This window comes from Chiloscyllium punctatum, chromosome 15 (assembly GCF_047496795.1).
Source record: "Chiloscyllium punctatum isolate Juve2018m chromosome 15, sChiPun1.3, whole genome shotgun sequence".
Taxonomy (NCBI): Eukaryota; Metazoa; Chordata; class Chondrichthyes; order Orectolobiformes; family Hemiscylliidae; genus Chiloscyllium; species Chiloscyllium punctatum.
The window spans coordinates 15,118,044-15,406,401 of NC_092753.1; the positions used below are offsets into that span (position 1 = coordinate 15,118,044).

Consider the following 288,358-nt stretch of genomic DNA (forward strand, 5'->3'; position numbering starts at 1 on the left):
TGTAGAATCATAGAATCCCTGCAGTGTGGAAACAGGTCCTTCGGCCCAACAAGCCCATACTGACCCTCCGAAGAGTAACCCACCCAGACCCATTCGCTGAACCTATTACTCTATGTTTACCTCTAACTGATGCACCTAATCTACACATCCCTGAACACTGTGGGCAATTTAGCATGGCCAAATCACTTAATCTGCACATCTTTGTATTGTGGGAGGAAACTGGAACACCTGGAGGAAACCTACGCAGACAAAGGGAGAATGTTGCAAACTCCACAGACAGTTGCTCAAGGCTGGAATTGAATTTATATCCCTGGCACTGTAAGGCAGCAGAACTAACCACTGAGCCAGGAGAGATATCAGGGAGAGAGATGGCAGAGAGATTCAGCATGGAACACCTTCTTTCATAAAACTGTTTCTTTGACCAGCAGCCTCAAAACTGACTGACCGTTTGCTCTGAACAGCCAGATTGCTAAAACCAAACCAGAGAAAAGCTGAGCTTGGAGAACTCGCCACTTCCCTTTCATTGTACAAGTTTTTTTTAACTTAAAAGCTTCCTCAAGTAGATTAATCCAGACATTTTGGAACCTGTGTCTTTACGACCTCCTGAAAAAAAAACAAGGACAACATAACCTTGTTAAAGGAGCAGCATCATCACATATGGAGGGGAGCTTATAGATTACGAAGTTCCCATATGTCTGTTGCCCTTTACCTTCTAAGTGGTAGATGCTTTATCTTGCACTTTAATTGAAAACTGTTAACTGCTTGCTGGAATATCTTTGGACTGTAGATGCCTGCATATACACTGTTCCTGAGGCTACTTGCTCCCTACCTTTATGTAAGGCTCTTTAATTCCTTATATTCTGCAACACTCCTTTATTTACATCTATACATAGTAGGTTATCAAAAACAGCTCCCGTCTCATGTCTAAGACTTCTCTCTCTTCACATGCTCATTCTAGACTGGAGTTTTATCTCTTACTATTGTCATCAATTACATTATCATTCTCCCACAGTAAAGGTTGCAGGTTTTGAAGTGCTGTTGAAGGAGCCAGAGTGAATTTATGCAGTGCATCAAGTAGATGGTAGCCACTGCTGCCTTTCTGTGTTGATGTTGAAGGCAATGAATGGGCGCTGATGAAGTGGATTGCTCTGTCCTGGATGAAGTTGAGCTTTGTAAGTGTTCACAGAATTTAGAATCCCTACAGTGTGGAAGCAGGCCATTCAGTCCATTGAGTCCACAATGACCCTCTGAAGAGCATCTTACCCAGGCCAAACACCTGCCCCCCCCACTTCCGCTAACCGTATCCTTGTAACCTTGCATCCCCCATGGCTAATCCACCTACCCTGCACACATCCCTCGACACAATGGGCAATTTAGCATGGCCAATCCACCTAATCTGCACCTGAGGGTGGAATCAAACCCGGGTCTCTGGTGCTGTGAGGCAGCAGTGCTAACTATTGAGTCATCATACCGCTCCATGTTGTTGGAGCTGCACCTTCTAGATAAAAAGGCTATTATATCAGCTCTTAACCTGCGCCTCATAAATAGTTTGATTTTGATTCTATTGGACTGTGTATTTTACAGCAGGAATACAAAAAATACAGTGTCATTTGTTGCCATGAAACTGCCATTTTGAATAAATTAAGAAAGATGAAAAGAAAGAGAAAGATATAGCTTGAAGGTATAGTCCTGAGCCAGCTCATCATCATCATTGACACCTGTGATACCATCCTGCTGCCACTGCTTTGCCACCACTAGCAAACAAAGTTGTTGATCTTCAGTTGCCATTTTTTGCTGCTGGACCTACCTCGATAACTTTGCCTCTGCAGATGTAGCAGCCACAGATCCCTGGTCCTGTGCTTGCTCCAGAAAAGTATGTAGGGACTGACTCTGCTCCGTGCTGGGCCTGCTTGAGGTCCATGACCTGGGCCTGCTCAAGATCCATGGTAGGGCCACCTAAGATCCACACTGTCTGTTTGAGGTCAAAGCGCTGGACTCTTGCTGCCGATGCCGTCCAAACTCAGGACAAGGTAAGTTAAAAAAAATGAAAAGATAAAGAAAAGTGATTGGAGTGTTTGGCATAAGAGTCCTTCTCCACCACCATCTTGGATTGGCATTGGACCAGGTTTACCGAAATAGTAGACCTTTGCTGGAGAGGTAGGAGCCTCCATGCTGGAGGGGCTCTGACAAACCCTCTAGTTTTGATACAGCCCTGTTCTTTAATTGGAAGGCGTGTCTTCTGAACATTGATTTGCCAATTCTGAGAAAATTACCGTTGGGTGATACAGTCAACAGTAAACAGTGAGTCAACTTGACTCCAAATCAGGGTACTAACCCACAAGCCAAAATCCTGCTCAGTGTCTGAACAGCAAAAGCAGCACAGGAATTTGGTTTACTAAACCACCCAGTGGTCTAATTATGGAAATACAAATAATGACAAATTTAGATAAGCAAAGCACTTGGAATATAAGAAGAGAGTTTACAATGGAGACATATTGAAAATTGTGACATAAGGATAAGAACAATGATGCAGATGGTAGATTACTAATAAGATATGAGTAGATTGGATCAATTTGTTGTAAAAGAAAATGCAGAAGGATTGAGGAAATCGAAAGAAAATGAAATTGATCATTTCAATGAAAGCTACCACTGTCATAGGCATGGAGGACATATTTATGTACTGTAATTTTCATGTTTCTTTAATCGCCAGTTGCTCTATCTGACATGCTCTTGAAGCTGTAATATGTATGCTGTTAGTTTAGGAGAAATTGGTCTTCGACCTTGACCTGCAAAGTTATTACTAACTGTAGTGTGCTCTATTACAAAAAGGATACCCACACCAAATAACCCCACCACCCCATGGCCGAACATTTCCTCTCCCCCACCCAATCTGCCAAGGACATGCAGGTTCTGGGCCTCCTCCATTGCCAAACCTTAACCATTCAATGCCTGGAGGAAGAACGCCTCATCTTCTGCCTTGGAACCCTCCAACCACACGGGATCAATGTGGATTTTACCAGTTTCCTCATTTTCCCTCCCCCCCTCCACTCTTATCCCAGATCCAACCTTCCAACTTGACACCACCCTCATGACCTGTCCTACCTGTCCATCTTCCTTCCCACCTATCCACTCCACCCTCCTCTCCAACCTATCACTGTTATCCACACCTTCATCTACCTATCGCACTCTCAGCTATCTTCCCCAGCCCACCCCCTCCCAATTGTCTCTCCATCCTCTTGGCTCACAAGCCTCATTCCTGATGAAGGGCTTATGCCTGAAACATCGATTCTCCTGCTCCTTGGATGCTGCCTGACCTGCTGTGCTTTTCCAGCATCACATTCTCGACTCTCATCTCCAGTATCTGCAGTCCTCACTTTCTCCTTATTACAAAAGAGTTGCCTAGGAAAACTCTTCTCAGAAATCAACGTCTGTTATTTGGATGCTGAACATCTGAAATTAAATAAATTATGTTGGATTATGTATACTGTTATAAACTTCCTTTAGTAATTGGTGTCACAGGATTGACTATTTAAAAGCCTGAATCTTTGTGATTTCTTCAAATCTCTCAATAATGTGAATGTGATTCAGTATATCTAATTGGAAGTGTACTGCTGTACTTCTAGCTGATAATGTTTTTGTAAACAGTGGTTCCTAAAACTAATCAGCTTCTCTGTGAAAGTCTAAAACCACTTGATGAGACTTCGTGGTTCCTTTCTTCCTGTCTCCTTCTTTCTAGTTTTGAAGTTTATTTTGATGACCAGACCCTTCTACATGTTCCAAGCAGAAAGAAACAATAAGGTGTGATTTTAGAAACTGGAACTGCCAGGCTGAATAGACTGGAAACCTACAAGCTTCTCAATGTATTGAAGTACTTACATATCATTGATTTGTCCTGACGTGCTGGTGGAATACATGTTGTTTTTACAGCAAATAAAGGCAGTAGGACAGGAATCAGCAACATACAGAAGCATATCTTGGTGCTGATGTGAGCAATCCATTAAATGACAGTCCTCTAGAGGCATAACATTCCTGTGTACTGTTAGAGACTGCAGCACCAGTGAGTCATGGTAAGTGGAAATCATAATCAGCGCAAAAACATTTAATGATGCACAAGTACTGATAAACAAGTTCTCATTTGGGAGCATTACTTAGTTTCTGTTTGTGTTGAAAATTATCAATTGTTTGTCTGCACATTAAATACGATTTATGTCTTAGTAACTGAAGAAACACTTTTATATAATCTGCTAAGTATGCACTCCTTTGTCTTATTGAGTTCCAGTTTCTGTTGTTAAATCATATTGAGAGAGTATTTGAAGAAAGCACATCTTTCTATTTGCTGAAGAGACATGAAAATGAAGCTGATTGTTTTCACATGACAAACTTTATGAAGATAACACTTCACTAAATGTGATATAGTGAACTCCAATACTACATGCTGCAAACTATTAAGAATTCTTGCTGAGTCCTATGCGTAGAAGTGCTGCATTTGGCACAAAATGTAAATACCGCAAAAGCAACCGTCTCCACTGACTGATGAAAAGGAATAATGATTATCAGCTCTGCAGAATGCAGTTTGTTTGGAGGAAGGAGATTTGCAGTAATCGCACTGATGCTCTAAGAATTACTCTACTTATTTTCAATTACAGATTTGCCCTTGAAAGCTCACCTCTATTCGGATTATCTCAGTAGATGATTGTTTCTGCAAGCTGGTCTTTTGTGACAAAGATGAAAATCGTTTAATGAAGAACTTAAAATATATTGTTGTGGGAATTTCTAGGTCTGATGCACGAAAATCTCTGTAAATGTGAAGGAAGAACACAAATCTAATGACAAGATCTCCACCTTAATTAATCGTATTCTTTAAAATCTGACTTCAGCAGAGCTCAGCTCACTTCCAAAGCAAATATGAAGAGGTATCAAAAAGGGAGATGGTCTGGTGAGCTCTTCATTCAAATTTTTTTTAACAAATTAACGTTAGCAGCTGTTTTCCTTTGATTTCTCTGCCCCCTCCTCCTAATACAAATGTCATGCTGTTATTCTTGCAATGGCTATTTTACATAACATTGATGCTGTCTTTTAATGATAAAATGAAAGTAATATCCAACAGAGACTACAATGATGAATGGGAAGTTGAATCCTAAATGTTATCTCTTTTTAATGCTGTGCATATTTCATAAAGACTCGTAGGACACAGATATCAATCTGTGTGTCCATTCAGCATTAGCTTCTTTGCTGGTGCAGGCTTTAAACTGCAATATGTTTAACAATAGTACACAGATCAGTTCAAGAAACTTCCAGGATGTAACAACTTATTAAAATACCGGGTGGAATTTTTGGTGCCTGTCTAGAACTTTAAGAATTGAATTGAATTGAATTTATTGTCATGTGTACCAAGGCACAGTGAAAAGCTTTGTCTTGTGAGCAATACAGGCAGGTCACATAGTTAAGTAGCATAGATAAGTAAATAATAGGTAAACACAAAAACAGAGGAACAGGTGAATATTAAGAGTTTGTGAGTCCATTCAGTATTTTAACAATAGTAGAATAGAAACTGTTACGAAACCGGCTGGTGCATGTGTTCAGGCTTCTGTACCTTCTCCCCAGTGGTAGAGGTTGTAGAAAAGCATTGCCAGGGTGAGATAGATCTTTGAGAATGCTGGCAGCATTAAAGAGGTGACAAGTAGGTTAGACCAGGAAAACCCAGTGGATGTGGTCTATCTAGACTTCCAAAAGGCCTTTGATAAGGTGCCACATGGGAGGCTGCTGAGTAAGGTGAGAGCCCATGGTGTTCGAGGTTGGATTGAGGATTGGCTGTCTGACAGAAGGCAGAGAGTTGGGATAAAAGGTTCTTTCTCGGAATGGCAGCCGGTGATGAGCGGTGTCCCGCAGGGTTCAGGGTTGGGGCCACAGCTGTTCACATTATATATTAATGATCTGGATGAAGGGACTGGGGGCATTCTAGCGAAGTTTGCCGATGATACAAAGTTAGGTGGACAGGCAGGTAGTACTGAGGAAGTGGGGAGACTACAGAAGGATCTAGACAGTTTGGAAGAGTGGTCCAGGAAATGGCTGATGGAATTCAACGTGAACAAATGTGAGGTCTTGCACTTTGCCAAAAAGAATAAAAGAATAGACTACTTTCTAAACGGTGAGAAAATTCGTAAAGCCAAAGTACAAAGGGATCTGGGAGTGCTAGTCGAGGATTCTCTAAAGGTCAACATGCAGGTTGAGTCCATGATTAAGAAAGCGAATGCAATGTTGTCACTTATCTCAAGAGGGTTGGAATATAAAAGCACTGTTGTGCTACTGAGACTTTATAAAGCTCTGGTTAGGCCTCATTTGGAGTATCGTGTCCAGCTTTGGTCCCCACACCTCAGGAAGGACATACTAGCACTGGAACGTGTCCAGCGGAGATTCACATGGATGATCCCTGGAATGGTTGGTCTAACATATGAGGAACGGCTGAGGATCCTGGGATTGTATTCATTGGAGTTTAGAAGATTAAGGGGAGACTTAATAGAGACGTACAAGCTAATACATAGCTTGGAAAGGGTGGACGCTAGGAAATTGTTTCCGTTAGGTGAGGAGACCAGGACCCGTGGACACAGCCTTAGAATTAGAGGGGGTAAATTCAGAACAGAAATGCGGATACATTTCTTCAGACAGTGAGGTGGGCCTGTGGAATTCATTGCCGCAGAGTGCAGTGGAGGCCGGGACGCTAAATGTCTTCAAGGCAGAGATTGATAGATTCTTGTTGTCTCGAGGAATTAAGGGCTACGGGGAGAATGCGGGTAAGTGGAGTTGAAATGCCCATCAGCCATGATTGAATGGCGGAGTGGACTCGATGGGCCGAATGGCCTTACTTCCACTCCTATGTCTTATGGTCTTATGGCCTTTCCTTGACAGCGGGCTTGTTAGATGGATTCTATAGATGGGAGGTTGATCTTAGTGATTGTCTGGGCTGAGTTCACCACTCTCTGTAACTGTCTCCAATCTTGAATTGTACAGTTGCCATACCAGGCGGTGATACATCCAGACAGAATGATCTCGATGGCGCACCTATAAAAGTTGGCAAGTGTATTCACTGTCATGCCAAATTTCCTCAGTGCCTGAGGAAGAAGAGATGTCATTGGGCCTTTGTAACCAGTGCATCCACATGAAGGTCCAAGAAAGCTTGTTGTGGATGACCGCTTCCTGGAGCTTGACACTCTCCACTCGTTCCACCTCTGAGCTATTAATGTGTAGGGGGGCATGAGTAACATCCCGTCGAAAGTCAGTAATGAGTTCCTTGGTTTTGTCGGCATTGAGAGCTAGGTTGTTCTCAGTGCACCATTTTTCCAGGTCTTCCACCTCCCATCTGTAGTCAGTTTTGTCACCATCTGACAACTATGGTGGTGTCATCAGCAAACTTGTAAATAGCATTAGTCTGATATTTGGATATGCAGTCGTGGGTATACAGTGAGTACAGTAGGGGACTTAGTATGCACCCCTGGGGGGGCTCCAGTGTTGAGTGTTAGTGAGGATGAAATATTGTCCCCAGTCTTCATTGATTGTGGCCTGTGGGTCAGGAAACTGAGGATCCAGTTGCAGAGAGTGGGGCTTAGTCTAAGATCACTAAGTTTAGTAATGAGTCTCAAGAGGATAATAGTGTTGAAGGCTGAACTGCAGTCAATGAGTAGGATTCTTATGTAGCTGTTCTTGATTAGATTAGATTAGATTAGGTTAGTTACAGTGTGGAAACAGGCCCTTCGGCCAACAAGTCCACACCGACCCACCGAAGCGCAACCCACCCATTATCCTACATTTACCCCTTTACCTAACACTACGGGCAATTTAGCATTGCCAATTCACCTGACCCGCACATCTTTGGAGTGTGGGAGGAAACCGGAGCACCCGGAGGAAACCCACGCAGACACGGGGGAGAATGTGCAAACTCCACACAGTCAGTCGCCTGAGTCGGGAATTGAACCCGGGTCTCTGGCGCTGTGAGGCAGCAGTGCTAACCATTATGCCACCGTGCCGCCCATTGGTGTCAAGATGTTCTAGGGAGGAGTGAAGGGCAAGCGATATGGCATCTGATGTGGATCTGTTGGTCTGATAGGCAAATTGGAGTGGGTCAAGAGTTGTGGGGAGGCTAGAATTGATTAATGCCATGACCAGCCTTTCAAAGTACTTCATGGCTACCGGTAATCTTTGAGACATGCTGCATGAGCCTTCTTAGGCACAAGGATGATGTTAGCCCTCTGGAAACAGGCAGGGACAGTGGCCTGCTGAAAGGAGAGGTTGAAGATATCCGAGAAGAACATTGCCAGTTTATCTGTGCATGCTCTGAGTGCACAGCCTGGTACTCTGTCTGGTCCCAATGCTTTCCTTGGATTTACATGAAGCAAAACTGATTTGACCTCTGATGCAGTGACTGTTGGGATAGGTTCGTCAGGACTTGTCGGAATAGGTGTTACCTCTCCACCGAAATTCTGCTCAAAGGGAGCATAGAAGGCATTGAGACCATCTGGAAGGGATATGTCATCGTCTGCTATCTTGCACTGTCTCTTTTTAGAACCCGCGATGTCATTCAGTCCTTGTCATAGTTGCCGGGTATCTCTCTGGGTTTCTAGTTTGGATTGGTATTGGTCCTTGGCTGTCTTAATGGCTCTGCAAAGGTCATACTTGGATTCCTTATATTTGTTTGGGTCTCCTGATCTGAAGGCCTCATGCCTGGTTTTTAGCGGTTTCTGTCGTTCCTGATTCATCCAGGGTTTCCTGTTGGGGAACACCTGGATTGACTTCCTCGGTTTGCAGTCCTCCATACACTTGCTGATAAAGTCTGTGACAGTGGTGGTGTACCCGCCAAGGTACCTGCAGACTGTTTGAACATGGCCAATCAGCCAATTCTAGACAGCACTGGAGTTGATCCTCTGCCTCCTCCGACCAGCACTGGACTTGAATCCGCAAGGGGGTCTCCTGCTTGAGCTTTTGCCCATAAGCCGGGAGAAGAAACATGACATTGTGGTCAGAGTTCCTTGAAATGAGGGCGGGGGATGGAGCGGTAAGCATCCTTCACAGTGGTGTAGCAGTGGTCTAAAATTTTCGGGCCCCTAGTGGGGCAGGTGCTGTTCTGGTGGTAGTTGGGCAACACCTTCCTTAGATTGGTTTGATTGAAGTTGCCAGTTACCATAAACAGGGCCTTGGGGTGTTCCATCTCCAGGGTGTTAGTGATGGAGTACAGCACATCCAGAGTTTCCTCAACCTTTGCTTGTGGTGGTATGTATGCAGCAGTTAGTACAGCAGTAGTAAATTCCTGTGTTTGATATAAGGGACAGCATTTGATGGTGAAGGAGGGTGATGATGAGAAGGGTGGATAGGGGAACTTAACTGGGTGGAACAAAATATCAGTTTCTCAGGAGCCTTGCTGCAAAAGAAATCACTCTACACTCCATCCATATACAATTCTATATGCCTACTCTGGTAGCTTAGTTGCATGGATGATGGGTTTCTTAAGTACATATCCAACATGTATGAGTTCAATACCCATTATCAGGTCACTGTGAAGGCCCTATCTTCTCAAACTTCACTTCTTTCCTGAGTTGGTGACTCTCAAGTTAAATGCACCACCGGCTGAGTCTCTCTCTGTCTCTGTACTTCTCTCTCTCTCTAATGCAAGAGCACTTTATGACTCTCTGGAACTATGGCAACTTTGACTTGGCTAAATACTGTGCTGTCACTGTTGAATATGGGAGTGGCTTAAGCCCAGAATGCAGTATAGTGTTGGAAAATCTGCTGAAAAAAAAATTGATGACCAGTGTAGGCACATTGGGCTGAAGGGCCATTTTCTGTGCTCTAAAACCTTTCTGACTCAATCCAGTGTGTTATAACAATCACATATTCATGGGTAGCGTGCTACCACTATTCTAAAAATTAATTCTACTATTTTAATTAAGTGAATTAAGATAAATTAGATTTGACAGCATACTGTGATCAGGTGGCAATATTTTAAAATTTGGACAATGGGTTGAAATTTTGCTGTTAAGTTTGCAAAATCTTTTTAGGAGGATCAGTTGTCTGTTTTGCATTAATGTATATGTCATGAATATTCATTTCCTCTTGAGCTTACTAGAATTATATTCAAGGGTGCAATCTTTATAATTAAAAATGGAAAAGGCATGTGTTTATAAGTCCGATTTTTATGTGATATGTACTGGTGGTGTTGACATTTTCCTTCAGTCTCAGGTGAGTACAAACTTCTTCAGTTATTTGGCTATTTCATAGTCTCTGCTCCCAGGCTTGTTACTGTTAGATGCTTAGAGTTCAAGGTGAAGCCTGACAGGGTCAATAAGACTGCCCAAGCAAGCTGGTTGACTCCAGCAAATCTGACTGAGGAAGGCATGGGGGCTAACCTCAAAGCTGTCTCAATAAATAAGGCCATCTTTTGTGGTTGTGTCCTTGTTCAGTGCAAGCTCTTGATGAAAAGCTATCAGATGTGCAACATACTCCATTCTGATGGTATGTGAGCTGCTGTGTGTTATATCTCCTTTTTTGTTTAAGTATGAACCATGGCAGAAAGAGAGGACTGTAGATGCTGGAGATCAGAGTCAAAAAGTGTGCTGCTGGAAAAGCATAGCCAGTCAGGCAGCATCCAAGGAGCAGGAGAGTCAACGTTTTGAGCATAAGCCCTTCAACGTGATTTAGAATAGCTTGTTCTATTGGCCTCTTCTGTGTAAGGTCAATTGAGCTCTCAAAGCAACAAAATTTTGAAAATACATTACTGTTCTGCTTATACTTTAAAATCAACAGCACTGATTTCTAGTCTTAGAAGAGATCTTTCACCAGAGCTGGAGACTACTATTAGGTCTTTTAGCTTTGAAATATCAATATTTTCTAATGTAGAAACATTATAGATCTGTAATTTTCCTTTGCATGCATTTCAATTTAATTGTGATTTTAAAAAGATAAAGAACAAATACGAAGGTGAATAGCTTATATTTAAATACGTCATATTAAACATGAATGCATGTTTCATGTTTAGGTTTCTAAATTCTTAGAAGAGCAGGGTCGGATTAGAACAAGTCAACATGGATTTAGTAAGGGGAGGTCGTGCCTGACAAACCTGTTGGAGTTCTTTGAAGAGGTGACAAGTAGGTTAGACCAGGGAAACCCAGTGGATGTTATCTACCTAGACTTCCAAAAGGCCTTTGATAAGGTGCCACACGGGAGGCTGCTGAGCAAGGTGAGGGCCCATGGTGTTCGAGGTGAGCTATTGGTATGGATTGAGGATTGGCTGTCTAACAGAAGGCAGAGAGTTGGGATAAAAGGTTCTTTTTCGGAATGGCAGCCGATGACAAGCGGTGTCCCGCACGGTTCAGTGTTGGGGCTGCAACTGTTCACATTATATATTAATGATCTGGATGAAGGGACTGGGGCATTCTAGCGAAGTTTGCCGATGATACAAAGTTAGGTGGACAGGCAGGTAGTACTGAGGAGGTGGGGAGGCTGCAGAAGGATCAGAAAGTTTGGAAGAATGGTCCAGGAAATGGCTGATGGAATTCAATGTGAGCAAATGCGAGGTCTTGCACTTTGGAAAAAAGAATACAAGCATGGACTACTTTCTACACGGTGAGAAAATTCGTAAAGCCAAAATACAGAGGGAACTGGGAGTGCTAGTTGAGGATTCTCTAAAGGTAAGCATGCAGGTTGAGTCCGTGATTAAGAAAGCGAATGAAATGTTGTCACTTATCTCAAGAGGGTTGGAATGTAAAAGCACTGTTGTGCTACTGAGACTTTATAAAGCTCTGGTTAGGCCCCATTTGGAGTACTGTGTCCTGTTTTGGTCCCCACACCTCAGGAAGGACATACTGGCACTGGAGCGTGTCCAGCAGAGATTCACACAGATGATCCCTGGAATGGTAGGTCTAACATATGAGGAACGGCTGAGGATCCTGGGATTGTATTCATTGGAGTTTAGAAGATTAAGGGGAGATCTAATAGAAACTTACAAGATAATACATGGCTTGGAGAGGGTGGACGTTAGGAAATTGTTTCCGTTAGGCGAGGAGACTAGGACCCATGGACACAGCCTTAGAATTAGAGGGGGTAAATTCAGAATAGAAATGTGGAGACATTTCTTCAGCCAGAGAGTGGTGGGCCTGTGGAATTCATTGCCACAGAGTGCAGTGGAGGCTGGGACGCTAAATGTCTTCAAGGCAGAAATTGATAAATTCTTGATGTCACAAGGAATTAAGGGCTACGGGGAGAATGCGGGTAAGTGGAGTTGAAATGCCCGTCAGCCATGATTGAATGGCGGAGTGGACTTGATGGGCTGAATGGCCTTACTTCCGCTCCTATGTCTTATGGTCTTATGGTCTTATGGTCTTTAGTCGTGAGTTCATGGAATGCCCTGCCCGTAGCAGTGGTGGACTCTCCCTCTTTATAGGCATTTAAACGGGCATTGGATAGGCATATGGAGGATAGTGGGCTAGTGTAGGTTAGGTGGGGTTGGATCGGCGCAACATCGAGGGCCAAAGGGCCTGTACTGCGCTGTATTGTTCTATGTTCTGTGTTCTATGTTCAATATTATTTAAAGGAATGTAGATACTCTGAAAGCATGTGGAGATATTGAAGATAATATATATTGTATTCAGGTTGGAGTTACATTGGTTATATTTTGATGTTTAGGTTTGAACATGACATTGTTATATATATCTGTGATCAAGTCATGTGCTGCTTGAGAAACAAACGGAATGCTGTTTGAGGCTGCTTTGTGTGTGAGGAACACACATTTATATATAAACAGTGTTAATTGATTGTAGCTTGTGTGGATATGGAGAGTTAGCGTAGTCACAGCAGAATAAGTATATACTTAATTCAGTGCAGTAATTTGTGAGTGTACATAGAGAATTTTGTTATGTAGCCATCACTGCAGTGTATAAGTACAGTAAAGGAACCCATTATTATCATAGTAGGGATAATGGTGCAGATTTTATGATCTTATTATGGGAAGGCTGGAAAATACATTTCCTTCATGCAGATTCCCCTCTTAGTGGTTTACTTTGGGGTGGAACAGGAGGATGGACAGCAGGCAGATTTGGCCTTTCTTTAATACTCATTCACAGGATGAGGAAGTCACTGCCTAGCCAGCATTTATTGCCCATCTCTAATAGCCCTGAGGGTAGTTACGAGTCAACCAGATGGCTGTGGGTCTGGAGTCACATGTAGGCCAGACCAGGTAAGGATGGCAGTCGCCTGAAAGAAAATTTGTGAACCAGATGTTTTTTTTCCTGACAATCAACTTGGATTCATGGTCATCATTAGACCATTAATTTCAGATGTTTATTGGATTCACGTTCTATCATCTGCCATGTCAGGATTTGAACTTGGTCCCCAGGTCACTAACTGGGTCTCTGGATTAAATGTCCAGCAATAATACCACTACGCTATCACTTCCCCTTATTAGGCAATATCACAGTGGATGTTCTAGAGCATACTGCCGAATCAATAGGTTGGCTTCAGAAGATTATTCCTCAATATATCCATGCATTGTGAAGACAATGTCTGATAACATTCTAGAACTACTGTTCAATCTAACATCTGCATTACAGAGAATGTTTCCTATGTTAACTCTTTAGATAACCTAAACAGAGGTTGCTGGAAAACCTCAGCAGGTCTGGCAGCATCTGTGATGAGAAATCAAAGTTAATGTTTCTGGTCTGGTGCTCTTCCTGTTCTGACCTGAAACATTAACTTTGATTTCACTCCACAGATGCTGCCAGACTTGCTGAGCTTTGCCAGCAATCTGTTTTTGTTTCTGATTTACAGCATCTGCAGATCTTTAACTTTTTCTTTAGAGACCCTTTTTGTGGAGCTTATTGTATAAATGCAGAAACATGATTTGATATGTCCTTTAATTAACAACATGCTATTCTTCCAATATGTTGTCCTTTAGGTGACGAGAATCACTCAATTTTGATTCTTCCCAGATACATGGCTTTGGTATTGGCCCATGTTAACGAATCTGAATTAGTGAATGCTGTTTAGCATTGGCAATCCTAACTATTCAAGTGCTGATTCGTTGTCTCTCACTCTCTTAGGGATCATTCTTCTTCCTTCTGTGAACATTAGAAAACAAAATAAGGAAAACAATGAATTTCCTGTTGTTTACTTATAATTTCTTTTGGGCTCATGTAAGAATCTTCCCTGAGTATGGGCAGCAAAATAGTAAGATGGTTTGTTTGATTTTTAGACCTTTGTGTTTATTTAGCGCAGGCCATCTGTGACCCTTTTTAGAATTTCCTTTCCAAAACTATCTGCCTATTCATCTTCCTTCTCTTTCAGTTAGCTGGTTGGAACTCACTTCTTTGCTCAAATGTTTGGCTTTCTTCTTCTTTGCTTGGCATCCTTTTTCTTTACCGATAAAGCTTTGTGAAGTGCCTCTTGACGATTTTCTATTTTTATAGTACAATATAAATACAAATTGTTGTTTTCTGAACAGTCCCTGGTATAACCAAAATTCCCCAAATTTTTTCTCTTATCTTTTAGATAATCTTTAAGTTATGTAATACAGATGAACTAGTGGAAATACTTTTGGTAATTTATTTTATTAAAACCCCTTACAATCAGTCAAGGAAAAGGTATTTCCCCTACATTTTCCCATTCCTCATTTGATTGCAGCAGTCTTTTTTAAAAGAATGTGTTTGCTAATTCAGCAAGGTTTAATGTGCTCTAACAGTAAAAGGAACAACACTTCCGGTACTTTGATAAATCTTATTTCTAACATGATTGTGGTTAAATAGTTCTTCAAGTGCTTGTGAGGCAACCTCCCGTGCTGTGACTTTGGGTTCTACTAGGGCCAATTAGCTCCTGACCTCATTGGAATGTTGGCTTAAACATGCGCAAAAGAGCTGATTACCAGAGGTGAGGTGAGAAGGGTTATCCTTGGCATCAAGACAGCATTTGACTGAGTATGACATAAAACAGCCCCAGCAAAATTGGAGTTAATGGGAATTGGGGGTGGAGGGTGATCTCTTCACAAACTGATTGGAGTCATTCCCATCACAAGGGAAGTAATTACAAGGTCAGAAGAGTGCATGTTGCATACAATTCTGCATCATTCACTATTCAGTTAATACTGAAACAGTCCATGTCCAAATGTAACAAGACCTGGGACAACATTCAGCCTTGTGCTCATTTGTGGCACAAAATGTTACTTGCCATTTAAGTGTCACACAATGGCCATCTCCAACAAGAAAGAATGTGATCATCTTCTGAAACATTCAATGGCACCACCAACCTCGAATCCTCCACCATCAACACTCTGTGGGCTACCATTGACCATAAATTGTACCAACCATAAAAATATCATGGCTCCAACAGCAGCTGGAAATTCTGCAGCAAAAAACATCTTCCATCTTCCCAATACTCTGCCCAACAAGGCACAAGTTAGGAGTGTGATGGAAGACTCTCCACTTGCCCAAATGTATACAGCTGTAACAATGCTCAAGGAGCTTGACACCATCCAGGACAAATAAGCGTATTCACTACCTTGAACATTCACTCCCTTCTTACAGGTATACAAGAATAGGATAAACCATTCAGCTCCTAAATCTGTTTTGCCACTAATTTAGATCATGGCTGATCTGTCTTCCAACACATATTTACATGTAAAAGTAAAATATTGCAAATGCTGGAAATCTGAAGCACAGTAAATGCTAGAGAAACTCAACAAGTCTAGAAATATCTGTGGAGAGAGAAACAGTTAACATTTCAAGTCTAATATGATTCTTCTTCTGGTTCAGTTTCATCTTCGGGACTTCAAGACTAGGGGGCATATTTGTACCGTGAGAAGATAAAATTAGAAATAAAACATGAGGAACAATTTTTTTTACACAGAGTAGTTTACGTATAGAATGAATTTCCAGAGAAAGTGTTGAATGAGAGTACAGTTACAACGTTTAAAAGACATTTAGATAAGTACATAATTAAGAAATGTTTGCAGGGATATGGGCCAAGTGCAGGCAGGTAGGACTACTCTAGTTCAGGATTCCATGCTGTATGACTCTTTGAGTCTATGACCCTGGTCAAGATAGTGCAATTTCCATTGTCCTTTGTGTGAAGGAGTGCTTCTTGATGTTACTGTGAATAGTCTAATGTTATATCCCATGATTCAGGATTGAAGAAGTTAGTTCTGCTTAATCTATTAAATCCTTTAACAAACCCATAGAACCATAGACATGTTATGGCATAGAAAGAGGTCATTCAGCCCATCATGAATACAGCCCATTCCATCATGCAAATCAGCTTTTTATCTATTGACTCTATCTGTTTTTTCCCTCTGCCTTGGGAAAGCAACCAACATAAGCAAATACCTCTCCCCCCTGCCCCCATCCTGGTTATACTTTCTTCTGGCTTCTTCTGTCAGGCAGAAGACATAAAAGTTTGAATATACATATGAGCTGATTGAAGAACAACTTCTTTTATGTTGTTATCAGAGCTTTGAATGGACCTCTCAAACTTTAATGTTGATCTCTCTCTGTCTGCACCTTCTCTGCGCTTGTAATACTGCATTCTACATGGTGTTCTGATACCTGATGCACTTTGTATGGTATGATCTGCCGAGAAAGCACGTGAAACAACAGTTTTCACTGTATTGTGGTACATGTGACAACAATAAATCAAGTCAAAATCAAACTTTTCAAAGGCCATCTCTCGGGCATATTCAGCCTCTTCCTTTGGATCAAACCTTCCAGTCCCAGCAACATCCTAGTAAATCTTTTCTGTGCCCTCTCAAGTCTAACAAGGTCTTCCGAAAGAAGGCTATAGAAGGGTGACCAGGATTGTACACAGTATTCTAAAAATGGCCTTAACAATGTCCTGAATAGCTGCAACATGATGTCCCAACTGCTATACTCAAGGTTGTGAACAATTAAGGCAAATGTGCCACATGTCTTCTTCACCACCCTGTCTACATGTGACTCCACTTTCAAGGAACTATGCACCTGCACCCCTAGCTCTTTTCGTTCTACAACATTCCCCAGGGCCCAACCATTAACTATATAAGTCCTTCCCTGGTTTGCCTTTCCAAAATGCAACACCTTACATTTATCCAAATCAAATTCCATCTGATTACGATCCTGGTTGTTCTCGAGGATAATTTTTTTTACTGTCCACTACACCACCTATTTTGGTGTTATCTGCAAACTTATTACAGTATGTCTCCTATAATCACATCCAAGTCATTTTTATAAATAGCAAAAGGTAGTGGACTAGCACTGATTTGACTTTAAACCTGTACGTACTAAACTTTGTTGCTTTTATAGGGACTCTAACCCCAAGGGGCTTTAAACCCATACATACTAAATCAATACTTTATCCACTTACTATTACTAGGACACTTGCAGTATAATGACAACAATCAATTTAGTATTTCCAATTGCAGAACTTCGATATAAACAGGCGTCTGCTCACCTTTTTTTTAATGCGGCATTGCTTGTTGTTGTCATCAGACGTCAGTTATTCATTGTTTCTATTTTTCTCTCTTTTCCGTCACTTCTCTGTCTTCATTACGTCAGGCTCACCAAATTGTCGGACTTTGGCTCAATCTACTAACTTACTTTCTTCTATGTGTGAGCCAAGTCCCGCATGTTTTTTAAGTGAAGCCATAGGAGAAGATATTCGGTCTCACACTTTTAGTTTATTTTAGCAGTAAGTGGATAAAGCATACAGAGCTCTGGGTCTAGACCTTTCCATCCCTGACAAACTATACAGTGTGTCAGTTCAGAAAAATACCACACTCTTCTGTCCCTGACCAAGCCTTTTATATAATAAAAAATGTCATGCAATCACTGAGGTGGAATCATCTTCTGATTGGTTGTTGATCTGACTCCATTCTCCGCCTCCTTGCATTCCCGGATGTCCAACCCCATGTGACCTTATTTTGCCTGTGAAACGGAGTACAACGTGACCCTTGCACGCCTCCGGCGCGTGAAACAGTATCACGTGACCTCCCTGCACGCCTCCGGCGCATGAAACAAAGTATCACGTGACCTCCCTGCATGCCTCCGGCATGTGAAACAGAGCATCACGTGACTTTGTTTCGCAAAGGAGCGAAGCACCACGTGACCTTGTTCTGCGTGCGTGCATAACGGAGCATCCCCAAAGGCTTCCGAATGCCGAGTATATTTACACTCGCAGCCAGCCATCTATTTACAAGTAAGCCATATATTTACAGTTAGCAATGTGGGTTTCTCTCTCTCTCTCTCTCCTGCACTGACCTCACCATGTGCTTACTTTGTCTGTTCTTCCCCCTTTTAAAAGTTCTGTTGTTTTGACTTTTTTTCTCCCAAGTTCCAAAACAATGCAACAGCATATAGAACAGTAATTGCTGCTCCAGAATTTTGAGGGAATCACTTCCAACACCTAGAGTACCTCATTTACTTAAACAAAATCCACCATCCATGATTCAGTTAGCAACAACTCAAAAATAGTAAACATCTGCCATGAATATTGCTGTGCTTTTGAAAATTGGAATTTCAAAGTACTGATTTTTGAACATTGATCCAGAAACACTGCTCTTAAAGACAGAATTCAAATACAAAGTAGTCTTATTTTATTTGTGGTCTTAACACTTGAGACTCTTTGCCCTTTGTAGCTCTTTCAAGCAATTTCAACCATTCCAAGAGATTGCGGAAATGCCAGCGAAAAATGAATGAATATGTGACCCTGTTTGTAATCTGGGTAGTATTCCTGGGAGCAACGACTGAAAATCAACAAAATTCTGCAAGAAGCCATTTCGTTCATCTTACTGTGAATTGCATCATTTGGTTTACAGTTTGAATGGAAGAATAAGAGGGAAAAATGTTCAAATTTGCAATTATACAATGTCTCTCATGGCATTGGGATATTCCAAAACATTTTACGGCCAGTTGAATATTTTTAAAGTGTTATTACTATTTTACTGTCGGGAAACAAACTTGTGGTAACGGATAAGGTTCGGTTCCATACCTTATCTTGTTCGCACTTGTACAGCATGGAAACAGACCCTTCAGTCCAACCTATCCATGCCGACCAGATATCCCAACTCAATCTAGTCCCACCTGCCAGCACCAGGCCCACATCCTTCCAAACCCCTCCTAATCATATACCCATCTAAATGCCTCTTAAATGTTGCAATTGTACCAGCCTCCACCACTTCCTCTGGCAGCTCATTCCATACGGGTACCACCCTCTGTGTGAAATGCTGGATTTTAAAAATAGAATAATTACTCCATTCCCCCCATCTTAAAAAAAAGGTTTGAAATATCGCTTGTTCATAAGATGATGCATAGGGTTGCTTAATATTTCCTAATGCGTTCTGCTGGCTTAGCTAGTTTTCTCTTGAGACATTGGCAAAGATTTTCAGTTTGTACTTTGCTGTAAGGTGACAGCACTCGAATTTACAACGAGAAGACACATTAGCTGTTAATCCTTTCAGGCCGACAGTATCACCTGACTCAATTAAAGCTGCTGACTGGGCACCTCTAGGGAGGTTTCAAACTATCGACATAAAGGGACATACTTTGTCTTTGATCTGTTTACTTGTTATTTAAAATAAGATTTTCTTGCTTTAAAGTATTGTAATCCTGAGCACATTTAGCTTGTAAAATTATGGTCTGTTAACAGATCCAAGCAAATTCACTTTCACGGTGCGAGAAGAACCCACCGCATTCGGGTCACCTACCCGGACGCTGCTCCGTGTTTTGTGCAACATCCTCCTGACTGAGGGTGAGCCATCAGTGTTGCTGCTGTTGGCGTGCAAAATTGCTCCTGGGATGGGCAGCCACGCACCTAGATGGCTGTTTATTTTGTGATTTGACTATGATGATCAGTAACAGTATTTCCTTGTTGTGCAAGAATATTACTCAAATGTGGCTGCGACTGAAGAAAATAACAGGTGTGTTTTGGAAGAGCAGCTTCTGTCTCCGTTACAGGATTAAATAACAACTGGTGTTAAGTACCGCAGGAACTGAAGGTGCTTCAAAGACTGGTTAATCACAGGTTTAACCGTACTTGGTGAAGGGATGGTACAGTCCATTCAATAAAATTGGAGTCAAAGTCACTTAAAGTAAGTAATGAATTTATCAATTCTTTAGTTGTATTACTGACTGTGGGCCAGGACCTGCCTGTGTTCCTGACTCTGGGGCAGGAGCTACCTGTGATGATTTATAATGCAATTCATCATTACAATTCCTATTCAAGAGAGTCGAAAAACAATATAGAAATACATACTATAACTAAGTTATTTAAGCTTTTAGCTCAGATCTCTCTTGTAATTGAGATTAGACTGCTTTGCTTCAATGACAAGCTCCATCACAGTGATGTTAGCCTTGAACAAGGATGTCCAAGGGCACAGGACCTTGCCTCTTAGCTTGCACCCTTGTTGAAACATTCCAGTATGTAAACGTGTTCTGATTTCAGGGTATTGCTGTTAGTAGTATAAATCTCTTGAAGAAACCTTTGTGTCTCTGTCATAGAACAAAGTGTTGGGAATATGGATACTCATGCATTTAGGCCTTTATTAAGTTCAGAGATAAAACACCTTCTAAGCCATTTGTTGGGGGAGGAGTTTTAGGAATAGGTGGTCTGATTGAAACAAAAGATTTTTGAGGAGACTTGACAGGGTAGAAAATGTATTTTCCCTCTTGTGTGAACCTAGAGCTAGGGGACGCTGTCTCAAATTAAGCAGTTGTCCATTTAAGAAGGAGATGAGGAGACATTTCTCTAAAATTGTGAATCATGGAAATTCTTTACAGTAGCAAGCAGTCACGCAGAAGTAATTTAGTCAAAGTAAGAACTATCAGGGTTCAAGAGTCGAGGGTTATCGGAAATAAACAGGATCTTATTGATTTGGTGAGGTGTGAGGAGCCATAAACTCTACTCGGGTCCTATGTTGTCCTTATTGATTGTTTTTATGCATATGTTTCAGTACTTGTGACCAGAAAAATAGAGAAAAGGAGTAGCAAGATATCATTGGCTGCATGTACATTGCATTTAGATGTGATGACTGTGATGCTAAGATATACTGGAAACTTGACAGGTTCCACTCCTTGAATGTGCAGTTGATTTGTGGCTATGCTCAGTATTTCAGTGAATTCATGCTATTTCCAGAATAGATTTGCATTTGGTCTGTGCCAGACCATTTTTCCATCTGTGTTTGAGCCACTACATTGAATTGAATGCTGGCTACTAAGAGCTATCTGCTGGTTATCTGATCATACTGTAATGTGCAATCTAAACGCCTATGGGCACCTTGCACATAATTTGGGGAGCCGTGCTCCAAAACAAGATATCATTGAGTAGACCATTAGAGAGCTGACGGATTGCTTAAGGTCCTAGAGGACCCCTGCAGTAAGACCATAAACCATAACATGAGAAATATGATTAGGCAGTTTAGTCTCTTGCTTCACCATTCTTTAGGATCATTCTGTACATTCACTTTCCTGCCCTTTCCCCGTAGCCCTTGATTTCCATACTGATCAAGAATGTATCTACCAATACATGTCAGCCTTAAATATTCACAAGGACTCTGTCTCTACAGCTCTCTGTGGCAAGAAGGTTCAAAGACTCAACCCTCAGAGAAGAAATACCATCTCCTTGCAATCTTAAATTAGCGCTCCTTTATTCTTCGCAGGAGCAGGAAAATTAACATTTCAGGCAGAAGCCCTTCATTGGGAATAGAGTCATTCCTGATGAAGGGCTCCTGCCCGAAACGTCTATTTTCCTGCTCCTTGAATGCTGCCTGATCTGTGCTTTTCCAGCACCACTCTAATCTTCACTCTGATCTCCAGCATTTGCACTCCTCACTTTCACCCAATTCACCTAACCAGCACATCTTTGGATTGTGGGAGGAAACCTCTGTGTTGAACTTTTTGCGGTTTGTTTCAAGTCTTTCATTTTTGTGGACTGAAAATTTAGCTACAGTACTTTTTCTCCCTTCCTCCAAATCATTTAATATGTACTGGAAACAGTGACAGTCCCAGCACTGATCCCTGTGGAACTTCTGGTTGTAGGTTGCCAACCTGAAAAAGAACTCCTCCCCAGTTGCAGTTTCCAGCTATATAGCCAATTCTCTACCAACATCAATATACTATCTCCAATACCACAGATGCTTTTTGTTAGGTACCTTGAGAAATGCCTTCTGGGAGTCTAAGTACAACATTGGCTCCTCTCTATTCATTTTGGTTGGGACTTCCTTGAGAATCTAATAAATTAGTCAGACATGATTTCCCTTTCATGAAGTCATGACTACTTTGCTTGATTAGATTATGATTTTTACAAATGTGTTAAAATTATTTCCTTAATTCATTTCAACATTTTTCCAACAATAGACATTAGGATAATCAGCCCATAATTAACATGCTTTTTGCCCCCTCTCTTTGTGAATAAGGGTGATACATTGGCAGTTTTCCAGTCCTTTAGTGCTTCTTCAGAATCTAAGGTCTTTTGGAAAATTTGCATCTTTGTTGCTATTCTCTGAGAATCCTTGGATGCAAGCAGTCAGGGCCATGGGATGAATCTGCCTTTAGCCCCATTAGGTCATCTAATACTCCTTCTCTAATAATGGTGATGGTGCTTAATTCCTTCCCATATTATTTAATATTAATGGGATGTTCAAAGTACCTTCCATAAAGGCATTGAGAGCATTGGTGGACATTGCATGCTCCCTCTCCATTGACACCTGGGCATGAACATAACTGCAGAAAAGGGACAGCTTTTATCACATAACCGAATGGCTTTCCCACCACCAAATCACTGGGGATTTTTGTTTGTTTTTAACTATTAACTGCCACCACTAAATCACCCGTATATTGGTTGTGCTTTACTTTTTTTCTTCTTTATCTCCAGAAGTGTTAGTACACACAACTGAATGGTTTTCCCACCCCCAAATCACCATGACATTTCTTTTTTGTTTTTGACCAGTAATCATCCATGCAGCCAATTGGAAGCTTACATGTAAAGCCTATGATGGGCAATGCAAGCCATCAAAAGTGAGGGTGGGTCTGCTTTTTTTTTTGGAAATCAACCTATTCAGGGATGTTCTTACGCATTTGGTGTAGGTGGGACTTGAACCCTGATGTTCTGACTCAGCAGTAAGAACACTATCACTGAGCCACAAGAGTTCTATGGATTTTGTTTTTAAAATTTGATCTATTTTTCCCTGATCTAAGATATTACTACACACTTCTGGAGCAGGTGGGACTTGAACCTGGATCTCTCAGTTGAGGGGTAGGGACACAATCACTGCACCATAAGAAGGCCCATATTAATTAGTTTATAAAGGGCTCAAATGATGACTTCATTTGAGCTGGCCATTACCTGTAATGAAGGGAACTCTTATTGAATGGGTTCCTCCTGGAAACTAATTAGTGACTGCCCTTGGGTGTTGCAGGGGGGTTAGCACAGTGATGTCAGGATTTTGCTTTTAAAACTTTCAACTGATCCAGTCTGCTTATATTTGTCCTAGGTGGTAACACTTGCGTGTTGATAGAGCTGCACTTAGGGAAATGAACAGACTACTATCACACTGCTGACACGTGCCTTTTGTACAGGCATACTTTAGGCACTCAGGAGCTGAGTTGCTTATTTCAGGATTCCTTATCTCAGACCTGCATGTGTGGTTACAGTACATAATGGCATATAGGTAGTTCTCCTATAATGTGTGTTCATTCAACGCAATTTGTTTGTAACGTGATTTATGAATTGCCTACTTTATTTTTGTAAGGCAAACTCTCGTTCGCTGTTATGGAATTCTCATCCCTGGCACTAAGTATTGTGGTGCACAGAGGACTGGACTCTGCCTTGGCATCACGTGATCAGTGAGCTAGTACGCTTTAGCATGATGAGGTTTGTGAAAGATATTTTGAAATATGTGTGCTATTGGACTTAGAAAAGCATTGCGAAAATGTATCTACAGCCTGAAGACATGAAGCTGGGAGCAATCTGTTAATTAAGGAAAACTTAGAGTTGAGATAAGAGTGAAATTTCACTGGAATTGACTAACAGAAAATGGACAGTTTTGAGAAGCAGTTTCAAACCTATCTTTGTTCTTCTTCTTCTCTCTCTTTGTTTAAAGAATATCTGCAGACTCGTGAATATGTTTCAGTGACCAATCACTATGGTAACCAACTGCAAAGAAATACCATTACAGAGGTTTGGACATGGTCAGTGTTAGGAAACTTTGCACAAAGTGGATGAGGGAAAGAAAGATGGGTGGCACATTTACTTTTTGGTGCATGCATGGTAATATCCTGAAGAGGTGAGGAGGCTGTGCAGAAGAGCTTCAGGATTAGTCAAGGTCAGATGTTAGCAAGAATGAGAGTGAGTGGGGAAGATACCTGTCAGGAACAATTTAAATCTTTTGGAAACATTAGAGACAGATGACACTGCCAGTCCGCGAGGTGGCCAGGTCTGTCAATCAAAAATTGGCGTGGAGGCAGAGCGGAACAATCAGACATCGCACAGAGCTGTGGTAATAGGGGACTCCATAGTGAGAGGAACTGACCGGGGTTTTTGTGGCAGCAGGCGGGACTTAAGGATGCTGTGTTGCCTTCCTGGTGCCAGGGTTAAAGACATCACAGAAAGAGTGCAGGAAATCCTCAAGGACGAAGGTGAAAAGCCAGAGGTGGTGGTACATGTCGGTACAAATGATGTCGGGAAGAAGAGGAGGAACATACTACAGCGGGACTTTGGAGAACGAGGAAGAAGGCTGAAAAGCAGGACGTCCAGTTCTGGTTTGCTTCCAGTTCCTCGGGCTGGTGAGGCCAGAAACAGGGAGATAATGGACTTGAACGTGTGGCCGGGGAACTGGTGCAGGAAGCAAGAATTTAAATTCTTGGATCACTGGGGTATATTTTGTGGTAAGCATAAATTATACAAGAGAGACGGTTTGCACCTTAATAGGTTGGGGACCAGCATTCTGGCAGGCAGGTTTGCTACTGCAACACAGCTGCGTTTAAACTAAGTAGCGGGGGGAGGGCAGTGTCATCTGTCTCTAATGTTTCCAAAAGATTTAAATTGTTCCTGACAGGTATCTTCCCCACTCACTCTCATTCTTGCTAACATCTGACCCTGACTAATCCTGGATGCTTAAGAAGGAAATTGAAGGGAAAGTTAGAACAAGGGAAGTCAAGAAAGACAACTGTGTCAATGAAGCAGAAAACTCAAAATGGGATCATGCTGTAAGGTTGAGTGAAATAGGAGTTGATGGGAAGGGTGAGGGCAGTAACAAATTAAAAATACTATATGTGAATACAAGAAGCATTAGAAATAAGATGGATGAGCTTGAGGCTCTTTTGGAAATTGGTAGATACGATATTGTGGGGATAACTGAGACATGGCTTCAAGGGGACAGGGCCTGGGAAATGAACATTCAAGGCTACACATGCTATCATAAGGACAGACTGACGGGCAGAGGGGGTGGGGTGGCCATGTTGGTAAGGGATGATATTCAGTCCTTTGCGCGGGAGGACCTAGAATCAGGGGATGTAGAGTCAGTATGGATAGAGCTGAGAAATTCTAAGGGTAAAAAGACCCTCTTGGGAGTTATCTACAGGCCCCCAAACAGTAGTCTGGATATCGGATGTAAGTTGAATCAGGAGCTGAAATTGGCCTGTCGCAAAGATGTTACTACAGTTGTTATGGGGGATTTCAACATGCAGGTAGACTGGGAGAGTCAGGATGGTATTGGACCTCAAGAAAGAGACTTTGTGAAATGCCTCTGAGATGGATTCTTAGAACAGCTGGTGCTGGAGCCTACCAGGGAGAAGGCAATTCTGGATCTGGTATTGTGCAACAAACCAGAATTGATCAAGGACCTCGAAGTGAAGGAGCCATTGGGAAATAGTGACTATAATACAATAAGCTTCAATCTGCAATTTGAGAGGGAGAGGGTACAATCGGAAGTGACAATATTTCTGTTGAATAAAGGGAACTATGGAGCTATGAGCGAGGAGCTGGCCAAAGTTCAATGGTGCAATACCTTAGCAGGGATGACAGTGGAGGAACAATGGCAGATATTTCTGTGTATAATGCAGAAGATGCAGGATCAGTTCATTCCAAAAAAGAAGAAAGATCCTCGGAGGAGGCATGGGTGGCCATGGCTGACGAGGGAAGTTAAGAAACATATAAAGTTAAAAGAGAAAAAGTATAACATAGCAAAGATAAGTGGGAAAATGGAGGACTGGGAAGTTTTTAAAGAATAACAGAGGATTACTAAGAAGGAAATTTGCAGAGAAAAAATGAGGTTCGGAGGTAAACTGGCCAAAAACAGAAAGGAGGATAGTAAAAGCTAGTTTAGGTATGTGAAAGGCAAAAAAAATGGTTAAGACTAAAATTGGGCCCTTGAAGTCAGAAGCAGGGGAATATATTACAGGGAACAAAGAAATGGCAGAAGAATTGAATTGGTACTTCAGATCTGTGTTCACTGGGGAAGACACAGGCAATCTCCCTGAGGTAACAGTGGCTGAAGGACCTGAACTGAAGGAAATTTATATTTGCCAGAAATTGGTGTTGGAGAGACTGTTAGGTCTGAAGGTTGATAAGTCCCCGGGGCCTGATGGTCTACATCCCAGGGTATTGAAGGAGGTGGCTCGGGAAATCGTGGATGCGTTGGTGATTATTTTCCAGAGTTCGATAGAATCGGGATCAGTTCCTGCAGGTTGGAGGATGGTTAATGTTGTACCACTTTTTAAGAAAGGTGGGAGAGGGAAAGCAGGAAATTATAGACCAGTTAGTCTGACCTCAGTGGTGGGAATGATGTAGGAGTCTATTGTAAAGGATGAAATTACGACACATCTGGATAGTAGTAACAGGATAGGTCAGAGTCAGCATGGAAATATGAAGGGGAAATCATGCTTGACTAATCTTCTTGAATTTTTTGAGGATGTAACTCTGAAGATGGATGAGGGAGATCCAGTAGATGTAGTGTACCTGAACTTTCAGAAAGCTTTTGATAAAGTCCCACATAGGAGGTTAGTGAGCAAAATTAGGACGCATGGTATTGGGGGCAAAGTACTAACTTGGATTGAAAGTTGGTTGGCTGACAGGAAACAAAGAGTACTGATAAACGGCTCCATTTCGGAATGGCAGGCAGTGACCAGTGGGGTACCGCAGTGATCAGTGCTGGGACAGCAGCTTTTTACAATATATATTAATGATATAGAAGATGGTATTAGTAATAACATTAGCAAATTTGCTGATGATACAAAGCTGGGTGGCAGGGTGAAATGTGAGGAGGATGTTAGGAGATTACAGGGTGACCTGGACAGGTTAAGTGAGTGGTCAGATGCATGGCAGATGCAGTTTAATGTGGATAAATGTATGGTTATCCACTTTGGTGGCAATAACAGGAAGGCAGATTACTACCTAAATGGAATCAAGTTAGGTAAAGGGGCAGTACAAAGAGATCTGGGTGTTGTTGTACACCAGTCAATGAAGGTAAGCATGCAGGTACAGCAAGTAGTGAAGAAAGCTAATAGCATGCTGGCCTTCATAACAAGAGGGATTGAGTATCGAAGCAAAGAGGTTCTTCTGCAGCTGTACAGGGCCCTGGTGAGACCACACCTGGAGTATTGTGTGCAGTTCTGGTCTCCAAATTTGAGGAAAGACATTCTGGCTATTGAGGGAGTGTAGCGTAGGTTCACGAGGTCAATTCCTGGAATGGCGGGATTACCTTACACTGAAAGACTGAAGCAACTGGGCTTGTATACCCTTGGGTTTAGAAGACTGAGAGGGGATATGATTGAGATATATAAGATTATTAAAGGATCGGACACTCTGGAGGCAGGAAACATGTTTCCGCTGATGGGTGAGTGCCGAACCAGAGGACACAGCTTAAAAATATGGGGTAGACCATTTGGGACAGAGATGAGGAGAAACTTCTTCACCCAGAGAGTGGTGGCTGTGTGGAATGCTCTGCCCAGAGGGCAGTGGAGGCCCAGTCTCTGGATTCATTTAAGAAAGAGTTGGATAGACCTCTCAAGGATAGTGGAATCAAGGGTTATGGAGATAAGGCAGGAACAGGATATTGATTGAGGATGATCAGCCATGATCATAATGAATGGGGGTACAGGCTCGAAGGGCAAAATGGCCTTCTCCTGCACCTATTGTCTATTATTATCTATTAAGATATTGCAGGAAATGGTGGGCACAGTAACAGAGTGTGAGGTATCAACAAGAAGATGGTGGCACTTTTTACTGGCAGAGTGGAAAAGGTAAATGATCTTCTTCCTATGTTCTGTGTGCTCCTTCATATGGTTGAGACTGCACCGGCCTGGATGGTAACCCTGATTCAGGTTGACATTCCTGATTAAGAGCCCATGCTCGAAACATCGACTGTCCTGCTCTCTGGATGCTGCCTGACCAGCTGTGCTTTTCCAGCACCACACTTTTTGACTTCTTCAGATTGGCATGGTTCCAGTAGAATGCTGCCCTCTGTTGGCCTGGGAGAAAAGGATGCCATGCCCATCAGCATTTAGATTAGATTAGATTCCCTACCGTGTGGAAACAGGCCCTTCGGCCCAGCCAGTTTACACTGACCCTCCGAAGAGTACCCACTCAGACCCATTTCCCTCTGACCAATGCACCTAACACTATGGGTAATTTAGCATGGCCAATTTTCCTGACCTGTCACATATACATAGTCGCCTGAAGCTGGAACCGAACCTGGTGCTGTGAGGCAGCAGTGCTAACCACTGAGCCACTGCTGCCCATGTCCATTTCCATGCCTCTACCACAAAAAGGGGCACCAATTTTCCATTGTCTGTCACATTCAGGGCCAATGTCCGGAACCACGCAGAAAAGCTCCGAAATGACAACTCTTATCTGGATGCCTAATATCTTTTTAAAGATTTTGCTGTACTGCAGATGTTGGCCACTTCTGGAATATCCAGGAAGTGGTGAGTTGTTTTGAGAATAACACATTGTATGATGGTGCTAGAATGTGTGAGAGGGGCACCAAAGGGTGGAGTAGGTGATAAATCAATCTGATTTTGTAAAGTAAGGTGATAGATGTACCCAAGCATCCTGATGTGAAACCTTCCAAAAAACTTGGCAATACTGACACTGAGCAAAAGGAATTAAGTTTCAGCCCTTGATCTATCCAGGGAGGTTTCATTCTGGCATCTGACTTGTGCAGTTTTACCATTGAATGGGATCAGAAGACTGGCTAGAATGTAATGTAATCAGCAGGTCAAGGTGCGAATTGTGAGTAATCAGTTGAAGAGTCTGATGAATTACACTATGCAGTACCATACAACAGGTCAAAATTTACTTAGACTGCTATCCTTTGTGTTGGACTAACTACTATTTTTTGTTTCAATTTTTACTGGTATTTCTGTTGGTTCATCCCTAAACCCTTTTTCCCTTAGGCCTCATTATGTCTATTTCGCGATTTTCTATAACATGGTGTCGCAAGAGTAAGCAAGTTTGATGTTATAGGAGAACTACCTGTACACATTTGAATATGATAAGCCCAGTAAATGTCTAGGTAATTGTAACCACTGGATATTGATGATGGAGATAGTGATGGTAATGCCATTGCATTTCAAGGGGAGAAGGTTAGTTTCTCTCCTGTTGGAAATGATTATTTGCTGGCACTTGCATGGTACACATTTTGTTTACCACTTAATTGTCCATTTTATTAATGTGTGCTCAGATATTCTATTTCAACGTCTGAAGTGAGATGAACAAAACTGAACACTGCAATCATCAGAAATGTCCCCACTTCTGACTTTGTGATTGAAGGAAGTGGAAGCAGTGGAAGATGGCTTTGCCTAGGACACTAACCTGAGGAACTCATGCAGACATGACCTAGAGCTGAGATTATTGCTCTGCAGCTTTCTTTTGTGCTAGGTACACTTCCAACCAGTGGAAAGATTTCCATCCATGCTTGGACAAAAGCCGTAATGAGTACCACTCAGTATATACTAAGTGGATCTGATGGAACTGAAATTGAGCATCAGTGAGCAGGCTATTGTTATCTAGGTTCTCCTTGTAGCACTGCAGATGACCTTTTTTGTCACTTTACTGATGATTGTGAGTAGACAGATGGGATGATAAGTGGCTGGCTGAATTTGCTCTGCTTTGCGAGGACAGAACATAACTGGTCGGTTTTCCTTGGTGGCAGGTAGATGGCAGTGGCGCAGCTGTATTGTAATAGCTTGGTTAATGATGTGGCGATTTCAGGAGGACAAGTCTTCAGTGCTGATGCTGGGGTGTTGTCAGTATTCACAGCTTTTGCTGTATCCAGTGACTTTGGTTGTTTAATATTACGTGGAACACATTGAATTGACTGAATCATTACAGGAAAAGAATAGTAAGTGATCATCCACTTGGCACTTGTATCTCAAAATAGTTGTCAATTGTTCAGTCTTGCCATTTACACTGATGTCCTGAGCTCTCCCATTGCTGAGGATATCGATATTTGTGGTCACTCTAATAATGGTTAGTTATTTAATTGTCCATCACCATTCATGATTCATTATTGCAGTGCTGCAGACTTTTTTGATTTTGATTCTATCTATCAAGATCAAATCAAAAGTCTGCAGCACTACAATAATGAATCATGAATGGTGATGGACAATTAAATAACTAACCATTATTAGAGTGACCACAAATATCCATATCCTCAGCAATGGGAGAGCTCAGGACATCAGTGTAAATGGCAAGACTGAACAATTGACAACTATTTTGAGATACAAGTGCCAAGTGGATGATCACTTACTATTCTTTTCCTGTAATGATTCAATGTGTTCCACGTAATATTAAACAACCAAAGTCGCTGGTTACAGCAAAAGCTGTGAATACTGACAACACCCCAGCATCAGCACTGAAGACTTGTCCTCCTGAAATCGCCACATCATTAACCAAGCTGTTACAATACAGCTACGCCACTGCCATCTACCTGCCACCATGGAAAACTGACCAGTAATGTTTGCTGTTTTGTAGCTTCATCAGGTTAATACCAATTATTTAGCTCTTTCTGATGTTAGTCTTGTCATGCTCTCCTGCACTCTTGTTGATGCTGTTCCCCTGACTTGAATAGAATAGTAGAGTGAAGAAGGTTCTGGTTAACATGAAGTTAGAGACTGTGACGGAGTACAATTCTTCTGTTGAAAGTGGATGCTCAGTTTTCAGTTGTTGTATGTGTTTGAAAACGATCCTATTTAGCACAGTGGTGGTTGTCACACAGCACAATTGAAATATTCTTTACATTGCAACAAAGGCTATCCAGTGGTCACTCCTTCTAAAACTATCATGGACAGATACATTGTGACAAGTAGATTGGTGAGAACAAGGCCAACTGTTGATTTTCCTCAATACATGTTGCAAGTTTGGTCTTGCAGATATGTTCTTCAGGACCTGGTTAGTAGTGGTAATGAGCCACTTTCAGTGTTGGCCATTGAAGGCCCCCACCCAGAACATACTCGATGTCTTTAGTTAAATTCCAATTGGAATTTAAATTAGAGCCCTGATTTTTCAGCTGAGGGAGGGCATCACATGGTAGTCAGGTTTTCTTGCTCATGTTTGACTTGATGGATCCACTTCTATTTGAAGGACTTCTGGGGTAATCTAAGGATATATCACTGTGCGCTACCACATCTGGTTGGTCTCACTTTTTCTAGTGGAGGACATATCCTGAATTGGTGATGGCAATGTCTGGGATATTGTAAACACTGGTTCAGTGAGTATAACTTGTCAGGTGATGGGACAGTTCTTGAAATTTTTCCTCCAGGTGTTAGGAAGGGGAACTATGTAGGGTCAGTTGGGCAGGGGTGTTGTTTCCTGTGCATAAGTCAATGCCATGTGGTCCTTTTAAAGGCTTATACTTTCTTTGATTTTTCTGTAGTAATTTAGTACAATTGAGTTTACTAGGCTACTTTGGAGAGGAGTCAAACATGCTATGAGGGACTGGAATCACAATTAGGTCAATCCAAATAATAATTGCAGATTTCCTACCGTGAAGGACATTTTTGAACCACTTGAGTTTGTAATAACAGTCACATAGATTCCTGATCACCATTACTAAAATTGATTCTAATGCCAAATTTATTAATTACTTGAGTTTAAGTACTACTGGTTGGTTTGTTGGGATTTGAATCCCACTCTGCAGAGCATTAACCTAGGCCTCTGAATTACTAATACACTACCATTGCTGCCATATTGCCATACTCATTGAAGCTCTTAAACATCCCTTTTGTGAAGGAAGCATTCATAAATCTCTTGACATAAAACCTGGAACAGTTGAAAATAGTAAGTGGAACAGTGATGTTTAAGATTTGTTACAGGAAGTCAGGTCTAATAATGAATGTGCAAGCATGTGTATGGAAAACAGATGGATGACGATCAGTGGACCCATTGTTTTTTACACGGAATAACACCTACACCCTGTCAAATGTCCAGAACGGATATGTAAATGGCAAGATAATTCCCGTACAGAAAAGTGTAAAGGGATCTATGGGTTCAGGTTCACAAATCTAGAAATAAAAGTTCATAATGCTGTAAAAAGTACAAACAAAACACTGGTGTTAGGAAGGAGGATGTGCTGAAAAGTTTTAAAAACATAAGGATAGATAAATCCCCTGGGCTAGATGGGATATACCCAAGGTTACTACAGAAAGTGAGGGAAGAGATTGCTGTGCCTTCGGTGGTGATCTTTGCATCATCTGTGTCCACTGGACTAGTGCCAGATGATTGGAGGGTGACAAATATTTATTTCCTTGTTCAAGAAAGGGAACAGGCATAATGGTGGGAATTATACAGCAGTCAGTCTTACGTGGGTAAAGTATTGGAGAGGATTATGAGAGACAGGACTTCTGATTTTTTGGAAATCCATAATTGTATTAGAGATAATCAGCATGGAATTATAAAGTGCAGGTCATGCCTCACAATCCTTACTAAATTCTTTGAGGATGTCACAAAAGACATTGAAGTAAAACAGTGGATGTGTTGTGTTTGGATTTTCATTTGTTTGTTAAGGTTCCCCAGGGTAGACTCTTTCAGAAAGTAAGGAAGCATGGGATACAGAATTGGCTAGCCCACAGAAGACAGCGTGGTGGTAGATGGAAAGTATTCAGCCTGGAGCTTGGTGACCAGGGGTGTTTCATAAGAATGAGTTCTGGGACCACTGTCCTTTGTGACTTTTATAACTGACTTGGATGAGGAAGTGGAAGGGTGGGTTAGTAAGTTTGTCGATGACACAAAGATTGGTGGAGTTGTGGATAGTGTGGAGGGCTGCTGTCTGTTGCAACAGGACATTGACAGGATGCAGAGCCGGGCTAAGAAGTGGCAACTGGAGTTCAACTTGGAAAAATGTGAAGGGATTCATTTTGGAAGGTTGAATTTGAATGTGGAATATAGGATTCTTGGCAGTGTAAAGTAATAGAGGGATTTTGGGCTCCATGTCCATAGATCCCTCAAAGTTGCCACCCAAGTTGCTTTGGGTTGTTAAGGCATATGGTGTGTTGGCTTTTATTAACAAGGTGATTGAGTTTAAGAGCTGTGAGCCTTTGTTGCAGTTCTACAGAGCACAGGTTAGACCACACTTGGAATATTGTGTTCAGTTCTGGTCGCCTCCTTTATAGGAAGGATGTGGAAGCTTTAGAGAGCCTGCCAAGGAGCTTTACCAGGATGCTGCCTGGTTTGGAGGGCATGTCCTATGAAAAAGGTTGAGTGAGCTAAGGCTTTTCTCATTGGAGCAAAGAAGGATGAGAGGTGACTTGAATTATGTGTACAAGATGTCGAGATCCATAGATAATGGATAACCAGAGACTTTTTTTCCTATGGTGGAAATTTCTATCATGAGGGGGCATACTTTTAAGGTGATTGGAGGAAGATTTAGGAGAGATGTCAGGCAAGGGTTCTTTAGAGTGGTGGGTGCATGGAATGCACTGCTAGCAGTGGTTGAAGAATCAGATACATTAGGGACATTTAAGCGACTCTTGGACAGGCACATGGAAGTTAGTACAATGGAGGATGTGTAGTCTGATCTTAGACTAGGACAGAAGGCAGACACAACGATGGCTGAAGGGCCTGTACTGTGCTGTACTGTTCTATGTTCATTGCCAAAGGGATAGAATTTGAAAGCAGTGAGGTTTTGTCAAATTTATCATCAATCTTTGCTCCAAGAGTGGTTGATAACCACTTCCTCACAGCGCCAGGGACCTGGATTTGATTCCCACCTCTGGCGATTGTCTGGGTGTTTGGAGTTTGTACATCCTCCCTGTGGCTGTGTGGGATTCCTCGCACAGGTCAGATGAATTGGTCATGCTAAATTGCCCATAGTGTTAGGTGCGTTAGTCAGTGAGAAATATAGGGTAGGGGAATAGGTCTGGGTGCGCTACTCCTTTGGAAGGTTGGTGTGGACTTGTTGGGCTGAACGGCTGTTTCCACATTGTTTTAGATTCCCTACAATGTTCTTTCATTCATATTAGGAAAATGATATTGATGATATCCTGCAGAAAGCTATTTTATATAAAAAAAAGTGAAACTTAACTTTGTACGCTTGAATAGCATTCTTTTCATACAGTTATATATTGCAAGAAAAGCATCTCTTAACCTGAAAAATTCAGTTTAAAACAGAAGTACTTTCAGACAGATATACAAAGCAGGTGATCATGGATCTACTGGCCCAGAGATAGGGACTCTATTATGGCATACTAGTTAATTTTAATCAAATTTTTTTATGGATGTAGAGTCATAGAATCATACACACCAGGTATCCTAAACTGAACTAGTCCCATTTGCTTGTGTATGGCCCATATCCCTCTTCAATGTTTGCTATTCATGTATCTGTCAAAATGTCTCTTAAGTGTTACAATTGTACCTGTGCCTAGTATTTCCTCTGGCGACTTATCCCATTCATGTACCACCCTCTGTGTGAAGAAGTTTCCCCTCCGGTATGTTTTAAATCTTTCTCCCTCCATCTTTAAACCTATGCCCTCTAATTTTGGAGTCCCCTATTCTTTGGAAAAAGACCTTAGCTCTTGACCTTCTCGATACCCCTTATAAACCTTTTGTAAGGTCACCACTCAGCCTCTGCGCTCCAGGGGAAAAGATTCAAATTCAAACTAACATTTTTTTATAAGTAGCATTTGAGTTTTGTCTATCTGAAAGGATTCAATGATTAATTAACTCAAGTTTTTCTGTTGCTATGGTGCTTTTGTTTCTAAAGGAAATACTGCATGTGTGTTTTCAGGGAGGTGAATTGGAACTTGCTTTCATTGGGAGAGTTTAGAAACTGTTATGACATGGGGGTGAACCCTTCTGTTAACTAAACCAGAAAAGCTCACCTCGTCTCGTAATCTGTTAAAATGTAAGTGACGGAGAACTCCCAAATTTCACTATTTAAAGAAAATAATATCAATTGATTCTTTAACTCTAAAAGTGAACATTAAACAACAACTATTCATAACTCTAAGCCCCCTTTCTCTTAACTGCTTGTTACCTACCTCCAACTCTATAACAATATACTGCTCCAATAAAACATTTATTAAAATTATATCAACTTAATTTCAAAACCATACAACAGCTGTCCTGTTTGGTGTCTTTCTTCTTTCGGCTTTCTTCCTGGGTTGTCATCTTTTGCTGTGAATATGTTTCATGTGAAAAGGTACCTTTTGATAGAGAGTGTTTTAATGTCTTGGGTCTCTGTCTGACTTTGAAAATGCCTGATGTTTTTATATCCCAACATTGGATCGTCTCATTGGTTCAAGTTGGCAAAAGAATAAATTCAAACTCAATTGGGTTTTAGTATCCCGAGGCATAATTTAGACTGGTTAAATTCAAATTGCTGTCAAAATAGCAACCAACTCTGGTATCCATTTCACAGCCAAATTTCCAGTACACTGAGTCTGCTATTTAGTCAGATGACACAGGTGCCTGTGAGCTCTGTGCAGAACAGCATTCACTCTTGCTTAAAGGTACAATACACGCCTTCAACTTCATAACACCTTCACCCCCAAAAAACGAACCATCATAATGAAAATATGGATTCTTTTTTTTTCTAATTCTTAATCCCATTACAATGCAATGCATAGGTCATTAATCTAAGTTCATATTAATTTTCTACATACTATCTGTTCAATCTTATCTATATTTTTATCCTTTAAATCCATGATAACACATCTGCGATCACATTTTTACAACCTGCAACATTTACAGTTTGTAAATTAAAATTCTGTAACATAAGACTCCAACAAAATAGTCTCATATTTTTGCCTTTAAATAGTTCCAAGAATGCAAGAGGATTGTGGTCCATGTACACTATGTTCATTACAAACATTAAAGTGTTATAAGGCTATACCAAACTTGGTAATTTCTTTTCAATTGTAGAGAATTTTCTCTGGTGGGCGTTGAGTTTCTTTGAAAAGTAGCCAATTGGCTGTTCAATTCCAACATCATCATCCTGTAGCAGTACAGCTCCAACTCCTATATAGCTAGTATCGATTGCAACTTTGAAGGGTCTCAAAGAAATTTGGTGTAGCTAAAACTGGTGCAGTGGTTAATACTGTTTTAAATTGTTAATTGCCTCCTGGCATTGTTTTGTCCACCGAACCTTTGTGTCGTTCTTCATTAAATCTGTTAATGGTGCCACCACGCTGCTGAAGTTTGGAACAAACCTCTGGTGGAATCCGCTTTATCCCAAAAATCGAAGCATCTCTTTCTGTGAGATTAATTGTGGAAATTCCTTAATTGATCTTCACCTTCGCATTCCTTGGTGTCAACCTTCCATGACTGATGTTATGTCCCAAGAATGTCACCTCTGCCTTTGTGAACTCTACTTTAAGTTTATTACCAGTTTTGCTTCTCATAATCATTCAAAGCGTTCTGCCAACTGTACCATGTGATCTTTCTATGACTCACTAAATATCACTACGTCATCCAGCCACACTCAGTTCGGGAATCTTTTGGAATGTGACTGGTGCGTTCTTCATTCCAAAAGGCATCACTTTGAATTTATATAGCCCATTTGGGGTTACAAATGCAGAAGCCTCTTTCACTTTCTCTGATAAAAATACCTTCCAATAACCACACAGTAAGTCCAACTTTGTGATTGTAACTGGTTTATACAACTTTCTCTCTACAGTCCTCCAATTTGGTATTGGGTATGAGTCTGATTTTGTTACGGCATTGACCTTCTGATGATCCACACAAAATCATTTAGTCCTGTTAGGTTTGGGAGCAAACATGAATGGCAAACTCCACTCACTGACTCCGATTTGGTGATATCTTTGTTGAGCATCACAGGCACTTACTTCTGGACCTGTGTGGTTTTGAAAGGATAAGTCACTAGATGTGTTGTTTTATCGGAACAGCATTCCCTACTTTCACCTCATGCACAATAGTATTAGTCCTCCCCATCTTATTCACCTCATACTGCTGCAATAAACCTTTCAACTGGGTTCATTGCTCCTGAGAGAGAGGGTTCACTAAACTATCCCACTCCTCAAGGACTAACTCATTATTTAACATATTTTGAGGCACATCAAACTCCACGATATCTGGATTTGGTTCCTCACTCTGCGTGGCAGTAACTAACACTTGTTTCTCTAGTTGTCTGTCTCTATTATAGTAAGGTTTCAAATTATTCACAAGACATATGCAATACACTTTTTCTTTCTATCTGGCATCTTTGCCAGATAGTTTACCTGACTCAACTTTCTCAATTTGATAGGGATCATAAAACATGGCTTTGAAGGGATCTCCTACCACTGATAACAATACTAATACATCATCCCCATGGGAAGACATCTAAATTGAGAGTTTTTATCGACCACCTGCTGCATTCTATGCTGTACCCTCTCCACGTGCTGTTTAGGTAGTTCACCTACCCGATTTAATCTCTCCTTTGCCTCAGATACACATAATCCAAGTGTGAGATCTCCAACTTTGGTCCTGTCAATTTTTCTTTAAATAATTTCAAAGGCCGTCTTACTTCATGTCAGAATATTTAACTGAAAGGGAGTAAATGGAGTAGATTCATTTGGGGTATCTCTAATGGCAAACAGTATAAACGGAATACCTTTATCCCAATCATTTGGGTAACCCTGACAGTACGTTCTTAACATAGTGTTCAGGGTCTGATGCCACCTTCCAAAGCTCCCTGGGTTTCAGGATGGTACACACTTAAGTTATCCATGACTTTCTTTAACAGCCTAGCAGGTTAGTGGTTGGCAAACAATAAATTCAAACCTGATTTGGGTTTTTATCCTGGGGCATAATTTAAACTGGTTAAATTTGAATTGTTGTCAAAACAGCAACAAACTTGGGTATCCATTTCACAGTCTAGATTAGAGTGGTGCTGGAAAAGCACAGCAGGTCAGGCAGCATCCAAGCAGCAGGAAAATCGACGTTTCAGGCAAAAGCCCTGACGAAGGCTGTTTTCCTGCTCCTCGGATACTGCCTGACTTGCTGTGCTTTTCCAGCACCACTCTAATCTAGACTTGATTTCCAGCATCTGCAGTCTTCACTTTTGCCTAGTATTCATTTCACAGCCAAATGTAGCGTATTTTCAATTTTCCAGTACACTGAGACTGCAATCTAGTCACATAACACAGGTGCTTGTAAGCTTTCAGTGCAGAACAGCATTCATTCTTAAAGATATAGTACACACCTTCAACTTTTTAACAGTGAACAAAATATACAGTTGTGCATTAAAATTAAATTTAGATTGATTTTTTTTTCAACTGAAAAAGCGGTTGAATGTTAAGTTTTGAACAATAAACATTTTAGTTTCAGATGGGGCACCTTGTGGAAGTCTTGCCTGAAGCTGCATGTATAAAACACTTGCTCCTGAGAAGGGGCGATTGTTTTTGTTTGTTTGTTGGTGAGTGTGGGACTGTGACGAAATAGAAAACCTCAGTGTAAGAAGTTTAGTTTAAAGGTTGCAGACTAGAATTGAAGCAGAAAAACTCTAAACTCATTTGTATGAAACCTTTAAGAAGAGCCAATCAGATTGTCAGGATGGGTCATTGAAGTCACAGTTAAGTTAAGCCTTTATAGATGTGAATTAGAAGTGAAATGACTATATTGCAACACAGGAGTTTTGGAGTTAATAGGATTGTAAATATTTTACTGTGTATTTTCTTTTTGTGCTTTGAAATCTTTAAATTTGTGTTATATGAAAATAGTGTTGGATTCTTTAGTTGGATACCTGGAAGTTGCTTACTTGGGGAGATGAAGTAAGTATTTGGAAAAAAAAAGAATGTTTATTGTTCCTTTTTCGTTTTGTGATTACATCATTTGCTGATTGCTGGAATCCTTGCGTAGAACTGTGGTTAATTTCTGAAGTGAGCCTTTCTGTTAAACTGATATTTCTTCACTGATATGGTTGTTGCTTGGAGATCTTCCAAAGTAGTTCTGGATTTAAAATTTAAAGTTTCATTTGTTTATACGTATTAGACTTAAAATCACTGATTTGTTATCATTCTGCTGACCATTGCAGTGTCAAAAGGGATACCTGAATTCCAATTAGTGTTTTTTAAAATTAAGCTTTCACTGTTTTCTGGCAGACTGAAGTAAATAAACAAGATTTGTAGCTTCTGAAAGTCATTTTTTTAGCATTTAAATTCAAATTAACCTTCTTTATACTTTTGTCACACTGGCATAGGCATTATTTGGATGTATAGTGTACTTCTGTGCCATAAAGTCTATGAAATGTTGTGATTGACATTATCTGTTGTTGTATAGGGCCGCAAAATCTTCTACGAGGAAGAAGATTCTGACGCAGTCAAACAACTTAATTCTGGCTGAGAGAAATAACACCTCTTGGAAATTCCTCTCTGACCCCTTTAGCTGCCTTTATCAAAATATATGTTACTCATCAATTATTATCGTCTCTTAATTTATAGTCTAATTTCTACAGTCTTGTCTCCACAACCTGTCCTCATAGTTTCAGACTTTTAATTATTGTACATGGTTCCTTTTCCTCCCCCTTACAATATTCTTGGACTTCATAAAGGAAAAAAACTCAAACAGTATCTGACTCAACCACAATTTTGTTTATTAAAATAAACCTCCTAATGGCTTGATACAAACCTTCTAAGCTAGATTAAATCACAAAACACTTTGATTAGTTTGTCTGATTTAACCTCCGCTCCTACCTAAAACACACAAACACCTACAACTTATTAGGAAAGAAACCTTCAGCACAAACGCAGTGGCAAAGCCTCACATCTCTGACCAAATCTTTCTTAATTTAGACTCAAACCCCCGGGATTTGGTGGTGTCCTTAGGTTTCCTTAACCTTTTCAGCTGATAACTAACAATCCTCTAAACGATCAGTCTTTCTGGTGAGAAATGTAGGTTTACTAGCCAGGTTGGGTCTTCCTAACTCTCCAGTGACTGTTCTGTTGAAGAATCACCAGACTCTGTGTTATCTTTCCTTTTTTCACACGGTGCTGCCAGACCTGTTGTGTTTCAGCAGTACTTTCCGCTTTTGTTTCAGACATTTCAGACATTTTCCTCTTGTTCAGGATGTCAGAGACTTAATCCTCCCTGGTGTAATTCTCTCACAGTCCATGATCAGTGAAACAATGCAATCCTTTTCCATGAATAAAACGGTCCAGACACCATGATCATTTCACAGCGATTCTAAATATCTCTCCTGCTATTTGGAGATGACATGGTAACAGCACCTGCTACCAAATGGACAAAGGCTTGAAATATCCACTTCTCTCCTAAGTGGGGACCCATCATAGTAACAAGCAGAAGGGTTCCAGTTCTAATGTATTATGTGATCAGTCTCCTGATTGAGGTAGGTAATGGCATTTCCCTGTACCATTGTCCCATGATAGCAGTCAGATGATAGAGAGGAATGATCACTCAACCCGAAACATTCACTATGATTTAACCTATTAGGCTTTTCCAGCAATTTCTGTTTTTGTTGCGGATGGCATTAAATCCCTCCTGCTGAGGCACTGTCTGAATTTAATTTTTCTTAGTTGTATGAAGAGTTGGTTTTATTTGCAGCATTGTTTCCGTGGGGTTTGAGGTTTGTTTTTATTTTAAAGTCCAGTTTGGAGGGGATTCTGATCCTACACTCTGGTATTAGTCTGAATTGTATTTCCTCCAAAGTTACTATATCCTGTCTGAGATCTGGTGCTTGTAACAAATTCAAAGTTCCATATGTGGCTCATTCAGTTTTATGTAACTGTGGCATAAATTCCATTTTGCATCCCAGACCCCTTGAAATGAAGGCTTAATGATTTATTAGTGTTTTCATGAACTTTTCGTCTCTGTCCACTAGCTCTTAATGATTTCAGGAAATGAACTCCGAATCTCTGTGCTTCTCCAAAGTTTTTAGCTCCTAATGATTTCAAACATTTTTTGACCCAGTTTTCTTATCTCCAAGCAGATAACCAGGCAGTTGTCTATGATTGCACAGATAACTTGAAATAGTACTTTCTGATATCTCATCTGGTTTGATGCTGTGCAACTCTGTAATCTATTTAACTGGGTTAGGGGTTTAGGGGTTTAGATAGGGTTGACCATGAGAACCTTTTTCCACGTATGGAGTCAGCTATTACGAGGGGGCATAGCTTTAAATTAAGGGGTGGTAGGTATAGGACAGATGTTAGGGGTAGATTCTTTACTCAGCGAGTTGTGAGTTCATGGAATGCCTTGCCAGTAGCAGTGGTGGACTCTCCCTCTTTATGGGCATTTAAACGGGCATTGGATAGGCATATGGAGGATAGTGGGCTAGTGTAGGTTAGGTGGGCTTGGATCGGTGCAACAACGAGGGCCAAAGGGCCTGTCCTGCGCTGTATTTTTTCTATGTTTCGATGTTTCTATCTCAAGTTCAATATGACTCTTATTCAGACTTGTGATGCTGCATTCATAGGAACTGATTGAACAGCCTTGAACTTGAATGCTGTACCTGGGAGAGTGACATCGAAGTATTGTTCTTCCTCTGAGTCAACTGATTAAGGGTTCACCTGCAGTGCCTTAAGCACAAAAAAGGGTTGACACGAATATAATACTGCGGGGTGACACACTGGTGGTGGCGCTGTTGTTGGGCTGAGATGTCAAATTAACACCCTCCCTGGGCTTCAAGAAAAGATCTTATTACTGTGATTGTACAAGAGAAGGGGAAGTCTCTTGTCCTGGTTAACAATTAATTCTCAACTATTGCCACCAAAAACAGACTTTTCTCTGTGCAAAGTCATTATAAGCAGCAATGACTATTTACAAATAAAATTTAATTGACTGCAAAGTGTTTTGGAACTCCTTGAGGAAGCTGAAGGCACAATATAAGTCCAAGTTCTTGGAAATTGAACCAATGAGAGATGTAATTGGAAGCAGTACCTGGTAGAGAAACTTGTAGCTAAAAGTAGTAACTAGGATGGTTATTTAGGACAGAACGTAGCTTTTGCTGTATTCAACTCTAAAGTAACAGTTGTGTTTTACAGATGCGCATAACTGAAAGTATCTTTTGGGAAGGTCAAGTATAATTAAAAGCATGGCTCGAAGATAAGCTAAATGGAACAGTTAGATGAAAATTAGTTACAGTAATAACTGGGACAGATAGTTATGATTAAATGTAGCACCTAAAGAAGTTACCTATAATTGATTAACTGTATAAGGTCCTTTGGGGAAGAGTGACCATAATATGACTTTTTCATTAATATGGAGAGTGACATAGTTGATTATGAATCTAGATTTTTGAATCTCAAGAAAAGAAACGATATTAGTATGGGGCATGAGTTGACTATGATAAATTGGGGAATAGTGTGTAAAGGATGGTGGTGGATCGGCCAAGGCAAGCATTTAAAGAGTGCATGGAGGAACTGTAACAATTGTTGATTTCTGTCTGGCACAAAAATACAATGGGAAGATGGCCTGACCATGGCTAATCAGGAAAATTTAAGGATAGTATTAGATCCAAGGAAGGGACATAAAAATTGGCTTTAAAAAAACCCAGCAGACTTGAGGATTGGGAGCAGTGTAGATTTTAGCAAAGGAGGAAAATGGGATTGATTAAGAGGTGGATATGAGAATAAGCTTGCAGGGAACTTACAAACTGATTTGTTAATCTTTTTGTGCTTGCATAGATATTTATGAAGACAAATCTTACAAAAGTAAAATATGAGAGACTAATACTTTAGTTTTTACAAAGGAGGAGGTAAATGATGCCCCAAATATGTTGGGGAACACAGGATCCAGTGAGAGGGAGGAACTAAAGGGAATCAGTATTTGTAGGAAAATGGTCATAGAGTCATGGAGTCCTACAACACGGAGACAGGCCCTTTGGTCCAAACTGGTCCATGCTGACCAAAATGTCCATCCACGCTAACCCCATTTCCCTGCACTTGGCCCATGTCCTTCTAATCCTTTCTTATCCATATATTTGTCAAAATGCCTTTTTGAATGTTGTTAATGTACCCTCTCAGCCACTTCCACTGGTAGCTCATTCCATGCACCTACCACCCTCTGTGCAAAAACGTCCCTGAGGTTTCCTTTTATTCTTTCCCTCTAACCTTGAACTGATGCCCTCAAGTCCTTGATTTCTCCAACCTGGGAAAAAGACTGAGTGCATTCACACTATCCATGTCTCTCATGATCCCATACATCTCTATATGTTTCCCCTTCAGTCTCCTACACTTTAAAGAGAAAGGTCTTAGCTTGTCCGACCTCTCCCTGTATCTCAGAACATTGAATCCAGGCAACATTCTTGTAAATTTCTTCTGCACTCTTGCCAAGTTTAATAACATCCTTCCTCTAGTAAGGTGACAAAACCTGAACACCATAATCCAAGTGTGGTTTCACCAGCATCCTGTATAACTGCAACATAATTTTCCAACTTCTTTACTCAGTGCCCTGATTGTTGAAATCCGTCTGCCAAAAGCCACTTTCACTGCCCTGCCTATGCGTGGCTCCACTTTCAGAGAATTGCGAACCTGAACTCCAAGGACCCTCTGTTCCACTACACTCCTTAAAGGCCTTCCATTCACCATGAAACTCCTACCTTGATTTGGCTTTCCAAAATGTAAGACCTCACACTTATCTATATTAAACACCAGTTGCCAGTTCTTGGCCACTTCCACAGGTCTTGCTGCAATTTCTGATAACAGGTTTTGAAAAGATTTATAGCTTAGGTTGAGGTTCTGGATGTAGGTTTGCTCGCTGAGCTGGAAGGTTTGTTTTCAGATGTTTTGTCACCATACTGGGTAATGTCTTCAGTGAGCTTCCGTATGAAGCACTCAAGGTGTAGCCTGCTCCAGCTCAGTGAGCAAACCTACATCCATTTCTGATAACCTTGCTCACTGTCCATGATGCCACCTATTTTGGTATCATCAGCAAACTGACTAATCATACCTTGTACATTCTCAGCCAAATCATCAATTATAGATAACCAACAGCAATTGGCCCAGCACCGACTCCTGAGGCACTCCACTAATCACAGGCCTCCAGTCCAATAAGCATCCTTCTGCTATTACCCTCTGCTTCCTACTATCAAGTCAATTGTATATCCAGTTTACCAGGTCCCCCTGGATTCCATGCTATTTAAACTTCCAGTGCAGCCTGATGAAGGGCTCATACCCGAAATGTCGATTCCCCTCCTCGGATGCTGCCTGACCTGGTGTGCTTTTCTACACTTTTCGATTCTGATCTTCATCTGCTGTCCTCACCTTCTCCTAGTCTGACATTGGTGGATAAGTTGTTGGAGGTCATTCTGAAAGATAGGACTTAAATGCATTTGGAGAGGCAAGAACTGATCAAGAATAGTCAACATGGCTTTATGCGAGGGAAATTGTGTCCCACAAAACATGACTTGAGTTTTTCTGAGGAAGTAACCAAAAAGATTGGTGAGGGCAGAGCAGTAGACGTAGTTTACATTGGCTTTAGTAATGCCTTTAGCAAGGTTCTGCATGTTAGACAAATTTGTAAAGTTAGACCATGTGGGATTTGGGGAGAACTTGCCAATTAGATACAAAATTGGCTTGATGATAGGAGACTGAAGTGTTATGGATCAGACTAAACCCCCTCAAAGTATATTAAGAACATAGCCTAGACCCTAACATTTTGTAATTTTAAAGGTAAATGTAAGGTGTTGAGTTTCAGATGCAATTCGACTTGTCAAACTACCAGATTTGAAGCAAAACACGCTTTATCATACGTTGTAGTTAAAATACAACAAAAGGAAAAAAAACATTGGATGTACTGTCACTCTATTGGAAAACTTAACAGAATAATAGATTATTTTACACTAAACAGTAACCATTCCAATATAGCAACATCCCTTAAACACCGTCTCGGCAAAAGGCAAATTCAGAAAAAACCGTTTGTCTTACATGCAACTCTACAAACAGGAAGGGAGCACCCAGCTGTAGCCGAGAGGAAAAAAAAAACAACTGTTCATGACCCCAGTAGCAACTGCGGTTACTGAAAACTAAAAACCTAAAAATCCTGGTTCTGTGTGTGCTTGACCAGACCATGTCAGGCTGCTTCTCTTGTTCCAAAATAAAAAAACAAGGCATCTCAAACTGTTTACTCTAATAGCTCTGTAGACTGCTTGCATCTCTCTCTCAATCCTCCTTCACGCAGGGTCGAAAAGTGTGGCACTGGAAAAGCACAGCAGGTCAGGCAGCATCCAAGGAGTAGGAGAGTCGATGTTTTGGAATTCTTGATGAAGGGCTTATGCCCGAAACATTGATTCCCCTTGTCCTTGGATGTTGCCTGACCTGCTGTTCTTTTCTAGCGCCAAATTTTTAAATTCTGACTCTTCAGCATTTGCAGTCCTCACTTTCTCCTTTTTTTATATAAAAGAATATTGAAGTATAAGGATGCTGATGTCATGCTGTAATTATACAAAACCTTAGTTAGACCCCACTTGAAGTTCTGTGAGCAGACCTGGGCACCACATCTTAATGATATATTGGCCTTGGAGGGAGTACAACACAGATTTACAAGGATGATACCCAGACTTTAGAAAGTTAAGATACGAAGTGATTGAAGATTTCAATCTGTTAACAGGAAAAGACAGTCGTAAGAGTTGTACAGCACAGAAACAGACCCCTTCGATCCAGTTTGGTTACGGCGATCAGTTATCATAAACTGATCTACTCCCATTTACCAGTATTTGGCCCATATGCCTCCTAACCCTCCCTATTCGTGTCCCCATCTGATGCCTTTTAAATGTTTTAATTGTACCAGTCTCTACCTCCAACTCTGGCAGTTCTTCCATAAATGCACCACCCTCTTCATGAAAACATTGTCCTGTAGTTCCCTTTTAAATCTTCACCTTTTCACCACCGTAAACCTATGCCATCTAGTTGTGGACTCCCCTACCCTGGGGAAAAGATCTTGGCTATTCATCCTGTCCATGCCCACAAACTATCAATTTCCATGCGTTGGGGATTCTACAACTAGGGGATGTAGTCTGAGAATTAGGGCCAGACATAGGAACAGGAGTAGACCATTCAGCCCCTCAAGTTGTTCTACCATTCAGTGAGATCATGACAGTTTGGTGGCTGAACTCCGTTGGCCCATATCCCTTAAATTTTTGATCAACGAAGATATTATCTTTCTAAATTTAAAATTAACAATTGATCTAGTGTTTGCTGCCATTTGTGGAAGAAGGTTCCAAATATCTACCACCCTTTTGTAGAAGTGCTTCTTAACATCTCTCATGAATGATCTGGTCCTAATTCTGAGATCATGCTCCCTAATTCTAGAATCCCCAACCAATTGAAACCTTGTCTCTATTGCTGAATAGATGAAATCTATTTGTTTCTGTTTGTGTATATCTTAAAATATATAGTTTGCACATTTAGATAATCAGCTATTACTTTTGATTTCTTACCACTCTAGTTTGTTTGGATCTAAAATTTGCTGTTGCACTGCTACTATCAATTTCTCTGCTGCTTCTTGTCCCACATTGCTTGTCTTTGCCAAAATGCCCTACATTGCTCAATTGCCTTGACTTTCTTTTTAAACTTTTACCAGATCCTCATTCACTTTGTTCTGTTTATTCATCAAAGTTACATTTTACAAGTACTTTCAATCAGTTGCTAAAACTACTTCTTGTTTCCTCTTCTGAAATTTTGCCCAGCTTTGTCTGTCCCTTCATTGTGGCAGTGAATATGATGGTATAGTATAAATGACACTTTGCTAGTAGTTCAGAGGCTCAGATGGTGTGTCCAAGCATCTGGTTGCCTTAAATTCATGTCATAAAAATATGGAATTGAAAGCTAGTCTCAGTAATAATAACCCTAAAACTATTGTCTTTATTGCAAGAATACATCAAGTTTACATTCATCTTTGGAAAGAAATCTAACATCTTTGACTGGACCAGAATATGTGTGACTCAGACCATAGCAAAAGGGTTGGTTTTTAACTACCCTCTGAAATGGCCCAGCAAACCACTCAGTTCAAGGAAGATTGGGGTTGGACAACAATCCAGTATGTGCCAATAACATTTTATACAACCAGCCAGCTGCCTTTAAAAGGTAATCTATTCCTTTTAAAGAGAAGCTGTCCCAGAAGATGCTGCTGTTAATTTTTAAACTAGGAAGGTAGAACACCAGGTCAAAATAAGGCTTTAGGATCTCAGATTATATGGTGTAGGTGAACAGTAGGAGAGATGTCAGGGCCCTGCAGGGATGCCACCAGACCTTCAAATAGCAAATTTCCATTGGGACTGGGAGCAGGTAGTTTGGGAAGATGATTTCTGCCTCCATGACCAAGAACTTGGCAGCAGTGCAACAATAAATGTTATGTATATTTTTAATCAACCTATTCAGACACATCTCTGGAATAGATGCAACTTGAACCCCAGCTTCCTGACCACATTTAGGTAGTTGAGGTTAGTGAATGCATCTTCAAACGATATGTCCAACCAAAAGCTCCTTTGGGAATTTTCATGCCATTTAATGGACCACACCCTTATCAGTTACCCATCAGCATTACCTGCTATTTGAAATTTATGCCTAATGTTGCAGCAATCTTATCCTCATGCACTTTGCAAATCTCAAGCTCAATCCTTATGGTTTCCACTGACTTAGTCAGCTGTAACAGGCCCATCAAAAGCAGGCCAAAACAATCATTGACATTTTCTGTAGGACAAATTAGCACACAATAGAATGAAGTAGAACACAGCTGACTGAGGATAAGATTGCCAAAGTTTCCTGAGCCTGACAAAATTTTTATTTGCGTTATGGGGCCAACTGTGAGGCAGGCCGTGACACTAAGACCATAAGACATAGGAATGGAAGTAAAGCCATTTGGCCCATCATGTCCACTCCACCATTTAATCATGGCTGATGGACATTTCAATTCCACTTACCCTCGCTCTCCCTGTAGCCTTTAATTCCTTGTGAGATCAAGAATGTATCAATCTCTGTCTTGAAGGCATTTAACATCCCGGCCTCCACTGCGCTCAGTGGCAATGAATTCCACAGGCCCACCACTCTCTGGCTGAAGAAATGTCTCCTCATTTCTGTTCTAAATTGACCCCCTCTAATTCTAAGGCTGTGCTCACAGGTCCTAGTCTCCCCGCCTGAGGGAAACAACTTCCCAGTGTCTACCCTTTCTAAGCCATTCTTTTTCTTTTAAGTTTCTATTAGATCTCCCCCAACCTTCTAAACTCTAATGAATACAATCCCAGGATCCTCAGCTGTTCATCGTATGCTATGCCTACATTCCAGGCATCATCTGTGTGAATCTCTGCTGGACATGCTCCAGTGCCAGTGTGTCCTTTTTGAGGTGTGGGGCCCAAAATTGAACACAAATTTTGGGCCTAAATGGGACCTAACCAGAGCCTTATCAAGTCTCAGAAACACATCGCTGCTTTTATATTCCAACCCTCTTGAGATAAATGACAACATTACATTCACTTTCTTAATCGAGGACTCGATTAAATTAACATCTAGAAAATCCTGGACTAGCACTCCCAGATCCCTTTGTACTTTGGCTTTATGAATTTTCTCATCGTTTTGAAAATAGTCCTTTTTTTTCCCTTTTTTCCAAAGTGCAAGACCTCACATTTGCTCATGTTGAATTTCAGCAGCCATTTCGTGGAACACTCTCCTAAACTGTCTAAATCTTTCTGCAGCCTCCCACCTCCTCAGCACTACCTGCCTGTCTGCCTAACTTTGATTCATCGGCAGACTTCGCCAGAATGCCCCTAGTCCCTTCATCCAGATCATTAATATATTAAAGTGAACAGCTGTGGACCCAACACCAAACCCTGCGGGTCACCACTTGTCACCGGCTGCCATTCTGAAAAAGAACAATTTATCCCAACTCTCTGCCTTCTGTCAGACAGCCAATCCTCAATCCATGCCAGGAGCTCACCTCGAACACTGTGGGCCCTCACCTTACTCGGCAGCCTCCCGTGAGGCACCTTATCAAAGGCCTTTTGGAAGTCTAGATAGATAACATAAAGGATGGCAGTGTTTTCTTGTCTTCTATCCTCTTCTCAATTTTGAGTTGATTGTCTTCCTTCTAGCTGGCATGATGGGTGAGATACTAATGATATGTCCCAGGCTGTCTGACACACCCATCTCACCCAGATCTTACTCTTGCTGATTTCCAGCTTTGAGATACTCAGCTGTCACCTCATCTGTTGTATGTATATCTTGTCTTTCAGTGAGTTCACCTTTTAAGAACTCCTTATGCTGCATGTAAACCAAGTTGCAACACTTCCTGGCAGTTGGTTTGCTTTGGGTTTGCAAACTATACACAAAAAAATGCAAGTTGATTTGCTGCAATGTCTATTTTGTAACTTGTAGTTTGCTTTATTATTTTAAATGAGCTAAACTATAGAATTAATAAATCTCTGAAGATCAATATATTAGACCATTATCATTAACTTGACCTTTTTGAACAGTTTTGGAAACCATTGTGCTGGTGAGGCCTATTAGGCTTGAACAGTCAGAAAGCACGTTTATCTGTAAGTGATATATCTGGTCATGTATTAAATTGTGTTTAAAATTAATGAGACATCAATTTCTTTGTTTATTCCAGTAACAGAAAGTGTTGAGAAAGCAACTTGCTCAAAAGCAAACAATGAGCAGCTAGTTTAACTCACATTAGAAAAGCAGGTGATCAGGAAGTGTGCTGGATCGATAGCATGCACCAAGAAAATGTCCCACCTTCAGTTAATTTTGCAAGGCATATTGTCGAAAAAGTCATTGATTGAGACATTGCACTAGTACAAAGGATGATTATGCTACAAAGAGCTATGTACTGACCGCAACAGACAGACCACAAGGACTTCATAATATTCTGAAAACACCTGATCATGGAAGCTAAGCAGACTCAGGCCAGGTTAGTACTTGGATGGGAGACTGCCTGGGAATACCAGGTGCAGTAGGCTTGTAAGTGGCTGCACGATGCCTCAGTGGTTAGCATTGCTGCCTCACAGCCCCAGAGACCCGAGTTCGATCCCAGCCTCTGGTGACTCTCTGTTGACCATGCTAAATTGCCCATAGTGTTGAGGGATGTGTAGGTTTGGTGCATTAGTCAGGGATAAATGTAGAGTAATAGGGTAAGGGAATGGGTCTGGGTGGGTTACTCTTTGGACGGTCAGTGTGGACTTATTGGGCTAATGGCCTGTTTCCACACTGTAGGGATTCTATGACTACAATAAGGATTAAAATAATCAGGCTACAATAAATAACATCTGGTATTCCGAGATCAGCTTGTATATAAAGTGATTGACAAACTAGAGTTTATTTTACATATGACAGAGTGCTTCACACAGTCTCAAATAAAACATCAATGTCATTATGCCATCCAATATGTTTGCAAAAATTTGACTGATGTCCTCAAAACTGGTGATTAATCATTTAGTGAAAATTGGCTATTGGTAAGCACTAATATACTACTCCTGCAAATTCTAATAAACATGTATCAACAGATGTGAAATCTATGGTAAAACCGATGATTGTAAACTTTGAGCATATAATGGTGCATCCATTCTATATACAGAATCAGTAGTGCTGGATACAGGTGCAGTCATTCCACTTTTAAATGAAAAGTCGAGAGTGTGGTGCTGGAAAAGCACAGCAGGTCAGCCAGCATCTGAGGAACAGGAAAATTGTCCATTTTCCTGTTCTCTGATGCTGCCTGACCTGCTATGCTCTTCTAGACCACGCTCTTGACTCTAATCTCCAGCATCTGCAGTACTCACTTTTGCTCCCCTTTTAAATTAAGTCAACATTGTCCTACTAGACTACTAGGGCTGCTGTTTCATTAGAGAATGATACTGGTTTAACCTGAAAGTCAGCATTCCTCAAGTGAGGGAAGAGGTTGAGAATGAGTGTCCTTCATGGTAACCTCAGCTGGTATAGGAATTGAACCCACACTGTTGGTACACTTTGCATTGCATATCAGCCATCCACTGACTGACCATCTAGACATCGGAGATGTTTGACAACATAGTGGCTACAGAATCAGCAATTTGAGATCTACTTGTATGTTATGATTTTTGAGTCACAGTCTATAGAATCAGTCAGACATGAGACAACAGATCAAGCTCAGAAATGTTGCCTTTCAATTCAATTCACAGCTTAATATTGGAATATTCAGAATGTGCTATTTCAAGAGAGCTATAGCGCTGTACTTGAAGGAGAATGCAAGCCTATCAATTGACCCATTCATGTAAACGCAGTGTCCATTTCAAAGAGGAATTGATGAATGAGCTAGATGAAATGGACCAAGGTGGAGTCATTCGAAGAGTTCAGGAGAACATTGATTTGTGTTAGCTCAATAATATGCATCATAAAGAATGCAACACCCATTTCTTCCTCCTGCCCAAAATCCACAAACCCGACTGCCCCGGCCGACCCATTGTCTCAGCTTGCTCCTGCCCCACTGAACTCACCTCTGCTACCTCGACAATGTCCTGTCCCCCTTAGTCCAAGAACTCCCCACCTACATTTGGGACATCACCCACACCCCCCACCTCCTCCATGATTTTTGCTTCCCCTGCCCCCAACACCTTATCTTCACGATGGACATCCAGTCCATACACACTTCCATCCACCATCACGAAGGCCTCCAAGTCCTCCGCTTCTTCCTCTCCCGCCAACCCAACCAGTACCCTTCCACTGACACCCTCCTTCGACTGACTGAACTGGTCCTCACTCTTAACAACTTCCCCTTCCAATCCTTCCACTTCCTCCAAACCAAAGAAGTAGCCTTGGGCACACGCATGGGTCCCAGCTATGCCTGCCTCTTCGTCGGATATGTGGAACAGTCCATCTTCCGCAGCTACACTGGCACCGTCCCCCACCTTTTCCTCCGCTACATCGATGATTGTATTGGCGCTACCTCGTGCTCCCACGCGGAAGTTGAACAGTTCATCCACTTTACTAACACCTTCCACCCTGACCTCAAATTTACCTGGACCGTCTCAGACTTCTCCCTCCCCTTCCTAGACCTCTCCATTTCTATCTCGGGTGACCGACTCAACACAGACATTTACTACAAACCAACCAACTCCCATAGCTACCTAGATTACACCTCCTCCCACCCTGCCCCCTGTAAAAACGCCATCCCATATTCCCAATTCCTTCGCCTCCGCCGCATCTGCTCCCAGGAGGACCAATTCCACTACCGAACAGCCCAAATGGCCTCCTTCTTCAAAGACCCTGATTTCCCCTCTGACGTGGTTGACGATGCTCTCCACCGCATCTCCTCCACTTCCCACACCTCCGCCCTTGAACCCCACCCCTCCAGTCGCCATCAGGACAGAACCCCACTTGTCCTCAGCTTCCACCCTACCAACCTCCGGATACATCATATCATCCTGTCATTTCCGCCACCTCCAAACAGACCCCACCACCAGAGATATATTTCCCTCTCCACCCCTATCAGCGTTCCGGAGAGACCACTCCCTCTGCGACTCCCTCGTCAGGTCCACACCCCCCACCAAACCAACCTCCACTCCCGGCACCTTCCCCTGCAACCGCAAGAAGTGCAAAACTTGCACCCACACCTCCTCCCTCACCTCCCTCCAAGGCCCCAATGGATCCTTCCATATCCATTGCAAGTTCACCTGCACCTCCACACACATCATTTACTGTATCCGCTGTACCCGATGTGGTCTCTTCTACATTGGGGAGACAAGCCGCCTACTTGCGGAACGTTTCAGGGAACACATCTGGGACACCCGCACCAACCAACCCAACAGCCCTGTGGCTGAACACTTTAACTCCCCCTCCCACTCCGCCAAGGACATGCAGGTCCTTGGCCTCCTCCATTGCCAGACCCTGGCCACACGACGCCTGGAGGAAGAGCTCCTTATCTTCCGCTGAGGAACCCTCTAACCACACGGGATGAATGTAGATTTCTCCAGCTTCCTCATTTCCCCTCTTCCCCCCCCCCCCCCATCTTATCTAAGTCCCAACCCCCGGATTCAGCACTGCCCTCTTGACCTGCAATCGTCTTCCTGACCTCCCCGCCCACACCCCCTCTCCGGCCTAGCACCCTCACCCTCACCTCCTTCCACCTATCGCATTCCCAGCTCCTCCCCCACTTTTTATCTCAGCCCGCTTGGCACACCAGCCTCATTCCTGAAGATGGGCTTATGCCTGAAACGTTGATTATCCTGCTCCTCGGATGCTGCCTGACCTGCTGTGCTTTTCCAGCACCACACTTTTCAACTCTGACCTTTTTGAAACTATCTAGTCTCCTTAATCAATTGTTGCTATATGTTCTCAGTTTTGCTCAAACGTCATCACAACTGAAATAACTAATGAGAAAGGACTTTTTTCCTGTGGCAGAAGGGGCCAAGCACAGAAACAGCAGTCAAACTTGCAATTTTATGATGCATTGGATACCCTGGTGATAGACACCTCCATAGAAAAGTCTGGGAACATGCATACTACAAAAAACAAATTAATTGCATTTTCCACCAGCTCTGTGTGTAGCATTTTCCACCAGCTCTGTATTTGAATACTGAATGGGGAATATTTAGCTTTCGTTTTGGATTCATCTATTTTTATACCTTTTTTTGGTATATTTGTGATCAAGAATACTTGCACCATCAAGGTTGCACAATTGATAATGGTCTGAAATTATGACTGAAAGATTAGGTAGAAGACAAGTAATCAGATGGTCACATTGGATAAACTTAGGCTACCCAATTTGGTAAAAGGAGCAGTAGTACTCTTGATTTGATGAAGTATTACTGAAACTCATAGACTCGATTTGTTATTGTAGATTGTTAAACTTCTTTTTGGAAAGTAGGAGCATATTGTATGTGTAGCTTGGCTTTGAGAGTTCACCTATTAAAGACTCTTATCATGACTCAACATTGCAGAGAGTCTGCTTTGGTTTTAGAACGTAGAACAGTACAACATAGTACAGGCCCTTTGGCCCTCATTGTTGTGCTGACCTTTTATCCTAAGATCAAGCTAGCCTACATACCCTTCATTTTACTGTCATCCATGTGCCTATCCAAGAATCACTTCAATGTCCCTAATGGACCTGACTCTACTACCACTGCTGGCAGTGCATTCTACACACCCACCACTCTGTGTAAATAACCAAGCTCTGGCATCTCCCCTAAACCTTCCTCCAATCATCTTAAAATTATACCCCCTTGTGATAGCCATTTCTGCCCTGGGAAAATGTCTCTGATGATTCACTCTATCTTTGCCTCTCATCATGTTGTACACCTCTGTCAAGTCACCCTTCATCCTTCTTTGCCCCAATGAGAAAAGCCTGAGCTCCTTCAACCTTTCTTCATAACACATGCCCTCCAGTCCAGGCAGCACTCACCATGCGCGATGGATTGTGTCCATTTCGAGATTTTAACGTCGCTCGTCAACAGGTAAAATACCCCTATCCAGTGAAACCACAGCCAGAAGATCTAAAAGGGGACAGTAAAAGAAAATAAAATAATTAAAATGACATTATGAAGCAGAATTTCAGCGAGGCAAGGAATGAGCTGAAGTTATCAACCGATAGACAGAGTTACCACTCATCCCCTGTTGCGTGTAGCGTGCTCTTTAATTATTAACACCTAAGGTAAATGTCCTCTGCACCTTCTCTAAAGCTTCCACATCCTTCCTACTAATGAGGCAACCAGAACTGAACATAATATTCCAAGTGTGGTCTAACCAGGGCTCTATAGAGATGCTGCATAACCTTGCAGCTCGCAAACTCAATTCCCCCGCTAATGAAAGGCAATACATCATATGCCTTAACAACCCTAACAACTTTGGTGGCAGCTTTGAAGGATCTATGGACATGGACCCAAGATCCCTCTGTCCCTGCTACACTGCCAAGAATCCTACCTTTCACTCTGTATTCTGCATTCAAATTCGACCTGCCAAAGTGAATCACTTTACACTTTTCCAGGTTGAACTCCAACTGCCACTTTTCAGCACAGTTCTGCATCCTGTCAATGTCCTGTTGCAACCTACAACAGCTCTCCACACTATCATAACTCCACCAACCTTCGTGTCATCAGCAAACTTACTAATCCACTCTTCCACTTCCTCATCCAAGTCATTTATAAAAACCACAAAGAATAGAGGTTCCACAACTGATCCCTGTGGGACACCACTGGTCACCCAGCTCCAAGCTGAATACTTTCCATCTACTGCCACCCTCTGTTCTATGGGACAGCCAATTCTGTATTCAGACAGCCAAATTTCCCTGTATTCCATGTCTCTTTATGAATGAACCTACCATGGGGAACCTTATCAAAAACCGAACTAAAATCCATGTGCACCTCATTCACTGCTCTATCTTCATCGATGTCTTTTGTGACATCCTCAAAGAATTCAGTAAAGGTTGTGAGGCCTGACCCGCCCCTCTCAAAGCCATGCTGACTATCTCTAATCAAACTATGGTTTTCCAAGTAATTATAAATCCTGTCTCTTAGAATCCTCTCCAATAATTTGCCCACAGACTTAAGACTAACTGATCTGTAACTCCCAGGATTATCCCTATTCCCTTTCTTGAACAAGGGAATAACATTTGCCACCCTCCAATCAGTTGGCACTACTCCATTAGACAGTGAGGACACAAAGACCCTCAGTAGCACCCTCTTCCGTCACTTCCTGTAGTAACCTTGGATTACTATCCAGGGGATTTAGCTGTCCTTATGCTCAAACAGGTTGATGTTAAGTTTGAAAAACATATCAGCCTGTTTCACGTTGTCCTCACAAATGTCATGGTCCCTCTCAGTAGTGAATACTGAAGCAAAGTATTCATTAAGCACTTCCCCTACCACCTCCGACTCCAGGTACAAGTTCCCCCTATTATCTCTGATCGGCCCTACACTCACTCTGGTTCTCTCCTCTTGTTCCTCACAAGTGTAGAATGCCTCAGGGTTTTCCTTAATCCTACTTGCTAAAGCTTTTGCATGCCCTCTTCTCGTGCTCCTAAGTCCGTTCTTCAGTTTCTTCCTGGCTACCTTGCAACCCTCTGAAGCCCTGTCTGATCCTTGCCTCCTCAACCTCCTCAATCAGTTCCCAATTTAGGCGCCCCAGTTCCTGCCTAATAGCACTGAAAGTCCCCCTCCCCCAATTAAATATTTCCCCATAATCATCTGCTACTATTGCTCTCCATGACTATAGTGAACTTCAGGGAGTTGTGATCACTATCACCCAAATGGTCTCCCACCAAGAGATCTGACACCTGGCCTGGTTTGTTGCCAAGCAGCAAATCAAATATGACCTCCCCTCTAGTCAGGTGCATCTGACAAAAACTACATCCAACCGAATTGAACCAAGGAGGTTCCAGTCAATATTAGGGAAGTTAAATTCACCCATGATAACAACCCTGTTACTTCTGCACCTTCTCAAAATCTGCCTCCCAATCTGCTCCTCGGTGTTTGTGTTGCTATCGGGGAGGGGGGGGTGGTGGTGGTGGTGACTTCCACCCATATTGACTCAGTAGATGAACCCCCCCTTGACATCCTCCCTTTTTGTAGCTGTGATACAATTCCTGAAAAGCATTGCCACTCTCCCACCACTTTTACACTGACAGCAACTTCGCCCTATCAACTGTGTATCCCTCCTCACAGACTCCCTGCACGCTGTATCTGCCTATTCACCAGTTACCCCCATCTTCCAATCCCCCCCCCCCCGCCAAATTGTTTCAACCTTCCCGAAGTGCACTAACAAACCTCGGCCCAGGCTATTGATGTCTATCCAGTTCAGGTGCAACCCATCTTCCTTGTAGAGGTCCTGCCTTCCCCAGATGGTATCCCATGATCCACATATCTGAAGCCCTCCTGCCTATATTAGCCCTCCAGCCATGTGTTCATCAGCACTCGCTCTCTGTTTCTAGCCTTACTAGTCCGTAGTACAGGTCGCAATCTTGAGATTACTACTCTGCTCATTTTAGCTTCCAACCTAACTCCCTATGTTCTCTTTTGTTTCATTTTTGATTCTTTGACAACACAAGGTTGTGTGCACCTAGGTATTCAGTCTTTAATTCACTGATTGAGAACTTGGCCTTTTCAAAGTCTCTGAAAGCATGTAACTTTTCTTTTCAAACTGTGGACTTGCAGAGGAAAGTGAGTGGAATCCAGTTGGCTGTTCCTGGAAATTCTCAGGTACCTCTAACCAGGAGAGAGAGGTTCTTTACACACAGAAAAGTTTTTGATGCTTTTTCTTTGGAGGTGAATTCTGTTATTTGAAAATCAGTTGAGGATCTCACTGGAGCCTCAGGAGAATCCTGCTGGGTGTGTATATCCTGACAGTGGTTGTATTGGCTGGCCTGCTGGAGAGCCTCCTGTCACTGTGTATATTCATTCATAATGATTAGGAGGATTGGCCATGTAGGTCTGAGACCCTTCTCCAGCATTTAAGATGATCCAGGCTGATCAGTTTGTAATGTCAATCCTCCCCTCTCCTGCCTTGGCTAACATTTCACCTCCTTGTTTACCAACAATTATTCACCCTGCCTTAAAAATATTCCAAGCTGTTTCTACCATATTTGAAAGAATAATTCCAAAGACTTAATGATCATCTGAGAGAAAGTAATTTGCCTTGTGTTTGCATTTAATGGATAACCCCTTCTTTTTTAAATAAGAGCTAGTTCTAGATTTGTCTACAAGAAGTGTCCTCTCCACCCTGTTAAGCTCTCTCAGGATCTTGTATGTTTAAATTACTTGTTACTCTTCTGTGAGTACAAACCTAGCCTGTCCAATGTTACCTACTAAGATAACTTGACCATCCCAGATATGTAGGAGAAAGCGTATTCCTGATGAATCCATAGATTCATCACTCTTCGTTGAAGAAGTTTCTCCTTATCTCCGTTCTAGTGTTACTTTATTGTAACACTATGCCCTCAGGTCCTAGTCTCTCCTACCAATGGAAACTTCTTCCCATCATCTACTCTGTCCAGGTCATTCAGTATTCTGTATGTTTCAATTAGATTCCCCGCGTCATCCTTCTAAACTCCACTGAGTATAGACCCAGAGTCCTCAAACATTCCTCATATGTCAAAGACCTTCTTGAAGTCTATGGAGATAACATCCATTGGCTGTCCTTGGTCTAACCTGCTTATTACTTCCTGAAACAATTCTGGAAGAGTTGTCAGGCATGACCTCCCCTTTATGAAACCATGTTGCCCTATTTTACCATACACTTCCAAGTATACAGAAATCTCTTCCTTCACAAAGGATTCCAGGATCTTACCCACAACCAAGGCCAATTGATCTGTAATTTTCTGTCTTTCACCTTACTCCTTTTTTAAACCAAAGTGTCATGTTGGCAATTTTCCAGTCCTATGGGGCCCTTCCTGATTCTAGCGATTCCTGAAAGAGCACCATTAACACCTCCACTATCTGTTCAGCTATCTCTCTTGGAATTCTGGAGTGTTGTCATCTGGTCCAGGTGATTTATCCCCCTTCAGGTAATTCAGTTTTTCAAGCAGCTTCTCCTTGATGATGACCACCATACGGAGCTCTGCCCCCTCACTCTCTTGAATGTTTGGGATATTACTTGTGTCTTCCACCGTGAAGACTGATGCAAAGTGATTATTCAGTTCCTTAGTTCCTTGTTCCCCACTACTATCTCTCCAGCATCATTTTCCAGTTGCCTATTGTCCACTTTTGCCTGTATTTTGCTCTTTTTATATATCGAAAGAAATTCTTACAGCCTTCCTTTATATTACTGGCTAGCATACCTTCATATTTAATCTTCTCCTTCCTTATTTCTTTTTTTTTGTTGCCCTCTAATTGGTCTTTGTAAGCTTCCAATTCTCTGGTTTTCCACTGCCTTTTGCCACATTATATGCTTTCTCTTTTGCTTTTATGCTAACCCTGACTTCCTTAGTCAGCCATGGTTACCTCATCCTCCCTGTACCATGCTTCTTTTCCCTCGGGATGAATCTCTGTTATGTCTCCTGAATTACTCCCAGAAACCCCCGCCATTGCTGTTCCACTGTCTTTCCTGCTCGGCTCCTCTCCCAGTTGATCCTACCCAGCTCCTCCCTCATGTCTCTGTAGTCGCCTTTATTCAGCTGGAATACCATTACCACTGATTCTATCTTCCCCCTCTCAAATTGCAGAGTAAATTCAATCAAATTATGATCACTGCCTCCTAAGGGTTCCTTCACCTTAAGCTCCCTTATCAAGTCTGCCTCATTGCACAACACTAAATCCAGTAATGCCTGTTCCCTAATGGGCTCCATCCCAAGCTGCTCCAAAAGGCCATCTTGTAGAATTTTGGCAAATTTCTTTTCTTGCAATCCACTGCCAACCTGATTTTTTCCAGTCCACCTGTATATTGAAGACCCCCATGATCATTGTAACTTTGCCTTTCCTACACAGCTTTTCTATGTCCTGGTGTATCTTGCGCCCCAGCTCCTGATTACTGTTTGGAGGCTGAAACATTCCTCTAATTCTGTTTTTTATTGTGCTTCCTCAATTCTACCCACATAGATTCTACACCATCTGACCCTATTTGATGTCTTACTATTGATTTAATTTCATTTCTTACCAATAAGACAACTCCGCCCCCTCTGCTCACCTGCCTATCTTTTTGATAGGATGTGTATCCTTGAATATTCAGCACCCTATTGTGCTCCCTTGCAGCACATCTCCCTGATTTCTGTTAGCTAGCCAATCTTTATCCTTACTAACTTCAGTTATAGAAAAGATTGGAAACATCAATATTGTTTTCCTTGTGGAGGAGAAGGTTACGAAGATGTCTGATAGTTTAAAATCATGAGTGAACAAAACTGAATGGGTAGGGAGCAACTGTTACCACTTGTAAATGGGTTGAGAACTAGATGACACAGTTTTCAAGTGTTTTGCCAAGGAAGAAAATGCACATGAGTGAACAGTTTCACACAGTGTATAATTAAGGTATGACTGCACTGCCTGAAAGTGTGGTGGAAGCAGGATAATTTATGTCATGATTATTATTATTATTCAAATACAGATAATATGCAGGGTTATAGGGGGAAAGGCATGAGATTGGCATTAATGTAAAATGCTTGATTCCATTTCACAAAACCATGTTGACTCTGCTTGATTACATTGAAATCTTTTAAGCAATCTTCTCTAATATGTATAAAATAGCTTCTAACATTTTCCCCATGACAGATGTTAAACAAACTGGCCAGTCATATGCTGTTTTAAGTCTCCCTTCCATTTTGAGTAAAAGAGTTACATTTTTGACGAATGGAACTTTCTCCGAATCTTGGAATGTTGTAAAATTAAAGTGAATGCATCAACTATCTCACTAGCCATTTCCTTTAAGATCCTAGGATGAAGTCCATCAGGATCCAGGAGCTCATTAGCCCACAGGTCCAATAATTTGCTCAGTCCACTTTCCGAGTTATTGGGATTTTCTTGGTTTCCTGTCATCCATTTCCTGATTTATTTGCTGTTTCTGGGATGTTAAAAAGATTTAATGCAAAGTACACATTCAGTTCATCTGAAATTTCCTTATTTTTCATTATTAAATCCTCTGACTCCTTTCTATAGGACACTCATTGTTAACTTTTTAAAAAGAAAATCCACAGAAACACTTACAAATCTGTTTTCTATTTCTGGGTAGCTTTCTGTATTATTTTAGTTTTGATTTCCTTATACACCTTTTTCATCATCCTTGTGTTTTATTTATTCTGTTGAATCTTCCGACCTGCCACCTCTATTATGTAATTTTTCTTTTAAGTTGGTGAATAAGTACATGAGAAGATTTGAGTTCAGATTCCAGGTGAGCCCTTGTGTGCTGTCACTTGTTCATTAGAGGTGGATGGGATTGTGGATTTGAGTCCACAATCAAATTGACCACAAACTTCTTTAAATAGTGGAACAAGATAGAGGAGCTGAATCCTCCATTTCTGCTCCTAACTTGCATATTCATAAGTTGTGATCAAGGGACATGGTTCCAATGGGGAGGGCAGGGGTGTGGGACCGGGATGGGAAAGGCCATCATATTGACTATCAATTAGTCGGTACCTTGACTCCTTCTCCCTGTTGTCTTGTATACCGAGAGACACTACATGCCTGTTGAAGCCATTTTGTAGATAGGTCAGTTATAATGGTATTGAGTGGCAGAGCAGGCTTGAGAGACTCAGTGGCTTACTCCTGTTCATGCTTCTTATGATCTTATCATGACCTTAGGTCACCAACTCTTCTGCCCTCTGTAAGAAAGTGGCAACATTTTCTGTCATACAGGAGCACAATATCACACCTTCAGTGACACTTCATAAAACTTTCAGACGCATTGTAATAATGAAATAATTCCAAAGTACCTTAACTGTAGGTTGGGTGCATAGTCTCAAGTAACATTGCAATTGGGCTCATCTTGCAGCTGAGCATTAATTCTTTGTGAGAGATGAGCAATTGTGTACAATGCACCTGCATCTTCTCAACTTACAGAAACTTAAAGCACGTACACTAGATGCCAGCAAAATCAGTCTACTTAGCCTGGGACCTTGGATCCATTCGGTAACTTTTGACTTCCATAATGCTTTTCTAGTGGTGATATGGACCTGAATTTCACATTCTAAATGCCTATTTCAGACTCCATGTTAAGCTCAGGTTCTGTCTGCCCTCTCAGGTGGAAGTAAAAGATCCTATGAGACTATTCAAAGAACAGGAAATTCTGTCTGATGTTCTGGGTCAATACTTAGTTATCCCTTGACCAACATGATTTTGGTTTTATTGATATTTTTGGTATACTGAAATTGGTGGCCATAATTCCACAAAAAGACTTTATTAGTTCTAAAGCACTTTGGAGCTTTCTGATGTTGCAAAAAATGTTATGAAGAAATGTTAGGTCTGTCTTCATTCTATGCAGAAATATGGCATGACTGGAGAAAATGATGAAATAATTATCTTTAGAATGGGTAGCATATTCCCTGCACTCACTGAAAATGGGATGTTCAGACTAATTTGCATGCCATGGCAAAGTAGATTAAAATTCACAGCCTGACACTCAGATTTGTAGGTGCTGTACTGCCTCTGAGTAACTTGCATCCATTGTTGCAGACTTTAACACTATGAAGCAGACTTATCATCATCTTTTAAATTCCTCAGCATAAGGTCTGTGTTTAAATTTAGCCTGATATTATAAGGCAGGAAGGAAGCCTCCGCACAAAAGGCTTCCTTCAGCCTGTGATGTTTTCATTGTTTGTGTAATTGAATCTGTTCTTACTTTTAAGCAGAATAAACTGCAACTTCAGGTTTATGAGAGTGCTTGATATTGTTTCTGCAGACATTGGGAAGCTAGTAGTCAACTGTTTTATGGTAAGAAGGAATGAGTTGTTTTACGACATGTAATAGCACCGATAAGTTGAATAAATGCAAAGTTCTACTAGTTTGTCTGTTTGTAGTTGTAACTTACATTTCTGTAAGACTTTAGTGTCTGGTTAGATTTTCAGTCCGAGATGTCAGATACATGGCGTGTTTAGAAAGTTTAAGATTTTTTCTAGTTTATTTTCAGTAGCAACGCAATTGAGATATTTGCTAATAAATAATAATGAGCAATGTAACTGCACCATATTTAGCTTGGTGACTTAATATTTAGACTTTTCAAAGTCCTGGAGATCTTGTAATGCGTTTTGTATTAATTTTGAAATTGAGAATTGACGCAGTGACTGTTCTATTTAATAGTAGAACAACAATCTCGTTATGTGAATACTAAATATATGCTACGATACATGTAAGGTCTTAGTAAAATTGGAAGCAAAGGGCTGCAGATGCTGAGAATCTGAAGTGAAAGCATGACATGCTGAAAATACTCAGCACATCAGGCAACATTTGTGAAGGCAGAAATTGAGTTAACATTTTAGTTTGGGGAATTTTGATCGGAAACTGAAACATTAACTCTTTCTCTGTCAGCAGACATAATAGCTTGTAAAAAAAAATCCACTGGCTCTTTGCAGTATATCATGTTCTCTTTAGTGGTAGTAACTGACAAAAAGACACAAGATAATGGGGAATATTAGCACAGTGATGAATGATTGAGGTTGACTAGTGTGACTATATCGTTGAAAAGACAGTTGGATTAGTTTCTGCTAAAATGGACAGAATATCACAGCCGTAGAGTCATACAGATCAGGAAAAGTCCTTTGGCCATCACGTCTGCATCAACAAAAGCTACCACTAAAAGTACGCTAATCCCAATTTCCTTCACTAGTCCCATCCTTGAATGCTATGATATTTGAAGTGCTCATCCATTTTTAAAAAAGTTTTTGAAGGTTGTAAGGTTTCTAGCCTCCATGACATTTCCAGTGCTTTCCAGATTCCCACCACCCTTGGAGTGAAAAGGTTTTTTTCTTCGATCCCCTCTGAATCTTCTGCCCCTTACCCCAAAACTATGCCCCCTTGTAATTTACCACTCAAGAGGAGCAGCTGCTCCCTCCTCACCCTGCTCATACCCCTCATAATCTTTACACCACAATCATGTTCCCCCTCAGCCTTTGCTGCTCGAAAGAAAACAATCCAAGTTTATCTACACTCTCGATATATTGCTCCAACCCAGTCAACATGTTGATGAACCTCCTCTGTATCCTCTAGTGCATGTATCCTTCCTGTAGTGAGGTTACCAGAACTGTGTTCTGGATTAGTGGTGCTGGAAGAGCACAGCAGTTCAGGCAGCATCCAAGGAGCTTCGCCCTGAACTGCTGTGCTCTTCCAGCACCACTAATCCAGAATCTGGTTTCCAGCATCTGCAGTCCTTGTTTTTACCAGAACTGTGCACAGTACTTCAGCTATGGCCTAACCAATGCTCTGTCCAACTCCAACCTCCTTGCTTTTATATTCTATGCAACAAATGATGAAAGCGAGTGTCCCATATGTCATCGTAACTATCCTACTTACATGTTCTACCAACTTCAGGAATCTTTTGAATACTTACCCCAAGATCTGTCCATCTGAGCTACCCACTGTCCTGCCAATCATTCAGTACTCCCTCATCTTGTTGTTTCTTCTAAAGTGCGTGACCTCACAATTAGCAGGGTTAAACTGCCACTGCTCAGCCCACCTGACTAACCCATTGATATCTTCCTGTAACCTACAAAGTCGTCTTCACTATTAACCACCCTACCAATCTTGGTGTTGACTGCAAACTTGCTTAACATTTTCTCCCTCGTTTTCATCTGTGTCACTTACTTATATAGCAAACAATAAGGATCCCTATACTGAACCTTGAGGTACACCAGTGGACACCGGCTCCAGTCACTGGGAAGACTTCTGCCACTGACCTTTTTGTCATATTACTAAACCAGTTTCTGATTCATCTTGCCAGGTTTCCCTGAATTCCATGTTCTTAACCTTCTTAATCAGTCTCCCATGTGGTACATTGCCAAATGCTTCTCATTTGCATTTGCCTTGCAAATTGAGTACTTTTGCTAAACCTGTTTTTCTGTAACTTATGACTTTAGGATATTTGAATAACATTTGCACCTTCCAAGTAAGGCATACTTAACATGCTTCATAAGAATTGTGGTTCAGTTTCTTTAATAAAAAAACCTTTTGAAATGGTTGGACATGATGTGAATATTTGCTGTATTTCCTTACCTATGAAATCCGTCTCTTTTTTTCAAAGGTGCCAGAAATCACTTAACTACATTACAGCTGTAAGGAAATAATACTTTATTGAGTATTCCAACAGACATGTCATTCACTAAGTAAGTTTTTCAAAGCACACTGCTTTAATACTGCTCCAAGAGCAGCACCCTCAGTCCTGGAGGAACACTGTCCTGTTTTTACTGTATCAGTTTGTATATGCTAGAAATGACAAATAAAAAGCAACTCTACTCTATTTACACCAATATGTTGTGTCTTGGTTGCTGCTGGTCTTTTTTGGCATGAGCACACAATTTAAATTAAGGTTACTCTTGGAGATGCTACCTTCTACCAAAGGCCCAGGTGCCAGTGTTGGTGCACACCTAAGGCATTTTTTTGAGGAAGTGAAAGAAATCCTGATCAGTATATATGTCTTATTCACCATTACCAAAAGCAGTTAGCTTGTCATTCATTGGTGTGGTGTCTGTGAGTAGTGACTACGCTTCAAAAATATTTCAATATGAAACTTTTTGGGACATTTCAACATAATGACCTGCTATGTAAGTAAGCATGAGTAACCTCTTTAACTTCTAGATCTTTTGCACTCTGTTTCAAGTAATCTGTTTTTCCATAGCCATTTACTGTCTGCACGTGCTTCTGTTCTTGGTTTCTTGTGTGTCACCTTTCATCCTCCTACATCCTGAGTCCTTGCGTCTTTTCACACTACTCATGTTTACGTGCCAGATATCTCCCTTCTGACTCTCTTCTTCCTTGCATCCCTACTCAACCACTTAGCACCATCTCTTGCTCTTCACACCTCTGAACCGATCCTCTTCATTATGATGGAGCAAATTTATGCAGATACTGGAATCTGTACTGCAAACAATAAATGTTGGAGATCATAGTGGGTCAGGTAGCATCCATGGCGAGAGAGCAAGATGACTCAGAACATTGGCTTGCTGCTTCGCATTCATTTAAAAACTGCTCTTCTCTCACTGTGCAACTCTGCTGTCTTTTCTCTCCCAGTGATATTCCTATGAGTAACCCAAAATGTCATGTTAAGAAGACCCTAACATCATAAAAAATAGGAACAGAAGTAGGCTATTTATCCCTTGAACATGTTCTGTTATTCAATAGAACAATACAGCACAGAACAGGCCCTTCGGCCCACGATGTTGTGCCGAACTTCTATCCTAGATTAAGCACCCATCCATGTACCTATCCAAATGCCGCTTAAAGGTCGCCAATGAATCTGACTCTACCACTCCCACGGGCAGTGCATTCCATGCCCCCACCACTCTCTGGGTGAAGAACCCACCCCTGACATCTCCCCTATACCTTCCACCCTTCACCTTAAATTTATGTCCCCTTGTAACACTCTGTTGTACCCGGGGAAAAAGTTTCTGACTGTCTACTCTATCTATTCCTCTGATCATCTTATAAACCTCTATCAAGTCACCCCTCATCCTTCGCCGTTCCAACGAGAAAAGGCCGAGAACTCTCAACCTATCCTCGTATGACCTACTCTCCATTCCAGGCAACATCCTGGTAAATCTTCTCTGCACCCTCTCCAAAGCTTCCACATCTTTCCTAAAGTGAGGCGACCAGAACTGCACACAGTACTCCAAATGTGGCCTAACCAAAGTCCTGTACAGCTGCAACATCACCTCACGACTCTTGAATTCAATCCCTCTGCTAATGAACGATAATACTCCATAGGCCTTCTTACAAACTCTATCCACCTGAGTGGCAACCTTCAAAGATCAACATTCCTCATGTCTGTTTTCCTGCCTTTTTCCCTTAACCCTTGATTCCCCTACTGAATCAATCTGTCTCAGCCTTAAATATACACAAGGATTCTACCCCCTAGTCTTTGGCAAGGAGTTTCAAAGACTCTCAACGCTTGATAGCTGCAGGAAGACTTTCTTGTTCTGACACTCTAACCCTCCTGAAATAAGGACTTTTCTGATTACCTGTAGTATCTGTGTGCTAGCTTTGTGTTTCAAGTACATGCATCCCAAGTCCTTTTTTTTACATTGCAGATTTCTGCAGATTTTCTTCATTTAAATAATACTCTTCTTTTGTTCACCCTTCCAGAATGAAAACCTTCACATTTTCCTAAATTATATTCCAGTTGTCAACTTTTTTTGCCTACTCACTTAACCTATCAATATCCCTCTGTAAACTGTTGGCGTCCTCTTGCATCCTGTCTTGCCATCCAAGTTTGTGTCCATCTGCAAATTTGGCTTCAGTACATTTCTGATATTAGCACTGTCCCTGTGGAAACCCATTGGTCGTGGATTGCCAACCTGAAAAAGAAACCTTTTATTCCCACTTACTGTTTCCTGCCCATTGGCCAATGTTAGTTTTAATCCAGTAGCAAATTCATGGTGGAAAAGGATGGAATCCTGTAATTTTCTGAAGCCCCACTACCATTTATACTTATTTCTTTCATGGGATGTGGGTTTTACAGGCCAGATCAGCATCCCTAATTTCTCTTTACTTGGTGACTTGCTGGGCTCTTTCAGAGGGCAGTTAAGAGTTCATTTTGAAAGTGAAGGAGAATTGGACACTTTTATTTTGCTGTCACAAGTTGAAAACTATGCAGAATCAGGGCAGTTAGCAGATGAAGATGTAACTGGCTAAAAGTAGAGGTTAAGAATTGAGTAGGAATTCAGAGTGGCAGTGTGGGAACTAGCATCCTAAAGGATTGGAGCTGGGACCACTGTTCATAATTTCTATTAATAGTGCAGGCTTTTAAATTAAAAACGCTATTTTTAAATTTGTGGACAATATCGATGGGATAGGCTCCAGTTAAATTATGCAGGGATCAAAGTCCTGATGAATTGCATAATGAGAGTTGTGGATGGGACTTTAAATTAAATAGTATGGGAGAATAAGTTCAATTGTATGGAAAATTTGGAGAAAAGTTAAGTGACGAGAGGGGCCAGTGATAGGACAGAGAGTATAGAATGGGTCAGAAATCTAACTTTAGGCATAGCAGCTATGAGAAGGGTGATGACCGAGACAGGACTGAAGGTCTTGTAGTTAAATGCATGCAGAATATGAATGAGCTTGTAATGCAGATTGAAATTGGCAGGTACAATGTTGTGGGTATCGTGGACATACCTTGTGGCTGCAAGGGGATCAGGGCTGGGGACTAAATATCCAAAGATACATGTCCTGTTGAAAGGACAGGCAGATGGGCAGAGAAATAGTAAGAAATGAAATTACAGGTAGTTCTTCTATAACGTAATGGTTGCGTTCTTGTGCAAACATGCATTATAAAAAAAAAATTGTGGTTTAGAAACAGCGCTTAGTGTTGCCGTTATAATCCTGTTACAGCTATGTTTTAAAAGTTCGCTCTTTAGAAACAGGGTCCCCAATTCGTTAATCGCATTACAGTGAATTAGCATTAACGAATCACGTGTGATAGCAGACTGTCCCATAAATCAATAGCAAGTAGTAATATAGAAGGCTTAGAATCTGTGTGTAGAGTTGAGGAACCATACAGGAAAAAAGACAGTAATGGGAGTTGTGTACAGGCCTCTTAGCAGTCATCATGGTTTTAAGAAGAAAATAAATGGGGTGATAGAAAAGACATATAAGAAAGGCACTATACAATACAATTACATAACATTTCAATGTAGTGGTTAAATCAGGTTGGTAGTGGACCTCAGGGAAAAAAATCTGTGGCATGTCTGAGATAATTTTGTGAAGCAGTTTGTGATTGAGACAATGAGAGAACAGGCAATTCTGGATTTGGTGACATGCAATTAAGGAGCTTAAAGTGAAGGAATGCCTCAGGGAGAGTAACCATAAAATGATAGCATTCACCCTGCAGTTTGAGAGGGGGAAGCTTGAATCAGATGTAATGGTATTACAATTGATGTTACTACAAAGAAATGAGGAATGAGCTGGCCACAGTTGATTAGAATGGAAGCCTAGCAGGGAAGATGGTGGAGCAGCAGTGGCAGGAGTTTCTGGAGGTAATTCGAAAGACACAGCAGAAATTCATCCCAAGGAAGAAGCAACATACTGAGGGGTGGATGAGACAACCATGGCTGATCAGGGACAGCCTAAAAGCAAAAGAGAAAACATATGATGTGGTGAAGATTAGAGGGAAGCCAGAGGATTGGGAAGCCTTAAAACCAGCATGGGGGAACTAAAAAAGTGCAAAGGTTGGGTGGGGGAGGGGAGGGGGGGTGCGAAGATGAAGTTTGAGAGTTAGCTAGTTAGTAATCCAAAATGAGATTTCAAGAGTGCTTTTTTTTGGATATCTAAAAGGTAAAGGAGAGGCCAGAGTTGGTGTGTTGAAAGTGAGGCTTGGTAAGTAGTGATGGGGAGCAAAGAAATGGCAGAGAAGCTAAATATGCATTTCATATCAGTTTTCACAGCAGCATAATAGAATTTCGAGAGAGTTGGGGGCAGAGGTGAGTGTATCGGCCATCAGTAAGGAGAAAGTCCTGGGGAAGCCGAAATGTTGAAGGTGAGTAAATCATCTGGACCAGATGGACTATACCTCCGCATTCTGAAGGAGATGGCTGAACAGAATATAGAGGCATTGGTGGTGATCTTTCAGGAATCACTGGAGTCAGGAATGGTCCCAGAGGACTGGAAAATGGCTAATGTAACACCCCTGTTTAAGAAGGGCAGGAGGCAAAAGACAGGAAACTATTGACTGGTTAGCCTGTCCTTGGTCATTGGTAAGAATTTAAAGTCCATTATTAAGGGTGAGATTGTAGACTACTTGGAAGTGCGTGGTAAACTAGGGCTGAGTCAGCACGGCTTCTTCAAGGAGGGGGGGATCTTAACTGACAAATCTGATAGAATTCTTTGGAGAAATAATGAGCAGGTTGGACAAAGAAGAGACAGATGGGTAATCTATTGATTATCTGCACTATCAATGGATTTCCAGGAGGCCTTTCTGAAGGTGCTACACAGGAGGTTGCTAAATAAGGTAAGAGGACGTGGTATTAGGGGCAAGGTGCTGGCATGGATTGAGGATTGGCTGACTGGGGAAAAAAAAGAGCAGGAATAAAGGGTCTTTTTAAAGTTGGCAGCCTAAATTAGAGGAGTTCTGCAGGGGTCCCTGTTGGACCACAACTATTCACGTTATGCATTAATGTTCTCAACAAAGAATCTGAGAGCATTGTTGCTAAGTTTGCACATGAAACAGATAAGTGGAGGGACAGGTAATATTGAGGAAGTGAGGAAGCTGCAGAAGCCCTTGGACAGGCTAGCAGAATGTGCAAAGAAATGCCAGGTGGAATACAATGTGAGAAAGAGTGAGGTTGTGTTGCAGCTTTCTGAACTGTTTCTCCTTTTAAATAATACTATTATTTTGTTCTCTCTTCCAAAATAAGGGACTTCACATTTTTCATATGGAACTATATTCCATTTGCTAAAGTTTTGCCCAGTTACTTAACCTATCAGTATCTCTCTGTGAACTTTGTATCCCTCTTGCACGTGCCTGGCTAGTTTTGTGTTGCCTGCAGATTTGGCTACAGCACATTCACTTTTTTAAAAGCTGCAAGAACTGCAGATGCTGGAAATCAGAAACAAAAACAGAAATTGCTGGAAAAGCTCAGAAGGTCTGGCAGCCTCTGTGGAGAGAAATCAGCGTTAACTTTCCAGTTCTAATGACTCTTCCTTTGAACTGATGGTAGCTAGGAAAATGTTAATTTTTATGCAGAAGATAGAGTGGGGGCAGGGTTCAGCAGTAAACAATGGGTGGAGATACAGCTGAAAAAGAGAGGACAGTTAAACAGACAAAGGGGTGGATAATACTGGATTAGTGGTGCTGGAAGAGCACAGCAGTTCAGGCAGCATCCAACGAGTCCTTCATCAGGAATGAGGGCTTTTGCCCGAAACGTCGATTTCGCTGCTCGTTGGATGCTGCCTGAACTGCTGTGCTCTTCCAGCACCACTAATCCAGTATTTGCTTTCCAGCATCTGCAGTTATTGCTTTTACCTAAAAGAGTGGATAATGACCTGGCTATGAGAATGAATAGATATTAATGGGAACTGTTAGTGGCCAACAATGGGTTGTGTGTAGTAGCAGACTATGTGACAACGAGGCCTGGTTGGGGTAAGGAAACGTGACCAGCTCAAGTCCTAAAGTTGTTGAGCCCCTCATTTATCGCTCCACCCTGGAGGCTCCCTGCCTCTATTCCTGATGAAGGGCTTTTGCCCAAAACGTTGATTTTCTTGCTCCTCGGATGCTGCCTGACCTGCTGTGCTTTTCCAGCACCACTCTGATCTGAACTCTGGTTTCCAGCATCTGTAGTCCTCACTTTTGCCTAGAACTCAACATTGAGCCCAGAAGGTTGCAGAATTCCCAAATGGAAAATGAGGTGCTTTTGTTCCAGCTTGTGCTGAGCTTTGCTGGAGCACTGCAGCAAGCCTGCGGCAGAGATGTCAGCCAGGGAACAAGGTGGTGTGTTGAAGTGGCAGCAATTGAAAGCTCAGGGTCTTTTTGTGTACAAAACATGGGTGTTCTGCAAAACAATCACTCAGTCTATGTTTTGTTCTCTTAATATAGAGGAGACCACACTGTGAGCCATGAATACAGTTAGACTAGATTGAGTGAAGTGTACGTTAAATGCTGCTTCACCTAAAGAGTGTGTTTGAACCCTTGGTTACTGAGGAGGGTAAAAGTAAACGGTCAGGTGTTACACTTCTGCAGTTGCAGGGAAAGGTACAGTCAGGCTGTGGGGGGATGTTGGGACTGAATAAGGAGTGGATCAGTGTGTCCCAGAGGAAACTGTCCGTGTGGAAGGCTGACAAGGAGTGGGAGGGCAATGTGTTTCTAGTGGGGGCATCCAGCTAGAGGGAGAGAGATAGCAGCTAAATAATCCTCTGCATGTGGATGCTGGTGGGATGGTAGGTGAGGACAAGGGGGAATCCTATTGCTGTTGTGGGAGAGAAGAGAGGAAGTGAGGACCCAAATGTTGGAGATGGGTTGGACCCGGCTGAGGGCCCAATCGGATAAGTGCTGGGGAATCTTTGGTTGAGGAAGAAGGTGGATGTTTTAGTGGACACATTGTCGAATAGTTGGAGGCCTTCACAGGAAGCAGGGTGTGAGGCTGTATAGTCAATGTGGGAGTCAGTGGATCTATAATGAATATTGCTGGCAAGCCCTATTCCTAGAAACAGAAACAGATGTTGAGGAAGGGGGGAGTCAGAGATGGATCAAGTGAAATTGAGAGCAGGTTGGAAATTGAAGGTGAAATTGATAAACTTTGCCACTTCTGGAGGACAGAGAAATGCAGTGCCAATATTATCATCGAGTTGTGGTTGGGGGCTGGAATAGGATTGGAATAAGGAGTTTTCCATGAACCCCACAAAGAGGCAGGAAAACTTGGGGCCCATGCAGGTACTCATGGCAACCCCTCTGACCTGAAGAAAGTGAGAGGAGTTCAAAGAGAAGATGTTCAAGGTGAGAATGAGCTCAGCTAGGCAGAGGGGAATGGTGGTGGATGGGGGTGGGAACATTCACTTTCTTCCTCCAAGTTATTAATACCCAGGTCTCCTGGCCCAGAGGTAGGGACACCACTGCTGCATTTGGGTATTTATGCATCCTTATCTACATCAATATAAATCACATGGGTCTTGTATCTAGATTGAAATGCTAATTATCCATTATTGTGATATATTTCCCATTGGAACTAAATGGACAGCTTAAAGCGCAACTATTTACAGTCTGGCATTTTCAACACTCTTAAGACTTTTGACATTTGGGTCTGAAATTTCAAGGAGGAAAAAGGACTCTTTACTTTAACCTGGGGTCAGAAAAGACCTCACACCCACCATTCTTTTCCGTTGCAATCTCCAGGCAAAGTCACCTGGTATCCAGCATGGGCAGATGTCAAGGTCCATGCTCAGATGAAATAAGAGAACATTTGAAGCATCTATCGCAGACTTACACAATTATTTTTAAAAATTCTAATTGATGAAAGTATACTTAAATAATTTCAAGTACTTAATCGCTGAGTCCTAATTTCCTTCAATCATTTGATCTCTTCCAGAAAAAACAAACTTTAAATTCATAATCTGACACCAAAGACAGCTAATGTCTTTATGACCACTTGGACGTATCAATCAAGCTGTGAATTTACAAGCTCCTCACTGTGTTCATTTCTGGAAGCAGTCAGGCAGAACCAATCCTGTAATAAGAACTTTTAGGTTTATATCAGCAAAAATTGATTGAAATTGCAAGTACTGACTTTTCTCCCCCTTAAATATGATTTTTTTTAAAAAGTACCAAAAAGTAGAATTTTTAATAGCGTGCTGTTCTGCAGAATTGATCTAGCTTTTAAGCAAATTCATAACTACTTTTATCAATCTCAGCAGGACCTGGATCTCTACAAGAATACCTTATCTCCAAAAAACTCTTTTAGGTATAGACCATTTTCTCAAATGTCGAAAGACCTAGAGTTTTGTTTTGGAAATCTTGATTTTGAAAATTGTTTAATGACGGTTGAACTTGTACATTTTCTGATGCCTTCATGAGCAACAGATTCATTAAATACTTCCTGTCTTAATTTTCCACTTGCCCCTCCTCTCCAAAAAGTTTTTTTGCAGGGTTGAGGATTCAGAGCTACAGCACCATTTGAGCATTTATGCTATTCTTCGTTATTTGTCATGGTAGATGTTGTAAAGTGTGAAATCTTGATGTTTCATTCTTTTAAGTCATACGGTTGAATTTACTACACTCTGAGAAGATTGTAACAAATGATCAGAAGTTGCAGTATAATGAAATACTTATATAATTAATTGTTCTGAGTAGAAGGAAAAACAGATTTTCTAAATTTCATCTGGAGTTAATACTTATTATTTTGTTTGATTTGACAGATGAAATCATGCAGCAAGACAGTCCTGTATATGCTGCTGACATCACTGAACAGCTGGCCAAACAATTTGCCATTCGGTCAGGTAAGAGTCATTGTTTACATCACCTATTGCCTCCTATGGTCCCATTGAGATATGTGGTACTAAATTCAGATTATATTTCCTTTCTTTGTTTGTTTGAGAATGGGAACGTCACTTGTAACTATTAAAATGCAGCAATATTAAGTTGATTATTAGGAAGTAATTGTTTTGGAAATTGTGCAGAAACCCAATTTATTACTCTAACTAAAATCAAAATCTGCATTCTGAGTCTTTGTTTTCAAGGAGCTAGAGTTGAAAATGGTGTCCACTAATCTGCCCCATTGACAGATACAAAATAGCTTTGAAGTACAAGAAAGAAATGGAATTTTGTTTAGGGAGCAGTAAAGATAAATATTTTTGTAAGAGGTGTTCTGTATTGCCTGCAAGAAGTCTATATCTGGTGATGGGTCCTTGAAATGTAGCTTAAACTTCTTTCAAAGTAATGGAAGTAATCCATGTCATCAATGGAGTTAATTTGTAAGTGAGTGCATATACAGGGATTCTAGATTGGCTGTAGGTGTTTTTCCTCGACACTTATTAACGTATTGAGAAAAATGTTCAATTTAAAAACATACACCTAAATGTACAGAATTGGTTGTTCTGTGTTTAATTGTTTGGGACTTTACAATGTTACATACAAACATACGAACTAGGAGCAGGTGTAATCTATTTAGCACCTCAATCCTCCTCCTCCATTCAAATAACCATGGCTGATCTGATTATAGTCTCCTATCCTGATGACCTTTCACCCCCTTGCTTAATAAGTATCAACTTCTACTTTAAAAATATTAAAGGAGTCTACTTCTGCCACCTTTACAGGATGAGTTCAAAACACCAGAATTCTTTTGAGGGTTTCAACATTGGTTTTAACATTTGTTTCTGTGGGTGACTGCTGATTTTTAAACATTGGCCCTAGTTCTAGATTCTCCAAAAGCATCTGCTCCATAACTGTCTTGTCAAGATTCCTCATTTCTATGTTTCATTACAATCACCTCTTACTCTTGTAAACTCCAGCCGATCCAAGCCTAATCTGTCCAACCTTTCCTCATAAGACATCCCTCTCATTCCCAGTATTAGTCATCTGATAAACCTTTTCTGAGCTGCCTCTAATACATTTACATCTTTCCTTAAATAAAATAATCAATATAGTACACACTACTCTCCATGTAGTCACACTCTACTTCTGTATTAATTTCCCTTTGTAACAAATGATAACATTCTGTTAGTTTCCCAATATTTGCTGTACCTGCAAACTACTAACTTATTGTGATTCATGCATGAGAACACCTGAATCCCTCTTCAGCTCAGCTGTGCAATCTCTCACTAATTAGATAATTTCTTCTTTTTTGTTCTTTCTGCCAAAATTGAAGATTTCACATTGGAGTGATAGAGATGTACAGCACAGAAACAGACCTTTCGGTCCAACTCATCCATGCTGACCAGTTATTCTAACCTAATCAAGTCCCATTTGCCAACACTTGGCCCATATCCCTCTAAACCCTTCCTATTCATATACCTATCCAGATGTCTTCCAAATGCAATACTTTTATCAGCCTCCACCATTTCCTCTGGCAGCTCATTCCATCCTCTGTGTGGAAAAAGTACCCCCTTCGGTTCCTTTTATATCTTTCCCCTCTGTAGTTCTGGAATTTGTCACCCAGAGAAAAGACATTCAACGAGGTTTTTCATGGGAGACTCGTTATCAAGGTTAGATCTCTTGTCTATTTATCCTATCCTTGCCCCTCGTGATTTTATAAATGTCTATAAGGTCACCCCTGAGCCTCCGATGCTCCAGGAAAAACATCCCCAGCTTATTCAGCTCCTCCCAATAGCTCAAATCCTCCAACATTGGCAACAGCCTTGTAAATCTTTTCTGAACCCTTTCAAGTTTCACAACATCCTTCCGATAGGAAAGAGACCAGAATTGCACACAATATTTCAAAAGTGGCCTAACTCCTATACTAAAGGAAAACATGCCAAATGCCACCTTCACTATCCTATCTACCTGTGACTGTACTTTCAAGGAACTATGAACCCGCACTCCAAGGTCTCTTTGTTCAGCAGCATTCCCCAGGACCTTACCATTAAGTGTATAAGTCCTGTACTGAGTTGCTTTTCCAAAATTGCAGCACTTCTCATTTATCTGAATTAAACTCCATCTGCCACACATCAGCCCTTGTCCATCTGATCAAGATCCCAATGTACTCTGCGGTAACCTTCTTCGCTGTCCACTACATCTCTAATTTTGGAGTCATCTGCCAACATATTCAAATCATTTATATAAATGACGAAAAGCAGTGGACTCATCACTAATCCTTGTGGCACACCACTGGTCACAGGCCTCCAGTCTGAAAAGTAAACCTTCACCACCTGCATTGGGCCAGTTCAGTATCCAAATGGCTAGTTCTCCCTGTATTCCATGAGTACTAATCTTGCTAACCAGTCTATCATAGGAACTTTGTCAAACACCTGACTGAAGTCCATATAGATCACATCCACCGCTCTGTCCTCATCAGTCCTCTTTGTTACTTTTTCAGGAAAACTCAATCAGGTTTGAGAGACATGATTTCCCATGAACAAAACCATGCTGACTATCCTTAATCAGTCCTTGGCTTTCCACATACATGCAAATCTTGTCCTTTAGGTTTCTCTCCAACAACTTGCTCACCGGTCTACAGTTCCCTGGCGTTTCCTTAACACCTTTCCTAATTAGTGGTACCACATTACCCAAACTCCAGTCTTCCGGTGCCTTGTCTGTGACTATCGATGATACAAATGTCTCAGCAAGGGACCCAGCAATCCACTTAGCTTCCCATCGAGTACTAGGGTATACCTGATCAGGTCCTGGGGATTTATTCACTTTTGTGCATTTAAAGACATACAGCACCACTCCTCTGTAATTATCCTTCATTATATTCCATTTGCCACACCCTTGCCCAAATATTTAACCTCTCCAAGGCCCCCTGTCTTGAGCAGGCTTTGTAGAGGTGACTTGTTTCCTCATACAAATTGCAACTCTTGGACTTCTTACAGTCCTTAGTTGGGTTCCCCTACTATTTACAGTTCCTGCAGAGAGTTACCTTGCTGTTAACTGCCACATGCTCTGACTGCCCACAGGTTCTGTACACTCTAGATTGCTTCAAGTATGCCAGGTAGGTTAGGCTCCCTCTGATTGCCAAGCTGGATGGTGAGTGAAGGATGTTTCCCAATTATTTCTGTTTTTGTTTCATATTTACAGCATCTGTGGTCCTACAACACAGAGACAGGGCCTTTTGTCCAAACTGGTCCATGCCGACCAAAATGGCCTACAACACTAACCCCACTTCCCTGCACTTTGCCCATATCCTTCATATCCATGTATTTGTCCAAATGCCTTTTAAATGTTGTTAATATACCCGCCTCAACCCTTCTTCTGGCAGCTTATTCCACATGCCTACCACACTCTGTGTAAAAAAAGAAAAGTTGTCCCTCAGATTTCCTTTTATTCTTTCCCCTTTAAGCTTAAACTAATGTCCTCCAGTCCATGATTCCCCAACCTTGGGAAAAGGACTGAGTGCATTCACCCTATCCATATCTCTCATGACCTTCTATATCTCTTTAAGCAACCCGCCCCCCCCACCCCCCCCCCCCCCCCCCCGTCCCAGTCTAGTTTGTCTAACCTGTCCCTATTATTCTGACCATTGAGTTCTGGCAACATCCTTGTAAATTTCTTCTGCATTCTTTCCATTTTAATAATATGCTTTAATAACTGCAAGGTTGCCAAAACTGAACTCAGTACTCACAAGTGCAGCCTCACCAATCTTCTGTACAACTGCAACATAACGTCCCAACTTCGATACTCAATGCCCTGACTGATGAAGGCCAGTGTGCCAAAAGCTGCCTTCGCTGCCCGACCTACGTGTGGCTCCACTTTCAGAGAATTGCGAACCTGAATGCCAAGGTCCCTCTGTTCCATTACACTCCTTAAGGCCCTTCCATTCACCATGAAACTCTTACTTTGATTTGGCTTTCTGAAATGCAAGACCTCACACTTATTTATATTAAACTCCATTTACCATTTCTCGGCCCAGTTCCCAAGATGATCAAGGTCCTGCTGCAATTTCTCTCTGTCCACAATACCACCTACTTTAGTGTCATCAGCAAACTTACTAATCATACCTTGTACATTCTCAACCAAATCACTTGATATGAATAACAAACAGCAGTGGGCCCAGCACCAACCCCTGAGGCTCTCCCCTAGTCACAGGCCTCCAGTCTGACAAACATCCTTCCACTATTACCCTCTGCTTCTGACCGTCAAGCCAATTGTGTACCCAATTTGTCAGCACGCCCTGGATTCCATGCTAACCTTCCAGAGCAGTTTACCATATGGAACCTCATAAAGGCCTCGCTGAAATCGATATAGACTACACCTACTGCCCTGTCCTCATCAAACATCCTGGTCACTTCATCAAGATGCAGCAAGGTGATATTGGTAAAAACTCAAAGAACTGTGGATGCTAGAAATCAGAAACACAAACAGACATGTCTGGAAAAACCCAGCAGATCTGGCAGCATCTGAGGAGAGAAATCAGTTAATGTTTCACATCCAGTGATTGTTCCTCAAAATATTCAGGTCACTCATATGTAATGGTCAACATTGGTGCCAGTGACAAAAGAAATAAGGTGGTTCAGTTCTGAAAGTAGAATTCTGGGAGTTGAGAAGGAAATCGAAAAGTAGGATCTCAAGTGCAGTAATCTCAACGTTACTCCCAGTGCCACATGCTAGCCTCCATAGGAACAGACGAATCAAGCAATTGAACATGTGGCTGGAGAACTGGTATGGGAAGGAAAACATCAGAATTCTAAGGCGTTGTGATCAGGTCTGCTGCAGATGGGACTTGTCCCATCTGAACAAGTTTGGGAAAGGTATGCTTGCAGGGTGATTTGCAAGTACTCTGGGGGCTGATTTTAAACCAACTTGTCGGGAGTGTTGGGAGTGTGAGGTGTAATTTGAAGGGAGTTAAATTGATAATAGGAAATAAAAAGCTGCAAGGGAGACTTGGAGAGGAGAAGTAAAGCCAAGAATTGAGTATGTCTCGAATGCAGAATGATGTCAAAAAGATAAAGTTAATGATGCTGTAACTGAATGCATTCATTTGAAATAAGATAGATGATTTTAAGGCACAAATAGAAATAAATAGTTATGATCTAATTGCCATTACAGAAACATGGTGACTAGGATTGAGAAATGAATGTTCAAGGGTAGTCGAGGTTTAAGAAGGCAAACAAGAAGGAAAAGAAGGTTGAATTGTGCTGATTATAAAGGATTGGATGAGTACAGTTGGAAGGGAGGGTGTCAGAAGAACAAAGGGCAGTAGACATTGGTTAGAGTTATAATAGGCCACTGAATCATAGGACTGGTGTAGGGTGGAAATTGGGAAATGAGAGAAGCTTGTAGCATGGACAATGCAGTTATTATGGGTGACATCCACCTGCATATAAACTAGGTAAATCAATTGAGCAGTAAAGCTGTGGAGCATGAATTTCTGGAGTATCTTCAGATGGTTTTCTAAGAGCAGCATGTTGAAGAGCTGACTGGAGGACAGGCTATTTTGAAGCAAATAAAAATGGAATGATAATTAATAATCTTGTAAAAGGAATGAGTGGTCTCAATATGGTAGAAGTTGCATTTTTTTAAGAAGTGAGGTAGTTCAATCTAAAAGGTTTTTAATTTTGAATAGGGAGAGTTATGAAAGCATGAGGTGCATGTTGTCTGAGGGAAGTGGGAGAATGGTTTAAAAGTATGACTGCACATCAGCAATGGATAGTCATTAAATAATTCTTATGTGGCTTAAACAACAATACAATCTTTCAAGCTGCAAAAACTCAAAAAATGTCAGTCAAACATGGCTGACAAAGAAAGTTAGCGAATGTATAACGTGGAAAGAAAAGACTTCTGATGTGGTCAAATAGTAATAAATATGAGTATTTTGAGAAGCTTTTCTGAAACAAAAAGAACTAAGGAACTAATAAAGAAAGGAAGCATAGAAATGAACATAATCAAGCAAACATTAAATTGACTGTAAAAACTTTTACAGTTAAGAAAAAATTTAGTTCAGGTGAATGAGTCCATTTGTAAGCAAGGTCAGAAAAGTTAATAATGGGAAATAGAAAAATGGCAGAGAAGGATGACAGGATCATCCCAACTGTGCAAGAAGCTGCAATTCTCCAAGTGCTGCAAGAAGTAGTGATGAAATGATGACATACCAAGCTAAGCAAGCTAAACAGTTGCTCATGATGCATGCCATCCCAGACAGACCATGGATGAACCTAGAAGTAGTTATTTTTCAAAAAGTTAGTCTTTCAATAACTCCAAAGAGCCGGTATCCCTTCACCAGGTCACCCTTTATTTACACATGCGTAGTACTTGACACTGGTCTGGTTTCCTCAGAGCCAGCTCTGAGTGAACAGAACCTCTGACACAGCTGTTAGTATGTCAGCCATAGCTCTTTCATTGAGGCTGTTCACAGCCAACTTCCAAGAATGGAAGCCTGTTCTTCTTATTGTAGCCTCTGTTTTTCGCACTGGGTCTGGTTGCTCTGACTCAGCCTCTGACACATGCAGTGTGTACTAGACCATAGTCCCTTACACCTGGAACATCTCAGAAGAAATTCATTCTTTTCAGGTGATGAACAAGTCAAGGCTGTGACATTTACCGTGTCTGTCTCAGATTCTTAGGTTTCTTCACTAGATGGCGGGGAAACCCATGGCTTCCGACAGCATTTCTGCCTATTCAGAGGGGCTGGTTATTTTTTGCTCCTGCTCCATTCGTTAATTTGCAGCTTTCATGTGGTCCATGCGCTTGTTCCGCACCACTTCACCTTTCTAAACTTTGTACATCACAGGACCTGACCTTGCGTCAACTGTGGCTCTTGGCCATTTCCATGGTTTCTGCACCAAACTTCATCCCCTGAAGTAAACTGCCTCTCTGACTTAGAGGAGTCTTGTGTCAGCATTATTGTTCCTAATCCCATTTCACCCTCATCTCAGGTCTAGGAAGATCAGATTTAACCTGATGTGGAGATTTCTCCTCATTGGCAAGTCTGGAGCTATCCTTGTAGTTGCAGGAGAGGTGGTCTGAAAAACTAACACAAACTAGGTCTCTAGTGAAGCCGTAGACTGTTCCTTTAAGCCTGTCTTCAAAGCTTGGACTGTTCTTTCTTCCAGATCATTGGATGATGGATGGTATGGAGCTGTCCTAATATGCCACATGCTGTTTGACTTTAGCAAATACTCTAATTCCCTGCTGCTGTTTGATGGTTTGTTGTATGACCAACAATTTTGGGAGTCTATGTAATGCAAAAGATGCTGACACCTTTTCTATTGTTGTCCCGATGTTTGATGAACGGACTCTATACACATCCAACCATTGAGTGAGTGTCCATAATATCTAAGAACATTAAGCCCATGAAAGGACTGGCATAGATGACATGTAACCGAGTCCAGAGTTTACCCGGCCATTCCCATGAATATGAGGAAGCTTCTAGCGGTAGTTTTTGTCCTTTGTTAGCACTCTGGATGCTGGACTCTGCCCCACCAACACAGCTTAGCTTCATCCAATCTGGCTACCAAACATAACTTGGAACATAGAACATTATAGCGCAGTACAGGCCCATTGGCCCTCGATGTTGCGCCAACCTGTGAAACCAATCTGAAGCCCATCTAACCTACACTATTCCATTATCATCCATATGATTACCCGATAGCCATTTGAATGCTCTTAAAGTTGGCGAGTCTACTACTGTTGCAGGCAGGGCATTCCACACCCTAAAGAAACGACCTCTAACATCTGTCGTATATCCATCACCCCTCAATTTAAAGCTATGTCCCCTCGTGCTAGCCATCACCATCTGTGGAAAAAGGCTCTGGCTGTCCACCCTATCTAATCCTATGATCATCTTGTATGTCTCAATTAAGTCACCTCTCAACCTTCTTCTAACAAAACCGGCCTCAAGTCCCTCAACCTTTCCTCATATGACCTTCCGTCCATACTAGATAATAGCCTGGTAAATCTCCTATGCACTACACCCAAAGCTTCCACATCCTTCCTATTATGGGGTGACCAGAACTGTATGCAATACTCCAGAGAAACTCAATTCTTCTACCAATAAAACCTAACACGCTTTACGCCTTCTTGTCAACCCTATCAACCTGGGTGGCAACTTTCAGGGATCTATGTACATAGATACTGAGATCTCTCTGCTCATCCGCACTACCAAGAGTCTTACCGTTAGTCCAGTACTCTGCATTCCTGTTGCTCCTTCCAAAATGAATCACCTCACATGTTTCCACATTAAACGCTATTTGGCACTTCTCAACCCGGCTCTGCAGCTTATCTATGTCCCTCTCTAATCTGCAACATCCTTCCGCACTGTCCACAACTCCACCGACTTGAGTGTCATCCACAAGTTTACTAACTCATCCTTCTACCCCCTTATCCAGGTCATTTATGAAAATGACAAACAGCATTTCTCCCAACATTTTCATTTTGGACACCCCTGGATGACCCTGGTGAAATTCAACTAGTATTTGATGGCGAACTTTCCTCTGGACAATCACTCTTGTTCCCTATAATAAAATACTGTCCTCGCTGCTGGAAGAGTCCACTCTGGTTTTAAATTTTCTGACACCCTTCCAACAAAGAGTCCCAATATCAGACTGTGGATACAAAACAATCCGGTCCTGGCAAAATTAAAACAGCTGTTGGTGATGGGGGAAAATAAAGGGGCCATCACAAACAGAATTGAAATCTTTTTGGATTGAGCAGGATGGGAACCAAAGTTCTATCCTTAATCTGTAAAGGTTACCCTGGTATTGGTTTTCAGTCTAGCTGAGGTCTTATGAAAACTTAATTCCAGATTGAATTTTGTTGAAGACTGGTTCTGTAATCACTGATACAGTCACACTGATATTAACCTCCATTAAAAGTGGGTGACCATTTAACCAGACATTTATTTTGATTGGTTCTGACTTGGGTTGCTAAGCAATTTAACTGTTCCAAGACAGATATAGTGCCTGTTTGAAGTCCAGTTGGACTTCAGCTAGTAGGTGCTTTTGCATGGTTACAACATTAATCCCACATACCAAATGGTCTCTCAGCATGTTATTAAGGGTTAAACCAAAGTCACATGCCTCAGCCTGTTCTCTTTAACCTAGTCAAAAATCCCAATATGTATTCTCCGGACTCTCGAACTGCCGAGTAAACTGCATGACATCTCAGAATTAGAGGAGGCTCATGGATGTAAATTCCTGAACCAAATCCATCAACTCTTCAAAGATTTTAGTATCTGTTGTCTCAGGGAAAAATAGACTCCTAATAACTGAAAGAGCTGCGTGTCCACGAGCTAGCAGGAGAATTGCTCATTGCTTTTTTTATCTATCCCAATGTCATAGAGTATTAGAGACATATAGCACAGAAACCGACCCTTTGGTCCAACTTATCCATGCTGCCCAGATTGCCTAAACTCATCTCGTCTCATTTGCCAGCAAATGGCTCATATCCCTCTAAACTCATCGTATACCCATTCAGATAACTCTTAAATGTTGGAATTGTACCAGACTCCATGACTTCCTCAGATAGCTCATTCCATCCTCTGCTTGGAAAAGTTGCTCCTTTAGGTGTCTTTTTAAATCTTTCCCCTCACCTTAACCTATGCCCTCTAGGTCTTGACTCCCTCATCCTAGGGAAAAGACCTTTTCTATTTACCCTCTCCATACCCTTCATGATTTTATAAATCTCTATACCCTTTGCCTCGAAAAAATAACTCGTGCATTCCACATACTGAGCCAATTCTTTGAGGGCAGGATTGAACAAGTCAATCTACCCAAATAACACCTTGATGCCAGAAATGCTTATCCCAATTCAAAGATGGCTGTTGCAAGCGAATTTCTTAGAGTTTATTTTTGTTTGTCTCATCACCACTGAACGAACTCCACAGAGACCTGTATCCCATCACCAACTCACCAGATATTTACATGTGCATAGTTCTTGACAGTGGGTCTGGCTTCCTCAGAGCCAGCTGTCAGAGTGAACAGGACCTCTGACACACCTGTTTATTTTTTTTTATTCATAGTTATACACAAAATACAATACAACAGTAACAATGCACAAGTGAAATAGGTACACTGCCATAAGGTGACTGGAATCATAGGAAAAGATACACTACATAGAACACATGCAGCATTTTCACACAAGTAGCTGCAAGTGGTCAGTGACAAGCAGTGCCCTTCACACTTGTTTTTTAAAAATTTCATTAAACAGTACAAAATACAGTTAACAATAAACAGAAAGCAGCAGTTCACACACAAAAAAAACACTCTATACAGGGGGAAGGGCAGCAAAGCCAAACCCCAAACTCCAAACCCCACCATTCAACCAGTTTTCAGGGAGATGAGGACAAAGCTCAAATCCAACTTCCATTCACCACAAAGATAACTGTAACAATTAAATAAAAAACAATGCATAGAGCATAGACCCAATATAGCTTTAAAAAGACACCTGACACCCATCCGCCCCACATAATGATTGCACCATCCTTGGCTAGCCTTCCTGTAGGACAGTTATCAGCCTTCTGGTCTCTGGCTGCCCTGCATACTGACTGACTGTCCCCAGGCCCACTTTCCTCCAGGCTGGTCATCAACCATCCAGCTTCAAGTCACCCCGTGTACTGACCAGACTACCCAGGCCACTTTCCTATGAGCTGGTTATTGGCTTTCCACCTCTGGCCGCCCTGTGTACTGACTGTTTCTCTCCCCAGCCCACTTTCCTCTGGGACGGTCGTCTGCGGCTGGCTCCCAGTCACCCCAGGTACTAACCAAACCAACCCTGACCTGCTTTCCTGCAGTCGAGCTGTTGGCCTTCCAACAGCCGGCTGCCCCATGCACTGACTGACCGTTTCTCTTGGCCAGCATTCCTAAGGACCGGCTATCCTGTGTACTGACTGGCCCTCACCCGGTTGGCCTTCCTACAGGCGGCTGTCGGCCACCTGGCTCAGCCTCCCCGTGTACTGACCGACCGGCCTGCCCTACACCTGTGAGGACGCTATAAGCTGCCTGGCCCTACACGCCTTGCATACTGACAAGCCCCTCCTGGCTGGTCATCGACCCTCTGGCTCCCAACCAGCCTGCGTACTGGCTGCTTGCCCCATGACCAGCTTTCCTACGGGCACGTTATTGGCTGCCTAATCCCCAGCCACCCCTTGTGCGACCCTCCAATTCCTGGCTGCTCCGTGTACTGACTAGACCACTCTGGCGTGCACTCAAACACAATTAATTACAAAACCCACATACATTAATAGAATTTACAAAATCCTCACAATACAGTTTCCAGTACCAAGGCAGAGTCCATGCCCAGAGGGAACACACCTGTTTAAATTTTTTATTTTTTGTCCCCCAGCACCCATGTTGTAAGTGCAAGTGTAAGACACAGTGAATGAACAGCAGGTGCATCAAACCTTCTTCCTGGTGGTGGAACATGAATAAAGGAAACACCTGAGTGGTCAGTGACAAGCAGTGCCCTTCACACCAGTTTGTTTTTGGGAGGAAGTGGTAAGGGGGAGAGGTGAAGCTGAAGTTTTGTCTTTTTTTTCTGTCTTTTTCTGTTTTTATTTCCTCTTTATTTTCCCCCACGCTACCGCCTAACAACGGTAGTGCTTACTTTTTCCCGGTATCCATGTTGTGTGTGTGTGTGTGCGCGCATGCGCGCAGGCGTAGGACACAGTGAAGAGCAAAAAGTGCGTGAACCTTTATGTTCCACCACCAGAAAGAAAGGAAACACCTGAGTAGCCAGTGACAAGCAGTGCTCTTTACACCTGTTTATTCTTGTCGGCTGGGGCACTCTGGACCAGATTAACCGCCTCAATCAGGGAACTCATTCTGTGAAGTCCACTTGGTTGACCCTCTTATCACTATAGTGTCATTACTATTTTGATTATTGGGGTTTATTTCAATGGATCTCAATGAGTTTGTGGAATGTCTGTAAGCAAATTTCACTCTTTTATGGTTTACTAATGTTGTGAAGAGTAGTGGTGGTCCTCAGTATAAGGCAAGTGCAGAAACTCAACTGGAATCACCACATAAATACACAGGCAACAAATCAGGTCAGAGGCTAAGAATATTGAAGTGAGTAACTCACTTCCCCAGTGCTTGTCCATCATCTACAATCAGGAGTGTGATGTATAATATTCCCCACTGCCTGGATGGGTGCAGCTTCAACTGCACTCAGGAAACCTGACACTATCCAGGACAAAGCAACCCACTTGACTTGGCACCACATCCACATACATTCACTTACTCCACCACTGATACTCAGTAGCAGTAGTGTGTACCATCTGTAAGATGCACTGCAGAAATTCGCCAGAGTCCCTTAGGTAACACCTTCCAAACCCACGACCACTTCCTTCGAGAAGGACAAGGGCAGCAGATACATGGGAACGCTACCACTGCAAGTTTCCCTCCAAGCTGATACTCACCATTCTGACTTGGACATATTGCTGTTCTTTGCATTGCTGAGTCTAAACTTTGGAAACCCCTCTCTAATGGCATTATGGGTCTACCTACAGCACATTGACTGCAGGTTTCAGGAAGGCAGCTTCCCACAATCTTCTCAAGTGCAATAAATGCTGACCTAGCCAGCAACAATCACATCCCATTAGTGAATAAAAAAGTAATTTGAGTGAAGAATTCATAAATAATTGGGAACTTTGGCACCACACATCATTTCCACACTATCCCTGTTCAAATGGAAATCACTAAAGGAATTGTAAAAATTGAACAGGTGCAGAGGGAGTGAATACAAGACAATCTTAGAGTGGAGAAACGTGCATGCAGATGGCATGGAAATAGCACAAACCGCTGATTCATGTCACCACATTCAACTGCTTTTCCAACAGCTCAGTGGTTAGCATTGCTGCCTCAAAGCACCAGGGATACAGGTTCGATTCCCGCCTCAGGCGACTGTCTGTGTGGAGTTTGCACATTCTCCCCATGTCTGCATGGGTTTCCTCCACAAAGATGTACATGTCAGGTGAGTTGGCCATGCTAAATTGCCCATGGTGTTAGGTGCATTAGTCAGGGGTAAATATATGGTAGGGGAATGGCTCTGGGTGGGTTATACTTTGGAAGGTTGTGGGCCGAAGGGCCTGTTTCCATACAGTGGTGAACCTAATCTAATTTAATCTAATCAAACTACAGAAGTCAGAAATAGAAGTGAATGGCAAATGCAAAGTCAAATGACAAAAAAGCTAAATTGTATCCTGCTAGAACTTGATTATCAGAGAACTATGGTGTGTAAACATTCAGTGCTTAACAAAAGTCCATTTGACTATTTAGAGTTTGTATAGAGAAGTTGTCACCTCAATGATAGTAAGCATGAAGGACCAGCTAAATCATTCCCAACTGCAGGTACACATGTACAACTAGAATAACTGCTCCTTTGCTGTAGCCAACTGACAAGAAAGCCATAGAGATGTACAGCATGTACAGAGGAACCTTGATTTTCCGAATGACTTGGGCGGGCAGTATTTTGTTTGGATAATTGATTATTCGGAGAGTCAATTTGACCTTAAACAAGGGAAACCATACTAATGTGATGCTGTGCTCTACTGGAGAGTTTGTTTAAGTCTATAACTTTGAGTCTGCTGTTTAAACAAATTAATCTTTGCATTCTGCAAATTGCAGGCTGAACTGAGAAGGATCATCACATAAATATGTGAAATCCCAGCATTAAACAAGGTCCTGAACAGCTTCTACAATCACTAACATTTATCAGTTTCCCTGAACTTAGTGTCATGAGAGAAAGACAGAAGCACCGTCTTGCACGTGTTTACTTTCTCTGCCTTTTTTTTCATGAACTGCCCAGTAAAGTGACCGGAATAAAGCACTTTTGCAAAGGGCTATGTAACTAACCCTTACATTTAAAAAAAAAATCCAGTCTTTGTTGCCGGAGATGCTTGTGTTTATTTGTTTTTGCCAGCGCTTTCACTTGTTCTTCAGTACAGGTAATCCAAATTCACTTACCTCTTTGATATAATGTTTTTATGGGACCTTGAAATCTTGTTCGAATAATCTGAAATTTGGATATTTGATACTTGGATAACCGAGGTTCCTCTGTATACAGGCCCTTTGGCCCAACTTGCCAATTTTTCACAATTAAGCTTCCTACCGTGGTAGAATGAATCTCAAACAGTGAGTCAGAATATGGAAAGGAGATAGAGATCTTGGTTACATGGTGCAATGATAACAACCTCTATCTCAATGTTGACAAAACTAAAGAACTGATCATTGACTTCAGAAAGGAGAAAAACACGCCTTCCCCCCCCCCCCCCCCCCCCCACATTAATGCAGCAGAGGTTTAGAGGGTTGAATGGTCAAAAGTCTCATTTGATTGATCGATCTGATTTATTGTCATGTATACCAAAGTACAATGAAAAGCTTTGTTTACAAGTAGTACAGGCAGATCATAGTAAGCAAGGACCGGTAGATCATAGAGTGAATAAAAACTTGGGACTGAGTGAGGCATACAGGTTATACCACACAGGATGTGTGAGGCAAGAACAACATTAACAAGATTAACATTATTTGAAGTTGGAGTGTCCATTCATCAGTCTAACTGTTCTTGAACCTGCTGGTGCATGTGTTTGTTTCTCTATCTTCTGCCTGATGGTAGAGGTTGTAGGAGAGCATTAATAAGGTGGGGTGGGTCTGTGATGATGTTGGCAGTCTTTGCGTGGCAACAAGAGGTGTAAATGGAGTCCATGGATCGGAGGTTGGCTTCCATGATGGTCTGGGCTGTGCATAATTTTTTAAAATCTCTTATGGTCCTAAGCAGAGCTGTTGCCTTACCAAGCTGTTATGCACCCAGACAGTATAGTTTCTACAGTGCATCTGTCAAAGTTGATGAGGGTCCTTATGGACATGCCACGTTTCCTAGACATCTGAGGAAGAAGAAATGTTGCTGTGCAACCTTGACCATTGCATCTACGTGGGAAGTCTAGGGCAGATTACAGTTATTGTTACTTCTAGAAACTTGACACTTTTAACCCTCTCAATCTCTACTGTATTGATGAAGAAAGGGGTGTGTTTTTCTCCTTCACCGCCGCTCCCTCACCACCAGACGCCTGGAGGAAGAACGCCTCATCTTCCGCCTCGGAACACATCAATCCCAGGGCATCAATGTAGACTTCAACAGTTTCCTCATTTCCCCTTCCCCCACCTCACCCTAGTTCTAAACTTCCAGCTCAGTAACTGTCCCCTTGACTTGCCCGGACTTGTCCTACCTGCCTATCTTCTTTTCCACCTATCCACTCCACCCTCTCCTGCTTGACCTATCACTTTCATCCCCTCCCCCACTCACCCATTGTACTCTATGCTACTTTCTCCCCACCCCCACCCTCCTCTAGCTTATCTCTCCATGCTTCATTATCACTGCCTTTATTCCTGATGAAGGGCTTTTGCCCGAAACGTCGATTTCGAAGCTACTTGGATGCTGCCTGAACTGCTGTGCTCTTCCAGCACCACTAATCCAGAATCTGGTTTCCAGCATCTGCAGTCATTGTTTTTACCACCTTAATGTGGATCATAACCAGTCTCTCAAAGCACTTCATGATTATGGAGGTCAGAGCCGCTGGGTGGTAGTTATTAAGGCACATTGCATGTGCTTTCTTAGGTCCTGGGATGATGATGGTCTTTCTTGAAGCAGATGAGGACTTCGGCTTGTTTGAGGGAGAGGTTGAAGATGTCTGCTGCTCCGCACAGGATTAGACTCTGTCTGGGCCTGTCGCTTTCCTTGGGTTCACTCTGAGGAAGGCTGATCTGGCATGAGCAGCAGTGATGGAGGGAACAGGTGTGCCTGGCGCTATCAGGGCAGGTGGCACCCTGGGCCAAGCATTCTGCTTGACCTGAACATAGAAAGTGTTGAGCGCATCTAGGAGGGATGTGTTTTTGTCTGCTATCTTGCTGTGCTTCATTTCATAACCCGTTATGTTGTTTAGGACTTCCCATAGACAGTGGATGTCTGGATGGTTGGTTTGGACCTTGAACTTGGTATTGCCTCTTCACATCTCTGATAGCTTTGCGGAGGTCATATGTGGATTTTCTGTATTGGTCTGGGTAATCCAATTTAAATGCTGAGTGCATGGTATTCAGTAAGGAGTAGATTTCCTTCTTTATCCAAGATTTCTGGTTGGGGAACACCCAGATTGGCTTTGGCACACAGTCATCCATGCATTTGCTAATGAAGTCAGTGATGTCCACGTTTTCACCTGAATACTTGAATACAGTCCAGTCCACTGATTCCAGCTAGTCCCTGAGATGATCTTCCATTGCCTCAGACCAACATTGTATTTCTTTCTGTGAAGGATCCTCCTGCTTTAGCTCCTGCTTGTAAGCTGGGAGGCAGGACACAGCGTTGTGATCTGATTTTCCAAACTGTGCTGGTGGGGGTAGAGCGGTAGGTGTGTTTGATGGTTGTGTTACACTGGTCCAGGATGTTGGGTCCTTTTGTGGGGCAGGAGATGTGTTAGTGGGACTTTGGCAGCACCTTCTTGAGTTTGGATCAGTTGAAATCACCGGCCGTGATGGGTAACGCCTTGGGGAATTTTGTCTCCAGAATGTAAATTTCATCCAGGGAATTCTTCGCATCCACATAGGGTTGTTTGTAGACTGCTATCAAGATGGCAGAGGTGAACTCATGTGGCAGATAGTCAGGACGGCATTTTACTGTAAGATATTCTGACTGTACATTTGCCTGCATTTGGTTCAGCAACCTTCATACCTATCCCATCCATGTACCTGTCTAATTATTACTTAGTGACAAAATTGTACTCACTTTCATCACTATCTGGACAGTTACCACTCTGTTTGGAAAAAAATGCCCCTTTTTGTATCTCTCCTCTCGCCCCTTAAACCTATGCAATCTGGTTTTAGACTCCCTTACCATGGGGAAAATCTGTTGGCTATCTACCTTATCTATGCCTCTCATGATTTTATAGACTGCTATAACATCACTCCTCATTCTCCTATGCTTCAGGGAAAAAAGTCCCAGGCTATCCAACTTCTCCTTATATCTCAAATCTTCCGGTCCAGATCGCATCCTAGTAAATCTTTTCTGCGCTCTTTTAATAATATCCTTTGTATAATAGGATGACAAGAACTGCATGCAGTATTCCAAATGTGGCCTAACCGATGTCTTGTACAGCTGCAACAAAATGCCCCAATTCCTATACTCAGTGCTCTGACCAATGAAGGCAAGCATGCTGAAAGCTTTCTTCATCACCTGCCTACCTGTGCCTCCACCTGCAAGGAGCTAAGAACTGTCCCCCTAGATCTCTTTGTTCTATAAAACTTCTCAGGGCCCTATCATTGACTTCTTCCAAGATCCAACCCTCCAAGTTGACACCATCCTCTTGAATTGTCCCACCTGTCCATCTTCCTTCCCATCTATCTGCTCCACCTTCCGCTCTGCCCTATCACCACCACCCCCTCACCCCCCCATCTGCAACTACCTCTCTCATTCCAAGCTACCTTCCTCCTAGCCCCACCCTCCTCCTATTTATTTCTCAGCCCCCAACTCCCCAAATTCCTGATGAAGGGCTAATGCTCGGAACATTGACTCTCCTGCTCCTTGGATGCTGCCTGACCTGTTCTGCTTTTCCAAGCGCCACACTGAAAAACAGCCCTCTAATTAATTGGCTAGCTCTCCCTGGATTGCATGAGATTTAACCTTACTCAACAACCAACCATGTGGTACCTTGTCAAAGGCCTTGGAGACAACATCTATCGCACTGCCCCCATCTACTTTCTTGGTCACCCCTTCAAGAACTCAGTCATTTTGGTGAGACATGATTTTCCATGCACACAGTCCACAAAGGTGTGGGACAGACTGGAATGAACAATAGTTTTTGTTCACGAATGATCATTTTTTCGTAGACCATGTATATTTGGCAACTTGCAGCTGCAAATAGTGGATGCAATTTATGTTTGTTCTTTGTGAAAAAGGGAGGGGGACACTATTTAAGGAAATGCATTTGTGTACTGCATACTATTACTTTACATCGTTATGTGACTTGTAGTTGCTTTCTGTTTAGAAAGAGAAGCCATTAAAACCTATACATGGAACGCCATGCTGTCTGAGAATTCCAGGGACCGTGATGTAATGGTGATATAGTTCCAAATCAGATGGGATGTAAATACAAATCTCTTTCCTTTGACAGGTTGCTTTGTATATTTCGATTGTAATTTGAACCTTTATAAAGACTTTTACGGGGGGAACATGATATGAGGCATTTTTTTCCACATCTAAAGATGCCAAGGAAATGGATACATGGTGTAGTTAGTGTTGATTATTTTGAAGATAACTGAAGGCTTTGAAAGCTCAACTTTCTGCTCGTGGCTTGTCCTTCACTTAGAACATAGAACATAGAACAATACAGCACAGAACAGGCCCTTCGGCCCACGATGTTGTGCCGAACTTCTATCCTAGATTAAGCACCCATCCATGTACCTATCTAAATGCCGCTTAAAGGTCGCCAATGAATCTGACTCTACCACTCCCACGGGCAGCGCATTCCATGCCCCCACCACTCTCTGGGTGAAGAACCCACCCCTGACATCTCCCCTATACCTTCCACCCTTCACCTTAAATTTATGTCCCCTTGTAACACTCTGTTGTACCCGGGGAAAAAGTTTCTGACTGTCTACTCTATCTATTCCTCTGATCATCTTATAAACCTCTATCAAGTCACCCCTCATCCTTCGCCGTTCCAACGAGAAAAGGCCGAGAACTCTCAACCTATCCTCGTACGACCTACTCTCCATTCCAGGCAACATCCTGGTAAATCTTCTCTGCACCCTCTCCAAAGCTTCCACATCTTTCCTAAAGTGAGGCGACCAGAACTGCACACAGTACTCCAAATGTGGCCTAACCAAAGTCCTGTACAGCTGCAACATCACCTCACGACTCTTGAATTCAATCCCTCTGCTAATGAACGATAATACTCCATAGGCCTTCTTACAAACTCTATCCACCTGAGTGGCAACCTTCAAAGATCTATGTACATAGACCCCAAGATCCCTCTGTTCCTCCACCTGACCAAGAACCCTACCATTAACCCTGTATTCCGCATTCTTATTTGTTCTTCCAAAATGGACAACTTCACACTTGGCAGGGTTGAACTCCATCTGCCACTCCTCAGCCCAGCTCTGCATCATATCTAAGTCCCTCTGCAGCCGACAACAGCCCTCCTCACTGTCCACAACTCCAGCTATCTTTGTATCATCTGCAAATTTACTGACCCACCCTTCGACTCCCTCATCTAAATCATTAATATGTCATTAATATGTATTTGAGGATAGGTTGAGAGTTCTCGGCCTTTTCTCGTTGGAACGGCGAAGGATGAGGGGTGACTTGATAGAGGTTTATAAGATGATCAGAGGAATAGATAGAGTAGACAGTCAGAAACTTTTTCCCCGGGTACAACAGAGTGTTACAAGGGGACATAAATGAAGCCACTTATGCTTCATTTTTTATATATACACATTTTGTGAATAGTAGCTTGACTGAAAAATGGTTATTTGAGTACCTTACCATTCTTATTATGTGGAGATTCTAAGGAGTACGTGTTTACAGCTAAAGATTGGGATTTGATGCCTTTAAAGGGGCTGATTTATCCTGCTTCCAAAAGCCCAATTTGACAAGAATGGGCAAGTTATAAGCTGAGTTCATACTATCTGTGTAAGTGACATGTCCTGCTAGAACAAGAACCCTGCACCAATCCCACACCCAACTAATGACACCAGGAATTGATTTAAAACTGGGAGAGGCTAACTTAATACTATTTCTAGATTCTGAAGCTTACAGGCATAGCAGTGCTGTTGAACTGCTGGCCTTTGTACAAGAACAACAACCATGATGTCTCTAACCTCAAAAACTTCAGCACTGCTTCTAAAATATCTGGACACAGGCACTCCATTATTGTAGATATTTGGGCATCACAAGAAAGATCAGTAGGAAATGTGGAGGTCCCAATCATGAATTTCTTATGTACTATATAGATTCTACTGCATGCTCTGCATGTTGGTGTTTCCTTGAAGAACTGTGGCAGTAAACACACCTCTCTACTTTATGCCTACAAGAAATGAGCATACGCTAGCTGCAAAGCAGATGATTGTTGACATCTTTAAATAAAGCTTAGCATAATAATTGATAACTGAAGCTTTAATCAGTGCTACGTTCATTGCTAGAATGTGGATGGACTGTAAAAGCATATGTCCATTTTTAAACTTTGTGCAATGAAAACCATGAATATTAGGTGAGGGGATCTGGTGTCAGATCTGCATGGTAACTAAGGGATACCTTAGTTGCCTTGGTTACTATCTATATTTATCTGCATGCAGATGCAGTCCCTTGAAGCAGTTTTAAATCGCATAGCAACTATACTGTGTCATTGGCTATTTGACGATTGCTTTAAAATCCATTAGTTTAAATGTGTATTTCATCCACTTTGTTTAACCAGTTATATTGAAAGTATTTTACCATTTATAATGTGTCAAGTATTTTATTTCTGTAAGTATGGCTAAGATGAAGGCCAGGATCCTCCTTATGATATTAAGACACATGGGAACCAAATTCTGCCTTCAGGTCAGTTAGAATTTTTTGGCTTCTCCCAGGTGATGACAAGTCTGTTGTTGGATATATATTGTACACCTCATGAAAACACTCTTGAACATGGTAGAGTCAATAGTTAATTGTTCTTTTAATGCCCATTTCTTTTTCATGCTTTGTCTGAAGGAGATTTGCCAGTAGTATGCAATTTGCTGGTGCAAACTTAGTTGCATAATTATTGACAGCACTGTTTGATGGATATGTAGAGCACATCAGTGCAAGAAGAGGAAAATTCTGTCCATTAAAATTAAGGAGATAGGGAAATTCAACACAAGTGCCATAATAATTGAATTACATTGAAGATCCTCCTTTGTATTCAGGTTATGAAGGCCCAGCATTAGTAGTGTAATGGGATTATTTATTTACATGAGGCCACCAGTGGGAATATCTCCTGTGTTGAGTGGCCCACCGGTGGGAATGCAACCAGGAATGGATGATAATGGAATAGTGTAGGATAGATGGTTTGACAGGTCGGCGTAACATCGAGTGCCAAAGTGCCTGTACTGCACTGTAACATTCTATGTTCTATGTGAATGAGATTCCCCACAACCTGGCCCTGATATAAGTGCACTAAAATTGTGGAAAATCATATGACCACAATGGCCAGTGTGACGTACTTTGCCAAATTGTGCGAAATTGTTATGGCCGTCATTGTTGACTTTTGTACAGATTGTGTCATTTATATTGACTGGCAGTAGCTAGATTAGTGGTTGTCATGGCTGGCAGATGTTTGTAGGCATTGAAGGGTGGTGGGTGGGAAAGCCTGGTGATAGTACACTGTCATTTTTCGGGTTTCTGGTGGCGACACTGGTGGTTATGACATTGCTGTTTGTGCCAAGGCTGGGGACAGAAGAGACTGGTGATGGTGATCTTGACTTTTGAGACTGACAGTTGCAGCACTTGTGAAGGATAGGCTGACAATAGTGACCTTGATTGTAGTATAAGTAATGCAGAGCCGGTAGTTAGTAGGCTGATGGTGTCCACGAGAGGAGAGAGTTGGAACGTGAGGCTGATGGCTCTGTTCCTGCCATGGCAAGACTTGTGATTGTGAGGTTAGTGAGAAAGGTTCGAGAATTTGTAGCTATTGTCAAATTGCCATAGTCTACCGGGCCATAGGGCCACTTTCTCATTAGAGAGAGGCGATTGGTGGTAATTTAACCTGAGGGGGCCACTACACCTCAGGTGAGGGGAGAGGTTGAGAAGGAGAATCCTCCACGATAATTTCAACTAGTGTAGGAATTGCATCCATGCAATTAGCATCATACTGCTTTGCAAACCAGCCATCCAACCAACTGCGCTTGTTGTACTAGAGGTTGCAAGCAAACATTTGTGACATTGGCAGATATGGATAGTTTGTAAACTTTGCTGATGGTGACACTAGCATTTCTGGTACTGGTGCTTATGAGGCAGGGAGGGGATGATTGGTGGTTGCACATTAGTAGGTCAAAGCTGCCAATGTTGTGGTGGTGGGTGACAGGCTGGTGGAGTGAGACTGGTGGTTACATACTGATAGATATGAGGCTGGCAAAGGTGATGTTGATGGTGCTGACATTGGAAATTTGGTACGACACAGATTAGTTGTTGTAATGCAGACACATACAATACTGGAGAGTATGGGACTGGCAGATGAAAGCATGGCATCTGCAACTCTGGCAGTTGCAGTGCTGACAGAGGTGAGACAAACTGACACAAGTCCTGATGGAATTTCAATTGGCTTCTGATAAAGGGACCTTAGCATCTGAACCATGAGTAGCCCGAAGAGGAAGTTAGAATAACAGGCTAAATTGGTGGATGCATAAGTCTGTGGTCAAGTTGGGGAGCAGCTGTTGCTGAAAGTAGTCAGTGTTCAATGGCTCAGTGAAGGCTTGAGTGGTTAGTTCTCATTGAAAATATAATGCCTGCGTCAGTTATCATCTTTTAAGTATCACAGACATTCTCATTTGTAATCACATAATTTGGTTCAGTTCCCATCTGTGCTGCAGCATTAGGATCCGTTCCCATGTGTAAATGCTGAATTTGGATCAGTTCCTGTTTGTATCCATAGCTTAAGGTTCAGTTCCTAGTGGTGACCAGAGCATCAGATTCAATTCCCATCTAACTACAGCTTCTGGCTCAGTTCTCATTCCTAATTATAACCTTGGGTTCAGTGCCCTGTGCAACTACAGCATTTGATTCAATACCACACTGACTACAGCTTCACGTTCCCTTCTCTGTGACTGCAGCATCGGGGTGCAGTTGGTGCCTGTGATTGCAGCCTATGCTTTGTTGGGGTACTACACAGTGTGCCTCTGTTTAAGGATGATGTTTTGCTTCGACCAGTGGTCATTGTGTTCCTGTAAGATTACTCCAAACTGGAAGATTTTTTTTGTGGCTCGACTGCTGTGAGGTTCAAGCAGGAAAAAAAGCTTAAACGTTGGATTGCTGGTGATCTCACTTTAAGTGCATCTCTGTGAGGTGGAGGTAAGAGGGTTTTGTCGAGAATCAGGTGGGTACCTAGGGTAGTTAGGATGGATGTGAATTGCAGGAGGGAGGATTTGAAGTGGAGGTGGTGTGAAATGAGGTGGAGGAGGCAATGAGCATGAGATGTACGAGGTGGAAGGGTTGGAATGTGAGGAGTGGTGTGATAGATGGGATGGGGAGTGGCATATGACATGGAGGAGGCAGGAGAGTGTGAGGTGGAGGATGGAGGAATGTGAGGTGAATATCATGGAAGAGGGGGAGGAGGCACATTGTTGAACAAAGTATGTGTAGAGGAAGATGAAGGAGAAATAAATTGACGACATTAAATACATGTATGCATTCAATCACAACATTATTTGTTTGCTAATGATTCTTCAAGGTTAACCTTTGGTTTGAGTAAAGGAGGATGTTGTGATAGGATGTGCAGTCATGATTAAGGGTACACATCTTAATCTGCTGTCAATCATTACCACTTCAGGGTGATATGATATAGATATAGTCTAGTTATAAGTCATAGGTACCAAATGTACATGTCAAATGTAGTTTTCCAGATAACATTTCTTTATATGTATGTAGTCTTAACTTAAAATTAGAACCCATCTTATTATGTCAGCAATCCCAGTGTCTGATTGGTACATTAACATTGAAGAAGAACAAAACAACAGTGTGATAATGATCAAATGTTCCATTTTATTGCCATTGGCTAAGGGTTAAATATGGCCAGAACACTGGAAATCTGTCCTGCATTTTGGAATAATAGTAATATGGAAACTTTTATAACAACTTGAGTGGGCAGCGATCTACTTTTACACAAAGGTTTTTTGACATTTTTTAGATTATTGTCTTGAATTGTCTTGAGGCTGTAGAACAGCAGTTATTTATTCATTGTTGTGTTCTTTGTTTCAGGAGGCCGAGGAGCTGATGGCTGTCCAATTATAACTTTTCCTGAATATTCAAATTTCACTGATATCCCTGAGGAGGAATTCCAAACTGTTATAAAATATTTAACTAGTATTCCCAGGTAAGACTAAACTAGTATCATTGAACAAATGTGGATGTAGCAATGAGCTTAATCTAGTTAGTGTGGGGGAATCTCTCCAGGTAGTTTCTGAAAAATATTTATTTCCCACACCCTTCAGCTCAAAGCTTGCATCATAACTTGCTGGAAATGCAAGTTGAAAATTCTGCAGCATGAACAATAGGTGTTTGTAACCTCTCTGAACAATGGGACCAATTTTCCCTGATGAATGAACCAATTCAATTGACAGAGGAAAGTAGGATCAATAAGAGTCAAATCAGGAATGGAAAAAAGGAGTAACAGAAAAGAGAAGTTAGTGATGATGTAAGAATTGAAAATTAGGAATTTCTTAAATCTCCAGCTGCAATTTACCACCTGGGGGAATGGATTTAATGCTATTAAAAAGAAGAAACTACTCTATATATATTTGAAGTGAAGGAGGTGGAGGAGGGAATGGACATGAGGTGTATGAGGTAGATGGGGTGGAACATGAGGTGGGCGGTCTGATAGATGAGGTGGAGACAGAGTAAATATTTCACGTCATTTGATCCTTCATTAATACTGGAAATGCTGAGAGAGTTAACAATTTTTAAGCAAGGAAGGGAGAAGAGGGAGATGAACTTGATTGTGTATTTTGAAGAAGTAATGAGGAGGATTATGAAGACCAAGCAGTGAACGTGATCTATGTGGACTTCAATGAGGCGTTTGACAAGGTTCCTCATGGTAGGCTGGTTAGCAAGGTTACATCACATGGAATGCAGGGAGAACTAGCCATTTGGATACAGAACTGGCTCAAAGGTAGAAGACAGAGGGTGGTGGTGGATGGTTGCTTTTTGAACTGGAGGCCTGTGACCAGTGGTGTGCCACATGACCCGGTGCTGGGTCCGCTACTTTTTGTAATTTATATAAGTGATTTGGATGTGAACATAAGAGGTTGTAGTTAGTAAGTTTGCAGATGACACCAAATTTGGAGGTATACTGGACAGTGAAGAAGAATATCTGAGTACAACAGGACCTTGATCAGATGGGCCAATGGGCCAAGGAGTGGCAGATGGAGTTTAATTTAAATAAATATGAGATGCTACATTTTAGAAAGATAAATCAGGGCAGGACTTATAAACTTAAATGGACTAATGGTATGTCCTGGGGAGTGTTGCTGAACCTTGGAGTGCATGTTTATAGTTCCTTCAAAATGGAGTTGCAGGTAAAAAAGGTGGTGAAGAAGGTATTTGGTACACTTGCTTTTATTTGTCAGAGCATTGAGTATAGGAGTTGGGAGGCCATGCTGTGGCTGTACAGGACACTGGTTCAGCCCGCATTTGGAATACTGTGTGCAATTCTGGTTGCCCTGCTATAGGAAGGATTTAGACTTTGTGGGCCTGGAGTCACATGTAGGCCAGACCAGGTAAATGTGATAGATTTCCTTCCATAAAGGACATTAGTGAAACCGTGGTTTTCATTGTCATCATTAGATTCTTAATTCCAAATTTTTTTATTGAACTCACATTTAACCATCTTCCATGGTTTAGGTAAATGGGCAAAGAGTTGGCAAATGGACTATAATGTGCACATATGTGAAATTATTTATTTTGGAAGGGTGAACAAAAGACCAGAACGTTATTTAAATGGTGTAAAGCTGCAAGACACCAGACTTGAGTATTTGTGCATGTGATATGGAAAGTTAGCACACAGGTTGGCCCTTATTTCAAGGAAGATAGTAAATACGAACCAGGAAGTCATACTACAACTGTACAAGGTGCTAGTGTGACCACATTTGGACTACTGTGACCTATTTTGGTCTCCTTTATTTAAGGAATGATATTATATCATTGGAGGCTGTTAACTAGGACGATCACTGGTATTGAGTAAAGACTAAACAGGTTGGAGCTCTACTTTTTGAAGTTTAGAAGAACCATGGGCGAGTCTAGGACTAGAGAGTATAAGTATGGAATTAAGGGGCACCAATTAAATAATGAAATGAGGAGGAATTTCTTCTCTCAGAAGTGAGAGTCTTTGGAACTCCTTGCCTCAGAACTCTATGGAGGGCAGAATCCTTGCATACATTTAAGGCTGGGATAGATTCTTGATCAGTCAGGGAATCAAGGGTTATGGGGAAAATTCATGAAAGTGGACATGAATGACATCAATGGCGGACCAACCTCGAGGGGCTGAACAGCCAACTTGTGTTCCCATTTCATTATGGTTGAATGGCAAACCAGCACTCTCAAATTGTTTTAATAGATATCGCTATGATTACAGAGCTACAATTAATTATTAAAGCCTTCCAGTGCACACAAAAGCCCATGTGTCCCTAATTCAAAAAATCAAACGAAAATAAATTATATTTAATAAAGCACAAGTCAACGTCATGGATTTGCTGGCTGTTTTATTTAAACTTTATGTGAAGAGGGAACTTTTTTTCTCTACTCAGTTGTTCAAGGATAAGACCATGCTATGAGGCAAAGCTTAAGTTAAAGTAAGGGGATTTTATTATAAGCAATTCTGCAGTGAGTGCCTCATGCCTACAGCTGCTGTAAACTAGTTTTGCACCCATTGAATACAGAAGCAGAATTTTGCAACAAAATAATCCAATGGGGGAATGATACCTCAGGTTTGTATTTTGAATCAGTGTTTATGGAATTAACATTATAAATATTTGCTTACTCGTTATGTACTGGGCTATCTCCTTTACATTCTGACTATAATTGGCTTGCAGCCACCTGCTGGCATAGTACAATTGGCTCTGTCTTACAAGGCCTGGGGTTTATAGTTTCCTTTGGTTCGTTGTATAACAACCATGATTGAATGATGCAGATAAGGGGAAACTGTTTCTAACTGATCAATGCCCCACATCCTATACCACCTCCATTTACAGTTATTGTGATGTGAACGATGAGGATATCCCTTCTTCTCACGTGAAATGCAACTGTTTCATTTTCTGAAGGAGTCAACCAACCTTATGTGAGGCATTTCTTGTGTTTCTCTGAAAACCATAATTTCCAGTTTCTTATAAACTTGTGGCTTTATCAACAGCTATAAATTTGTGATCATCTCCAATGGGTGATGTAAACTAGAATATGCTCTGCTCCTGTGGCTTTGGTCACTGTTGAATTTGGCAGCAATTAGTTCCTCACTAATGTTTGAAGTAATAGATTTGAAGCTAGAAATCATTCTTTCCTGAAATTTCTTACTTCAGCTTTCAAGATGGTGACATTGGATTTATTCTGCTTGTGGATAGGAGGCAAGACAAATGGTCCTCCGTGAAAGCATCGCTGCTGCGAATCACGGTGAGTTTCATTGCAGTCCGGACTTCAGTAGCCTTTAAGTCATACCTTTAGGACAGCTGCTGAATAATAAACATGAATAGAAAGCACAGTCACCTGTGACACAACAGCTATGTGGGACGGAGTCTGTGTGCTTGCTCATCCTTAGACAAGTACACTTTTGTGCTAAGGTGATCCAATGGTATGCATTGAGCTGACTTCAAGAGTCAGACCTTTCATGAGGAATATGAAGGTGATGCTGTTTTATTGCTCTCACTTTCTCAAATAAAGCATGTATCTGAAACTGAAAACAGTAACACAAATTCTCCCTGTCAGTAGGGCAGAACCATTTGTAAAGTAGTTACAATGACCTGATTCCTTTCCTTTTAATCTTATTGCATGCTGAACTCAAATATATGCTTTATTTGAAAAAGTGAGAGCTCTTTAGAGGGTCAGTGTGGACTTGGTGGGCCTAATGATCAGCTCCCACACTGTAGGGATTTTATGATTCTAAATAAAACTGAAACAGTATGTCAGCACCAGGTATTTTACCTGTTGACAACTGTTGCTATCTGTAATTCTGTCTCCATTTTCTGAATGAGCTTTTGGGGAATTATTTTGTTCACTGGAAGTGTTTTGAATCATTGGAACTCTCTCCTGCAAATGGCTGTGGATTCTTCAAAATTTAATATATTTAAAGCTGAGATGGATTTTGGTCTTGCAGGGAACTGGAGTTGGCAAGCCAAATACATGTAATCATTTGTATTAAATGGCATAGCAGGCTTGACAGACTGGCTTATTACTGCTCTTGTTTCTAATTGCTTGTGATTTCTGTTTCCCTGTAGGGATCATTCCCAGGAAATCTTCAATTGGTTCTTGTTCTTCGACCTTCAGGAATCTTTCAAAGAGCCATCTCTGACATTGTCTTGAGATTTAATCGAGATGACTTTAAGCTAAAAGTACCTGTAAGTTAGATTTCAAATAGATGTGATCTTTGGGAAGATGATTGCTTTTTTAGCCACTAAAAGATTGAACCAAAATATTACCAAAGGTTTCTGTGTAAACCAAATTTACAAAATGATGCCCAGTCAATCCTGCATAATGTTGTATAAGAGGAGTTAAAACTAAGCAGAGTCTTCAGGTAAAATAGGGTTAGAAGACATGACCAATTAAGTGTATGCAATTCAATGCCCAATTTAAAATCAGTGGAGCCAATATTAATCAGAAGGTGGGAATGGTGTTATGGATACTAGCAGTGAGTGCAGAACCTAGCCTCAGGATGTGGGAGTCCTGTTGATCCCATCTGATCAACTGATTGACTGACTGCTTGACCAGCAGATTGGAATAGTTGGTACCTGCAGGATGTTGAGGTTAGAATGATACCTAGTAGTCAGTAGGTTTAAGTTTAAGACTGGAGCTGGATGGCTTGCTGGACTGGTGCCAGGCACCCCTGCTGCTTCTGGAAAAGGAAGTGCTAAAAGGAACTGGTGTGACACCTTAGCTATTATATAAGTAATATACAATTATATAGAGAACAGAATGCACCTTGGCCTCAATATCTGCTCTGCAGAACAAACAATTCCCTCCCATTCTGAAACTGAATGTCATCGCAATTCAAAATTTTTTTCTGTCAAAACAGTTGGGTTTCAAAATAAAACAATCATGGTAAGTTGGCATCACTGGCAAAGCCAGCATTTTACTCCCATTCTTAATTGACTGTGTCAAGGTGTTGTTGAGTTGCTTTCTTGATCTTATGCAGTCCATTTGATGTAAGTGCCCCATGTTGCTATTAGGAAGGAAGTTTGACAATTTGACAGTGTAGGAGTAATGACTTACTGCAAGTCAGGACAGTATGTGACTTGGATGAGAACTAGCAATTGATTACATTTTCAAGCATCTGATGCCCTCTCTGTTTAAATGGTAAAGGTTGGGGTTTGGAAGGTACTGTCAAGGGAGGTTTGGTAAGCTGCTCACTGCCCTTTGTTACGTGGTATTGTATGTCAATGGCGGAGGAAGTGACTGTTTGAAATGTTGGGAGGGATATCAATCATATCCTGGATGATGATGAGCTTCTTGACTGTTTGTGGAACTGAACTTACCTAAAAAAAATTCCTTCACACTCTTGACTTGTGCCTTTTTAGATAGCAAACAGATTTTGGGGAGCCAGGTGGTGAGTTGCTTACTGCAGAATCTCCAGCCTTTGATCTGTAGCTGCAATATTTACAGGAATGAAAAATGTTTAGTGAAATTCCAATTTTTCAAAATCACTTTTTTCCCTACCCTTGCTAAGCTGTATGGAGCTGTCACTCAGTTCTTGTATGCTAAATCTACTGCCAATCTGACGAACTGTCCATGATTAGGAGCAGCAGAAACAATGCATTTCAAAGGGTGATTGGCACCATGAGGCATATGAGGCTTCATGGTCCATGAGGCTGGACACTAAATGGTATCAGACACAAAAAGATGACATAAACTTTACTGAGTCAGCAAGCTAATAAACTAAGCAGATAAAGCTTCTTAAATTAGCCTGAGCAGATGTCAGTAAATGTCACCAAATACCCAAATTAATTCTTGTCTGAAAATTACTTTGAAATAACTAGAGAAAAGGGAGAATTACATTATTAGTAATAATCTCCAAAAGATGTGCGTTACTAACTAATAATAAACTCATGCATTGGAGTGGATTTAATGGCTTATTGCCATGCAATTTTGGAATGTTAATCTGGCAGTCAGGAGGGAAGTGTGAAAGGAGCCAGTCAACTGGCTGCACAATATATGGCCAAACCTTTCCTTATAGTTGATTTGTGATTTTAACCAGGTTGTATAGAAAATATGCCAATTATGTTATGGAGGAAGTCCAGTTGAAAAGCACCTTGATCTAATCACTTGTCACACCTTACTGAAGCCATTTTAAGAACATCTCCTGGACACAGGAGGCCTGTTAGTTTACCAAGAAATAGTTAGAGATATGAGCAGGCCAAGAGTGAGGTCTTTTTTGTTCTTCCATACAAGAATGACTTACTCTGTTTTTGTTCAGCAGAATCCTTCTTGAATCAGGACATCAATAATAATCTTAATATTGTATAGCACTGATGTTTCATAATCTGAATCTTTACTTGTTTTTTTCACAATTTATTCAAATAATGTTGATCTTGTTTGAAGAACCTGTTCCAAATGTTTGTTTTCAAAAGGATCTTGTACCATGACAGTACAGTTTGAATTTTCTGTGATGATAGATCCCTGATAATATTTTTTGCATACTCAATATTAATATTGTTTTGTGCTGGCAACAGTGCCTGCATTAAAATTGTCAGGTGTGTTCAGAAGAAGCAGTAATAATGTGCTGTTGGTAAGCTCAAATACGTATAAATAGGCTTCATGGTTTATAATGGCAGACCTCAATTTCAAGGGTCTAGATATCTTTCAAAGCTTTTTTACTCCAGCTGTCCCACATTTGGGCAAGTTGGAGAAACTAGGTAGCAAAGACAGTATCAAAGAATGACTGGGAGGTTGAGAGCAGAGAATGGCATTAATGATTATAGGATAGAAGGTGGATTGGTAAGCTGCATGTGTTTGTGCAGGGAGGAGATTATTACAATGTGATTACGTGGAATGTGAAAAGTTTGGCTGAAATCTACTTCAGTCTATAAAATAGGATTTTGTTTAAATGAAATATTTTATAAACAGAATTTCATATCCAGAAGATTTAATGTATGTATTTTTTAATCACTGCCTTCTGCTGGAGTGGACTTCTAGCAGACTAAGCTGTAAAACAATGATGGGTTGATTTAAACCTGAGGTTGATGAACATAACATGGGCACAAGAGTAGGCCATTCAACTCCTTAAGCCTGTTCCACCATTCAATGAGATCATAACTGATCACTGGCCAAACTCCATATACCTGCCTTTGTCCCATATCTATTAGTATATAATGTGATTGTTTGGCCATTGTTATAAATACTACCGTGTCACCTATTTCATTAAGATTGACTGTTTATTCATTGTTTCAATACTGCAACTGTTTTGTCTGTTTCTATAAAGCGGAAAATGATCACTAATCTAAGTAAGTTGTAATACTGCATGTTTGGTAACAATTAAAATGCATAACAATTCTGTCCAATGTATGAAATAAGTTTTGAAAGGGAACAGCGAGAGTGAATTGCCACTGTATACACTATTGGTTTAGCATTTCACTGTAAGCAGAATTTGTAAAGTTATCCATATTGACAAATCCCTGGCAATTACATCAGTCAAAAAGGCAGGTGGGCGCCACCTGGTGGCTTTTGGGTTGATAATGTGATGCCTGATGACATCACATTGTCAACCCTAGTTCTGATGAAGAGTCATCTAGACTCTATGTTAGAACATAGAACAGTACAGCACAGTATAGTCCCTTCGGCCCCCGATGTTGTGCTTGCCTTTTCTCCTACTCTAACATCAGACTAACCTACACATCCTTTGTTGTACCATCTTCCATGTGCCTGTCCAAGAGTTGCTTAAATGTCCCTAATGTATCTGACTGTACTATCACTGCCTGCAGTGCATTCCACACACCCACCACACTCTGTGTAAAGCACCTACCTTTGACATCTCCCCTAAACCTTCCTCGAATTACCTTAAAATTATGCCCCCTCGTGATAGACATTTCTGCCATGGGAAAGCTTGCTCTCTGTCCATGGATGATGTTTGACCCACTGTGATCTCCAGCATCTGGCCTAGATGTGGTACCCACCTGGTGCTGCTTTGATTCAATTTCCATCTGACTGCTGATTACCCATATTCCTTTCTTGGGTCTCCTCATATTTGGCATTATAAATGGTTCCATGTTCTCAAGTGCAGATTTCCTTGCTTTCAAAATCTGTCATCACTCCTTCCTTAAAAAAGACCTGCCCTTAGCTCCCTGTAAACTACTGTCCCATCTTCTACTCCTGTTTCATCTCTAAGTCCTTGAACATTCTGTTGCCTTCAAGATCTGTGCCACCCGCTGGCACAGCATCCCCATTTGAATCATTCCAATCCAGTTAACCTGTTCCACAGAACCGAATATGCCCTTGTCAGATTTATAAACTGCCTTTCTGAGACGGTGACTTTGTTTTCTTGGCCATTGTTTCCTTCTACTGAAAACCTCATCACAACTTCCTCACATCTAGGCACAGCTATTCCAATTTGTTCATGGTTATGACCAGTCCATCCTCCATAATTTGTAAACCTTAGTGCATATAAACTTCTGCTTAATTCCACTCAACTATCAACCTATTCTTGCTGACCTCTTTAACCTTTGTTAAGCCCTGATCTCCCATTATCTTCAATTTAAAATTTTTATCCAAGTATTGAAATGTCCAAAGGATATCTTGTTGTTCAGTGGTAGTCTCCCTATCTCTAGTCTGGAAGACCAGAGTTTGAATCTCAAGCCAAGACTTGGTGGCCATGGAAGGAGTATTCATGATGTGATTCACCCATCTGTTAGTCAGAAAATTCATCTATCACCTCCCCACTATTTCACAAAAGAAAACTGAATTGTCTGTAGACTCAGCTTTGAAAATTATTTCCCAGAGTGAATGGATTTAATAGTTCCCATCTGAATGACAGAATCTGTATGTTACAGACCTGTTTCTGTTGTCTAAGTAGGTCTTGATCATCTCTGCAGCACAGGTCAGCAAGAAGCTTTAAATAACTGTTGCCTTGAGGAAAAGACCCTCCATCATTCCAGCAGAGTAGAACATAGAACATAGAACATAGAAAAGTACAGCACAGAACAGGCCCTTTGGCCCACGATGTTGTGCTGAGATTTAATCCTAACGTAAAATATAGTAACTTAACCGACGCACCCCTCACCGCACTGCTATCCATGTGCATGTCCAGCAGTCACTTAAATGTCCCCAATGACACTGCTTCCAACACCACAGCTGGCAACGCATTCTATGCATTCACAATCTCTGCGTAAAGAACCTACCTCTGACGTCTCCTTTGTACTTTCCTCTTAATATCTTCAAACTATGACTTCTCGTACCAATCAATCCTGCCCTAGGGAAAAGCCTCTGGCTATTGACTTTATCTGTTCCTCTCATTATTTTGTATACCTCGATCAGGTCTCCTCTCTTCCTCCTTCTCTCCAGTGAGAAAGGTCCGAGCTTATTCAATCTTTCTTCATGAGGCAAGCCCTCCAGTCCAGGCAGCATCCTGGTAAACCTTCTTTGCACCCTCTCCAAAGCCTCTATCTTTCCTGTAGTAGGGCGACCAGAACTGGACAAAGTTGTGGGTAGTAAACTTCGGGATTGTAGTGATAATGAACTCAAGGGAGAGAGTGCAAAAAAGGTTTTCAAGAATAGTTCCATGATTGAGAAACTTCAATAATGAAGATAGATTTAAAAGTTTGGGATAGTCTCCTTGAAATGGCAAAGGTGAAGAGGGAATTTGATAGAAATTTTCTCAATCATAAGAAACTTGACAGTTGATGGGGAGAAATTATCACTCACACAACAGAATTGAGAATGAGACGACACAGACCTAAAGTAATTTACAAAGGAAACAAATATATTGTGAGGCGGGGGGGGGGGGCGGGGGGGGGGGGGGGGTGGAGCGGGGGGAGAAGGAAGTTTTCACTCAGTAATTAGTTAAGGGTCTGGAATGCAGTGCCTGGAAATGTGATAGAGGTAGGTTCAATCAAGGCATTCAAGAGGGCATTTGGTAATTATTTGAATAAAGACAAGAGAATGGCTCAAAGTCATAATGCTCCTTTAGTGAGATTGTGCAGACATAATGGGAAAATCAACTCAATGATCTCTTGGACAAAGGAGGCAGGACAGAAGAGATGAGGCCTAGGGAAGCCTATTGCTAGTCTGTCATGTTAAGCTGCAGAAAGTAAACCGAAACTGTTAAATGTTCATGTTTAATTTAGGCATGAAATATTGAATAATGTTCTTTTGATTGCCCTATTGCGAATGTTATTCCCCCAAAATGATAAATCTTTGACTATTTGGAAGCAAAGCATTCCTTTGCCATAAGCAGCAGCAGCAGAAGCTGTCAATTTCATGAGCAAATCTCATATTTCACTGTTTGCATAAGTTATGTAAGACCTCTACAATTTTCTACATTGTCTATTCAGTATTCCTATCATTTTCCTGAAATATGTTTTTACACTCTTGCTGCACAGTGCTTGTTGAGTGCTAGGTGATTGAGAGGCATATCCAAAGGAGATTTTGAAAGAGAAGTGAAAGTCATCACGGTTGCCATACTCCAGCATAAAGGTGCCTACAAGAAGGGTCAGAAGAAAAGTACATCAGGATCATGGTCTTGCAACAAAGCTCTATTTTACACCACTCCTGACAGCACACTGATACTGCTAAGTGATATTTGGGTTGATAATCAGCATGAGTGTAGACCTAGTAGTCTCAATTAATAATTGACCACTCCCAGAGTAATGGTGTTCTTAAGGTGATCTTACAAGGAATCTGTGGATTCCTATGGACAGCTGTGGCTGCCAATCCAGACCCAGAAGTGCCCCAAGAACAGACTCCTGATGTCTCTTTTACTGCAGACATCCCTTAGTTACAACATTTGCTACATGGACTGGTTTGTGTTACAGATAGAAGTAATAGAACTCCTCTATCAAGATTTTGATTATTTGCAAGAAAAGCATTTTCACATTTATGTCTGTCGGTTATTTATCTCTTCTAAACACTGGGCTCCAGTGAGTTGTAGCTGGTTTCTCTGCTTCCACTCCTTAAACCTCTGCTACACATGTTACTCTGAGAATTACCTTTTCTTTCTCTGACTACTTACATACCCATGTGATTGCATTTGAGTTCACCAATAAGTATGATTTCAGACGGGAGTTGATCAGCTTGGAACAGGAGATTTTGATTTTGAGCTGACTTTTACACTAGTAGCAATGTTTAGATGATAAGATATCTTCTTTGTCTACTGATGTTCTGATATTAACTTTGACAATAGAAAGAAGTGGGAAGTCGAGGAATCTTCTGCTATATTTGTATAGAGTAACAAATATGATCTGAAAGGCTTGCACTTCTGGGCTATTGTGTTCATATGCCAGCTAGGAACTCTTGCCTTTGTGGTGCATGACTTACAATTTAGGGCACATTGTTAACACGTGCTCATGGTAATTGCAGATTTGTACTCCGCTGCAAACCTAAAAATGACATGTATAACTGTAATATTATTGTGATCTTTCATTCATAATACCAATGAACATAAGCATGATGCAATTTAAACATAATTCTTTTTAAAAATGACATCATTTTCAAAACCAGATTTATCAATTGGTAAATTTCAGGGATAGCAGTAAACAAATTTTAGATTAGCCAATATACTTAATTTAATTTAGTCACTTGTTATTTCAGAAAACATCCAATGCTACTGTTTCATTTGTCTCATTAAGATTAACTATTTATTCATTGTTACAATGCTACAACTGTTTTGTCTGTATTCTGTAAAGTGGGAAATGATCACTAAGCTAAATAAGTTATAATACTGCATGTTTGGCATCAATTAAAGTGCGTACCAATTCTGTCCAATGTATGAAATAAGTTTACTATGGTCTAGCATATCACTGTAAGCAGAATTCGTAGTTCGCCATATTGACAAATTACTTTGGCAATTACATCTGTCAAAAAGGCAATTGGGCTCCACCTGGTGGCTTTTGGGTGAAAATGCATGCCATGCCTGATCACATCACATTATCAACCCTAGCTCTGTCGTCCAGTCATCTAGACGTGAAATGATAGCTTACTCTCTCCCCTTGGATGATGTTTGACCCACCGATCTCTAGCATTTGTGTTCAGTACAGGTTCCAGCATCTGCAGTAATTTCTTCCTACCTAAGTTTAGCCTAGATATGGTACTAACCTGGTGCTGCTATGATCCAATTTCCATCTGACTGCTGATTACCCTTATTCCTTTCCTGGGTCTTATCATGTCTAGCATTGTAAATGGTTTCATATCCTCAAGTGCAGATCTCCCCGCTTTCAAAATCTGTCATCACTCCTTCCTTAAAAACCTGTCCTTGGCTCCCTGTAAACCTTGATTCATTTTGATTAGGGAACTTTTTTTTTGTTGGATTCTCAGTATATTTATGAGGATCTTCTTTTGCAGATCATAATGCTGAATTCAGTAACAGAACTACATAGTCACATTGACAAAACACAACTAACCCAGGAACTTGGAGGTACCCTGGAATATTCCCATAGTCAGTGGTTGTATCATCGGACGGTAAGTGGCAAACAACTTTTACATGTACTCTCCGATCTCCTATCATATTACTTATGGGAAATTGGATAATACAATGGGCTACATTTTGTTGGAGTGGGGTGCTGTATGAAATAGCCCATTTATTAGTCTTGCTTGTGCACGTATAGGCTTTTGATCTTTTTGGAGGGCATAAGTTTGCATTCGTGTATGGTGATTATAGCTTGACCAAGAAATCTGGGAGCTTGGGTGAATGATGGAAGCAGTTTTTCTTCTTTAACCAGTGAGATTTATGCAGCATTGTAAAAGTAACATAGTTAATGAAGATGATGAATTAAAATGGGTGATGTCAGTTTGAAACCAGGTACAGAAAGACATCTGAGAGGTATGAGTGTTACAGGTTGTAGGGGGATTTGGAAAATACTGCAGAATTGGGCTGAGCAATGGCAAATGGAGTTCAGTGCAGCTAAATGTGAGGTGATGCCCTTTGGGAAGAATAACAGGAAGGCAGAGTACTGGGTCAATGGAAATACTCTTGGTAGTGTGGATGTGCAGAGGGATCTTGGAGTCCATGTGCATAGATCCCTGAAAGTTGCCACCCAGGTGGATAGTGCTGTTAAGAAGGCATAAGTGTGTTAGGTTTCATTCGTAGAGGGATTGAGTTCCGGAACCGCAATATCATGCTGCAACTATACAGAACGCTGGTGCAGCCACACTTGGAATATTGTGTACAGTTCTGGTCCCCATTTTTCGGGAAGGATGTGGAAGCATTGGAAAAGCTGTAGAGGAGATTTACCAGGATGTTGCCTGGTCTGGAGGGAAGGTCTTATGAGGAAAAGCTGAGAGACTTGAACCTGTTCTCATTGGCAAGAAGAAGGCTAAGAGGGGATTTGATAGAGACGTACAAGATGATCAGAGGATTAGATAGGATAGGCAGTGAAAGTTTTTTTTCCTAGGATGACGTCAGCGTATACAAGGGGGCATAACTACAAATTGAGGGATAATAGATTTAAGACCGATGTCAGAGGCAGGTTCTTTTATGCAGAGAACGGTAAGGGTGTGGAATGCACTACCTGCTAATGTAGTCAACTCCGCCACATTAGGGAGATTTAAACAATCCTTAGATAAGCATATGGATGATGATGGGATAGTGTAGGGGGACGAGCTGAGAATAGTTCACAGATCGGCGCAACATCGAGGGCTGAAGGGCCTGTTCTGTGCTGTATTGTTCTATGTAAAGAAAGATTGGATTAAGAGGAAAAGAGAAAGCAAAAATAAGATTGCCATTTTTTCAAGCCTATGGGTGGAATGTTGCAAATTAGCCAAACATTTGTAATTCATAAGGTATCGCTTTCTCATTGAAAGTTTCGCTAATTTGTCATGTGTCATCAACTTTTTTTTATGCAAGAACTGGCTCACTGTTCTGTATCAAGAGAAGGTTTATCAATGAGCCAAGTGTATATAATACAATTTAAGTTTGAAGCTTAGACACATCAGACAGACTGAATTGTTCTTCTCTTTGGGGAAAGTTGTATACATACTTGATGCAAAGAAATATTCAGAGTTATAAGGGCATGTGGGAAAATGCATTCCATTTTGGATTGATCTAGCATAGATCCAACTCAGATGCATTGGGTTAACTGGCCTCACTCTGTAGTTCTGTCATAATTGGTTGTATAGCTGCTATTTATCTTTACTGTATCAAATGATTCTCTTACCTTTTCAATTTTAAAGGTGTCTAAGAACAGTCAAGTTTGAAAGATTTCTGCATTTTATTTTAAACAATAAACAGTAGATATTCTTGCCTTGGTGCCAAGGATAGTCTAGTACAACTGAGTATTTCTCTACTTGAGAGGGTGAGTATGCACCAGGATATGGAAATCATATTGAGTTTGAAATCTAATGGAGAATGGCAGCCTGTATACCAGAATTACACTGGAAAGGTGGCTTGATAGTTGAAAAACGATGGTAGTATTTAATACCCCCATCCATGTTGAGTTTGGTGGTAGAAGGACATTTAAATAGGTAGGCTGGTGGTGGATGGGGACCAGGTTGCCTTTCCATTCCATGTTGGGAAGGGCCATGGATGGCTTTGCCATCCGACCATCAATTGAATGTGAAATTAATACACCCTTAATGATTTCAGCCTGCTTGTGCTATAGCCTAGTAGAAGTCAGAGAAGCTTGCTACGCATTGATGGTGTCAAAACAACTCACAGGGTTACCTGTGTGTCCTTCATTCAAAGAGCTGCAATACTTAATTGAGAGACTTGGGATGGGGAAGAGGTGCCTGCTGAGAGCTAGTCCCACACCCACCTCTCCTGCAACTCCACCTTGAAATCTCCTTACTGTCACTCAAATATTTATATCCACTGTCATGGGTGGTAGCATTCATTGCATCCGTAGTACCACTGCTATTTCTTTGAACTGCCAATCTCTTTTATTTCTTCACTTTCCCATTGTTTGATTAAAGTTAACATGATCAGTTGTTTGGAAGCTGTCCAACATATGATCCCATATTGATCAATGACCAATGTTATGCTGTGCTGGGCATTAGGGAAAAAGTAGTACTCTTTCAGACATGATTCTAAATTGGTATGGCACTAAGAATGGTAGCCTCTATAACTTTATTCTTGTAGCTGCAATTATTATGACAGCCAGTCATACAGGTGATGATGTAAAGAAGCAATAGTTTTATGATTGTAGGACTGTATTTCTAATGAGGTGTCACCTATGCATCTTGAGAAGCTTTAATTTTCTGTTTTCCCTTCCACTGTGTGTACTATGAAAGGTTATTGCTTGACATAGTGCACAGCAAAGCTGGCCTAAATATGGCATGAGTGGTACAAGTCTAGGAAGGTCCTGGGAGTGGCGAGTACTTCCGTCAGTAGTGAGCTCACAATGGTGTGAGCGCAGCACTTGTAGGGGTGTGGTGCACGCATAATGATTTGGAGAAATGCATTAGATAACTGGCTTGAGTTCATGGAGAGAAACCCTCCTTGAAATATTCAGAAATTTACACAGCCAATTTTTCGTAAAATTCAGCCCTAAGTATCCAATCGTCTCTAATGGAGAGAGGTACCCATGGTGCTTTGTGAGTGAGGCTAATTATGTTGCCTTACATTAGGAACCAAAACTGATGTACAACATCTTTGCTTATTTTCATTATATGAAAAAAGTGACCTTAAATAAGTAATTGCTGAAATACAAAGTTTTTTGTACGATGATGACTAAACGAAGTATGTTTAGTTTCCTCCAATCTTCTTTCTGCCTGAAAATCTTACTTATTATGGAGCAGCATGGTGGCTCAATGGTTAGCACCATTGCCTCGCAATGCCAGAGACCCAAGTTAAATTCCACCCTCTGGCAACTGTCTGTGTGGAGTTTGCATATTCTCCCTGTTTATGCGTGTTTCATTTGGGTTCTCTGGTTTCCTCCCACAGTCTAAGGATGTGCAGGTTAGATGGGCTAGCTGTGCTAAATTTCCCATGTTCGTGCTAGGTGGATTGGCTATGGGAAATGATAGCCCAGGGTTAAATGATAGGGTAGAGGAGTGAGTATGGGTAGGATGTTCTTCGAAAGGTTGGTGTGGATGGGCCGAATGGCCTGCTTCCACATTGTAGGGATTGTATGATTATATTACATATATTACAGAAGGAAGCCACATGATCCATCATGCTTGTGTAAATTTTAGCCCCGTAGACTGGTGTAGCAATTTTACAAGTCCTGCTGCCCATTAATACTTCATCCAAATAACTTCATTTGGTTGTCGTATTTATTGGCAAGCAATTTGACACTGAGCAACAGATATTCTGCATTTGGGTCAGTTTCAGATATTCTCCACTTTCCAATTTGCAGAGTTCAATTCTATTGCCTTTCTCGTCATCCCAGATTAGATGAATAAGCTCAACAGAGATAATTAATTGAGCATTCAACATTTTGGCCCTCGTAGCAGCTGAGGGTTGACAGAAAGTTATCTAAAGGATAGTGAGCAGTATGCTTTATTCTATTCATTCAGGACATGGGCATCGCTGGCTGAACCATTATTTATTGTCAGTCCCTAGATGCCTTGAGAAGGTGGTGGTTAGCTGTATCCTTGAACCACTGCAGTCTGATTGCTATATGTACATCCCCAAAGGTTTTAGGAAGGGAGTTTCAGGATTTTGATCCAGTGACAATGATGGAATAGTGATTATTTTCAAATCTGGATGGTCAGTGGCTTGGAGAGGAACTTGGGTGGTATTTCCATGTATTTGCTGCCCTTGCCCTTGTTTTTTTTTAAAAGGAGCTGTCCTTGGAGGAGACTTGGTGAATTTCTGCAGTTCTTTTTATAGATAGACACACTGCTACTACAGTGTGTCAGTGGTGTAGGGACTGAGTATAGTGCCAGTAAAGTGGGTTGCTTTTTTCTGGATTACCATTTCAAGTGCTGTTGGAGATTATCAACCAAGCAAGTTGAGACTATTCTATCACATTCCTTACTTGTGCCTTGTATGTGGTGGACAGGCTTTGGGGAGTCAGCAGATTTGTTACTCCTGCAGTATTCCTAGCCTCTGACCTGCTGTTATAGCCCACAATATTTATATGGTTAGTCCAGTTCAGTTTCTACTCAATGGTAATCTCCAGGAAATTGATAGTGGGAGATTGAGCAATGGCAATGCCATTGAATGTCATGATTAAGTGCACTCTTCTTGGAGATAGCCATTGCCTGGCACTTATCTACCGTGAATGGTACTTATCACTTGTCAGCCCAGGCCTGCACAGTAGTTTATGGACTGCTTCAGTATTTGAGTTGTTACAAAAGGTGCTGAGCATCATGCAGTCATCAGTGAACATCTCCAACTCTAAACTCCTCATGGAGGAAATATCATTGATGAAGCAGCTTAAGATAGATAGGCCTGGAACTCCTGCAGTGGTAGCCTGGGACTGAGATAACTGACCTCCAACAATCTCAACCACCTTCCTTTATACAAGCTTTGACTCTATCCAATGAAATGGTTTCCCCTGGTTCCTATTGACTCCAGCTTTTTAGGGTTCCTTGATGCCACATTCCATCATTTGTGACCTCAATGTCAAGGACAGTCACCTGCATCTCACCATGTTTGGACCAAAGCTGTGATAAAGTCAGGAGTTGGCTTAGTAGAAACCAAACTGAGCCTCAGATAGCAGGTTATTGCTGAGCAGATGCTGCTTGGTAGTGGTGTTGATGATACCTTTCACTTATTGGTCAGTAATTGGCACGTTGAATTATCTTTTTTGTTATATATAGGATATACCTGGGCAATTTTCCATGTTGTTGAGTAGCTGCCAGTATTGGGATAGCTTAGTTCGAGGTATGGTAAGTTCAGGAGTACAAGTCTTCAGGACTATCAGCAAAATACTATCAAGGGCAAAAGCCTGTGCATACCCAGTGCCTTCAGTCTTTTCTTGATCATATGGAATGAATCAATCTAGATAAAGACTGGTATCTAATATGTTAGGAACCTCCAAGTGGCTGAGATGTATCATTCACTCAGCACTTCTGGCCGAAGATAGTCAATGCTTAGGCTTTATCTTTCATACAGCAATGGAACAAGTGGTTAATCAACAGCATGCATTAGCATGTTCTCGTCTCAACTGGCCACAAATCCATAAAACAATCAGCATCTCAAACATATGACCTATTTCTAATGTTTCATGCATTTTAATACTGATGCCCCAATTGTGAGTACTTTGAATGAAGGAATCCATTTAGTCTGAGTTATATATTTATTGTTGTTTATTTGAGACCTGAAGTTTTATTGGTTATTACAGATGTGTATTCTATATATTTTTTTTCTCTAGCCTGATTTGCTCTAATATATATTTACTGTATCCTGTATATTAGGGTATTGAAAGTTTTGCTGTCATGGCAAAAGAAACTGCACAAATGCTACAGGCCTTTGGAACAGAGTTGGCTGAAACTGATCTGCCGAATGATGTGACAACAACTTTGGGTCTTATAACAACACATACCCAAAAGCGAGATAGAATGAAGGTAATGTAGAGCATACAATGATGTGAGTGTATACATTTGGTAAAGGGACTGTTTAACCACACAGCATACTATAATGCATATGTGCAGCAAAAACATTAATTAAATTAAATACCGTAAAGGGATTATGTATTGTGATGAAGTGCAAAATATACTTTGAAGGGATTATATAATTGCAAATCTGTTCGGGTACTTATGATTTGCTATATGAATGAATACTTTCACAGTACAGTCCTAGCATATAAGGACACATGATCAAAACTCAAATTCATTAAAACCGAGAGGCGTGAGTTTTATTTAGACCTTCAATAACCTCATAATAGCCGTTAACAACAAAAACCTTTTCTCAGTGCCACCTTTACAAAAACTACAATGTACTGTACACTGTTTTTGTCGTCACTCCAGTGACTCTACAAGCATAAAAATTATAAAAGTTTCTGAAAGTTTTCCATGCGGTTACAATGCCCTTTGAAGCTGTAACATGAATTAAGTAATCACATTTTGTTCCGTGTAATCATGTTAACTGAGCACCCAAAAAGTACCTCTGACATATCACTATAGTGATGGAAGCAGCAAATAAATGCTTATTTTGCAGTTGGGAATAATTATGATTAACTTTTCAAATAGTTATTTTTCTCTGGTTTTATAAGGATCAGCATTATTCATGTCATCCTGGATATATGAGATTTATCATAGAAACTTCTGCGATATTCAGGAGTCATGCAAAAAATTATGAAATTAATGAAATATTAGTCACCTGAATGAAAATACAGTCGTATTATCTTTTTGATGGTATCTCAGAAGGGAACTAAACAAGCAAAATGTGGAATTGATTGTCAATTCTAATCCATCCTAATAACAATTGTTCTGACTAGGACACCAGCTACAACAACTATTGGCAAGAATTTACTTGCCTTATGTCTTGCATGTCCTCAGTGACTGAGTTTGTTTTTTTTCAAGGGTAATTGGCTACTCTATAATCTCATTGTTTTCTTATCGTCTTATTTGTTTCAATTGCCTTCGATTGAATTCTTTACTTGTAATGAAATTCAATTTTAGATGTCACCTGTTTGTGCCCATCTTGGACGAAAACTAAAGTGTAATTGAATAATCATAAATAGAATATCCCTTAATGTGCATGATGTTATCGCAGCTGTATTGATTATATGTGCAAGGTTGTAAATTTGCTCACTGAGCTGGTAGGTTTGTTCTCAGATGTTTCATCACCATGCTAGTTAACATCATCGAGTCCCCGTTGAAGCGCTGATGTTCTGTCATACTTTGTGTGTCTTGGTCTGTTTTTGTGGGTGTACGTTGAAGAGAGTTAAATGCAGCAGAACTACAAGACTCAGCATCAAGTGTTCTCAATAAGGCAACAATGTAACACTGGGTTGAACAACTCGATTAGTTCATTGCCTGGAGACAAAAAAAAAATTCAAATTCAGCCAATTGGTTTAAATTATACTCTGAAAAATATCAAATTCCAATCCAGTTAGAATTGAGTAGATTGACAATCTTAAAAGCCAATGACAATCTGATGCTTTGGGAGTATGAGACCGTAGAAAATTAAACAGGTGGGAGGAGAACTGCCAAGTCCTAGCATGTAACAGACTGCTTGAAAAACATATCTCTCTTAAAAGTACCTTTTCAATCAGTAACCTGTGACGCAGAGATTCCTAACAAGGAGAAAAGTAGACACAGGAAGATCCAAAGACAAGAACGTACAGGTGCCAGGTTTTGAGATAAGTGTTGTTTTGTAGTCTTAATTGGGAGTTTTATAACTCTAGTATTATAGAACGGAAGATAAAAGATAGGTTAGAGAAAGAAATTGTAAATACTGGTAAGTTAATTATTCTCTGTTAGACGTTAAGAAATAAGGTTGTTAATTTTTACTTAGTTCTTGGCCACTCAAAAGTTTTACAGAATACTGCATGGGATATATCTTTTCTGTGTTGCTCATTTTAAATTAAGTAGGAGAGTTTACCCCATGTTGTAACAGGTCTTGGTCTGTTAAGTTGGGTGATATTTTTTCCGGTTGGTAAATGGGGTCCAAGTCAACATGATTATTGATGGAGTTCTGATTTGAATGCCAGACCTCTAGGAATTCCCGTGCATGTCTCTGTTTAGCCTGTCCTAGGATGGGTGTGTTGTCCCAGTCAAAGTGGTGTCCTCTTTCATCTGTGTGTCAGGATTCTAATGATAGTCCAGTCATGTCTTTTGGTGGCTAGGTGGTGCTCGTGTGTCCTGGTGGCTGGTTTCCTACTGCTGTAGTCTATCTGATGTAGCGTTTGTTATAGTCCTTGCAGGACTGTATATGACATTCATTTTGCTGGTTGTTGGTACAAGGTCCTTTAGGTTCATCAAAGCTGTTTGTGTGTTGGTAGGTTCGTGGGCTACCATGATGTCAAGAGGTTGGAGTAGTCTGATCGTCATCTCCAAGCTGTCTTTGATGTATGGTAGTGTGGCTAGAGTCTCTGGGCACATTGTTTGGGTTTGTTGTTTAAGAATCGGTGCTTATCAAGTACCCATTGTTCTTGAATATGCTGTATAAGCATTTTTTCTTCTGCTTCTCATAGTTTCTGGATGCTGCCTTTTAAATAATGTCCTGAAGCAGCTCAGTTTGTTGGGATGATTGCTCCTGTAGTTGAGTATCTGGTTAGTATGTGTTGCTTTCCTGTAGACGCTGGTCTGCAGTTCTCCATTTGCTGGTTGTTCCACTGTGACATCTAGGAAGGGGACTCTTGTTGTTCTCCTCTTCTTTGGTGAAGTTTATGCCAGTAAGGATGTTGTTAATGATATTGTGGCTTTCCTCTAATTTGTTCCGTTTTGTGATGACAAAGGTGTCATCCGCAAAGCTTGGGTTGGATCATGGGGAGGGCTGTTTGTTCTGGTCTCTGCATAACTGCTTCTGCTAAGAATGCTGATATTGGTGATCCCATTGGTGTCCTGTTGATTTGCTTGTAGGTCTTGATATCACCCACCTTAACACACCCAAACACACAAATAGAAAGTGGGACAGAACACCAGAGCTTCAGTGGAGGCTCACTGATGATGTTATCTAGCATGGTGACAAAACGTTTAAAAACAGACCTACCAGCTCAGAGTGCAAACTTATAACCTGAACCTGAACCTCAAACTGAGCTATAAATCTTTCAAAAATCACTTATATATACACAAATGATAAAACATTAAGGTTCTCATATTGTTGAAAAAGAAAGACTTGCTATTGAGCCTTCTTATCTTGTGTGAAAGGGTGTAAGAACAGCTTTATCAACAACCACCTAAATAGGGCCTGAACCATTTGTTCCCCATTGACAATCTGGATCTAAGCTAATCAGTGATACATAAACCAAGACACCTTCCTTTGTGAGTGAATTTATTAATTATTCAGCCTTTTTATATTTTCTAATCAAGCTGTACAGAATATTATAATCCATCTCTGGAGCAGGTGGGACTTGAAACCCTGGTCTTCTCCTAAGAGGTAGAGACATTACCACTGCACAACAAGAACCCTTCACCATTCAGCCTTTTTTAAACATTATATCCAGCCGTCTTATCTTATACAATCCTTTTTTTACCCATCACCAAATCACCTTTCGGACTTTTCACCTATTATCTACTATCACTTAAATAACTTGTGTTTCCAATTAACCAAAATACGTGAAACTCTTCAACCTTGCTTTATTTTCCAATCAATCTGTTTAGAGTTGTTATGAGACTTGAACCCAGACCTTCTGGCTCAAACACTGCACTACAAGTGCTCCCTATTCAGTCTTACAGATTCTTCCATATACCAATCCAACCAAGCTTTTTTATTTGTTAATCCAGAAATGTTCTTACACAACTTCTGTTAACCACCACCACCACCACTAAATCATCTGTGTTTTCCAATTGAATAATTTACATTCAAAGCCCATTAAGGGCAGTGCAGACCGTTAAAGGTGAGGGACGGGGAGGGAGAGGGGGAATGCCTAAGTCAAGATGGAGTTGGAATGGGTCCTGCCCAGCTAATTAATTAACTGATTATTCCCAATAACTTGCTCTATTAATAGAGTTACTTCACAAAATAAAATCTTTGAAGACCTACAAACAAACCTTGAATCAAACTAATGAAAATTGATTTATTTCACATTGTTATTTTCCCTTTTGATATTACAGATCAGTGTAAAAAGTATATTTTTTTATTTCATAGTCTGTATTATACAATCAATATTCCATAAAACCTGTTGACCTGCTATGAGGATCTCTAGAAACTTCTTGGAGAAAATATGTTTTTTGATGAAACAGTAACATTTAGTGAGTTGCACAAACCCACTTTATTTTCAAAATCTCTAACGTTTCCTTTAACTAACAAGGTCCGTTCTCAAAACCTTTCTCATCAGCATCCTTTGCTCAATATACATTTTCCAGAAGAGAACAGTTGGCTACATAATGTTCTATGGGCCATCATTTCTCAGATTGCCTCATTGTCAGATTTTCTTTAGAATATTAAACAATTACGACTCTGTAACTATAACAGACTTTTTGTATTCAGTGCTACATTTCACTTTCCCTTTCCCTTTGCCACCTCTCTCTCATCTGTTTCTCCTGCTCTCTAACCCCAATTTCCTCCCACATACTTTCTCTCATCTCCCTCACCCCCCCCATCCTTTCCCCCTTCTCACCCATTCTTCCCCTTCTCTCACCCATTCCACCATCCCCTCTTCTCTCACTCATTTCCTTGTTACTGTCAACTGACTAAATCTAGTTGTCATGCTATGAAGTGCAAGATGAACACTTTTTTTTAATCCTTCTCCCATATTGAATAATGCTACAGAGGCCAGTATCCTGTCACCAAGTCATGCGTTATTTACACATGCAGAGTCCTTGATATTGATCCAGCTTCCTTCGAGCCAGCTCTTAGAGTGAACAGAACCTCTGATACTCCCTGTATATATCTGTCAGCCAGCATTTTCTGACTGGGGCTGTCACTCTGGTCCAAGAGAACTCTTATTCTGAGGTCCATTTTGGCTGACCTCCTTACAATCACTACACATCACTTGAAGTTAATGGCTACAAGATTGATGATGTCTATTCCTAAAGGAGTCTCACTGTAGGCCCTGATAGTGTCGTTTTTTTAAAACATTTGTCATGTGTATCACTGATCTCTTCTAAATGTTTCTTATTGTTCCTTACTGCTGAATCTTTCGGCAGGATTTTTAACCTGTGAGAAAGTGGATCAGTAAACAGTTCTAGATATTTTATAATTGACCTGTTTAGTGATGTTACTATACATCTTTTGAGCAAGTGAGATTTGGACTGGGTCTAGTAGCTCAGAGGTAGGGACACTGCCACTGTGCTATTTTTTTTCCTCATTTAAACTGCTATCTCCTGCTGCAGCTAACATCATTATTGTACTTTGTTTGGAGAAGTTAAAGGGATACAATAATGTTTGGATTGGGTAAGTTGTAAATCCATTGACATACTGAAAACAACTGGTTTGTCGTGTTCTGTGGCTAGTTCATATAAACCTTCATAGATATTTTGTTTGGCATTAGTGGTATTTCACTTGACAGTATGTGTGCGCTAATATCATGGTTTACCCTAGCTATTTTACAGGGACTTACCATTCTTTTTATTGATTTAATCTCATTGTTGTTGCCACATCAGAAACAGGTAGAAGTCTGTAATTCCTAACCTTATTTTGGTCCTTATTACATTTCAACCAATCCACTCGACACTGTGGATGTCCATCCATTATCGGATGCCACTAAAATATTTGTAACTGGGATGAAGCTCCTTTTAATTCCCTCTACCTAATTAGTATTACTATTTTCTTATTCTGAGCCTATGTGTGTAATTTTGAAAAGCTTATTATTCCATTTGGAATAATTTATTCAATTCTAATGTCCTTTACTCCCATATCCATGTCAAATCAATTTTAAACTTAACTAGTAAAGTGCTTCTTTATTGAAAAACATACTCATGTATTCAGTTTGTTTGGTGGAATTTGTGCATTTGCATTTGTGATTGTGGAAGATGGTTTTCATTGGAAGTATGGAAACAATAAGGTTAGTATTCTCTCCCTTCACCTTTTCTGGACCCTGATTGTATCCCTGCTATGATGTTCTACCATTTTATTTGAGATAGAAATAATTCATTCATTGCCACATTTCTCAAAGTTTCACATGAAAGTTGTATATCTTGGTACTGTAGATGAGCCAGTAGTCAGATAACCTAACACTGACTGAAAACTTCAATATTAACTTTGACATCAGTGTGAGAACTTAAATCAGAAACAAGTATTCAAACGGACTCCAAATGTCAGATTACTTTCTCTCAGTTAGAAAATATTAGAATCTTATAACTTAAATTAGAATTTTGATTTTACCCATCAGTTTTTAATTATTTTTAACTGTCTCTTCTCCAAAAGGACGATCTAAATCAGGCACGCAGACATGGCTCCACCCTCCTTTCCAGTATTCAGGAACCAGTTGACGTGAATCCAGATCATAAATTCAACACAGATGAGTTGGACAATCAGACCACTGTGGAGAGGTGAATTGTGGGGTACACATATAATGCTTTATAAAGACCAGTTCATTTGCATTAATTTCTAGAACATCACTTTTGTTTTTATCTTCTGATGTGGGAAATGCCTGAGAATAAGATCTCAAATAAGCCAAGACCAGGACCATTGCTTCTGTATCTTAGCCTTTTTTTGGAGAACTTGCATTCTGTCACAGGTATAATCACAATGTGCTGAAAAGCTGTTTCAACTTTAATATTGCCTGTTTCACAAGGCACTGTATTGAGCACATCTTGTATGGAATTGATTCTGCTACGAAATCTCCCAAACAATTACAGCTGATTGTTTTCTGATCCTGGAATAGAAATTGTTAGAACCACACAGTAGATTGGTCAGCCTCTGTAAAAAGAACACAGGCAAATGTATGAGTCAGCATTCTCTATAAGAACTGGGTTTGATCCAGGTTCTAACCCAAAAATAAAATTTGCTATTTTCTGCACAGGTGCTGTTCACTTCTGGGGCTTTTTCTTTTTGTTTCAGATTTCTTATTTGCACTTTTTAAAAACTTTTATTATTGAACAGAAGTGGGTCATTTGGCTCACCTGGTCCATACTGGTATTTATATTCCATATAAATACTTTCCTACCTTTTCTCATCTCGCCTTGTGCTCTCTGACCTTGAAATGTGCAGATCTTTTGGTGCACTTGTACTGTACCGCTGATAAAATGGCAGTGGTTGTGTCTAAGAATGACAGCAAAATTGTGAGGATCCCATTTTGATTGAAAGGAAAAGTGGTTTTAATACCCCCACAGCAGTGATCAGTGACATTTCTGTGATGAACCATTCACACATTGTGGTGAACTCTCTTGGGTTTCAATCATTAATAACATAATTGGAAAGCCAGTCATGATTTAAATAGAGATGGGTATTTCTGTCAAGTAGCAGCTTTTCAGCTTTGAATGTTCCTACTAATTTATGACTGAAATAACAAGTGAAAGTGGTGATAGGACAAAGTTAATTTAATTATGTTTCATGATGCAATTCAGCCCCCTTAGTTCTGTGGAAAGATTCACAAACTGGTATTTTAATGGTAATTTTCCATTACTCTTCTTTTAGATCGTGCAAGGTCTGGCTTTACCTTTTTTCTTTTCTGTTTGCAGGTTGCTTGCTCAATTGAATGAAACTGAAATAGCCTTTGATGAATTTTGGAGTAAGCACCAGCTGAAGCTCAAACAATGTCTCCAACTTCGACACTTTGAGCAAGATTTCCGAGAGGTGAGTGCTGAGTAATCCCCACCTGGCCTTTTAAATTGTACTTGCGACAGAACGATAATTCCATGTGTTACGATGTGGAAGCTGAACCTCTGTTAATTAAAACCAAGCATCCAGAAAAGCTTGCCTCGCCTTGTAATCTGTTAGAACCTGTGTGTGGGAGTGAAACAGAACTTCCAATTTTCACTATTTCAAGAAAAATAACAATTCATTTTCCTAACAGAAAACTAAACACAAACTATGAACAAATCCAAGCCTACTTTTTCTTAACTAATTACTATCTGATCCCAACTCTATAAAATACTGCGCCAACCAATAATTATTAAATATTACATTAACTTAATCTCACGTCCACATAGTATTTGTCGTCTTCACTGTCTTCAATCTACCATGTGCTGATCTATCTGGATCGCTTTACATTTTACTGCTTTTGCAGGAAAAGGTACCCTTTGATAGAGAGTGCCTCCTTAGTTTTTTGAGAGCAAGATATTAGATTGGTTGCTCTGACCAACTTTAGAAAGCACCCTGGTTTTATAGCCCCAACTTTGTACCCTCTCATTGGTCCAATGTTGTCAATATAGCAAATTCAAACTCAATTGTGTTAGAATGTCCTGGGCATAGTTTAAATTGATTGGTTCAAATTGAATTATTGTCAAAACAGCAACCAAAACTCAGGTATCCATTTAACAGCCAATTGTTACATGTATCTACTTTGGAACAGCCCATCTCTTAGCTATTCTGTTAGGCAGCTATGGCTGTACTTTAAATTTACTTTTAAAGATTCAGAAAACACTTTCTATCTTAAAGTGAACATACTCTTTTAACTTCTTAACATATGTACCAGACAACATATTTTTAAACATGAAATCGCTCAATGAATAATGACTGTTCAGAGTGCCCAGGGAAAGTGCTTGCAGTTCTTCAGATCAGCCCTTAATGTTCCCTCTTTAACACAACCACAATTGCTGTTACAAGTATAATTGCAGTGAATTAAAAACTTATTCCCGCTACCATGTGTTCTCTCTGTAGCCCAATGTAATATTTGGTTTGACAAATGTATCTGTTGAGATTATTTTCCTTATGTGAGTCACTAAAGAAACTCTGACATGTCACTGCTGGACTAGAGCATCAAACCATCCTTACTACCATTTTGATAATAGAATTCAAGCACATGTTTGGGATCGTTATGGCCTTTTGACAATTTAAGTTGACTGCTAGCATTTATTAAGATGATATGTGCAAGAGTTTACAGTATGTTGACAGCAGTGCTTCATTTACCAACCTTGCTACCTGCAGCCAGCTGATCAGGAGTAAACAGATTGTTGCTGAGGGTTTCTGATACTATTTAAAGTTTTACTTAGCTGTTGCTTTTCATTTGCTGTGGTTTTCCAGGTCTTTGAGATCTTCCAGGTCATCTTGTCAAATTGTTAACATCTATCAACATTTGTACTAGAATTTTGCTGAGGACTTCGCTTGAAGAAAGCGAGTGGTGTGTAACTTCACTTTATTGGAGACATTAAAGTCTCTGGGAGAAAGTGAATCCCTTGGTCATTTGACATGTTTCTAGGGACTACCTTTGTCTGGTGGAGAACATGAGCTCAAACACTGCAACAGCAGCTGCTGAAGATGAGAAGAACAAAAGGGTGAAGTGGATACCTCTACAACACACACACACACACACACACACACACACACACACACTGCCGTGTCCCCCCACCTCCACCGCTACCCTCCTCACACTCAGTGGATAAAATACAACCCTGTTCCACTGGGACCTGCAGTGTCAAGGCCAATGACCCTTTCTCCTCAGTGCTTAAGCCATCCTGAAATGTAATGCTGTGTCAACCAATGCAATCCACACCTTCAACATAAGCCACGGCATAGAGGCTACATACACTGCTGCATGATAGTTACTTATAATCAGTGCTTGAATGGTCAAATTCCATATTGAACATTCAAATCTTGTCAATTTTAGTGTCTCTAGGCAAATTTATGTCATGATAATCATTTACTCCCAAATTGCAAACAAAGATCAGTATTTACAAATGGCCAGTATAATTAGTATTATGCATATTTAGTTCACCCTTTCACCAAAATAAGCCTCCAAGTATTTTAAATGTTCACTCACTTGTAAACATATCATCTGGATGTTGCTAAAGGATGAATCTTTCAGGCCTTTGCCATGCATTTAGTTTATTGAATCAGAATTTTCCTCATCAGATGAGCATTGACAATTGGAATAGGTCAAGCTGTGCTGTCAGAATGTTAGTATATTGAGAATCTAGAAACGTAAGCATACTTGTGACAATGCTCACATGAAGACCTCACAGCAACAACAACTATTTACATTTATGCAATGTCTTTATGTAATAAAGTATCCCAAGGTAGTTTTTTGGAGCAATATTAAACTGCATTTGAGTTCAAAATGTGTAAGGATATATTGGGACAGATGGCCAAAACATTGTTCAAGTATAATTTACAAAGTCTGATTAAAGGAGGAAGGAGTTGAAGCTCCAGTTAGTAGGGCAGATGAAGATATTGTTACCAATGGTAGTGAAAACCAGTATTTTTGAAGACTTAAAGACGATGAACAACGGCTTGGGGAAACTGTACGGTTGCAAGATGCTTCAAAGGTTGGAAGAGTTTGAAGTCAAGAATGAGAATTTTAAAATTGAGGTATTGCAAAGCTCTGAACTAGTGAAAGTCAGGGAGCACAAGATTGATGGATGAATGGGCATTGGTGTGTGCTGTGATATGGGCAGTAGCATTTTAGATACCTTCAGGTTTATGGAAGGTGCAATATGGGAGGCCTAATTGAAAAGATGAGTTGAGGGTGGAAAAACGGGGTGCTTGAATATTTCTGCAAGATATGAGCTGTGATGGAGCAGATTTTATTGCTGATCTGGAGTTCTTGGATGTGTTATGCAGGTGGTTTCAGTTATAGAGAAGATAACTTCGGCCCGAGCATACTCGTTGTCAAAAAAAGTGAAGTTTACAAATGACCTTATATAGCTACACACAGTAGTTAAAGGAAAATGTGGAGTTGATGACAAGGAGTAACATTAACGACATTAGGACACAGTACAGTACAGACTCTTTGGCCCTCTGTTGTGCCGACCTTTTATTCTACTCTAAGATCAAACTAAACTTCATACCCCTCATTTTACTATCATCCATGTGTCTATCTAAGAGTCGCTTAAATGTGCCGAATATATCTGACTCCACTGCTAGCAGTGCATTCCACGTATCCACTACTCTCAGTGTAAAGAACCTACTTCTGACATCTCCCCTAAACCTTCATCCAATCACCTTAAAATGATGCCCACATGTGATTGCAGTTTCCACCCTGGGAAAAAGTTTCTGGCTATCCACTCTTATCTATGCCTCCCATCATCTTGTATACTGCTACCAAGTGACCTCTCATCCTTCTTTGCTCCAATAAGAAAAGCCCTAGCTCCCTCAACCTTTTTTCATAAGACATGCCTCCAGTCCAGGCAGCAGCCTGGTAAATGTCCTCTGCATCCTATCTAAAGCTTCCTTATCCTTCCTATAATGAAGCGACCAGAACTGAACACAATATTTCCAAGTGTGGTCTAACCTTGCGGCTTTTAAACTCAATCCCCTTCCTAATGAAAGCCAACACATCATATGCCTTCTTAACAGCCCTAACAACTTGGGTGGCAATTTTGAGGGATCTACAGACAAAACCCCCAAGATTCCTCTGTTCCTCCACACTGCCTTTAACGCAGTATCTGCATTCAAATTCGACCTTCCAAAATGAATCCCTTCAGTTTTCTAGGTTGAACTCCATCTGACACTTCTTAGCCCAGCCCTGCATCCTGTCAATGTCCTATTGCAACCTATAACAGCCCTCTACACTATCCACAATTCTGCCAACCTTCATGTCATCGGCAAACTGACCAACTCACCCTTTCACTTCCTCCTCAGAGTCATTTATAAAAATCACAAAGAGCAGAGGTCCCAGAACAGATTCCTGTGGAACATCAATGGTCACCAAGCTGTAGGCTGAATACTTTCCATCTACCATCACCCTCTGTCTTCTATGGACCAGCCAATTCTGTATCCAGACAGCCAAATTTCCCTGTATCCCATGCCTCCTTACTTTCTGAATGAGCCTATCATTCAGAACCTTATCAAACACAGTACTAAAAGCCATGTACATCATGTCCACTGCTCTACCTTCATCAATATGTACATCCTCAAAGAATTCAAGAAGGCTTGTGAGGCATGGCCTGCTCCTCAGAAAGCCATGCTGACTATTCTAATCAAACTGTGCTTTTCCAAATAATCATAAATCCTGTCTCTCAGAATACTCTCCAATAATTTGCCACCACCGATGTGAGATTGATTTGGTCTGTAATTCTCAGGGTTATCTCTGTTTCTTTTCTTGAACAAGGGAATAACATTTGCCACCTTCCAATCATCTGGTACTACTCCAATGGACAGTGTGGATGCAAAGATCATCACCAAAGGTGCAACAATCTCTTCCCTCGCTTCCTATAGTAACCTTTGGTATATCCTTCCTGGCTCTGGGCACTTATCTGTCCTTATGTTTTTCAAAGTTTGCAGCAGATCCTCCCCCTTAACATCAATCTGTTCAAGCGTATCGGCCTGTTTCATGCTGTCCTCACAAATGACAAAGTCCCTCTCTAGTGAATACTGAAGCAAAGTATTCATTCAGGATCTCCCCTACCACCTCCAATTCCAGGTACATGTTCCCTCCACTGTCCATGATCAGCCCCATCCTCACTCTGGCCATTCTCTTGTTCCTCACATAAGTGTAGAATGCTTTGAGGTTTTCCTTAATCCTACCCGCCAAGGCTTTTTCATGCCCTCCTCTACTGGTCCTAGGTCCATTCTTCAGTTCCTTCCTCGCTACTTTGCAACCCTCTAGAGCCCTGTCTGATCTTTGCTTTCTTAACCTTCAGTAAGCTTCATTTTTCCTCTTGACTAGATTAGATTCCCTACAGTGTGGAAACAGGTCCTTAGGCCCAACAAGTCCACATCGACCCTCCAAAGAGTAACCCATCCAGACCCATTTCCCTCTGTCTAATACACCTAACACTATGCACAATTTAGCATGGCCAAATCACCTAACATGCACATCTTTGGACTGTGGGAGGAAACCGGAGCACCCGGAGGAAACTCACACAGACACTGGAAGAAAACTCCACACGGACAAGGCTGGAATTGAACCTAGGTTCCTGGCACTGTGAGGCAGCAGTCAGACTAGATGTTCCACATCCAAGGTTCCTTCACCCTACCATCCTTTCCTTGCCTCGCTGGGATAACCTATCCAGCACTCACAGCAAGTGCTCCCTAACAGCCTCCTCATTTCTGTTGTGCATTTCCCTGAGAATATCTGTTTCCAATTTATGCTCCACAGTTCCTACCTAATAGCATTGCAATTCCCTCACCTTCAATTAAATACTTTCCCATACCATCTGCTCCTATCCCTCTTCATGACTATAGGAAATTGTGATCACTATCACCAAAATGCTCTCCCACCGAGAGATCTGACACCTGACCTGGTTTGTTGCCAAACACCAAATCCAATATGGCCTCCCCTCTAGTCAGCCTATCTACATAATGAGTCAGGAATCCTTGTTGGACACACCTGACGACAAAATCTGCTCCATCCAAACTATTTGCACTGAGAAGGTTCCAGTCAATATTAGGGAAGTTGACCAAGCGCAATCCAATATTCAGTTGGGGGAAACCTCTGCTTACTCAATGTTAGATGAGCAGCATAACACTGTGGCGATTGAGAGGGGTTAAGGTAGTGGTGCAGATGTTGTCACTGTACATCTCGAGCCAACTGAATGATGTTCCTGAGGAATAGCATGTTCATGAGAAATAGTTTGGGGCCAACAGTGGGTTCTTTGGGGACTCCAGTAGAACTGTAGAGATGGGAAGTGAATCTATTTTGTGTGATTTTCTGACCATGATAGATAAGAATCAACATAGGCATGAGTGGGCTCACTTGTCTGGATGACTGAGGAGAGACATTGAAATAAACTCTTTTCAGTTCTATGAAAGGCTGCAGATAGCTTGAAAAGGATGAGGAGGGGTTGTTTATCATAGTTACAAATTAAATTTTACATGACTTAGACAAAGATTAAAGGTGATTTTGATGCTGTGATAAGGGAAGGATGCATTGGAGTTGCAAAAAAAAACACATTTATGAGGCAACAGCATAAGAGAGGATGAGAGACAAGTAGGAGGTTTAAGATATGGTGGAGGTTTGCCAGGGCAGAGGAGTCAGGGATAGATTATTTGGGGTGGGAAGATGATGGCAGATCTGAACGGGTGGAATGCCACTTCAGCACTTCACCTCTTTAAAAAAAATGAATACCAAGTGTAATTTTTGTCTTGTATTCTGGCTTATGTGTTCTTATCTGACCGATATTTACTGCTCTCAAATTATCCAATTCAGCTGGGTATCACCCAAGATTAAGCTCTCGTGGTGTGCAGTGATGAAAAGAAATCTGGGGCTGTTTCAAGAGTTGGATAAAAGGAAATGACTGGCCAAATTTGATGAATAAGTCATAGATTGGGCATGCCCCATTTGATGACTGAAAATACCATGAGAAAGCTTTCAGCTATTGTTAATATAACTTTAAAAGTTAGATATCAATTTTCAACATAATGTGAAATGGGTTTGAAGTATCTGTAATTGGTGATATCAAATATCAAGCTGCAATAATAATTCAAACCAATGCCAGTTTTTGAAAACTTGTAGCATTTAATGTTTTATTTTTAAGGTCAAGGCTGTTTTGGATATTGTAACTGAACGACACAGCACTTTCACTGAATTTGGAAACAGCTCCTGCCATGTCGGCCACATTGTTAAAGACCTTTGTAACTTTGAAGATAAGTCTCAGGTAATTGCTGATAATCATTTAAATGTTGTGAAAATATTTAGAAATTGCTGTGTTCTTGGATCTTTTAAACAATCTTCCACATGGAGAATTTGGAACCTCTAAGCCTGTTTAGCCATGCACTGCAATCACTGTCATTGTTTGATAAGTGAATTGAAAGACATTAAAGGTGCAAATGGAAGGGGTGGCTGTTAGGGAGAAGTCAATATCATTTCAAAATCAAGTAACAGGACAAGGAGTAAATAAGCAGTCAGAAATCCTACTTCAGGTACAAAACATAATGATAGAACTATAAGCAGGGTATTGATTAAATTAGAAGGAAATAATAAAGAGGTGATTAAAGCACAGCATTTGAGGAACAGGTGGATGTTGATGGCCTGAATAAGAGTTCTGCAGAATCCTAGAATTCCTACAGTGTGGAAACAAGCCGTTTAGCCCAACAAGTCCACACCAACTCTCTGAAGATCATTCCACCCAGACTCTCCCTGCTACCCTGTAAAGCTGCATTTCCCATGGCGAATCTGCCTAATTTGCACGTCCCAGGCAATTTAGTATGGCTAATCTACCTAATCTGCACATCTTCAGACTGTGGGAGGAATCTGGAGCACCCAAGGAAACCTGTGCAAACATGGGAGAATGTGCAAACTCTACACAGTCGCCCGAGGCTGGAATTGAACCCAGGTCCTTGACCCTGTGCGGCAGCAGTGCTAACCACTGAAACACTATGCTGCCAGACAAATGCAATAGTTAATAAATTAATAAATATATAAATGAAGTGAGCTGTATATGGGTGGAACTGAGTGATAGTAAAGGATCTAAACCTGCAATAGGTGTGGATACACCCCCCGGTAAGAATCTGATGTGCTAGATTGTGCAAATACAGAAAATAATAGGCGGATATGTAACAAGACCAGAGTAGTGTTAATGCGTGATTTTAACTTAAATTGGAAGAGGAAGACAAGCATCCGTCAGAATTTCTGGAGTGTGTCTGAGATTTCTTACAGCGATGTTTTCTGGATGCAACAAGGGGACAGCAATATGGGATTTAGTAATGAGTAATGACCTGGATTTAATTAGTTAAAAATCACACAACACCAGGTTATAGTCCAACAGGTTTAATTGGAAGCACACTAGCTTCCAATTACACCTGTTGGACTATAACCTGGTGTTGTGTGATTTTTAACTTTTGTAAACCCCAGTCCAACACCGGCATCTCCAAATCATGGATTTAATTAGTAACCTAATTGTGCTTGAACATTTAACAGAATAGTTAACAGAACGTGATCATGCTCAATATAACACTTGAATGAATGAATGAATCAGCAGCTAGAGTCTTAAATTCAGGTAAGGAAGACTTTAATGAGATGAGGCAGAGACTATCCACAGTAAACTGTGAAAACTTGCTAATGGGTAAAACAACTGAAGGATAGTGAAGAATGTTTAAAGAAACATTTAACATCATACAAAGCCAGTTAATACCCCTGAGAGGGAAAAATTCCACCTTACATGCAAAACAGCCATGGACAGGTTATAAACAGGATATACTGAGTGAATCCTAAGAAGAATATAAAGGCAGTAGGAGTATACTTAAGAGGGAAATCAGGAGGGCAAAAAGGGGACATAAGATAGCTTCAGCAAATAAGGTTAATCCAAAGGGTTTTTACAAATACATTGAGGACGAACGGATAACTGGGGAATGAATAGGGCCCCTCAAAGATCAGCAAGGCGGCCTTTGTGTGGAGCCACAGGAGATGGGGAAGATACTAAATGAGTATTTTGCATCAGTGTTTACTGTGGAGGAGAGTGTAGTGCTGGAAAAGCACAGCAGGTCAGGCAGCATCTGAGGAGCAGGAGAATCGACATTTTGGGCATAAGTCCTTCATCAGGAATGAGGCTTGTGGACCAGGGGAGGCTGAGAGATAAATGGGAGGGGGGTGGGGTTGGGGGGGTTGGGGTGTTGGGGGGAGGGAAGATAGCCTCATTCCCCACCCCACCATATTATCCCAGTCCCTAGCCTCCAACTAGGCACCACCCTCTGACCTGTCCATTTGCCTTTCCCATCTATCTGCTCCACCCTCCTCTCTGACCTCGCACCTTCTCCCTCACCTTCATCTACCTAGCGCAATCCACATCCGACAGAAATTTATCTGTACCTCCACCAATGTCATCTTGCGGATTGTTTTAAGAACATCTCTGGGACACCTGCACCAACCAACACCACCGTCCTGAGGCTGAACACTTTAACTCCCCCTCCCATATTGTCAAGGACATGCAGGTCCTGGGCCGTCTCCATCGCCAAACCCTTACCACCAGGCGCCTGGAGGAAGAACACCTCATATTCCGCCTTGGGACCCTGCAGGATCAATGTGGATTTCAACAGTTTCCTCATTTCCCTCCCCCCACATTATCCCAGTCCCAAGCCTCCAACTCGGCACCGCCCTCCTGACCTGTCCATCACTTTTCTCATCTACCCACTCCACCCTCCTCTCTGACCTATCACCTTCTCCCTCACCTTCATCTAACTATCAAATTCTCAGCTATCCCTCCCCCCGCCCCACCCCCTCCCATTTATCTCTCAGCCTCCCAGCTCACAAGCCTCATTCCTGATAAAGGGCTTATGCCTGAAAAGTTGGTTCTCCTGCTTCTCGGATGCTGCCTGAGCTGCTGTGCTTTTCCAGCACCACACTCTTGATCTCAAGCATCTGCAGCCCTAACTTTCTCTTACGTGGAGAAGGACATGGAATGCATAGAATGTAAGGAGATGGTGACAGTTTGAAAAATGGCCATATTACAGAGGTGGAAGTGCTGGAAGTCTTGAAATGCGTAAAGGTGCATACATCCCCAGGACCTGATCAGGTGTACCCCAGAACTCTGTGGGAAGCTAGAGAAGTGATTGCTGGGCCCCTTGCTGAGATATTTGTATTGTTGATAGTCACAGTTGAGGTGCCGAAAGACTGGAGGTTGGCTAACATGGTACCACTATTAAAGAAAGGTGGTCAGGACAGGACGGGTAACTATAGACCGGTGAGCCTGACGTTGGTGGTGGGCAAGTTGTTGGAGGGAATCCTGAGGGACAGGATTTATACAGGATTTACATAAATTACACGTGTTTGGAAAGGTAAGGACTGATTAGGGATAATCAACATGGCTTTGTGCATGGGCAATCATGTCTCATGAACTTGATTTGAGTTTTTTGAAGAAGTAACAAACAGAATTGATGAGGGCAGAGCAGTGGACATGATCTATATGGACTTCAGTAAGGCCTTCAACAAGATTCCTGATGGGAGACTAGCGAGGTGAGACCTCATGAAATATAGGGAGAACTAGCCATTTGGATACAGAACTGGCTCAAAGGTAGAAGTCAGAGGGTGGTGGTGGAGGGTTGTTTTTCAGACTGGAGGCCTGTGACCAGTGGAGTGCCACAAGGATTGGTGCTGGTCCACTACTTTTTGTCATTTACATAAATTGTTTGGATGTGAGCATAAAAGGTCTAGTTAGTAAGTTTGCAGATGACACCAAAATTGGAAGTGTAATGGACAGTGAAGAAGGTTGCCTCAGAGTACAATGGGATCTTGATCAGATGGGCCAATGGGTTGAGGAGTGGCAGATGGAGCGTAACTTAGATAAATGCAAGGTGCTGCATTTTGGGAAAGCAAATCTTGGCAGGACCTTATCATTAAGGGTATAAGTCCTAGGGAGTGTTGCTGAACAAAGAGACCTTGGAGTTCTGGTTCATAGCTCCTTGAAAGTGGAGTTGCAGATAGATAGGATGGCGAAGAAGGTATGCTTTCCTTTATTGGTCAGAGTATTGAGTGTAGATTTGGGAGGTCATGTTGTCGCTATACAGAATGTTGATTAGGCCACTTTTGGAATATTGCCTGTAGTTCTGGTCTCCTTCCTATCAGAAGGATTATGTGAAACTTCAAAGGGTTCTGAAAAGATACAAGGATATTGCTGGTTGGGGAGGATTTGAGCTCTAGGGAGAGGTTGAATAGGCTGGGGTTCTTTTCCTAGAGTGTCAGAGGCTTATGGAGATTTATAAAATCATATGAAGGGAAGGATAGGATAAATAGACAAGGTCTTTTCCCTGGGTTGGGAGAGTCCAGAACTAGAGGGCATAGGTTTAGGGTGAGAGGGGAAAAATATAAAAGAGCCCTAAAGGGCAACATTTTGACGCAGAGAATGGTGAGTGTATGGAATGAGCTGCTGGAGGAAGTGGTGGAGGCTAGTATAATTACAATATTTAAAAGGTATCTGAAAGGATAAATAAATAGGAAGGGTTTGGAGGGATATGGGCCGGGTGCTGGCAAGATTGGGATATCTGGTCGGCATGGACAGGTGGACTGAAGGGTCTGTTTCTGTGCTGTACATCTCTGTGACTCTATGACAGTTAAGGAGTCAAGGGATAGCATAAAACTAAACAAAAGGGCTTACAAAAATGCAAAAAACAGCACAGATCTTGTTGAATGGAAAAGATACAAAGATTAGCCAAAGGTTAGAAAGCAGCTTGTAAGCATGACTAAAAGGGACTATGAAAGGAATCTTGACAAAATCATTAAGAGGAAATTTTAGAGTTACCTAAAGGGAAAGCAGTAGTCTGGAGCAATGTTGGCCCACTGAAGACTGAAGGTAGGGATACTGCCAATAACTATTGGGGGAAATGGCAGAAGTGCTGACTGATTACTTTGCCTCAGTATTTACATTAGGAAAAGGAGGATATCACCAGAAGTTGCAAGGAAATTAATAGTGGGCTGCAGGCAGGGACTGAATAAATTTAAGGTCTATAAAACATTGGGAAAGAGGAAATTAATGGAATTAAAGAGTGACCAATTCCCAGGACCTGATGATTTCCATGTAATGGTGTTAAAGGATGTCAGGGAGCAGTTTGTAGACATCCTATCTATAATCTTTTAGAGTACCCTAGATATGGGTTTGGAAAATGCCACATAATACTCCATCTTTAAGAAGGATGGAAGAGGAAAACCAAAGAATTACAGACCATTGAGGCTAATATCTGTGGTAGGGACTTTATTGGAGTCTAGGATCAAGGATGGGATAACTGTACTTCTCAAAATCTTTAGTTAATCATGGACAACCATATGGATTCATGACAGGTAGGTTATACCTGATAAAACTCATTGACTTTTTCTTTGAAGAGGTGACTGAGATAGTGGATAGGGAATGGTCTAAGGGTGTTTATATGGATTTCCAGAACACGTTTAATGACGTACCACTTAAGAGATTGTTAACTAATGTAGAAGCCTTAGTTGGGGATTGAAGGTAAACTACTGACATGGCTGGGAAATTGGTTGAGTGGCAGGTGACAAAGTAGGGATAATGTGTCAATTCTTGAATGGCAGGATGTGATCAGTGATGTCCCTGAAGGATTTGTGTTAGTGCCTCAATTAATCACATTATTTCGTGTGAGGTTCTCTCTTTTGTATATAAAAAAAAAGATCAGGGTACTTTTGAGAAGCTATGAAGTTAAATAAAGTGAATGTCCAAAGAGACATGGGGGTTCAGGCACATGGATCTTTAAAATGCCATGAAGAGGTGCGGAAAATAAGCAAGTTAATGGAATGCTTGCCTTTATATCTCAAAGACTGAAGTATACGGACGCAGAATTTATACTGCAGTTATGCAAAACTCTGGTTAGATTCCACTTGAAGCACTGTGAGCAAATCTGGACATAGCACCTTTCGAAGGATAATTGGCCTTGGAGGGAGTACAACGTAAGTTTACAAGAATGATTACTTAACCCCTGAAGCCCAGTTATGAGGAGAGATTATATAAATTTGGCCAGTTTTCTCTCAACTTTAGAAGATTAAGGGATGATCTGATTGAAGTCTTCAGAATATTAATAGGGAAAGACATGGTAGATAAAGATAAACTACTTCCATTGGTTGGGGATTCCAGAATTAGGAAGGCATAGTCTGAGAATTAGGGTGAAGACTGTTGGTGATAAATGTTTGGAACTCTCTTCCACAAATGGTAGTTGAAGCTAGATTAGTTGTTAATTTTCAATCTGAGATAGATAACTTTTTGTTAAGCAAAAGTATAGATGGTTATGGGCCTAAGGCAGATATACGGAGTTAAGCTGAGTAGCCTACTTCTGTTCCTCTGTTCCTAACCAGATACACTATCTTACTCATGAGCACATCTCCGTCTTCCAACAAGTATTTACATCAAATTTTGGGCAAAGTTGAACTTAACAAGCCCAGGATAGTGATGTTTGTTCAAAAATCTAGTCAGGGGTTCTGAAAGCAGAAGGGATGGGAACCAGGCAGTTAATAGACAAGCGCCAGGAAAGGTCACCTCCAACAAGAGAGAATCTAATTATCTCCTGATGGCATTAATTGACATTGTTGCCTCAGCTCTGTCCTGTCAATATCCTGGACATGCCCATTGACCAGAAACAGAACTGGATCAACCATGTAAATACTGTGGCTACAGGACCAGGTCAGAAGCTGAAACTTTTGTAGTGCATAACTTACTAGCTGGTACTTTAAAATACTTCCCACCATCCACAAAGATTTAGAGTATTTATTTAAAGATTATCAAGGAGATATATACTCCAGAGCGCACAACAATAAGATTGCATTCTGTGAAATATATTAATGCTTATATTTTTAAAATATCCCAATGAACATATGCTAATTGCATCATGTTAAGGTGTTTCTGGCTTTAATTAAACAAAGCTCATTTATGTTTTTATGAATTGTAAATGCAGCTGGAAAGGAAAATGCCAACGTTATAGTATTTTGAAAGAAACCTCATGCTTGTGTTGTAACAGGAAGTATTAGAGAAAGCTGAAGCCTTGGCAGTTCAAGGGGATCACCTTATAGAGGACAATCACTACGCTGTGGATTCAATTCTTCCCAAATGCATCGAGCTGCGAGCTGTGTGTCACAACCTAGCGAATGGACTAAAAACCAAAAAGGAATTGCTTAATCAATCAATGGAGTTGCACAAGAGGCTGGAACAGGTAGAAATAATACTGAACTATATAAAAAGTTAGAAATCATATAGAATACTGGTATCTGTATTAAGTGTATTGTCTACAAGACAGTGGTTCAGGCATAGAACCTCATCCACTGAGTTTGCTTACAGTAAATGTCCTTTCTGAAAAGTTGATGCTTGTCACACTGTTGAGAAATGAAAGGAAATCAAACTGTGCATGTTATGACAAGACACGTATTTTGAAGAGAGAATCTGAGCAGAGAGAGATTTTTTGATTTAATCCAAACAGTTTTTTTTCCTTATATTTTCATGGAATGTAATTGTTGCTGGTATAGCAGCATTTGTTGTCCAACCCTCAAATTGAATGGTTTGCTATTTTTCCAGTCCCGGAATAACATTGGCAACGGTGAGTCAGTTGGCAAAATATGACGATTGGAAAAATGAGATTCTTGTTGTTGAACTACAGATTGGAATAGTGATATAAGAATCTCACTAATAAGTGGTAAGAGGTATATTTGCATGTATTAGCATTTCATTAATTCCTAATCTTGCCTGTTTTATGTGCAAAAACAGAGTTTGCTGGAAAAGCTCAGCAGATCTGGCAGCATCTATGAAGAGAAATCAGAGATAACATTTTGGATCTGGAGATCCTTCCTCAGAAATCCTTTGTGGAAGGGTCACTGGTCCTGAAACGTTAACTCTGATTTCTCTTCAGAGATGCTGCCAGGCCTGCTGAGATTTTACAGCAACTTCTGTTTTTGTTGCAATTGATGTTGATGCCTTATTGTGCCTGTACTGATTGCACACTCTCCTCTTCCCATAGGCAATGCAGTGGTGTGATTCTGGGATTTATTTGCTAGCCTCACAATCTGTTGATAAATGTCAGTCTCAGGATGGGGCAGAGGCAGCCCTGCAGGAAATTGAGAAGTATCTGGACACCGCATCAGGCCAGAAACTGGAGGATCTTAGTAACATCACTAACAAATATAAAGCTATACTTGGAGATGACCTCATGGTAATTATTTGAAAATATTGGAAATATTAATAATCCCATGACTCAAATTCCTTTGATGCAATTCCTTGCATTAAACTGAGCTTACATGCATCAAGTCTTTTCAGCACTGACCCCAATAAAGTTTATAAGGTGAAATGAATCATGCACCACCTCCTGTGCACAAAGCTGCTTATGCTTTTGGGAAGTGCATTAGCGAGATTGTCCGCAGAGTAGTGCATATCTTTCTGCCTTCTTCACTATGGGGAGTTACACTGCATTCAAATCCATTCACAGTAGATTTACTAGGCTGATTTCTGTGATTAAAGACCTATCTTGTAAGGCAAGTTTGGGCAGTGTGAGGCTGTGCTCATTGGAATGAGAGGTGATCTTATTGAAACATTTAAGATTCCAACAAGTCTTGACAGAGTTGCTGAGGGAATGCATCTTCATATGGGTGATATCTGGATTGAGTTAGAACAATTAAAATAAAAATCACCCATTTAAAGTGGAGATGAAGAGGAATTTATACTCTTAGGATCATTAGCCCTTGAACTTCTGTTCTACAGAGAGCAATGAAGATGAGTTATTCATTTATTCAAAACTGAGTCAGGCAATTCCTTGATCAAAAAGGGAGCCGATGGTTATTGAATGCAAGCAGGAAAGTTGATCAAAGTCCTATCAATCATGGCCTTGTTGAACGTCACAGTATATTTAAATAGCATGCTCCTGCTCTGATTTCTTGTGTTTGTTTTAAACTTTGGGACTGCTGTGGGGTGTTGAGATGGATTGAGGTGGTGGAAAATGCCCAGGCTCCCTCCTTGCATTTGACTCAATTACATTCCCTTTCAATACCTGAGTAAGGGCCAGTCTTAAAACAAAGTAAATTGTATCTTGTATTTCTTTATGTAACATGATAGTTCCTTGAAGTAGAGCCAACTGGTGTTCCCTATATGCATTTATTTTTCTTTCTCTGGTATAGCAGCTCACTGTGGATCACAGGAGTGGCAACTCACTGTACGATTGGTCCTTACTCACTTATACATTTCCCCTACCTCATCATTTGTCTTTGAGCAGTTAAAAGCTTCACTTGGTACAAGGCAATTAACAAACAGAGGGGCTCTGATGCATTTGGATCTCTGCTGAGTTTCAAGCGACTTCACCGAAATCCTTTTGAAAACAACCTGAAAACTGTCAGTAAATCCCGCCACTCAATCACTTAATTCCCCAAATCATCTCAAGGATTCCTGCTCTTAGATTAGTCCAAACAGCAGCTGAAGGAATTGAAATTGCCTGAAACAGTCGTAGCATTCAATAAAGACAAGGATGAACTGGCTCCTCTACTTTATCCCCTCAGCTGGTTGTAACAAGGTTAATTCAAACAGTATCCATTCCTTTGTAGACAGTGTTCTCCCTGACCAAACTTATGCATGCTTTGAAAGGAACCAAGTTAAACAGGCTTCCTTGATTTTAACAAAAGAGTGAGGTTGTGAATTACTAAACATGAGAAGAATTATTAGTACAATGCATATACACATATTTGTGGAATAAGAACTTAATCTTAGAAAAGAAGGAAACGTTTGGAAAAAACATAACAGATCTGAGGTGTTCATGAACTGGCAGTGTTCAGAGTGAGAGAATGTATTTTTTCTTTCTTTACTTGCATTGTAAAGGTGTGTTAATTTTCTTTATTCATTCAGGGGATATGGACTTCACTGGCTATGCCAGCCTTTGCCCATCCATAATTGTCCTAGAGAAGGTAGTTGTGAGCTGCCTTCTTGAACTGCTGTAGTCCATTTTGGGTAGGTGCATCCCCAGTGCTGTTGGGGAGGGAGTTCCAGGATGATGACCTTGCAACAGTGAAGGAACCGTGATATATTTGCAAGTCTGAAGTGTGTGACTTGGAGGGCAACTCCTTAGATGGTGGTGCTCCCATGTATCTGCTGTCTTTGTCCTTTTCATGAGTGTCATGTTGCTTCATTCATTTTGCAGGCTCGTGTTCTAAAAATCTTCCAAAAACAAGAGGAGATGGAAGAAATGTTTGAAAAGCGAAGTACAAGTCTTAAGAAGCTGGCTGCAAAACAAACCCGTCCAGTGCAACCAGTGGCTCCTCGTCCTGAAGGAATTCCAAGATCACCCATCTCCTACCCAAGCCCAGGTATTGTTAGACTTTTTCAAAAGTGAGAGTCATAGACTCATACACTGAAATAGACACTACAGCCCAATTTGTCCATGCTGACCGGGTTTCCTGAACAGAACTCGTTCTATTGGCCCATGTTTGACCCATATCTCTGTAAAACATTTCTATCCATGTACCTGTGCAAATGTCTTTAAATGTTGTAATTGTATTCATCCCTACCACTTCCTCTGGCAGCTTGTTCCATATACGCACCACCCTCTGTGTGAAAAAGTCGCCGCTCAGGTCCTTTTTAAATCTTGTCCCTCTCACCTTAAACCTATGCCCTCTAGCTTTGGACTCCTCTACCCTGGGAAAAAGACTTTGGATATTCAGTTTATCTATGCCTTCATGATTTTATCAACTTCTATAAGGTCACCCCTCAGCATCCTACCCTCCAGGGGAAGAAGTCCCAGCCTATCCAGCCTCTCCTTAGGACTCAAACCCTCCAGTTTTGATCACATTCTTGTAAGTCCTTTCTGCACGTATCCAATTTAATAACATCCTTTCTATTGCAGGATGACTAAAATTGTATGCAGTACTCAGTGTGCCCATACCAATATTTTGTACAGCTGCACGCAGTGCTCTGACTGATGAAGGCAAGCATGCCAAATGCCTCCTTTATCCCCCTTTCTATCATTTTACATGACATTTCCATTCTTTTAATTATTTGATAGTATTTTTGATATTGTAGCTTAACTAGGCTGTACCGCTTGTAACTACACATTCAGAATGTTACTTTATTAATTATATTTGCAATTCAGAGAGTGCAGAGCAACCTTATATTTAGTTAAACCAAGGTTTTTTTTTGAAAAAGCTAGAGTGCGTGTTATTCATCTACCAGATTTATTGATATTTTCAGTTTTATATATCCTATCTAAAGTTTCTGAGACACTTAATTAGTAGAGTTTCTGTCACAGAATTGATGCTTATAGAAGCTTTGAGAATAGAAATGATACCCAAGTTTTTCAAGCCTTGTGGGAGCTGTAATGGTTTTCATTTGTCACAATTGGGAACCCCAAGTTTTTCAAGCCTTGTGGGAGCTGTAATGGTTTTCATTTGTCACAATTGGGAACAAGGTTTGGGTATTGCCTTTCTTCAGAAAACATTCTCCCACAGGTCAACAAATCACCTTTCATGTATGATCAAATTGTTTTGGGAGTCAGTGGTGGTTGCTATTTGCACATTTCCCATCACTAACCAGCTATCCAATTTCTGATCCAAACCGCTAAATCACCGTCAATCCCATGCCTCTGTATTTTCTGCAATAGCCTAGTGTAGCGAACCTTATCAAATGCTTTACTGAAATCCATATACACCGCATTGACCACTATACCCTCATTCACCTGTTTAGAGTTCTTTGAGAAGGTGACCAGTAAGGTTTGTGAGGCACGACCTATCCTTCATAAAATTGTGTTGACTTTCCCTAATCAACTTGTTCCTCTCCAGCTGATAAATCCTATCTCTTATAACTTTTTTTGACACTTTATCCACAACTTAAGTAATGCTCACTGGTCTATAATTACTGGGGTTGTCTCTACTCCCCTTCTTGGACAAGGGAACAATATTTAATACTCTCCAGTCTTCTAGCGCTATTCCTGAAGACAGTGACAACATAAAGATCAAAGGTAAAGGCACTGCAATCTCCTCTTGGTATCCCAGAGAATCCTAGGATAAATTCCATCCAGCCCAGGGGACTTATTTATTTTCACACTTGCACCCTGTTTTGACTCTGCTCCTCTCTTATCCACAAAAAGAAATCATGGCAATAACACTGAGTCACCTGAAGACTCCAGGCATCCTGTGGAGCCCTGAGGCTGTGATCTCTCCTTGGGCTGGGTGCTCCACCTCCACCTCTGCCCATACTGTTCCTGGCCTTGCTGTTTGCCGAGGATCTCCTGCATGTGCATTTGCCTTCTATGGAAGGTCTCTCCAGTGACTAATATGCCTCTAGCGGCAGGCTGAAATGACCTATATTGGGAACACATGAATGAAAGAAGCTCTTAGACGTCAGAAGAGTTATTGGTGGCATAGCACGTAGATAGGACTGACCACACTTCTCCATACAGTGAGACATGCTGGACGGGATAACAAAGAGTACATCTCAATCATTCATTGAGCATCAGCCTCAGCACGTGCAGCAACTCAATAAAGATGCTGCACCAATTGAGTGACCAGTACATGACGACAAAAAGAAGTACTTGCTGTACTCTGAAATCCTGCGTACCTTTCAAACTCTCACTGCATTCAGTATGGACCATCATTAAATTTACATGATACATGATGGAATGATCATGTGTGGCTCTCACAGCAACCTTGGAATTTGCACAAATAATGAATTACCTTTGGTCAACGTTTGCCTTTTTACATTATCACTGGTTAATTTCAATATCATTAAAATGCCAGTGTTCAATTTGCAGGCATCAGTGGCATGGTGCAAATTGCTTTTGACCACATCTGACCTTCAAACACCTACACTCTGCAAACACAGCAAATATGCAATGAAATTATTGCTAATTAAATGTAGCTGGCATTTGCAAATGGCTCATTTCTGTATTTGTTCCTTCAGTGTTCTCTGTGGAAAATATGGACACTACTCTTTCACACATCAGACTGCTCATCCTGGACATTGTGCCAGCCATTTTCTAGTAGCAATTTGTATGTACAGAATGGCAAGTGGTGGCAGGGAACACAGTTTGTGGTGAATACCATTTTCACTAAGCTCTGCTGATTACCAGGTACTGCCAAAGCTTCCATGTCTCCTCAATCCTCTCACTCCCCAACAGCCCATTTCCAACATTGCCACCCTCCACTCCCATGCACAGACTCACCACATTGACCTTGGCCTACAGCTGCCAACCATGAACGCCAGATTACACCTTAATGATGCCATCCTGATCTTCTATACTCCCCTTCTGAAGGCCACAGTAATGGTCACTGCCACTTGTTCCCATTGCCTACCATACCCTCTACATCCTCCGTGCTTGTACTTACCTTGATCCCCACCTTTAATGGCAGTGATCCTCTGCTGCCCCTATGAGTCGCCCTTGCACTTTCCTGAACCCTTGATTGATGTAGCCCTCGGACTGATTCACCCAAGACCACTAACCGTGATAAGCAGTCCTAGATGTGACTGACTGCTGTGTTTATATCTCTCTAACTGCTGCTGCTGGGCTTGCAGAATTGCCCCCTGCCAACTCACTGGATTGTATGTGGACATAATCCCTGACTGAGGGCGTCCCAAGTGTGTGTGTGCACACTGTACTCCTGACTCATGTATGAGGATCAATGACGGACAGATTTGGTCTGCACTGTATAGTGCATGTTCTGCATCACAGGGATGCAGGATTGGGATTTCAATGGAGACAGCTAAACAGATTTAGGTGATCAAAATCACAAATAGTATTAGAAAATCATTTAGGAAATGACTCATGCAATCTTTCTGTAACCTTAGTGTTCCTTTTCATAAATATCTGTTAGTTACAGCAGCCTTGGGGATCCATGACTCTTGTTGCATCTAATGTGCTGCTTTGGAGTGATTAGAGTTGTATGCTATTTTGTATATGAACTAAAAGCCAATTCCAGGCCTTGTCCTTGCCTACTGCTTGTCTTTATGCCCTATTATTGGAAATTGAAACTAATGAGTTTGCTATCAGTAAGTCCATTAGTTTATCCCACATTTCTGCTACCTCTTCATGACCAGGATTTCCTAATTTTCCAATGAAATGATTAAATTCATTTTCCTATGTGCCATTAGAAGGATATCTGGATTGGTTGTTCCTTTGGGTGATTGCACTGTTAATTGGTTTCCCTAGTTAGTTTAATAATGCACAATTCTCATGTTGGCATAAGTAGTATGCCAATGAATATAATAGAAAATAAATTGGTACACATTGAAACTGTTTTTTTGTAGGAATGATCTAAAGTTCAATTTGAATTATATGATTATCTTTCAGATATCAGAAAAGGACATGATCCCAACTTCAGCCACAAAGCAAATGTGACTCAAATTAATCTGTTGAAAAGAAACAAAAGTCTTTCAAAGGTACAACAATATTTCTGTTAAATTTCGTAAACAATGAGCAATTATTAGTTTTGAGGTGTGTGTGTTGGTGGCTAGAGCTGCAGCATATTTAATCAGCAAGGTTTGACATATACCCATCACAAAGTAGTTGATGCAGATGCTGCAAATCAGAAAAGAAAAAAAATGACTGGAAAATCTCAGCAGGTCTGGCAACATCTCTGGAGACAAAACAGAGTTAACATTTTGAGTTCAGCGACTCTTCAGAACAAAGTTTATTTTGGATGGATGCGAATGGGTTTCTGATCTGTCTCTGTTGTCACATTTTGAACTAAATGGGGATGGCATTTCATCTTACTGAACCAAATGGCCATGTTGGCACAAGTGCCAAATTTCCATACATTCCAGTTTTGATGGGATTCAAGCTATGCAGCCAAAGTCCCTCATTGGAGACAGGAAAGAACCGTTTATAATAGATGATAATTATCAGAAAATGAATAAAGTTACAACCCTGAAATGCCTGCGTTCTCTCAACTTATATTGCTAATTCTTGATCTTTCTCACAAACCAATGCTAGTGTCACATAGAAAGCCTTCGTTTCCAATGGTATCCATTCCTAGGTAAGAGTGAAATGCTTGAGAAGCATTTTCCTTTGATTTAGCTCCTAAGACAACTTGTAAAGAGGATCAGCACAGGAGGGGACCATTGGACCCATTTCTTTCTGTGTCAGCTCTCTAGTTGCATTCCTATTTGTTGCACTCGTTTCCCCTAACTCTGTGTCCAGGTACTTATTGGATTCCCTTTGAAGGTTATAATTGAATAATGAAACACATTCACAGCCAACTCATTCCAGATCCTAATCACTCAGGAGTACAAATGTTTTTCCCATGCCTGCATTGGTTCTTTTTCTTTTTCCATGTCCTTGGATTTTCCATCTTTCTGCCAATAAGAATGATTTCTCTGTAACTACCCTGTCTAGACACTTACGGTTTCTCTCATCTTCTCTAAATGTTCACTTTAAGGAAAATAGTCCCAGCTTCTCCAATCTATCCAGGTAACAGGAGCCCCTCATGCCTGGAACTATGCTCATAATCTTGTTTCTACCCTATATCTAAATTCTTTACATAATGCCCAGAATTGGACATAACTGAATTGAACCAGTGTTTTATGAAGGTTCATTATAGCTTCCTTGCTTTTGAAATCAATGGTATTTATAAAGCCCAAAATCCTGTTTGCCCTTTCATCTCCTACTCAATTTGTCCATACAATTTGTGTGAACATACCTAAATCCCTTCTGTGCCTTAGGAGAATCAGAAGATCATGGTCAATGCTTCTACAGTTTCCATCATTCCTTTGGTCAGTGTCCTCAGATGCATCGAATCCAATCCTGGTGACTTAGCAATTTGAAATACAGCCAATGTTTATCATTTTTAGCCCACTTAGAGTGTCAGCTATCGTCCTATTCTAGGGGATTTGCAGTCCATGCTTGTCTTAAATAGGTAATTGGTGCCATGTTTCCTGGAGTAAACACTTGTAATACTTCCCTCATAGGCATCTAGAAGTAATGGTTTGGACTTTGGGGTTTACATGGTTGTATGAAGCTCCCAAAGCCAGAATGTTACTCTGAGAATTTCCTCACACAACTTCACTGCCCTCACATAGTACAAAGACTTTGAATGTATTAATGTACATTTAGTATTTTGTTACTTGCAGCATGTCAGACCCCACTTTCCTGTTGATTTCCACAACTATTATATTGTGCAATCCTTCTATTCTTCTCTACCTGTTCACTGTAGATGTGAGGCTTGCTGGCTGCTGAGAGAAGCAAGCTAACCTGTGTACACTTAGCTAAAGGCTTCTCTGAGGTAACTATGCTTAATGGCTAAACTGCATGAGAGTAATGTCCATCAGTTTCGCATCAAGTGAATCATTAATTACACTACCTTCATATATCTGACAGCTTCCAACAGCACATCCCATTTTGATGGCGGTTTTCTGCCTGTTGCATAACTTTGTTATCTGACAGAACATGTCTTTTTCAATGGTCAATTGCAGCCAGAACATATTGAAGAGCACTTTAGATAAATTATTGCCATATTGCTGCATTATCTAAAATAGTCAAATTTTCAGTTACCACATTCGGAAAACCAATGAAATGAGGTTTCTCTAACTTTTACTTTAACAATCAAACTAAAATTAACTTGTATTAAAAATAAATTAACAGGAAAATTTGGGTTAATGTAAACTATAAATTGCACAATAGACAGTAAAAAAAAACTCTTGAATTTATAAGGATATTCACTCAACATTTATGAAACTAATTACAACCACAAAGCACTTCAAAGCACTGAACTTTCTCTAGTAGGTTTCAGTTCTTAGTCATTGAGGAGTTGGCCTGGTTTCCAACAACAGCACAGAACCAACCTAAATTCCCAGGGAATGGTCTTCAGCAAAATGGCATGCATTTGTAGAGCTGCTTCAATTCTGCACACAGGAATGATGATAATGTGAATCCAGCAATGTCAGCTGTAATAACAGAAAAAGCTGTGACAATTATGTAATTGCCTATTCCCAGTTTTTGGATCCAGCCTGTGTTGTTTCAAGATGGCATTTGAGCTTAAATGGTTTTGTATTTTTTGTAAAAATCTGATTTCAGCTAATGTCAGTTTCATCAGAAACCTAAGTTTCTGATATTGTTTTCAATTTTTCTAGAATCCTGAAAGTTCAGTTTTTTCTTTTAGTTTGCTGAAGTTTCTGTTTTCAGTTTCAGTTATGCTGTCTCTTTAAAAAAAAACTTTGAAATCACAGAATCCATTAGAATAATTGAGTCTAAAATCCATCACAGTATGTCCACCCTCAAATACCATCTTTCAGAAGGCCAACATTGACTGTTATGTCAGTTTGTTTGCAGTTAATATGAGGAATGTTCAGAAGAGAAAATTCAGAAAGGGTTTAGTGGCTGGTTATAAATGGCTGCATGTGAATAATAACCTCTGCTTGAGCCACCAGTGTCTTTCTTGACTGTTCTCTTCTGATGTAATGTCCTGCAAGATGTTCCCCATTGGATGCAATAAAGAAGGTGAAATATTAGAATTAGCTTTATTGTCACATGTACTCAAATGATCTAAGGTACCTAGGTACAAATTCTTAAGTACAAATTCTGAGGGGGGAGAAGAAATTAAAGTCCAGCATTACTGACCATTGGAATAAATTAGTAAAATAAATAAATGTAAGCTTAGAATAACAGTCCTTCCAACCCAATCCATGCTGACACCTAGCCTCCATGCCATGGCGGGCTTCACCTTGAGTTGGAAGTCCATGATGAGACCACTCCGGGCCAGGAGTCAGCTGCGCTGGATCCACACTGAGGCCAAAGGTGCAAGTTCATGCTGAGGCCAAAAGTTCAGGACGTTGCTGAGAAGAAAGAAGGATAAAGAAACAAAAAGAAAAGAAACAGTGAACAAGCTCTACCTGGAGAGTCCTACTTTGCTACCATCTTGAAAAATTATTGTTGTAGTTTAGTCAGGATCTTGTACAAGGTCAATCATTAGCAATCTCTGAGAGTTTGTACAAAATATTGGTTCGGCCATTTTTGGAATATTGCATGCAATTCTGGTCTCTTTCCTATCGGAAAGATGTTTTGAAACTTGAAAGGCTTCAGAAAAGATTTACAATGATATTGCCAGGGTTGGAGGATTTGAGCTATAGGGAGAGTTTGAGTAGGCTGGGGCTGTTTTCCCTGGAGCTTCTGAGGCTGAGGGGTGGCCTTAGAGATTTATAAAATCATGAGGGGCGTGGATAGGATAAATAGACAAAGTCTCTTCCCCTGGAGTGGAGGAGTCCAGAACTAGAGGGCATAGGTTTAGGGTGAGAGGGGAAAGATATAAAAGAGACCTGAGGGGCAATTGTTTCATGTGGAGGGTGGTAAGTGTATAGAATGAGCTGCCAGAGGAAGTGGAGGTTAGTACAATTGCAACATTTAAAAGGCACCTGGAAGGGTATATGAATAGGAAGGGTTTGGAGGGGTGTGGGTCGGGTGCTGGCAGGTGGGACTAGATTGAGTTGAGATATCTGGTTGGCATGGACAAGTTGGACCGAAGGGTCTGTTTCCATGCTGTACATCTCTATGATTCTGACTCTGGCTCAAACAGCAATAATTCAACCTCCCCTCAGGCAGTCAGATCTTAACTTGCTTTCTGAAACCATGAAAGGTGTCGTCCGAGGGGGTTATTAGGGTCTAATATGTTATCATCCTTCCCAACCATTTCTCTACTGTCAGGCTGCGGTTCACCAATTCTATTGATCTAGAGGAACAAAATTTATAAGGCATTTTTTAAAAAAAAGAATTGTTTAAATGTGGTTGTAACTGGCTGGGTCAGCATTTGTTGCCCAGTCCTACTTGCTGCTGAGAAGGTGATAGTGTGCTACCTCCTTGACCAGCTACAGTGATAAATTTGTTTGTCCCCAAGTCCATCGAATGGGGAGTGCATGATGGAACCCAACTCCTGAGAGATGCTATTACGAGTTATCATGATAGATCAGAACTCATTGACATTATTACTTTTTAGTACCAAAATGTTCTTTTTCAAAAAAAGAAGTCTTCTCTATGTGCGCTCTCTCTCGTTTGCACCCTCTTGCTGAATTTTTTATTTTTCTTTATTTTTCTTTATTTTTGATAATGCACCAAAGTTGGGAAAAGGACTGTGGAAGTAATTGCTGTACTTTAAGTTTACGTTACACTTTTGCTTTGCAAGGAGTTGAGGAAGACAGAAAAAACACTAACATGTCAACTGGGTTATGAGTACAGTGATTTTGGATTAGTGGTGCTGGAAGAGCACAGCAGTTCAGGCAGCATCCGAGGAGCAGTAAAATCGACGTTTCGGGCAAAAGCCCTTCATCGGGAATCCTGATGAAGGGCTTTTGCCCGAAACGTCGATTTTACTGCTCCTCGGATGCTGCCTGAACTGCTGTGCTCTTCCAGCACCACTAATCCAAAATCTGGTTTCCAGCATCTGCAGTCATTGTTTTTACCAATGAGTACAGTGAGATTTGTCCACCAACAGATTGCTGATTGGCTTGTGCAGTTGTGACCAGTTGTAGATGCCAGAAGGCTTCAGTGTGATGATAGCTCTCTGACTGGCTCCTGCTGAACAGTTTGTGATAGAAGTGGGAGAAACCTCCTGAACGAGCAGATTCTGTGTGCCTATCTCTATGGCAGAATAATTAAAGCTTGAAGAAAGCCAGTTATTTTCTCCCACCAGTTGTTTTTTTTTGTCTTTAAACAGTAACTTAAAGACTTTCCAATTAGTATATTCATCCTTTGCCTCCTGCACCAAAGTGATAGAATTCATGAAGGAGATCTGGGAAGCAGACTGATGCTTTGAATTGTGATTTTCCCCAGGATGTATTCCTCTAACTATAACTCCATGTTTTTTTGTTTGTCAGTATCTGTCTGTCTGTTGTGTAGGGATTTTAAGGGGAGGTTAGAGTTTCAACTGAGAAAGCTACCTGTTGATAATTCATAGTTTTGTTTTACCTGTGGTTAGTATTCATTTATTTGTAATAAACAGTAGTTCTTAAGTACAGGAACTTGATCAGTGTTTTCTGTTAACCTGAGACAGGTAAACTGGGGACTTTGAGCACTTAATTAAATCTTTAACTTTTGTGATTAATCTGGGAGTGTGAGGATTGGGCATCCGCTTACTTTCCCAAGTGGGTTGTGACATTGAAACTCTTTGCCTTGGTTCTTTTTAACAATCAAATCATAATGTCAAGGATCTTGAAATCAACTGTTCATGCTCAATGTCAAAAAGTGTGGCACTAGAAAAGCACAACAGGTCAGGCAGCATCCGAGGAGCTGGAGAGTTGGTGTTTTGGGCATGCATACCTGACCAAAGGGCTTATACCCGAAACGTTTTGACTCTGACTCTCCAACATCCACTGTCCTCACTTTCTCCCTGTTCATTCTCAATGTCAATGCTACTATAATCTCCACTGCTACAGCTGCATCCTTCACATATCGGTTCCCCTGTATTTTTTTAAACTTTTGGACTCCGCTTCTTCCATGTAATCTGTGTCTATGTGTGTAACGTTATTATTTCTTCTTGCATATTGTAATGCCCGCCTCTTCGTAGGATTTATAGAACAGTCCCTCTTCTGCAGTGACACTTGCACCATTCCCCACCTCGAACAACTTCACCCACAACTTCAACCTTGACCTCAAATTTACTGGACCATCTCTGACCCCTCCCTCCCCTTCCTGGACCTCTCTGTCTCCATCTCTGGCAACCAACTTAGCACTGACTCCTATTTCAAACCCACTGACTCCCACCACTACCTTGACTGCATCTTCTCCCAACCCACTGCCTGCAAAAATGTGATTCCATACTCCCAATTCCTCAGTTGCCTCCACCATATCTGTTCCTAGGATGAACAATTACACTCCTGGACGTCCCAGATATCCTCCTCCTTCAAGGACAGTAATTTCCCCTCCCCCGTGATCAACGATGCCCTCAACCGCATCTCCTCCATTTCTCATACCTCCGCCTTCAAACCCCCCCAAACAACAGCCACAACAAGGATAGAATCCCTCCTGGTCCTCATATTCAACCCACCAATCTCTAAATTCAATGTATCATCCTTCACTATTTTTGCCACTTGCAGGCTGACCCTAGCACCAAAAAGATATTTCCTTCCCCACTTCTAACTGTTTTCTGTAGGGATCATTTCCTCCCGTCACTCCATCGTTAGGTCCACACTCCCCACCATTCTCTCATCCACACCTGGCACCTTTTCCCTGTGGGTGCAAGAGGTGCAACATGTGCTGCCACGCCTCCCTCCTTACCTCCTCCCAAGGCCCCAAAGAATCATTCCACATCGGGATTCACCTGCATTTCCTCTAACCTGATGTACTGCATCCATTGATCATGATGTGGTCACCTCTACATCAGAGAGACTGAGTGCAAATTGGGTACCAGTTCAGGGAAAGTCTATGGTCTGCATGCTCCAATCAACCACAACTTCAAACTTGACCTCAAATTTACCTGGACCATGGTAAATGCCATCTTAACCACCCTGTCTATCGGGATGCAATTTTCAAAGAATTACATACTTGGACCACTAGGTGTCTGTGTTCTACTCAGGACCATACCATTAACTGTACAGGTCCTGCCTTTATTTGTTTAATTGAATTGCAGTATCTTGCATTTATCTAAATTAAATTCCATCTGCCACTCCTCGGCCCGTTGGCCCAATTGATCGAGATCCTTTGGTAATCATGTGGAACCATGTCAAACGCTTCACTGAAGTCCACGTAGACAACATTTTCCTCGGTTAAAAGTCTGTTGTGTTGTGTCTGCCAGCTCCTCCTCCAAGAAGAGGAGCAGTGGAGTAATCTGTGCCTGGTTATAATGGTTTTCAAGATGCTTACGGTGGATTAGCATAATGTTTATGGAGAGAGAAAGGAGCTACATGTGTGCAGAGGATGCTGAGTAAGGTAGTAGGGTTTGAGAGTGTTAATGCAAGCATGGGTGTTCTTAGAGTCTAGAGGAGACCGTAGAGAGTGAAGAAAATGGATGGTTCCACTTGTAAAGTAACACCTGCACAGCTGTGCAGAGAATGACATGTGAAGGGGAGTCTTGGCTTGATCACTTCGTATCGTGGGTAAATATTGACACCGTTGTTAGTTTCAGCTGCCTCACTCTACGTTTGCTTTGAAATGCATTGTGACCACCTGTAGGAAGAAGACCTCCTTTCTACTCATGATTTGGAGATGCCAGTGTTGGACTGGGGTGTACAAAGTTTAAAAATCACACAACACCAGGTTATAGTCCAACAGGTTGAATTGGAAGCACACTAGCTTTTGGAGCATCGCCTGATGAAGGAGCGATTTTTAACTCCTTTCTACTGCTCACATATTGAATAGGTGTCTCCCTGTTGCCTTAGGGGATCTCAGCATATTATTTAGAATTGTTCTGTAGCTGTATCTCAATCCTGAATGCGACTGTCCCTCTAGACACAAAGAACCTCTCCTATAAAGTACCGGCCCTTTCAGGGACTGCTGTAGCCTATTGGTTGCCTTGCCAGATTTTCTGCACTTTGAGAGATGCCCTAAGATAGCATTTTGCACTGCTAGCCTCCCAAATTAATTTAAATGAGGCTAAACCACAAAAATTATGGAAACCTTATGCCACCTTCTTCAGGTAAGTGCATAGCACCTCCTCCTGCCCCTAACCCCAGCTTCCTTACCCCCTAAGCAAGTGTTAACTTGTGTAGGTTTGTGGAATTCTGTGTGGTACTTTGAAAATGTTCCCTCAGATAATATATTGCTGAATTATTAAGAGCATAATGCAGTGAAAACATGGTGAAAGTGATTGATATTTGGTGCATGTAAATAACTGTATCACCTATTAAATTTGTTATATACCTCATAGAGTCATAGAGTCATAAAGCATGGAAACCGAGCTTTCAGTCCATCCAGTCCACACTGGCCATGCTCCCTAGCTAATCAAGTCCCACTTGCCTACATTTGGCCCATATCCTCCAAAATGAAATCATTCCTATAGCAGAGGAAGGGTGTTTAAGCACTTCACTCAGAGCAAACGTATTACAGAAACGGGGGCATGATACTCATTTTGTTAAGTGTAATTTTAAGACATGTGGCTGGTACTTTGTATTCTGAACTTTGTTAGACTTTGCTAATTCCTTTGGGATATTAGCTGTTTTTGATGAGATACTGTTGTTCATGTCTGTGATATTGCAGTATATTTGCAAATTCTGACAGTGTTTTACACTTTACCTTCTCTCTGCAGATTGAGATGAATGAACATGTTGAGGGAAGGAAATGTTCCACTTCTGACAATGAGGAGAACCTTGCAGTGTTAAGAAGGTGAGAGCAGCAAGAGGTGATAGCATAAATATACAAACAACTGAAAGAAAACACTTTCTATCTTTTCTCAGCAACTTGCTGTAGATACATGCATCACATACCTCTAGATCCTGTCTATTTCTGACTTATAACCTGCATCAACATATTGTTCACCATTTGTACCTAAAAGCATAAAGAATGTTGTAACATAGAGGTCCTGTGGAATAGGTAAAATATGATTGTATTAACTGAGACTTAGTTGTGGAAAATTCAGGACTGTGAGCTGAACGTTCCATGTTACCACATTTCCAGAAGTGATAGAAAGAAGTTACAGTATTTACTAATGATTACATCACAGTTCTGGATCATATGAATTCAGGGAAGAACTGAAGGGTGGATACTTACATACAAAGTTTAGCATTGGATTGGAGAGAGTTTGTCACAACTGCCATAAAATTTAGAACACATAATTAGAACTAAAATTAGAGTACTTAAAAAAAGGCAATGGTTTTAAAACAAAAACCTGCTTGAATTGTGATAGGAAAATCTACAATTTGAAGAGAATGCTGTTGGTCAGATAAAGGGAATACAGTGGATTTAGTCAATTCCTCTTTCTTCCCATGATGAGTGTTATTGGCAAGCCTAACTTTGTACCTCACCCCTCATTTTGTTTCAAAGATAATCGTGGTTTTGTTCGTGAACCACTGTAGTACTGCTGCTGATTGTACTCTCATGACGGTGTTGGAAAGTATTCAAGTTTTAAAGTAGGCTTAGCAGGCTAGGATAGCATTTATTGTCGATGCCTAATTGCATTATCTTAAACTGTGCATGTCCATTTAATTTAGATATATACACAACATTGTTTGGAAGGCAGTTCCAGGATTTTGACTTAGCAACAGAGAAGGAATGACAGTGTAGTTACAAGTCAGGACAGCTTGGACTTGGAGGGGATCTTGCAAGTTATGCTGTTCTGATGCATCTGCTGCCCTTGCCCTCCTAAATAGTAAAGATTGCAGGTGTGGAAGGTGCTGCCAGCCTTGCTGAATTGCTGCTATACGTTTTATATATAGTACGGATTGTTGCCACTGCATTATTGGTGGAGGGAGTGAATATTTATATTGTTGGTGGATGTGGTGCCAATCAAACATGTTGCTTTGTCCTGGATGGTATTGAACTTGTGAAGTGTTGTTGGAGGTGCACTGATCCAGACATGTAAAGAATATTCCATCACATTTTTTCATTATGCTTTGTAGATTGCTCTAGGGAGTCAAGAAATGAGTTACTTGCCACAAATGTCCCAACCCCAGTTGTGCTCTTTTAGTCGTAGTATTTATATGGCTAGTTCAGTTCAGTTTCTGGTCAAAAGTAACAAATGGAGAATTCAATGACGGTAATGTCATTGACTGTCAAGGGGAGATGATTAGGTTCTATTTTGTTGGAATTGGTCATTAACAGGCATGTGTGTAGCAGGAATGTTGCTTGTCACTTTTCAGTCTTGCTGCATATGGATCCAAAATACATCAGTATCTGAGGAGTCGCAACTAATGCTGAACATTGTGCAAGCATCAGCAAACATCCCACTTCAGACCTTTTGAAATGATAAATTGCTTATCATTGATAAAGCAATTGAAGATGGTTGGACGTCCTGCAGCAGTGTCCTGGTACTGAGATGATAAACCTCCAACTACTAGAACTATCTTCCCTTGTGCCAGTTATTACTCCAACTAGTCAAGAGTGACAATGTTTGTGTCCATGTCTATGTGCTAATGGTGTTCCCATGACGTTGTTGTTGTTATCCTTCTTGTAGTAGAGACCACAGAGGCAAGAGTTTCTATTGATACTCTTGGTGACTTGATATTATTGGTCAGAGTATTGAGTACAGGAGTTGGGAGGTCATGTTGCAGCTGTACAGGACATTGGTTAGGCCGCTGTTGGAATATTGCATGCAATTCTGGTCTCCTTCCTATCGGAAAGATGTTGTGAAACTTGAAAAGATTCAGAAAAGATTTACGAGGATGTTGCCAGGGTTGGAAGATTTGAGCCACAGGGAGAGGCTGAACAGGCTGGGGCTGTTTTCCTTGGAGCGTCGGAGGCTGGTATAATTGCAACATTTTAAAAGGCGTTTGGATGGGTATATGAATAGGAAGGGTTTGGAGGGATGTGGGCCAGGTGCTGGCAGGTGGGACTAGATTTGGTTGGGATACCTGGTTGGCGTGGATGGGTTGGACTGAAGGGTCTGTTTCCATGCTGTACATCTCTATGCCTCTATATCCAGTAGCTAGAACGCATTAGAGGTGGAGTATTTAGAAATTGAATTTGGTTGGCGAGGCACTAATCAAGTTCTGTTTTAGTAATGTCAAGCTTCATGGGTGTTGCTGTCCAACCAAGATGGTGTAATGGTTCTGAGAGATCTAAAGTGTTCCCTTTTATTGCGGAATGTCAAGCTTCTCATCTTATCTTGCAGCCACAACTTTGAAGTGAGTAATCTAATTAAGCTTCATTTAGCGATGTCCCCAACATTTTGATGATGGGGAACTCGGTGGTGATGGTACTATAAAGGTGAGAGGGCTTTCTCTTGTTACTATTTGGCACTTACATGCCATGAATATTATCTGCCTTTAGACAAAGGCTATATCAAAAGTGTAAGAGGATTTTGAAATTTTTAAGTATGAGTATAGAATACAACAAATGTGAGGAAGTAACAATACACTTGTAGAAAACCTGAATAGACTTTATTTAGAATATTGTCTGTACAATGAGTAGCTCATTATTTAAAGTACTGGTTTTGATTTATTTCAATATTTTATTTTTATTTCTTGATAGGTAGGGGATCAAGGGTTACAGGGAGAAGGCAGGATAATGGGTTTGAGAAACGTATCAACCATTATCAAATGGTGGAGCAGACTCAATGGGCCAAATGGCCTAATTCTGCTCCCATATCTTATGGATCTGCTGGTGAGAAACTGCGTTTTTGCAGGTTGAGTTAAAATACTGGGAGTATTTCCATTGAGTAGATAAAGAGAGGAATTAAGTGTTTTTCAATTAAGAAGAAATCACATGACACTGGGGTATAGTCCAACAGATTTATTTGAAACCGCAGATTTCGGAGCTCCCACTCCTTCCTCGGCAGCTAATGAGAGAGAATACGTCAGACACAGAATTTGTAAGGAAAAGATTAAAGGGTCATACAAATGTTTTGAACAAACCTAGATGGCTATTAAGTCTTTGATCAGTTAGAATGGAGGTGCAGATTTTGATTGATTAGTATGTAAATCAAGAATTACTTTCAAGTCATTGCCCCAAAATAACTTAAGGTTTTATCAGAATAAAGGTGACACCTCAGGTCAGACAATGCATTTTAGGTGTGAGGCCATGTTTCATGTCCACATCAAGTAAGAAGAGTTTTGAAGCTGTAAGTAAGGAAGGCGTCTTCACCTAATGGAAAGTCAGTAACCTGGGACTAATTCTAAATTGTCACAGTGAAGAGAGGCTCAGTAGAAAATTCTTTATCCAGAGAGAATGGATGGAGACAGCATTGTATCTTTGTGGAAAACCTGGATAAATATTTGAAGTTCAGCAAAATATTCACTGGCAGAGACGGAATACTACATTGAAAATAATTTTGGGCTGCTTCAGTGGAACATATCAGACAATTAATTGCCTGGTTTTCTTTGCTGCTGTAAATCTTTATTCCTTCTGTGATTTGTTCTCTTCTGCCTCTCCATAACTATGCCCTTTGGGCATTCAGCAATGATTTTGGACACCCTGATCAGGATAGTTGGTCAGGTTGGTCTATTTCACCAAGATCCTGATGGCAATGCGTACTTTATTCTACCTCTCTTTAGGCCTTCCTGTTGGGTTTATGTCTCCATAAGCAGATACACCTCTGTTGGATACTCTTGGTTATTTAGAGTATTCATCCAGATACTCTTACTTATAGAGTCATAGAAATGTACAGCACAGAAACAGACTCTTTGGTCCAATTCGTCCGTGCCAACCAGATATTCTAAATTAATCTAGTCTCATTTGCCAGCACTTGGCCCATATCTGTCTAAACCCTTCCTATGCATATATCCATCCAGCTGCCTTTTAAATGTTGTAATTGTATCAGCCTTCATCACTTCCTCTGGTGGCTCATTCCATACAGGCACTACCCTCTGTGTAAAAAAAAAAGTTGCCTTTTCAAATCTTTCCCCCTCACCCTAAACCTGTGCCCTCTAATTCTGGACTCCCCTGCTCAGGGAAAAACCCTTGTCTATTTACCCTATCCATGCCCCTCATGATTTTAAACCTCTATAAGGTCACCCCTCAGCCTCCGATGCTCCAGGGAAACCAGCCCCAGCCTGTTCAGCCTCTCCCTATAGCTCAAACCCTCCAACCCTGGCAACATCCTTGTTAATCTAAATAATATCCTGTACAGCCGCAACATTACCTCCCAACTCCTATACTTAATGCTCTAACCAATAAAGGAAAGCATACAAAACACCACCTTCACTATCCTACCTATCTGTGACTCCACTTTTAAGGAACTATGAATCTGGACTCCAAGGTCTCTCCCCAAGACCTTACCTTACCATGTGACATCAAGTTAGACCCTATCTACCACTACCTGAGAAAAAGAACAGGAAATGACACCACCACAGGAAGTGACATCACCAACCCAAAGAAACCCAAACATATAAATAGAAAGCAGGAATTATCAGCAGTGCCTCACCTGGAGGCCCACTGAAAATATTACCTAGTAGGGTGATGAAACATTCGGAAATGAACCTTCTGGATCAGTGAGCAAACTACATCCAGAACCTCAACTTGAGCTACAAATCTTCTCAAAACTTGCTAATGATGCATATGCATGCAGTGTATTTGCTTGCTGACTGGGTTTGAAAGTAGGAGCCCAAATGGTCACATGCTTGCAACCAATGCTACTATGCATTGTTATACTGAATCTTTGTGCCAGAAGTGGAAGAGTATCTGAGGGTGCAATAATGTTATGGGGGAATATACTGTCAGATTTTCAGGTGTATTTCTGGAAATTGTGTTGGTGCAAGAAAAGGCTCCAGGTAATGAAGGAAATGAAACTTCAGAAGAGGATGGTTTTGATCCCATGGAAACAAGTTATCGAAGCAGTCCATATAAAGAGGGAATTTCTGTAGGCTTTAGGCAGACAGGTATGGCTGAGGAAGGGCTGGTTGGAGACAATAACCTATAAAAGGTTGTTGAATGTTGGGGACAAGGGCATTCTATTAGGGCTAAGCTCACCTTAGTGTTGTAATGCTATGTCCTCTATGCTGTAGCCATACAGAACTTTGAGTGCAGCACGTTCCATCATTTGTCCCACGCATTTGTTGAAACTTGTTTTTTTTGTGTGGACCTTTGGTAGTACAGTCTCTCATCTGTTCAGGTTTTTATGAAATTTCTTTTGGATAATCTGCCTACACTACATTATCAGGCAGTGAATCAAATCTCATAACTACATGCTCCACAAAACCGCTTTTCTTCAGGTTACCTTTGGTTCTTTTGCTAATTACTTTTATAAATTTTTCCAATTATTTCCATTATCACAGGTGGACATAAAATAATCCATTGCGTTATAATAGGACTGTTATCCCCTGTGTCTTTATCAATAGTTTTCTCTCTCCGTGTCACTAAAAGCAGGTTATAAAATCATTGGAACATTACTATTTTGAAAGCTTACTTGACACAAACTTACTGCCATGTTTCCTACATTACAATAGTACTGTTCTTAAAATGAACTTCAATGGCTGTAATGCACTTTGGGACATCTAGAGGTCATAAAAGATGCGATAGAAATGTAACCCTTTTTATGTTGTGTTGTTATAGAGTCCTGTTACATAATAATGTGTTTTCCAAACTGCTAGAATTCAAGATTATTTTCATGAAATAATGAGTATAGATGTTCTTAGACTTAGTACCCTAACACGGTCATAGAACATGCTACAATGCTTCGCAAGCATTGAATTACTACTCGTAATGCAACAACCATTGTCTTTCTGGCAAAAATCACCATCCTTTCACTGAGGCTGCAGATTTTATATGGTTCTAACTATGTCCACACATGTACATATTCTAATATGATATAAAGGCAAGATTGTTCTTTTTTTTTCTACAGCCATGTAATGAACGAGCTAATTGAAACAGAGAGAGCCTATGTAGAAGAATTGCTTTGCGTGCTGGAGGTAAGTCATTTTGTGATGAGTGTGGCTATACTTAATCTTGTCGAAGTTGATCTAAATGAATAATGGCAGATACAGTAAAGCATTCAGCCTGCTCTATTGTTCACTTTATTACATGTGTCCTTTTACGAAAATAACAATACTTGGGTCCTGAATGTTGTTCCCTGGTTGGGAGCACAGAAGTGAAACAAGACATTTCCCGGTTCAACAAACTCAACCCAGGATAAACTGGCCCAGGAGGTCAATGTTTTGTTCCAGAAATGGCTGAGTCCTCTAGGAGGATATCCTCTGACTGTGCAAGTCCAGAAGGAGAGTGGAGACTATCTGCTGTGGATGTAGTTTGAATATAATACCCTGCCTCCCTGCTTGGGCATGTTATGGAAGATTAGTTAAAATACTGATAAAACCTAAAACAACTCTCCAGCTCGCACACCCCTCTTATCCCCTTTCTGCCATGCATCTTCCCATACCCCATCCATGCTAACATATACTATTTAGTATCCCCATGCTATTAAATGTCCATTTACCTATCTGATACCACATCATGGCCACAATACTCGGTTATATCCTTTCAACACTTCTCTCCAATAGCTCCTTGGCCTCCATTCCACCTCATGTGCTGTACCCAACCTCCATGTTCCTCATACCATGCTGACTTATACTTGCATTCATTCTTTAAATTCTCAATGCCAACTTTGTGCCAACTTATGCTAATTAATTCTCCTTAACTACTATCCGTTGCCTTTGATTTACTATGCCAAGTCACCATAAGTAAACCTCAGAACTCATGCACAAATAATAAATAATACAGGTCCTCAAATAAAATAGATTTTAGAATATTGAAGAAAAACACTCTCAATCATAAAAACACTATTACTGCTTTAAATTCCTTTTACCTCAATAAAACTTTACTAAAATAAGCATTACATTGAAGTATTTCATTTAATAAACATTGAAATTCAAAGTCCCACATCAGAGTCCAAAACAATTTGTTACTGTCAATTAATCGAGTGTCAAAGAGTAGGGAAAAAAAATCGAGGTAAAAGAGGAGGTGTAACTTAAAATGAAATTACCATGAGAAAAAGTATTAGGGATAAAAGGCTGACAAGTCCCCAGGGCATGAGCTGCACCTCAGGGTCTTAAATTAGTGTCACGGGGATAGTAGATGTTTTGCTTGTAGTCTTCATTCCCCAGATTCTCAAAGTCATAAAATATTTCAAACCACAAATGTAATACTCCATCTAAGTAAAAAGAGACAGGTTGCAGGTAACTGTGTAGGCCATTTACTCTATATATTGTTAAGCAAATGCTAGAATCTATTATTAAGGATGTCATAAAAGGATATTAGAAAATCAAAACAGGCAAACAGAATTAACATTTGAGTTCTTTTGAGGGTGTAGTAAGCAGCATGGATAAATATGAACCATTGTTATAATTATTCCCAAAAGGTATTCAATAAAGTACTATTGAAGGTTATTGCACAAGTTAGGGTCACACTGTGTCATGGATAATAATTAGGATAGATAGAGAATTGGTTAGCTAACAGGAAACAGGGTAGGGATAGATGTCTCTTTTTCAGGTTGGTAAAACTTTAACTGTTGGAATGTAACAAGGATCAGTGCTGGGGCCTCAACCATTTATAATCTGTGGTGGTGTTCACATGGACCATCTCTGACACCTCCCTCCCCTTCCTGGACCTCTCCATCTCCATTAATGATGACCAACTTGACACTGACATTTTTTACAAACCCACCGACTCCCACAGCTACCTGGATTACACCCCTTCCCATCCTACCTCCTGCAAAAATGCTATCCTGTATTTCTAATTCCTCCGTCTCCGCCGTGTCTGCTCCCAGGAGGACAGTTCCACCCCAGAACACATCAGATGGTCTCCTTCTTTAGAGTTCGCAATTTCCCTTCCCGTGTCGTTGAAGATGCCCTCCAATGCATCTCATCCACATCCCGCACCTCCGCCCTCAAACCTCACCCCTCCAACTGTATCAAGGGCAGAACCCCCTGCTCCTCACCTTCCACCTTACCAACCTTTGCAAAAACCGCATCATCCGCTGATATTTCTGCCACCTCCAAATGGGTCCCACCACCTTTCCGCAAAGACCATTCTGTCTGAGATTATCTGGTCAGGTCCACGCCCCCCAACAACCCACCCTCCCCTCCTGGCTCCTTCCCCTGCCACCGCAGGAATTGCAAAACCTCGCCCACACCTCTAAGGCCCCAAAGGAGCCTTCCACAGCCATCAAAGTTTCATCTGCACATCCACCAATGTCATTTATTGTATTTGTTGCTCCCGATGCGGTCTCCTGTACATTGGGGAGACTGGACGCCTCCTCGCAGAGCACTTTAGGGAACATTTCAGAGCCACCTGCACCAATCACCTCCCCTGCCCTGTGGCCCAACATTTCAACTCCCCCTCCCCCACTGTCGAGGACATGCAGGTCCTGGGCCTCCTCCACTGCTGTTCCCTCACTACCTGATGCATGGAGGAAGAACGTCGCATGTTCCGCCTCAGAACACTTCACCCCAGGGCATCAATGTGGACTTCACCAGTTTCCTCATTTCCCCTTCCCCCACCTTACCCCAGTTCCAAGCTTCCAGCTCAGCACTGTCCCCATGACCTGTCCTACCTGCTAATCTCCCTTCCCACTTATCCGCTCCACCCTCCCCTCTGACCTATCACCTCCATCCCCACCCCCCATTCACCTATTGTACTCCTTGCTACCTTCTCCCCAGCCCATGCCCCCCCCCCCCCCCCCCCCCGCACCCCCGCCTCCATTCCTGATGAAGGGCTTTTAACAGAAATGTCGATTTTCCTGCTCCTCGGAAGCTGCCTGACCTGCTGTGCTTTTCTAGCACCACTCTAATCTCGACACCCATTTATAATCTGTATTAATGACTTAGATGAATGAGTTGACTATTGTAACCATTTCTGTTGTTGATGCAAAGAATGGGGGGAAAGCAAATTTTGAGGAGGACACAATTAATAAAAGGATACAAATAGACTGTGTTGGTAGAAATTTAGTTGATGAAACATATTGAGGGAAAATGTGATGTTACCCATTTTGATGAGATGATCATTTAAATGGAAAATGTCTGTAAAATGCTCTGGTGTTCATGTACATGAATCAGAAATTGTTAATGTGGAGGTAACTTAGGAAGGCGTACTATTATGAAGAAAGGTTGAAGGAGGCATACCTATACTTGATGTTTCCCCAATAAGGAGTGCAGTTCCAAAATAATGGGATTTAAAACTGAGATGAGGATGAATTTCTCATTGCAAGATATCATTAATCTGATTATACGATGAGGATGCTTGATGCCCATATCTTTAATTTATTGAATATATTCTGTGTTGAATTAGATTTTGTTTTAGATTTTGAGCATTGAGCCTCATTGGGTTCAGGCAGGAAAGTGGAATTTAAGCTTACAATGTCAGCTGTGATGTTATTGAATAGCAGGTCAGATCCAAGAGACTGAATAGCCTCCTACTGTTCCTATTTAATATGTTTTTATGATTCTTCAAATGGCTTAGCTAGCTCCTGAATTATGCTGAGATTTGTACAAAATGGTTTCACTGATAAAGGGATGTTGTCTTTTATCTTTCACATCAATTCTCAGCCAAGGTAATCTGCCCATAATCTCGCTCAAAAGAGATTGTATAGGAACGTTGAAGCAAATCTCAGTAATCCTGACATAATTGTCATAATTAAAACTACCCAAATGAAATGGTATGAATAAATTGAAGAAGCTCTAATTATTAGTCGTTTGATGCAAGTCTCTTCCACTGGTTAATGTTAAAATTTTATTTTTATTGCATTGTTCCTTTCTTCTAGGGGTATGCTGCTGAGATGGAAAATCCCTCAATGATTCCGTTCATTCCAGTGGTTCTGCAGAAGAAAAAAGATGTACTATTTGGAAATATGCCTGAAATCTATGACTTCCATAACAGGTATAAGCATTATATGACCAGGTATTGCCCTGAGATGCATAGGTCTCAAGGATTTGTTGGATCAGCAGGAGCCACATTTACATTGGAGTCACTGACACCTACAACTCCATGTGTGCATCTCAAATGTTAAACTGTTGTCATGACCAGGTATTTGGTGCCCATGGCCGCCTTCCCCACAATTGCTTGTAGCATCTCAAATGGCCAATCCACATTTTGTTTGGGCGTTGGAGTACACCTGTTGCCTACCATAATCAGTGGGCCTACTGCACCCATTTGGTTGCAGATGTGTCTTGTACATGTCAAATTGTGGATGGATTCTCCTATTCCTTCAACAGATGAGTTCAGCAAAGAAGGAAAAATGGATCACTTTACCATCTAGGTTTATGTGTGGAGCCTCCACCACCATTACAATGGAATATAACAACACTACAGAGTTTAGATCTGTATTGTTTGTTGTCAGATTGCTTCGCCTGTCTCTTGGTTCTTCCAAGTGTTGCTCAACATGGAGGAACACTCATTCTCCACTCTTAGTGTAATTAGCAGTAAGTTTCATTGATCATTCTTGACCTGGTGCCTTGAGACTTCATAGGAATTGGAGTCAATTTTGAGAACTTCCAGGACAATTTTTTTCCAATTGTATTCCACTATGCCACCACCTCTGTCAGTGGGACAAACAAACCTAGGCATGGTATCTGGAATATTGTTTGTAAGGAATAATTCTGAGAGTATAACTATGTAAGTAACTATGTTGCTTGACTAGACTGTAGGACAACTCTCTCAATTTTGCCTCCAATTCCAGTGAGGAGGTCTTTCCTGAATCAACATGACTCTGTTTGCCATTGTTGTTTTGATGTCTTAGAAGATGCCAGGTGGTCGAATCAATGTCTTACCTATCTGTAGATTTTGTTTCATTACGATAGAACTGAATGGCTTGCTAGGCATTTTAGCGGGGAGCTAAGAATCAACTGCATGTGTTGGACTGGGGTTAGGTGTAGGTCAGGCCACGTAAGGATGGCCGATTTCCTTCCCTAAATGACATTAGTGAACCAGATGGGTTTTTATAATAGTCAACAAGGTTACACAGTCACCATTAGCTTTCTTAAACTCTAGTCTTTTTAAAAATTGAATCCAATTTCATCAGCTGCCATAGTGGGATTCGATCCCTTGTCTCCAGAAGATTATCCTAGGATTCTGGATTACTAGTTCAGTGACATTAGCATGTCAGCGATGCTCCTCCCCTGCTTCTTATCCCTTCTCCCATTCTGAGTATTTGTGTTCTGGATAGTTGATGTTTCTTGCTCTTCTTTTGGGAAACATATCCATATTGCCATTGTTTCTTCAATTATATCAACATGTTACAGTTTCTCCTTATCCTGTGATCTGTTTCAACACTATATAATTTTGGTTGCTGTGTTTACTTCTGTGATCGTTCTTGCTGTCCTTTGATCTCTTCTCCACATTCTCTTTCCTGGCTGTGGTACTGGTAACCTGTCTCTTCTATATCTATTTTTTTAAAAAGAACTTTCTCACTCTTATCTCTTTGTTCTTCTTTGTATTGTTTCCTTTGTTATGGTCATTCTCTGTGATATTGAGCTATAGCTTCTAGGACAGAGGTGGAAGTCATATTCTTAATCTCCCATTGATTGATAATTGTGACAGTAATCAGATCTCTAATGGTGATGATCTGTAGCTTAATCGTGTAAGATAGAAACCTTTAATCTTTTACAATAATACTTTGACAGTACAATTCTCTCTCTGCTTCTCCATTCTGTCCAAAAATGGGGGTGACTGAGCGACATAAATTAATTAATCCGTATCAGTTCTTATTTACTAATAAAGATATATGTGAATTTCCAACTGCTCATTTGCAAACTGCAGACCATTGTTGTGTTGAGTAAATTCATTTGAGTGATTCTATCCCTGCCTCTGCTGTGATTGTGTAGATGGTTTGCCTGAATCCACCTCGAGTATTGGTTGGCTAAGTCTCCCTAAGTATTGCTACTTGAATCCATGGAACCTTCTGCAATAGTTCTTTACTTACACCTCAATCTATATACATACATTCTCTCAATACCTTGATAAAGCATTTCAGTGCTTCCAGTTCTGTACATAATCATGCAACATTGTAAAATCTCATCTTTTTTAAAAATCTTTTTAGATTGAGGACCAAAATTGAAAAATGACTGCTTTAAACCAAGGACTATTGAAGGACTTGCTGCAGTTTTAGAACAGAGTTACTGAAACTCATTGTGTGTTATGTTTACGTTGTTGGCTTTGTTGAAGGAGTGGGGTAGATGTTTGAGACCCAGCAGCAGCAGCATGGGTGTGTGTTTGTCTGTTCAGAGTGAGCTTTACTCAGATACAGGCCATTGATTGCGTTTTCAATTATGGTCAGTGGTAGAAATCATAGTCATCAGCTTAGTTAGTATCCTGTTCTTTAATTTTCTTGCTATTCCCCAAACAGGACTATTGCCTAATATTGTCTATGTTGTTGGTCCCAACAAGGACACAACTGGATACTTCCCCTCTCACTCCAATATCCAAATTAGAGACCACTTACTTCTGACTCCTGAGTGGGTAGACAGAGTGTTTGAACAATTGTAGAGGCAAAAGGCCTCCAGACTGCAATGGACAACGACTCTCCTTTTTATTTTCCCTGCAGTGAAATAACCAAAACTGAAAGATAGCAAATGGTAGGACAGATTAGCTATAAGCTGTTAGCTACAACCAGTGACTGAAACATAAACAATTAGTGTGTCAACCGCCTTCAGTCTTCAGAGAACTGCAAAGTCTGGAAATACAGAATTTAGAGATCAGAGAGTCATAGACTCCTACAGCAGGGAGACAGACTCTTTGGCCCAAACTGATCCATGCTGACCAAAATGTCCACCTATGCTAACATCATTTCCTTGCACATGGCCATATCCATCTAAATCTTTGCTATCCATATGTTTGTCCAAATACCTTTTTAAATGTTGTTAATGTACTCACCTCAACAACTTCCGCTGGCAGCTCATTCCATATGCGTTCTGCCCTCTTTGTAAATCGTTGCCCCTCAGGTTCACTTTTATTCTTTCCCCTCTAACCTTAAGCTGATGACCGCAAGTCTGTGATTGCCCAACCCTAGGAAAAAGAATGAGAGCATTCACCCTATCCACATGTCTCATGATCTTATATGTTTCTATAAGATCCCCCTTAAATCTCCTATGCTCTAAAGAAAAATGCCTGAGCTTGACCAACCTCTCCGTATAAGTCAGACCGTTAGTCCTGGCAACATCCTTGTAAATTTCTTCTGCACTCTTTCCAGTTTAATAACATCCTTCCTATAACCAGGTGACTAAAACTGTACACAACATTTCACGTGCGGCCTCGCCAACATCATGTACAACTGCAACGTAATTTCCTAACTTTGATACTCAGTCCCTGACTGAAGGCCAGTGTGCCCAAAGTTGCCTTCATTGCCCTGTGTATCTGCAACTCCACTTTCAGAGTACCATGCACCTGAACTCCAAGGTCATTTTGTTCAACTGCATTCTTTAAAATCTTACCATTCAGCATGAAACTCCAACCTTGATTTGACTTCCCAAAATTCAAGACCTCACACTTATCTATTTTAAACTCCATTTGCCATTTCTTGGCCCACTTCTCCAGCTGATCAAGATAGTAGTGTGATTTCTGATTACCTTCCTCAATGTCCACAATACTACCAATTTTAGTGTTGTTTGCAAAATTACTAATCATGCCTTGTACATTCTCATCCAAATCGTTGATATTGATAACAAACAGTAATGGGCCCAGCACTAACCCCAAAGGAACTCCACCAGTCAAAGACCTCCATATTGGCAAGCATCCTTTCACTACTACCCTCTGCTTCCTTACCAGCAAGCCAATTTTTCATCCAATTTGCCGTTTTTGAAATCTAACGTTCCAGAGCAGCATATCACGTGGAATGTTATCAAAGGCCTTACTGAAATCCACATAGACTACATGCACTTTCCTGGTTACTTCATCAAAGCACTGTAACAAATTTGTGAGGCATGATCTCCCACGCACAAAGCTGTGCTGACTGCTCCTAATAAAACCCTGTTTTCCAAATGCACAAAAACCTTATCGCTCAGAATCTTACCCATCACAGATGTTAGGCTTACTGGTCTATAGTTCTCTGGTTTTTCTTTGCAGCCCTCCTTGAATAAGGCCACAACATTCGCTACCCTCTAGTCTTCCAGACTTCACCTGTCAGAAGGACATGAAAGGAGCAAAATGAGCACCTCATCACATCCTGTGGATTGGTGCTATGAAGTATGTCCCTAGTATTTTTCCCTCCATCCATAACATCCATGTTTGTTTGCCTGCTTCTGTCTGCTTGTGTGAGTAGGGGTTTAGGAAGAGCTTAAGGTAGCAGAGTTACAAGGTGATGATACATATTGTTTTTCTGTGGTTAAAATTATGTTCCTTGTAACAACTAATAGTTTCTTGTTAATTAAAGAAACCTGGTCAGGTTTTCTATTAACCCAAGTCCATCAGACAGGTAAACCAGAAAACTTTGAATACTTTAACATGTCTTAATTTTCGTGACACCTGGGGAGTAGTGGGGCTTGAGTGTATCAGCATGTTTTCTCGGTGAATTGTGACAACATAAGTATCATAAGTATTAAGTATAAGTGATTTATCTATGATAGATAAAAAGGAAAAGTGATAAAGGTAGGGAGTTCTATACAATAAGGGGTACGGTTAGCATCCTTTGTAAGCAGGATAGAGAATTCATATGATGTGTTGTTTATCTGATACCAAGGTAAAGGACATCTTGAACTGGCTTGAAAGGATAATGGAGTGAGAGGGAAAGTGTCTAGTTGTTGTGGTCCATGTTGGAACCAACAATAAATGCAACAGTAGGCAAGAGGTTCTGTTTGGGAAAAATCAGGGAGGTTAAAGAACAGAACCTTGAGGGTTATAATCTTTGGATTACTAACCAAGCCCCGTGCTAAGCAACATAGATAAGGAAATTAGGGTTGGAAATGTGTGGTTAAAGGAATGATTTGGGAATAAATGATTACTTTTCATGTGGCACTGCATTAATATTGGGACTAAAAATATACCATTGCACTGAACTCCACCTGAACTAACCTGGGATCAATGTCCTAGCGGAAAGGCTAAATATGGTTGTCACAAGAACTTTAAACTCGTAGAGAGGTTGGGAGTCTCCGGGGAAGTCTGAGTAGTTTCAAAATCAAGTAACAGGACAAAGATAAAGGTACAGTTAGGAATCCCACTTCAGGTATGACAGGTACAGGCTTAACAATAAGAAGTGTATAGATTAAACCAAAGGAGAGAAATAATAAATAGATGAATAGAGTGTTTGACCCAAAGAAGAGTTCTACAGTTCTGGAATAACATGCATTTTGGCAGCAGGGTTTGGCTATAACATTGCTGAACAAATAGGGAACGGTACTTTGGAGAATGCTTCCCTCCATTGGCAAGAGTGCCATTCCAGCAGGGATTGATCTGCAGTTTCATTCTGCTCATGCGCCAAAATCTCAGTGCCATTCTATGCATGCGCCGATGTCCATTCATGCATGATATTAATGCTGGTGGTTGTGCCATTCTGTGCATGTGTTGATGTCCACACCAAAGTCTTCGTGCTGTTCTGTGCACACACTATGTCAGTGCCGTTCTGTGTGTGCACCAATGTCCAGTTACCAACAGAGCAGCTTTCTGTGATAGGTACTGTACAGAGAGCAGCTTTCTTACGTTTTTTAAATGTACTGTTAAATTTAGTTTTGTTTTGTTAATAAATATGATTTCATCCTTCGTTCAGGCTGTGTGATACTTTGCATTAGATGTTTGGGTGATTTTTCAGCAATCGTGAGTAATATCCTTTGCTGGTCTGCCCCAGCCCCACTTTTCCCATTGGCCCAATTATTTCTGTTAAGCAGTTTTCTATTAAGCAAGGTTTTGCAGTGTAAGGAACAAAATAAATAAGTTGCAGGCACAATTCAAATTGAAGATGATTATAGGAGCCATTACTGAAGAATAGCTACCTAGCAGGCTTGTTGGGACTGGGAACTAAAATGTGCCAGGTTTAATGTTTACAGGACGGGAGGGAAAAGTGACAAAGGAGGTGGAGTAGCCGTAGTGATTAGAAAGAAAATTTATTTAACAGTAAGAGAAGATATAATGAGGGGAAAGCATTCAATGGAGACCACGTGGATGGAACTGAAGAACAGTAAAGAATTTAAAACTATAATAGGTGTTGTGCATGGAACCCCAATAACTCTGAAGTGCTAGATTGTCTAAGTACAGAAATTAGCCAAGTAGAAAAGCCAGAGTTGTATTAATGGGGGATTTTAACTTTACCTTTCTGACAGGTGCTTGTCTACCTCTTGCAATCTGTTAGTGAATTTCTGAGATGTGTCTGGTATAGTTTCCTAGAGCAGTATGTACTAGATGCAAAAAGGGGGCAAGCAATGTTGGATTTAGTAATGAGTAATGACCTAGGTTTAATTAGTAATCTAATTGTGCCTGTACATTATCTAATTTAATGTAGTGTTTGAAAGTGAAAAGCATGAATCAGCTACTAAAGTTTTAAATTTAGGTAAGACTGACTTTGAGATGAGACAGAGACTATCCATAATAAACTGGGAAAATTTGTGAATGGGTAAATCAACTGAAGAACAGTGAAATATGTTAACCAACATTTAACCCAAACAAAACCAGTTTGTACCCATGACAGGGTAAAGCTCATCTTCACAGAAAAAAAACTGCCATGGACCACCAAGGAGATAAGGGACTGCACAAACTGATTGAAAGGACTTGCAAAATGCAAAGAAAAGCACAGATTTTGCTGAAAGGGAATGATATTATGACCTGATAAGAGTTACATAGCAGCAGATAAGAGCTAATAAAAGGGATTATGAAAGGAAGAAGAGCTACATAAAAAGAAAGTGGTGGTCAGGAGCAATGTTGGTCCACTAAAGATTGAAAATAGGGATATTGTCAATAACAGTTGGGGAAAATGGCAGACGTGATGACTCCTTACTTTGCCTCCATACATACAGTAGAAAAGGAGGATAGCTTGCCAGAACTTGCAAGGAAGTTAATAGTAGAATGAGGATAGGGATTGAATACATTAACATAGGTTAAACATTGGTAATGACGAAATTAATGGAATTAAGAATGACAAATCCCTAGGATCTGACTATTTCTATTTAAGGGAGGTTGGGGAGCCCATTATAGACAGCCTAACAATAACTTTGCAGAGTTTCTAACATACAGGAATTGTCTGTTTTGGATTGGAAAACTATAATTCAATGTGATTATGGCTGATCTGTGCTCTAATGTGGTGCTGGAAAAGCACAGCAGGTCAGGCAGCATCTGAGGAGCAGGAGAATTGACATTTCAGGCATAAGCCCCTCATCAGAAATTAGGCTTGTCAGCAGGGGGACTGAGAGATAAATGGGAGGGGGAGTGGGGCTGGGGGAAGGTAGGTGAGAATGCAGTAGATAGGTGAAGGTGGGGGAGAAGGTGAAAGGTTGGAGAAGCAGGTAGAGTGGATAGATGGAAAAGACAGGCCAAGAGGGCCGTTCCGAGTTAGCGGTTTGAGACTGGTATAAGCTGGGGGATGGGAAATGAGAAAACTGGTGAAATCTACATTTAAACCCATGTGGTTGCATGGTCCCAAAATGGAAGATGTGGTGTTCTTCCACCAGACGCCAGGTGGTTAGAGTTTGGTGATGGAAGAAGCCCAGGACCTGCATGTCCTTGGTAAAGTGGGAGGGCGAGTTGAACTGTTCAGCCACGGGGCGATGGTGTTGGGTGGTGCATGTGTCCCAGAGATGTTCTCTGAAGCGATGCGCAAGTTGGCATCTTGCCTCCCTGATGTAGAGGAGACCACATCAGGTCAATGGATCCAGTGGATGATTTTGGTGGAAATACAGGTAAGTTTCTGTCAGATGTGAAAGGATCCTTTTGAGGCCTTGGACAGAGGTGAGGGAGCAGGCATGGGTGCAGGTTTTGCACTTCTTGCAATGGCAGAAGAAGATGCCAGGAATGGGGTGTGGGCAGGTCAGGAGGTGGATCTGACAAGGGAGTCATGGAGGGAATGGTCTGTCCAAAATGCTGGTAGGGGTGGGGAGGGAAATATATTCCTAGTGGTGGGGTCTGTTTGTAGGTGGTGGAAGATGATTCAATGTATATGGAGGTTGGTGGGATGGAAGGTGAGGACCAGGGGGAGTCTGACCTTGTTGCGTTGGAAGGGTTGGGGTTCAAGGGCGGAGGGGTAGGAAATGGAGGAGATGCATTGGAAGACATCATCAACTGTGTGGGAGAAGAAATTGTGGTCTTTGAAGAAGGTGGCTATCTGGGATTTTCTATGGTAGAACTGGTCCTCCTGGGAAGAGATGCAGTGGAGGCGGAGGAGTTGGGAATAAGGGATAGAATTTTTACAGGAGGCAAGGTTGGAGGAGGTGAGGTCCAGGTAACTATGGGAGTGGGTGGCTGTGTAGTAAATATCCACGGTTAGTTGGTCACCAGAGATGGAGACTGAGAGGTCCAGGAAGGGGACGGTGGTGTTTGAGATGGTTCAGGGGAATTTGAGGTCAGGGTGTAAGGTCATGATTTGGAGATGCCAGTGTTGGACTGGGGTGCGCAAAGTTAAAAATCACACAACATCAGGTTATAGTCCAACAGGTTTAATTGGAAGCACACTAGCTTTCGGAGCAGCGCTCCGAAAGCTAATGTGCTTCCAATTTAAACCTGGGGGCTATAATCTAGTGTTGTGATTTTTAACTTTAAGGGTGTAAGGTGTTAGTGAAGTTGATGAACTGTTCAACCTCCTGGTGGGAGCACGAGGTAGCACCAATACAGTCATCGATGAGCAGAGGAAAAAAATGGGGTATGGTGCTGGTACAGCAGTGGAAGTTGGATTGTTCCATGTACCCAACAGAGGCAGGCATAGCTGGGGCCCATGCAGGTGCCCATCGCTACCCCTTTGGTTTCAAGGAAGTAGGAGGATTGAAAGGAGAAGTTGTTAAAGGTGAGGATCAGTTCAGTCAGTTGGATGAGGGATCTTTCTACATTTGACATACATTTACCTGTACTTCCAACAATTTCAGCTACTGTATCTGTTGCATCCAATGTGATCTCTACATCGGGGTGACAGGATGCCAACTTGCAGATTGTTTCAGAGAACATCTCAGGGATACCCATACCAACCAACCCCACTGCCTTGTTGTGGAACACTTCAGCTTCCCCTCCCGCTCCACCAAGGACTTGCAGGTGGCACCAAACCCTACCTCCACCCGACGCCTGGAGGAAGAATACCTCATCGTCTGCCTTGGGACCTTGCAACCACACTGGTTTAATGTGGATTTCACCAGTTTCCTCATTTCCCCTCTTCACCTCCAATCCCAAGCCTCCAACTCGGCACCGCCCTCTTGACCTGTCCATCGTTTTTCCCATCTATCCATTCCACTCTTTTCTCCGATCTATCACCTTCTCCCCCACCTTCATCTACCTACCACATTCGCAACTACCTTCCCCTCAGCCCCACCCCTCCTCCCTTTTGTCTCTCAGCCCCCCAGCCCATGAGCCTCATTCCTGATGAGGGGCTTATGCCCAAAACGTTGATTCTCCTGCTTCTCGGATGCTGCCTGACCTGCTGTGCTTTTCCAGCACCACTCTCTTTATTCTGACCTCCATCTGCAGTCCTCATTTTCTGCCTGATCTGTGGTCTAACTCTGTATATCTGCCTTTAGCGTATATCCCTTCATACCTTTGCTTAACAAAATTTCTGCTATCTCAGATTTAATTTTAATAACTGATCCAACATCCACTGCCTTTGTGAAAGAGAGTTTCAAAGATCTATCTCTGTGTGTAGAAATGCATCCTAATTCCCAACTAGTGAAAGTAGTTTATCCTTCTCTTGCCTGTCTTTCCATGTTAATATCTTGAAGACTTATCAGATCACTCCTTAACCTTCTAAAGTTGAAATGAAACAGGTATAATTTGTATAATCTCTCCTCATAACTTCACCTCTGAAGTCCAGGTACATTTCTTATAAATCTACAGTGTACTCCCTCCAAGGCTAACATATCCTTCTTGAGATGTATTATCCAGATTTGCTCACAGTTCTCCAAGTGAGGCTTACCTCAGCCTTTGCAAAACTGCAGCATGAATTCTGCATCCTTAGTCCTCAGTAAAAGGTCTCGCCTTCATCCCACTATTCTCCCAGGTCAATTAATTCCATACGTGTCACCACATCCAACTATTCTTCCGCTGCCTACATCTTTTAGTGCATTCGTATTCAATAGTGATTCTCACCCACCCTCCGAGGACCCCTTCTCCCGCCTCCAACATACTCCATCCTCTTGGACACCCCGTCCTGGTCTGTTACCTGCCGTCAACCTCTTTATTTCCAACTGCTGCTGTGACGTTGACTGCCTCAACCTGTCTACCCCTCTCAACCATTCCAATCTCTCACCATCACAGAGCCCAGCCTTTCACTCCAACCTCACCATTAAACCAGTGGACAAGGGGAGGCGTAGTGGTAGTTTGGCACACCAATCTCTACACTGCTGAAACCAAGCACCAACTCTCAGATATCACCTCCTACCATCCCGTCTAACATGATGCCACCTCCTATCACCAAACCATCATCTCCCAGACTATCCATAACCTCATCACCTCAGGGGATGACCCACCTATTGCTTCCAACCTCAGTTCCGGAATCCCGCAATGCCCAGTTCTACCTCTTACCCAAACCTGACTGTCCCCATCAACTTATTGTCTCTGCCTGTTACTGCCCCAAAGAACCTATCTCCTCCTATCTTGACATTGCCCTGTCCCCCTTGGTCCAGTAACTTCCCCCATATATTAGGGACACCACCCATGCCCTCCACCACCTCCATGGTGTTTGTTTCCGCAGACACCAGCACTCCTCTTCACAATCACATCAAGTCCCTATACGTTTCTATCTGCCACGGTGAAGGCCTCCAAGCCTTCCATTTCTTCCTCTCCCTCTAGCCCAACCAGTATCCTTCCACCAACACACTTGTTCGATTGGTGGAAATGGTCTTCACCCTCAACAACTTCTCCTTCGAATCCTCCTACATCCTTCACATGAAAGGGATAGCCATGGGCACATGCATAGGTCTCAGCTTCATAGGATATGTGGAACACTCCATCTTCCACAATTACACTGGCAGCATCCCCCACCTTTTTCTCCACTACATTGACTGTATTGGTGCCGCTTTATGCTCTCACAGGGAGGTTGAACAGTTCATCAACTTCACTAACATATTCCACCCTGACCTTAAGTTCACCTGGACCATTTCGGACACCTTCTGGTCCTTGCTGGACCCCTCAGTCTCCATCTCTGGTAACTGACTCAACACTGACATCTATTTCAAACCCATTGACTCCCACAGCTACCTGGACCACATCTCCTCCCACCCCCCCTCCTGTAAAAACGTGATCCTTTCCTCCCAATTCCTCTGCCTCCATTGCATCTGCTCCCAGGAGGACCAATTCAACTCCAGGACATTACCAGATGGCCTCCAATTTTTCAAGCACTGCAATTTCCTCTCCCCTGTGATCATCAATTCCCTCTAGTGCATTTCCTCCACTTTCTGCACCTCTGCCCTTGAACCTCACCTGTCCAACTGCTTTCCACTCCACTCATGTCTGGATACAGCGTATTACCCTCATCCATTTCCACCACCTACAATGAGACCCCACCACCAGAGATATATTTCCCTCCCCCACCCCCACCCCTCTGCATTATGCAGAGACCATTTCCTTTGTGACTCCCTTATTAGGTCAACACCCCCAACCAACCCACCCTCCACTCCCAGCACCTTCACTTGCTGCCACAAGAGGTGTAAAACCTGTTCCCTCACCTTTCCCCTCACTCAAAGTTCCCAAAGGATGTTGTGCTTCTGTCCGCCGAGCTGGGAATTTGTGTTGCAGACGTTTTGTCCCCTGTCTAGGTGACATCCTCAGTGCTTGGGAGCCTCCTGTGAAGTGCTTCTGTGATCTTTCCTCCGTCATTTGTAGTGGTTTGAATCTGCCGCTTCCAGTTGTCAGTTCGAGCTGTTCGTTGCAGTGGCCGGTATATTGGGTCCAGATCGATGTGCATATTGATTGAATCTGTGGATGAGTGCCATGCCTCTAGGAATTCCCTAGCTGTTCTCTGTTTGGCTAGGGAATTCTCATGGTGAATTGGCCACGCTAAATTGCCCGTAGTGTTAGGTGAAGGGGTAAATGTAGGGGAATGGGTCTGGGTGGGTTGCGCTTTGGCGGGTCGGTGTGGACTTGTTGGGCCAAAGGGCCTGTTTCCACACTAAGTAATCTAATCTAATGTAATCTAATATTGTGTCGTCAGCAAATCTGGATGCATGACTTTCTATGTCACTAACCAAGTCAATAAATATCGTGAATAATGGGGCTCTATCACAGATCCTGTGGGACACCACTGGTCACATCCTGTCCATTCAAGAATTTACACATTATCCCTACTTTCTAGCCACTCAACCCATTTCCCAGCTATGTTGCCTTCAATTCTGATGGGCTTCTACCTTAGTTAACAACCTCTTACGTGGAACTTCAAATATGTTCTGGAAATCCATATAAACAACATCCATATACATTTCTCTGTCCACTATCTCTGTCACCTCTTTTAAAAAAAAATTTGGAGGTTTGTCAGGTATGGTCTACCTGTCACAAATCCATGCTGGCTCTGCTTGATTAAGTGAAAATTTTTGAGGTGTTCAGTTACCTTATCCTTGATTTATAGACTCCAACAATTTCCCCACTACAGCTATTATGCTAACTGGTCGGTACTTCCTTGGCTTTCCTCTTTCACCTTTACTAAAAGCACTTCAGAGCCTTGCGTGTAAATTGTAAGTTGTCAACTTACAATGCAGTATTGAACAGTCCTGCACTAATGAGGTGCTGTTTCTCTGATCAGATATTACTCTCTGGATAGAAAGATCTCTGGGTAGTGCTCAAAGAAGAGGTTGAGAGTTTTCATTTGTATCCTGTAAATATTTATCCCTAACACTCCATCACTAATACACAGTAACTGTTTTGTTTTAATGTCATTGTTGCTGTTTGTCTGCAAATTGACTGTGTGTTCTACATTATAACAGTGACTACACTTCAAAAGTTTTTATTTGGCTGCTTTAATATGTTTGTATCAAAGCAAAACACAGTGAATGCTGGAAATATTTAATACATTGGGAATTTATGGAAGACATTATATAAATGCATGCTATGTTATTGAACTGGAGAAATGAGGAACATATGAATTAGGAGCAGGACAATGCCATTTGACTCCCCTTGTTTACATCACCATTCAACAAGAACATGGCTGATCTGCTTATAGGCTCAACTGTCCATTTCCTTCTACCCACAAAGTCCATTGACTTTGTTAGTCAAGAATCTGTTGGTGACCTCGGATTTAAAAGTATTCAATATACCTCCAACCACAGCTCTCTGGGGAAGTGAGGTCCAAAGACTCATGACCCCCTGAGAGAAACATCTTCTCTTTATCTCAGTTCTGAATGGAGACCCTGATTTTTGAACTGTGTCCCCGATTCTATTCTTGCCCACAAGAGCAAACATACGTTCAGCATCCATCCTGTCAAGTGACTTCAGGATCTTATACGTCTCGGTTATTCTTTTAAAGTTCAATAGATACAGGCTTAACATGTACAACCTTTCCTCATAATTCCCTCAACCCAGGTATCAGGAAATGCCAGTGCAGAGGATCCCTATCCAACATATATACTCTTTATCAGTAAATAGCAGATGTTGATATTGTACTGCTGGTCAAGGTGACCAAGAATGTCCAGGATAAGTGTGTGCCCACAGCCTCCAAAGATGATTCAAGCTTGGTTGTTATTATTCCGATAATGATAAAACTCGAACCTGAGAGTGTGTTTCCTTCTTTTTCCATAGGATATTCCTGAGGGAATTGGAAAATTACATAGACTGCCCGGAGTTGGTGGGACGATGTTTCTTGGATCGGGTATGTAAAGTCAATTTGAGTTGTGCTTTATTGCATCGATACTTCGAAACATTATCACTGTCAGGCATAGGACTAGTTTCAGCTGGTTATAAGCTGTTAGTACAGACAGCACAAGTTCACTACACTGTTTTGAAACTGTACCCTCATCATAAATGTGTCTGCATACAACCCATTTCCAATCCATCTCCCATTGCCAACCTGACACTTAACTTCGTATTCCTATCCTTCTTTCTTTTCACTTTCACTCCCCTACACTCTCATCCTGTACTTCCTCTAGCTCTGTACTAGATGGAGCAGTTCAAGAAGGCAGCTTACCCCCAACTTTTCAAAGGCAACTAGATATGTTCAGAAAATACTAGCTTTGCCAGCAAACTTTGCTTCCCAGTTTCATGTAAAACAAAGTGCCCCTTCCCATTTCTGATCTCTCTTGCAGGCATTCTTTCAACAGAATAGGCATTCTCACATTTCTCACATTATATTCCAACTGCCAGTACTTTTTACCCACTCATTTAACCTGTCCGTTTCCCTTTGTAGACTTATTATATCCTCCTCACAACTTGTTTTCCTACCTATCTTTGTAGTCTCAGGAAATTTAAATGTGATGGAGTCAGTCCCTTCGTGCAAGTCATATGAATCGTAAATATTTGAAACCCAACACTGATCCCTGTGGTACTCCTATTTACAGTTTGACATCTGAAAATTACCCACTTATCACAACTGTCATATTCCCTTTCAGAATTGCATGATGACACTGCGAGATTGTATTAGGTCTTTCTAAATATCCTGCATTATCTCCTTATTTTTCAACTTCAGTATTTCCTTATTGATATTACCTAGCCTATGGTTTCCTCCTTTCTTCAATAATGGTGTTATGTGTGCAGTTTTCCAATCTGCTGGTATATTTTTGTGAACAGAGGGAATTTTAGAGAGTTACAATCAATGCATCTGTAATCTATTCAATCACTCTTTTTAAGACCCCAGAATACAAACTTCTCTTGCAAAAGTATTTTGTCAACTACAAATACCCATTTCTGTTTGACTTGGAATCAGAAGAATCATAGAATCCCTACAGTGTGGAAATAAGCTATTTGGCCCATTGAATCTGCACAGGCCCTCCAAAGAGCTTTTCCCCCATTCTTTCCACCTTTTCTATAGCTAAGTCACCTAGCATGCACAGCCCTGGACACTACACAGCAATTTAGATTTGGTTAGATTAGATTTGATTACTTAGTGTGGAAACAGGCCCTTCGGCCCCACAAGTCCACACTGACCCGCCAAAGCACAATCCACCCAGACCGATTCCTCTACATTTACCCCTTCACTTTACACTACGGGCAATTTAGCATGGCCAATTCACCTAACCTGCACACTTTTGGACTGTGGGAGGAAACCGGAGCACCCAGAGGAAACCCATGCAGACACGAGGAGAATGTACAAACTCCACACAGTCAGTCAGTCAGCTGAGGCGGGAATTGAACCCGGGTCTCTGGCGCTGTGCTAACCGCTGTGCCACTGTGCCGCCTGCGGTCAATCCACTTGACCTGCACATTTTTGGACTGTGGGAGGAAACCAGAATACCCAGAGGAAACCCATACAGACACAGGGAGAACATGTAGTCTCCACACAGACAGTCACACAAGGTTGGAATCGAATCAGGTCACTGGTGCTGCGAAGCAACAGTGCTAACCACTGAGTCACTGTGTCCATGTCCAGTGCAGATTTAAATCCCTGACAGTTGCACTGCCTTTTTATCAGCTACAATTAATTCTTGCTTGATCTCTCTCTCCTGGTATAACTACAGTTAGGGTACATATAAGTTTCCATCAATGTTTTCTGACCCTTGGTAATCTTAATCCCCTTCCCTACTGATTCTCATTCCAGATCTTCTGAACCAAGATACTTTCTCACTATTGTCTGAAAGGGCAATAATAATGTTATAAGACACCTGTAAAGTACGATGTAAATGAAATCAATCTGCTGCCGAGTTTTAGGATTCTGTTCCAAGATTGTGTGTCTCTGTGTGTGTCTGGGAAGAATATTGCCAGTCATTAATCAAGTGGTGAACTAATTGTAATGACTGTAAATAACCAAGTCGGGCATCTTTAAAGTTATGAAATTTTTGAGATGATTGTTTCTGTTTGTAGATGGAAGACCTTCAGATTTATGAGTGGTACTGTCGGAATAAACCCCGCTCAGAAAGCTTGTGGAGGCAGTGTTCAGACTGCATTTTCTTCCAGGTATTGATATCTTTTATAATTGACTTGTGCTCCTGCTGTTCCATGTTTGTTAAATTGCTTGGATTTGAAGATGGGTAAGATGTGAGGCCTCATGTATTTTAGGATTGTGCTATCAACTAACTGCATTTTACTTGAATCTGGGGGCCTGTCAGTTACAGCTCTAGTCTTCAAAATTGCATTTGCCAAGCCTACTGTGCGTTTCACAAGCCTTGTCACAAATACAACAGAGCCTGCCTACGTTGACTATACCTCGCTATTGAAGTGGCTTCATGTTCAGGATGATTATTATCATTAATTTGTGAAATGCTGGCATTGCTGGATTTTTTGTCCATCATTAATTGCTCTTGGGAATATAAAGGTGGGCCAGTTTTCTCCACTGTAATCCATGTGCAATACATATGCACACAGTGCTACTGGATTTTGGTCCACTAACACTGAACAGGTAATGTATATCTTCAATTTTGCTATATTCCCACGGATCTGCTGCTCTTGTTCTCCTATGTGTTAAAAAAATCTGCGTTTAGAGGTGTCTTACATAAAGTTTTGCAGTACATCTTGTAGATGATGTACTCTGCAATCGTGTTGTGCCATTATTGGAGAGAGTGGATATTTAAGATGACCTATGGCATGCCGAATGATATTGTTTTCAAGTTTCCTGAGTATTGTTTGTGCTACACTTGAAACAATTGAACAGAATTTCTTCTCACTGCTGATTCAGAGCTTGTAGTTGATAGACAGGATTTGTAAGGAAGGAGGTGAGTGTTACCACCACAAAATTCCCAAGCTCTGACCACTTGTTATATCCACAGTACTGTTAAGTTTCTGGGACTCCAAGGAAGTAGGTAGTGAGGGATTTGTTGATCGTAATGCCGTTGAATGTCAAGGGAAGATAGTTAATAAATGCCAAATACTATGGATGCTGAAAATCTGAAACAAACACAGAAACCTGTCTGGATGCTAAGCAAGTCCGGAACCATCTGTAGAAAGAGAACCAGAGTTAATGTTTAAAGTCTGGTATGATGTTAGAAGAGAAATATGATGGAAAATATACTTTGTCTCTGTCAAAAGTATAAAAGAATACAGGAAGAGAAAGAAGGCAGGAGATAATTAAACTATCTATTGTGGCAATTATCTGACATTTGCGTAGCATGAATATAACCATATATTATGAATTTACACAAGATACTGCTAGAGAGCATGCGTGGATCTAAGACTAGTCTAAGATTTGCTGTAGGTGTCTGGTAATCGGTTTTTGTGCATGTTTGATCTGAATTTTATCCCCTTGGCTTCTTATAGGTTTTTTTTGCTCTGCTCTTTTTTTTTCCCTTAGCTCTTTGTTTTCCCTATTGCTGGTTGTAAAAAAAATTTGGTTGACGTGCATCTGTATTGATGATTTCTTTGCAGGGGTTTTCTGTTCAGAGATTCATTCTTACGGCAGTTGTTCAGCTCCGTGGATCCTTAGAGGTCTTAAACTATACCAATGATTTTTTTGGAAAGATGATTTTTTAAAAAATTCTTCTGTTCTCCAGACAATTTCAGGTAGTTTCTTCTGTTTCTGCCATGCTTTTCTGGGCAGAGCATACATTTTTGGCAGTTCGATTTTAAGGCTACACTTGCGTGTTGTGTTCAAAAATATATTGGTTGAGGAGCTGCAAATCAAACTGCTTCAAGCTTAAGTTTCTAAAGAGGTTTTTTTTAATGCATATTAATACTATATGCAACTATACATGGTAACTGGAAATCAGGTTTAGATTTCATTATATCTTGAAGGGATGTTACCTACAAGAATTTCTCTCTTCCAAATCAAATTAATTCCTCTCACACTGTTAATTATGCCATGTGGGAAACAGTTCTGTTGCTTCATTTTAAGGTTACTCTAGGCTCCTAAAGTCCTGATGTAAAGGTCTTACATTAGCTCTTTGAAAGACTTTTTTCTGCAGTACAAACAAAAGACATTGGTATTGAGGATAAGGACAAGTAATGCTTCTCAGTCTTAACTATAGAGAGTACTGTACATAGCCCTTTTCAAGGCTAATATGTCTGCACAGGCATTGTGGAGCCAGGTGACGTGGATTTTATATTTGGGAGTGACGCTGGTGTAACCGCTTTTGTTGTCTGTGCAAAACAGTCGTTAGATCTGTTAAGACTAAGGAGAGGTGGCGAAAAAGGTTGCATCATGATATGGGATCAGAAATGAAGTCCAAACTTTCTGATAGCTTGGGATATTGTGGACATTGCTGACTTGCTTCTTTGCGTTGTCTGCGGGAAAGAGGTTCTGCCAATGTGCAAACCATTAAATGATCTGCACTTTGATGAACTATAATTGAGCAGAACCAAATTGTTAGAGGAGCGAATGAAAATAGAGTTGATAAAAGTTAAATATCCAGTACGGTGGCTCAGTGGTTAGCACTGCTGCCTCACAGTGCCAGGGATCGAAGTTTGATTCCAGCTTCGGGCAACTGTCTGTGTAGAGTTTGCACATTCTTTCAGTGTCTGTGTGGGGTTCCTCACCGTGCTCCGGTTTCCTCCCACAGTTAGGTGAATTGGCCATGCTAAATTGCTAAGTTCAGGGATGTGTAGTTTCGATGCATTAGTCGGTGTAAATGTGGAATAATAGGGTAGGAGAATGGGTGGGTGGGGGTGCGGGGGGGGGAGCGCGGCTTGCTTTTTGGAGGGTCGGTGTGGACTTGTTGGGCTGAAGGGCCTGTTTCCATAGTGTAGGGATTCTATTTTTTAAAAATTCTATAAATATTTGGTATTATAGAGTGAATGTTGAAGACACTGAGTATATGAAAAAGATTAATCCTAAGTATGGTTTCCCATTATACCGCAACCACAGGTAAAGTGAGAAAAAGCCATGCATAGGTAAGTTTCAGACCTGATTTGAAGAAGTTTAACATTGAATGAAGCCCCGAGTGTACAAAATATGGATAATTTCAGTGCAGTTGATATTGTACAGAATTCTTATGACTTTTTTGTAATGGGATATTTGGATGCAGATTTCTAGTTGGTGTATTGTACTTTAGGTGTTAGTTTTGCAACTATGTTTATTAAACTTCCAATTTCTTACTCAACCCATTGTGTTTCAGGAATGTCAGAAAAAGTTGGAACACAAGCTGGGCTTGGATTCTTATTTGTTGAAACCAGTGCAGCGGATAACAAAGTACCAGTTACTGCTAAAGGTAAAGTACAAAGATCAAAGAAAATTACAGCACAAGAACAGGCCCTTTGGCCCTTGAAGCCTGTGATGATCCAGATCATCTATCTAAACCTGTCACCTGTTTTCTAAGTGTCTGTATCCCTCTGTTCCCTGTCCATTCACATATCTGTCTAGATACATCTTAAATTACGCTATTGTGCTCACCTCTACCACCTCCACCCTCTGTGTAAAGAACTTTCCATGCATATCTCCCTTAACATTTCCCCTCTCACCTTGAACTCGTGATCCCTAGTAATTGAGTCCACCACTCTGGGGGGAAAAAGCTTCTTGCTATCCATCCTGTCTATACCTCTCATGATTTTGTAGACCTCAATCAGGTCCCTCCTCTACCTCCATCTTGCTAATGAAAACAATCCAAATCTACACATCCTCTTTTTATAGCTAGCACCCTCCATACCAGGCAACATCCTGGTGAACCCCCTCTGAACCCTGTCCAAAGCATCCACATCCTTTTGGTAATGTGGTGATCAGAACTGTACGCAGTATTCCAAATGTGGTCGAACCAAAGTCCCATACTACTGTAATGCGACCTGTCAACTCTTGTACTCAATACCAGTCCGATAGGGAAAGCATGCAGTTTGCCTTCTTGACCACTCTATTACCCTGCGTTGCCACCTTCAGGGAACAATGGACCTGAACACTCCGATCTCTCTGTACATCAATTTTCCCCAGGACTTTTCCATTTACTGTATAGTACACTCTTGAATTGGATCTTCCAAGATGCATCACCTCGATTGAACTTGACCTGCCATTTTTCTGCCCAATTCTGCATTCTCTGACAGTCCCCTTCACTATCTGCTACTCCACCAATGTTAGTGTCATCTGCAAGTTTGCAGATCAGACCACTTTTACCTTCCTCCAGATCATTTGTGTATATCACAAACAACAGTGGTCCTAGCACGGATCCCTGTGGAACACCACTGGTCACAGTTCTCCATTTTGAGAGGCTCCCTTTTACCACTACTGTGTCCTGCTGCCCAGTTAGTTCTCTATCCATCATTTTCTCTATCAGGGGAACCTTACCAAATGCCTTACTGAAGTCCACGTGTATGAGATTTACAGTCCTTCCCTCATCAATCAACTTTCTCACTTCCTCAAATAATTCTATTAAGTTGGTAAGACATGACCTTCACTGCATGTTCCAAATGTAAGTAGATCCCATCCATCAGTATCTTCTCCAGCAGCTTCCCTACCACTGATGTCAGGCTCACCAGTCTTTAACTACGTAGATTATCGCTGCTGCCCTCCTTAAACAAGGGAACAACATTAGCAATTCTCCAGTCCTCTGGGTCGTCACCAGTGTTCAAAGATGCTGCAAAGATATCAGTTAAGGCCTCAACTATTTCCCCTCAATTTTCTCATTAACCTGGGATAGATCCCATCTGGACCTGGGGACTTTTCCATCTTAATGCCTTTTAGAATACCCAATGCTTCCTCCCTCCCTTATGCTGATTTGACTTGGAGTATTCAAACATCTATCCCTAATGTCAGTATCCGCCATGTCCCTCTTCTTGGTGAATATCAATGCAAAGTACTTATTAAGATTTTACCCATTTTCTGTGTCTCCATGCATAATTTTCCTCCTTTTGTCCTTGAGTGAGTCAGCCCTTTCTCTAGTTACCCTCTTGCTGTTTATATACGAATAAAAAGCTTTGGGATTTTCCTTAACCCTGTTTGCTAAAGATATTTCATAACTCCTTTTAGCCCTCTTAATTCCTCATTTCAGATTGGTCCTTCTTTCCTGATATTCTTCCAAAGCTTTACCTGTTTTCAGTCACCTAGACCTTATGTATACTTCCTTTTTCCTCTTGGCTAGTCTCACAATTTCACCTGTCATCCATGTATCCCTAAACTTGCCATTTCTATCCCTCATCTTCACAGGGACATGTCTGTCCTGCACTCTCATCAACCTCTCTTTAAAAGTCTCCCACATATCGAATGTGGATTTCCCTTCAAACAGCTGCTCCTAATCTACATTCCCCAGCTACTGCCAAATTTTGGTACAGTTGGCCTTCCCCCAATTTAGCACACTTCCTCTAGGACCACACTCGTCTTTGTCCATGAGTATTCTAAAACTTATGGAATTGTGATTACTATTCACTAAGTAATCCCCCACTGAAACTTCAACCACCTGCCCAGGCTCATTTCCCCAACACCAGGTCTAGTATGGCCTGTTCCCGAGTTGGACTATTTACTTACTGCTGTATAAAACACTCCTGGATGCTCCTTACAAATTCTGCTCCATCTAGACCTCTAACACTAAATGAATCTCAGTCATTGTTGGGAAAAGTAAAATCTCTGATCACCATCACTCTGTTGTTCCTATGTCTTTCTATGATCGCTCTCCATTTTGTACCTCTATCTCACACTCACTGTTGGGAGGCCTGTAGTACAGCCCCAACATTGTTACTGCACCCTTCCTATTTCTGAGCTCTGCCCATGTTGCCTCACTGCTCAAGTCCTCCATTGTGCCCTCCTTCAGCACAGGTATCCTGTCTGATCAGTAATGCAACTCCTCCACCCATTTTACCTCCCTCTCTATCCCGGCTGAAGCATCTATATCCTGGGATATAGAATTACCAATCATGCCCTTCTCTCAACTAAGTCTCAGTAATAGCAATGGCATCATATTCCTAGGTATGAATCCAAACCCTCAGTTCCTCTGCCTGACCTACTACACTTCTCATGTTAAAACAAATGCACCTCGGACCACCTGTCCCTTGTGTTCATCATCTGCTCCCTGCTTGCTCTTCCCCTAAGTCATGTTGACTTCATTATTTAGTTCCTTACAGGCTTTAGTTACTACTTCCATCCTGTCCACTAACCTCCTCATTTGATTCCCATTCTCCTGCCACATTAGTTTAAATCCTCCCCAGCAGCATTAGCAAAAGCACCCCCAAGACGTCAGTTCCAGTCTGGCCCAGGTATAGACTGTTCAATTTGTAATAGTCCCACCTCCCTCAAAACTGCTCCCAACCTCCCAAAAATCTGAACCCCTCCCTCCTGCACCATCTCTCAAGCCATGCATTCATCCTACGTATTCTTTCATCCCTATTCTGACTACCATATGGCACTGGTAACAATCCTGAGTTTACTACCTCGGAGGTCCTACTTTTTAACTTGGTTCCTAATTCCCTAAATTCTGCTTGTAGGATCTCATCCCATTTTTACCTATATCAGCAGTGCCTATATGCACCATGACAGCTGGCTGTTCACCCTTCCCCTTCAGAATGTTCTGCAGCCGATCTGCGATATCTCTGACCCACGCACCTGGGAGGCAACATACCATTTGGGAATCTTGTTTTCGACCACAGAACTGCCTAACTGCTCCCCTTATGATTTAATCCCCTATGACTATAGTTCTTCCACTCTTTTTTTTTGTCCCCACACTTCTGTACAGCGGTGCCACGAACCTGCTTCCTGCTGCCTTCCCCTGGTGAGCCATCTGTTTATTATTGCAACAATAATCAAAAGATAAAAAGCTTTGAAAAATGAAAACGGTGCTGTTATTAAAACAGACTTAGCAACGTTTATTCAACATTTTATACCAAGTTCCTGATGAAGGGCTTATGCCTGAAATGTTGACTCTCCTGCTCCTCAGATGTTGCCTGACCTGCTGTGCTTTTCCAGTGCCACACTTCTGACTCTGACTCTCCAGAATCTACAAAAACACACACCATGCATTAGAAAACAGCATAAATGAAGTGGCTGGAAAGCGAGGACAAAGGCACCTGTTTTGTTTTGAGAGGGTGAGGTGAGGGCAGAAGTGCAGGAAATGATCTGACAAAGTTGAGGCCCTGTCACCTATGGTTTTCAGTGTGTGCAGGGGTGAGTCCAAGGTTGAGGAAGAAGGAAGACATTCAGAAGAATTATTGGTGATGCAAAGTTCTTCATTGTACATAACTAACTTCCAAAATCAGAAGAGTCATTACTTTTAATAGTTTATCCATTAAGATGTGGACTTGAATAGGATGAACCCAGGAGTCTCTTTATTCAAACAGATTGATAGTTGTTCACTTCTTGTGGTTTTGAGGAATTGATGAATATGCCTGAATTAACAGGAGTTATTGAAGTACAGCAAAAACTCTGACGGAGCCGAGGATCTGCAGGAAGCACTGGCAGCTATCTTGGGAATTCTGAAAGCTGTGAATGACTCTATGCACCAAGTCGCCATCACAGGATATGAGGTATGAGACAAGCTGATCTCACTGAGAACTACGGGTGATATGATGCCTCACACCATCACATTATGGCATTGATTCTCTTTCTTTAACAATGTGCATGAGGTGCTGTGACTACATTGCCAAACAGTTTCTTTAGTAACTAGTACATCAGACTAAATACCAGCTGTTAGCAATATTTTGTCAAGGCTAACAATGCTTCATGTGAGACAAGTTATTTAACAGCCACTGATATCATTGATAGTGAAGTCTTGAAAGGTGAGGCCATGAGAAGAAAGGCTGTTGCTCGCACTCACAGAAAATCTGGAGTGAATGTAATGTGTTAATTGCCCATCTAATCAACCAAGAGTGTTGTGAATTCTTTACGCAGGGATTTCGTGAGTTTAGTCTTAGCTGGCATGTTGAGTGTGTAAATTGGTGAAACAGAAGGGTGAGGTAGTTGAGCTGTTGCTTGGAAAGATGCAGCAAAAGGAATCTTTGGCCCTTTGGGGAATGCCTTGACAATTCAAGCTCAGAACTATACCAGGAACCTAGGAATGTGATGGATTTGGAAAGAGCATGTCGAGGGGCAAGAGCAAACCTGGCAGAAAATAGTTGCAGTTGAAGATTGTGGTGGTGGAAAAGCACAGCTGGTCAGGCAGCATCTGAGGAGCAGGAGAATCAATGTTTCGAGCACAAGCTCTTCATCGGGATGAAGAGCTTATGATCAAAATGTCGATTCTCCAGCTTTTCGGATGCTGCCTGACCAGCTGTGCTTTTCCACCACCACAATCTTTGATTCTCATCTCCATCATCTGCAGTGCTCACTTTCTCCCAGAGAATAGTTGTACACCTGGGCAATAGGAATGGTAGATTTAAGAGATGAGGGGCCAAAAGAATGGATTTAGAACAAACCAACATGGATCCTGGGAACCATCATGGGTGGCATGGGTGACTCAGTGGTTAGCATTGCTGCCTCACAGCATTAGGCACCTGAGTTCGATTCTCGCCTCTGGCAATTGTCTTTGTGGAGTTTGCACATTCTCCCAGAGTCTGCATGGGTTTGCTCCAGGTGCTCTGGTTTCCTCCCACAAGCCAAAGATATGCAGGTTAGGTGAATTGGCCATGCTAAAAAAGCCCATAGTGTTCAGGATTGTGTAGGTGCATTAGTCAGGGGAAATGTAGAGTAATAGGGTAGGGGAATGGGTCTGGATGGGTTACTCTTTGGAGGGTCGGTGTGGACTTGTTGGGCCAATGGCCTGTTTCCACACTGTAGGGATTCTATAATCGAGGAATTATCCATGTTAAATGGATATAGAGTTGTGCATTTTACGAAGTGAGAGCATCTTCAGTAATTAGAGGAAATGAAGTACATCTTTTCTGAGTGCAATCAGTTTTGATTCAGTTTAAGATTGTTAATTTGTGTTGCAATATTGGTGGTCGGCATTGAAGAATGACAGGGATGCAGAGGGTATCAGAAATTCTGCACAGGTTTCCTTATTATGATCTAGTCTGCTGGCTGTGATGTACATTGTACACCTTCACCATACTGACTGTAATTTACCGTGTATATGAATCAGTTTGCAATCTATGATTCACATTCTACAGATGTCATCTGACAATGTGATTTTTGCTGTATTTGTTCTATCTGAATTTTGGTTTGTTCTGTACCTTGGTCACTCTGTAGCTTTTGGTTTACATTCCATGTGCATTGCTGTACTGGTTGTGATATATAATATATATCATTTGAGTATACCAACTATTTAATTTGCACTGTGTACGGGTTTTGGTTCCTAGTTTTCATTTGCACTGTATCTGTCAGTCTTGTAGCTGTGATTTGTATTGTACGAGTTAGTCTGCTTAAAATGTTTTACATTGTACATGGTTTTGTTTGCTAGCTGTGCTTTAAGTGAGCAAGCACAGTGAGAGCAGTTCATCACTAAGTGCAGATGGATGCAGTCTGAGCTTAGGAATTTGGTGTATGAGGGAATTTAGTAAGTGAGGGTGGGGGTGCTTTTCAATCCTTTATGTAAAAGGAGTGAACTATGAGAAGAAACCAGCAGGATGTGAAAGCTGAAGCCTGCAAGTGTTGATTAGGTGTGTGATATTCCTAAACTGAAATTGAACACATTAAAGATGGCCGAATAGGTGAAGTATGTGGGGACTGCTGGGCACCAATGTGGTCTACAGGAACCATGTCTAAAGTAAGTTTCTACAGTTTGACTTGAACTGGAGAGTGAGCTCTGAACATTGATTCATCCGGGGTGTGGGAGGTATTCTGTTCCAGAAGGCTGTCATATGCCTTATGCTAGGCGCTTCTGATTTAGTCCACAGTGGATGGGAAGATGTGATGACAGGTAAGGGGACCAAGAAACTAAAAGTGAAGCTGCCTCAACTGTTGCAAATTTCTGAAATGTTTGGGGTTCTTGCAGCTTGTTTGGATCTGAGAATAGGCTACAAGGTGTATGAGTGAACTCACCATGGCATCAAGGTATGTTGTCATTCAAGTGGGGAGAATATAGGAACTTACTGGTAGGAAGGAAAAGTATAGACAGGGGGTTTAGATATACTTCTCTGCACTGGAGAGTGAAAGTACAGAACGATTCATTCCTGTCTAATGCCAGGATTTTGGTCATCTGCTTTGACCTGGAGAAGCATTGCAGTGGGTGGGAAGGATATTACTATTGTTATGATCCAAATCTGTGTATTAATGCTTGAATCAAAGACAAATTGGCATAAGGTAAATTAAAGCTGAATGCAGAATTTAAACATTGGTATTGGAGAAGTGAGTTTTGATTCATGGGGCCCTGGTATCAATATTCAGGAAAGTTTGCAAACACTGTGGCACACCACGAAAACATATTGCCAGCCAGAAAAAGACCACTTATCTCTGCTTAGCTGTGTTACTCAGGTGTTAGAGACGGTTTTAAATTAAATACTACAAGGAAGTGATCACATGAGATGTTACGCATTAAATCAAAGGAAAAGGACAAAGTAGTGGTCTAGGTAATGATGACTGATGTGTGGCAGGAAAGGACAGAATTTACAAAATTGAGTGTTCCAGCATCTTGGAGCTCCCTACCTAACAGCCACTTTGTGAGAAAGAAGGGAGTTTCGCATCTCTTATCGGAGATTTTGATCAGGACTGTGGAGAAATACTTCCATTTTAATAGTTCTTCCTAGCTCATAATTGGGACAAACTACACCCCCTTTTCAAAGCAGTAAGCTGCTGTTTTCTGAAACTTAAAGGCTCTGCCAGTCACCTTGAAGCTATTGCCAAAATATAAGTGCATGAGAGAAGTGTGATGTTAGGGGTGCCAAGTGAGTGTAGATCCTGGCTGTAAGGTGGCAAGTCATCTGATTCAGTGCTTGGAGTAGGTCAGGATGAGTGGGAGAAATTGAGTCCACGTACTGTTGGATCGGGTTCAGCATTAAGGGTGGGGGTGAGAGGTTGGGTCTTGCAGGAAGGAAAGGGGTGTTAGTGGTGGGTGTAATGTGCTGTTGGGTTAGGTCCGGCAGGGTGGGGGTCATTCTGGATTCAGCAGGGTGGAGGGAATAATAGAGTGTGAGGCAGCTGGAGTGTAGGATTCCATGAGGATGGTGGCGGGCGTGATGTCTGGCAGAATTGTGGTGAGGTAAGTATGTGGATCAAAAAGTATAGTGCTGGAAAAGCACAGCCGGTCAGGCAACATAGAACATAGAAAAATACAGCACAGTACAGGCCCTTTTGCCCTCGATGTTGCGCCGATCCAAGCCCACCTAACCTACACTAGCCCACTATCCTCCATATGTCTATCCAATGCCCGTTTAAATGCCCATAAAGAGGGAGAGTTCCACCACTGCTACTGGCAGGGCATTCCATGAACTCATGACTCGCTGAGTAAAGAATCTACCCCTAACATCTGTCCTATACCTACCACTCCTTAATTTAAAGCTATGTCCCCTCATAATAGCTGACTCCATACGTGGAAAAAGGTTCTCATGGTCAACCCTATCTAAACCCCTAATCATCTTGTACACCTCTATCAAGTAAGAGGAGCAGGAGAGTTGACATTTCAAGCACAAGATTTTTGTCAGGAATGTAGCATTCCTAATGAAGAGCTTATGCTCTAAACATCGACTTTACTGCTCCTCGGATGCTGCCTGACTGGCTGTGCTTTTCCAGCACCACCTATTTTGACTCTGATTTCCAGCATCTGCAGTCCTCACTTTCTCCTGAGGTAAGTATGTGGTCAGTTTAATAGTTACACAGGAGTTCGACTTGTATAATCAATAGTGTAACTTCCTCAAGTAATTATTTTACTTAATCATTCAAAGTCTCAGACTTAAATAAAGAGTTGGACGATTCCAGTCTGTAAGGAATTATCCAGCAGAAATTTTAATTTCATGGGGATTTCCTTTAATGTGTGCTACAATGGAGATGAAATTCTAAACTATAGCCTGGTCATTGGATAATTTGAACCAGTGTTTCTGATGCCTCTGAATGTGATGGGAAATTCTTGTAATGAGCCATTAGAGTTATTGATAGATGGCTATTGTTCCTTTATCTATATTACTTTATTCACATTGCAAGTATCGCAAATTTCATTGCTTTAATCAAGAAACCTGTTCTTATCTCAAAAAGAAGAGTTGAAGATGTGGGTATACTGACCTTTGAGAGAGTTAAAAGCTAGCAGAACTACCTGACAGCACCAAGTGTCCTTAATAAGGTAACAATGTAACACTTGGTCAAAAGCTAGATTAGTTGGGTTATCTGGAAACAACAAAACAGATTTGAATTAGGCCAATCATTTTAAATTATACCCTGAAAAATACCAAATTCCAATCAAGCTTAAATTGAGTATATTGACTATCTTAAAAGCCAATGACACAATCCAATGCTTTGGGGGTATAAGACCAAGAAAAGCTGAACAGTTGGAGGAGAACCGCCATGCCACCAGCATGTGGAGACTGCCTGAAAAATAGTTCTCTTAAAAGATACCTTTATCGATCCATGACCTATAAAGCATAAAGGTTAGATCTCACGGAATACAGGGAGAACCAGCCATTTGGATACAGAACTGGCTCAAAGGTAGAAGACAGAGAGTGGAGGTGGAGGATTGTTTTTCAAACTGGAGGCCTGTGACCAGTGGAGTGCCACAAGGATCAGTGTTTGGTCCTCTACTTTTTGTCATTTACATAAATGATTTGGATGCGAGCATAAGAGGTACAGTTAGTAAGTTTGCAGATGACACCAAAATTGGAGGTGTAGTGGACAGCGAAGGAGATTATATCAGAAACCAACGGGATCTTGACCAAATGGGCCAATGGACTGAGAAGTGGCAGATAGAGTTTAATTTAGGTAAATGTGAGGTGCTGCATTTTGGGAAAGCAAATTTTAGCAGGACTCATACACTTAATGGTAAGGTCTTAGGGAGTGTTGCTGAACAAAGAGACCTTGGAGTGCAGGTTCATATCTCCTTGAAAGTGGAGTCACTTTCAAGATAGGATAGTGAAGAAGGTGCTTGCTTTCCTTTATTGGTCAGAGTATTGAGTATTGGAGTTAGAAGGTCATGTTGCACCTGTACAGCACATTGGTTAGGTCATTTTTGGAATATTGCATGCAATTCTGGTCTCCTTCCTAAAGGAAAGATGTTATGAAACTTGAAAGGGTTCAGAAAAGATTTACAAGGATGTTGCCAGGGTTGGAGGATTTAAGCTACAGGGAGAGGCTGAACAGGCTGGGGCTGTTTTCCCTGGAGCGTCTGAGACTGATGGGGTGACCTTATACAGGTTTACAAAATCATGAGGGGCATGGATAGGATAAATAGACAAAGTCTTTTCCCTGGGGTGGGGGGAGTTCGGAACTAGAGGGCTTGGGTTTAGAGTGAGAGGGCAAACATATAAAAGAGACCTCGGGGCAACTTTTTCATGCAGAGGGTGGTATGTGTATGGAATGAGCTGCCAGAGGATGTGGTGGAGGCTCGTACAATTGCAACATTTAAGAGGCATGTGGATGAGTATATGAATAGGAAGGGTTTGGAGGGATATGGGCCGGATGCTGGCAGTTGGGACTAAATTGGGTTGGGATACCTGGTCAGCATGGACAGGTTGGACCGAAGGGTCTGTTACCATGCTGTACATCTCTATGACTCTATGAATCTAAAAGATGACGCAGAAAGGTCCAAATAAAAGATTCGACAGCTGGCTGATTTTGAAATCTTAAATTTTGGGTAAATCTTAATTGGGGGGTTTTAATTGGAGTAGTATTATAGAAGAAAAGATAAAAGTTAAGTTAGAAGGAGTTGTAAATCGTTGTTAACTATTTTCTGTTATACTTTAAGAAATATACTTAATTTTTACTTTAAATAGTTCTTGGCCTCTTGAATTTTCACAGTTTACTGCATTGGGTAAATCCTTTCCATGTTGCTGGTATAAATTAAGCAGGAGGGTTTACCCTGTGACATAACAATTGATTGACAAGCTGTTTACACATGAAGGTCAGTTTTATGAAGTTCAAGTAAAGGATTAAATCTGTTGTGTAATCAAACTCATTTGAAGCCACGGTCAATAAAGGGGTGGCATGGGGACTTAATAGTTAGCACTGCTGCCTCACAGCACCACCAACCCAGGTTCAATTCCACCCTTGGGCGACTGTCTGGAGTTTACATATTCTCCCTGTGTCTGCATGGGCTTCCTCTGGTTTCCTCCTACTGTCCAAAGATGTGCAGGTTGGGTGGGTTGGCCCTGCTACATTGTCCGTAGTGTCTAGGAATATGCAGGCTAGGATTAGCCATCGGAAATGCAGAGTTACAGGGATAGGTAAGGGGGAAATGGATCTGGGTGGGATGCTGTTCAGAGAGTCAGTATGGACTTGATGGGCTGAATGGCCTGTTTCCACAATGTTGGGATTCTGTGAATTTGTGAACCACATAAGTGGTTTTAAGCTTCATTTGAACAATAATTGATATTAATTAATTGAAACTTCAGGCAGGGAGCTTCACTTGAACTTAGTTTATACAGGAAGATTAAAAGTTTGAGGATATTAAGTTACTCACATGAACTGGATCATAAAAATTGTATTTGAATAATTTGATGTTTTAAACATGGGGCTTGTGATTTTTCTTTTCTAACAGGGGAATTTAAATGAACTTGGTAAGCTTTTAATGCAAGGTTCATTCAACGTCTGGATAGACCACAAGAAGGGGCATGCAAAAGTCAAAGATTTAGCACGATTCAAACCAATGCAGAGACACCTGTTCCTCCATGAGAAAGCATTGCTTTTTTGCAAGAGAAGAGAAGAAAGTGGGGAAGGGTATGAGAAAGCCCCCTCCTACAGTTATAAGCAGTCTTTACATGTAAGTACTTAATATGAATAAAGCAATCTTGGTAAAGTTCCTTTTCCTTTGAATCTATCACTGATTAAGATATCATAACTGAGTTTAAATTGATGCTGCTGTCAAATCTGCTTAACCTTTCATCACACAAAACTAAAATTTACAAAAGAGTACGGTTCTGTCTGCAAACAAATGATCCTAAACATTGAAATGCCATTATTCTCAATTAAACTCCTTATTATAATGGAGCATGTCAATCTGAAATTAAACTGATTACGAGTTTCAAATTTGCAATTATCATTATTTTGTATTTTGTATTTCTATCTAATACATTTACATTGAACCGTTATAACCTCAAAGTCCTAAAGCAATGTGCAGTGAAAGAAGTAATCTCAAAATTTAGCTACTTTAGTAATGTAATAAATAACAGCCACTGTGCACGTGATGGGGTCATGAAAATAGCAATATGATAATGATCAAATAATTTAATCATTCTGTGTTGAGAGGTGAACATGAGGCAGGACATAAGAGAATGCATTTTCTTTCATAGTGGCAAGGCTTCTTAGCACCATCTGAGAGGACGGAGGACACTGTAGTATAATATCTCGTTTATAAAAAGGCAGCATTGATAGTGCACTGTTCCTTTTAGTATTGCTGTAAAATATCAGCTTTGACTGTATATTTAAGTTTAGCTTGGGCTTGACTTGAAAGTAAGGAGATAGTAAGTGTGGAGTTGGCATTGCCATCCAAGCAGATCAAAGGCAACTACAGGATCTGACAAGTGCTAAAGCAGGCTGTTAAGACTACTTTGGTTCTCCAAGACTTATCCCAGTAGTTTCTTTAAGTTTTAGACCTTCTGATGCTCGCTCCTCATATCCCATCCCCATGCCAATTCATGCCAACCTGTTCCCACACCCACCTTCACAGCCCCTTATGGCCAACCTAATGACAACCTTTGCTAACTCATGCCTCCTTACTCGCCACTTTATATCTTTATCTGCTAACTCACCTAATATTCACATGAGTAGACCTCATGAACCATAATGATTGAACTAAAACAAAGGGCTACATATCTCTCCCAGTCATGAAAGCTATTTAAAAATATTTAAAATCTCTTCAAATACTTAATATCCTATGAAAACTACCTTTTATTCATAACCTCACGAAGACAACTAATTCTTTAATAAACTGGACTGCAGCAGTTCGAGAAGTAATTTGCCATGATCTTCTCAAGTTTGCTTAGGGATGAGTAAGAAAAATTGACTCAGTCAGTGAAATCCACATCCCCTGATGAGTTTTAAAAAAAATGCTCTTTAGGCTGTCAATCATACTATGAAATTAAGAACCGTTCTGCGATAGGTTATAGGTTGTGGGTAGCAGCCAAGCATTTGTTTTGAGAAATTGATAGACCTTGGGAAAACATCAACAAACATGATTTGGAGATGCCGGTGTTGGACTGGGGTGTACAAAGTTAAGAATCACACTACACCAGGTTATAGTCCAACAGGTTTAATTGGAAGCACACTAGCTTTCGGAACACTGCTCCGACTACCACCTGATGCAGGAGCGATGCTCCGAAAGTTAGTGTGTTTCCAATTAAACCTGTTGGACTATAATCTGGTGTTGTGCGATTATCAACAAACAGCCATTGTAATTGCTAATTAAAAATATTCAAACACTCTGCTTTCACTGTCTTTTCAGGAAGAACATTCCAAAGACTCATTACCCCCTCAAAAGATATCTTACTCTATTTTAAATGGGTAACTCCTTATTTTTAAACAGTGACAATTATTACTAGATGCTCCCATATGAGGAAACAAAATCTCCATGTCGATCCTGTCAAGACCTCTTGGGGTTTTGGACATTTCAATCAAGTTGCCTGTGACTCAATTAAATTCCAGCAGATACGAACCTGATCTGTTCAACCTTTGCTCATCAGACATTGACTATTCCAGGCTTTAGTCTGGTAAATCTTGGAATTGCTCATACCCGTTGCCAAGTTAAATTTGCTGCACTTCAATTCTACAGCTATGCCTGAGCTTTGGTCATCTATTTCTATTGTGTTAATGCCATCATTGACTAATAGAATCATCCTTCCTCTTTTTCCAAGATGCCTAACCTAAATATTCAGGCACTAATCCAAGTTATCTTGCAGCTTGAAAGAACTGCAAAGCTGTTAGACAATTGCAAATGTGGAGTCTCCTTTTCTGGAGGCCTCTGGGTTTATAATGGCTACCAGACTGTACTTATTTCTGTTGTACTCTGTTCATCACTCTGTTTTGTTTCAAATGTTATGATATGGAGTCATTGCTTTTATCTGTTGTTCTTTTAACATGTAGCCTTGTCGTATGGATTTACTCTTTGATTTTTACTCTGTATTGTTACTGTTACAATCTGTTTATCATTTCCCATATAATTTTCTTTCTTTTGCCTCATTTCTGCTCTTTAATTTACCATATTTTCCCAAATTTGACCCCATACCTCCTCTACTTAGTGTAAAATCCTCTCTACTTCACTGGTTATGCGACTCACAAGAATATCAGCCCAGCACGATTCATAGTAAGTTGTGGATCCCAATTTCTCCAATACAGGTGACAGTACCTGACTATCCAGACTCTACTAGTCCCACATCAGTCTGAGCCATTCAGCTATCTAATCCGATTTTCTCTATACTAATTTACAAATGTCTCAGATTATAATCCAGAGATTATGACCTTTAGCCATTTGTTTGTTTGGTGCCTTGCTCTTCGTACTGACTATGCAGAACTTCCTGCCTATGTTGTTGGTGCGTGCATGGATCAAGACGACCAGATCCTGACCCTCTTGCTGCATGTTCTTCTCCAGCCCTGAGCACATGTCCTGAACTCTGGCACCGGGCAGGCAACAAAGGATTTTAGACTTGCATTCTTTGACTTCGAGAAGATTGTCAATCCCTTTGACTATACTGTTTCCAAATACCATAACATCCCTTTAACCCATCTGACATGAATGGCTTCCTGCAAAATGCTGATATGGTAATCCAGTCTCAACCCTCACTTGAAAGAACTGCAAATCTGTTGGACGATTGCGCATGCTGATTCTCCTTTTGCTGGAGGCCTCTGAGTCTCCTTAAATGCTGCAGCTGTGACACATCACCCATTCTGCCATCCTTAATTTATTTTAATTAACTAATTATTTAATAATATATTTACATTTTTATGTACTAAGCTTACCATCCATTGCTGTACTATTTTGAACTTCAGGAATATCATAAACCTTAGTTACTTACTAGAAACTCATGAAATAACTTGATTCTTCTCATGTAGCAGAGTAAGGACCATACCCTAGGAGCTGAAAAGTTAGAATAAACTAAAGAGCAGTACACTTCTTTCACTTTGTCCTAACTCCCATATTTGCAAAACTGTTGTAAGTCACACACAAATGCATTGGTTAATTTGAGTTAGCTGTCTGTATTAAATGCTCCTAACACACTAGGCCTGGCTGACCTAGTTACAGAGGAACTGTTCAGCTGCTCCTCTAACTAAATAAGCACAATGGCTCATCAAGCAGAGACCTTGTTAAATTTTTACATAAGGATGGAATTATAATTTAAATTGTAGATCACTGTTAAATGCTAAATAGAAACAAAATGTGATTGATAGAAAAAGTTACATCTCTTTTACCCATCAACTGCCAGTATTAAGTCCTTCAAAGCACTAGTTTCTTCTCCTTTTAAAAGAAATTCTGGCTTCTACATGACAGGTTAAAGCTCTTACTACAATGAAACTAAAGTTTTAATGAATTAAGTACTTCACATGGCACTGCAGCGTTTGGGGTTCTTTCCAGAGTTCTCAGGAATGGATAACTTTGATCTAATGAGCAATAGTGTATATTCCTGTAGTTTGCAAGAGCAGATTATAGCATGATCAAGGCTTTGGAATGTTAGCATTTCCACGTTCAAGTATTTGGATACCTACTTTCACTCATCCTCCCTAAAACGTGTTAAGTATAAGAGCTTGACAATATGTTATTAATTTCTATTCAGATTGACTTCAAAGTCTTTTCCATAATAAACACAGTTACTAAATTTGTAATGAATAAACAAAACATTTAAGATGAATACAGTTTCAAACTTAGAAGAGGGACATTTGAAAGCCTGCATCATCATTTAATTATTATTATTATTAATATATGCTGCTGGCAAGATCAGCATTTATTACACATCCACAATTCTCCTTGAGAATGTGATCATGAGTTGACTACATGAACTATCTGGTGGAGATATGCAGTAACAATGCTGTTAGGAATGAGTTTTCAGAATTTTGATCCAGCAACAGTGAAGGAGTGGTGATAAGAGTTTCATGTCAATTTGTTTATGCCTTGGAAAAGAACTTCCAAGCATTATGCTGTCGCCAAATATTTGCTGCCCTCAACCTGCTAAGTGGTATAAGTGAAGAGTTTGGAAGATATTGTTGAATGGAGCTTTGACGAGCTGCTGCAGTGCATCTTGTGGATGAAATGCACTGCTCCCACAGGTTGTAGAGGGACTGACAGTTTAGATGATTGACCGCTGATTTACACAGAGCTGATAATTCTACATAGGGTGAATTGTCAGTATATTGAAGATACAGTTGGATTAGTACCTGGATAATCATTTTTTAATGCAGCTATGTATGCAATATTATATCCTGAAGACTAAGTCCAGTTAGATTAATCTCACCATTCTATACCAGTCCCATAAATTCTATGGTTTCTTTGTAATGAAGCCTTGGTGTTTGTAGAAACATCACGACATAACCGTTTTTTCTATTTTGCAGATGACCACTGTTGGTATCACTGAGAATGTTAAGGGAGATAACAAGAAGTTTGAAATTTGGTACAATGCAAGGGAAGAGGTTTACATAGTACAGGTAAGTGTGAACAAAAGATCAAAAACCATTCAGACATTAAAAGGCAAATCCATTGATTCAATGGTACATTTAAATCATCTGATTCAATTCCCTTCTTTGGAATAGTGCAGCATTGTTTACACTCTTGACAACACTAGCTCTTCACTATTTAAATAAAGCATTGGGTTGAGAAGCAAAAACCTCTCACTAAGGAGCAAGATCAGTGTGAGAGAGACTTCACCTGATTTAGACAATGGCCAAAGGAACATATATTGAAATTCAATTCACAGTAGACATTTGGAGAGTAAATCTTTTTCAAGTTCAATTTTAGATCAAGAGTCAGATTCTTACCTAGAACTAACAGACTTTGAGTTAAAATAACTAAGTTAACAGCTAGCTGCTAATAGGTGGTTGGAAGATATCTGTTACTGAAACCTTTGCCTTAAGAAACCCTTTAGCTTCCTTGCAGCAGGAAGCTAAATTCCAGATAAGACTCTGAGACAACTCTAAGAAAGAAAAGGAATTTCCAAACAAACAGTTGGCATGGAACGTTGTCAATATGAGGGAGACTTTGCGGAAGTAGTATATCTTAGAATTTGATTCGGAGTAGGAAAGTAGTCCTTTAAACTGGTTTGCTGTGAAAAGTAAGTATGCAGGGTGGGTTAGAGGTTTTCTGCATCTATTTTTCCTCCGTTTTCAGGATTTGATATCTGGTTCAGCAGTAGGAGTAGGAATATTAGTATTTGGTATTGTTAGAAACAGTAAGCTTTATCATTGTTGTAAATATTACATTGTTTCATCACTATTTCAAAATTTACTAGTAGTGGTGAAACACCAGAGCAAACATTCAAGGGTAGGCTACTTGGCCCTTCGAATCTGTTCCATTATTCAATAAGATTTTAATGTCAACAGCTCATTTGTGCATAGCCCCGATAATCTTTCATCCCCTTGGTAATAAAGAATCTATCTACTTCTGCGTTAAGATACTTACAGATTGTGCATCTGCTGTCTTTTGAGGAAAGGAATTCCAATGTTTCACAACTCTGAGAAAAAAAATCTGCAGCAATTGTTTGTAGATGTGGGAACTTTGGCTCAGTTATTGAGCTGGAGGCTGAACTGTAGACACAATGACTGATCATACAAGAGTGATATTACCTGCACAGTTTATTGCAGAATGCAGGATATTAATACAGGATCTTCTGATTTAGTCAGAGTCAGGTGATGTTGCTGCAAGTGAGGGAGAAAAGGAGACCCCAGGGACAGGAATACAGCAGCCTCAGTTGTCCAAAAGGCCTGAGGTTTTCTCAAGTTGTTTGGATTAGAGCAAGTGCTCAGAGTGGATCTGATAACTTGCCATTCAGTGCAGTACAGGAAGCCTCTTAAGTGAAAGACGTAAGAAGGAATGTAGTAGCTGGAGAGGATAGTATAGTGTGAGTAGGTCAAAGGGTATTTTTCACTTACCCACATTGTGACTGGAAGCCTGTCCATAGCATTTTTAGATTAGATTAGATTAGATTAGATTACTTACAGTGCGGAAACAGGCCCTTCGGCCCAACAAGTCCATACCGACCCGCCGAAGCGCAACCCACCCATACCCCTACATTTACCCCTTAGCTAACACTACGGGCAATTTAGCATGGCCAATTCACCTGACCTGCACATCTTTGGACTGTGGGAGGAAACCGGAGCACCCGGAGGAAACCCACGCAGACACGGGGAGAACGTGCAAACTCCACACAGTCAGTCGCCTGAGGCGGGAACTGAACCCGGGGTTGCTTGTTGTATGTTATGTCTATTAATGATAGAGACATTAAGGCAGGAGGTTTGATCAGTAAGTTTGCAGGTGACACAAAAATTGGTGATGTGGTAAAAAGCAAGGAGGAAAGCCTTAGACAACTGGATAAAATAGATAAATGATCAGATGGGCTGAACACTGGGAAATCAAATGTAATCCTGAAAAATGTGAGGTAATTCATTTTGGCAGCACTAACAAGCCAAGGGAATACATGTTGAATGGTAGGAATACAGAAGATCAGATCCTTGAAGATAGCAAAGGTGGTTAAGATGGTACAGGGGAGACCTGACTTTATCAGTCAAAGCATTAAATACAAGAGCAAGGAGGTTATGTAGAACTGTATATAATGTTGGTTGAGCCACAACTAGAGTATTGTGTGCAGCTCTGGTCATCATACCAAAAGAAGAATGTGACACAGGCACCAGAACTGGGGAAAGTGGGATCTCTACATTTGGGACAGTCAAGACCTGAACTATACTGCACCTGGTGTTCTTGTGAGCCTCACAATTATATAAATAGAAAGGGCTTTAAACTTGTCCAGTAGAGTGATGGGTCAAAGTTAGTTATTGTAACAAGTCAAGGCAAGAGGGCAAAATGTTAAATGAAGGTACAAGAAAGGCAGGACCACAGTAGGCAAAGAAAAAACCTAAGGGTATAACAATATTTCAGAATAGTTACCACAAGAATGACAAAAAAATCCAAAATCAAAGATTCTGTACCTGAATGAGTAAAACATACATAACAAGTTAAGAAATTGATAATGCACATTGAAAGAAATAACTATAACCTGATAGCCATTTTGGAGATGTGGCTGCAGGATAACAAAAATTGGAATCTGAATATTAGTGGGTATATGACATTTAAGAAGAATTGGTAGCTAGGTAAAGATGGAAGGGGTGACGTTCCAAATCATAGTATTGGTGCAATAATTAGAATGACCTTAGTTTCGGCAATCAAGTTGTAGAGTCTATTTTGGGTGAAGATTAGGAATACTAGGGAAAATAAATTACTTGTTGGTTTGGTTCACAGGTTCATGAACAGTAACCGCTTTTAGCATAAATCACACCAGACCAACATTGGGTGCTTGTGGTAAAGGCACGTGAATAATTATGGGCTATTTTAATTTATATATAAACTACAAAAATTAGATTGCTAATAATCGCCCTGGTGATGAGTTATTCGAATGCTTTTGTTTCAAGATAGTTTCTTCCAGCAGCATTTTTGATATCAACGAGAGCAAGCAATAATAGGCATGGTATTGTGTAATCTGACAGTATCAAATAATGGACTCAGAGTAAAGGCACCTCGAGACAGCAGTGGTCATAATATGATTGAAGCTTACTTCCAGTTTGAAAGGCAGAACAGTGATTCTAAAATTAGTATTTTACATTTAAAAAGAGCGACTATGTGGGCATGAAAGCTGAAGTAAGTTGAGATATTAGGTTAGGAGATATATCTGCCACTCCTTCTCTTCTGATCTTTAAAGGGATGTTAGAGTGCTCAGAATAAATACATTCCTACTATAAAGAGACATTCCAAGAGGATAACCCACCATAGTAAACCAAAGACGTTAAATAAAGCATCAGACTTAAGGAAAAAAGCATATGATTGTGAAAACTGAGTTGCATAACAGATGACTAATAAGTATACAATGAATAGAAGAATGGCAGAGAATGACTAAAAGTTAATTAGAACTACTAGATTAGAGCATGAGAGAAGCTGAAAGGTATCTGAAAAGGAAATAATGAGTAAAGGTAGTGTTGGTCAATGAAAATAATGAATTAAGTGAAAAATAAATAAATTACAGATGTAATCAAAAATATTTTGCTGCTTAATTCACTATGTCTGATTACAAAAACATACCAATAATATTTGTAAATCAAGAGGTTAGAGGTTGGAGGAAGGAAAGAACTGGGTGAAATCACTAAGGAAGTGGTACTGAGCAAATTGATGGATATGCAGGTGGATAAGTCTCTAGGCCCTGATGAACTTTGTCCTAGGGCCTTTAAGTAGGTGGCGAATGAGATGATAGATGGGTTGGTATTAATTTTCCTGAATTTGTTAGATCCTGGAAAGATTCCTTAAGTAAGGATGACAGTAAGCAATACCCCTGTACTCAAGAAGGAAGAGAGATAGAAAGACATCAATACTACATTTCAAGAAAGCACACTAATGCCTCTACTTACTCAGAAGGCTAAGGAAATTCAGCATGTCCACACTGATTCTTACCAATTTTTATAGGTGCACCATAGAAAGCATCCTATCCAGATGTATCACAGCTTGGTATGGCAACTGCTGTGCCCAAGACCTCAAAGAAATTGCAGACAGTATTGGAAATGCAGCCTAGACAAAATCTGCTTTCTTTCCACTGATTTGGTCTATACTTCCTGCTGCCTCAGGAAAACAACCAATGTAATCAAAGCTCGACCCCATCCCAGTTATACTCTTTTCCACCCTCTTCCATCAGGCAGAAGATACAAAAGTTTGAAAACATGTATCAACAGATTTAAGAACAGCTTCTTCCCTGCAGTTATCAAACTTATGAATGGATCTCTCATATATTAGACTTAATCTATCTCTGCACCTTCTCTGTAGCGATAACACGGTATCCCACGTTCCGTTCTATTACCCTGATGTACTTATGTAAGGTACAAATTGTCTGGTTAGCATACAAAACAAAACTTTTCACTCCATCTCAGCAGATGTGACAATAATAAATTACAAAAAATCCAACAGCAAACTACAGCTTAGTTAGCTTGACATCCATGGTGGGGAAGTCATTAGAGTCAATTGTTAAGGAGATTACAACTGGGCACTTGGGAAAAAAAACTCAAGATGGGGTTATTGACATTAAGGCAGAAATAGATACATTTTTGTTAGCCAAGGATGAAAAAGTTATTGAGGATATGGAAAAAATGGAGTGTAGAACATAACTAGATCAGCTATGATCTTATTGAATGGCGGAGCAGAGTTGAAGAGCCCAATGGTATATTTTCTCCTAATTTGTATGTTCATTGAGCCCACATTTCCACTTGTTGAGTGTCTTTCCATTTTACTATGAATGCACCCACAGATATTTGTTAACACAGTCCCTACCAAAATTTACTACGTCTACAAGAAGGTGCAGTATTTACATGGACAGTTAAGTCCACTTTGGGCACCATGTTAGTCCTTGGCCATATCATACCTCATGGAAATTTAGTCAGCAGCATGCCTGGTTGTTGTGGAGTGGGTTTTCCTCAGATTTGCCACTCTTCCCCTTCAACAGTCAGGTCAATTTGTCTGGCTATTGTCTGGCCACATACACCCTGACTAAATCTATTATATCTCAACTGTTTTGGTATAGTGGCCACTAGTTTGTTGAATTTTATGTTCAGTTGGAGAAACTTTTGACATTCCAATGCCTCTGCTTCTGGCATGTAATTTGCCATATAGATGTGGGTTTAAAAGGTTACCAGACATTAAAGAAATTCTCAGTGACAGTGAAGAACTAAGGCAATTAATTTTGACCCATTTCTTGTTTGCTTAGTTTCTTTCAAAAGTATGATAGTTGAGTCTGAATCACCATGTGTTGTTCTGTATGACCAACAAAGTTTGGAATCTTCAGTCCTTGAAGTAGTAAAAGTGGCAGCCTTAGTCATGATATAAAGCTACAAAAAAGCATTTTATCAAATAATTCACATGTGCTAGGAGACAAATATATCAAAAGGAACGAGACTTTATTTTAACACCATACTTTTGACATTTTACAAATAAAAGAACAAATGCCAATTTTCACCTCTGTTTTGATGCTGGCCTATCTCAAAATTAAGCGATTTGAATGCTCCACTGGAATAGCATTTAATGATTGTACAGAGGGGATAATAACTTCATTGCAATAACCCTGAAGTTCTCTGAAATTGCAATATACATTTGCAAGATGTAAGAATGTACTTATCTTTCATTAGGCAGCAACACATGAAGTCAAAAATATGTGGGTAAATGAAATACGAAAAGTCCTAACAAGTCAACTGGAAGCTCGTAGAGGTAAGGAATATCTATGTATTACTGGGGGCAAGCTATGTGTGGGTAATGGCATTCTGTGTTAGGTTGCTGGTACATTTATGTTAAAAAAAAATGAAGATAAGTGTATTTAATGGCAATGCTTTTCCAGTTGTAAAATTATGAGAAAATGTAGAAATTTAGAAAACTTAGTTGCACCATAAGAAATATTATGATACCTTTCAGGTGGATGGTACTTATTGCAGGACTCCATATTACTGTTGACCACTGGTATTGAGGAATTATGAATTTTCTTCATTTGTTGAGTTAGACACAAAGAAGAAGTCATGATGCAGTTTCCATCCATTTCAGTGCTTTGACTGCCCTTTCTCAATGTGTGCTGCATTGGTGCATAGATATTGGGCATTGGGTTTAGAACTTATGAGTAGATCATCTTGTTCCTACAGTTGGGGTCATTGGATCAGTTAGGTGCAGTTACCCAAGGAAACTGCCACAGGCAGAACTGCTTGGCTTTGATATAGCTTGTATCAGTGCAACCTGCTGATGCAGTAACCTATGGTTAGTTATTTACTAATTTATTGAGCATTTGATTTCTTTACTTAGTGTGTATAATGTACATACGTGATAAATTCCAGTTTAAAACTTTACTTATGATACATATTTTAAATAAAATATTATACCCACATCAGAGTTAATATTGCTATCATGAATATCTCTGAGACCTATAATGACAATTATATAATAAATCAGACCAAACTGACTGTAAAGTGAATTGGAGTGATGTTATGTCTCATTTCCCTGTTTCCACAATGTCAGATCATAGAATCCGTATGGTGCAGAAAGAGGCCATATGGCCCATCAAGTCTACACTGACTCTAAAGAGCATCCCACCCTATCCAATCCCTGTAACCCCACACAGTGTTTTTACTATGGCTACTCCACCTAATCTGCAAATCCCTGGACACTACTGGGCAATTTAGGACAAAAGAGTAACAAGGGCGAGAATATGGCCCCTTACAAAGATCAGCAAGGCCACGTATATGTGGAACCACAGGAGATGGAGGAGATACTGAATCAGTATTTTGCATCAGTTTTTACTACGGAGAACTCGGTCTTGTAGAAATTTAGTGATAGCCTTCACTGCTTTCTGGACAAGAGAACTCCATAGATCATAATCTTCTGAGAGAAAAGGAAATCTGCTCATCTCAGACTAAAAAGGGAGATCTCTTGTTCTTATTTTGCGTACCGTCATTCCAGAGTACCCCAAAGGAGGAAATACCCTCCACATCCAACTATTAAGCTTGCTGAGGATCTTGTTATGCTTAAATAATATCATTGAAGTCTAGAATAATGAGTATAAGCCCAATCTATTCAACCTTCCTTCAAAAGATAATCACTTCATCACAACAATGAGACAGATAAACCCTGTCACAATTGCTTCTAATGCTTTGTTAAATATGTAGACTACATAGAACTCCAGATGTGGTCATTGTCAAATTGTGTACACCTATAGTAAAACTTTGCTACTTCTATATTCCACTTACCTTGCAATAAACACCAACATTCTATTTGCCTTCCTAATCACTTGCAGAAGCTGCAGACTGTCCTTTTGTGATACATGTACCAGGGCATCCAGATCCCTTTTGTAACATTGAGTTCTGCAATCCAATCCAATCAAATCATATCGTGTTTATCTATTTGTAGTGAATGGAATCTGGTGGATCTCATTGACTGAGATGGTTGGGGTTGTTTACCTGGGCCAATCAATCAGGAAGTCAGATCTAAATAGGAGATTCAGACAGACTCCTGAGTTCAGGGACTGACTCTGAACTGGCTGATTATAGACAGTGTACTGTGCACACGTAAATAAAGGATGACACAGCGAAAGGGGCAACGGCCTCTGCAGTTATTTCAATGTCAACGGGAGAAAACAATAAATGCTTGAAGAACATTTGAGTTTGGATAAGCATTTCTGGTGTCATGTCTTTATTTGGAAAGCTTGACTTGTTCAATCCTGCTGTTGAAGACTTGGCACAGTATGTAGTTAGAATACAATTTTTTGCCTGGGCAAATGGCATTGGGGTAGATGAAAAGCAATGAGCGATCCTTCTCACTGCCTGCAGACCTGCCGCATTTTTGCTTATTAGGGGCTCAACTTTCCCAGAGGCTCCAGACAGTAAAACCTTCCAAGAGTTGATGGATTTGGTTAAGGAATATTATGACCCCAAACCACCTCTAACTCTGAGATGCAATTGCTTTTATTTGGCTGTTTGAGAACCAGGGGAATCTGAATCGGTATCTATGACTAGGTAAAAACAACTGAAAGAGGTAGATGATTTTGGGTTAACCCTGAATGAAATGCTGAAAGACTGTTTGGTATATGGGATTAGTGATATAATCATGCACAAGAACCTACTGGCTGAAATCCAACTGGACTTCAAATAGGCATTACAACTGGCATCATCATTGGAAAACACAGCAAGTGGAACGTGGAAACTACAGAGCATCCCAATGGAAGTGGACTCCCTTACCTGTCTGACTTAGCTTGGAGAACACCACTTGAGTGTAGGCAATTTCAGAGTCTCATGCAGGGTATTTTGTGAGCAAGGGGACCTAGGTTAGCCCACAGCAAAGCTGAGCCTCAGCTAAATGGCTAAAATCTTCTTCAGGATATAGGCCGACAAGCCATAATAGTTGCTATCAGGTTCACAATAGCAAAGGAGCCCCACAAGGCCAGATTTAAGTAAGAGAACTTGCAGTCTGGTGTCCAAGAGAGTGCCATCCCTGCAAGTCCACCTACATATTAGGTGGAAGAGTTAAATTGCTTAGCACACATCCAAATTACAACAAATTAAAATTAATGGCTGGTTGAACGGTCACCTGTTTCTTATGGGGGTCACTACTGGCACAACTGCATCGGTGGTTGCGCAAACTGTTTTAACAAGATTTCTCTGGACTCCAAGCTCATGCAAGACCTCAGCCAGACTGAGAACGGGGGATCTGTTACAGATGAAGGGTATAATTTTTGGTTCTGATCTCCTATGAAAAGCAGTTGGTGCTATTACCACAGTTTGCCCAAGCTCATTGGGGCAGAATTGGTTGAAAAACATTCACCTTGATTGGCTCAACATTTTTTGATTAGACAATAGCTTCCTGAATGAAGTCCTAATTAAATATCCAGTTTTTCAGGAAGGGTTAGGGACAGTGAAAGGGGCCAAGGCCATTTTGCAAGCTGACCAGGAAGCAATTCTGTGATTTTGCAAGGCCCATCTGGTGCTGTTTACCTTATAGGAAAACGTAGAGGTAGACATCAGGAGGCTGAAAAGCAAAGGAATCATCAAACTAGTGCAGTTTACGAAACGGCCCTGCATGGGTATGAAGTGAGGGTCAATGCAAGGTCAGGTCTAGTGGCATTACAAAGTTCATGTTGGTGAGGCAGTCCTGAACAAATGTGGATCATATGAAAGCTGCTACCTCACAAACAGAGCAAGGTCAAAACATACCTGGCTGCTCAGAACAGCCAGAAGACCTGTTTGAAACCATGGGTTATCCCCCTCTGTCTTGTGCTGAGGAAACCTCAGAGTCAAAATGATGTAGCCTTGATAATATTATTGTTGGAAGAGGAGGAGATCCTCTAGATGAAAGAGATGGGCGATGGTTGGTCTATACTGCCCGTTTGAGTCCGACAAACCAGACCTGTGGCGAAAATGTCCCAGGAGAAGCTAAACAAAAAGACCAGGCTTGTGGGGAAGGTTGGGAGGGTGGGGTAGGGGTCGTTGGGTGGGGTGTATGGGAGGGGTGGTTTGTGATATAATGATTAAAACCAGGTGGATCACATTGGCTATGAGATCCTTGTTTGGGGTTGTTAACCTGGGAGGCTTGGCTGACAGATATAAGCAGGGGATTCAGAGAGTCTTCTAACTTCAGAGGCTGACACTAAGCTTGCTGGTCACAGCGAATGTACTATGAACATATAAAGGGTGTCTTGGTGACAAGGTACTGGCCTCTCTGCAGTTACTTCACTATTCTTCCTGCCAAAATGTACAAGTTCCCATTTCCCTACATTAAACACTATCTGCTAATTTTGTTGGTGTTGGATATGATGCCAATCAATGAGCTACTTCGTCCTGAGTGTTATTGAGCTTCTTGAGTGTTGGAACTGCAACTCTTCAGGAAATTGGACAGTTTTCCATTACACTCCTGTCTTATCCTTGTAGATGGCAGATGGACACTGGGGAGAGAGGCGGTGAGCTACTACATAATTCCTCATCTTGATTTGCTCTTGCAGCCACAGTATTTATATGGCAGGTCCAGTCTGATTTCTGATTTATGGTAATCCAGTGATTTTGGTACATGGCCCTATTATCTCTCTGGCTTATTATCTAATGCTAATATAATGTTAATTAGTCTGAGTTGGATGATAGGCTCAGTGGTTAGCACTGCTGCCTGAGTTTTATACCAGCTTCGGGTGACTGTCTGTCTGTGTGGAATTTGTATGTTGTCTTGGTGTCTGTGTGGATTTCCTCCAGGTGGCCCGGTTTCCTCCACAGTTAAAAGATGTGCAGTTTAGGTGGACTGGCCATGCTAAATTGCTGACAAGTGTCCGGGGATGTGCAGGCTAAGCGGATCTGAGTCAAAGGAATAACAGAACGACCGCAAATGCGGTCACTGTATTCAGATAGCATAAGGATTACTTCTTCCATTTTTGATAGAGCATGAGACACATATAACCTTTTATACTATCTGAATACAGTGATCCCATTTGCAGTTGTTCTGTTATTCCTTTGACTCAATCCAGTTTTATGGATCCTGTACTTGTTGAAATTTGTGGTGCTGATGTTATATACCATAAAGTGCAAGCTACTTTTGTTTTCCAGTTTCCAACCAGCAACAAAAGTTAGAGCACATACCTGTGGCTCCTTTAGCTATACCTGTTAATACCAGGCAAGTTCTCTCTGTTACTTTAATTGAATGAATGTTGTCTGATGTTTATAATTTATGTAATTGATATTCAGTGGAAAATTTGATTAACTGAGAAGTAAATCACTTTCACTCAATCAATATCATCATAATCTTGGATTATTTTCTGCACATTTGAAAATTGTATACGTACATATGGTTTAGGGTTAAACACGGAAACTCAAAAACTAATACACTGTATATTGAAGCAGGCTGCAGTGCTGGCTTTGTGTCTCACTTGATGAAAGTACAAGTCACAGAATTAGTTGTGTAGAGCTATAACCCTATAACAAATCAAAGTGTTGGGATTAATCAAATGCATATGTATTTTGCAAGAATGTCAACTGTTTCATTTTGTAATCATGCTTAATATAGCTTAGAAAACTTATGCTAATACCAGCTGACTTGTATGGAAAGAACACCCTCTTTCTGATGCAGATGAATTAATGTACAGGTCATTCTGCTATAACACAACAGTTGCGTTGCTCTGTGACTTCCCGCTATAGAAAGATCACACTGTAGAAGATCACTATAGAAAATCACTGTACTCGTTCAGTAGAAAGTTTGCATTATCCAAACAGCAACATGTACAATTCATTAATCACATTTATAGCCAATTTGTCATTGACAAAATTTGCATTATACCAGAATGACTTGTACTTGTATTGGCCCTGTTGGATTAATGCTATAGGTTTTCTTGGTTCATTTCTGTTTGGCATCCTAATTGAATTTCTTTAAGTATGCTGCTCCCTTCCTTTTGAGCTGGAAACAATACTTATTTGTGGCTATCCCTTTTTTAACCTACTTATTATCATGCGTCAAAACCTAGTTGTATTTTAATCTCTACTTTTATACTTTAAACAGGCTAATGTGTGATACCTATCTCCTTCCTATCATTGTTTTATCCTTTTTTGTTTATTTTTCCTTGTGTGTCAGCCCACTCAATATAACAAAGAGGACATTTCTATCTCTTGATTATATCTATTCTTCTGAGCCCCTCCTTGGGGCCTGCCATAAACTCTGCATAACTATTTGCATATCATTTGAAAAGGATGGATTTTTAAAGTTGAGTGACTAGCTATTAGTTGGATATAATCCATTTGTAAACTATATCCTCTTTTAGAGACATTAATATTTTTACTACTGTTTCCATCTTTCTTGGTTATAATGTTTGTGCAATCTATTTTATTTTCATGTCAGTCCCCTGCGGAGTGCACAGAAAGTGAAAAGGGCTGAGATTGTGAGCCCAGAAAATCACAGCATTTCAGTGACCTCACCAAAGAGACAAGAAAAAGTAAAAGGTAAGGCTTGTTCCTTTTTAAGTGCACTCATGGGATTTTGGCAGTGCTGGCTGGGTTTATTACCCATCCTAGTTGCTGTTGAGGAGGTGGTGGTGAGCTGCCTTCTTAAACTGCTACAGTCTGTTTGGTGTAAGTAAACCCACAATCTTTTTGTGGAGGAAGTTCCAAGATTTTGACCCTGTGACATGGAAGGTATGGCAATATTTTTCACTAGTCAGGGTAAAAAGTGACTTGCAGTTCCCATGTTCCCATTTACCTGCTGACCTTATCCTTCTAGATGGAAGTGGTTGTGGATTTGGAAGGTGTTGTCTTAGGGACCTTTGTGAACTTCTGCAGTGCATCTGCAGAGAGTACACTTTGTGATTACTGAATACAAGTGATGGAAGGGACTGAATAGTTGTGAATGCAGTGCCAATAATCCAGGTTGCTTTGTTCTGGATAGTGTTGAGCTTCTTGAGTGCTGTTGGAGCTGTGCTGGTTCAGGCATATGGAGAGTATTCCATCGCAGTATGACCTATGGCATGTAGATGGTGAACAGGCTTTGGAGACTCAGGCGGTGAGTTACTTGCTGCAAGATTCCTAGCCCCTGTACTGCTCTTACAGCCACAGTATTTATATGGCTTGTCTCGTTCAGTTTCTGGTCAATGGTGATGACCCGACAGTTGGGGATCAGTTGGGTGGTAATATTGAATGTTGAGGGGCGATGGTCAGATTTTCTCTTGGAGATAATCATTGCCTAGAATTTGTGCAGCAAGAAAGTTGCTTGCCACTTATTAGCCCAAGCCTGAATATTTTCCAGGCAGCATTTGAGAAGTCGCAAATGGTGTTGAACTTTGTGCAGTCATCAGTAAACATCTCCACGTCTGATCTTATTCTGGTGAGAATAAGATCAGGTGTGGAGATGTTTACTGATGACTGCACAAAGTTCAACACCATATGTGACTTCTCAAATGCTGACCTGGAAAATGGTGAGAAGGTCATTGATGAGTGATTTGAAGGTGGTTGGACCAAGAACACTACCTTGACAAACTCCTGTAGAGTTGTCTGGAGGTATGATGATTAATTTCCAACAGCCACAATCATCTTCCTTTGTGTGAGGCATGACGCCAATCAGCAGAGAATTTACCCATTGACTCCTGTTTTGCTCAAATTGTTTGATGCCACACTTGATCAAATGTGAGCATGATGTCAAGGGCAATCTCACTTCACCTTTGGACTTCATCTCCTTTGTCCATGTTCGGACCATAGCTGTAATGAGGTTAGTAGCTGAGTGACCCTGGCAGAAACCAAACTGAGCATCAGTGAGCAGCTTATTGCTATTCATATGCTGCTTCATAGTGCTAGTGATGTCATCTTTCAACACATTACTGATAATGGAGACTATTGGAATAGTAATTGACCAGGTTGGATTTGTCCTGCTTATAGTGCACTATGAGGTGGGCATGCAGTGTGTGTGAGGGGGGCAGATGCCAGTGTTGCAGGTGTACTGGAACAGCTTGGCTAGGGCACAGAAAGTTCTGGACCACAAGTCTTCAGTCCTATTGTCTTAGGCTTATTAGCCTTTCCAGTATCCAGTGCCTCCAACCATTACTACGTATCACATGGAGTGAATCAAGTTCACTGAAGACTTGCATCTGCGATGCTGGGGGCCTCTCAAAGAAACTGAAATGAACAGTCTACTACTGGCTGAAGACAGTTGGAAACTTTCAGCATTATCTTTTGCATTTGTGTGCTGTACTACTCCATTATTAGGATGTGGCTTTTTGTGGAGCTTCCTCCTTTAGTGACTTCTTTAACTATCTGCCATCGTTAATGATTAGATGTGGCACCACTCAGAACTTAGATCTAATATGTTGTTTATAGAATTGTTCAGCTCTATCACTTGCTGGGGGTCTTATGCTATTTGGCATGCAAGTAGTCCCAAATTGTAGTTTAGCCAGGTTAAGACCTGATTTTTAAGTCTGCCTGGTGCTGCTCCTAGCACACCCTCCTGCAGGCTTCATTGAACCAGTGTTGATCCCCTGGCTTGATAATTACGATAGAGTGGGGAGTACGCTGAGCCATGAGGTTACAGATTGTGTTGGAGTACAACATGTACTGTGGCCTATCAGCAGCAGCACAAATGGATTCCCAGTCTTGAGTTGCTAAATGTGTTTGAAATCTGACCCATTTTAGGACCATGAGAATGCCACACAACATGATAAAAGGTGTTGTCAAAATGAAGTTTGTACTTCAATTCCACGAGAACTGCCAATGGTCACCCTTACTAGTACTGTCATGGAGAGATGTATCAGTGCATGCAGATTGGTGAGGATAAGGTGAAATATGTTTTTCCCCTCTAGTTCCATCACCACCTGCCACCATGAATCTAGCAGCTATGTCCTTTTGGACTTGACCAGCTCGGTCAATAATAGTGCAGCCACTGTTGGTAGACTTTGAAGTCCCCCCACCCAGCATACATTCTACACCCTTGCCACACTCAGTGCTTCCTCCAAATGTTGCTCAACATGTAGGAGTACTCATCCATTAACTGTAGGGGAGGTGGGTGTGGTGAGATGCAGCACAGTAGGTGGAATCAACAGGTTAATGTTTGACCTGATGCTATGAGACTTTATGGGATTTGGAGTCAATGTGGAGGACTTCTAGGGCAACTCCCTAGATCCACCCCTGCTGGATCTGACCTGCTGGTGCAATAGGGTTGATGATGGTGTTATCTGGGACTTTGTATATAAGGTATAATTCCATGAGTGTGACCGTGTCAGGCTGCTTGACTAGTCTGTGAGACAGCTTTCTCAACTTTGGTACTAGCCCCCAGATAATATGAATAAGGACATTGCAGAGTTGAAAGGGCTGTTTTTTGCCATTGTTACTTCCAGTGCCTTAGTTGATGCCTGGCTGTCTGCCAAATGTTGCTCCTTTTCCCTTTCTAATAGTTGATACAACTGAATGGCTTACTAGGCCATTTCAGAGGGCAGTCAAGAGTCAAATCACATTTATTGTGGCCGGGAGTCACATTGTAGGATATAGAAGATAAGGACAACAGTTTTCTTCCCTAAAGCATAATAGTGAACCAGATGGGTTTTTATGACAATTGACCGTGGTCATCTTTAGAACTTTTAATACCAGATTTTTTTTAAAAATTAAATTTAAATTTCACCATCTACCGTGGTGGGATTATTAGTCCAACAACAGTACCATTAGGCTGCTGCAAGTGGTACTATGACTGACTTAATATAAGTGTCTGCTGTTGTACATGGAAGACTTGGCAAGTGTAGTTCATTATATTTCAACCTGCACTGGGACATTTTCTCAGAAGGGGGTAAAAAGGAGTGTACCAATCAAATGAGCACTGCAGCATTTGTGCTCTATATTGCTATCCCCGTTGGGAATTGTCTGCTCTATTTGAGGTGTCTCCCCCATGAAGAGGAGGATAGCTGATCAGGGACAAATGAGCCATACTGTCCAGCAAGATGGGAAACTTATAACGAGGCAAGGGGTTTAGGAGGGAAGACAGCAACATCAGGCAGGCAGAGATAGGTAAAGGCACTATCCTGGCAACTGAACATACAGGGTCAGGATGTCGCACATGCAGATGTCAGAAGAACAGTGAGTCTGGAAATAAAAACAAAAAAATTGGAGCTGTAGATGGCCATTCATCCCCTTGACCTGGCTCTGCCATTCTGCATTTCTCAAGGAAGACAGTCCCATTTCTTTTATGACTTGCTTTATTGGGAGTTAGTTTCTGATCAGGCAAGTGGCTACTAGCGTCTGTCACCTTCAAAGCCACTGTGGCCTTTAAATCATTCCAGTAGCATGTGAAGACCTTATTGGAATCACTAAGCCTGCAGCCTGTTACCTCATAAGGTTTTCATGATGCCAATGAAATACATTTTATTATATGTGACCATGCTAGTCAAGTGGAATAAGCTAGCAGGTTTGCAGCTCTGGATGGATTTTCAAAGGATCAAGAGGTAATTGATTGCATCTATGCTGTAGTAAATGCTCAAAATCCAAATTACATGCAGTTATAATCACTAAATAATGCAAGTATGTATATTCTCTAGATAGGATGTATGCGTCATGGTTACTTAGACTCGGTCAGGTTGCAGGAAGATTCACTGGCTCCAAACTTTTGGATGGCTGTCTTCTATACAATAATGGATACCGCAGGGATCTGTTCTGGGACCTCTGCTCTTTTTTATAAATGACTTGGATGAGGAAATGGAAGGGTGGGTTCGTAAGTTTGTTAATGATATGAAGGTTGGTGGAGTTATGATAGTGTGGAGGGCTGTTGGTAGGTTGCAATGGGCTGATAAGTGGCAGATGGAGTTCAACTTGGAAAAATGTGAAGTGATTCATTTGGATGGTCAAACTTGAATGCAGATTACAGGGTTAAAGGCAGGATTCTTGGCAGTGTGGTGGAACAGAGGAATCTTGGGGTCCACATCTATGGATCTCTCAAAGTTGCCACTCAAGCTGTTAGGGTTGTTAAGATGGTGTTGGCTTTCAGTAGCAGGGGGATTAAGTTTATACTGCAGGTCTATAAAAGCCTGGTTAGACCATACTTTGAAATGTTGTGTTCAGTTCTGGTCATCTCATTATAGGAAGGATGTGGAAACTTTAAAGAGGGTGCAGAGGAGATTTACCAGGAGGCTGCCTGGCTTAGAGGGCATGTCTTATGAAGAAATGTTGAGAGAGCTAGGGCTTTTCTCATTGGAGCGAAGAGGATGAGAAGTGACTTGAGAGAGGTGTATAAGATGATGAGAGGCACAGAGTAGATAGCCAGAGACATTTTTTCAGGGTGGAAAGGGCAATCACAAGGGGCTATAATTTTAAGGTAACTGGGGGAAGGTTTAGGGGAGATATCAGATCTTTACACAGAGTGTGGTGGGTGCGTGGAATGCACTGCCATCAGTGATAGTAGAATCAGATACATTAGGGACATTTAAATGACTCTTGGATAGGCACGTCAATGATAGCAAAATGAAGGGTACGTAGGTTAGTTTGATCCCAGAGTAGGATAAAAGGTTAGCACAACATTGAGGGCCAAAGGGCCTGTACTGTGCCATACCATTCTACATTCTAAACCTGTTCCACACAGCCCTTGCCTCATCTTTAAAGATGTATTACACCAGTAAGGAATCTATGGAAAGAGCCTGGGAGGAGGTATAATAAGAGCCATGCATGAACTAGAGCCATCAGCATCTGCTTTAGATCTTTGGACAGATCAAGTGGTGCTCTTTAATATGTACCTGTAAGAGTGTCAGTTGTGGCCATTTTCTTGTGTATTTTGCGCAACCTGGTCCATCAGAGAGGAGAAAGCCTTGCAGAGAAGCATTTGATGAAGACAGTCCCACCCTCGATTGCTTATTCTGATGAAGAGGAGTGTGAGCCATACCAACCAGCTGTGCATTCTATTGAACAGAAAGGTATGGATTCTTGTGTGGGGAAAAGGTTTGAACAGCAAGTGGTCCACAGCTCAACACCACCTTAGCCCTTGTTACCTTCGTCTGTTATCTCCCTCTCAAGAGCAGCAGCCCCAAATAATGTTGCGTGGAACATGAACATAAACACCTATATAACCAGCACTACACATACAGCTGATGTAGCCATGCAACCAGAACATTATGTGAAAATATAATACTTAAATGTTCAAAAGTCACAAATATGAAAAGCATCCATCTGTATCACTAATCTAATGTAAGGTTGTCTCTATTCTCTATCAGATATACAGCATTATGCTCCCTCTTTGCTGCTAGAAACAGATTGACTGTTATGTCCCTTTCCTAGAATGGCTGTGGCAGTTGTTCTGTTGTTGCCGGAGACGGAGGGCCCTGCATGTTGTAAGTCTGCTTTACACAGACAGGTGGCTCATCTGTCAAATCATGAACTCTGATGATAATTGCAGTGATCATGGCCTGTATGGACACTTCCAATGTCTGTGCCAGTGTGTGACAGTTAGGTCTCCATAAACTGCATGTTGGATGTCCAGAATCTGCCACCTAATGGACAGCTCCTCCTGATATGAACTACTGGCTTGCAGCTAGCATCTAAGTTACCTCCTGCATTTCTCCATGCACTTGGAGGCTGCTTCATGTCAGTCTGTGACAGCTGTCCTTATCATCAGTGTGTGATCTTACAATCAACCACACCTACCTTAAAATGCACATAGCTCTATTGGGGATGCACAAGGATGTGGTGATGCACTGTCAGAAGATTCCACTTGCTCTGCAGAGGTTAAAATTGGTCATCTGGGCTGTTGTTTACAGCTGTTGATGTTTCACTTATTGGGGCAAAACAAAAAAAAGACAGTTTGGCTACTGTCTGGGCACCAGTCTGAACAAACAATGTACATCATGGACATACAGATTAAAGTTAAGAGTTGTGGCAGGTCACAAACTTTAGGGAAGCAAAAATTATTTACCTTCAGAGTAGATGAGAAGTTTGAAAATGAAGGGCTATTTTTGGAGATCAGACCTTTGCGCTGGCAGGCAAGTTGATAACTGCTAACACCAATTTAAAATAAAAAAAGCTATAGGAGAGATGGAATTTTTTTTTATGTAAGGAGCTATGATTTAGGTGACTTAATGAGTAAGAAGTGCATTCAACCGAAACTTCCAAAAGGGGAAGTGGATAAATATTTGTGGGGAAAAACATTCAAGATTGTGGTGTGAGAGAAGGGGGCGTGGGACTAATTAAATAGGTATTTCAATGAGCAGCATAGTCATTGTAGGCTGAATAGCCTCCTGTTGTGCACTAGGATCCCATGACACCAGAGGAAGAATAGGAATTGCCAGTGGTACCCACATCTCTACAAGTAACTGATTTAATTCTTAAATGTTTAAAGTTCTCTTAAATTAGATTATTGTTTTTATTTTTTCAGGTTTCATCTTTTAATATTTTAAATCATAACAATAATATGTCATGTTTTTAGATCCTCTAGTCAGTAGTTGTATTTACATTGCAGGTTGGACCAAAGTGTCTCAGTCCCTTGACATTTCAGAAGAAAATAATGATGGATGGTCCAGTGCTGATGACCAGCTCAATTCATCTGATTGTGAAGAGGAAACTAATAGAAAGTTGGTAGGTATAAGCTTCTAGCTGCAATTAATGGTTGAGTAACTTCCATTGAATGTGGGTTCTTGATGTCTTTTATATCAACTTCCGTGTTGAGCACTGAAATCTTAAGTACAGAATGAGACTCAGATTTGCTCTTCCATTTCTGTTGGAGTGAGTATTCCATGTGCATCAGACAATGATATTATAGACTTCATTTTTTTTTGGCTATTTAAACTGAGGCCATCAGCTGTACCACTGTTGCTGAAATCCTGTCATCAATTGCAACAGTTGAGAACATTCATTGTTTTACTGCAGTTTTAATCAAAGGTTCCAGCCAAACATTTGTTGGACAATAAGCGTGTTGGTTTAGTTTCCCACTTGAAGTCTTACATACCCAGCATTGTTGATTGTGGGTAAGATCATACTATCTGAGCAGTCATAGCATCAAATGCTTTGGTTCCATTGTGAAATGCATGCATTAAGCTCATTGACCATGGCAAGAGCTTCTGAGAGAGATGAACAAGCAGTCAATTATGTGTGAGATTTATTCCCTTCAAGTACTATGGATTTCAAAACAATATAGAGTAGAACAGAGCTGAGGGATGTAAATAGACTATCTGTGAAAATGTGAAGATACTGGGATGCGCAAGGACTGGACACTCAGGATAGATGCTACCATTTAGTTTAGTTGCACAGGAAAATCCTGGAAAAGTTTCTTTCAGGTAAATTGGAAGATATTTAGATCAGCTTTTATCAATGACATTGAAAATAGTTTCTAGTACAACGTAAATAGGAATGAATCACAAACCTAGTTTCAATAATTTTTGATTTAAAACATTGGTTTGTTATATTTCGGCATTCATTACTTTTAGTTACTAATATTCCCACACTCCCTGCTTATTATTGTATGCTCTTGGGTAAAAGAACCTTCTTGCAAGATATCAGAATGGGCCACTGAATAAATTTATGCTGAAGCAATAATTTGGTGGTGTCGTTTTGCAAATGAGATTAGGTCGGTTAGATTATGAGGAAATGGCTTGATCTGCAAAACAATAATTCAAAGATTTCTTTATAAGTTATTTGACAAGCTGCAAACAAATCTACAATGAACGTACTCAAACATTTTCTGAAGCTTTTAATTTCCAGCTGATAAAAATTAAACCAGATTGATTGTCTCGACATAATTTCCTTTATACATTTTTCTTTCCCCTTATCCTGGCTGCTCTGATTAAATCCGAGCAATCCAATAAGTTTGCATTACTGTTCAGGATATTCCACAGTACAACATAATCAATGAATTGCCTTTTGAAGACCTCTTTACAGTAGGCAAGTCACCTCCATAGCTTTACCTTTTCAGTAACAGTTGCTTTATTTGGTATACCAATAATGCATGTTTGAAATATTTTGTGTGGTTAAAAGGTTTTCTACTTTGATCTTTTAGGAATTGTTACAGGGTTGCATACTGAAAGTAGAAGTCTACAGAATAGGCAGCCATTGGACCATCATGCCTGTGCTTGCTTGTTGATGCAGTCCCATTGCCTTGTTTACTCTCTCAATGTGTATCTGCATTTTCCCTGTTTCAAATACATATTCGTTGTTTCATTTTTTCTTCATGAAACCAATTATCTCTACATCAACTGCTCCCTATTCTTTACTCCAGAAAAAGTGGTCACAAGGAAAATCTGATTGCTGCTTTCATCAACCAGGAATGTGATTCAGCCCCATGTTTTCACTTTCTCATTCCAGCTCCCTGGAAAGTACACAGTAACAGCAGATTATGGGAAGTCAGGTGGAGAGGAATTGACTGCAAGTACCGGTGATCTGTTACAACTGATCCGTGAGGGCCAGGATGGACGATGGTATGTTTACAGATTCGAAGAATTATGCAAGCTTACTGTACATTTTGCAGCAGAGTAATATGGTACTGATATTTCATTTCTTCAGAAAGTCTTTTAATTTATAGAATCCCGAAGTCCAACAAGTCAACACCGACTCACCAAAGAGCATTCCAACCAGAATCACCCCGCTATCCTATCCCTGTAACCCTGCATTTCCCATGGGTAATCCACTTAACCTACACATCCGTGAACACAATGGGCAATTTAGCATGGTCTATTCATCTAACCTGCACATCTTTGGACTGTGGTAGGAAACCAGAGGAAACTCGAGCAGCCACAGGGAGAATGTGCAAATTCCACACAGACATTGCCCGAGGCTGGGATCGAATCCGGGTCCTTGGCGATGTGAGGCAGCAGAGCTAACCACTAAGCTGCTGTGCCACCCCTAAACTAGATGCAGAATGCCAGGGCTCTTCTGTGATATGAACCCAGGACCTCTCACATTTAAATCAATGTCACACAATATCTGCACAAAAAGAACATTGATCCTACATGTGAAATAAAGTATAAAGTCATTAGGGTGACAGCAAACGTTTCTTCATGCTGCTTGATTTTTTAAAAAACTATTTTGCACAGGCAGTGCTTTTCTTTGAAATTAATGGGTAGATAGTGGACTTCCAGGTTTAGTTTGCAGTCAGTTCTGTCAGATTTAACCAACCAAACTGGGTTTTTTTTTGCAGATGCTGGAAATCTGTAACAAAAACAAGGATCGTTGAAGTCAAAATGTTAACTCTGTTTTCTCTCCACAGATGCTGTCAGACCTGCTATGTTTCTCCAGCAGTTTCAGTCCTTGCCTACTTTTTTGCTTCCTGGTTTGTTGAGACCAAGGAAACCTGTCTATCATATGCACATAAAAAATAGGAGCAGAAGTAGACCATTTGGCTATTTGAGCATGTTCTTTCATTCAATGAGATCATGCCTAACTGTTTGTTCTTCAAATTCAACATTCCTAACTGCCTCCCTCTACCTCCAGCATTAAATAAGGAGAAAATCTGAGCAATGTAGCTTTATTAACATACTTAAATAAGCATCTCACTTCCTGGGAGTGTGTCACTGCTCCTCCTGCTGCTATTAAAAATGGAAGTGTGTGGGTTTGAAGCAGCTTGAGTTTAGCTGTCAGGTTTTTTGAGTTCCATACTTGTCACTTGTGAATTGCTGTTGAGCTCCACGCCCATCAGGTAGGTCATCTTGTTTCTCCTGTGTTAGCAGCTATTTGGAAAAACTCCTATTTCCAACCTGGGGATCCCCTCCTATGATGTCAGCAATCTATGCACAGTAAGCAGGGATCCTAATCTAAACAGGCACTGGAATCATGCAGGCTGTGACTTAGTCTCTGGAAGCACTATTTTAATTTATTGTATGCTTACACAGGTACCATAAATTCTGAACAGACTTCATGACAAATATGTTTACTTTTTGAAACTCTTTCATGTTGTGTATCCTTACTGGAAGGCCAACATTCATTGTCTAACTTTCATTAGCCTTGCACTTTCTTCTAGATCACTTTCAGAGAGCAGTTGAACCACATGCTATGAATCTGGAAGCATCGGCAAATTTCTTTCCCTCAAAGAGATTAGTGAGCCAGGTGTTTTTTTAATGGCAATTGATATTTCCCATTCCTGTATTACTGAGACTGGGGTTCAATTCCAGATGTGGTAATTAATTGAATTTAAATTCCACCAGTTGCCATGCTGGAATTTGAACCCCCAACCACAGATCATTAACCTGGGCCTCTGGAATACTAGTGCAGTGACATTGCCTCCATCACACTATCTCCTACCTGTGAATTACGAGTAGATAAACTAAATGAGTGAGTTATGCTGCTGAAAATTACATAAAATTACTTGAAATAGCATAGATGTTACAACAGAAGCAAAACATTTGGCCCATAATTCTGAATTGGTATTTGTGCTCCACATGTGTCTCCTACTCTTCATTCAACCTTAACGATTGTACCCTTCTATCTTTTTCTACCTAATGTACTTGCATAGTTTTCCCTGAACTAAATCCACGCTATTCACCTCAACTAAGCCATTTGCTGACAAGTTCCACACTCTTCTCAATCTTTGGGGTAAGAACATTACTCCTGAAATCCTCCATGGTAATTATGTTTTACTTAGCACCTGTACTTTTGAACTGTTCTGCAAGTGGAAACATAATCCTATTGAATTCATTCATTTTTCATTTCTGAAAAAGAAATGTGATCCTAGTCAATATTTAACCAAGGCTGTGGTGTTACCTCTGTAAATCATTTTTGTACCTTCTCCAATGTTTCGGTGTTATTTTTATAATATAGAGACCAGGATTCTGCATAATACAATTTGTGTGTTCTGACCAAGGTCGTAATGCAAACTTTACATAATGTTTTGACATTGGTATCCTCTAGAAATGAATCCCAGTGCTCTCTTTGTCCATTTTTACGGCTTTGTTAAGCTGCATTCCTACTCTTAATGGCTACTGTGCCAGTAATCAGTATGCTTGTTCCCTGGCTGCTGTATAAGAAACTGGGGTGATGTTCATGTCAATTTCATTTTGCTCTCAGGCTTGTCAGAAATCTTAACACAAATAAAGAGGGCTGGGTCCCAGCTACAAACCTGCAAACACTGATCGGGGATTCCAGCTCTTCCCAATCAATAAGTAGCTCAGGTAAGAAAACAAAGAGACGCCTCTGAGTTGCTGTTAGTTGAGGAGCTGCATTATTAACACACAACCCACTGTTGGTGACAATGTTCTTGATTGGTTTGTTGGACATGCCACTGACTGATCGTTCACTCCATTAGCGCATGTTCACCCCTCCATTGACATGTACCCACTCTATGATCATGATGTACCTATCCCTTTAATATACTGCCCACTATATTAGTCTGCTTATTCCCACCCCACATCCATCCAGCCTTCCTTCCTGTTAATGTACTGTGATCCCATTGGTTTAGTGATCCATCCATTGCTAATATTATTAGTTGCAGTCAAGAGCACAGTTCTGGCATCAGTACAAAACCAGAATGAAATCTTGGATTGGACTCTAATTGGGTAGAAATATGACATCATAGATCATATTATATTTTTTCTCTTAGTTACCATTCATTATGCCAGTTATTCAGGTGTGAACAACTAGAAAGTCTCTTTAACATTCATTTACTATAGAAATTGTGCAGTTTTCAGTGTCAAAGTAAAATGTACTTTGCTTCCTGTCCTTTGATATTTGACAGTTTGACTTTTTTTTGGCGCATCAAATATAGTTCACTTGTCTTTCACACTCTTTTCCAGAGTCTGCCAGTGCTTCAAGTACCCTGAGCTCCTCTTCAAGTTGTGCTGAACATTGCACTGCCAGTAGCACCAGCGTTGTAGATATGAAGGGCTAACAATTCTCTTTGATGTATAAAATTGATGACACAGTTTGTGGAAATTCTCCCTCCTCCTAAACTAACCAGCTTTGAAGTAGAAGGTCAAAGATTTTGTATCTTCATCCTCCTCATCTTCATTCTCACCTGGGTTTTAACTTCTAAATTAAGTGCTCCTTGGAGTACTGTTACATCTGGTGTCTGTTAAACTGTTACTGAGACCTTCAGAAAGATGAGCACAAGGCTCTTGAATTTATTTATAACTCTTCATTCTTTTGATGGATGCACATTTTGTGAATTTAGTCGTGGTGCCAAGAGCATTTTCTGATGGATAAGTAATGGAATAATTAAGAAATGGGCCATGCCAAAGTTTTAGAGATTGGAGTGGAATATTACAACAGTACAATTTCATAATGAGGACAGTTCTAGACAAGGTGAGGCTATTTTGCGGGTGGGGTATTTTGGGGGTGAGCTATTACTATGATGCATTGAAGGAACAGCAGTGATAACAGCACAAAAGTACCATTATGATGGTACTTTATCAAAAGCTTCAGATAAGCACATTTCAGAGCAACTGGCAGGGATATTGAGTCGCACTTTATGAAGACATAATTCAGCATTTGACTGTGCTTTTCAAATGCTTCTTAATGCATGTGGTCATCACATGTATTTGTTTTTGGACCTAATACACAATCAGCAGCTTAGTAGTAAAACTATTTTTCTTGGTCACCACTGTGAGAGAATCTGGTCTTTAAGCCCCAGAATGATATTTTCAACCTTTGAATATGGCACTTGCAGGTAATGATCTTTTGAGTGTTTACACAACCATTTGATAGTTTATTTGTTAGTGGTTGATTTACCAAATCCTTCATAGATCTGTTGGAACACTCTGAGAGTGTCCAGCTGCTCTGGAATTCACTGTGACTCCATTCCATTAGCGACCAATGTGCTGCATTATAGATTTGGGAAAATGCTGCAAATGTCAATTATTAAACAAAGTATTTAACTCATTTATATAAATGACCATGAGTAAGGAGTATTTTTCAGGTGCAGCATTCTTTATAGTACCTGTGAGCTTTGGCTATAACTCTTTGACTATACTTTGATACATAAATGATGTGCTTGTGAGCTGTTGTAATGCTTTCCAAAAGCTCTGGATTACTTGGATATCAGTAGTACAGGAAAAAGGTTTATCTGCTTTACCTCGCCCATTGAGTGCAATCAGATGCTTGGTGTCACTTCACCATCAACTAAATCAATTTCAGTTGAGTGCTGATGTGTTCAATGGTGGCTGATGCCATGACTGCTTCTACTGTCTTGTTAGATTTTACTGGGATATTTTAATGCAACATTTGACCTAATCAAAGTGTTACTCCTCGCACGTCATAGTATACCTTAGATAACGTGATGCACTACAGCACACTTCATGGCACTTTATGCAGCACTTTCTGTTCATTTTTAATGGTGGTGTCCATAAACTTTAGAACTCGTCCTACATGTCATCTTCTGTATTATGTGAATGGAAGCATGAATACAATAAAGGGAGTAATCATAATGGATTCCCATCATTGTGGTGTTTCTCAATTCTTGTTTTTTTTTTGCACTAAGCTGCTGCACTCTGGAAAAAAATTGGAATAGAAGGCAATTCAGTCAAGAAATTCTGAGTTCAGATTCTTGCATGCCCCCAGTTTCTCCTGCCATTCTTGACAGAACGCTGTTGATTAATACTATGTCAAAACATGAATTCTTGAATTTCTTGCACCTACATGCTCATAATTGTTGTGTACATATTGAGAGTTATGCTGACATTTCTGATCGTGCTCAGTATTTTCTGTTTCAGATTTCCAGCAATCATATTGTTTTGTTTCTTGTTAGCCCTTATGATCTGGGCTGTTTAACTGACATCTATCCTCTGGTACTCTACCGACAGCCTACCTGCCTCTGGTCACACCATTCACTTCCTATTTTGTTATTTAACTGTTAGCTGTTGCTGCTTTAGGCAAATCAACACCTCAGTCGCTCACTGATCCTGGCAGCAAGCTATAGCCATTGGTTTACATGTTCAGTAGTGCAGTCGATTCATGAAATTGAAAGAAACGCAAGCTATAAACAATGAATTTAGTTTAGTGATGACAAAGGTGTCATCAGGAATCCCTGTATTCCTGATGAAGGGCTTTTGCCCGAAATGTCGATTTTTACTGCTCTTCGGATGCTGCCTGAACTGCTTTGCTTTTCCAGCACCACTCTAATCTAGACTCTGGTTTCCAGCATCTGCAGTCATTGTTTTTACCCAAACTACTCAGACCCCTTGGCATCATGGTAGCTCACAAACCCACCAACACACTAAAACAGCAGCTAATGAACTTGAAAGACCTTATACAGACAACAAGCAAAACTAATGTCATTTACAAAATACCATGCAAGGACTGTAACAAACATTACATTGGACAAACAGGCAGAAAACTAGCCACCAGGATACATGAACACCAACTAGCCACAAAAAAATGACCCTCTCTCACTAGTATTCTCACATATGGATGAGGAAGGACACAAATTCGACTGGGACAGTACATCCATCCTCAGACAAGCCAAACAGAGACACGCACGAGAATTCCTAGAAGCATGGCATTCCAACCGGAACTCTATCACATCGAGTTAGACTCCATCTACCACCCCCTGAGAAAAGGAACAAGAAGTGACTTCACCACAGGAAATAACATCACCACAGGAAATGGCATCACCAACCCAAAGAAACCCAAACATATAAATAGAAAGCAGGAATTTTCAGCATTGCTTTGCCTGAGGTCCACTGAAGATGTTACTGAGTAAGGTAACGAAGTGTCTGGAAATGACCCTTTCAGCTCAGCGAGCAAACCTACATCCAAAACAGACATTCCTGAATACAGTCTTGCACACTAAAGGACACAGACAAATACTCCTAGTGATGAGTATGTACCTCCACATAAATAAGGAGTGAGAAAGAGCAGTCCTAAAACAGTAACAGCCAATAGTTTAAAAACAAAATAGCCCACCTGTCTCTGGTGACTTCCTATCAGTCCAGAGTACCTGAGGATAGATCTCAGTTAAACAGCATCTAGATTAGAGCGGTGCTGGAAAAGGACAGTAGGTCAGGCAGCATCCGAGGAGCAGGAAAATTAACGTTTCAGGCAAAAGTCCTTCATCAGGTACCTCGAATGATGGAGCATCCACAACTCTGTGGTACAGAATTCCAAAGATTCACAACTTTTGAATGAGATAATTTTGCCACACCTCAGTTCTTAAGGGACAAGAAATATTCACCACTTGGTTGAATTCTGATTTTTAGAAAACAAAATTCCATCTTTTGATTTTCTTTTACCACCCTGTTAATTTTGCCTAGGGGAACTGTCAATCAGCACTACTGTTGAGTTTGCCACCAATCAATCTGACTGTCGATGATTGGGACTGGTAGACGTCGCGCCCTAGTCACTGTTGCTCCCACGTGCACCCTGAAGAGCACTTTCCTCCAGCCAATGCTACTGAATTGGTGTGAGGGTTAGAATTGCAGAGAGTTTGTTTGGGTGAGGGTGGTGAGGGGTACATTGTTGAGAGTGGGAGCTGAATGTGAGTGGAGAGGGTGGGTTGGGTGTGTGTGTGCAGTGGAAGAGGGAGAGAGAGAAGCTGAGTGCAGGACTCCTTGGATGTGAGGTGATGGGGGTAATTGACTAATCCTAATTGAATGGGCTACAAAATATAGCAGCAAGTGTGGATTTTGGTTTTGCTTGGAGTTTTGCAAATGTGAGATTTTAATTTCTCCTCAAAAAATAATCTTGTATCAGTCTGGAGTTATGTTGAAATTCCCTTTAATATGTTTTGTGTGCCCAGTGCTGTTATTTTGTGCTGGCAACAATGCCCATGTTAAAACTTGCAAGTGTAATTTGGTGAGCAATAGTGATGTGCTGCCATGCAGCCGGGTTTTTGCTCACATCTGTGTAAAACAATCATTCATTCTTTTGTAAAGGCCAATGTGAATTTCAATAAGCTAGATACCTCTCATTGCAAGGAGCAATGGGGACAAGGGCAGGGATCTGGGGACTGGGTTTCGGTCTTGATGGGTGTTTCTCTCCAACATCAATCAACACTTTTTAAAATTTTGGGATTTCAGTCTGATTGGTAAAATGTTGCCCATGATGCATCATTCCACTATCACTGCTTTTCCAATGCAGCTTTCCCACATCTTGGAAATATGGAAAGTAAATCTAGATAATGAGGAGGGTCGAGGAGAAGAGCTGGATGAGTGGAGAGGGACGATATCTATGAATGAGGATGAATGGGCATAAATGAGTTGCGCTTGAGTTGAATGGACAGGCATAATTGAGTGGGGTGAGCTAAGTGCAGACAGGGTCATGTTTGAGTTGCAGGAGGTAGCTTAGGAAGATGTATCTGTGTGTGGTGCGGGGAGCGGAGTTGATTACAATGTGAGTATGGGTTGATGAGAAGAGGAACCTCATGGAATCTTTTGACATCATTGTAAGGGATCCAATTTTCCTCCTCTTTGGACTGTAAAATAAAATGGAGATTGGGCTTCTATATAACTGGAATAGCAGGAGAGTTTTGCAACTTGGAAAAATCAAATGGTGTACATTTTTAATTCCTTAAGACGATGAAGCACTGAGATTGGTACTTTGAGACATACTGGTGCAGTGAGCCTTAATGAAAGACACTCTGGCTGAGCTGCATTTTGCTACAAATCTGTAGGTGCAGAGCAGACAGACCTCCAGCACTGGCAATTTGTAACGATTTCTCTGTTTCCTCCTCTCAGTGAGCAAGAAAATGCTCAATTCTACATTCCTGCATACCACTGACAATCTATCTACCTCTACCTTAAAAATGTTTAAAGATTCTGCATCCACTGCTTTGATGAGGATTCGAAAGACTCTGAACCTCTTTGAGAGTTTGTTTTCTTAATGTCTTAAGTGGGTAAATTATGCCTCCTCATTCTAGATTCACCCATAAGAGTAATGAAACATCCTTTCGATATTCACTTGGACAGTCCCTTCAGGATCCCCTACGTTTCAATTGAATCATCTCTGATTTTTCTGAACTCCAAAGGATACGGGCTTAGCCTATCTAATGTTTCCTCATAAGGCAATTCACCCTTCCAGGAATTCTAACAAGACCTAAGTCGACTGTTGAATTGTAGAATGACTATTACTTTACATGCAACATGTCATCATTACTAATTTCAAAAGGAAGTAAGAGACCATTTAATCTACCCTTGTCTATAATTTTGACCACCATAATATGTCAAAATATCTGTCTTTGATCTGTTTTAATTGTGGATGAATCTCTGTGTATTGAGGTTTTTAAAGATAATAGCTTAAATTGCATAGTAGTAGATATTTTTAAAAATTTTGTCACATTTGAAGTTATGTACTCTTGGGGAAAAAAGTTAATTTCCTGTGAATGACAAAACCCTTGTGTGAATTGGGTCAAAACAATGACTGCAGATGCTGGAAACCAGAGTCTAGATTAGAGTGATGATGGAAAAGAACAGCAGTTCAGGCAGCATCCGAGGACCAGTAAAATCGACGTTTCGGGCAAAAGCCCTTCATAAGGAATACCCTTGTGTGAATTGAGATCAAGACCGAATCAACACAGACATTTACTATAAACCGACCGACTCCCACAGCTACCTAGACTACACCACCTCCTACCCTACCCCCTGTAAGAACGCCATCTCATATTCCCAATTCCTTAGTCTCTGCCGCATCTGCTCCCAGGAGGACCAGTTCCAAAACCGTACAACCCAGATGGCCTCCTTCTTCAAGGACCGCAATTTCCCCCCAGACGTGGTCGACGATGCCCTCCACCGCATCTCTTCCACTTCCCGCTCCTCCGCCCTTGAGCCCGCCCCTCCAACTGCCACGAGGACAGAACCCCACTGGTCCTCACCTACCACCCCACCAACCTCCATGTACAGCGTATCATCCGCCATCATTTCCGCCACCTCCAAACGGACCCCACCATCAGGGATATATTTCCCTTCACTCCCCTATCAGCGTTCCGAAAAGACCACTCCCTCCGTGACTCCCTCGTCCGGTCCACACCCCCCACCAACTGAACCTCCACTCCCGGCACCTTCCTCTGCATCCGCAAGAAATGCAAAACTTGCGCCCACACCTCCCCCCTTACTTCCCTCCAAGGCCCCAAGGGATACTTCCATATCCACCACAAATTCACCTGCACCTCCACAAACATCATCTAGTGCATCCACTGCACCCGATGTGGCCTCCTCTATATTAGGGAGACAGGCCGCCTACTTGTGGAACGTTTCAGAGAACACCTCTGGGACAGCTGGACCAACCAACCCAACCACCCCGTAGCTCAACACTTCAACTCCCCCTCCCACTCCACCAAGGACATGCAGGTCCTTGGACGACTCCATTGCCAGACCATAGCAACACGACGGTTGGAGGAAGAGCGCCTCATCTTCCGCCTAGGAACCCTCCAACCACAAGGGATGAACTCCGAGTTCTCCAGTTTCCTCATTTCCCCTCCCCCCACCTTGTCTCAGTCAAATCCCTCGAATTCAGCACCGCCTTCCTAACCTGCAATCTTCTTCCTGACCTCTCCGCCCCCACCCCACTCCGGCCTATCACCCTCACCTTGACCTCCTTCCACCTATTGCATTTCCAACGCCCCTCCCCCAAGTCCCTCCTCCCTACCTTTTATCTTAGCCTGCTGGACACACTTTCCTCATTCCTGAAGAAGGGCTTATGCCCGAAACGTCGATTCTCCTGTTCCTTGGATGTTGCCTGACCTGCTGCGCTTTTCCAACAACACATTTTCAGCTCTGATCTCCAGCATATGCAGTCCTCACTTTCTCCTCCATAATTGTTGGGTGCAAGTGAACATTCCCTGAGGCATCAGATACTAGAGTCTTTGGAAGAGTTGACAGATTTAGCTAAGGAATATTATGACAGCAAGCTGCTTCTAATTCTGAGACACTGTCTGTTTTACTCAGCTGTTTGAGAACTGTGGAATCTGTATTGGGGGTTTTGACAAGGTTAAGATGACTGGCAGAGGCATGTGATATTGGTTTCACCCCAAACGAGATACTAAGAATCCGTTTGGCATGTTGCATTAATGATGTAACTATGCAAAAGTGCCTACTAGCTTCATTAGAAAATTGGAAAGTGAAGCTTGTGAGTTACAGGGTATTCCGACTGAAGTGGACGTTCTCATCAGGGTGACTGAGCTTGGAGAACACTACTTGAGTGAAGGAGATTGCATAGCCTTATTCAGGACATATTCTGAGCAAAGGGACTCTAGATCAGTCCGCAGCGAAACCCCAAAACACAGCCAAACCTTGGCCAAATGTTTAAAATTTTCTTGAGGATCTAGGCCAGCAGGCTATTGTAGTTGCTTCTGGTATGCAGACTTGAAACAGCAAAAGAGTCCCACTAGGCCTGAATTGAGTGAGAGAACGTATAGACTGGTATCCAGGAGAGTGCACTCCCTGGAAAGCCCACCTACGTTTTTTTTATCCAAGGCCCACTGTGTTAAATCCTTAAAAGGTACAAAACTAAAATTCCGGAGGTGGCAAAGGTTGTGAAAAGCCCACCTACATTTGGATTGGAACAGTTGAATTGCTTAACAACATACAAATCAGAACCAATCAAAGGTCATCCAGTTCTGATGGAGGTCAATACCAGTGCAGCTGTATCAGTGATTGCAGGAACAGTCTTTACCAAAATTCACTCTGGATTCCAACCCTTCAGTTTGTACAAGACCTCAGCCAGGCTGAGAACCTATACTAGAGAACCCCTATAGATTAAGGGTACAGCTTTGGCTCTATTTTCTTATGAGAATCAGCTGGTTAAGTTACCACTGATTTCCAGTAAAAGGCCCAAGATCAATGGGGCAAAATTAGTTGAGAAAGAATCACCTTGATTGGCACAATGTTCTTTGATTAGAAATTGGCTGCCTGATTGAAGTCCTAATTGAATACCCGGTCATTTTTCAGGAAGGCCTAGGGATTATAAAAGGGCCCAAGGCCACCTTACATGTTGACCAAGAAGCAATTCCACAGTTCTGCCAGGCCCATGAAGTGCCATTTGGCTAATGTGCAAAAATCGAGGTGGAAATCAGAAGGCTGGAAAACAAAGCTAACATAAAACCTGTACAGTTTGTCGAATGGGCAGCACCGGTCGTAATGATTGTGAAACACAATGGGTCAGTTTGTCTTGGTGGGGGATTGTAAACAATTGGTAAACCACTTCGCAGCTGGATAAATACCCAATCCCTTGCATAAAGGACTTGAATGCAAAACTGGCCGTGGGGGGGGGGGGGGGGGGGGTGGTGTGTGGGTGTGGGGTCGGGGGTGGTTGGCGCTGCCCTTCATGAAGCTGAACATGAGCCATGCATACCCATCATTGTGATTTGATGAAGATTGCCAGAAGTAAGCTTCAAATAATACCCATAATGGTTTCTAGGAGAAAGTGAGGAGTGCAGATGCTGGAGATCAGAGCTGAAAATGTGTTGCTGGAAAAGCGCAGCAGATCAGGCAGTATCCAAGGAGCAGGAGAATTGACATTTCAGGCATGAAGAAAGGCTCGTTTCATGAAGAAGGGCTCATGCCCATAATGGTTTCTACCAAGATAGGAGATTGCCTTTTGGGGTATAAACAGCTTGTGCCATTTTCCAGCAGATGATAAAGAACATTTTACATTTTATCTCAGATTGCCATTTATCTGAAAGATGGCCTAATAACTGTGAAGACCAATGAAGAGCATTTAGAGAACTTGGACATAGTGTTCAAACATTTCTCTAAGGCAGATGATATGTCTGAGGAGGGGAACAATGTGTTCCAGTCATCCCAAGTGACTAACTTGGGCGACAGAGTCAATAAGACTGGATTACACCCATTAGAAGATAAAGTCAGGGTGATCAAAGGTGCCTCAGCCCCCACGGCTGTACTGGAGCTTAGGTCTTTCCTTAGTGTAGTTGATTATTACAGGAAGTTCATACGTAACCTGGCCTTCATCCTGACACCCTTACATCTCTTATTGAAAAAGGGCTACTTAAAGTAGACATGGCCATGCCACCCACAGCTGCAGGGTGAATCCAGCAATGGGTTCTTATTCTGAGTGCATATACAATTACAGGTTGGAACACCATCTGGGAGGCCAAGTGGCAAATGTGCAAGACTTGTGCTGCCTCCCACTGGTGGATATGCTACGTATGTTGCCACAAGAAGAGTCATTCTGGTTTTAAACCTTCCAGTTACGCTGATAGTATCAGACTGTCGACACAAAAAGATCTCATCCTGGCAAAACTAAAATGGCTGATGGGGTGATGGGGGAAACAAAAGGGCCATCACAACCATAACTGAAACCTTTTGAGACCTGGTGAGACCATAGAGGCGAGCATATTATTATGAGGAGCAAGAGTGATTGTCCTAAGCAAAGGTATTTCCAGATACTGGCTGAACTCCATTAGGGTGGCACTAGTGGGCGGTATGGTGGCACAGTGGTTAGCACTGCTGCCTCGCAGCGCCAGAGACCCGGGTTCAATTCCCGCCTCAGGCGACTGTGTAGAGTTTGCACGTCCTTCCCGTGTCTGCGTGGGTTTCCTCCGTGTGCTCCGGTTTCCTCCCACAGTCCAAAGATGTGCAGGTCAGGTGAATTGGCCATGCTAAATTGCCTGTAGTGTTAGGTAAGGGGTAAATGTAGGGGTATGGGTGGGTTGTGCTTCGGCAGGGCGGTGTGGACTTGTTGGGCCGAAGGGCCTGTTTCCACACTGGAAGTAATCTAATCTAACCTAGGGTCATCCACATGTGTCCAAATTGAAGATATTGGTGAGAAGTTATGTCTGGTTGTCAGGATTGGATGCTGACCACAGCCTCAATGGTGGGGCAGTGCCCAGAGTGTCAACCAGGACAAAAGTTACTGCCAGAAGCTGCCCCATATTCATGGGAATGGCTGGGTAAACCCTGGACTTGGTTACACATCGATCCTTTCATGGGCTCTACCCTTTTAGTCATTATAGATCCCCATTCAAAGTGGTTGGACGTGCAGAGTTCATTTGTCAAACATGGAGATGACGAGTGAAAAGTTGTGAGCATCTTCTGCAATGCATGGACTCTCAGAAGTGTTGACCACAGATATTTCACCATCATTTATCAGCAGGGAATTGAAGTATTTCCAAAAGTTGAATGGCATTTGGCATGTAAGGACGTATTGTCCATCATCCAATGGTTTGGTGGAAAGAGCAGTCCAAAATATGAAGGCAGCCTTAAAGAAACAGGCTGCAGTTTCTCTTGATACCAAATTGTCCTGAATCATGTTTGAACCATTCCTCATGCATATACAGGGACAGCTGCAGCAAAGTTGCTGATGGGGAGAAGATTCCACATCAGGTTAAACCTGATCCACCTGGACCTGGGTGAGACATTGACACAGCATTAGGGACACCACTGCTGGACACACGACTCCTCTAAGCAAGAGAGGCAGTTTACTTCAGGGGATGAAGTTGGTGTTGAAATGACAGAATGGCCTTGCATGGGTAAGAGGCGTATTTGACCCAAGGCAAGATCCGATGATATACAATAGGACAGGTGATTCTGAACAATTATATGAATCACTTGGAAACTGAGACTTTGCAAATGGGGCAGACGCAAAGCATACCCAGCCCTTCAGAGCATCCCACAATGCTGTCAGAAACAATGGGTTCTCCCACTCTGTTTAGCATCAAAGAAACCTCTGAGGATGAAATGGACATAGTAAATATCACAAACTCAATACGATTCCTGCCTGAAGATGATGAATTTTAGCCAAGACATTCCAGGGTTTCGGTCTGGCACATGCCACCAATATCTAAGGCAGACTTTGAGAAAATGGACCTGGTGTGAAAATACCCCAGCAGAAACTACAGGAAGAACATTGGGCCTGGATCCCAGGGGTTAGAGTGGGAGGGATGTAGCGAATGGAATAAGGTCAGCCAGATGGATCTCAGAGTATGAGTTCCCTGACTGGGGCTGTTAACCTGATCAGATCAGGGATTCTTGGCTGACAGATATAAATAGGAATGTAAGAAAAAGAAAAAATAAATAGGAGTGTCAGGGTTCTGCTCACTCTAGGAGCTGGCTCTGAACTAGTTGGGTCAGTGTCATGTATTATGCACGCTTAAATAAAAGGTGACTTGGTGAAGGGATACTGGCATTTGTCGAGTTATTTCAGTTACTTCATTGCCTTTGACCCAGACTATCTCCATGATTCTTTGTGATTGATACTCAAAAATGTATCAACTTTTACTTTAAATAGACCCAGGCTATGCTTCCACAGCCCTCTGGGAATGAGATTTCCAAAGATTCTTCATTCTCAAAATAAAACAATTTTTCATCTCAATCCTAAACGACTTCTACCTTATTCTTAAATGTTGTTCCATTTCTAGTGTCCCCAACCAATACCTTAACTGTCTCTGTCTTGTCTATCCTTTTTAATATTCTGGAGGTTTCTCTCACAAGAATAACTCCAATTTATCCATCCATCCAAGTCACTGCAATCCCTTAGTGCTGGAACCAACACTGATTAAAATGTCCTGGTACCCACTGCAAAGTTTCCACATCCTCGTTAAACTGTAATGTCTAGTACTGGTCACAGTGTGCCAGGTCAGAAAGAAGTTGAGTTGTTCATGTTGAGCAGAATTTCCCAAATTTTGCATTCTTTGCCACTATTTATTAAACCAGGATTATGCTTTATTGCTTTCTTAATCTGTCCTATCACCTTCAAAGATTTGTATACAAACACCTTGGGCCTCTGCATTAATATGGTACTTTTTGTCTTGTATAGTCTCTCATCATTCGTAATACCCAAATGTATTATCTCACATACCTGCCAAATATCTGCCTTCAGTCAATCCATCTAAATCCTTTTGAATTTCTAACTATCTCCTCTTTTTACTTGAGAGTTTGCCCTGTACCCAAAAATTGAAAACTTTAATGTATCTCATAACCAACAGTCGTCTTAATCCTGGATGCTGGGAACTCTAGTTTAACACCATTCTCCCGTTGAAAACAAGAAATCTCTATATCAGTGATAACAGTTCTCCAGAAGTCTGTTTCTATCTGCATCAATATTTACCAAGACATTGATCTATTATAAACCTATTATTCCTCATGTTTACTTTGCTTCTTCTAAATTCTTTTCAGTTGAACTTTACGTTTCAGTGAATCCTAATCCCAGTTCCATTCTCAGTTTACTAATGTCATGATGTTTTAATTTAAAACCTGTCTTTCACAGAAAGCCTGAAGATATAAACATCAAATTCATCACTGAATGTTCTGACAAAATATAAAGGTCATCTCCAACTCCTTCACACTGCCCCTTTGGTTCCAATCTAATGTATCATTTCCCTTGGTAATTGCTGTATCGATGGAATTGTTGAACTGACTGTTGTTCTGAATGTATTTAAGACAATTGTTGTGATGACTTTGTATTCTCCTGTATACACCCTCTCCACACGTGTTCTTTCTTGATTGACTTGGCCAGTGATGCTCAAGAGGTTAAATCCCTCGGTAAACTGGTGATGTCAATATAGACTCGTTGACTTAAACAGCACTGAAGAAGGTCATCAGCCCCATTATGGCCATGCCAGTCAACAAAGATCTCACGATACTAACACCTTCTACCAGCTCTTGGCCTGTAGCTCTAGAGGTTATTGTCAATGTAAATGACTATCTAATATCTGATTAAGGGTTATGAGAGTTTCTGACTCAACCAACTTTTCAGACTGCGATTTTTCAGACTCCTACCACTCTCTGAAAAAGAAACTTTTCAACTCTCCTCTTAGCCTTCTAGCTCTCTATGCCTCCTGTTGATTGACTCCTCTACTCATGGAAAAAGTGCCTTTCTATTCACCTTATCTCTGCCCATCATATTCTTGTACATCTCTAAAAGGTCCTTCTCAATCCTTGCTGCCTCAGGGAAAACAACCTCAGTCTCTCCAATCTTTCTTCACAGCTCAGCCCCTCCAGCTTCCTGGCATGGCTTCCTGGTGAATCTCCTCTATTCCCCCTCCAGGGCAATCATATCCTTCCTATAATGTGGTGACCAGAACGACATAGAGGACACCAATTTTGGCCTAACTAACATGTTATATAGTTCCATTATAAACTCCTGGCTCTTTTATTCTATGTCTCAGTGAATAAAAAATAAGTTTCCTAATTGCTTTGTTAACAATATTATCTACCTAACCTGCTACCCTGGGGCTCTGTGGATATGCATCCGAGATCTCCCTGATCTTTAGTCCTTTCCAGGGCCCTATCATTCATAGAGTAATTCCTTGCCTTGTTAGCCCCTCCTCAAAGGAAAGTGCACCCTTTTCCAGGTTGAGTTCCTGTTGTCCCTGCTCTGCCCAGCTGACCAGTCCATTGATATCCTCCTGGAGGTTACAGATATCCTCCTCACTTTTTACTACCCTGCTGAGTTTCATGCCATCTGTGAATATCTTTATCATATTCCCCTGATTTTAAGTCTAAATCATTCATCTACACAACAAACAGCAAGCTCCCAGCACTGCGGTCTGTGAAACCCAACTGGAATCAGACTTCCTGTCACAGAAACATCCCTCAACCATTCCCCTCTCCTTCTACCTCTCAGTTAGTTTCAGGTCCAGCACATCACTTTACCTGGGGTCCCATTGGCTCTTACTGTCTTGACCAATCTACATGAGGGACTTTGCCAAAAGCCTTGCTGACATCCATGTAGACCACATCATATGCACTGCCCTCATCCACACGCCAGGTTACTTCTTCAAATAAACTCAGCAAAGTTATCAAACACAAACTTCCTGTAACAAATCCTGTGTCTGAGTAATTAATCTCTCTTCAAATGCAGATATAGTCTCCCTGCACTGTCCTTTTGGTCTCCTTTGTTGATGTATTTCTCTTGCAGCTGCGGGACTGAAAGGGAACCGAGATTGTCGAGCTTGCCTTTCTGAAACCACATTGGGAATTGGGGGCAGATGCCTTAAGCCAGTGTCTGCAGCTTGACAAGGCCAAATGGGGAAATTCTTTTCCAATGTAAGGAGGCTTAGCAGGGAGACACCTCGACAGTTTTGGCAATCTCTGCAGTTGCTCTTGTACATTTACAGGGTCACAATCCTTGCATCACACACTCCCAGTGGAAATGTCCCCCCCTCCAGAAGAAACAGAGAGGTTAGTGCAGAAGCTGCAGGAGTGGGGTTTTCTGTGCTTGAGCACATTCAAAAGTAACTGGAGCTTTGTTCATGAGTGTGTGTCAGTAGCTTTGCTAAACTCCCCCTGCTCTGCCATAACAGGGAGGCTTTTTAATGGTGTCTAGAGCTTCCTCAGTGACAATGTTCTCCCTACATTAGAGCTCAAGGCAATGATCTCCCCATCTCTGCAACTATTTGTTATAGTGGGTGATGATCTCTCCTGCCTTTGTTTCAGTCGAGCTGTTTCTTTTCCTCATGCATCTTTCACATTTCTGATCCCTTCATCCATACATTTCCCTGTGATGCAGTGGCTGTGGATATTCTTGCAATGTTATGAGAGTCCTACAGCATGCAGACAGCCCTTTGGCCCAAACTGGACCATGTTGGCCAAAATGTTCATCCACATGCTAACCCCTTCTCCCTACACTTGGCCCATATTCTTCTAATCCTTTTCTATCTATGTATTTGACCAATTGCCTTTTAAATGTTATTAATGTACCCACTTCAAACACTTCGACTGGCAGCTCATTCCATATGCATACCACCCTCTGTGTAAAAATGTTGCCCCTCAGATTCCCTTTTATTCTTTCCCCTCTAACATTAAACTGATGCCCTCTCGCCCTTGATACCCCAACCCTGGGAAAACGACTGGGTGCATACACCCTATCCATGCCTCTCATGATCTTATGCACCTCTATAAGATCCCCCCTCAGTCTCGTATGCTCTAAAGAAAAACATCCTACCTTGTGCAACCTGTCCCTATAACTCAGACCATTGAGTCCAGGCAACATCCTTGTAAATTTCTTCTGTACTCTTTCCAGTCTCAATGCATATTTGTTCCTCTAATTCCTATCGACTACTTGGAAGCCTACAATAAACTTCAATGACTTCACCATCCCCTCTTTATTCCTTAGCTCCACCCACAAAACCTCACTGGATGATCCTTCAGTTATTTCATTGCTGACTACTGCTATGATATTCGCCTTAATTAAAATTGCAATACCCCCTCCCCTCTTTCCACCACTTCTGACCCGCCAAAAGTACATGTAACCTCATACATTATTATGTGAGTCCTGTCCCTCCCTTAGCCATGTTTCTATAATAGCTATAATATCCCAGTCCCATGTACCTATCCATGCCCTGAGTTCATCGCCCTTACCTGTCAGCCCTCTTGCATTGAAATAAATGCAATTTAATCTAACAGGCATTCTTTGCTCCCTGTCGTGTTCAACCCTGACCTGTCTCATCAACTTACTATTTCTGATTACTGTGTCACCTTTGAGCCTCCCACCTGCCTCCCTGCTGTTGAGATCCCCACCTCCCCCCTGCCAATCTAGTTTAAACCCTACATTGCAGCACTAGCAAACCTGGCCGCCAAGATATTGGTCCCTCTCCAGTTCAGGTGCAACCCATCTCTCTTGAACAGGTTACCTTTGCCCCAGAAAAGATCCCAATGATCCAAAAATCTGAACACCTGCACCAATTCTTTAGCCACGCATTCATCTGCCATATACTCCTGTTCTTACCTTCACCAGTATGTGGCACTGGAAGTAATCCAGAGATGATCACCAACGGGATCCTGGTTTCTTGATTGTTAGAGTTCTTTACTCTTGCACTTTAAATGGCTCTTACTGTATTCAATACTTTCTCACTCAGATCTCTCTTTATTCGATGAGACTGGAACTGTTGTCTTCAATGACAGGCTCTATCACAGTAATGTTGCCCTCAAACCAATCTGTGATAGTTATAGAGGTGTAAAGCATGGAAACAGACCCTTCGATCCAACTTGTCCATGCCGACTAGATATCCCAACTCAATCTAGTCCCATCTGCCAGCACCTGGCCTATATCCCTTCAAACCCTTTCTATTCATATACCCATCCAGATGCCTTTTAAATGTTGCAATTGTACTAGCCTCCACCACTTTCTCTGGCAGCTCATTCCATACACATACCAGCCTCTGCGTGAAAAAGTTGCCCCTTAGGTCTCTTTTATATCTTTCCCCTCTCACCCTAAACCTATGTCCTCTAGTTCTGGACTCCCCCCACCCCAGGGAAGAGACTTTGTCTATTTATCCTATCCATGCCCCTCATGATTTTGTAAACCTCTATAAGGTCACCCCTCAACCTCCAACGCTCCAGGGAAAACAACCCCAGCCTTTTCAACTTCTCCCTATAGCTCAAATACTCCAACCTTGGCAATATCTTTGTAAATCTTTTCTGAACCCTTTCAAATTTCACAACATTTTTCCGATAGGAAGGAGACCAGAATTGCACGCAATATTACGAAAGTGACCTAACCAATGTCCTGTACAGGCACTACATGACCTTCCAACTTCAATACTCAATACTCTGACCAATAAAGGAAAGCATACCAAACACCCTCTTCACTATCCTATCTTGAAAGTGACTCCACTTTCAAGGAGCTATGAACCTGCACTCCAAGGTCTCTTTGTTTAGCAGCATTCCCTAGGATATTATACACTTAATGGTAAGTCCTGCTAAAATTTGCTTTCCCAAAATGCAGCACCTCACATTTATCTAAATTAAACTCCATCTGCCACTTCTCAACCCATTGGCCCATCTGATCATGATCCCGTTGTAATCTGAGATAACCTTCGCTGTCCATCACACCTCCAATTTTCCTTTCATTTGCAAACTTACGATACTTCTTATGCTCACATGCAAATCATTTATATAAATGATGAAAAGTCGTGGACTAAGCACTGTTTCTTGTGGCACTCCACTGGTCCCAGGCCTCCAGTCTGAAAAGCAACCCTCCACCACCATCCTCTGTCTTCTACCTTTGAGCCAGTTCTGTATCTAAATGGCTAATCCTCCCTGTATTCCGTGAGATCTAACTTTGTTAACCAGTCTCCTATGGGGAACCTTGTTGAACGCCTTACTGAAGTCCATGTAAATCACATCTACCACTCTGTCCTCGTCAATCTTCCTGGTTACTTCTACAAAAAAACTCAATCAAGTTTGTGAGATATGATTTCCCACGAACAAACACCGTGTTGACTATCCCTAATCAGAACTTGCCTTTCCAAATACATCCTGTCACTCGGGATTCCCTCCAACTTGCCCACCACCAGCGTCAGGCTCACTTGTGTTTAGTTTCCTGGCTTGTTCTTACCACCTTTCTTAAACAGTGGCCCTACGTTAGTCAATCTCCAGTCTTCTGTTACCTCATCTCTGACTATTGATGATACAAGTATCTCAGCAAGGGGCTCAACAATCACTTCTCTAGCTTCCCACAGAGTTCTAGGGTACACCTGATCAGGTCCTGGGGATTTATCTACTTTTATGCATTTCAAGTCATCCAGCACTTCCTCCTCTGTAATATGGACATTTTTCAAGATGTTGCCATCTATTTCCCTATATTCTTTATCTTCCATGTCCTTATCCACAGTAAATACTGATGCAAAATACTTGTTTAGTATCTCACCCATCTCTAGCAGCTCCACACAAAGGCCACCTTGCTGATCTTTGAGGGGCCCTATTCTCTCCCTAGTTACCCTTTTGTCCATAATGTATTTATAAAAACCCTTTGGATTCTCTTTAACTCTATTTGCAAAGCTATCTCATGTTCCCTTTTTGCCCTCCTGATTTCTCTCAAGTATACTCCTACTGCCTTTACTCACTTGATCTATCCTGTCTATACCTGACATATGCTTCCTTCTTTTTCTTAGCCAAACCCTCAATTTCTTTAGTCATCCAACATTCCCTATACTTATCAGTCTTTCCTTTCATCCTAACGGGAATATACTGTCTCTGGATTCTCATTATCTCATTTCTGAAGGCTTCCCATTTTCCAGCCGTCCCTTTAGCTCTGAATATCTGTTCCCAATTAGCTTTTGAACATTCTTGCCTAATATCATCAAAATTGGCCATTCACCAATTTAGAACTTTAACTTTTAGATCTGGTCTTTCTTTTTTCATCACTATTTTAAAACGAATGCAATTATGGTTGCTGGCTCCAAAGTGCTCCCCCACTGACACCTCAGTCACCTCCTCTGCCTTATTTCCCAAGAGTCGGTCAAGTTTTGCACCTTCTCTAGAAAGTTTTTTTTACACACTTAACAAATTCCTCTTCATCTAAACCTTAACAGTATGGCAGTCCCAGTCCATGCGTGGAAAGTTAAAATCCCCTACCATACCCACTCTATTATTCTTACAGATAACTGAAATCTCCTTACAAATTTGTTTCTCAATTTCCCTCTGACCATTAGGGAGTCTATAATACAATCCCAATAAAGTGATCATCCCTTTCTTATTTCTCAGTTCCACCCAAATAACATCCCTGGATGTATTTCCAGGAATATTCTCCCTCAGTTCATGCTATAATGCTATCCCTTATCAAAAACACCACTCCCTCTCTCCTCTAGACCCCCTTTCTGTCCTTCCTGTTGCATTTGTATTCTGGAACATTAAGCTGCCAGTCCTGTCCATCTCTGAGGCACGTTTCTGTAATTGCTATGATATCCTGTCCCATGTTCCTAACCATGCCTTGAGTTCTTGAGTTCATCTGCCTTCCCTGTTGGGCCTCTTGCATTGAAATAAATGCAGTTTAATTTGTCAGTCCTACCTTGTTCTCTGCTTTGTCGCTGCTTTCCCTGACTGTTTGACTTGCTTCTGTTCTCAACTGTACCAGTCTCAGATTGATCTCTTTCCTCCTTATCTTCCTGGGTCCCACCCCACCCCCCACCTTACTAGTTTAAATCCTCCTGAGAAGCTTTAGCAAATCTCCCTGCCAGCATATTAGGCCCTTCCAATTCAGGTGCAATCTGTCCTTGTTGTACAGGTACCTTCTACCCCAAAAGAGATTTCAATGATCCAAAAATGTGAATCCTCCTCCCATACATCAGCTCCTCAGCCATGCATTCATCTGCTCTGTCTTCCTATTCCTGCCCTCACTAGCTCGTAGCACCGGGAGCAATCCAGATATTACTACTCTCGAGGACCTCATTTTTAATTTCCTGCCTAACTCTGTAATCTCCGTTCAGAATCTTACCTCTTTCCCTTCCTATGTAATTGGTTCCAATGCGTACAATGACCACCTGCTGGCCCCTCTCTCCCTTGAGAACATTTTGCACCCTCTCTGAGACATCCTTGATCCTGGCACCAGAGAGGCAACACACCATTCTGATTTTGCGCTGCTGGTTACAGAAATGTCTGTCTGTACCTCAGACTAGACAGTCCCCTAACACAATCGATCTCTTGGAACCCGACATCACATTAGAGCCAGTCTCAATACCAGAAACCTGGCTGTGCGTGCGACATTCCCCTGAGAATCCACCAGTCCCTACCTTTTCCAAAACAGCATACTTGTATAAATAGGGATAGCCACAGAAGACTCCTGCACTATCTGCCTTATCTCCTACCTTTCCTAGAGTTAACACATCTATGTGACTATCTGTGACTTTTCTCTCTTCCTATAGCTGCCATCCATCACATCCCCTTGCTCTTGTAAATTCCTCGTACTTTAACCTGGGGTCAGAAAAGACCTCTGACCCACCACTCTTTTCCGTTGCAGTCTCCAGGCAAATTCATCTGTTGTCCAGCATGGGCAGATGTCAAGGTCCATGCTCAGATGAAATAAGAGAACGTTTGAAGCATCTACCACAGACTTACACTATTATTAAAAAAAACATTCTAATTGATGTAAGCCCATTCGGTATACTTAAATCATTGCAAGTACTTAATTACTGAGTCCTCATTTCCTTCAATCATTTGATCTCTTCCAGAAAAAGCAAACTTTAAATTTTAAATTCATAATCTGACACCAAAGACAGCTAATCTCTTTACGACCACTTGGACGTATCAATCAAACTGTGAATTTACAAGCTCCTCACTGTGTTCATTTCTGGAAGCAGTCAGGCAGAACCAATCCTGTAATAAGAACTCTTATGTTTATGTCAACAAAAATCAATTGAAATTACAACTACTGACATTTTTACCCCCTTAAATGCCATTTTTTAAAAAGAAGTTTTGACCGCCTGATATTCCACGGAATTGATATAGCTCAAAGTCTGTGAGAAGATTTGTAGCTCGGGTGCTTGTTGTTGTGGTTCTGTTAGCCAAGCTGGGAATTTGTGTTGCAGACGTTTCGTCCCCTGTCTAGGTGACATCCTCACTGCTTGGAGCCTCCTGTGAAGCGCTTCTGTGATGTCTCCTCCGCCATTTGTAGTGGTTTGAATCTGCCGCTTCCGGTTGTCAGTTCCAGCTGTCCGTTGCAGTGGTCGGTTTATTGGGTCCAGGTCGTGTAGTGTACAAAATCCCATGCAAGGACTGCACAAAACACTACATAGGACAAACAGGAAGACAGCTAACGATCCGCATCCATGAACACCAATTAGCCACGAAACGACACGACCAGCTATCTTTAGTAGCCCCAACACGCAGATGACAAGCAACATGAATTCGACTGGGACAACACTACTATTATAGGACAAGCCAAACAGAGAACAGCCAGGGAATTCCTAGAGGCATAGCACTCATCCACAGATTCAATCAATAAGCACATCGACCTGGACCCAATATACCGGCCACTGCAACGGACAGCTGGAACTGACAACCGGAAGCGGCAGATTCAAACCACTACAAATGGCGGAGGAAAGATCACAGAAGGGCTTCACAGGAGGCTCCCAAGCACTGAGGATGTCACCTAGACAGGGGACGAAACATCTGCAACACAAATTCCCAGCTCAGCGAATAAATTGAGAAAGCTTTTAAGCAAATTCGTATCTGCCTGTATCAATAAAGGGTGCCACGGTCGCTCAGTGGTTAGCGCTGCTGCCTCACAGTGCCAGAGACCTGGGTTCAATTCCTCCTTCTGGCAACTGTCTGTGTGAAGTACATTCTCCCAGTGTCTGCATGTGTTTCCTCCGGGTGCTTTGGTTTGCTCCCAAAATCCAAAGATGTGCAGATCAGGTGAATTGGCCATGCTAAATTGCCCGTAGTGTTAGGTGCATTAGTCAGGGGTAAATGTAGGGGAATGGGTTTGGGTGGGTTGCTCTTCGGAGGGTTGGTGTGAACTTGTTGGCTGAAGGGCCTGTTTTCATACTGTAGGGAATCTAATCTAATCATAACTAACATATACATAAAATGTGGTTAACTCTTAACTGCCCCTTAGGCAATTAGGCATCAGCAATAACTGCTGACTTACACTCATCCTGTGAATTAATAATTTAAAAAAAAGGCGGCACAGTGGCAAGTTCTGCTGCCTCACAATGCCAGAGACCCGGGTTCAATTCCCGCCTCAGGCAACTGTCTGTGTGGAGTTTGCACATTCTCGTGTGTCTGCATGGGTTTCCTCCGGGTTCTCCAGTTTCCTCCCACAGTCCAAAAATGTGCAGGTTAGGGGAATTAGCCACGCTAAATTGTCTGTAGTGTTAGGTGAAGGGGTAAATATAGGGGAATGGGTCTGGGTGGGTCTTGGAGGGTCGGTGTGGACTTGTTGGGCCAAAGGGCCTGTTTCCAAACTGTAAGTACCCTAATCTAATCTAAAACGATTTCAAGAAGCATACTTCCTGTGGATTGGAGAAGGGCCCATTCATATGTTTCCACACAAACTCATGTGGAAAAAGTTGGAATTTTTTTTCACTAGGTTGTTGCTCCCCGTTTTTTTGTACTGCATCTCAGATGTCAATCTCAGATTGTAACAATTTACACAATCTACATAACAATAGCATCCACTGAAATCTCCCCCATGAAATAGTCCTTGAGCATATGCAGTCTTAAGCAAGAAATATCATGCTCATTTGCAAGTGATTCGTTACCTTGGTGATTCCATGTTTTCCTCATTCCTAGTTAGCTGAGGTTTCCTTTGTTAACAGGTTTGAAACTTTGCAAGTTCCCTATGTCTTCCACTTTACTTATAACCTTTCCCTCTACTGCCTTCTTGAAGTTTTTATCTTTCTCTGTCTCTGTCTCTGTCTCTCTCCTATCCCATATCTACCCACCTCCCTCTCTCTTTTGTAGTGTCTGTCTCTCTGTTGCAACCCCCTCTTTCATGTCTCACGTGTCTTCTGCTCCCCTTTGCAGCCTCTTAAAAAAAATTATCTGACTCCCAAGCCTGACCTCCATTCACCTGCTTGTAGCTCTCAGCCCACCTATTCCCTCAGAGAGACCCTCACTGGCAGCACTCACCTAGCTGCATGCTGCCCCTAATCCCAACCCCAATCACAAATTGTTTCTCTCTTGCATTTGTCACTGATAGATCTACTGGTAGTACTGTCAGCAGCAAGCATGGAGAGAACTTGCCTGTGATTGGAGGAACAGCTGCTCTCCATTCTCAACAGCTTCTCGAGACTTTTGTAAAACTAAATCCAGGAAATCTGCTACCATATCTGGCATTCGTTTGAAAACTGTTGGATGGATTTCATCAAAACCTGGGATATATTAGTCTTTGGTTCTACTAATTTTCTAAGCAACATTTCATCATGATTGTAATTGTTTCTGAACCATACCTTATCCTTATTTCTGGAATGTTATTTGTGTCATCCAGAGATAACCACAAAATATCTGTTCAATGCATCCACTATTTCTTAATAATGTCCCATTATTATATAATTGCAGGATGCAATATCACATTTGAAAATCTCAAGTATTGTAACTTATTAACTAATTGTAATAAGGTTTAACTTTACTCTCAGCCTAACATAACACATTCTTGTTAATTTGCCTTTCTCATAGTTAATTTCGTGACAGTAGTGATTCTGTCACAGAGAAAGTGTGATCTTTCTAAATGTATCACTCACTACCTGGTGGCCATGGCAGCAGTGGACTTACTGGTCATGATCATTGATTTGATATTGAGACATGTTCCAATTATTTATAAAACTGAATTTACATTTCGGCAGACCATCCCCATGTGTAACATCCATGCCGTCCTGGTTTTTGCAGCTATGGACTGCTCTGTCTGGTTCGCTGTTGATTTCACCTCTGATTGATTTGTGGCCATTTGTTGTCAAAATAGGCACTGAGAAAACAGCAGCCGTGGTTCTGGGAACAATAACTTTGCTCAGCTGTTTAAAGAACATTTTCTGGTATTTTATGTTTAAACCTTGGTATAAGCTGATGAACTAGCCTTGGTTTTGTTTGCAAAAAATGTACATTATGTTATCTCCAATCTGGGGATCAATTGAGCTTATTCACTATATTCTGACCCCAGCACTCCCATTTGTTCTGATTCTGCTGCTCAATGCTTTCACTGGGAGGTACATTTTAGTGGCCAGCAGAGCCCGCAGGAGACTCCAATCTGACAGCAGGGGGCAGCATTCCAAGGACCAACACTTGGAGAGCCGAAGGAAATCCATCATTTTAGTTTTTGTTATCTCAGGGAATTTCATCCTGTTATGGTCAATGTTTGTGGTGTATTCTATGTGGAGAAGCATATATTGGTTGGGGTATAAGGCTGGATATACACATTACTTTTCACAAGATATAAAAGATTCATTCTCTAGCTCCTTAGAACCTGCACAAATGTGATACTGAAGAGGAGAATTTGGGGCATTTCCAGATCTTTAATCCTCATCTTGGCCATTGCCTTCCTTTTACTGTCCCATTTCTTAGCTGTTTTGAAATTGTGAGTGTGACTGAAGAAAAGTTTTATTTTATGGATTAGCTCTAAATCATCGGACTTTACTGCTGCCTGGTGAGCAGTTGAATCCCGTTGGTCCTCAACAAGAGTTTATATTATGGATGGTAGTGGGAATTTAAGTTCTTGTAAGAGAATAATCTCTGTAAGAGTTTCATACATGGCTTCAGCTTCTCATGCTCATATCTACTTTGCTTAATTCGTTTGCATTCAATCTCAGCTTGCCCAGGCTGTTTCCTTATATTCCTGACTCTTTGCCTCTAGATGATGTGATATTTCATTAGCTGGAGGACTCAGCCTTTCTTGTATTTCCTCTAAACCCAAGTGCTGTGCCATTACTTCAATTATCTCTGCCTTGCTTGCCATGCCAGGCAATGTTACCTCTAGTTTTCCCAACAAGTCTATTAACATGGTTTTTGAAATTTCTTTGGCTGTCCTTGCTGTTCCAGAGATTTGTGTCCTTCCCAACTCCACCTTTGGCATCAACAAGGAGAATTGGGTGTTTTCCTTTAGGACTCAGGACAATGACAGTTCAAGGCTGGAGTAGGATTCCTCTTTGGCCTCTTCACTTGCATCAAGGGTTCGGCCTCATGAGCTGAGATGGTGATGTACTGCCTTTGGGTTAGGAGAGCCAAAGGGTGATGGGGTGTTCAATTATCCTACAGCTTGACTGCTTCAGACAGTTAACTCATTTGATTTGTACAGATGACCCAACCCTATGCAGTTGTCCATCTTACTCAGATTTATTCTTTGAGAAGAATGTGTATCGCCAGCTTGATAACTGAGCTGATCTTCTCCTGCTCATTGCGTCCCATTCCATGCAGCTATGTCAATTACTCCGCTCCAGAGTTCCCAGGCTATTGTAAAGATGTGACATTCAGGTCTGTCACTGCCAGGGTTATTCCTGAGTGTCCCGAAGTATCACAATTGTAGGTAGTGGAAGAAAATAACAGTTCCTTTGGGGACACTAAAAACAATATTGATCAACTGCCGGGAATGCTGGGAAAACTGGCCAAGAGAAGAGCATGCTGGGAATTGGATCAGGCCACACAGATATGCAAACCACTTACCTAATTGATTATATTGAAACGGTGTTGATAAGACACTGGAAGTGAAATATTAACCAGGAAGCTTGCAGCATTCACTGTCACTTTGGATCATATCAGACAGATAAGCAAGGTAGTCACTTTGATTGACTATTGAATAGGTATTGATGAGATAATGTCGCAAGGTTTTGGGTGGAACAATAGTTTGGAGTTACAGTGGAACTGTTTTTGAGACAGCTCAGTTCCCAGGGTCAGCTGGATCAATAGGGAAATCACAGTATCCAATTCTGTCTTTTGTAACATCATCCTGGGACAGAAACTCAATTCACATGGAGTCACTGAAATGTTATATCAAACTGCTGTTACTAAATGATAGTAAGCAACTATCACCACTGTTTAAGAGAGGCCACTCAAATCAGAGGGGTGTCTCTCTCTCTCTCACACACACACATTCCAGAGAGAAATCAGCTCCAAGAAACAGGTTGGGAGCAAGAAGAACAGCCTCAACTTCAGATCAACCAGCTGTAATCAGGGTCGGAGAAAATTCTTTATCATCTAGCATTTCCAAAACCCATTTTAAACTAATGTGAGTGCATTTAAGAACTGAAAGGTTACTCAGGAAATTAGAGGGAAACATGGGTTTATAGAATTACGTATATACGTATCTTGTGTTTCAACACAAATAAAGCACGTCTCATGGTAAACTACATCTCATTATTAGCATGTAACGAGTCCCATTAAGTAAGGAGGTAGATCAGACATCTAAAATAACAATGCTTTCCGGTCCCCAAACTCACTTTGGCAGGGTGGAGATTGTCCCTGTGGGCTCTTTTAACACTGGTTGGTCATTGCACACTCAAAACTCAGCTGTCTGGTCAAGTCAAGATTTTGGTGAGTAGCAGAGATGGTCTAGTTGATTGGATACCAGGCTCTGTTGCAAGAACGGGGACTCACACATCGGTGTCACTAAAACAACCCTCCATCCCAGAAGCCCATGGTCCTCCTGACTTCTGGGTTGACATCGAAGCCATTGCAGCATGATGAGGTTTGATTACAATAAAGCTTAGTGTAGAACTGGTTACAATAAAGTCCAAGTCTGACACAAAACATCAAGGTCATTTGGATGGGATAAGCTCAAATGGAATACCTGTCCTCTTTAGCTTCCAGTGGAAAATCCGTAAATATTAATAATGGAGATCGTGTTTTCTTCAGGTGACAAAATTGAGGGACTAAAAGAGTTGGTTTCACCAATAAAGTAATGGTCGAGGTTGTCATTCTAACAGATGAGAGACTTAACAAACAATCCAGGTTGTTTTTTCAATATATAATTTCAGTTACCTCACACTGTAAACTTTTGCTATAAATTCTGTATCTTTCAATCTTATTCTCCACAACCACGTGATGGAAGAGCTGCACTTCAAAAGCTAGTGCTTCCAAGTAAACCTGTTGGACTATGACCTGGTGTTGTTGGACTTTTAACTTTGTACACCCCAGTCCAACACCAGCATGTCCAAATCATTAATAATGGAGGTCACGTTTTCTTTAGGCAACAAAATTGAAGGACTAAAAAAGTTGGTTTCACCAATAAGTTAATAGTTGAGGCTGAACAATAAAGTTCAAATAAGTGAACAGTTTCAACTGATTGTTCTACCTCCAAGACCTCCTCGCAGTCTCTGTACAATGTATGACATAGCCTTGTCATGTGTAAATAATTGCTGAAAGGCAATGAGCTATATCCTGTTTTTTTCAAGAAATTCTCCTTTCAATTAGGCAACATTTCTCAGGGCACTTGCACACTTAGGAGACTGGAAACAATGTGAAGTTTAGAATTTAGCATAAAAATTTAGTTAATCAGGTGTTTTCAGGGAAATTTAACAAAGACATGGATTTTGTTAATCGTACTAGGGAAAGAGGCCAATGTTTTCTTTCCAAAAGCATCTACATAAAAGAACCATCTTGTACTGTCACATAGCTACACTCAATCTCAGAGTATTGCCATACCAGTCTATGGGTAGCATCCACGCAACTGCACTAGAAATAGTTACATTATGCTGGAATTGAAGAAAAAATAATATATAACTGTTAGTGAATAGAGGCTGGATTTTTAATAATTTTGCAAACAGATCTTGATAGTTTTTTTAATGGAGAAGGCTATTAGTGTAGAAGAGAGAAGATGTCTCCAGTTTTTTGTCAGCTAAAACTGCCCTTGAGACTGAAAGCCACAGATGTAATAGCAGATGGTGCAAAAAATTAAGGGACTTTATGCAGATGGAAGCCAACCAAATGAACAATTAATACACTATGAGCAAGTTGAAGTTTAACTATAACTTTTAAATAACATTTAGCAGGGGGGCAAACAAACTACAAAATAAGGTTAATAGTGCCACATTTTGAGTGCTCCTGATATCCTGAGGGAAGTTGAAGTGTGTTTCTGGCCCAGGTTGAGTTTTGCCTGATCGAAAGGATGCCTTTTTGGGTTTAGCAACTTTCAAAGACAGGAGTCAGGGACTTTTGTCCATGTGAGCACTTGAGGTGTTTTGTTTCAAGGAAGGAAGTGATTTTGTATCCAGGAGTTAGGTTTCAGACCCAGTTTGATGCCTCTCTTGTATTTATGATGAGGATAACATTTGTGTCTCTATGTGTTCTTTCAATAAAGCTTTGTTGTCAGAATTCTGTTTTACCTAATTATACTTAATACAATCAGTTATTATTCATTAATTCAGAAACCCTGGCTTGCCTTATGTATATCTCTGCTGCACCTGGAACACTTGAACATCATAGTTGGAAGTAGTTGAAACATGAGTCTTTTAACTGGTTGAGTTCAACAAAATGGAACTAATCCAAGCTTTCTAAACTCCCTTTTAAAACTGACAAAGTATTTGTAACAGTACATACAACATGTTTTGCCTCACTCTACAATAGTTTGTCGAAGGATCTTCCAGATAACAATGGAGGCAGGCTCATTGATGTCTTGAATGGAAGAGTTATGTGGCTTCTTTGCTAACAAGGGAGTCAGTGGGGATAGAAAGTAAGTGGAAAAGAGGATTAAGGCTATAGCCAGATCAACCATGATCTTATCAAATGGCAGATCAGACTCAAGGGGCTAAATGACCTCCTCCTCATTCATATTAGTGTGCTCACATGTATCCCAGTGAGGGCCGACCAAACTCACTGTCTCATTGTCACAAGCCACAGAGAGAGCAGATTGTCCCTACTGCATCTGTATCACATAACTTGGATAGAGCAGATTGACCCCACTCTATCCTTATCATTAAGCCAGGAAGAATTGAGGAGAAAGTGAGGACTGCAGATGCTGGAGATTAGAGCTGAAAAAGGGCTCATGCCCGAAACGTCGATTCTCCTGCTCCTTGGATGCTGCCTGACCTGCTGTGCTTTTCCAGCAACACATTTTCAGCCCAGGAAGAATTGACCAATCACACTGTGTCTGTAGTCGATCGCCAGGACTGCCTGGGTGAATATTTTGTGGGGTGAATTTGTACTTGCAGGGTTACATTGTAGAACTCTGAGCTCAAAAACTGCATGAATTCATGTAAAATTCAGTTATCTCACTTTTTAGATTAGGATCAATCTAAATATCATGGCATAGACAGAGAACACAGGGGTCTAACACCTTCAACATATTGTCTAGCTATCACCATTGTTAATAGGTAACCTGAGAATGCAACTTTTTAAAAAAAAGGTTTTGTGATTTACACATGAAAGAAGCGAAACTATCATGGTATTCAAACCGATGAAAGACTTAACAGACAATCAATTTTTCAATGTATAATTTCAGTTACAATCCTGTGTGTTAGGATTAAGCCCTCCACTATCACCTGATGAAGGAACCATGCTCCAAAGATTAGTGTGCTTCCAATTAAAACTGTTGGACTATAACCTGGTGTTGTGTGATTTTTAACTTTGTACACCCCAGTCCAACACTGGCATCTCCAAATCATAGCTGAAACTAGAGTTTTTTGAAATAAACAGGATATAGCTCATTGCCTCTCAGCAATTATTTACACATGAGAAGGCTATGTTATACATTGTACAGAGACTGCGAGGAGGTCTTGGAGGTAGAACAATCAGCTCAAACTGTTCACTTATTTGAACTTTATTGTTCAGCCTCAACCATTAACTTATTGGTGAAACCAACTTTTTTAGTCCTTCAATTTTGTTGCCTAAAGAAAACGTGACCTCCATTATTAATGATTTGGACATGCTGGTGTTGGACTGGGGTGTACAAAATTAAAAGTTCCACAACACCAGGTTTATGTGAAAGCACGAGCTTTTGAAGTGCAGCTCCTCCATCACGTGGTTGTGGAGAATAAGATTGAAAGATACAGAATTTAAAGCAAAAGTTTACAATGTGAGGTAACTGAAATTATATATTGAAAAAACAACCTGGATTGTTTGTTAAGTCTCTCATCTGTTAGAATGACAACCTCGACCATTACTTTATTGGTGAAACCAACTCTTTTAGTCCCTCAATTTTGTCCCCTGAAGAAAACGTGATCTCCTTTATTAATATTTACGGATTTTCCACTGGAAGATAAAGAGGACAGGAATTCCATTTGAGCTTATCCTATCCAAATTACCTTGATGTTTTGTTTCAGACTTGGACTTTATTGTAACCAGTTCTACACTAAGCTTTATTGTAACCAAACTTCATCATGCTGCAATGGCTTCGGTGTCAACCCAGACGTCAGGAGGACCATGGGCTTCTGGGATGGAGGGTTGTTTTAGTGACACCGATGTGTGAGTCCCCGTTCTTGCAACAGAGCCTGGTATCCAATCAACTAGGCCATCTCTGCTACTCACCAAAGTCTTGACTCGACCAGACAGCTGAGTTGTGAGTGCAATGACTAACCAGTGTTAAAAGAGCCCACAGGGACAACCTCCACCCCGCCAAAGTGAGTTTGGGGGCCGGAAAGCATTGTTATTTTGGATTTCTGATCTACCTCCTTACTTAATGGGACTCGTTACATGCTAATAATGAGATGTAGTTTACCATGAGACATGCTTTATTTGTGTTCAAACACAAGATACGTATATACATAATTCTATAAACCCATGTTTCCCTCTAATTTCCTGAGTAACCTTTCAGTTCTTAAATGCACTCACATTAGTTTAAAATGGGTTTTGGAAATGCTAGATGATAAAGAATTTTCTCCGACCCTGATTACAGCTCTGAAGTTGAGGCTCTTCTTCTTGCTCTGGAGTGTGTGTGTGTGTGTGAGACCCCTCTGATTTGAGTGGCCTCTCTTAAACATTGGTGATAGTTGCTTACTATCATTTAGTAACAGCAGTTTGATATAACAATGCAATTATAACATTTCAGTGACTCCATGTGAATTGAGTTTCTGTCCCAGGAATGATGTTACAAAAGACAGAATTGGATATTGTGATTTCTCTATTGATCCAGCTGACCCTGGGAACTGAGCTGTCTCAAAAACAGTTCCACTGTAACTCCAAACTATTGTTCCACCCAAAACCTTGCGACATTATCTCATCAATACCTATTCAATAGTCAATCAAAGTGACTACCTTGCTTATCTGTCTGATATGATCCAAAGTGACAGTGAATGCTGCAAGCTTCCTGGTTAATATTTCACTTCCAGTGTCTTATCAACACCGTTTCAATATAATCAATTAGGTAAGTGGTTTGCATATCTGTGTGGCCTGATCCAATTCCCAGCATGCTCTTGGCCAGTTTTCTCAGCATTCCCGGCAGTTGATCAATATTGCTATTAATGTCCCCAAAAGAACTGTTATTTTCTTCCACTACCTACAATTGTGATACTTCGGGACACTCAGGAATAATCCTGGCAGTGACAGACCTGAATGTCACATCTTTACAGTAGCCTGGGAACTCTGGAGCTGAGTAATTGACATAGCTGCATGGAATGGGACGCAATGAGCAGGAGAAGATCAGCTCAGTTATCAAGCTGGCGATACACATTCTTCTCAAAGAATAAATCTGAGTAAGATGGACAACTGCATAGGGTTGGGTCATCTGTACAAATCAAATGAGTTAACTGTCTGAAGCAGTCAAGCTGTAGGATAATTGAACACCCCATCACCCTTTGGCTCTCCTAACCCAAAGGCAGTACATCACCATCTCAGCTCATGAGGCCGAACCCTTGATGCAAGTGAAGAGGCCAAAGAGGAATCCTACTCCAGCCTTGAACTGTCATTGTCCTGAGTCCTAAAGGAAAACACCCAATTCTCCTTGTTGATGCCAAAGGTGGAGTTGGGAAGGACACAAATCTCTGGAATGGCATGGACAGCCAAAGAAATTTCAAAAACCATGTTGATAGACTTGGTGGGCAAACTAGAGGTAACATTGCCTGGCAGAGCGAGAATGGCAGAGATAATTAGAGTAATGGCACAGCACTTGGGTTTAGAGGAAATACAAGAAAGGCTGAGTCCTCCAGCTAATGAAATATCACATCATCTAGAGGCAAAGAGTCAGGAGTTTTAGGAAACAGCCTGGGCAAGTCGAGATTGAATGCAAACGAATTAAGCAAAGTAGATATGAGCATGAGAAGCTGAAGCCATGTATGAAACTCTTACACAGATTATTCTCTTACAAGAACTTAAATTCTTACTACCATCCATAATATAAACTCTTGTTGAGGACCAACGGGATTCAATTGCTCACCAGGCAGCAGTAAAGTCCGATGATTCAGAGCTGATCCATAAAATTAAACTTTTCTTCAGTCACACTCACAACTTCAAAACAGCTAGGAAGTGGTACAGTAAAAGGAAGGCAATGGCCAAGATGAGGATTAAAGATTTGGAATTGCCCCAAATTCTCCTGTTCAGGTCAGAAGGAATGTTATTGAGTGTGGAGGTGTAACTTGGACGAGTTCTTGGACTAAGGGGGACAGGACTGTGTCGAGGTATGCAGAGATGAGTTTGGTGGGGCAGGAGCAGGCTGAGACAATGGGTCGGCCGGGGCAGTCAGGTTTGTGGATTTTGGGCAGGAGGTAGAAATGGGCGGTGCGGGGTTGTGGGACTATGAGGTTGGAGGCGGTGGATGGGAGATCCCCTGAGATGATGAGGTTATGGATGGTCTGGGAGATGATGGTTTGGTGGTGGGAGGAGGTGTCTACGAGCTGGCGTTTAGCCTCAGCAATGTAGAGATTGGTGCGCCAAACTACCACTGTGCCTCCCTTGTCTGCCGGTTTGATAGTGAGGTTGGGGTTGGAGTGGCGGGCTGCACGTTCTGAGGGTGAGAGGTTGGAGTGGGTGAGAGGGGTGGAGAGGTTGAGGCGGATAATGTCGCGGCAGCAGTTGGCTATGAAGAGATCGAGGGCGGGTAAGAGGCCAGCACAAGGTGTCCAGGTTAATGGGGTGTGTTGGAGGCGGGAAAAGGAGTCGTTAGAGTGTGGGCGGGAGTCATGGTTGAAGAAGTAGGCGCAGAGGCCAAGGCAGCAGAAGAATTGTTCGATGTCTCACCACGAGTTGAACTCGTTAATCCGGGAGTGTAGGGGGATAAAGGTGAGGCCTCTGCTAAGGACTGATCTTTCATCCTCAGAGAGGTGGAGGTCTGGAGGGATGGTGAAAATACAGCAGGGCTGGGAGCTAGGACCTGGTGTGGGGCTGGAGCTGGGAGTGGGGGCGGGGTTAGGCCTGGGGGGGGTTTGTCATGGGGCGGAGATCGGTGTGGGGGCAGAGATCTGCGTGGGGGCAGGGATCGACGTGGGGGCGAGAATCGGCATGGGGCGGGGATCGGTGTGGGGCGGGGTTAGGCATGGGGGTGGGGTTAGGTGTGGGGGCGTGGTTCGGTGTGGGGGCGGGGTTCAGCACAGGGCGGGGATCTGCACGGGGACGGAGACGCATGCGGTGTGGTCGTTGTGCAGGTGAGTGACGTCACTGAGGAAGTAGATGCGACGACGGCAACTCTGTGGGCGGAAGTGGTTGTGACGACGGCAGAAACGGTGTTGTTCCCAGTGGTTGTGGACCCCGCGGAGGCCGCGAATCTGTCAGTGATGGTCTTCCTGGCGATTGTGGAGGTGGTTGTCTGGGCTACGATCGCAGAGGCTGCATGGTCGGTGGGGGTGGAAGTGATGTCATGGTTCGCGGCGGCAGTTGCTGCAGCGGCTGCATGGGTAATGGCGCCCGAGCGGTTCCGGAGGCTGATGGAAGATACTGGAACGTTTGAGGAATCCGGAGTGTGGGGTTAAGTACATGAAAGTTTTTGGTACTTACTGCCTTTAATTTCCGATATGGCTAGGAAGAACTGTTTGTTTAGTGTATGGATTCTTCAGTGGATGAAGAACAATAGAGGTCCTTTACAGGTCTGTGAGAGTGTTGTCCTGAGCTGGGGTAGGGCTGACTGCAGGGAATGTAGGTAGCGGCGCATGGCTGCAAGCGTGGAGCGGAGGATCCAGAGGGAGGTCTGTTGCAATGCTAGATGAGATAGCTAAGAAATTACTGACAGACAGAGGTGATTTATTCCTCAGGAATGGTTTGGTTGGAATGAAAGTCATTCATTCACCGAGAGTCCAGATGAGGCTGAGAGACAAAACAGTCACAGAAACAGGTTCTGGGTATTGTCTATCATGTATAATGACCAGAGAAATGGCTGAACGATGTCCACGCCAGTCCAAACCCAGCTCCTCCACATGATAAACAAAGGACATCACCAGAGAATCATGGGGTCACTGTGAGCAGATGCTGGGGAAGCTGAAACTCCGTTTAAACATGAGAATGGCTCCAAAGAGGTATTTGGAATGTCCTCGTTAATTGAAGCTCAGGAATGAGATTCAGGGTTAAGTAAATTAGCACAGGCAGCTCATACTGAAGCTGAGGCTGAAGGAGTTCCAGAGAGTTATGATGTTAGAAACAGAAAATAGATTTATTTCAAGTTCTGTGGAGAAATCTAGATTGTACTTTGTAAAAAAAATCAAAGCAAGATCATACAGTCATAGAGAAAAACAGTACAGAAACAGATCTTCAGTCCAACTTGTCCATGCTGAGCTATTATCCTAACCTACTCTAGTCCCATTTGCCAGCACTTGGCCCATATCGCTTTAAACCCTTCCTATTCATATACCCTTTTAAATGCTATAATTGTACCAACCTCCACCACATCTTCTGGCAGCTCATTTCCATACACGTACCACCCTCTGCATGAAAAAGTTGCCCCTTGAGTCTCTTTTATATCTTTGCCCTCTCACTCTAAACCTGTGCCCTCTAGTTCTGACTCCCCCATCCAGGGAAAAGACCTTGTCTATTTATCCTATCTATGCCCCTCATGATTTTATAAACCTCTATAAGGTCACCCCTCAGCCTCCGACGTTCCAGGGAAAACAGCCCCACCCTATTTAGCCTTTGTTATAGCTCAAATTGTCCAACCCTGGTAACATTCGTATTGGAATATTTTAAAAAAAGGCATTTTTTTGAAATCACATGGTTTCAGTGAAATGCTGGAGACATTTGTTGTTATATGACTAGAGAGAGCTAGTGTCTTGTTTGAACACTATTTTGAGTACTGTAGAGATGGTCTTTGTTTGCAGGTAAGGAACGGCAGGTTGGGAAAACAGCTGCTCATCTCATCTCTGTGTCTTTCAGAGATATAATTTTTGTGAATCCGTCACTATCCACTACAGACCCACCAGCTCCCACAGTTACCTGGAGTGAGGTAAAAGAGGTGATGGAGTGGCATTGCTAATCAGGGATAGTATCACAACTACAGAAAGGGAGGTCATCAAGGGGTGTTTGTCGAGAGGGTAAGGATAGGTGGAAAAGTCAGAAACAGGAAAGGAGCAGTCACTTTATTGGGAGTTTTCTATTGGCCCCCAATAGCAACTATAACTTCCCTAATATTAGTGGAACGTCCTCAGTTCAAATAATTTGTTTGGAGCAATTTTTGTTAGGTATGTCCAGGAAGAGTTCCTGATGCAATATGTAGATAGGTCAACTAGATAGGATGCCATATTGGATTTGGTGCTTGGCAATGAACCTTGCCAGGTGTCAGATCTCTCAATTGGAGACCATTTGGGTGATAGTGATAACAACTCCCTGACTTTTACTATAGTCAAGGAGAGGGATTGGAGCAGATGTTATGGGAAAGTATTTAATTGGGAGAGGAGGAATTACAATTCTATTAGGCAGGGACAGTGGAACATAAATTGGGAACAGATATTCTCAGGGAAATGAATGATAGAAATGTGAGGGTTCTTTAGGGAGCACTTGCTGCGAGTGCTGGATAGGTTTGTCTAATTGATGCAAGGAAGGGATGGTAGGGTGAAGGAACAAGCAATGTGTAACATCTATCAAGAGGAAGAAGGAAGCTTATTTAAAGTGGAGAAAGCAAGGGTCAGACAGGGCTCTAGAGGGTTGCAAGGTGACCAGGAAAGAAGTGAAGAATGAACTTAGGAAAGCAAGAGGGGGCATGAAGAAGCCTTGGTGGGTAGGATTAAGGAAAATCCCAAGGTATTCTATATTTATGTGAGGAACAAGAGAATGACCAGAGTGAGGGTAGGACCAATCAGGAATGGTGGAGGGAACTTGTGGCTGCAGTCGGAGGAGGTAGGGGAGGCCCTTAATGAATACGTTGCTTCCATATTCACTAGTGAGAGGGACCTTGTTATTTTTGATGACAGCATGAAACAGGCTGATATGCTCAAACAGGTTGATGTTAAGAAGGAAGATGTGCTGGAAATTTTGAAGAACATGAGGATAGATAAGTCTCTTGGGCCAGATGGGATATACCCAAGGTTAGTACGGGAAGTGAGGGAAGAGATTGCTGTGCAATTGGCATCTGCACTGTCCACTGGGTTAGTACCAGATGGTTGGAGGGTGGCAAATGTTATTTCCTTGTTCAAGAAAGGGAATAGGAGTAATCCTGGGAATTACAAACCAGTCAGTCTAATGTCGGTAGTACGCAAATTATTGGAGACAATTCTGAAAGATAGGATATATGATTATTTGGAAAAGCATCATTTGATTAGAGATAGTCAGCATGGCTTTGTGAGGGGCAGGTCATGCCTCACAACCCTTACTGAATTCTTTGAGGATGTGACACAGCACTTTGATGAAGGTAGAGGAAGGGATGTGGTGTACATGGATTTTAGCAAGGCATTTGTTAAGGTTCCCCTTGGTAGGCTCATTCAGAACATAAGGAGGCATGGGATCCAGGGATATTCGGCTGTCTGGATACAGAATTCGCTGGCACATAGAAGACAGAGGATGGTAGTAGATGGTACAAGTATTCAGCCTGGAGCTCAGTGACCAGTGATGTTCCGCAGGGATCTGTACTGTGTCCTCTGCTCTTTGTGATTTTTATAAATGACTTGGATGAGGAAGTAGAAGAGTGGATTAACAAGTTTGCCGATGACATGAAAGTTGGTGGAGTTGTGGATAGTGTGGGTGGGCTGTCGCAATGGGACATTGACAGGATGCAGAGCTGGGCTGAGAACTGGCAGATTGAATTCAACCAGGAAAAGTATGTAGTGATTCATTTTGGAAGGTCGAATTTGAATGCAGATGACAAGGTAAAAGGCAGGATTCTTGACAGTGTGGAGGAACAGAGGGATCTTGGGGCTAACCTCCATAGATCCCTCAATATTGCCACCTGGGTTGATAGGTTTGTTAAGAAAACAAATGGTATGTTGACTTTCATTAGCAGGGGGATTGAGTTTAAGAGCTGCAATATTGTGCTGCGGTTCTCTAGAGCCCTGGTTAGACCACACTTGGAATATTGTGTTCTATTCTGGTCACCTCATTATAGGAAAGATGTGGAAGCTTTACAGAGGGTGCAGAGGAGATTTACCAGGATGCTGCCTGTACTGGAGAGCATGTCTTATGAAGAAAGGTTAATGGAGCTAGGCTATTTCTCACTGGAGCAAAGAAGGATGAGGGGCTATTTGATAGAGTTGTACAAGGTGAGGAGAGGCATAGATAGAGTGGACAACCAGTGACTGTTTTCCCAGGAGGGAAATGTCTATCATGCGGGGGTATAATTTTAAGATGATTGGAGGAAGGTTTAGGGGAGATGTCAGAGGTAGGTTCTTTACACAGAGTGTGGTGGGTGTGGGGAATGCACTGCCAATAATGGTAGTAGAATTAGATACACTACAGACATTTAAGCGATTCTTAGGCACATGGATGACAATAAAATAAAGGGCTTGTGGGTTAGTTTGATCTTAGAGTAGAACAAAAGTTCAGCACACCATCGAGGGCCAAAGGGCCTGTACTGTTCTGTCCTGTTTTATGTTCGATGTATCTGTTCCAATTAAGCCAACTTCGACAAGGGAGCCTCTGAAATGTCCACCTTTTTCCTGAACAGAGGATTCCCCGGCACCATGGTTGACAGGGATCTCAGCCATGAGTCTGACCCATCTCCCTCACCTCTGCCCTCACCCCCTCTCTTCCCTCCCACAGCACCGATAGGGACCACTTTGACCTCACCGAATACCAGCATTCACATCCAGAGAGTCATTAGCTGCCATTTCCTCCAATTGCAGTGGGATACCACCACCAGACAAATATTCTCCCAGCTTTTCTGCAGGGATCATTCACTGTGGGACACCTTGGTTCGACCCTCCTCCATTCCCAAAACCTCCCCATACCCCTTTGACAATTAACTCTGCAACTGCAGAAGGTGTAACAGCTGCGTGTTTAATCCCTCCGTCCTCACTCCCCAAGGCCCCAGTCCCACCTTCCAAGTGGAGCAGCACTTCACTCAATCTAGTCTATTGTATTCACCGCTCACAATGTGCTCTCCTCTACACTGGGAGACCACATTGCAGGCTGGGCGAACACGTTTTTACTTGGGGACCATGCAGTTTTCAATAATTTTCAGGCTTGAGCACCTTCTCCAATGTCCTTATCCATATGCCTAACACATTGGACATTGTCATCACTTGGGCTGTTATTACTGGGGGATCCCATGGTGAGAGGTTGCACAAAATGTCTGTGCATTCGCTTAATATGGCTGCAATAACATAATTAGCTTCCTGAATCCAGCATGAAAGTGAGGTCTTAGGGTAGCACAAAGGTAGTTTTGAGAAGGAGGTAACTGAAGGTAACAGGGTTTGTTTTGAACAAATAATCTGACAAATTAACATACAGGGAGTTCTGTGAACATAGCAATTGCACATATCTGTAAGAGATAGTCTGATAGGAGATGCCTGGGAACAGACAGCCTGAAGATTTTAACAAGCATAAAAAAGAAAAATATGATCTCGTAATGACGGAGTGTGATTGAGTTTATTGTCTTATTAATGAAATGAATGTTACCTTCTTAGATAAAAGAGTTCGAGTAGAAATCTTTAGAGTAGGGTCAATAAATTCCATTCTAGATGACAGGATGTGACTTGAATGAGTTACAGTACAGCTGTAAGAGAGGGGGACAGTGTTTACTGAACCGTCCAAAGTCACGTGGGACAGAAGCTGCTCATAACCCGATGACTAAAGAATTCCAACACTATGTCTAACCATATTACGTTATTGGAACTGATAGTACAACTTTTAGAACAGTTAGTAAACATTAATATCCTTTTATTTGTCAAGTAACGAGGTTAGCAAATTGTATAACAGAATTTAAAAGGTCCTTAAGTGATAGGCAAGTATAACGTGGGGAGAAAGAATCTGCTCAACATGTATTAGCTAAGGAATTCTAACATCAGGTGTAAACATACAACTTCACATATAGCTGTATTTCTATTAGAATTAATATTATGAACCTTATAGCAATTAGTTGGAATTAAAATCTCTTTGTATGATGAGACCAAGGGGAAATACAAGATGAGGAACAGAACTTGATATGGATGTCAATGACTACATTGAATAACAGAACTCAAGGCGTCCTTCAAGGTATGCAAGTCTGGGGAACGTCTGAGAAAGACTATAACCATTAACTTTGAAATGTAGATCAATAAGGTAAATTTTTAGACCCCAAGGCCTGATGATAACGATGTCTGGTAAACATCTTGAGATCTTGGGGAACCTTGGCCTGTCCATTGAGGTGTCTATCATTGATCAGGTGTTTCACAGGATTGTGTAGATTAAGGGAGAAGGAACACTGACATCAACGTTGCATGTAGTTATTGCAACACGAAAAGTATACAAATCTTGTATCTCACTGGGGAAGCTAGTATCATTGACATTGATATTAGCTCGGTAGAAATGGGTGACTGGCCCACATGAAAGCCAGGTTTGGAGTGGTCTCTGGCTGATCACACATATGTGATAAAATAGCTTGATTAAAAATAGATTGTGAAGTTGAATGGAGAACTTGAGACTCCTCTTTGGCATCTCTTCCCAACAAGATACTACCACACACAACCCATTGTCAGCCCCTAATGATTCCCATTAGCAGCTATTCATTCCCCCAGGCTGACCTTTACACAGACCTTTGAATGTTCAACTGTTTTTCTCTCTCTCTCTCTCTCTCTCTGGGCTCTATCTCAGCCTCCCTCACCTACCCCATCTTCAGCATAAATACAAATCTTTTGTCATATACAATCATTTTTTTAAGAAGGGTCACTGACCCAAAACAATAATTCTGTTTTCGCACCACAGATGCAGCCAGACCTGCTGAGTTTTCCCAGCAATTTTTGCTTTTGTTTCTGATTTCCAGCATCTGCAGTGCTTTACTTTTTTTTAATTGAACACCATCCCATGAAACAGATTTACATCGATGTTAAGTTAGAGGTTTGGTGGGTCTTTCATGGGATGTACATTGCACACACATGCAGAGATAGCTACACAGACACACACACACACAGATAGACTTGAGGAGCCAAATAGTCTATGTTTGCTCCAATTTCATATGTTTATATGTAAGTTAGCATTGTCAGTTGTGCTCACCTTGTTCATACTGGAAGATACAAAGTTTAATAGAAACCTGTTCTTTGCAGATGAAAAGAATAGAAACATTCATTACCTCTGTTCGAATTCAGCAAAAAAGCCATTCCCTGTCTCATTATTTGTAGAGCAATGCAGTAATTAATCAGAGTCAATCTACTTGGTTTAAAATTTCAACAAACTCTGGGGGTCAACTATCAATCGTCAGTGATTGGTCCATTCCCCACAGCAATGGCTATACAAATTAAAGTTTACTTGCCAACCAATCAGCACTCTACCCTGCTACAGTAAAAATGTTCCTGTTCAACTGTATTCTTGCAAATTACCTTAATGTGTGTAAAAGAAAAAAGCTCTGTCAAAATGTCTTTTCCAGCAATGCTCAAGTTCTGTAATACCAAATAACTATCAAATAATATTTTTACCAAGTACTTTCTCTTATTTGTATCAGGTATTATTTGTGGGACATGAAGTTTAAAATATGTAAACTGACTATCACTCAGATGGTTTCTATCAGTTTTACCAGTGTCAACTCTTCAAGAATGTTTTCACAGACATTCATTCACATGATGTGGGCATCATCGGTAAAGATGGTATTTGCTGCTGATGCTGAATTGCCTCTGAGAAGGACGGAGCAAGTTCTAATTGGGTCACATCAGTGACTGTCATCCCTGTCTTTTAAATATTACACAGAGTGAGCAGTTTAAATGTTCTTTATTGTGAGCATGTTTAACCATATTTGCTGCAATGATTTCAGTAACATTTGTTGTTGCCATTTTATATCATAATTTTGCTTTTTGTTATGCACTGTTATCACTCAAAATTACATCCGTGTTGACAATTTAAAACATATTTGATGGATATTTTTTGGAGTGCAGTTCAAGATCTTTGCTGTTGAGTGTGGGATGGTATAGTGATTTTGTACAGGATGTTGGTGAGGCCTCTTCTGGAGTACTGTGTGCAGTTCTTATGCCATGTTTTAGGAAGGATGTTGTTAAACTGGAGAGGGTTCAGAAAAGATTTACCAGGGTGTTGCCAGGCATGGATGGTTTGTGATATTAAAGTAGACTGGAGAGACGAGCCCTTTTTTCACTGGAGCATAGGAAATTGATGTGTGACTTTATTGAGGTTTATAAAATCATGAGGGACGTAGACAAGGTGAATGACAATGGTCTTTTCCCAGGTAGGGGGAGTTCAAAATTCGGGGGCATACTTTTAAGGTGTGAGGAGAAAAATTTCAAAAGGATATGAGGGGTAACCTTTTTAGGCAGAGGACGGTTCATGTTTGGAATGAACTGCCAGAGACAGTGGTGGGTGGGGGTACAGTTACAAGGTTTAAAAGACATTCCGATATGTACATGAATATGAAACATTTGGAGGGATATGAGCCAAGTGCGGGCAGGTGGGAATAGTTTAGCTTGGGAAGATGGTTGGCATGGATGAGTTAGACTGAAGAGTCTGTTTCCATAATATATGACTCTGACTCAACATAAGAAGTGATGTACAGTGTTGATAAGGGCTAATTTGTGCACCTTAACAAAGGGAAACTTTGTGTATGTCTCACTGATCCAGGAAGGTCTGATCGATTGTACTGTGCCTGTTTCAAGGATCATGGGGAGTGTTGACTGAACCTACTCTGTGTGTCTCACAGACATCAGGGAGAGCAGACTGACCTCACTGTGTCTTTATCATTGACCCAAAGGTGCCTGGATTGTTTAATTGTGATCCCAGAATACATCAGTCCATCTCATCATTTCATGAATAGCACTAATCGAGCAAAAGGGTATTTTACCATGTTCTTCAGCTGTTCTCTGAATTTAGTCTGGGTCACGGCATATATGCACGTGTTTGTGCAGCAACTCAGGAGCTGGAGAATGAATCCTATATCTCGTGAAAAGTAATGTAAAAATGCAGACTTATACCCCAAACGATACACGCGTTTCCACATAGAATATACCAGAAACATTGACCATAACAGGATGAAATTCCCTGAGATAACAAACATTAAAATGATGGATTTCCTTCTGCTCTCTAAATGTCGGTCCTTGGGATGCTGCCCCCTGCTGTCAGACTGGAGTCTCCTGCGGGCTCTGCTGGCCACTAAAATATACCTCCCAGTGAAAGCATTGAGCAGCAGAATCAGAACAAATGGGAGTGCTGGGGTCAGAATATAGTGAATAAGCTCAATTGATCCCCAGACTCGCGATAACATAACATACCTTTCAGCCAAACAAAACCAAGGCTGGTTCCTCAGCTTATACCAAGGTGTTAGCATAAAATACCAGGAAATGTTCTTTAAACAGCTGACCACAGTTATTGTTCCCAGAACCATGGCTGCTGTTTTCTCAGTGCAATAGTTGCCTTTTATCTTTTGACAACAAATGGCCACAAATCGATCAAAGGTGAAAGCGACCGTGAACCAGACAGAGCAGTCCATAGCTGCAAAAACCAGGACGGCATGGATGTTACACACGGGGATGGTTTTCAGAAATGTAAATTCAGTTTTATAAATAATTGGAATGTGTCTCACTATCAGATCAATGATCATGAGCAGTAAGTCCACTGCTGCCATGGCCACCAGGTAGCGAGTGACACATTTAGAAAGATCACACTTTCTCTGCGACAGAATCACAATTGTCACTATGTTAACTATGAGAAAGGAAGATAAACAAGAACATGTTATGTGAGGCTGAAAGTAAAATTACACCTTATTACATTTACAGTCAAGACGTTACAGTCATTATTGAGATATTCAAAAGTGTTATTATATCCAGTAATGATTTAATAATGGAACATTAAGAAACAGGGGGTTTATTGAACAGATATTTTGTGTCTGTATCCAGAATACAAACAACATGCCAGAAAAAAAGTACAAATAACAAGTTGAAAGGAAGGGATGAATTAGGCACAATTACAATTGTGATGAAAATGTTGCTCAAAAAATTTTAGAACCAAAGACTGATATGTCCCAGGTTCTGGCAAAGTGCATCCAATGTTTTTCACAAAAATACTGGATGTGATAGCAGGTGCACTGGTTTTAATTATCCAATAGTCCCGAGAATCTGGTGAGAATGGAGAACAACTTCTCCTCCAATCACAGGCTAGTTCTCTCCATGCTTGGGGTTGATAGGCTCATCAGTAAATCTATCAGTGACAAATGGAAGAGAGAAACAACTTGTGATCAGTAATTGGGGTTTGGAGGTGGGTCAGCATGCAGCTCGGTAATTGCTGCCAGTGAGGGTCTCTCTGGGAGTAGGTGGATGAGGGCGAGGAGCAGGTGGATGGAGGTCAGGTCTAGGAGGGAGAGCCAGAGGGAGGAGCCAAGTCAACCATTGCAGACAGGTCCAGGAGTGTTTTAGGGGCAAGAGGGATGTTGTAAGTAGACTGGGAGAAGACAAGGAGGCCATAACGATGTGATGGGTAGGCCAGAAGAAAACTGTCAGTATCAATCACATAAAGAGTTATGAGGATAGTCTGGGTCAAAGGCATTGAAGTGACCAATCAGCCACAATCAAATTAAATGGCAGAACAGGCTTGATGGGCTGAAAGGTTTTCTTCCATTTCCTATGCTCCTAAAGACCTATAAAGTCAATAATCAGAGCACACAGATTTAATATGATCGGCAAGAGAAGCAGAGGGTGACATGAACATATTTATTATACACGATGAGTGATTGGGATTTGGAATACGCAGAATAATAGAGTGACACGTATCGATTCAATAGTAGATTATAAATATGGAACTGGAGAAATATGTGAGGGAGAAACAGTTAAAGGTTATTGTGAAACAGAGTGTGAAGGACAGAAGAGTGGGCCTAAGACCAGTATTGTAAATGTAAGTGAGGGTAGATGTGTAAGCATGCAAGTAAAGCAAACAAAATAGATCAGGGAAAAGAGGTAAGTCAATGGTGGCACGAATTTAAGGACAGAATTCAGAATATACAGATGAAAGACACGCAAAATGAGAAAGGAAAAATTTCAAATGGAGCAGCCGCCATCCACGTTAAAACTGGCATTAAACTTCAATAAAAATCAGATAATTGTGAAACATTGGCTGGTAGGTCAGGAACAGAAAATAAAAATCTGCAAAGAATGACTAAAAGATTAACAGGAGTGAACAATTTGACTACAAGAGAAACCTAGCGAGCAATACAAAGGTAAGAACAAGGTGGGCGAACGTGAGAGGCCTTTCTTGACATTGCTCGTTATTACCCACATTAACACCAAATCTCACCTGATTAATATGCAGATTCCCATTCTACCACCTACTGGACTGAAACTAGACACTGAGTATTCCCGATGTGGAAGTCAGACTGGGAACCTGGTGACTCCAGCTCACTGCTTGTTCCTCCAGCCCTCCAGCTTGGAACCCCGGCGCCAACAGCTCAAGGTACGGTTTGTGGGTGGTGACCGCACACAGCCCATGGTCACAGACATTGGAATCCAACATGTGTCAGTCTCACCACACACCATCCTGGGACATCTCTGAGCCACTCGTTGGGCACTGCCAAAGAGGCCACTCCTGTGAAATGACGGCTGGGAAACATAATAGTGGGAATCGGAGTTGGGAAGCTGGGGAATGATGCTGCTGAAGGGAGGCAACTCACTATGTAAGGGGGAGGGGTTCAGTGAGAGTCAGCAACACCCTGGATACAAGGAGGGGGCCAGTGCATTCCCAGCCCTGGCATATCGACCCAATGGGACTGGGGTCAGGTCTGGAGGGTACGTAGATGCAGGTGGGTTGGGTGGGGACTCGGGGAGGGATGAAATCTGAGAGGTTAACAGAGTGAGGGTGGTGCTAAGAAGAAGGGTCAATTTTTCCTTGAGTGTTCCCCTGTATGCAGAGTAGGAGGCTGGAACTCAGTGTCTGAGGGAAGCCTGCTCTTGCCTTCCATCCAGCTGTGACTCAGAAATGAAGATGGCTGCAACTGAACATGAGGCCATCAGGGTAAGTGTTTGGATGTGTGGCCTTGGGTGGGGGTGGGGTATCTGCAAGTCCATGCAATGGGAGGCCCCTTGAAAAGGCAAGATCACTTGGCTGGAGTCTCTGGGCTGAGAGGTGGCAAATGGAGTTCAATGTGGAAAAGTGTGAGGTGATTCACTTTGGAAGGAGTTACAGGAGTGGAGAGTACTGGGCTAATATTAAGATGCTTGGTAGTGTAGAAGAACAGGGAGATCTCTTTGTCCATGTACGTAGATTCCTGAAAGTTATCTCCCAGGTTGATAAAGTTGTTAAGAAGATATACGATCAGTTAACCTTTATTAGCAGAGGGATTGAGATTTGCAGCCATGAGGTCATGCTGCAACTGTACAAAACTCTGGTGTGGCCTAACTTGGGTATTGTGTACAGTTTTGTTCGCCGCATTATAGGAAGGATGTGGAACGTCTGGAAAGTTTTTGAGGTGACTTACTAGGATTTTGCCTGGTAGGGAGGGACGCTGATGGACTTGTGGTTGTTTTCATTAGAGAGAATAAAGTTGAGAGGTGACTTAATTGAGGCATATAAGGTAGTCAGAGGGTTAGATAGGGTGGACAGTGAAAACAGTTTTCCTTGGATGGTGTTTGCTAGCACGAGGGGACATAACTTCAAATTGAGGGATGATAGATATAGGACAGATGTCAGAGGTAGCTTCTTTACTCAAAGTGGTAGGAATATGGAATGGCATCCCTGCAACAGTAATAGATTCTTCAAATTTAAGGGCATTTCAGTGGTCATTGCATAGACATATGGATGAACATGGAATAGGGTAGGTCAGGTGGGCTTCAGATTGGTTTTGCACATTGAAGCAACATTGACGGCTGAAAGGCCTGTATTGTGTTGAAATGTTCAATGTTCTATGGTCTAAGGTCACCCCTCGGTCTCCTAGTCTCCAGAGTGAAAAGTCCCAACCTCTCCAGCTTCTCCTTAAAACTCAAACATTCCAATCCTGGTAGCATCCCAGTATATCTTCTCTGGACCATTTCCAGTTTAATCTTACCCCTTTGATAGGAAGGTGACCATAGCTGCACATAGTAACTTCAACTGTGGCCTCACCAACACCTTGTACAGCTGCACCAAGACATCCCAACTCTGATACTCAATACTCTCCTCAATGAAAGCAAACATTCTGAAAGCCTTCTTGACCACCCTGCCTAGCTGTGGCTCCAGTTTCAAGGAGCAATGATCATGTACCTCTCGGTCTCTTTGTTGTATAACACTCCCTATGGTCTGACCAATGACTGGGTAAGTCCTGCCCTGGTTTGACCCAGCAAATTGCAACACCTCGCATTTATCTAAATTAAACTCCATCTGCCATTCCTCAGCCCAATGGCCCAATTGATGAAGATCTCACTGTATCCCCAGGTAATCTTCTTCACTGTCCACTATATCACCAATCTTATGGCATGCATAAACTTATAATCACATCTCATAAATTCTTATCCAACTTATTTCAAGAAATGCTGAATAACAGCATACCCAACACCACTCCATGTGGCACACCACTGGTCACAGTTCCCCAGTTTGAAGAACAACCTTCGAACACCACCCATTGTGTTCTACCTTCAAGCCAAATAATGTCTCCACTTGACTAGCTCTCCCTGGATTCTGTGAGATTTAACCTTACTCACCAACTTACCATGCAGTACCTTGTCAAAGGCATTTCTAAAATCCATATACATCAAATCTACCACAGTGCCCTGATCTACTTTCTTAGTCACCCCTTCGAAAATCTTAATCAAATCTGTGAGACATGATTTCCCATGTCCCTCACACAAAGCCATGCTGACTATCCCAAATGAGTCTTTGTCTCTCCAAATGCCTTTCGATCCTATCTCTCAGAATTCCTCGAACAACGTACCCACGTTAGATGTCATGCTCACTGGTTTGTATTTCGCAGGCATTTCTCTTCAGTTTTTCTTAAATACTCACAACATTAGTCACTATTCAAACCTTGGTCCCTTCACCTGTGTTTATCGATGATACAGGTATCTCCTCCATGGCTCCCGCGAGGTCCTACGATACACTTCATCAGATGCCCTGGATTTATCTACCTTAATGTGTCTTTTGATTTCCAGCATCTCCTCTTCTGGAATGTGGACTCTGTTCAAGGCATCACTATTTACTTCCCCAGGTTCCCTAACATCTCTGCATTCTCAATGGAAAACACTGCCAAGAAACATTCCTGAAAGGATCTCACCCATCTCTTGTAGCTCCTCACATCGATGAACTTGTTGATCTTTAAGAGGTCCTATTCTGTCCCTCGTTACTCTTTTGTCCTTCATGAACTTTTCCGATCTCTTTGGATTCTCCTTTACCTTATATGCCAAAACCATCTTGTGTTCCTTTTGAGCCCTCCTGATTTCTCTCTTAAGTGTATTCCAATACCACCTATACTCCTCAAGGATCACTACATCCCAACTGCCTGGGCATATCATATGTCCCATTATTTTTCCTGACCAGGGCCTCAATAATTCAAGTCATTCAGGCCTCTCTACTCTTGCCGTCTTTATCCATCACTCTTCCATACTGGCCATGAACTCTTCATTAACTCAATTTGGAAAGGTTCCCACTTTACCAGACTTCATTTGAACTGCAAACAGCCTTCTCCAAACACTTCTGAAAGTTCTGATTTAATGCTATCAAATTTGTCCTTACCCGAATTTAGAACTTAACTTATGACCCAGATCTATACTTTCCATAGCTATTTTAAAACTTATGGAATTGTGTTCATTGGTTCCAAAGTGCTCCCCTACTAACATTTCCATCACTTGCCCGGCCTCAGGTGGGGCATTTTTTTAAGGGGGCATATTTTTAAGGTGAATAGAGAAAGATACAAAAAAAACATGAGGGGCAATTTTTTTTTGCAATGAGTGTGGTTCGTGAGGGAGATGAGCTTCCAGAGGAAGTGGTGGATGTGGGTACAGTCACAATGTTTAAAAGACATTTTGATAAGTACATGAATAGGAAAGGGTTGGTGGGATATGGTCCAAGCACAGGCAGGTGGGACTAGTTTAGTTTAGGATTATGGTCAGCATGGATTGGTTGGACTGAGGGGTCAGTTTCCGTTCTGTATGAGTCGACCACACTATTTAGTGGATGATGAGGAGAGCACCCGGGAATGGGAATAATTGGACAGGTCAGACCTTGAAAGAATTTGAACACAAAAACGAGAAGATGTTGGAGCAAGAACTCTTGTTGGTGAAACGCACAAAGGCAAATGGTAAACTGAACGTGATGGGAGTCCAGGCAGGGCAGCAGAACTTTGGGTGAGTTCTGGTTTATTGAGGTTTGACACTGTGAGGCTGAAGGTGATATCAGTGGAATACTTGAGTCTGGATTTATCAAACCCACAGACGGTGTAGTATGCAGCATACCGGATGAAGCAGGCAGGAGACAGAGATATTACAGAGGGGATGGTAATGCAATGGAGAGGATGCGGGGTCACACCTCAGGTTCAGGTTAAAGGGAGCACTGAGTTTCCAAACATTTTGGTTCAGCCTGAAGCCAGGGAGATGCATGAAGGAGAATGACAGGAAACTGAATGTGTGATGGGAACCAAAGACAATGGTATGGGTCTTCTCAAGATTAAAGTGAGAACAACAGGAGTCTAGTAGTTTATGAATCTACTGGGGGGGGAGATAGAGACTTAGTTACAGCAGGATCAGCAAGCAGGAGAATGGCAAATGACAAGAACAATAACAAAGTTAAGTCATGATTCATAGAATTACTAGCCAGAGAGAGACACTTACTAGGAATACCAACAGCAGCGAGAGTCGGATAGTAAATGTATTGAATAATCAGAAGTACATATTGAATCCGATGTTCCAAATACATCTGTTGATATTTTGCAGAAAAATAGTCAATTGTCCCAGAGAGACTCCGGCCCATTGTGGGAACATTAGCAGTCTGCTCTCCTCAGATTCTGATCTGTCATCTCTCCCTGTTTCAAGGAATGTTGTAGCTGAGACTCATTTATTAATAGATGGAGGAATCCATCCAGTGACTCAATTAGGGCCCACAGAGATTGACATTAATTACAGTCACTGAACAAATAGGTTCATTGAACTCCTTTCAATCAGAATAAAGTACCAGAAAAAAAAATTTTTTTATTTTCTTTCAATCTTCCTCGATATACCTTTAAAAATGTCCCCTTAAAAATGGCCCACCCGTAGCCAAGGAAAGCTGCCATTCACTTTATCTCTGTCCCACGTGATTTTCCAAACCTCCTCCACTTCAGTGAAAAAGTACCAATCTGAGCAGCCTTTGTACCACCTTCTGGTTTTTTTATCCAATTCCGCTCTAAAAATTTATTTCTATCACTTTGTGTCTCCCTCTTCCACGTCTTACTTTTCCTGTCTCTTTTCTTTTTGCTGGGTCCTCTTCCTTTTCGATCTCTCCCTGATTCACAGAACCTCAGAATGATAGAAACATTACAGGCTCATTGTACACAGGTCACTGTGTAACAGAATGAGTTGCTCTCTCCCTCTCCTTCCCCACAGCTGGACACATGTTTGCTGTTCAAGTACTTGCCAATTCCCTTGTAAACTCCTTTTGGATCTGTTTTTAAAATGTTTTCAGGAAATTGCATCTCAGATCATTATGACTCACAGTGGCTCAGTGGTAAGCACTGCTGCCTCACGGTACCAGGTTCAATTCCAACCTCAGGTGGCTGTTTATGAGGAGTTTGCATCTTCTTCCTATGTCTGTATGGGTTTCATCCAACTGTTTAAAGATGTGTGCATCAGGTGAATTTGACAGGCTAAATTGCCCATAGTGTTAGGTGCAATGGATGGAGAAAAATGGGTCTAGTTGGGTTACTCTTCAGAGGGTCAGTGTGGACTGGCTGCCTGTTTCCACAGTGCAGGAATCTAATTGTATAATGAAAGTTGTCCTTATTTTGACTTAAGCTCCAATATCAATGACTTAAATCTGAGTCAGAATTCAGTTTTATTGTCACGTGTACTCAAGTGCAGGAATACAGAGAAAGGTTTAAAAAGTCACCATTCTCAGGTGCCATCTTTAAATACTGAATATAAAGCCAGATATAAACAAAAGAGAAGAAATAAAAGAAAGAGCCAAAAGAAAACAGTCCCGATTTTAAACTCTTCTTTCCCTGGGCCTAGAGCTGACTTGGAGTGTTGGTCAGGATAGTGAGTGTCATTCTCAGGGAATTACCTGACAAGCACGCTGCTTCCAGCTCACACCCGTCTGGCACCGTTTTTAATGCCCAGCTGGACACCATTTCATGAGAGTGTGAGCCAGCGGCCTTGTGAAGTATAGAGCCTGATCCTGAATGTGCTGCCGAGGAGCTGGGAGCAGACAGGGACCTGTCAGTTGGAGTGGAAGAGAAGGACGGATGTCCTCATCAAACCTAGACTGCCAGAGGAGGCCATGATCCCAGACTCTATCAGCCTGGACAGAGGTTCATCTGTCTCAGGGAATGCCCAGCAACACTGTGAGCAGGGCGATGACCTTCTCCACTCCATCAGGGTAAGTGGTACCATCTTCTTTCTGCAACCTTCCAATCACTATCTCTGGGACTGCACCGAGCTCTACACCAAGGCTTGAGTGCTGCCACTTCCTCTAATACAGCAGCTCCCCTCACTTACTCTCACCATCCCAAATCAGCCCCCCCACCCCCACCGTCATAACCCTCAGGCATGGGCTATGTGCTGCCTGACCACTCACTCAGGCACCTTACCACATTTGTTCCAGTGCAGCAGCACCAATAGCTGTACCACCCACTTTCAACTCACTCCATTTTCCCCTTTTCACTCTGTCCAGACAGAAAGCAGGTTAAACAGGGGCCAGGATGTTCGAGTGGGGTCCCTGACATTTGGCTCCCCAACCCTTCAAAGAAGGGAGTCTTGCCCCTCTCTGGAGAAGACTGGGACCGCTCCGACAGAGATGCTGAAACTTCCAGGTCTCAGTGACCAAGAATGAAGTGTTGTTCATTGCTGTCATCATTCTCCAGGGCCCCCAATGTGCATTGCACCTTAACGTGTCACAACACGGGGGTCAGCTATCTGGGACCACATTGACATGCCTGAGCAAACACAGGAACAGCAGACAGGCTTGGCAGAGGCACTCAGCAAACAGCCACAACAGTTGCAGGGCTGCACCGATGCCTTTAGCAGCTTCCAGCGTGTGAGTGGCTGCCTCCATGGAGAGGGTAGTGTCTGCCACAGAGAGCTAGGTTCAGCAGGCACAGGGTCTGCTGGGTATGTGCACCAGATCGACACTCCATCACTCTAACCTAAGGAGCTCAGCACCAATGGCAATGCAACACCAGATCATCAGCATTTGAGGGTCCTGGGGACACACCCATCCCCAGGGTCACCCAACCAGACCCTCCGAGAGCAGTGGGCTCCAGTGTAGGGCAGGTTTCCTCCAGCCCAGCCGCAGACCCCAGGAAGGTACCTAGAACTGGTTGTAGAATGAGAAAGAATATGTACTTGTGGCACTGTTGGCATGTTATTGTAAATAGTTTTCCACGTCTATGTGGATACCTTTTACAACAGCTCTGTCTGAGGGTGTCTGTCTGGCTGCAAATCCTTTCACTTTTCTGCCTCACATACTTTTCATACCATACCATTGAGTCGAAAATGTGTCACTCTATTCGACTGTGTATTCCAAATCCGAATATATTCATGTCACCCTGATTATTGACTTTATAGCCCCAGCCTTCCCAATCCTTCCTCATTGCTCAGCCCCTCCTGCCCAGACAACGTCCTGCCTCTCAGCCAGTTTTACATCCAGCGTGTCACTTTACCTGGGATCCCATTGGCTCTTACTGTCTTGACCAATCTTCATGAGGAACTTTCCCAAAAGCCTTGCTGAAGTCCATGTGGACCACATCAAATGCACTGCCCTCATCCACACGCCAGGTTACCACCTCAAAAATTTCAACAAAGTTATCAAACACAAACTTCCTGTCACAATTCTTGTCTCTGATTAATTATTCTCTCTTCAGTTGCAAATATAGTCTCCCTGCACTGTCCTTTTGGCCTCCTTTGCTGATGTATTTCTCTTGCAGCTGCGAGACTGAAAGGGAACCGAGATTGTCGAGCTTGCCGTTCTGAAACCACATTGGGAATTGGGGGCAGATGCCTTAAGCCAGTGTCTGCAGCCTGACAAGGCCACATGGGGAAATCCTTTTCCAATGCAGGGAGGCTTAGCAGGGAGACACCTCGACAGTTATGGCAATCTCTGCAGTTGCTCTTGTTCATGTACAGGGTTACAATCCTTGCATCACACACTCCCTGTGGAAATGTCCCCTCCTCCAGAAGGAACAGAGAGGGTAGTGCAGAAGCTGCAGGAGTGGGGTTTTCTGTGTTTGATGAGGACAGTGAAAAGTGACTGGAGCTTTGTCCATGAGTGTGTGTCAGTAGCTTTGCTAAACTCCCCCAGCTCTGCCATAACAGGGAGGCTTTTTAATGGTGTCTAGAGCTTCCTCGGTGACAATGTCCTCCCTGTGTTATAGCTCAAGGCGAGGATCTCCACATCTCTCCAACTATTTGTTACAGTGGGTGATGAACTCTCCTGCCTTTGGTTCAGTCGAGCTGTTTCTTTTCCTCATGTATCTTTCACCTTTCCCATCCCTTCATCCATACATTTCCCTGTGACGAAGTAGCTGTGGATATTCCTGCAAGGTTAGAAATGTTATTATTGGATCGTTGCTCAGCATTCTCTTGGACTGTACTTCAAATGGCTCTTTCTGAATTCAGAGCTTTCTCACTCAGATCTCTCTTGTAATCGATGAGAGTGGAACTCTTGGCTTCAATGACAGGCTCTATCACAGTAACGTTAACCTCAAACCAGTCTGTGATGTTTCACTGTTGCTTCTTGTCTGTTCAGTGTGTGATATTATAGATGATGATGTCTCACAGAATGTGCCATGTCACTTCTGCTCTCTGAGTGGCCTTTGGTCACGTTGTAAAAAAAGTTGCTTTTTCTTTGAGAAAGCAGTACGTCTGATGTTAACATGAGTGTAGCATTTCTGCTTTGAATGAAAAGTAACTTCAAGGCTTATATCAATATGTTGGTACATATCAGTGATGTGGTTCTTTCAGCACAGTTATGTTTGATACCTGTTCTTGAGTGTTACCATTTGGTGTATAGGGCTGCCTTTTCATTCTCACCAACTCATTTATTAATTGATGCAGTCACCACGTTACCTGCTGTGTATGTCTTGATGCAGTGGATATTTGTATTCACAAGTGAAGTTCAAAGAAATAACCAATATTATCAGAAACTATCAAACCACAATAAAGCGATAATGTACAGGGAAAAAGATTAATTTCCTGGATAAATGCTGCATTTCATTTGGCAAAAGATAACAGTCATAAATTGCAAAATGTTTTTATCCCCAAGAGACCTGACACATACTTCACTACTCACACAAAGTTATTGCAATCAGTGTACTCCCTGTAGACTGGCGAAATGACCTTTCACCTGTTTCCACAGATTTTTTATAAATTTGTAATTTGTTTCACAATGTTGATGCTACGTGTTTTTTTTACTGAGATGTTCGAAAATAAATATTTGCTTGTTTTTTTCATTATTAAATCAAACAAATATCTGAGATGTAAATTTCTGATTTTCATGTAACAATTTCCACAATGTCCATTACAACAGAATCCATTGAAGTCCCCCAAGTAGAGTAGCTTCTGAGCATAGATGGCCTGATGCTAGAAATATCACATCAATTTCCTTCATTATCCCGGTGACTTCATGTTTTCCTCATTCTTAGTTCGCTGGAGTTTCTTTTGTTAACAGCTTTGAAACTAGTCTTTGTTGTCCACAATGTACCGCTGACTCCCACTTCACTTGCAAGTTCCCTCTCTCTCTATCTACCCATTGTAGCTTTTATCTCTCTTTCTCCCTCTCGCTCTTCCCCCCCCCCCCACCCCCCCCCCCCCCACAAAGCTCTTGCAGAGTCAGTCTCTCTCTTCCATTCCCCTCCTTCCTGTCTCACCTGTCCTGTTGTGGCCTCCTACTACACTCCTGGACCTGTCTGCAATGACTGACTTGACTCCTCCCTCTGGCTCTCCGTCCCAGACCTGGCCTCAATCCACCTGCTCCTCGTCCTCAGCCCACCTTCCCCCAGAGAGACCCTCACTGGCAGCAATTACCAAGCTGCAGGCTGCCACCGTCCTCAAACCCCAGTCACCAATCACAAGTTGTTTCTCTCTTGCATTTGTCACTGATAGGCTCATCATAAACCTATCAGCAGCAAGCATGGAGAGAACAAACCTGTGATTGGAGGAGAAGTTACTCTACATTCTCACCAACTTCTCAGGACCTTTAGTAATTAAAACCAGTGCATCTGCTATCTCATCCAGCATTCCTTCGAAAACCATTGGATGTATTTTGTCAGAACCTGGGATATATCTGATATTTCCTGAGCAATCATTCCTAATGATTATAATTGTTTTTACTTCATTCCTTCCATTCTGTTTTTTTTATTTCAGGCCTTCAACATTCACAATATTTTGCTTTAATTGTACTGTGCTCAGACTTGGATTCTGTATCAACAATATACTATCGAATTGTCAATGCCTCTTTTGTGTTATCTATATTCACTAGGAAGACCACTGTGCCATTAAATTCTCTGTTAATATAATCTTGCTTCTGATCATGTTATCGATTCCCTGTACCTGATTAAATTATAGTTTCCTTGGGACGGTTGGCCTTACTTTAATTTTTACTCTTCCCTTTCCCTGTGATGGCAGAAAAGCAATTTATTAATGATACACCGGTCTCTTCCTTCCTGTTTTTTTCCACACTATTGTGTAAGGTGAAGGAGCCTTGGGTGACAAGAGAAGAGGAGATTCTCATCAAGAGGAAGAAGGAAGTTTACTTAAGGTTGAGGAAGCAAGGGTCTGGCACAGCTTTAAAGGATTACAGGGTAGCTAGGAAAGAACACAGAAGTGGACTGTGGAGAGTTGGAGGGGGGCACAAAAAGGCCTTGGAGGGAAGGATTTGGAAAACCCAAAGGCATTGTACACGAACGTGAGATATAAGTGAATGATCAGGAAGAGGGTAGGGCTGATCAGGGATAGTGGAGGGAACCTGTGCCTAGTGTCTGCAGAGGTCGGTGAGGCCCTAAATGAGCTTTTTGTATCAGTATTATCGAGAGAGGGAGGGGCCTTTTTGATAGTGAGAACACTGTGGACCAGGTCAATGGGCTTGAACAGATTGATATTACAAAAGTGGATGTGCTGGGAATTCTGGGAAGCATCAAGACAGATAAGTTCCCAGGGCCAGACCAGATATACCCAAAGTTACCACGGGAAGCAAGGACTGAGATTGCTGTGCCTCTGGTGATGATCTTTGCATCTTCAATCCACACAGGATTGGTATTGGATGACCGGAGAGTGGAGAATGTTGTTCCTCTGTTCAAGAGAGGGAACAGGGAAATCCCTGGGAATTACAGACCAGTCAGCCTTATGTCTGTGGTAAGCAAGGTACTGAAAAGGATTCTGAGAGGTGGGATTTATGAATATTTGGAAAAACATGGTCTGATTAAAGATAGTTAGCAAGGCTTTGTGAGGGGCAGGTGATGCCTTACACACATTATTGAGTTCTTTGAGGATGTGACGAGACAAGTTGACAAAGTTTGAGCAGTGGATGTACCATATGTGGATTTCAGTAGGCCCTTTGATAAGATTCCTTACGATTGCCTCATTCAGAAGGTTAGGAGGTAAGGGATATAGGGAAGTTTTACTGTCTGGATACAGAATTGGCTGGCTGAAAGAAGACAGTGAGTGGGAGTGGATGGAAAGTATTCCACATGGAGGGTCAATGACCACATGTGTCCCACAGGGATCTGTTCTGGGGCCTCCTCTCTTTGTAGATTTTATAGATGACTTGGATGAAAAAGTGAAAGGTTAAGTTTGCCAATGACACAAATGTCAATGATGTTCGAGATTGAGGGCTGTTGCAGCCGACAACAGGACATTAACAGGATGCAGAGCTGGGCGGGGAAGTGGCAGATGGAGTTCAACCTGGATAAATGCAAAGTCATTCATTTTGGAAGGTCGAATTTAAATGCTGTATACAGGGTTAAAGACAGGATTCTTGGCAATGTGGAAGAACAGCAGGAGCTTGGGATCCACTTACATAGATCCCACAAAGTTGATAGGACTGTTAAGAAGGTGTATGGTGTACTGGCTTTCATTAACAGGGGAATTGAGTTTAAGAGCCGTGAGGTTTTGCTGCAGCTCTTTCAAACCCTGGTTAGACCACACATTTGGAATATTGTGCCCAGTTCTGGTTGCCACATTTCAGGAAGAATGTAGATGGTTTTGAGAGGGCGCAAAGGAAATTATCAGAGTGCTGCCTAAATTGGAGGTCATGTCTTATGAAAAAAAGTTTAGTGAGTTAAGCCTTTTCACACTGGAGAGAATAAGCAAGAGAGGTGACTTGATAGAGGTGTACAAGGTAGTGAGAGACATAGATCGAGTCGATAGCCAGAGACTTTTCCCCAGGACAGAAATGATTGTCATGAGGGGTTATAATAATAATGTGATTTGAGGAAGGTTTCGAGGAGATGTCACAGGTAGGCTCTTTATGCAGAGAGTAGTGTGTGTGTGGAATGCACTGCCAGTTTTGGTAGAAGAGTCAGAGACATTAAGCAACTGTTGGACAAGCACATGGATGGCAGTAAATTGAGAGGTGTGTCAGTTAGGTTGACCTTAGATGAAGATAAATGCTCAGCATAACATCTTGGGCCGAAGGGCCTGTATTGTGCCGTATAGTTGTATGTTCTATGTTCTTTCAAATCCTTATTTCTGGAATGCAATTTGAGAGACAGGCACAAAATATCTGTTCAATGCATCCACTATTTCTTCATTTCCCATTATTAAATCATTACTGGATACAATAACACATCTGAAAATCTCTATAAACATTGTAACTTATTAACTGTAACTGTAATAAGGTATAACTTTACTCTCAGTCTAAAATAACGTGTTCATGTTTATTTTCCTTTCTAATAGTTAACATTGTGACAATACAGAGAAAGTGTGATCTTTCTAAATGGATCACTCGAGATGGCAAAAGTGGACTTACTGCTCATGATGATTGATCTGATTTTGAGACACATTCTAATTTTTTTATAAAACTGAATTTAAATTTCTGAAGACCATCCCCATGTGTAACATTCATGCCATCCTGGTTTTTGCATCTATGGACTGCTCTGTCTGGTTCAATGTTGCTTTCATCTTTGATCGCTTTGTGGCCATTTGTTGTCAAAAGATGAAAGCCTACAATTGCACTGAGAAAACAGGAGCCATGGTTCTGGGAACAATAACTGTGCTCAGCTGTTTCATGATCATTTCCTGGTATTTTATGTTAACACCTTGGTATAAGCTGAGATATAAGCTGTATCAGCCCTGGTTTTGTTCGGCAAATGAATATGTAATGTTATCTCCAGTCTGGGGATCAATTGAGCTTATTCCCTGTATTCTGACCCCAAAATTCCCATTTGTTTTGATTCTGCTGCTCAATGATTTCACTGGGAGGTACATTTTAGTGGCCTGCAGAGCCCGCAGGAGACTCCAGTCTGACAGCAGGGGCCAGCATTCCAAGGACCGACACTTGGAGAGCTGAAGGAAATCCATAATTTTCATGTTTGTTATCTCAGGGAATTTCATCCTGTTATGGTCAATGTTTCTGGTGTATTCTATGTGGAGTCGAATGTATCGGTTGGGGTATAAGTTGTGTTTACACCACTTTTTACAAGGATTCGTTCTCCAGCTCCTGAGTTCCTGAAAAAACACGTGTATTCCAACTTTGTGTCCCAGTGGCAAGCCTACCCTAAATCCCATGTGAACCATCTCCAATCAGTCTACCATATGAAACCTTGTCGAAGGCTTTACTTAAGTCTAAGTAAACAATATCTCCTGCTCTGCCTTCATCAATCTTTTTAATTACTTCCTCAAAAATTCAACCCAGTTTGTGAGACACTCTTTCCCTTGCACAAAACCATGCTGACTATCTCCAATCATTCCTTGACCTTTCAAATGTATATGAACTCAGCTTTCAGAATCACTTCCAACAGCTCCAATACCGAAGTCAGGTTCACAGGCTGATAGTTCCCAGGTTTCTCCTTACATTCTTGTTAAACAAAGGCACAACCTTAGCTACTCTCCAGTCATCTGGCACCTCACCTGCAGTGATAGATAATACTCTGGATGTCTGATAGATAATACTTCTACTTCTACAATACGCCTCACAAATTCCTCCTTAAATTCCCACAATATCCTGGGATACATGTTGATCAGGTCCTGGAGATTCACTACCTTTACATTTTCTAAAATCTCTAGTACCTTCTCTGATGTAATGTGAACTGTTTCAAAACATTCATTTCCCTGAGTTCTCTCGCGTCCATTTCTTTCTGCACAGTAAAAACTGATCTGAAATATTCATTCAATACCTCTCCCATCTCCTAAGGTTCAAACCGAAGACGACCTCTTTAACCATAAAGGGGTAGCACTCTCTCTCGTTCATAGAATCCCAATAATGTGGAAACAGGCCGTTTGGCCCAACAGGTCCACAGTGAGCTTCTGAAGTGTAACCCACCTAGACCGATTGCCCGACCCTATTATCTGATATTTACCCCTGACTAATGCACCTAACCTACACATCCCTGAACACTATGGGTTATTTAGCATGGTCAATCCACCTGACCCACACATCTTTGGACCGTGGGAGGAAACCCCCACAGACACAGGGAGAATGCTCAAACTCCACCCAGACAATCACCAGAGGCTGGAATCAAACCCAGGTCCCTGGCACTGTGAGGCAGCAGTGCTAACCACTGAGCCACCACTGCTCTCTTGGTCTTAATGGACTTGTTAAAGCTTTTTCAATTATTTTACATTTATTTGCCAAGGGTATCATCTTTGCCTTCATGAACTCCCTCTTAAGAATGCTCCTATACTCTCGATATTGTTCAAGAGTTTCATTTCAACCCAGTTGTCTATATCTAAGACACAATTCTTTATTCTTGACTCAAACATCAGTGTCCTCATTAATCCATTGTTCTCTAAACCTACCAGCCTAATCTTTCACTATAACAGGAACGTAACGACTCTGAAATGCCTTATTATCACACTTTTGAAGGCCAGTCTTTAGAAAATACATTCACTCCACATGCTATCAAGAAATAGCTGAGACACTGTATAAAGCAATGGCCCTGTAAATACTTTGTAAGTGGGACACGGCTCCAACACTAGCTGTGCCCTGATTTGAACTGTTCCAGTACTGTTGCAATACTAGTAAACTCTTGAAAATATAGGAATTTAAGCAGATAAATCTTACAAAAAATACAACAAAGCAAATCCAAATAATTAACACCCCATCAGTCTAATCTCAATTAATAGTGACATGGTGGAAAGTGTCATCTAGAGAGCAACTGAGCTGCACTCCCTCAGCAATAAGTTGTTCACTGATGTTCATTTCTGCAGGGTTGCCCAGCACCAGACCTCATAACATATATTATCCAAACAAGGATAAAAGAGCTGAACTCCTGAGATGAGGTGAGAGAGACTGCACTTGACATCACAGCTGTAAGTGACCGAGTCTGACCTGAAGGAAACCTAAAATAAAGCGAAATAAGATGAAACTCTCATTGATTGGAGTCATTCCTGGCACATTGGAGGATGGGTGTGGTTGTTGGAAGTCAGTCACCTCAGCTCCAGGACATCTCTGCAGGAGTTCCTCAGGGAAGTGTCCTCAGCCCAGTTATCTTCAGCTGCTTTATCATGGACAATCCCTCCATCATAAGGTCAGAATTCAGGATGTTTGTTGACAGTTCCACAAAGTTTAATGCTATTCCTTACTTGTCAGCCACGACATCCATCTATAGCAACATAGAGTCACAGACAAGTGCAGCAGGGAAACAGACTTTTCGGTCCAACTTGTCCATGCCGAGCAGTTACCCTAACCTAATCTAGTCCCATTTGTCAGCACTTGGCCCATTTCCTTCTAAACCCTTTCTATTCATTTACCCATCCAGATGCCTTGTAAATGCTGTAATTGTTCCAGCACCCACTACTCCCTCTGGCAGCTCATTCCATACACACACAACCCTCTGCATGAGAAAGTTGCCCCTTAGGTCCCTTTTATATCTTTAACCTTTCACCCTAAGCCAGTGCCCTCTAGTTCTGGACTCCCCTACACCAGGAAAAAGACTTTGTCTACTGATTCTATCTCTGCCCCTCATGATTTTATAAACCTCTATGCAGTCACTCCTCAGCCTCCGATGCTGCATGGAAAACAACCCCAGCCTATTCAGCTTCTCCTATAGCTCAAATCCTCCAAACTTGGCAACATCCATTTTAGAATATTTTTAAAAAAGGCATTTTTTGAAATCACGTGGTTTCAGTGAAATGCTGGAGACATTTGTTGTTTTCTGACTAGGGAGAGCTAGTGTCTTGTTTGAACACTATTTTGAGTACAGTGGAGATGGTCTTTGTTTGTAGGTGAGGAACGGCAGGTTGGGAAAACAGCTGCTCATCTCATCTCTGTATCTCTCTGAGATATTCTTTTTGTGAATCTGTCGCTATCCACTTTCAACCCACCAACTCCCAGTTACCTGGATTATACATCCTTACACCCTGCTTCCAGAAGAGACTCTTTTCCATTCTCCCAGCTCCTCCCTCTCTGTCACAGGAATCCCCTGTGGCCATTCCCCTCAATGATAAGTATACCACTTTGGATACTGTTGGGTGGGAGTGACCTACCAGGGGAAAGCTGCAGCGCCCAGGTCTCTGGCACTGAGGCTGGCTCTGTGGCTCAGAAGGGAAGGTGGAAGAATGGCAGAGCGATAGTGATAGGGGATTCAATGGTTTGAGGAATAGACTGGAGATTCTGTGGTAATGACCAAGACTCCCGGATGGTATGTTGCCTCCTGGGTGCTCGGGTCAGGGATGTATCTGTTCGAGTTTGCAGGATTCTTAAAGGTGGGTGGAGGGGCGGGAGAGCAGCTAGAAGTCGTAGTTCACATGGGTACCGATGATATCGGTAGCGAAAGGGATGTGGACCTTAAAAGTGAGTATAGGGAATTATGTTGGAAGGCAGGAGCAGCAGAAGAATAATCCCAGGATTGCTGTCGGAGCCAAAGACTCAAGAGGTTGGGAACAGATGGCAAGTGCAGCTGAACATGTGGCTGCAGAGCTGGTGTAGGAGGAAGAGCTTTAGATATGTGGATCATTGGGATGCGTTCTGGGGAATGTTGGAGGATGGCGTGCGTCTGAACTGGAGAAACATCAACATCTTGGGTGGGAGGTTTGCTAGAACTCTTCAGGAGGGTTTAAACTAGTTTGGCAGTGAGATGGGATCCAGAGCTACAGATCAGAGGATGGTCTAGCTGGTGAACAGTCAGATACAGTACGCAGAGAGTCTGTGAGGAGGCATAGACAGTTGGTCAGTAAAGTTGCAGTTGGTGTGATGGGTTGAAGTGTGTCTATTTTAAAACAAGAAGTGTCTGGATGAACTTAGAGCATGGATCAGTACTTGGAGCTGATGTTGTGGTCATTACGGAGACTTGGATATCACAGGCAGGAATGGTTGTTGGATGTTCCGGGGATTAGATATTTCAAAAGGAATCGGGAACGAGGTAAAAGGGATGATGGAGTTGTATTACTAATCAGGGATAGCATCGCAGCTACAGAAAGGGAGACCATCGAGGAGAGTTGGTCTATTGAGTTTGGATGAATGGAAAAGTCAGAAACAAGAAAGGAGCAGTCACTGTATTGGGGTTTTTCTACAGGCTCCTCAATAGCAACAGAGACACAGAGGAGCAGATTGGGAGGCAAATTCTGGAAAGGTGCAGAAGTAACAGGATTGTTGTCATGGGTGACTATAACTTCCCTAATATTTATGGAATGTACTTAGTTCAAATAATTTTGTTGGAGCAGTTTTTGTCAGGTATGTTCAGGAAGGGTTCCTGATGCAGTATGTAGATAAGCTAACTAGAGGGGAGGCCATATTGGATTTGGTGCTTAGCAATGAACCATGCAAGATGTCAGATCTCTCGGTCGGAGACCATTTGGATGATAGTGATCACAACTCCCTGACCTTTACTATAGACATGGAACGGGATAGGAGCAAAGGGTATGGGAAAGCATTTAATTAGGGGAGGGGTAAATTACAATGCTATTAGGCAGGGACTGTGGAACAGAAATTGGGAGCAGATATTCTCAGGGAAATGCATGACAGAAATATGGAGGTCGTTTAGGGAGCACTTGCTGCAAGTGCTGGATAGGTTTGTTCAGTTCAGGCAAGGAAGGGATGGTAGGGTGAAGGAGTCTTGGATGACAAGCAATGTGTAATGTCTATCAAGAGGAATAAGGAAGCTTACTGAAGGTAAAGGAAGCAAGGGTCAGACAGGGCTCTAGAAGGTTACAAGGTAGCCAGGAAGGACCTGAAAAATGGACATGGAGAGCGAGAGGGGCGCATGAAAAAGCCTTGTTGGGTACAATTAAGGAAAATCCCAAGGGATTCTACACTTATGTGAGGAGCAAGAGGATGGTCAGAGTGAGCGCAGGGCCAATCAGGGAGAGTGGAGGGAACTTGTGCCTGCAGTCGGAGGAGGTAGGGGAGGTCCTAATGAATACGTTGCTTCAGTATTCGCTAGTGAGAGGGACCTTGTTGTTTGTGAGGACAGCGTGAAACAGGCTGATATGCTCAAACAGGTTGATGTTAAGAAGGAGGATGTACTGGAAATTTTGAAAAAGTTGTGGATAGATAAGTCCCTTGGGCCAGTAGTACCCAAGGTTAGTATGGGAAGTGAGGGAAGAGATTGCTGCGCATTTGGTGATGATCTTTGCACCCTCACTGACCACCGGGGTAGTACCAGATGATTGGAAAGTGGCAAATATTGTTTCCTTGTTGCGTCTAGGGATAATCCTGGGAATAACAGACCAGTCTGTCTTATGTCGGTAGTAGCCAAATTATTGGAGAGGATTCTGAGAGATAGGACTTATGATTATTTGCAAAAGCATAGCTTGATTAGAGATAGTCAGTTTGGCTTTGTGAGGGGCAGGTATTGCCTCACCATCCTTATTGAATTCTTAGAGGATGTGACACAACCTCCCACAACACTGATAGAGACCCCCTTGTCCTCACTTACTACCCATCCAGCATCCACAACCAGAGGATCATTAGCTGCCATTTCCACCCCCTCTAGCGGATACCACCACCAGACACTTTTTCCCTTTCTCTCCCTTCTCAGCCTTCCACAGGGACAATTCACTCTGGGACAAACTGGTCCAACCCTCCTCCTTTCCCAAACTTCCCCACACCACATGGCACCTTCCCCTGCAACACTAGTCTCTTTACTCCCTCTGTCCTCACTCTCCAAACCCCATACCTATCTTCAAGGTGAAGCAACACTTCACTCAATCGAGCCTATTATATTCGCTGCTCACAATGTGGTCTCCTCTACACTGGGGAGATGATGCATGGACTGGTTCGCAACTTCACAGAACACCTCCATACTGTCCACAGAAATGGCCCTGCGCTTTCTGCCACTTGTACACACCACCACATTTCCCTGGCCATTGTGTGTAGCCTGGGCTTGCTGCGGTGCTCCAGCGAAGATCAGTGTGAACTGGGAGAACACATTTCTGCTGGGGGACCCTGCAGCTTTCTGGACTCTGTATTGAGTTCAACAACTTTCGGACTTGAGCATTTTCTCCAATGTCCTTATCCAAACACCCAACACATTGGGCACTGTCATCACATGGGCTGTATTTTTGTTCGGGCATCCCATTGTCAGAGATGGCACAAAATGTCCGCCTGTTGGTTGCAATATGGCTGCAATACCATAGTTAGCTTGCCTGGTCCAGCATTAACGTGAGTTCATAGCGTAGCACAGAGATAACCCAAGGTAACAGGGTCTGTGCTAAACAAAGAATCTTACAAATTAACATGCAGCGAGTTCTGGAAACATAACAACTGCAGATATCTGTAAGAGACAGCTTGAAGATATTAACAAGGATAAGAAAGAAAAACATAACCCCACATTGTTGGAGTGTGATTGAGTTTGTCATCTCATTAATGACATAAATGTTGCCTTCTTAGGTAAAAG

At 41.5% G+C, this 288,358-nt stretch overlaps 1 protein-coding gene across 6 annotated transcripts; it reads left to right on the forward strand.

The window, feature by feature from the left end:
- The first annotated feature begins 4,664 nt into the window (after nucleotides 1-4,664).
- On the forward strand, nucleotides 4,665-226,156 carry mcf2la (mcf.2 cell line derived transforming sequence-like a). Of its 6 annotated transcripts, none has more exons than XR_011962520.1 (30): nucleotides 4,665-4,936; nucleotides 73,817-73,897; nucleotides 97,962-98,076; nucleotides 101,270-101,360; nucleotides 102,182-102,301; nucleotides 110,448-110,564; nucleotides 116,406-116,555; nucleotides 122,965-123,089; nucleotides 124,221-124,335; nucleotides 131,118-131,237; nucleotides 138,028-138,219; nucleotides 139,018-139,209; nucleotides 141,178-141,343; nucleotides 145,318-145,406; nucleotides 154,193-154,269; nucleotides 160,379-160,445; nucleotides 164,291-164,406; nucleotides 178,363-178,432; nucleotides 180,577-180,669; nucleotides 183,759-183,851; nucleotides 187,951-188,076; nucleotides 195,165-195,386; nucleotides 200,162-200,254; nucleotides 205,976-206,054; nucleotides 210,908-210,974; nucleotides 212,190-212,290; nucleotides 219,258-219,373; nucleotides 221,096-221,208; nucleotides 221,997-223,893; nucleotides 224,515-224,564. XR_011962520.1 is itself a non-coding variant. In XM_072584719.1 (30 exons), exons 1-30 carry the CDS (start codon nucleotides 4,906-4,908, stop codon nucleotides 224,607-224,609), a joined length of 3,336 nt encoding a protein of 1,111 aa, XP_072440820.1. In that variant the 5' UTR covers nucleotides 4,665-4,905; the 3' UTR covers nucleotides 224,610-226,156. The 6 variants fall into 6 exon arrangements, 4 of the variants coding, with proteins under 4 accessions (XP_072440820.1, XP_072440822.1, XP_072440823.1 ...); XR_011962521.1 differs by lacking the exon at nucleotides 224,515-224,564 and having other exon boundaries at nucleotides 221,997-223,318; nucleotides 223,790-223,893; XM_072584719.1 differs by having other exon boundaries at nucleotides 223,790-223,893; nucleotides 224,515-226,156.
- Nucleotides 226,157-288,358: the final 62,202 nt, after the last annotated feature.

Excerpts from the sequence above, each read along its gene's own strand:
- mcf2la (XM_072584722.1), top strand. The coding sequence starts at position 19,843 with ATGATGATCAGTAACAGTATTTCCTTGTTGTGCAAGAATATTACTCAA. Across the intron at positions 123,090-124,220 it reads AATCAGACCACTGTGGAGAG|GTTGCTTGCTCAATTGAATG; the intron begins GTGAATTGTGGG and ends TTCTGTTTGCAG. Across the intron at positions 210,975-212,189 it reads GCTATACCTGTTAATACCAG|TCCCCTGCGGAGTGCACAGA; the intron begins GCAAGTTCTCTC and ends TTTTCATGTCAG.